General features: G+C 44.7%; 1 protein-coding gene across 9 annotated transcripts; it reads left to right on the top strand.

The window, feature by feature from the left end:
• The first annotated feature begins 39366 nt into the window (after window positions 1–39366).
• On the top strand, window positions 39367–250086 carry LOC122541902 (PH and SEC7 domain-containing protein 1-like). 9 transcript variants are annotated; one of them, XM_087982551.1, is made up of 19 exons: window positions 39367–39470; window positions 90799–90873; window positions 100197–101218; window positions 121683–121794; window positions 123127–123628; window positions 134146–134658; window positions 151671–151724; window positions 170266–170460; window positions 173092–173172; window positions 174485–174597; window positions 180111–180169; window positions 188609–188698; window positions 212327–212370; window positions 229205–229395; window positions 233540–233610; window positions 238979–239136; window positions 240065–240209; window positions 243213–243356; window positions 245854–250086. In XM_087982551.1, exons 3-19 carry the CDS (start codon window positions 100277–100279, stop codon window positions 246094–246096), a joined length of 3657 nt encoding a protein of 1218 aa, XP_087838677.1. In that variant the 5' UTR covers window positions 39367–39470; window positions 90799–90873; window positions 100197–100276; the 3' UTR covers window positions 246097–250086. The 9 variants fall into 9 exon arrangements, with proteins under 9 accessions (XP_087838677.1, XP_087838679.1, XP_087838676.1 ...); XM_087982550.1 differs by lacking the exon at window positions 39367–39470 and adding an exon at window positions 72595–73024; XM_087982553.1 differs by lacking the exon at window positions 90799–90873 and having other exon boundaries at window positions 39396–39470.
• Window positions 250087–268256: the final 18170 nt, after the last annotated feature.

The following is a 268256-nucleotide window of genomic DNA, read 5'->3' as shown; positions in this document are numbered from 1 at the left end:
TTGATCATTGCCCTTTGTTGTGAAGGGCACTGCTTGTCACTGACCACTCAGGTGTTTCCTCTCTTCCTGGTGGTGGAATATAAATAAAGATTTCTGCACTCGTTGTTCTTTACTGTGACCAACACCTGCACACACACAACATGGGTACTGGGGAAAAAATAAGCACTACAATTGTTTGGTGGCAGTGTGGGGGAGAAAAAGGAAAGAAAATATAGCCAGGAGATTAGAATTTCCTCAGTTGAGGACTGACTCTGAGCTGGCTGACCACAGCCAAAAAAAACAGGAAAGAGAAAAGGAGAACAAAACAAAAATAAAGTGGGAAACTACATGAAAATAGACCTGGTGTTAAATAAAAACAGCCTGGCTTGGCTGGGAGGCAACTGTGTAACTTTTATCATCTGTGGGAACCATTCTTTTGTGCAGTTAATACAGAAGTACCTGGGGCTGATGTTGACTTGTTTTCTGCAAAATGGAATGTCTAGAGGTACTACCGAAATGGTGATACAGCACGTTACCAGAATAGTATTGATACCAGGGAATTTGTCTCACTCTTTGGGCTTTCACCAGGTTCGTGAGACCAGTAACATGAAATCTGAAATCAAGCTCCAAGCACCAGCTGTCCAAAGTCCCTGGTGTGAAGGCAAGGCAGTGAGACTCATTAGTTTGTATATCAAGTAGTTTAACCTAAACAATTTGCTCATTAGCTTGTTTATATATTAAGTAAATTAAGCAAATAAATTAGCTGTATATTGAAGTGCACTGGTCTTCTTGTTATCATTTTGGTCAGACATTAAAGAACTCGTTAGGTAGTTTCAGCCTAACAATAGGAGGTCTATTATCAAACACAATTTAACATTGGACTGAATCTCCTGAGGAGTGGCAATTGTCATTCTGCTCCTTTCTACTCACTTAGCCTTGGAAGTGGTGGTGAAGTGGAAATGTCTTTGGACTAGTCCTCCAGAGAATCAAGTTGGTACTCCGACTCATGGGATTGAATCCCATCGCTGTCCTGGCCTCCGCACCTCAAGAGACTTTGAAGTTTCGGTCAGGGCAGTTTGTAGCTAAAGGGCCAACATGCTGCCAGAGGCAGGTACATCCTCCCTCAACCTGGACACACCTGAAGGTGGCAGGCAGGGTGGAAGTGAAAGGCTTGGCCATGTTTGGATGATCCTAAGAGGAGATATCTGGGGCCGGAGTGGATTTGTGTGGTTCCTCCTCCATCCTAGTGGCTACTGGCACCGCCCTGTCTCCTTGTGAAGAAGGAGCACACAGACTGAAGTCAAGGTCCCTCTTCCCTTTGTCACTTTGCCATCGGTGCTGAGCAGCAATAGCTAGACGATGGGGCACTGGTCTGTGTGTCCATCCACCAGACACTAGCTATTCATGGAAGTCACTAACCAAACAGTTTTAAAAGAGCAGAGAGAGTTTTACTCTGTATCTAAACCCTGTGTTGGCCCTGTCCTGGGAGTGTTTGATGGGGATAGCATTGAGTGAGCATTACTTTCAATTTAAAAAAGTAGAGAGAGCTGTGCTCCATATCTAACACCATACTGTACCTGCTTTGGGAACATTTGATAAATTTTGAGGTAGTTTTGAAAACTTTAAAGTAAAAAGGAGCTTTACTTCCTGTTTGGAAGAATAGAAAACGCTGGAGACCAGAGTCGGATCATGGAGCAGACATTTTAAAGCATTGCAAATACAGTGGAGTTGGGCTTCTATGCCCACGCTTGTCCGCTCTGTCTGCTTTTTTCCCCCTTTCTCTTCTCTCTTTTCTTGTTCTTTTATACTATTTTGTTTTACTTACTTCTTGGGAAGAACTCAGTGCTGATGATGGCAGTGGTGAGTGGGCCCAGCAGCACTGACCCAGGCTGGCAGCATCAGAAGTGGGTTGCTGGCAGTTGCTGAGGTCCAAGCTCTGACTGATGGTTGCTGTGGCGGAGACAGGTTTGGGCCCAGCACGAGACCCGGTGGAATCAGGCAGTGGCTGCATTGGCGAGGTAGGCCAGAAGCGCACTCACGGCGGTGGCGGAGTCAGGTTTAGGCCAGTGTGGTACCCGGCAACATCGGTGGCATCTGCATTAGCAAAGATCCAACGAGGACTCACAGTGGCAAGGGCGTTGGTGGAGGTGAGATGGCATCAAAGGGTGGCAGCTTTTGTTCAGGATGGCGGAGCGAAGGAGACGCATGCCTGGCCACTAGGGGCGGAGCACTTAAGAAAGACTGTAAAATCGTACACTTTTTCTTTATTTCATCATTTTTATGCGTTTATGTTCAATGTTTTGATTTAGTTTGCTATATTTTATGAAGGCGCTGGAGAGTGGTGACACCAAGCAACACTTTTCATTGTATTTTGTAACAAGATACATGTGCTAATAAATAAATAAATCAAAAACAACCTAATACATGTCTGGAGACCATTGTCATCAGCTGTGCTCAGCTCCAAAGTGTAAAATATTTAAAAACAACATGTCTGAGAGTTCCAAGAAAAGTGAGGAGACTAATTCATACACTTGCAAGGTTGGGTGGAAGTTTGGAATTATTTGAAGGGTAGATTATATGATCTACAGTATGGAAACAGGCCCTTTGGCCCAACAAGTCCACACTGACCCTCCAAAGAGTAACCCATCCAGAACCATTCCCCTAACACTATGGGCAACTTAGCATGGCCACTTCACTTGGCTTGCACGTCTTTGGACTGTGGGAGGAAACCCACACAGGTACGGGGACAACATGCAAACTCCACACAGGCATCACCCAAGGTTGGAACCAAACCCAAGTCCCTGGTGCTTGAGGCAGCAGTGCTAACCACTGAGCCACCATGCTGCCCCATAGAGTGTTGAAGGGTTTATAAAATCTTGAGGGGCATAGATACGGTAAATAGACAAGGGATTTTCCCCAGGGTGGGGGAGTCCAGAACTAGTGGGCATAGGTTTAGGATGAGAGGGGAAAGAATTAAAAGGGACCTAAGGGCCAACTTATTCATGCAGAAGGTGGTGTGTGTATTCGGACCAGGAGCCAAAGAGAAGCTGAATAAACCAGTGGAATCAATTAGTCAGTCACAGGGTTAAGGTGACGGGGAATAGGAGGGAATATGGAACAACATTTCTTGTTGGAAAATTTAAATTGTCAATCCTTAACAGAGGGGTATGGGTAATATTTTACTGGACCAGTAATCAAGAGACCCATGTTAATGTTCAGAAGTCATGACTCCATTGTGGCTGGCCTTGGTAGAATCTAGATTAAGTTATTAAACTAACCTCAGTCATGGTCAACATGTGTGTTGTAAAGACCCTACTGAGCGAAACTCTAAGGAAGGAAATCTGCCCTAACCTGCAGGGTCTGGCCTACATGGCAACACTCCAGTTCCACATCAATGGGATTGACTCTGAACTATCCTCAGAATTGCTGCATACATCAAGATGCCCCAAGGGTGAATGCTGGGCCAGTCATCAGAAAGCTACAGTGGCTCATACCTGCCTTCTGACTTCTTCATGAGGGTCATGCATTGGAGAGCAAATCAACGCCACATCACACATGGAGCCCTGCAGCAGCATCCAAAATGCAGTCATTGACAAACAGGTATGACCTTGGAGATCTTAGTTTTGGCCCGGAGTCATGCAAGATTGAGCAGCTTCCTGTCCACTTGATTTCTGATTCAGATACCAGGATTGCCAGCATGGAAGGGACCAGAGTCACCTTTCACTTACACGTGGAGAGACCTTGACTCTCTCAGAGCCAACTCTCTCAGAGTGAACAGCATTTCTGATGCTCCCCTTTCTTATTTGTCAGCCAAGGCTCCCTGATTGGACCAGATTCACAGCTCCAGTCAGGGAACTCATATTCTGTGAGGTCCACCTGGCTGACCTCGCTACAATCATTACATCGAAGGGTGTTAAGACCCCATGGCAGTATGTTAAAGAAGAGCAAAGGAACTACCCCCTGCTGATTGATGGGAGGCAGTGACATAGTGGTAATGCCACTAGGTTACAAATCCAGATCTCCCCAGATAAATGTTATTGGAATGTGGTTCAAATCTCACCATGGCAGATGGTGAAATTTGCATTCAATAAAAAATAATCTGCAATTAAAAGCTAAAAAAGTTACCATTACCATGTAATTACTAATGACTGTTGTTTAAAAGCACAGCTGGTTCACTTTTATGAATGGGAAATCTGCCATCCTTACCTGGTCTGTTTCTACATTGGCACATTGTAATATGGTTGATTGCACTATGAAATTATTGAGCTGGCCATTCAATTCCAGGGAAATTCAAGTCAAGCAATTAATGCTGGTTAGTTTCCTCCCACAGCCCAAAGGTGTGCAGGTCAGGTGAATTGGCCATGCTAAAATGCCCATAGCATTAGGTGCATTAGTCAGGGGAAAATATAGTGTAGGGGAATGGTTACTCTTTGGAGGGTCAGTGTGGACTTGTTGGGCTGAAGGTCCTGTTTCCATACTGTGGGGAATCTAATCAACTGTGCATTCACACTTACTGGAGCGTTGGAGGCTGAGGGATGACCTTATAAACGTTTATAAAATCATGACGGACATGGATGGGATAAATAGACAAAGTCTTTTCCCTGGGGTGAGGGAGTCCAGAACTAGAGGGCATAGTTCTAGGATGAGAGGGGAAAGATATAAAAGAGACATAAGGGGCAACTTTTTCACGCAGAGAGTGGTACGTGTATGGAATTGGCTGCCAGAGGAAGTGGTGGAGGCTGGTACAATTGCAACATTTAAAAGGCATCTGGATGGGTAAATGAATAGGAAGGGTTTGGAGGGATATGGGCTGGGTGCTGGTAGATGGGACTAGATCGGATTGGGATACCTGGTCGGCATGGACGAGTTGTACCAAAGGGTCTGTTTTCGTGCTGTACAACTCTGTGACTCTATGTGTGACCCATGGACAATTTTCTTTTTAAATCACAAATATAGATTATCTCACCATTATTGCTTGACTGTTATTTTTGTTACAAACAACAATGACCTATTACTTCATAAGATTTTCTTTCCGAGCAACATTGGTGGATTAAAGCAGAAATTAGTCACAGAGAATTCTCTGATGTTGGCGTTTAATGTTTTGATGGAAACAGGCAGCTTGAATATTGGTTACATAAAACCTCCCAGAAACCAGGAATCAACTCATTTACCTATCATTCAGATAAAAGTGGAAACTTTGCACCAGGCACCTTTGTGATTTTGAATAGGGAGTCTTTCCTCTCAAATAAATAAAATAAATTACCTCAAAGTAAACATCAGTTGGAAATTATTATACTTTCACTCAGTCTTGTTTCAGGAATGCAATTTATGGCAATAAATTGGTCTCCATAAGCCAAGTGGGAGGTTGTGTAAGACATTAAGATGTTTGCCATCATTGTTGCACAATGTTTTGTCCAAAGAAATTTTACCTGAGTGTGGTGTAAAATTATGTCCCAATACATGTGTGAATCATAATGCAACACATGTATTGGGCCAAGCGGTGGAATGTGGTGAAAGGGTTAAAATTGTGTCCCAATACATGTGTGGATCATAATGCAACACATGTATTGGGCCAAGCGGTGGAATGTGGTGAAAGGGTTAAAATTGTGTCCCAATACATGTGTGGATCTAACCGAAAATGGAAGGTGTCGCTTAGTCCCGTGTGAATCTTATTATACACCTTCCCGTGTGAATCTTCTTATCTGTATGTAACCAGATTGGAATGTGTTTTTTAGCCTTGCTCTGCTGTTCACATGAATGTTTATATCTGGAAAAGAGTATATCAGCTGGAAAAGTCTCCAGTTCGGTAGAGTCTGCTCCGGGGTTGCGTTTAACCGCCGAGCGTGGGTTGTTGGCAACCGCTCTACGAGAACTGACGGCTCCCAGTTCCGGTAACACGTAGAGTGAGTATAAACCAGACCCGTTGTAAGTACGAGACCTGGTTGTGGCGACGCTGCGGGGAATAAAACACTTATATTCTAGCAGACTTGCCTCTTGGCTGTTTGTTCTGTGTCAGACTACTTTCCTGCGAGCCTGGTCCTTGACCTTGAGAATTTTTTAAAACATTTTGGCGTAGTCGGCAGGATCAATCGCAATTGAGGAAAGATTTTGATACAGAACAATGTTTTGGAAAAAGGCTAAGAAACCAGAGGAACAAACTGTGGAGGTCCCAACCGTCCCGGGATGGCATGGACCGTGGCATGGCGTGGCAGTTTGTTTGAGAAATGGTGGGGGGCGACCGGAGAACTGGGAGGCCGAGGGCGTAGGAACCCCAGGGTCGCTGCTGTCCACCCTTGAGAGGATCCCAGTCCTGCCGAAGAACCCATTGCCTGGGGTACAGCGGAGGATGTGGGCCTGTGCGGCGGCTTGTAGACAACAGTCAGACAAGCGCCAAAAAGCTGAAGCAGAATTAGCCCTCCTGAAACATGAGCAGGGACTCAGTTCGGGAGATGCCTCTATGTTGAGGCAGGAAATTATGAAGTTAAAAGCTGAATTGACAGCATTAACTGAACTAGCAGGACGAACTATTATGTATCTGTCTGCTAAGAAACGGAAAGAGAAAAGGAAGGTCCCTCGAACCCCGGACCCGGTACAAGTACGGGCGTTTGTAGCCCAGTTAAATAACGGGGATCGGTGGGATATCGATCATTGGGATGGGAACATTTGGGGAGATTCAGATGATCAGTACGAAGAGGACCCACCCGTACTCCAAGCTAAACCAGTGGTTAGGAGAAAGCAGGTTCAGAGACGTCTCCCAGTGCAACGGGAGGTAATGTTAGATGAGGAAGGAAACCCTATACGGAATGAACAAGGGGAGGCAATTATGCATGAATTACCGCGGGCTCAGCCTCCTGCAGAATTCTCTGAATTAACGGAAGACTTCACTACCGATGAGGTGCTGTTTATCACCCAGAAAACCCGACGTAATCCTGGGGAGCCGTTAGAGCTATGGCTAATTCGGCTCCTCGAGGAAGGGGGGCAACAAGTGCAGGTAGACTATCAGGATGCTCCCAAGTTTGGTGGATTAGCAAAGGATGCTGCCATAGACCTGGGGTACCGCAGACAAGCCAAGGATATGGTAATAGATCGCAGTATGGGGACCTTATTTGGGATGTATGCCAGGGCAGTGGCCGAACAGTATCCCTTCCCGTCCGATTGGCCCCCCTTGGAAGGAACTTGGACAACAATTAAGGAAGGGGTTCAGAGGCTAACCCGTTTGTGTGTGCGGGATGCCCTGTTGCTGGGAGTGCTGGACGAGGTAGATAACACAAATGTTAGTAGACAGACTAGAGACCACCTAGTGAAGACTGCCCCCCCCCATTATAAACCACTGTTATTAACCATAATGTTGAGTGGACGGGGAGAAACCCTAGGAGATGCCCATAGTATGATGAGGGAGATGGGTGGTTTGGGGGATTGGGGACCCACAACCCGTGCTTCTCAGGGGGGCACGGAGGGGCGTCGCCCTGAGGCTCGGGCAGGGGGAAAAGTAAACCCTAATCAAGGAAGTAACCAAGGCCCCTCACGGCGTGCTTTGTGGCAAGCTTTGATACGGGCGCAGGTCCCAGCATCGGAGATTGATGGCCTACCTACACCGGAATTAAAAGACTTATGCAGACGAAAGGGACTGAAGGTGTCCCGGGTAGAGACGGAGTCCCGACCCACTATGGAAGACCTAGTGGAATTACTAACACAAAAATGTCAGACACGGGGTCCGGTTGTTAATGAGCCTCGAAGGGGTGGAACTTCCACTTCCCAGCGGTGGGAATCCTCGGAGGACGAGGAGGAGGAGGAGGTACGGCCTCCCCTCCGAGAGTGTTATAAAGTGGATAGGCGTGGCCGGAAACCTAGTAAGAAAGGCAAGAACAAAGAAGGGCGAGGCAAACGTCTTTACCCAGTGCTGTCTGGGGAAGATGAATGGGAGGAACAATAGGAATCGGGCCAAGCCCCAAGGGTTTGCCCACGAACGAGCCAATGGTCAGCAGACGACATTCGACCTCATGTATCATTGACTATCTATTGGCGCAAATCCGTCCAAACCATTATGGCTCTAGTGGACACAGGGGCGGAGGCCACCTTAATCTATGGGACGCCCCATAAGTTTAAAGGAACCCCAGTCACGCTGGTTGGGCTGGGAGGTAATCTGATTGAAGGAAAAACAGTACAATTGCCCCTAAAGATAGGTACAATGCCCATTAAAACTTATTCAATTATCATTACACCGGTTAGAGAATGGATCCTGGGAATGGACATTCTGGCCGGTTTAACACTTCACCTCCAACAAGGGAAGTTTGAATTTGGAATCACGAAAATGGCTTTGCGCTGTAGGACGGTGTTAGTGGGAAAGGTTAAAATGGACCCCTTCCCCATCCCGATCGCCGATCGCGTAATAAGTCTTAGACAGTATAGGATTCCCGGCGGACATAAAGAAATATCCGCCACGATTAAGGATTATTTGGAAGCGGGAGTGCTTAGGACATGCACCACGGCGTGGAATAACCCCTTATGGCCCGTACATAAAGCCGATGGGTCATGGCGGATGACGGTAGATTATCGGCAACTAAACCGTCACACTCCGGCCTTGACGGCAGCGGTCCCGGATGCCGTCACTATTATAGGACGAATCCAACATCATCCAGGGGTGTGTTACGGAGTAATTGATTTGGCTAATGCCTTCTTCACAATTCCTATTCCCGAAGATAGGCAGGAACAGTTCGCATTCACTTGGGAGGGTAGACAATTCACGTTCACGCGATTGCCCCAAGGATATCTGCATAGCCCTACTATCTGCCACCGGATAGTTGCAGAACACTTGGCTGCCTTTAAAGTGCCTGACGAAGTGATGATCTCACACTATATTGACGATATGATGATACATGGGACAAGTCAGAAGCAGGTTCAGGAATTGCTGGACCAACTGGTTCAACATATGCGAGGATATGGGTGGGAGATCAACCCAGCCAAAATCCAGGGTCCCTCACAAACGGTAAAATTCTTAGGAATCGTGTGGAACAAGGGGGAAAGGGAAATCACTGCGACAGCTAAAAATAAGATTCAGGTCTTTGCCGTCCCTCACACCCAGAAGGACGTGCAGCAATTTATTGGGTTATTCGGATTCTGGAGACAGCATATTCCCCATTTAGGACAAATTTTAAAACCTTTGTATCGAGTTACGAGGAAAAAGGCAGCGTTCAAATGGACGGAGGTCCATCAACTGCGTTTGAAATGGCCAAGCAAGCGATACAGCAAGCTGTATCCTTGGGAAAGATACAGTCAGGACCTGTAGAACTGCAAGTCTCAGCACAGGGGGATTATGCCAATTGGAGCTTATGGCAAAAACAGGGAAGAACCCGTAAGCCACTGGGATTTTGGTCCCGAAAATTACCCCCGGCAGGGGAACGGTATACCCCCTTTGAGAAACAGTTATTAGCAGGCTACTGGGGCTTGGTGGAAACCGAAGCCCTGACCATTGGACATGAAGTGATCATGAGAACAGCTATCCCTATTCTTCCGTGGGTACTTAGTGACCCCACTACCCACCGAATAGGAACTGCCCAAGAGAGCAGCATCATTAAATGGAAATGGTATGTGTCGGAGAGAGTGCGGACTGGACAGAAAGGAGTGTCAGTCCTACATGAGCAAGTGGCGGAGGCCCCTGAGGAAGGGGAAAAACGGTTTGAGGTGATTGAATACAAGGAATCACCCGTTAAGATGGGAAAACGGTATGATGAACTGACCCCGGATGAACAAGCCACGGCTTGGTTCGTAGATGGGTCAGCCCAATGGAAAGCGGGACAGCGTAGATGGAAAGCTGCCGCCTTTAACCCAAAACAAGGCACTACCCTAGAAGAATTAGGGGAGGGAAAAAGTAGTCAGTGGGCAGAATTAAAAGCAGTGCATATGGTAGTCATGCAAGCAGGGGTCATGGGAGTTTGTTTGTTCTCTGACTCATGGTCAGTGGTTAACGGCATGACACAATGGATGCCAACTTGGCAGGCCAATCAGTGGATGATCCAGAATAGGGAAGTATGGGGTAAACAGTTATGGGAAGATATATGGGAGAAAGCTCAATACCTGGTCATATACATCACCCACGTAGATGCCCATACATCTCGAAATGATGTGGAAGCTCTACATAACCGATATGTGGATGGTATCGTCCGAACCATGATGGTGCAAAGGGGCACCTCGGTGGACCTAGCTAGATGGGCACACCTTAAGGCTGGGCACTGGGGAGTGCAAGGAACCTTGCAATGGGCTCGAGACCGAGGAATAGATCTTATGGTAGATGATGTTAAGACTGCAGTAAACCAGTGTGAGCAGTGTCAACATCAGCGGCAGGGAGTGCCCCAACACATGATGGGACATATCCATCAGGGGGATGGTCCGGGACAGAGCTGGCAAATGGACTTTGTGGGTCCCTTACCCTCCTCACAAGGATGTAACCACATATGTACAGCTGTGGACACTATGTCTGGGGTTTTGGTAGCCCATCCCTGTCGTCACAACAATCAACAGGCTACCTTGCGATGTTTAGATTTGATTGAACAATTTTATGGATTGCCCATACAGGTCCAGAGTGACAATGGCTCCCATTTCACAGGAAGGGCGGTAAAGCAGTGGTGTCACGATAACCACGTGGAATGGGTTTATCATGTACCCTATCACCCACAAGCTGCGGGACTTATAGAACGAATGAATGGGCTTCTGAAGTCCTCACTACGAAAAGCAGGAGGTTGCAATGACTTAACAGGTTGGAAGAAGCAACTAATTCGGGTGGTGAAACAAATTAATAACCGCCCATTAGGAAATGGGGTAACACCCTTGAATAGGATGATACGAGTATGTGATACCCCAAAGACTCAGCCTATTAAAATGTGGAAATTCGCTGAGGAAGCTGATATTCCCGTAAGGGCCACGCCGGCTTCGGCTGGACTGGACCTACGAGCACTAACTGCCCAGACTTTGATCCAACAGAAACCTACGGTGATTAAGACCGGATTAGGATTGATTTGTCCCCCTGGAACCTATGGGCATATCCTCCCGCGGTCGGGACTGTCACGAAAGGGGATTGATGTGATGGCAGGCGTAATTGACGCGGACTACCAAGGGGAGTTGGGGGTGATCCTGGTCAACATCACCGCTGAACCTTACGTGATACAGAAGGGGGACAGAATAGCGCAATTGGTCATTAAGCCATGTAACCTTACAACGGTGGAAGAGACGGGAGCTCCCGTTACGGTTACTGAGCGTGGGACGGGGGGATTTGGGTCTACTGACACTAAGGGGGCCAAGGTATGGGTGCGCCAGACGACCGGCCCCCCCAGGCCGGCCGAAATCATAGCACAGGGGAAGGACAGTCTGGTCACCATTATGTACCCCGGGGACCCGACCTGGGCAAACGTCCCGGCGAACCAGTGCTACTTACGTGAGACCTAAATAATGTTGTAATTGCTATGCACCCGCAGGCTGGCCCTCCGCCTTGAACATGGGGTGGTCATGGGGATTGCGACTCCTATTGGCGATGTTCGCGATCGGATGGCCACTCCAGGGCATCGGTATCACGGCCTGGACGCTGGTACCGGTCGCCCGCCATGAGGTGCGGTGGGAGGCCAGTAGCCAGCGACGGACGCAGGACAATTTTACATGTGAACCCGGTCAGCAGTGCGTTGTTCTGACTCTCACCAGCGACTGTCAATTGTACACGTGTGCACAGTGCTACATGCGCCGGGATGGGGAAAAATATGACATATCGTTCATACCGCCTAATTGCACCCTGGTGGTAAATGCCCAAGTCAAGACGTGTTTGTGGGACCGACACACCCAGACATGCGGGACAACGGGGACTCATTGGAGCGTCACAGCTCGGGGGGAAGATCTGTGGCTGCGCAATGCCACCGATATTCGGAATCGTCATCGATTCATGTGGTTAATAATGGTACTGCCCTCGACGAACGCCCCGTCTGAGGCGTTATTAAACCCCACGCGGGGCGGGCCAGCCACAGGGGGCGTGCGGTCGCATCGAACGCAGTTGGCCCCTATTATGTCAACTTGTCAACAGATGGCCCGGGCGGTACTGCACACTGATGTTCATTGGCGGGTACAGTTGCCCCTCATACCAGAGTGTCATACCAAGAGGCGGCGACGAGCGTGGTACGACACCCTGCTGGGAGGCGCAGGAACTGTTATGGGTATCTCGAATGCCATTGACTCTGAGGTGACCCGTACTAAATTATCTAACACGGGACAGGCCACCTCACAAGGACTACATACTATTGGAAGGTGGATGCCATCCGTAATGATGACTCAAGGAGAGACAGCTGAAATAATGATACGATCTCTGCAATGGGAACTGGATGTCTGGGGTGCCACTCAGGAACTGTTTGAGAACATTACGGCTCAGTTAAATTGGACTGCCTGTCATATTCAAATGTTGCATGCTCAAATACAGAAAGAACGCTTTTTGCGTGTGGTAACATCCCCCAATGTACAAGCGTGGAGGGGACTATGGAATGTATCTGAGAAATTGTGGATGATAACCCATCCAGAGCGAACATGGTGTAACGCAACTATGTGTAACGGATACTTTGTTACCATGAATGTAACCCACACTGTTACGGTCTGTCGATATTATGTATTACCAGTGATTACATCTTCTGGATATTATTTTCTGAAGACACGGGGACAGTGGTTTAGCCCAGATACCAATATTACCTATGATCTGTCCGCTTGTGAACAGACTGATCAGGGGAAAACTTGCCTACTGATGGACAGGTATCGGGACCCTTGCTTGACTAAGGGAACGGCCCTGTGCGAATGGACTGTTGAGACTCCAAGGGACATGATGTGGCAGATTGGGCCACACACGCTCTGTGTGGCTACCAATAATCCACATCCTATGCTTCCCTCAGCACCGTTCTCGGGATGCCTCTCAAATGTCTATCAGTGGCACTGGCAGAATCACACCTATTTGTTGACCACTTATAGCAGTGCTCGCCACTTTACCAAGGTGCAGTGGAAAGTGCTGATGAATCCTTGGAACATTTCCCTGGATCGGTTTAAGCGAGCATTGGACCGATCCGAGGAGCTTAAGCAGATATTACGAAAGCATCAAACCAATGTCACCAAGGTTACGGTGTCTACCTTTATACATGGACAGGAGGTAGTACATGCTGCCCGTGTAGTGGACGTGGAGTCAGCTCATCATTGGTGGGACATATTGAGTGGTATGTCCTCCACTGCGGGGACATTCCTGTTCCCACCCTTGTCGATCCTGGTAGCGGTCCTGGTGATTTTAACATGCTGTAATGTCCTGACTTGCTTGTATATTTGGCGTGTACGTAGGCGCTTGTTAGAAAGAATACATATGGGCATAATGTAACACATGTATTGGGCCAAGCGGTGGAATGTGGTGTAAAATTATGTCCCAATACATGTGTGAATCATAATGCAACACATGTATTGGGCCAAGCGGTGGAATGTGGTGAAAGGGTTAAAATTGTGTCCCAATACATGTGTGGATCTAACCGAAAATGGAAGGTGTCGCTTAGTCCCGTGTGAATCTTATTATACACCTTCCCGTGTGAATCTTCTTATCTGTATGTAACCAGATTGGAATGTGTTTTTTAGCCTTGCTCTGCTGTTCACATGAATGTTTATATCTGGAAAAGAGTATATCAGCTGGAAAAGTCTCCAGTTCGGTAGAGTCTGCTCCGGGGTTGCGTTTAACCGCTGAGCGTGGGTTGTTGGCAACCGCTCTACGAGAACTGACGGCTCCCAGTTCCGGTAACACGTAGAGTGAGTATAAACCAGACCCGTTGTAAGTACGAGACCTGGTTGTGGCGACGCTGCGGGGAATAAAACACTTATATTCTAGCAGACTTGCCTCTTGGCTGTTTGTTCTGTGTCAGACTACTTTCCTGCGAGCCTGGTCCTTGACCTTGAGAATTTTTTAAAACACTGAGTCAATATTATCAGTTGGCAGAACAGAGAGCTGAAAATACAAATCAATGTGGAGAATGAGTAATGAATCTACTCACAACCATTGCAAGTCTTCACTCACCTATTAGCAACTTCAACCCTTGGATCTTGTGATTAAAACATTGAACAATCTCAGCTGTTTGTGAATGGAGATTTGAGTAGGGAAGAGAGTTATTGAGGAGGTCAAAGAAGCAAATGCACTGAAGAAGATTTTCTCGAGCAGATTTTTTTTAACCATTTTACATCTGAAAATTTCATTAGCAGGACATAGGTGTTGTTGGCCATTTATTGTCATCCCTAATTGCCCAGAAGGCAGTTAAAAGTCATTACATTGCGGTGGGTCTGGAGTCACATGTAGGCCAGAGCAGGTAAGGACAACAGCTTGCCTTCCACAAAGTGAACAAGATGGGTATTTTCCTGACAATCAGCAACAATTTCATTAGAATTGTAATCTCAGACAACGTTTTTCAATCAAATTCAAATTCTACCAAACTTTCATGGTAGGTTTTGAGCCCAGATCTGCAGACCATTGCCCTGGTCTCTGGATTAATAGTCGAGCAATAGTGCCTTTAGGCCATCACCTGTATTCTGTTATGATCGGTTATATTATTATGTATTGAATATGCAATATGTATAAAACTGTCACATATGATTAGATTCCTTACAGTGAGGAAACAGGCCCTTTGGCCCAACAAGTCTACACTGACCCTCCAAAGAGTAACCCACCCAGTCCCATTTCTCTCTGACTAATGTACCTAACACTATGGGCAATTTAGCATTGCCAATTCATCAGAAGTATTTTGCGCCACATGCTACCCAGAACCGGAAGACAAACAGACATTGTACCGAATACTCCATATATGTGAGCAGTACAACAATTACAATTCAGCCTGAACACATTGTTCAGGCTCCATTGCAGTGCTGAGAGAATGCTACACTTCTGCATGTGCCTCTTTGTAGCTTAGACATTAAATGGAGATCCTAATCTGTTCTGTCTGAAGGACATTAAAGATCCTGTGCCATTATTTCATAGAATCCCTAGAGTGTGGAAGCAGGCCATTCAGTCCGCACAGTCTACTGACCCTCCAAAGATCATCTCAGCCAGACCCATCGCCCCCTTCCCTGCACCTATAACCCTGCATTTCCCATGGCTAACCCACCTAGCGTGCACATCCCTGCTCACTATGGTTGAGAGTGTGGTGCTAGAAAAGCACAGCAGGTCGGGCAGCATTCCTGATGAAGGACTTATGCCCCAAACTTCGATTCTCCTGCTTCTCGGAAGCTGCCTGACCTGCTGTGCTTTTCCAGCAACGCACTCTTGACACTGATCGCCAGCACCTGCAGTCCTCACTTTCTCCTGGACACTACAGACAATTTAGCATGGCCAGTCCACCTATCCTGCACATCTTTGGACTGTGGGAGGAAACCGGAGCACATGGAAAGAATGTGCAACCTTCACACAGACAGTCACCCAAGGGTGGTATTGAACCTGGATCCCTGGCACTGTGAGACAGCAGTGCCAACCACTGAGCCACCACGCTGTCCTCTTTTTCAAAAAAGATCTACTCATACCTTGGGAATCGATGCTCAGTTTCATATGTGCCTCAGCTCATTGGTTGAGGAAACCCTCATCCATGGTTTTCTTACCTAATCAGTTGACCATTCCAATGTTTTATTGTCTGGGCTCCCATCTTCCACTCTACAGGAGGGCTTTCAAACCTTCGGTGCCAGCGTTCTAACTTGTACCTGGACCTTGCTTGACCACCATCCACAAACTCACTAACCTACATTGTCTTGCAGATCAGCAGTGCCTCACTATTAAAATTTTGTCTTGTTGTTTATAAATACCTCTGTGTGCTTGTTCCTCCTTACTGTCTAAACTCCTCTCGACCTACAACACTCTGAGATTGCCACATGTTGTTGATTTCTATCTCTGAATTGTACCAGTATACAAAGGAAAGCATTCCTAAATTATGTTCAGGAGAATTCCCTACAGCAGTATGTGTGTAATCCAACCAGATAGGAAGCAGTGCTACACCTGGTCCTTGGAAGTGAAGTGGGTCAAGTAGAACAAGTGGCAGTGGGGGAACATTTGGCTAGCAGTGCATCATAAGGTTTAGGATGATGATGGAAAATAGCAGTGGACACATCTTGAATAAGAATGATCAACTGGTGGAGAGCTAACTTCAATGGGACAAGAATAGAGTTGGCGCTGATAGACTGGAACAAGAGGTTGGTAGGAGAAACAGTAACTGAGCATTGGGCTACCCTCAAAGAATATGTGGATTGGGCACAGTCAAGATATATTCCTTCCTTCAAAAGGGAAAGGTGGAAAACAAACCAATGGCTCTTTGGTTGATGAAGGAGTTAGAAGTTACATGAAAGAAGAGGAAGTGTATTAATGACAGATGAGAGTGGTAAGTACAATTGAGAACCAAGCTGAAGGTTCAGAAAACACAAATACAAGAAGCAAAGAGGGATAATAGAAAAGGTCTGGCATCTAACATAGAAGGAAATGCCCGAGTATTCTATCGGCACATCAGTAGTAACAGGAAGAGAAGGGTCAATTCGGGAGCAAAAAGGGGATTGACATATGGAGGCAGGGTTCCTGGCGGAGATATTAAATGGTTACTTTCATCTATCTTTACCAAAGACCAGGCCATGGTGACAGAAGAGGAAACCTCAGTCATCAGTTTAAAATTAACATCATCAGTTTAAAATTGATATAGTGGAATTATCGGCTAAGCTGTCAGAATTTGAAATTGATAAGGCATGGAGAGACTGAGATGCGTCCAAGGATATTGAAGGAAGTGAAAGTAGAAATTGTAGAGGCACTGGCAACAATTTTTCAATCTTCCCTGGATTCAGGGGTGATACCAGAGCACTGGAGAACTTAAAATATTATACCTCTGGTTTGAATAGATCTGTGAAGATTGGCCCAGCAATTACAGACCAGTCAGCTTAATCTTGATAGTGGGACAACTTCCAGAAACCATTATTCTGCTTAGGATTAATAGTCATATGGGAAAATATGAATTATTTCAGAAGATTCTGCGTAGTTTCAGAATCTGTATGAGTTGATGTACTTTGGTACAAAGGACATGGAGAGATACATTAAATGGTACTTATTCTAAAGAGTGTACAGGAGCAGAGAGACCTGGATCTACATGTACATAAGTTACTAAAGATGGTAGGACAGTAGAGAAGGCAATTAATCATGAGAGGTCTGGCCAAGGTAGATATTTATAAACTGTTCCTAACCTCAAGAGGGATTAAAATGAGAAGGCACAGATTTAAACCGTTTTTCAAAAGAAGCAAGTGCGAGGTGAGAGAAAGCTTTCTCACACAGTGAAAAGTTAGGGTCTAGAATGCACTGCCAGGAATTGGGGAGGAGCCAGATTCAATTGAAGGAGTGACATAAGTATTAGATGATTATTCAAGTCGAAACAACGTGCAGGGTTCCAGGAAAAGGTGGGAGATTGGCGTTGAGCTAAAATGTTCAGAGGGCCTTTGACAAAATGATGGGCTGAATGGCCTCCTTCTGCACTGTAAAATCCTGGGATTCTGTGATACACAGGAAACTGTTAAAAATAAACTACAGCCCCTGGATAATGTTATAGATCAGAGAGATCTAGGAGTTCAGGGACACAATTCTTTTAAGTTTGCATCACATGTACACAGGATAACTAAGAAAGCATTTAGCATGCTCGCCTTCATTGCTCAGACCTTTAAGTACAGGAGTTGGGACATATATTGAGATTGTACAGGAAGTTGGTGAGGCCTCTTTTGGAATACTGTGGGCAGTTCTGGTTGCCCTGTAATAGGAAGAATATTATTAAGCTGGAGAGGGTTCAGAGCGTTGGAGTATTTGAGCTATAGGGAGAAGTTGAATAGGCTGGGGCTGTTTTCCCTGGAGCGTCGGAGGCTGAGGGGTGACCTTAAAGAAGTTTATAAAATCATGAAGGGCATGGATAGGATAAATAGACAAAGTCTTTCCCCTGAAGTGGGAGAGTCCAGAACTAGAGGGCATTGGTTTAGGGTGAGAGGGGAAAGATATAAAAGAGACCTAAGGGGCAACGTTTTCACTCAGAGGCTGGTATGTGTATGGAATGATCTGCCAGAGGAAGTGGTAGAGGCTGGTACAATTGCAACATTTAAAAGGCATCTGGATGAGTATATGAATAGGAAGGGTTTGGAGGGATATGGGCCGGGTGCTGGCAGGTGGGACTAGATTGGGTTGGGATATCTGGTCGGCATGGACAGGTTGGACCAAAGGGTCTGTTTCCGTGCTGTACATCTCCATGCCTCTATAACAGGGTGTTGCCAGAAATGGAGGATTTGAGTTACAGGGACAGGTTGGATAAGCTGGGACCTTTTTCACTGGAGTGTAGGAGGTTGAGGATTGACATTATAGAGGATTTTAAAATCAAGAGGAGCATAGATAAGGTGAACAGCAGATGTCTTTTCCCAAGGGTGTGTGATTTCACGACAAGGGGGCATATTTTTAAGGTGACAGAAGAAAGATTTTAAAAAGACATGAAGGGCAACATTTTTACACACAGTGCGGTTTGTATGTGGAATGAACTTCCACAGGAAGTGGTGAATGCTGCTACAATTACAATGTTTAAAAGACTTTTAGATAAATACATGAATAAGAAATGTTTGGAGGGATATGGGCCAAGCGCAGGCAGGTGGGACATGTTTAGTTTGGGATTGTGTTTGGCATTGTCTGGTTGGACTGAAGAGTCTGTTTTTGTGCTGTATGACTCTATGACTCGATGTCTCTATGATCTTTGTGGTGTGCTAGTGTTAAAGTTCTACTGTGCTAAAGGCATCATGAAAGGGCACAACTGAGAATTTCCGCTAGATACTCCTGCAAGTGCAGGTAAAGATAAAGTCTTTCTCTCTCTCTTACGAAAACAAGTCATCAGCAAAGCCACTGTTGATAGGAACTGGATAAAATCAACTAACTGCAGAGTCAAGAATCTCCAACTATTCACAAGGTAAATAGGCCACTACTGGAATGACTTAATGACTGCAACATTTCACAATCAGTTCATCATGGACAAACTAAAAACTGATTTGTATTTTGTCTTAACTTTTTGGACTCAATTCTCATTTTTAATCTGAGTTTGTATGTGTGTGTTTTGTCATCTTTTCTTGTATTTGGGTAACTAATAAACTCACCCCTTTGTTCGCTTAAGAAAGTCTGGGTAAATTGGTTTCTTTTAAATCATGAATACATTTAGGCTGGGAAGGGGTATCCATGAAGGATGGGATCTTTATAAATGAACTCGCTGTGACCAACCCGAGGGAGGAGTTGAGTAAAGAAGGGGACCCACCTTGTCCCTCCCTCACCTAGGAGCTGAACTGGTTTGGAGGTATCCCATCTGGAATCGTAACAAATTGGGAACTTTCACCTGGGTGGAACATCTCCTCATGTAACTTGGTGTCACGTTGGATTTGTGGTGCACCTTGGGACATTTCATTAACTCAATGGCCCTAGATAAATGCCAGTTGCGGCTTAGTGTTGACCTTCTCCAGCATATGAGCTTCACTGCTCCCTGATGTTTGCCACTTTAGGCATTTGCACCCATGGACCGTCACTGTCCTGCACACCATCAGCTGGAGCTGCTCGATCCTCAGGAATATATTACCTCCTCCTGAACTCCCAGCCCTGCTTTCAGACCCTCCTTAAAACCCATGCTGAGCGTTCATCACCTTGCAAACACCCTCCAAACGGGATCCAACTGAGCATGAACAGAAGCCACATTCTAGGCAATTTACAGCTTAAATAATCCGTGCAAAATTAACTTTTAAAGCATCGTTTCCTGTCCTTGATATCTAGATGCTACAGGTGATTAGTATTACAGTGTCACATTAATGATTCAGTCACCATTGGTGCTTTGCACATTCTCAATAAGCTCTTTGCCAATTCTAGCACCCATTGCTGTTGTCTCTGCTGCTTAATGTGTTGCAATCATCTGAAAGGCCATACCCACAGCAGGAGGTGGAACTGCAGTGGTTCAATTACTGCTATTTCCATGGAAACACATGGATGCTCCTGGTGAATGTGACACTTTGCTAGCTTGTCCCCATTACATTCACTTCTATATTGTCTCATGGCAGCAGACGTAGCGGTGGTGGTGGGGGTGGGGTTCAGGAGATGAGGTGATGGCAGGGAAAAGAGACAGAACTTATATAAGAAATAGGAGCAGATTTAGGCCATTCAGCCCCTTGTACACTTTAAATGCAGCTTTCAAACAAATCCAGAGCTGAAGCAAGAAACTAAAATACAGATAACATGAGGGAGTAACAGTAATGTGATGACGATGCTGCAACACAAAAAAGATTGGGTTGGTGATAGTTCGTGGAACGAGACAGAAGATTAATCTAAGGTGGTGCAAATGACTGAATAAGACAGTTGCAAAGATCATTGACCCAAAATTTGACACTTTGTGCAGGCCTGCAGAGCATTTCCGGTTTATATTTCGGATTTCCAGCAGAGTTTTTGTCGTTATTGTTGGTGTGAATTCCATTGTTCCCTAATTTAACTGAAGGATATTCTAATTTAACCTATTCGAACCAAATGGATTCACGATTGGATTAAAGTAGCAAATCCAATGGGCGGCACGGTGGCTCAGTGGTTAGCCCTGCTGCCTCACACTGCCAGAGACCCAGGTTCAATTCCCGCCTCAGGCGACTGACTGTGTGGAGTTTGCACGTTCTCCCCGTGTCTGCGTGGGTTTCCTCCGGGTGCTCCGGTTTCCTCTCACAGTCCAAAAATGTGCAGGTCAGGTGAATTGGCCCATAGTGTGAGGTACAGGGGTAAATGTAGGGGAATGGGTCTGGGTGGGTTCCGCTTCAGCGGGTCGGTGTGGACTTGTTGGGCCGAAGGGCCTGTTTCCACACTGTAAGTAAATAATCTAAGCATGTCACATAATCAAGGACAAACCTCTCAAACGATAATATTGTGATATCGGGGAGATGGGCTGAGAGATCTCATTCTACACTTTCAAAACTACATCATTGGCTATAAAGGAGGTAGACACACCTTGAGCTCATGCTAGGTTCTGTCACTTCATATAATTATCTCCTGACTGAGCAGAACTATGTGCATTTGTCATTTAGTTTAACCATGATTTGGAGATGCCGGTGTTGGACTGGGTGGACAAGGTCATAGGTCACACAACACCAGGTTATAGTCTGGATCAGTGGTGCTGGAAGAGTACAGCAATTCAGGCAGTATCCGAAGACAGGCAAAATCGACGTCCTGATGAAGGGCTTTTGCCCGAAACGTCGATTTTGCCTGTCCTCGGATGCTGCCTGAATTGCTGTGCTCTTCCAGCACCACTGATCCAGAATCTGGTTTCCAGCATCTGCAGTCATTGTTTTTACCAGGTTATAGTCTGACAGGTTTATTTGAAATCACAAGCTTTCAGAGTGAAGTCCTGAACAGGTCTCAGAAAGTTTGTGATTTCAAATACACTTAATGGACAATAACCTGGTGTCGTGTGACTTATGATTTAGCTTAATGTAAGAACTGCTAAGGACCATTCAGCCCCTTGAGTCCATTCTGCAATTCACTTGGTTTATGGGTAATCTGTGCCCTTATGCTACATATTACATATAACATAACAGTGCAGTACAAGCCCTTCAGCTCTCGATGTTGCACCAACTTGTGAAACCAATCTGAAGTTGCTCTAACCTATTTTTTCCCATTATGATCCATATGTTTATCTCATGACCATTTACGTGCCCTTAAAGTTGGAAAGTGAGTCTACTACTGTTGCAAGCAGATTCTATGCCCTTTCTACTCAATTAATAAAGAACCTACCTCTGACATCTGATCTATATCTATCACCTCTCAATTTAAAGCTATGTCCCCTTGTGCTAGCCATCACCATCCAAGGAAAAAGGCCCTCACTGTCCAAGCTATCTAACCCTCTGATTATCTTGTATGTCTCTATTAAATCACCTCTCAACCTTCTTCTCTCTAACAAAAACAGCCTCAAGTCCCTCAGCCTTTCCTCATAACACCTTCCCTCCATACCAGGCAACACCCTGCTAAATTGCCTCTGCACCCTTTCCAAAGCTTCCACGCCTTTCCTATAATGCAGTGACCAGAACTGTACACAATACTCCAAATGCGGCCACACCAGAGTTTTGCATGACTGCAATGTGACCTCATGGCTCCAAAATTCAATCCCTCTACCAATAAAAGTTAACACACCATATGCCTTCTTAACAACTCTATCAACCTGGGTGACAACTTTCAGGGATACATGTACAAGCACACCGAGATCTCTCTGCTCATCCGCACTACCAAGGATCTTACCATTAGGCCGGTACTCTGTATTCCTATTACTCCTTCCAAAGTGAATCACCTCACACTTTGCCACATTAAACTCCATTTTCCACCTCTGCAGCTTATCTATGTCTCTCTGTAATATCCTTCCACTATCCACAACTCTACCGACCTTAGTGTCATCCGCAAATTTACCATTCCATCCTTCTACGCCCTCATCCAGGTCATTTATGAAAATGACAAACAGCAGTCGCCCCAAAACAGATCCTTGTTGTTCACCACTAGTAACTGAAGTCCCAGATGAACATTTTCCATCAACCACCACTTTCTGTCTTCTTTCAGCTAGCCAACTTCCGATCCAAACTGCTAAGTCACCCTCAATTCCATGCCTCTGTATTTTATGCATTAGCCTACTGTGGGGAACCTGATCAAATGCCTTACTGAAATCCATTTACACTAACCGCTTTACTCTCATCCACTGTTTGGTCACCATTTCAAAGAACTCAATAAGGTTTGTGAGGCACGACCTACCCTTAACAAAACCGTGCTGACTATCCCTAATCAAATTATTCTTTTCTAGATGATTATAAATCCTATCTCTTATAACCTTTTCAACACTTTACCCACAACCGAAGTAAGGCTCTCTGATCTATAATTACCAGGTTTGTCCCTACTCTCCTTCTTGAACAAGGGGACAACATTTGCTATCCTCCAGTCTTCTGGCACAATTCCTGTAGACAATGATAACATAAAGATCCAAGCCAAAAGTTCTGCAATCTCCTCCCTGGTTTCCCAGAGAATCCTAGGATAAATCTCATCCGGCCCAGGGGATTTATCTATTTTCACGTGTTCCAGAATTGCTAACACCTCCTCCTTATGAACCTCAATCCCATCTAGTCTAATAGCTGTATCTCAGTATTCTCCCTTGACAACATTGTCATTTTCCTAGAATGAATACTGAGGAAAAATATTCATTTAGCGCCTCTCCTACCTCCCTGGACTACACACAAATTTCTCACTACTATGCTTGATTGGCCATAATCTTACTCTAGTCATTATTTTATTTCTGACATACCTATAGAAAGCTTTAGGATTTTGCTTGATCCTACCTGACAAGGACTTCTCATGTACCCTCCTGGCTCTTCTTAGCTCTCTCTTTAGGTCCTTCCTGGCTAACTTGAAACTCTCAAGTGCCCTAACTGAGCCTTCATGTCTCATCTTTACATAAGCCTCCTTCTTGCTCTTGACAACAGCTTCAACTTCTTTAGTAAATCACAGCTCCCTCACACAACCACTTCCTTCCTGTCTGATAGTTACATACTTATCAAGGACAGGCACTAGCTGTTCCTGGAACAAGCTCCACATTTCAATTGTGCCCATCCTCTGCAGTTTCCTTCCCCGTCCTATGCATCCTAAATCTTGCCTAATTGCATCATACTTGCCTTTCCCCCAGCTGTAGCTCTTTCCCTCTAGTATATACCCTTTCCATCGCTAAAGTAAACATAACTGAATTGTGGTCACTATCACCAAAGTGTTCACCTACCTCCAAATTTAACACCTGACCTGGTTCATTTCCCAGTACCAAATCCAATGTAGCCTCACCTCCTATTGGTTTACTTACATACTGTGTCAGGAAATCCTCCTGAACACATTAGACAAAAACTGACCCATCTAAAGTACTTGAACTATAGTGTTTCCAGTTTCCCATAACAACTATCTTGTTACTTTCACTCCTATCCAGAATCATCCTCTCCTCTACATCTCTGGAACTATTCAGAGGCCTATAGAATACTCCCAACAGGGTGACCTCTCCTTTCCTATTTCTAACCTCAGACCATACTACCTCAATAGACAAGTCCTCATCAAACATCCTAACTGCCACCATAGTACTGTTCTTGACTAACAATGCCACACCTCCTCCTCGTTTACCATCTTCCCTGTTCTTATTGCAACATCTAAACCTTGGAACCTGTAACAACCATTCCTGTCCCTACTCTATCCATGTGTCTGAAATGGCCACAACATTGAAGTCCCAGTACCAACTCATGCAGTAAGTTTATCCACCTTATTCCAGATGATCCTGGCATTGAAGTAGACACACTTCAAACCAGCTTCCTGCCTGCCGGTACACTCTTGTGACCTTGAGACCTTATTTATGACCTCATTACTCTCAACCTCCTGTACACTGGAGCTACAATTCCGTTTCCCATCCCCCTGCAGAATTAGTTTAAACCATCCTGAAGAGTATTAGCAAATATCCCCCCACAGGATATTGGTACCCTCTGGTTCAGACATTTATAAAACCATGAGGGGCATGGATAGTATGAATAGTCAATGTCGTTTCCCCAGGGTAGGGGAGGCTAAAATTAGAGGGTATAGATTTAAGGTGAGAGGGGAAAGATTTAAAAGGGACCTAAGGGGCAACTTTTTCATGCAGAGGGTGATGTGTATAGGAAATGAGGTGACAGAGGAAGTGATGGAGGCTGGTACAATTACAACATTTAAAAGGCATCTGGATGGGTATATGAATAGGAAGCGTTTAGAGGGATATGGGCCAAATGCTGGTAAATTGGACTAGATTAACTTAGGATATCTGGTCGGCATTGACAAGTTGGACCGAAGGGTCTGTTTCCATGCTGTATGCAGCTCTATGACTTTATGAGACTATATTTGCTGAATTTATTTTCAGTTTTGATGAACTGTCATTGACCTGAATCATAAACTCAGTTAACACAGATACTGTCTGATCTGATGTGCATTTCCAGCACTTTTTGTTCCTATTTCAAATTCCCAGCATCTGCAAAACTGTGCTCCTCCATTTGCCCACATTGATTTCATGATCTTTAACATCCTCGCCAAACAAAAACTAATCCTAGTTTTGAGATTTTCAATTGCGTCCAACTGCTTTGGAGAGAGATTCAGATATCCAAGCCTCCTTGTGCGAAGAAATGCTTCCTGACATTAAATTTCCCCAAAACTGGAATTTTAAGATTACGACTCCCTTTTGTTCTGAACTCTTCCCCCTCTACAACGGAAATAGTTTCTCTTGATGTACACTGTCAAATCCTTCAAACATCTTAAATACTTCAATTACTTCTTCCTCCCTTCACCTTCTTTACTGGAATCACTCAAATGAGAATAAAAATACAGCACATTATCAAACCCGGATCAGCGCCAATGTCAAAGGAGAATGGGCAGATTGAGAAATACTGGCGACTGAAAGCACAAATCTCCTCAAGTTAGGAACATACCCATTGTGTTGCAATAGAGATTCATAGGTCAGCGTCAGAAATTTTCTGGGGAATTCACCAAATTGGTATGTGCAATTTTGGCAGTATAAAGATAAAACTACCATAGTCTTACCAGACCATAGAGCTGCTCTCCCATTAGTGAGATATGTGACTGGTGCTGGTTTAATCTGACAGTCTCCATGCCCCAGGCAAGGTGGGATTTGTGAGAAGGAAACCTCAGGCGGAATTGGTTCCATGCCGTTGGTGTTATTGCTGTACTGTAGACCTCTAGGGTGGTACAATAGTTAGCACTGCTGCCTCACAGCTTCAGGGACCTGGGTTCAAGTCCAGCCTCAAGTGACTGTCTGTGTGGAGTTTGCACATTCACCCCATGTCTGTGTGGGCTCCCTTTGGGTGCTCTGGTTTCCTCTCACTGTCCAAAGATGTGTAGGTTAGGATGGATTAGCCATGCTAAATTTTCCCGTGCTAGGGGCATGGTAAATGTGGGGTTATGGGTGGAGCTGGGTGGGGTGCTCTTCAGAGGCTTGTTCCCTACTTGATGGGCCAAATGGCCTCTTTCTGCACCATAGGAATTCTATGACTTGCTAGCCAGCTAACTGACCCCAAACCTTGACAGAATATTGGATGTTTGAATCATCCAACCCTGTGTAACTTTTTCACGCAGACGATGGTGCGTTTATGGAAGGAGCTGCTTAAGGATGTGATGGAGGCTGGTACAATTACAACATGTAAGTGGCATCTGGATAGGTTTATGAATAAGAAGAACTGGCAAATGAGAATAGATTAGGTGAGGATATCTGCTCAGCATGAACGAGTTGGGGCGAAGGGTCTGTTTCCGTGTTGTACATCTCTATCACCACTCCTGTCAGCCCTATGATCTACTCTGTTCTAGCAGCACCAATTTTTCACGTCTACCCATTTCCAGAAAGCACTGCTTTCTTATTCTCAGCCTGTGCTCTAACAGCTTGAGATCTTTCAATCATTAGGCTTTTTTTGTTCATTGAGTGACGTGGGAACCCTCACTCTTCAGATACCCCATGCTTACCAGGGGCATTTCAGCTATTTTGTAGCTCACTCATTAATTTGTTGACATTCAATTTCCATTGCCTTACTTTAACAGTTCTTAGCCTGTTTATTTTGGCACTGTAAGAAATTTACTAGAATCACATTAACATGCACCCATTAAAGTCCCATTAGCCTGCTTCCTATTAAGACTTTAAGAATGATGTCTTTTGTTGATTTTTAATTTCCCCTTTCCTTGATGTGGATATGAGAACAGCCATTGTTGTCCATCCCTAATTGCCCTTGAAGTGAGTAGCTTGCTGGAGCCATTTCAGAAGGTCTTAATCTATAACCATTTGTACCTCCTGTAGCTGGGGGTATCATGTCAAGTTACCCTTCTGCAGCAACTAGATCTGAACCATTAATTCTCTTCCACAGATGCTGCCAGACCTGCTGAGTTTCACCAGCAAATTCTGTTTCTGACTTACAACATATAAAATACTCTTTTTTTTGGCATTTCACCTTTACCTGTCTCATCAGCAACCCATCTTTTGGCCTTACAGCATCATCATTAAATTGTCCCTTCTCCTTCGTTGGTTTTATGTTCTTGTCTTCACTCGGTTGACAGGACGGCTGTTGTGTGACACTAACCCTGTGAGTTCAGTCCTGTTTGGACTCTTATTTATCAATTTTCAGGTTAAGCTCACTGCCAGTTGTCTCTCTCCCTCAATGTATAGTGAGAGAGCAGCACATGGCCCTCAGGGACTATGGCAACGCTATTCATTTAGATAGAGCTAGAACCCCTACAGTGTGGGAGCAGGCCATTCAGCCCATCAAGTCCACACCAACCCTCCAAAGGAGATCTCACCTCCCACCTTATCCCTGCATTTAGGCCATGGATACTACAGGCAATTTAGCATGGTCAATCTATATAGCCTGTACATCTTTGGCCTGTGGGAGAAAACCAGAGCACTCATGGGAAACCCACACAGATACAGGGAGAATGTGCAAACTCCACACAGATAGTCACCCAAGGGCAGAATTGAACCCAGGTCCCTGTGCTGCAAGGTAGCTGTGCTAACCACTGAGCCACCTTGCCATCCCAACTGGTGGAGAACTGTGTACATCTGTTAAACTAAATGGCAAGTGCGCATAGTTCAGCTCAGTCAGGAGATAATCAGATAAACTTACAGAATCTAGTACGACCGCCAGGTGTCTTCAACCACTTTACAGCCAATGAAGATCTTTTGAAATGCCGACTGAGTTGAAATGTAGAATATGAGCATTGCAGGGCTATATTAGCACACAATAACGGAGTGACAGTGGCTTGGACAAACTATTCAATAAAATATGATACTGAGGCTGCTGCAGATCAGAAATGGAAACAGAAATTGCTGGAGAAACTCAACAGGTCTGGCAGCTCTTGTGGAGAGAGAGTGTGTTGTGAGAGAGAGAGAGAGACAGAGTCAACATTTTGACTCCAGTATGACTCACCTTTAGAACTGGACTCAAAATGTTAACAGCACATTGTGTTTATCATAGAATCCCTACAGTGTGGAAACAGGCCATTTGGCCCAACAAGTCCACACCGACCCTCCAAAGAGAAACTCACCCAGACCCATTCCCCTGACTAATGCACCTAACCCACACATCCCTGAACACTATGGGGTAATTTAGCATGGCCAATTCACCTAACCTGCTCACCTCTGTACTGTGGGAGTAATCCGAAGCACGCGAAGGAAACCCATGCAGACACAGGAAGAACATGCAAACTCCACACAGACAGTTGCCCGATGCTGAAATCAGCCCTGGGTCCCTGGCACTGTAAGGCAACAGTGCTAACCACTGAGCCACCGTGCTGATCTTTTCTGAGGGATACATACAAATAGAGCCTTTGTAGTGAGGTTGAGAGCCAAAGAGAGCCTGAACCTTATGCCTCATCAGCTAAAGGCACAGTGAGCAATAATATATTCAACACAAAGAGCTGTCGATGCTGGCAACCAGCAGGATAAAGCAGAGAAACACAGCAGGTATGGCAGTATCTGCGATGAGAGAAACAGAGTCAATGTTTCAAGTCCGTCCAAGGGAGTGAAAGTTAATTTAATGCAGTCTGTTCCCCTAGAATGGAAACATTATGCTTTATAAATTCTGCAAATTTACTTAGTTCTGAAGAAGCGTCACTGAACTTGAAGTATTAACTCTGTTTCTCTCTCCACAAATTCTGCCAGACCTGCTGAGTTTCTCCAGCATATTCTGCTTTGATTTTGGATTTCCGCATCTGTAGTGTTTGCTTTTTACCTGAAATGTGCATCAGAATCTTGTTGAGGGCCCAGGGGCTTTGACTGGAGAGTGACCAGGAGACCGCCGCTGTCTCTGCCAGGGCCAAAACACAGGCCAACCAAACGTGGCGAAGCCCCTACCCCCAACACCACCCATTCCCCCTCGTCTTCCCACATCCCCAGGCAGAGCATGTCAGCTCTGGCCCTCGGTAGTGCCACTCAGGAGGCTGTGGCCACTGCTGGAACTGCAACTCTCTGCATCCAGGGCATAGGCAAGAGGGAGTCCTCGGATCAAGGATCATGGGAGAGCTCAGTTCTCGGGTTAGGGGTCACGGGGAGAAGAGGTTATCAGGTCAGGAGTCACGGGAAGGGTGAATGAGGCTGTCTAGATCAGGGGTCACGAGGGAGAGAGGGTATTTTTCAGGTTTGAACCATGAGGGGGAGGATGTCCCTCAGGTTGGGGCCATGAGGAGGGGGAGCATGGTGTTCAGAGACAAACACAGGGTGACACTCGATGCCCAGTCCTTCGACCACACAGACAGCCTCTCATCGTGGGGCACCACCTGGAGCTGACAAGCGATCCTCAGGGTAACAGAAGCCGGGCACACTCTCTGGTATCAGACTCGGCTGAAGCTCAGTTAATCCCAGTGAAGGACGGCTGTGACTTTCTCGTGGTCTTTAATTGGCCATTCCAAAGCCCCAAGTGGGGGCAAAGCAGGATGCTCAGTCATGGGTTATCTGGCAGAAGGGGTAAATCGGGGGATTCACGTATGGCCCCATTCCACATCTGAGCTCACCCCAGAGAGAGAGAGAGAGAGAGAAAATGACATTCCCATCCATTCTCCCTCTCTCTCTCTCTCTCTCTCTGTCTTTCACTCTCTCCAGATGTTGTCTGATTGGTTGAGAATCTCTGGCCATTTCTGTTTTTATTTCTAAGCAACATGTTTGATGGGGAGTGGGGATTCGATTGATAAATTAACGTGGTCTCGCTCACACAAATAATCAATGATGGAAACACGAAGCTGTGTAAATTCTGCCCATTTTGTTGGTCAGATTATATCAATGTGTGATCCCTCAAGCTAACTACAGAGGGTGCTATTGAGTTCAGTTAGGCAGAGTCTCCATCGGGTCTGTGCTGGTAGAGATCTAGAGTACAGAAGAAGGCCCTTCAGCCCATCATGCCTGCTCTGGAGGTTCAAGTCTAGAATGTTTGATCCTATTTATTTTTACCAAAAGAGTTTAGTTGCCTGTGGCAATAATAACAACCAGATCAAGACGATGACAGGTTTAGATGAGGTAGACAAAGAGAAAATGTTCCCATTAGCTGTGGGTACATGGACCAGGATGCACCAACTTAAAGAGATTGAGCAAGGAAAGCACAGCGGAGGTTTTACACACTGAGTGCTAATGACCTGGTTCTAACGAAGGATCACTGAACTCAAAATGTTAACCCTGCTTCTCTCTCCACTGATGCTGCCAAACCTGCTGAGTTTCTCCAGCACGTTTTGTTTTGATTTTGGATTTCTGGCATCTGTAGTGTTTCGCTTTTACCAGAAACAGGGGTCAGAATCTTATCGAGGCTTCGGGAGGTATGACTGGAGAGTGACCACAAGACCACCACTGCCTCTGCCAGGGAAGCCCCTGCCAAGTCTCAAGCCAACCAAACATGGCGAGGCACCCACCCCCATCCCCAACCCTTTCCCCCTTGACTTTCCAGGTCTCCAGACGGAGGCTGTCAGCTCGAGCACTCAGTAGTGCCACTCAGGAGGCTGTGGCCTCTGCTGGAACTACAACTCCCTGCATTCGCGACGTGGGTGAGAGGAGGCTCTCGGGTTGGAGGTCGTGGGGAGAAGGGGCTCTTAGGTAGGGGGGTTAAGGGGAGGGGATCTCGGTTTTGGGGTCATAGGGGTCATGGGGTCCTTCTGTCAGGGTCATGGGGAGAGCATGTTCTCAGGCCGGCGGTCATGGGGAAAAGGCCATTCCCAGTTTGGGGGTCATGGCGAGAGAGACATTTCTCAGATTGGGGATCATGGGGAGAGCTAGTGTTGGGGTGTCCCCAGGTCAGGAATTATGGCAGCGGGGAGGGTTCACGAGTTGTGGGCCAGGGAAGAGTGAGTAGTGAAGGAGTCTTCAGATCAAGGATCATGAGGGGGGAGAGGGTGTTTTTCAGGTTTGGACCATGAGGAGGGGGAATGTCTTTCAGGTTGGGGCCATGAGGAGGTGGAGCATGGTGTTCAGAGACAAACACAAGGTGACACTTGACCATACAGCCTCTGATCACGGGGCACCAACTGACAAGTGACCCTCAGGGAAAAAGAAGAAGCCGGGCACACTCTCTGGCATCAGGCTCGGCTGAAGCTCAGTTAGAACATAGAACATAGAAAAGTACAGCACAGAACAGGCCCTTAGGCCCATGATGTTGTGCCGAGGTTTAATCCTAATGTAAAGTATAAGAACTTAACCTATGCACCCCTCAACTCACTGCTATTCATGTGCATGTCCAGCAGTCGCTTAAATGTCCCCAATGACTCTGCTTCCACCACCACCGCTGGCAACGCATTCCATGCATTCACAACTCTCTGCATAAAGAACCTATCTCTGACATATCCTCTATACCTTTCTCCTAATATCTTAAAACTATGACCCCCTCGTGCCAGTCAATCCTGCCCTGGGGAAAAGTCTCTGGCTATTGACTCTATCTATTCCTCTCATTATCTTGTATACCTCAATCAGGTCACCTCTCTTCCTCCTTCTCTCCAGAGAGAAAAGTCCAAGTTATTCAACCTTTCTTCATAAGGCAAGCCCTCCAGTCCAGGCAGTATCCTGGTAAACCTTCTTCGCACCCTGTCCAAAGCCTCTGCATCTTTCCTATAGTAGGGCGACCAGAACTGGACACAATATTCCAAGTGTGGTCTCACCAGGAACTTGTAGAGCTGTAACAAAACCTCGCGGCTCTTAAACTCAATCCCCCTGTTACTGAAAGCCAAAACACCATGTGCTTTCTTAACAACCCTATCCACTTGGGTGGCAACTTTGAGGGATCTATGAACTTGCACACCCAGATCCCTCTGTTCCTCCACACTGCCAAGAATCCTGTCTTTAATCCTATATTCAGCATTTGAATTCGGTCTTCCAAAATGTATCACTTCGCATTTGTCCAGATTGAACGCCATGTGCCATTTCTCAGCCCAGCTCTATGTTGCACTGCAGCCTGCTATAGCCCTTGATACTATCGACGGCACCTCCAACCTTTGTATCATCTGCAAATTTACTAACCCACTCCTCAACCTCCTCATCCAAGTCATTTATAAAAACTACAAAGAACAGGAGCCCAAAAACAGAGGCCTGCGGGACCCCACTCAACACTGACCTCCAGGCAGTTAATCCCAATGAAGGATGGCTGTGACCTTCTCATGGTCTTTAATTGGCCGCTTCAAAGGCCTAAATGGGGGAAAAACAGGATGTTCAGTCATGGGCCTTCTAGCAAAAAGGGTAAATCGGGGATTCACGTATGGCCCCATTTCAAGTTTGAGCTGACCCCAGAGAGACAGAGAGAGAGAGAGAGAGAGAGAAAATGACATCTCCCATTCATCGTCTCTCTCCCTCTTTCTCTCTCTCTCTCTCTCTCTCTCCAGATGTTGTCTGATTGGTTGGAAATTTCTGGCCATTTCTGTTTTTACTTCTAAGCAACATGTTCAATGGAGATTGGGAATTTGATAGATAATTTAATGCGGTCTCACTACACACAAATAATCAATGATGGAAACACGAAGCTGTGTAAATTCTGCCCATTTTGTTGGTCAGATTACATTAATGTGTGATCCCATAAGATAACTACAGAGGGTGCTATTGAGTTCAGTTAGGCAGAGTCTCCATCGGGTCTGTGCTGGTAGAGATCTAGAGTACAGAAGAAGGCCCTTCAGCCCATCATGCCTGCTCTGGAGGTTCAAGTCTAGAATATTTGATCCTATTTATTTTTACCATTAATTTTTAGTTGAGTGAGATCAAGACTATGACAGGTTTAGATGAGGTAACAAAGAGAAGTGTTCTCATTAGCTGATGGTACATGGACCAAGATGCACCAATTTAAAGAGATTGAGCAAGAAAAGCACAGCAAATGTTTTACACACTGAGTGCTAATAAGCTGGAGCTACTAGCCTATGAGGTTGGAAGAGATGATAAATGATTTCAAAAGAAAATTAGACAGGCAGTGAGGGAAATAACCTTACAGGGCTACAGGGTGAGAACATGGACAATGGGCTGAATGGCCTCCTTCTACACCTTGGGAGTCAATGACTTCTTTATTGATATTAAATTTACAATATTGGGGGCACCAGCATATTAAAATAATGTGGCTGGATTGGTTAGCAACATCTGCAAATGAAAAGCGTAAAGAATTTTTCATAATCAAGAAATAGAGTTATAGCCATAGAGTCATACAGAAACAGGCCCTTTGGTCCAACTCGTCCATACTGACCAGATATCCTAACCTAATCTAGTCCCATTTGCCAGCACTTGGCCCATATCCCTCGAAACCTTTCCTAGTCATATACCCATCCAGATGCCTTTTAAATGTTGTAATTGTACCAGCCTCCACCACTTCCTCTGGCAACTCATACCACACACGCACCACCCTCTGCGTGAAAACATTGCCCCTTAGGTCTCTTTTAAATCTTACCCCTCTCACCCTAAACCTATGCCCTCGAGTTCTGGACTCCCCCACCCCAGCGAAAAGACCTTGTCTATTTGTCCCATCCATGCCCTTCATGATTTTATAAACCTCTATAAGGTCACCCCTTAGCATCTGACGCTCCATGGAAAACAGCCCCAGCCTATTTGGTGGCACGGTGGCTCAATGGTTAGCACTGTTGTATTATGGCACCAGGGACCTGCGTTCGATTCCTGCCTCAGATGACTGTCTGTGAAGAGTTTACATATTCTCCCTGTGTCTGCCTGGGTTTCCTCCGGGTGCTCCGGTTTGCTCCCACAATCCAAAGATGTGCAGGTTAGGTGAATTGGCCATGCTAAATTGCATGTAGTGTAAGGTGCATTTGTCAGGGGTAAATATAGCGTAGGGGAATGCGTCTGGGTGGGTTACTCTTTGGAGGGTCAGTGTGGACTTGTTGGGCCAAATGGCCTGTTTCCACACTGTAGGTAATCTAATCTAATCAACTCGGCCTCTCCCTGTTGCTCAAATCCTCAAATCTTGGTAAATCTGTTCTGAATCCTTTCTAGTTTAACAACATCCTTCCTGTAGCAGGGGGACCAGAACCGAACACAGTTTGAACGTCTGATTGCTGGTTTTGCCTGGCCCAGACTTTCTGTGATTCCAGTGACAGAGGGATCAGGTGCCCAGAACAGTGTGGATTTGGGGCTGTTTGCTCTTTACTTACATCAGTTTCTATCCAAATTTAGTTAGAGTTTTTCATTGCAAGTTTAAAGAGTGCTCAGGTGTTTTATTCAAAACAAAATTCACCAAAGCCCCTTAGACTTCCAAACTAATGTCCACCACCATCTAGAAGGACAAGGGAAGCAGATGCATGGGAGGACCATCACCTATGAGATCTCCTCCAAGCCACTTACCTTCTTGACTTGGAAATATATCACCATTCCTTCAGTGCCTCGGGATCAAAATGCTGGAATTTCCTTCCAAACAACTTTGTTGTTCTACCCACACCAAATGGCCTGCAGTGGATCAAGATGGCAACTCACTACCACCATCTGGAGGGCAATTAATGATGGGAATTAAATGCTAGCCCAGTCAGCGAGCCCCTGAATCAATTAAAAAGAATTAGCACCCACAGCAGTGTTGACCATTCCCTCGATACATCATGGACTCAACTCACCCTCTTTCACACCTCCTCCCCTGACTTATCAACTGGAATATTTACCAAAGGAAAATAAACTAACCACGGATGCTGCAAATCAGAAATTGTTGGAGAAACTCAGCAGGTCTGGCAGCATCTGTGGAAAAAAAGCAGGGTTAACGTTTCAAGCTCTTTTTTTCTAGGGTCACTGGACCTGGGACGTGGACTCTGTTTTCTCTCCACACATGCTTCCAGACTTGCTGAGTTTCTCTAGCAATTTCTGTTTTTTTGTTACCATCTGGAAATCCTGACTCCTGGTCCGGCAAATGTCAGAAGAGTCAACGCTGTCAGTGAGTTAGGGGACTGTCGGGGTTATGATGTGAGGAGAATGAGACAGCCAAGGGGCGACACCCATTGAAGGATTGACGGGGAGGATGAATATTGTCATGGGGTGAGGCAAGGTGTAGGGGCCTGAGCAAGGAGATGAACACTGTTGGTGGAGTTTGAGAGAGGGAGGCGAACAGTGTAGGGTTTGAAGGAGGTATCGAGGATGAGGGAGGGGAATGAGCATTGTCGGTGTGTGAGGGTGTGAACATTGAGTTGAGGTCTTCCACTGAGGTTACCCAGTCTGATTTCCTCTCCCCAGCGACAAGGAGACTGCATTGTATAGAGTAAATTGAAAGGACAAGTAAATTGCTCTTTCACCTGGAAGTTTTGTTTGAGGTCTTTGATGGTGATAAAGGAGAAGGGAAAAGGTCAAGTGTTCCACCTCTTGCAAACCTGCAATCTAGTTTCCTTTATCTGTTGCTCACAATGCAGTCAACTCCACAATGAGGAGACCCAACACAGAAACCTCTCCACTCAATCTGCAAACACAAGGACTGGATGTTCAGAGAGGGGGTCCTATATGAGGCATGCAAAGATCAGAATGGCATAGATAGGGTAGATAGGGAGCAACCTTTCCCCTTAGCAAATGGGTAGATAACCAAGCGGCACCATTTTAAGGCAAGGAACAATAGGTTTAGGGGGGATCTGAGAAAAAAGAGCTCACCCAGAGATGTTTGCTTATCTGGTACTCACTGACTAAAAGGGTGATGGAGGTGAGAACCCTTAAGACGTTGAAGAAATATATATGTGGAAAATGGAATTAGAATAGATGGGAGTCTGATTCCTGATGAAGGACTTTTGCCTGAAACGTCGATTCTCCTGCTCCTCAGATGCTGCCAGACCTGCTGCGCTTTTCCAGCACCACACTCTCGACACGGGGGTCTGGTGGCTGGTATGGACATGGTGGGCCAAAAGGCCTCTTTCCAAGCTGTAAAAGCTCTATGACCCCAGGCTTTCAATTGCTTGGAATTTCAATAAACCACCTTGATCCCTCGTGAACATTTCTATCCTGGACCCTCTGTGTGTTCTACTGTAGCCCAATGTAAACCACAGCACCTCATTTTTCACTGAGGCATTTTGCAACCTTCAGGACGCAACGTTCAGCAACTTCAAATCATGGAGTCATTTATTTTTATTTGTTCCCCACCGCACCACCATCCGCACCCCCCACACCTCACTGCCAACCCCCTTACCTCACTACCCCTCCCTCCCCATTCATCTTATTTTTGCTGTCAGTCAGAATTGACATTTAACCTGGTATCTATCCCCTACTTCAGTCGGTTAGCTCGGTTGACTGGATGTCTGGTTTATGATGCAGAGTTAATCAAACAGCAAGTGATCAATCCCTGAAACTCACAAATATCACCATGAAGGCCTTACCTTCTCAATATCACTCCTTGCCTGAGGTGTATTGACCCTCACGTTAAATACACGACCAGTTGTCTCTCTTTAATGAGAGAGTGGGATTATAATAATTTCACCTTCCCTAATAGGGTGGTACAGTGGCTCAGTGGTTAGCACTGCTGCCTCACAGCACCAGGGTCCTGGGTTTGATTCCAGCCTCGGTGACTGTCTGTGTGGAATTTACACATTCTCCCTGTGTCTGCGTGGGTTTCCTCCGGGTGCTCTGGTTTCCTCCCACAGTCCAAAAATGTGCAGGCCAGGTGAATTGGCCATGCTAAATTGTCCCATGGTGTTAGGTGCATTAGTCAGAGGGAAATGGGTCTGGGTGGGTTACTCTTCGGAGGATCGGTGTGGACTTGTTGGGCCAAAGGGCCTGTTTCCACACTGTAGGGAATCTAATCTAGTCCTTTACTGTTGATCTTTACCACACCTTTACTTTCTGTTCTGTGATGCCTCTCAACTCTCATCTCCTCTGAATCTTCCCCAACATGTTCTTTGCTTCGCCTTTCCCTATCTCCTTTTTCAATAGTTAAAACCCATCACAATTCCACCTCTCTGTCGTTCCATAAAAAATAGTTATACTGGACTCAAAGTTTCTCTCTTCTCAGATACTGAGTTTTTCCAGCATCTTCTGTTTTATTTCAGATCTCCAGCATCTGCAGTGCTTTGTCTGAGCCATGATGCAAATGCTGGAATATCATCATCTCCAGAGACAGGGTTTTCAAATGACTTGGATAAAGGGACAAAAGGTATGTTTGCCAAATTTGATGATGTCTTAGAGATAGGTAGAACAGTAAGTTGTGTAGAGGGGACAAGGAGGTTACAAAAAAAACATAGCTAGGTTAAGTGAGTAGGCAAAGATGTGCCAAATAGAATATGTAAAATTGTGAAATTGTCCACTTTTACTGAAAAAAAACCAAATGAATGTATTACCTAAATGGTGAGAGATTGCAGAGCTCTGAGGTACAGAGGGATCTGGGTGTCCTTGTACATGAATCACAATAGGTTAATATGCAGGGACAGCAAGTAGGAGAGCTAATTAGAAATTGGATACAGAAGTAATGAGATCATGTTTCATTTATACAGAGCACGCGGAAGACCACATTACAGTACAGTGCTGTGCTGTGTAAGAGTGCGGGACTCAGCTCAACAGCTTACAAAGATGATTGTTGGGCTGTGAACTCAGAAACATCAGGGTAGGTCTGGCTCCTACAACAGGCCAGTTGTCAATGTGCCCCATGAGATCTCATTTCAAACAGACATTCTGGCCTTTTGCTGTTGTCCCACTGTGAAATGCTAGCACACCGAGGCAGTGTAAGTGGATTCAATGTGTGTTTGTTTTGTACAGAACTGTGAGTGTGAGTGCTGTACATTTTGTTGTGGTACATTGTATGTGTTATATTGTGGCATGTGCATGCTTTCTTGAATGTGCTCCATTATATTGTGTGTTCCATTATATTGTGCTGGCATGATTGTATTGTCTGTTCCATTATATTATGTATATGATTATATTGTATATTCATTTACATTGCCTCTGTGCCATTATATTATGCATTCCATTATATAGTGTGTTCCACTATATTTAGGGCACACTATTATGTTATATGTTCCATTACATTGTGCGTTCCACTATTTCATAGAATCCCCACAGTGTGGAAACAGGCCCTTCGGCCCAACACGTCCACACCAACTCTGCAAAGAGTATCCAACCCAGACCCACTCCCCCACCCTATTGCTCTACATTCACCCCTGACTAATGCACCTAACCTACACATCCCTGAACACAATGGGCAATTTAGCACGGCCAATTCACCTGACCTGCACATCTTTGGATTGTGAGAGGAAACCAGAACACCTGGAGGAAACCCACGTAGACACGGGGAGAATGTGTAAACTCCACACAGACTGTCAGCTGAGGCGGGAATCAATTATATTTTGTGCTCTCCATCCTTTATGTTCCATTATATTATGCTCCATTATCACAGAAGCTCTACAGTATGGAAACAGGCCATTTGGCTGAATAAGTCCACACCAATCCTCCGAAGAGCAACCTACCCATACCCATTCCCCTACCCTGTTATTTTACATTTACCCCTGACTAATGCACCTAACCCTGCACATCCCTAAACACTATGGGCAATTTAGCATGGCAAATTCACTGAATCTGCACATCTTTGCATTGTGGGAGGAAACTGGAGCATCCGGACACTGGGAAAGCCTGCCCGAGGCCGGAATCGAACCTGATCCCTGGTGCTGTGAGGCAGCAGTGCTAACCACACAACCACCTGATTTTATTGTGTGTTCCATTATATTGTGTTCCATTATATAATGTTCAATTATATCATGTGTTCCATTATATTGTTAATTCCATTATATTGCATGTTCCATTATATTGTGTGTTCCATTATATTGTGTGTTCCATTATATTGTGTGTTCCATTATATTGTGTGTTCCAATGTATTATGCTCCATTGTATTGTGTTCCATTATGTATTGGATGTATACCATTATATTGTGTTCCATTATATTTTGCGTTCTAATGTTATGTTTCATGACATTGTTTGTTCAATTGTATTGTGTTCCATTAAATTGCTCGTCCCACTTTGTTATATGTTTACCATTGTAGTTAGTGCATACCATTATGGTGTGCATTCTATTGTGTGTGCGTGTTTGTGTTCTATTGTGTGTTTGCATTGTTTATGTGTGTGTATACATGCACCATAAGAAGGCCTAACATTTTGACATTTTTCATTCAAAAATGTTTCAACACCCCCCACCCCAAGAGACCATGAGGATCCCCGGGGGGTCTCCCAGATTGAGACTAGTGCTGTGATAGGATAGGACAGAAGCTGTTCGTGTCCAACCCTTAGAGCCGGCGAGGTGGGGGAATGGGAAGGGCTGGGGTGTTTATAATTTATTGTGCGGGGTATTTCTGTAAACACTCCCTGACGGGCAGACTCTGGCGCTCAATGGAAATGAAAGGAGCAGCCGGTTTAGCCGAGGGCAGCGTTGTGGAGCCGGCCTGGGTCTTATAATCTTCTCGGCAGCAGCCAGTGATGTGGTGGGAGCCCGGGGTGAGTGACTTTTGTCGGCATGTTTTTCTCTCTCTTGTTCCCGATGGCTGCGAAATTAATTGTGCATTTAATCATAAGGCAGTCAGGTTTGAGTGTAATTGAAATCAGGAGGAGGAGGAGGGGGGAATCACGTTTAGGGAAGCTGTGATTGCCTGCGGACTGTCTGTGAGGAGGTTTGTCCACCCTGTATCCTGGAGAGACATACACACAGGGAGCTCAGTGTCAGAGACTGAGGAGCTGGAGCTCTGTGAGCAGATGGGGTGAAGCTATCTGAACTGCACCACTGTTACTGGAGTCCCCTACTATTGTTCATGCCTGGCACAGGTACTGTGACCGATTCTTGTTCTAATGAAGGGAAAATAGGAGTCGTTTCTCCAATCTGCATTTCAATTGTTAACCCTCCCCTAGCTGACAGTTGGTCTCAATTGACATCCAAATGTTGGGAGTGTTCAAGGTGAAATGTTCGGGGATGCAGCCAAAAGGTCCTCTCTGAGCTGAATATCGGTCAAGATTTTATGGTTCTGGTGCTTTGTGAGCAAACTCTTTCTCTTTTCAATCTTGTTCCACTGTGATTTTCCAGTTGAAAGTAGTCATCTGAGATGTGTGTTTTTGGAATGGTGTGGACGGGGCACTGAAGTGGCACAGGTGACAGAACATTGAAGTGAGGACGCTGGAAAATCTCAGCAGGTCTGGCAGCATCTGTAAGAAGAGAAGAGAGCTGATGTTTCAAGTCTAACTGACCCTTTGTCAAAGCTTTGACAAAGGGTCAGTTAGGCTCGAAACATCAGCTCTTTTCTCTCCTTACAGATGCTGCCAGACCTGCTGAGATTTTCCAGCATTTTCTCTTTTGGTTTCAGATTCCAGCATCCGCAGTAATTTGCTTTTATTGAAGCGAGGATGGTTATTTTAAGGGCAGTGGGAATGGGGTAAATATCTATTCAGTGTCTGCAATGGTTAGAGAGATATTGTGCAAACATTTCCAGCTAATTAAGATTGCTGCTTGCCTCTGTACTAAAAGCTTGTAATTTCAGGCCTCATCTGAGTCTGTAGTTGAGAATGCACTAGTCCTGTACTGAGGGGGTGCTGAACTATCGGAGGGCCATTCTTCTAATCTTGTGCTTTAAGCCAAATCTGTGTGTGGTCTGGAGTATCTCAGGATATTGTGGGTATCTGCACAGACACTGTCCCTAACGCTAACACAAAGAGTGCTAGAGAAACTCCACAGTGTCTGTGGAGAGTGAAACAAAGTTGACCCCTCTTCAGAACTGTTACAGAAGCTGCTGATTGTTAAGTCTCTTAAATGTAATGTACTCCTTATGTACTCTAACACTGTTTACAACTGGTACATAGATTCTGAAGTGCAGTTCTGTAGTGCAGGGTCGAAGATCTCTCTCTGCTTACTTTCACGTTTGAAGAGGACAATAAGCTTTCCAATACTGCTAAAGATTGAGGTGGTCTCCTTTAGACGAGAACTTAAACCAAGGCTCCCACCAGTTTACAGAAGATCCGGGCCACTTTCCAAGGTTTCAAAGTCTCATTCTCTAGATGTGAGCCAATATCAGAATGGGAGGTGGGGAAAGGGACAAGAATTGTAGTCATGCCGAAACGCTCCTGATTTGATGTTAAATGTCATTTTGTCCAAAAGAATCACTGCATGAATTTTAAGAGTGTGATTGCTAGAGTTCCCGAGCCTCACTGAGCAGTTGCCACGTCTGCCTCCTCTGCACCATTGAGTGATGCTTGTGGCAATTCAACCTTTTTCAGCCAATCACAATAGGTGCGTTTGCAACCCAGTTAAAGATGGCAGTTCACTAAGAGTTTGTGCAGTAAGGAATCATAGTCCGTGAAGAACCGTAGGCATCTGCCTCCGTTACCGAGACAATGGTTGTGTATCGCTTGAGGGTAACCATTTCACAAGCGTGGAGTATGGTTATGATTAGATTCCCTACAGTGTGGAAACAGGCTCTTCGGCCCAACAAGTCCACACCGATCCTCCGAAGAGCAACCCACCCAGACCAATTTCTCTACATTTACCCCTGACTAATGCACCTAACACTACGGGCAATTTAGCATGGTCAAGTCACCTAATCTGTACTTCTTTGGACTGTGGGAGGAAACCCACCCAGACGCGGGAAGAATGTGCAAACTCCACACAGTCAGTTGCCCGAGGTGGGAATTAAACCCAGGTCCCTGGCACTGTGAGGCAGCAATGGTAACCACTGAGCCACCGTGCCGCCCCATGGTTATGAGGCCGGGCCTCCATGAACTTCCACAGTAAACACAGGGAGTGAAGTTATGTTAGCTGAAAATGTGTTGCTGGAAAAGCGCAGCAGGTCAGGCAGCATCCAAGGAGCAGGAGAATCGACGTTTCGGGCATGAGCCCTTCTTCAGGATTCCTAAAGACGGGCTCATGCCCGAAACGTCAATTCTCCTGCTCCTTGGATGCTGCCTGACCTGCTGCGCTTTTCCAGCAACACATTTTTAGCTCTGATCTCCAGTATCTGCAGTCCTCACTTTCTCCTCATGAACTTATGTTAGCTTTATTCAGCGCCATGCTCTGGGGTGTGGGGGGAATGGGTGTGGGGAGGCAATTGCAGCAACCCTCATGGGTGGGGAACACAAGCCATGTTGGAATGCCTTGTGTACCCTAGCCCTACACCCTTGTGGTCACATTCCTGGAGGAGCACTACACTATAATAAATACTGAGAAATAAATTGTTCTGTATGCTGATGTTTATTTTGAAGGTCCTTTTTATTTGGTTTTTATGGTGTAGTAAGTCGCATTTCTACCACTGAGTCAGAATTTCTGGGTTTGTGTCTAATGCTAGGTCTTGATGGACAAGGAAGCTGTGCTCATTATATAACAGACAAGCTGGAGGAACACAGCGAGCCAGACAGCATCAGAAGGTGGAGACGTCAATGTTTCAGGTGTAACCCTTCTTCAGGAATGGAGGTGGGATTAGGGGCTGCTGCAGGTAAAGAGAGGGGGAATTTTGGGTGGGGAGAGGGGCAGGGGAATGGTGAGGTAGTGATGGGTGGTGGGTACGACCTGATTGGTCGATGGGAGGAATGAATCCTGTTGGTAGGTGGAAGGGAAGGTTTAGAACAGATGGATTGCAAATCCTTTAAACATGCTCTTGGGTGGTACGATTAGGAAAGTTAGCTTGATGTGGAGTGGCTCCCCCCTCAGGCTATGCTGATAAGATGATGACCTGTTCCAGGGGGAAGAAACTGGCTCTGGAGACAGATGCAAGTGCATGCTGTGACTGCCTTGTACATCTCTAGCTTTGGGAAGACCTGTCCCTGTGCTGTTAGTTCCATGGGATATGTAAGCAAGCACAGTACCATGTATGGGGTTGTAATACCAGTGTAAACCTGCTGGATTTACTAAGGTCAGTACGCAGGAGAACGCAACAATAACTTATATTTGTACAGCGCCTTTTAACAGAATAAATGGTGCCAAAGTGTATTGTCAAACCATAATTGACACACAGTCAGGGGAGTAGATATTTGGATAATTGAGAAAAGTTTGATCAAAGAGGTGGGTTGCAAGGAGGGCTTTGAGGGGAGGGGCAAGAGAGAGAGGTTTAAGGGGAAGTTTCCAAAGCTCAGGATGCCTGAAGGCACAGGCATTGGGAATGGAGTGCAAGAATGAGGGTTAAGCAAGAGGCTGGAATTGCCTCCTCACTTACACAGATTTTCCAGTCAATAGAAGGTTTGTTGATTTGATCTTTTGAGGATCATTCAATTCTACATTTTGTTTCAAAGGCATAACAGTTACAGGTGCATAGCTGAAAAATCTTAATTCCTTGGACAAATCCTTGATAATAGTTTCAACTGTGGATATAAAAGTATGATAATATTGTTAATAATATATTCCCTTATAGGCTAGACTTGTCTACCAATTTGTGTATTTCTATGTCCTAACAAGAGACTATAAGAGGACGTAATCACTGTCCATAGAATGCCCCCAGTGTGTTGTCCGAGTAATTAACAGTAGCAGTTACCCATCATTGCAGATCCCAATGCACAGGCTCATTAACAAAAATGTGTAAGTACAAAAAGTCAGCTTTATTTCCTACAGTAAGTCCTGCTGGAAAATGTGTCCCCCCTTTGGGTGACGTTTTTTTCCCTGTCCTTTTACATCTTTAACAAAGACGGGAGCAATCAGCTTCCACATCACTTTGTTTGTCTCTCAAACCAAAGCGTGTTACAGTGTTGCAATGTGTTATTAAGCGTGTCCAATACCAGTTAAAGGAAGACCAGATATGCCTCGCCCAACACTGCACTCAATAAAGCACAAGTTTAACTGTTAAGGTCATTGCGTTGTGTGCCAGCTCAGTTGGAAACATACTTGCTCTGAGTCTCAAGCTTCCTGTTTCAAGATCCCAGGAGAACCGAGGGGGACACTCCAGTGCAGTCCTGAGGCAGTGCTGCTGCATGGACCGAGGGGGACACTCCAGTGCAGTCCTCAGGTAGTGCTGCTGCATGGACCGAGGGGGACACTCCAGTGCAGTCCTCAGGCAGTGCTGCTGCACGGACCAAGGGGGGGACACTCCAGTGCAGTTCTGAGGCAGTGCTGCTGCACGGACTGAGGGGGGACACTCCAGTGCAGTCCTGAGGCAGTGCTGCTGCACGGACTGAGGGGGGACACTCCAGTGCAGTCCTGAGGCAGTGCTGCTGCACGGACCAAGGGGGGGCACTCCAGTGCAGTCCTGAGGCAGTGCTGCTGCACGGACCGAGGCTGATGCTCCAGTGCAGTCCTGAGGCAGTGTTGCATGGATGGCAGTGCTACCTTTTGGATGAGCCATCTGTTTTGTTGAAAATGAAGCAACCCACAGCATATGCTTCTTTCTCAGAGAAGGACTGGGAATTATCTGACGTGCCCAGTCTCCTATCCATTAATTATTCCCCAGTCAACATCTCTTATTTAGATTGTTCACAGGATATGCACGTTGCTGGTGGAGCTAGCATTTGTATCAGGCGCTCCTTCATTGTCTGTGAACTGCAGGTGGTCCTTCTCTATAAGTTGTGTTGTGTACACAATAGTTCACACTTCCTGATGCACAAACAGCTCTCAGTGCTGGAAATTAGCTGTATCTGCAGTACCTGGTTATGCATTGCAATGGTTTCAGTTTCATAATTTGTGATTCCCAGAGGTAATCTTTTGGTTCCTGAGTATTAAACAACTGCTTTCCGTCACAGGCTATGTAACCGTAACTCTTTCTGCACCATTAGTCTTTTGCAGTTCCTGCTCCACACCCCCCCCCCCACCCCCCCCGCCCACCCCACCGCCCCCTGCCTACTGCACGCCTTTCTCTCCCCTCTATGACATTTCATTTTCTCAGGACTGAACTGCTCACTCTGATGGATGTAGAGGAGCCTGTGGCTACGATCTTGAAGGAGGTCTAGGGTCTTCTCCCTGGTGTCAAAGCCAATGTTTTTCCCCCAACCCGTACCAATTTTTTTCCTTCGGTGAAGAAACTCCTCCTCCTCAGTATCAGCATTAACACTGACCATAGCACCAGCCAGCACAGAGTCAGTGCCCTAAACGGAGGAGACTCTACATCTCTTGGTTATATGTATATTTTTTTCTTTTCCTTCTCTCCTTATTCTTTACCCCCACACTATCGCCCAACTGCGGTAGTGCTTATATTTCCCCCAGCACCCACGTTGTGTGTGTGTGTGGGTGTGAGACACGGTGAAAGACAACAAGTGTAAAAATCTTTATTCAGCTTCTACCACCAGGAAGAAAAGAGGCACCAAAGTTTTTTTTTATTTCAAAAATATACTTTATTCATAAAATAATTTGATGGTCTGTACAATTGGTCATGCCATACATATGTAAATATGTACATACAGAGATCAAAACTTATCATTTTTATACAGGTCTGTACATTTTTTGATCATATGCTCATATAATTAGCTGAGGCGTCAGCAGAGCCCAAATGACTGCATGGGCCCCCTGTTCTTCGTTAGGCAGGCAGACTTTACACAGTGGTCTTTCCCCACCGCGCCTTGGCGGCAGCTGCCCCAAGCTTCAGCGCGTCCCTCAACACGTAGTCCTGGACCATGGAATGTGCCAGTCTGCAACACTCAGTCGGGGTCAACTCCTTCAGCTGGAAGATCAGCAGGTTTCGGACCGCCCAGAGAGCGTCCTTCACCGAGTTGATGATCCTCCAGGCACAGTTGATATTCGTCTCGGTGTGCGTCCCGGGGAACAGACCGTAGAGCACGGAGTCCCGTGTCACGGCGCTGCTCGGGACGAACCTCGACAAACACCACTGCATTCCTCTCCAGACTTCCTCTGCATAGGCACATTCCAGAAGGAGGTGTGTGGCAGTCTCGTCCCCCCTGCAGCCGCTTCGAGGGCAGCGTGCAGTGCGGCTGAGAGTCCGGGCGTGCATAAAGGATCTCACAGGCAGAGCCCTTCTCACCACCAGCCAAGCCATGTCTTGGTGCTTGTTGGAAAGTTCTGGCGATGAGGCATTCTGCCAAATGGCTTTGACAGTCTGCTCAGGGAACTGCTCGATAGGATCCAAAGTGGCCAGTGACAAGCAGTGCCCTTCTCGGAGGGCTTGCTGCATGACCAAACAGTGAGGGGGAGGGCAGGGATCCAGCACCACTTTTAAAACAAAGACACACAGATGACACATTAGTACTTGTGGGATCTTGCTGTGCACAAATTGACTGCTGCATGCCCGACATTACAACAGTGGTTACACCTCACAAATGTAACTTCTTGGCTCGACGGTGCTTTGGGATATCTTAAGGCGGTCAAAGGTGCTATATAAATGACTATTGTTTTTTTTTCCCCCTGGATTCAGGGTGCACTTAAGGATGACAAAAATTAATATTTGTTTGTGGGGCTTCAGACTTGACAGATGAAGATCGCTGAAGCAGAGCTGTCTAACCAATTGTCTTGCTAATGGAGTGAGGTACAAATTGCGAAAAAAAAAATCAAACGCTTGAAGAATGGAAAGGATTTAAGGCTTCAAGAGGATTTTATTCACCATTTATGATTGGCAGAGAGATGCCCATTGTCAGTTCTACCGTGTTATTTTCATGCACTTAAGTGCTGTCATTTTCTTGTCTTTTCTGTCAGTGTGAACTATTCCCAGAGCGCTCTCTAATGGAGATTGTAATCAAAATGTCCAGTGAATGGCAGCGTGACAAGGAGATTCTTTCAGACTCCTTTCCAAACCAGTTGCGAATCAATTTTCATCTTGAACTGAGTGCCACGTCTGGCCCAGCAGGTAAGACTGGGCTGCTCACCGTGGGAACGTCAAATCCTTCGCTTCGTGCTGAAGGCACTGCTCTTGATGTGCTCTTGATGTGCTGCAATAAATTGGAGCCCTGCTCAACAACCATGTGCACTTATATAGTGCCTTCAAGGTGGTAAAGCCCTCACAAAGTCCTTCACAGGGGTCACTAATAAAGCGGAACTTGACACCGAGCTGCACTAGAAGATGGGAGTTTAGTCGAAGAAGTTGATTAGAAAGAGCATCTCAAAAGATGAGGGAGAGGTGGAAGAGGTTTAAGGAGGGAGGGAGGTCCAGAGTTGACAGTCGAGGTGGTCAGGCAAATGAAAAATAGCATAAACCAAGAAGCCAGATGCAGTGGAGATTCTTGAAGGGATATGAGGTGATAGAAGTTGCAGGGATAGTGATTCAAGGTAATGTGAGAGATGTGAAGCATTTTTTAAAAGATAGCAAGGAGCTATTCAAATGTCCTGATCTTGAGACATACAAAAGAGTCACTGAGAACACAATGGTGCTAAATCACTATTTCTGACATGTCATAGAATCAGGCCCTTTGGCCTAACTAGTCCACACCGACCCTCTGAAGAGTAACCCATCCAGATCCATTCCCCAACCTTTTAGTCTATATTTAATCCTGAATAATACACCTAACCCACACATCCCTGAACACTGTGGGCAATTTAGCATGACCAATGCACCTAACCTGCATACCTTTGGAATGTGGGAGGAAACCAGAGCACCCGGAGGAAACCCACGCAGACACTGGGAGAAGGTGCAAACTCTAGGCAGACTGTTACCCGATGTCTGGCGCTGTAAAGCAGCAGTGCTAACCACTGAGCCACTATGCCGTCACCTTTTTAAGAAGTGCACAAAGCTCTCCTCATATCCTGCGATGCACCAACCAAAATAGACTTGTCACCCTTTGCGTTGTCCTTAGTTTGTGCATGGGAAGGTCTCCCAATCAGCATTGCCCAGTAACTGCATTTCCGAGTAAGCTGTCATGTGTGAAGTGCCTTGCGATGTTCTTTCAGCTCGCTGCCTAATGAATTCATAGGAGCGTTCTCTCTGCCTTTCCTGCAGCCAGTAACCTGTCAAAAATAAATGGACTATAATTGAGTGGCTTATTCAATGGGAATGGTGTGTTACCAGAGCAGATAAACCACCAGGTGCTGCTAATCTTGTTGGTTTGGAGTGAAGAGTGTGGTGCTGGAAAAGCACAGCCGGTCAGGCAGCATCCGAGGAGCAGGAGAATCGACGTTTCGGGCATGAGCCCTTCCTGATGAAGGGCCCTTATGCCCAAAACATCGATTTCCCTTGCTCCTCGGATGCTGGCTGACCTGCTTTGCTTCTCCAGCACCACACTCTTCGACTCTGATCTCCATCATCTGCAGTGCTCAGTTTCTCCTTGTTGGTTAGGGGTCATGGTACTACCTTGACAAGCTTTGAATGAAAAGGTTACAAAATTGAACATAGGGGCTGGGGCAGACCATTCAGCCCATTGAGTCCACTCAGCCATTCAACAAGATTTTACCTCAACTCCAACTTCCTCGACCAGCTTGAATGTCTCACCTTGAAATGAAAAGTTACAAGGTGATCAGAGGATTAGATAGGGTAGATAGTGAAAGTCTTTTTCCTAGGATGATGATGTCAGCTTGTACGAGAGGGCGCAACTACAAATTGAGGGGTGATAGATTTAAGACAGATGTCAGAGGCAGATTCTTTACTTCGAGAGTGGTAAGGGCGTGGAATGCCCTACCTGCTAATGTCGTCAACTCAGCCACATTAGGGAGATTTAAACAATCCTCAGATAAGCACATGGATGATGATGGGATAGTGTAGGGGGATGAGCTGAGAATAGTTCACAGGTCAGCGCAACATCGAGGGCTGAAGGGCCTGTTTTGCGCTGTATTGTTCTATGTTTACCCAGAGAGTGGGGAGCCTGTGGAATTCTCTACCACAAAGTGGCCAAGGTCAAAACGTTGAATGTTTTCAAGGAGGAGTTAGATATAGTTCTTGGGGATAGAGTGTTCAATGGATATGGGGAGAAAGCTGGAGGCGGTTACTGAGCATATTGAATGGTGGGGCAGACTCAAAGGGCCAAAGGGCCCTCCCTGCTCCTATCTTCTATGTTTCTATGCTTGATTGTCCACCCTCATGGTCCTGAAACTCCCCTTTAGTTGCATGTAAGGGCTCCTGCTTTCAACTCCATGAGTGACATGAAGGAAAGGAACACACAAGATGGTTTGTCTTTACCTTTATCATGTGCTTAGAGGAAACCCAAGAGCTTTTCCTGAAGCATCCTCCTTGCCTGTAAACATCTGTTGTACCGAGTTCCTCCGCCATCCCCACCCAAAACTGCGTTGGTTCCGTCCTTGGGCAGAGCTTGTAACCCTGAGCATGGCACCCCTACTTGGGACCGAGGAGGAGGGATGGAAGGATTGCAAGAGGGTAGCTGAGCCCTCCAATGGCCCTGCCACCCTAAATGTTTGCAGTACGATCCAATAAATAGGGAGTTGGAAGGTGACTGTATTACCCATTGGACTATTAATGTTCTGGGGACCTGGGTTCAAATCCTGCCACTGCAGTTGGTAGAATTTGGGTTCAATAAAAATCTGGAATTAAGAGTTTAATGATGACCATGAATCCATTGTCGATTGTTGGGAAAACCCATCTGGTTCACTAATGTCCTTTTAGGGAAGGAAACTGCCATCCTGACCTGGTTTGGCCTACATGAGACTCACAGCAATGTGGTTGATTCTTAATGGCCCTCTGGGCAATTGGGGATGGACAATAAGTGTTGGCCTGATCAGTGACGTTTTCATCCCATGAATGAAGTAAATGTGAAGTGAAAATAAATGCAGATTTAAAACACTACTTAGAGCTGATTTAGGATTGAAGACACTGTGGGTGACAGTTTGCTTTTGCTGTTGAGAGTGGTAAATGCTTTTCTGCTGAAAAGCTGTGGACATGAGGTGAATATGAAGGGAGCTGTAAAATATGCCATTGATAATTCTTTTATCTATTTGTGCTATTTCTGTCTCCCTCCTGCTGAAGGTCATTTTGTATAGGAATCCGTAGTGCACACGGGTACACAAATGCGCTGATTTTATTTAAAAGACACAAAATCTCCAAACACCAGAAACTGTGGACTGAAACTGGGAAATAGCTGAAAGGCCGGTCAGGATCAGGGTGGAAAAGGCAATTTTGGACGAAGATTTTTCGGGGTGTTAAGCGAGTGGTTCGGAATCAGAATGTAGTTTTCCAAATGGGTGCGTGTGCAGAACCCAAAGTTCCTGTTTATATAGCTGTTGTGGCTCTAATTAACAAATATCAGCAAAGTTTCACATATTAAAGGTTTCCTTTTCATTGCAGAAGTGGCCTCCACTTCTGTGGGAAGGAGGATTTGAGTTCAGAACAAGCACCCCATTCAGCGGCTCATATAGTTGGTTCTGATATAATGTGCACAAGAGCCGCACCATTTAAACTAATGGCGTCACAATTGTGTTATAGCCCAGGAAAGCTTGTGTTCTACAGATAACAGTCTAACCTCGCCAATCGTGTTAAAGCCAATTCATGTTGAAGAAACATGTGTTATGAAAGAATCAACTGTACATTTACTGATTTTGTTTCCCCACTATTGGCAGCAGTGCTAGTTGTAGTAACCTGGAGACTTGGACCAAAATCCGAGAGAGGTCAGTTCAGTTGCAGTCTAGCATGTGGGGCGTTTTAAATATAATTCATTAGTAAATGAAATGCACTAAGGAGCACTCATACCCCTACCAGGCTATGTTAATTCAATGTTATTGTAAATATGCAAGTCTTTCATGAGACTCTTTGCTGCTTTATTGATGCTCTATAGTTACAAAGGAGAAATCAGAAACCCTTTTATAAATAACTTCCATTTCACTGAGGAGGCTTCAAGCCCACCAATTTCCTACAACCTGCTCTGAAAACTGTTGATGTCTAGATAGCCATGATAAATTGTACGGCAGCAACGGCAATTCTAAATCAAATAACATTATTCTAAATAGAACAACCCGTAAAAAATTCATTTTACCTTTTCTCTCAATTTTAATGGCTCTCTAAAATATTTAGATTGGCAGCTTCACCAAAATGTGATCAGCTCTACCTTGAGCAATAACCTATCTTTTTTTTTTCTAAAGTTCATGGAAATTTATCTCTTAGTTTTTGAGATCTATTGTTTACAGATAAACAGACATCCAAGTATGGAAAAACATTCTCTATCCTCATCTCTGTGGAGGCAATAATAAATCTCAAATAAATTGCTGGTCTCACCAGTTCTGATTGTCTAACTACTGTATTGTCATAAAAATCCATCTGCTTCCTTAATGTCCTTTAGGGAAAGAAATCTGGTGATCTTACCTGGTCTGGCCTACATGTGATTCCTGACCCACAACAACATAGTTGACTGTTAACTGCCCTGTGATATAGTCTCAGGAAGTTACTCAAAGTATTACAGATAAAAAGCACTGTGCATGTTCCTACTCCCCATGGTCTGTAGTGGTTCAAAAAGGCCACTCAGCAACATCTTCTCAGATGCATTTAAGAACAGGCAATTAATATTGGCCTTGATAGTGACAGAGATAGTTGGCTAGATCTGAAGCTCTGGAATTCACTGTCTAAACCAATCCACTTCTCCTCGTTTAAGATGCACACTAAAACCAACTTCTTTGGCCTAAGACCAATGCTGTTACATGCCTCAGTATCAAGTCTTCCTGTGAGTTGCCTCGGAATCTTTTACTATTTAAAGGTTCTATGTAAATGTAAGTTGTTGCAGTAGTTACTGAATCATTCCATATGTTGAACAAGGGATAAGACGCAAAATATGAGTGGGATATTGATGGATCAACCTTTTATGGTGTTTGCAAATTGGTGGGAAATGGGCTCTGGATGCTCCATGTGGTGTGTCTTCATCTCAGCGGATTACAAAAGGCCCCTGGTTGACAGGTTGCTCATTCCCAGTGAATTTGAGGGGATGGTTATGTTATTGTCCTTATAGTGGTCACATTCACAAGAAAGCAAGCAATGGTGCCCTGATAAAAGTCACTGCGTAACATAACCCAGTGTCTCTCAGTCGTGCACACAGCTTGAATCTTGGTGAAAAGGGAGACGTGTTGCTGAACTTTTTGATCTTGCGCTCATCAGGACGAACACAAGAATGCCAAATCGCAAATGTATGCAACTGGGTGCTGATTGGTTGGTACGTTGACTCTGATTGGCCCAAACTGGTGCCATGGAAAAAGTAACTTTTGTGTTACTTTAGTAACATTAAAGACTTCTTGTTTGCACAAAGCTCCCTATGTAAGAGTATATGTCATTTCTAGCAAGAAGGAGTGAGCTTCATTTTGAGTTTGCTTGATTATTCTCAATTGGCTGGAAGTGGAGCTGCTTTTCACTGTTGTACTCAGATGTGCTGTGTCATGAACTGGATGCTCTCTTGAGAGAGAGCATGATCACACTCAGATGTCCTCATCCATTAACTGTTTGCAAAAAAAGGCAGCAGGAATCCTTCTTAATCCAAGATGTCTGTGGTGCTGTTTGATCATTGGCCAGAGTAAGAAGTTCACATTTGGTGCCCTGTCAGGAATGAAATGCAAAAAGCATGCGCTCCCCAGGCATTTGAAGAGACCAATATATTGATCTTGAAACACTGACATGTGTTTTTCTGATTTGTGTTTAAATGAACTTGGTGAACAATCCTATGGGAGGTCTGCTTCTGGATTTCATTTACATCCTATCTCTGTCGCTACCAGTTTGTCTATTCACTGTCTCGAAAGATGCCTTTAATTTACAGTTTGGACATCAGAACGCTCGTGCTAGGCTGGCTGATTCACCCAGTGCTGAGGTACTGAGCAGGAAGGTGAGCTGGTAAATTTGTCGGCTTATCTTTCACGCTGAGGTCGGGATTGTGCACGCTTGTGTAGTACAGTCTTTTCACAGAGCAGGGAACGTGGCGTCAGCTGAATTAGTGTGGGCCACAGCTGTTTCACCTTTTTTGTTTTCGTTAATCTTTCAGGGGATGTGTGTGTATCGCGATGAGCATTTGCTACTCTTCCCTAATTGCCATTGAACTCCGCAAATTTGCTAGGGACCATTTCAGAGGACAGCTAAGAGTTTGCCATATTGCTGTGGGTCTGGAGTCTCACATTGACCAGGTATGGACTGCAGAGTCCCTTCCCTTAGGGGTGTTAGTGAACTAGATGGATTTTCAACCACAATTGATAGTTTTATGGTCACCTGTGTTAGGGTTAGGGTAACCCTGTTGCTGAGACCACCTTTCACCTCCCAATATGTGAACTGAATTCAGATTTCACCTTCAGCAGTGACAGGACTTGAAACTGTATCCCCAATTACATTACCCCGGATTTCCGGATTACTAGTCTAGTGACGTTACTGCTGTGCCATCTTCTCCCCTAAAGAGGCAGTGCCAATCTTGAGTGAAAGAAAGCCAGACTTGCATTTTCAAAGTTTGTGAGAAGATTTGTAGCTCGGGTGCTCGTTGTTGTGGTTCTGTTCGCCGAGCTGGGAATTTGTGTTGCAGACGTTTCATCCCTTGTCTAGGTGACATCCTCAGCGCTTGGGAGCCTCCTGTGAAGCGCTTCTGTGATCTTTCCTTCGGCATTTATAGTGGTTTGTCTCTGCCACTTCCGGTTGTCGGTTCCAGACTTGCATTTCTGTAGCGTCTTTCATGACTGCGAGCTATCTCACTGTCTATCTGTGTGCCTGACACTAAGTTCTTGAAGCAACTCTGAAATTTGATTGAGGCTGGGGACCCCTAGCAGAAACACTGTGGAGATATCCTCAAAGCATCCCTGATGTGATTCATGTCCCCGCCTACTCCTGGGAGACCCCTGCCTCATGACTGACCAAATGGGAGAAGGCTTATTTGGGAAAGTACTGAACATGTTGGAAGACCTCGTCGGGAATGTGTGGAGGCAAAGTCAATTGGGGAGCGTACTAACCTCTCAATGACGTATCTACCAGACCCTTCATAAGCCACCTGCCCCTGTTGTAGCAGAGATTGCAGAGCGTGTTGAGCTCATAGGCCACCTCAGAGTCCATTGAATGGGAATGGAAACCAGTCGCCCATGTTCCTGAGGGCCTTGATAAGGGGAGATATCCCAAAGCATTTACAGTTAATCGATGACAATAAAATGAAGATTATATGCCATAGGGGTTGCTAGTGAATCAAGAATATCAGCTGCTGGGAGGAAAACTGACTTTGATAGTAACCATGTTCCATACTGTGTGGAGTTTGCATGTTCTCCCTGGGGTCTGCGTGGGTTTCTTCTGGATGGTCTGGTTTCCTTCTACAGTCCAAAGGTGTGCAGGTTGGGTGGATTATCCATAGTGTCCCAGGGTGTGCAGGCTAGATAGATTACTCATGGGAAGTGCAGTGTTACAGGGATAGGGTCGGGCTGGTTCTGGTTGGGGTTCTCTTTAGAGGGTCGGTGCTAGACTAGATGGACTGAATGGCCTCTTTCCACAATGTAGGGAATCTATGATTCAATCAGTTTTTCTCTCACTTTAGTAGACATCTGGAGCCATTCAGAGTCTGTGAAGTAAAACCAGACCTGAATGATTAATGGCAGCAGACAGCCATCCTTTTTTTCCTACCCAGAAGTGTTTTTCTTTGCTTTCTTTTAACGGATAACGCCATCAGTGAAACACCTGTGTAGCCAATTGAATATTTTATAAGCAGAGTCCTAGCTACCTGATGAAGGTGCAGCGCTGTGAAAGTTTGTACTGTCAAATAAATCTGTTGGACTATAACCTGGTGTGTGATTTTTAACTTTGTGGGCAAGGGAAACCGTCAAAGGTGACTCATGGAGTTTAATTTCAATAAGTGTGAGATGTTGCCTTTTGGTAAGGGCAGGACATACGCAGCTAATGCTAAGGCCCTGGGGAGTATTGCTGAACAAAGAGACCTAGGGGTGCAGATTCGTAGGTCTTTGAAAGTGCCATTGCAGGTAGATAGGAGAGTGAAGGTTGAGAGTGTGGTGCTGGAAAAGCACAGCATCATCCGAGGAGCAGGAGAGTCAACGTTTCGGGCAAAAGCCCTTCATCAGGAATGATGAGTGAAGGTGGTGTTTAGTATGCTTGTCTTCATTAGTCAGTGTATTGAGTATAGGAGTTGGGACATCAACATTGTAGCTGTACAAGACATTGGTGAGTTCACATTTAGAATAGTATGTATATTTCTGGTTGCTCTAGTGTAGGAAAGATGTTGTTAACTAGAAAGGGTACAGAAAAAATTTACAAGGATGTTGCTGGGACTGGAGAGTTTGAGTTATAAGGCGAGGCTGGATAGGCTGGGACTTTTTCCCCTGGAACATTGGAGTCTAAGGGAGTTACAAACTCATGAAGGGCATAGATAAGATGAATAGTCAAGATATTTTTCTCCAGCATAGGGGAGTCCTAAACTAAAGACTTTGATTTCAGGTGAAAGGTGAGAAATTGAAAAGGGACCTGAGGGTTAACCTTTTCACGCAGAGGGTGGTGCGTGTATGGAATGAGCTGCCAGAGGAAGTGGTGGAGGCTGGTACAGTTACAACATTTAAAAGGCACCTGGACAGGTAAGTGGATAGGAAAGGTTTAAAGGGATATAGTTCAAACGCAAGCAAATGGGGCTAGTTCAGTTCAGGTTACCTGGTTGGTGTGGATGAGTTGGATCGAAGGGCCTGTTTCCATGCTATGTGACTGGATGACTCTATACCAGCTACTGCGTGTCCTTGATAAGTGTGTACCTGTCAAGCAGGGATGAAGTTGTTGAGCGTAAGAGCTGTGGTTTACTAAGGAAGTGGAATCTCTTGTCAAGAGGAAGAAGAAGGCTTATGTTAGGATGAGACATGAAGGCTCCGATCGGGTGATTGAGAGTTACAGGTTATTCAGGAAAGACCTAAAGAGAGAGCTAAGAAGAGCCAGGAGAGGTCATAAGAAATTGTTGACAGATAGGATCAAGGAAAACCCTAAGGCCTTCTATATGTATGTCAGGAATAAAATAATGACTAGAGTAACATTAGGGCCAATCAAGCATAGTAGTGGGAAGTTGTGTGCAGAGTAGAGGCAATAGGGGAAGTGCTAAATGAATACTTTTCATCAGTATTCACACTAGAAAAGGACAATGTGGTTGAGGAGAATACTGAGATACAGGCTACTAGACTACATGGGATTGAGGTGCATAAGGAGGAGGTGTTAGCAATTCTGCAAAGTGTGAAAATAGATAAATCCTCTGGGCCAGGTGGGATCTATTTTAGGATTCTCTGGGAAGCCAGGGAGGAGATTGCAGAGCCTTTGGCCTTGATCTTTATGTTGTCATTGTCTATAGGAATAGTGCTAGAAGACTGGAGGATAGCAAATGTTGTTCTCTTGTTCAAGCAGGGGAGTAGAGACAACCTTGGTAATTATAGACCTGTGATCCTTACTTCGGTTGTGGGTAAAGTGTTGGAAAGGGTTATAAGACATAGGATTTCTAATCATCTAGAGAGGGATAAGTTGATTGGGGAAAGTTAACACGGTTTTATGAAGGGTAAGTTGTGCCTCAAAACCTTAGAGTTCATTTGAGAAGGTGACCAAACAGGTGGATGAGGGTAAAGTGGTTGATATGGTGTATATGGATTTCAGTAGGGCGTTTGATAAGGTTCCCCATGGTAGGCTATTGCCGAAAATACAGAGGCATGGGATTGAGGGTGATGTAGCAGTTTGGGTCAGAAAATGGCAAGCTGAAAGAAGACAGAGGGCGATGGTTGACGACAGATATTTATCTGGAGTTCAGTTACTAGTGAGGTACCGCAAGGTTTTGTTTTGGGTCCACTGCTATTTGTCATTTTTATAAATGACTGGATGAGGGCGTAGAAGGATGCGTTAGTAAATTTGCAGATGACACTAAGGTCAGTAGAGTTGAAGATAGTGCCGAAAGATGTTGTAGGTTAGAGGGACATAGATAAGCTGCAGAGCTGGGATGAGATGTGGCAAATGGAAATTAATGCAGAAAAGTGTGCGGTGATTCACTTTGGAAGGAGTAACAGGAATGCAGAGTACTAGGCTAAGGGTATGATTCTTGGTAGTGTAGATGAGCAGAGAGATCTCTGGTGTCTATATACATGGATCCCTGAAAGTTGCCACCCAGGTTGATAGGGTTGTTAAGAAGGCACACTGTGTGTTAGCTTTTATCGGTAGAGGGATTGAGTTTTGGAACCATGAGGTCATGCTGCAGCTGTACAAAACTCTGATGTGGCCGCATTTGGAGTACTGCATACAGTTCTGGTCACCGCATTATAAGAAATATGTGGAATCTTTGGAAAGGGTTCAGAGGAAATTTACTAGGATGTTGCCTGGTATGGAGGGAAGGTCTTCTGAGGAAAGGCTGAGGGACTTGAGGCTGTTTTCGTTAGAGAGAAGAAGGTTGAGAGGTGACTTAATTGAGACATATAAGATAATCAGAGGGTTAGATAGGTTGGACAGTGAGAACCTTTTTCCTTGGATGGCGATGGCTAGCATGAGGGGACATAGCTTTAAATTGAGGGGTGATAGTTATAGGACAGATGTCAGAGCTAGTTTCTTTACTCAGTGAGTAGAAAGGGCATGGAATGCACTGCCTGTAACAGTAATAGACTCGCCAACGTTAAGGGCATTTAAATGATCACTGGATAGGTGTATGGACAAGAATGGAATAGTGTAGGTTAGATGGGCTTCAGATTGGTTCCACAGGCCGGCCACAATATTGACTGCCAACGGCCCTGTACTGCGCTGTAATGTTCTATGTTATAGGCGAAAGTGAGGACTGCAGATGCTGGGGATCAGAGACAAGATTAGAGTGATGCTGGAAATGCACGGCAGGTCAGGCAGCACCCAAGGAGCAGGAAAATTGATGTCGATTTTCCTGCTCCTCAGATGCTGCCTGACCTGCTGTGCTTTTCCAGCACCACTCTAATCGTGTTCTGTGTTCTATACCATCTCGGTTGATTTTCTGTCAGTAATTGCATGTAGGCCAAGCTTGTTGTTTTGAACTAACATTAAGGCCAGTCATCCTTGGTAATTTGGGCTCTACAGGTGAGGACAACTAAATTTATACATGCAGCATCTCGCTCTCCTGTTTGCTCTGGCTTTTATTCTCGTTCGCTCACTCTCTTGCTCGTTCTCTTGCGCACTCTCACTCGCTTGCTCTCTTTTTCGCTTGCTCTCTTTTTTTCTCTCTCTCTCTGTCTCTCTCTTTCTTTTGCTCTCTCTCGCTCACGCTCGCTTTCTCTTTTGCTCACTCTCTTTTGTGCTCGCTCTCACTCTCGCTCTCACTCTCACTCTCGCTCTCACTCTCACTCTCGCTCTCACTCTCGCTCTCACTCTCACTCTCACTCTCGCTCTCACTCTCACTCTCACTCTCACTCTCACTCTCGCTCTCACTCTCGCTCTCACTCTCTCTCTCACTCTCACTCTCGCTCTCACTCTCGCTCTCACTCTCACTCTCGCTCTCACTCTCGCTCTCACTCTCACTCTTGCTCTTGCTCTCTCTCTCTTTTGCTTGTTCGCGCTCTCGATTTGTTTCTTCCCGCCTCCCCCACCACTCTCTTTAAATGTACTCATACCTTTATAATAATTCTTTGAAGATCTTTCTGTTGAAGATATTTGCCATTTTCCTGAATGCAATATTGTATTATTCTTTTATATCTGGTTATTAATGCCTCACAAACCCTGTGTTTTAAGAGTTTATAAATATATTGAGCTCAGTGCTTGGAGGTTTTACAGGGATGTGTCTCTGTGTTTGTTCCAGATATCTCAGAAGTGTTCTCATTCAGCTGACTTTATCCATTTTCACTCTATGGCGTTGGATTACACCTGATTTAGTTCTTCTCAATGTGTTTGTGAATGTGATAATTGCCAAGCACTGAGGAAGCCACGCATATCAATCGATTAAATATCAAATTTTAATTTCACACATGCACTTCACTGCACATTCACAGTTACAACCTCGTCCCAAGCTCTGTTTAACCTTGTCTTCCCTGTCACTCTGACAGGTCCTTTCTCAATATCCTTTCTCTTGCCCTCTATTTTCACTTCTATGTTTACTTTCTTTTTCAACGCCGAAGTTTAATTCTCACAATAATAATATCTGTTTACTTTCCCTCTCCTCTTTGCAGTTCGCCTCTTTCTGTTCCCCCTCCTCCCCCAGTTGCTCTTCTCTCCAGTCTCCTTCCAAATTTATCCCCTTTCCCTCTATTCCCCCCTTGCCGTTTCCTCCAGTCCCTCTTGCTCTCCCAGTTTTTCCTCACTCTCCCTGTTGACCATTCTCTATTCGTCATCCTGATTTCCCATCCCTGATTCCCAGCTGTCCCTATTTCACTCCCTCTCCAATCCCCTTTCCAATTGCTGTTCTCCCCATTTCCTCACTCTCTCAGTATCCCACCCCACCCTACTCCACCCTACCCTACCCTACCCCACCCCCCTCCACCCCACCCCACCCCACCCCACCCTACCCTACCCTCGTTTCTTACTCCCAATTTTTTGCTGTTTGCACCTTTGTTTCCCACTCTGCCTCTGCTCTTTTGATCTTATTTCCCCCGTTTGCTTCTCCAATCCAATCCCACTCTATGACCGCTCTCTGGTCACGGGGAAGTTCTGTCATCTCCCACTGAATAACTGGGGTGGGGCAGAGAGGGGTTGCTAATGCATTTTGAGCCAAGGCTGGGTCAGCCCTCCCAGGCAGTGAAGGACACTCTTGAGGTGTCTGACATTGGCTATTGAGTGAAGATTCTTTGTTTTTCCCACTTTGAGTTTTCACCTCCCCATTCCGTGGATTCTGAATCCAAATCCTGGAATGCATCAATCGGTGGGAATTTTGTGGTGCAATCTGTTTGTATATTGGAATCAATCATAGAATCCCTACAGTGTGGAAACAGGCTCTTCAGCCCATCAAGTCCACACTGACCCTCCGAAGAGTAACCCACCCAGACCCATGCGCCTACCCTACTATCCTATATTTATCCCTGACTAATGCACCTAACCTACACATCCCTGAATATTGAGCAATTTAGACTGGCCAATTCTCCTAACCTGCACATCTTTGGATTGTAGGAGGAAACCCATGCAGACACAGGGAGAATGTGCAAACTTTGCACAGACAGTTGCCCAAGGCTGGAATCGAACCTGGGTCCCTGGCGCTGTGAGGCAGTAGTACTAACCACTGAGCCACCCGTGCTGCCTCTTGTCATTGTCAACATTCTACAATACTCACCCACCTGGCTGAGCTGGCATTGTGTCATAATGGGTGTTGACATTCTGTCCCACTGTATAAATAGGAGGAGAAAGTGAGGACTGCAGATGCTGGAGATCAGAGCTGAAAATGTGTTGCTGGAAAAGCGCAGCAGGTCAGGCAGCATCCAAGGAGCAGGAGAATCGATGTTTCGGGCATGAGCTCTTCTGAAGAGCCCTCCTTGTAAATCTTTTCTGAACCCTTTCAAGTTTCAGATCATCCTTCCTATAGGAAGGAGACCAGAACTGCATGCAATATTCCAACAGTGGCCTAACCAATGTCCTGTACAGCTGCAACATGACCTCCCAAATCCTGTACTCAATACCCTGACCAATAATGGAAAGCATACCAATAACAATGGTTTTATGAAATTCTGTCAAGAAATTACATAGAATTTTAAGACCAAAACACATTTCCAAATATAGGTTAAAGATTCAAATCCTTTCATGCCCCATTTTTGAAACGAGACCCATTTTGTGTAAACCACAAGGCAGATCTGTAATTTGAGTTGTAGTTTGTTCTATAGTTTATGGCTTAGTTTGATTCAAAAGTGTCTTGACCCCAATATCTATCCCACAACTAACATCCCTAAAACAGATTATCCTTCTTGATCTCTGACTGTCTTAATTCCATTATCTACTAGTTTGTCTCAGAGCTAGTTCTATTTCCTGTGAAACAGAAGTTTGTGGAGTCCCAGGGTCCTCAATGGTAACACAGTTTGTTTTGATGTGATGCATGTTTTTTTAGATTAGATTAGATTACTTACAGTGTGGAAACAGGCCCTTCGGCCCAACAAGCCCACACCGACCCGCCAAAGCGCAACCCACCCATACCCCTACATTTACCCCTTCCCTAACATTACGGGCAATTTGGCATGGCCAATTCACCTGACCTGCACATCTTTGGACTGTGGGAGGAAACCGGAGCACCTGGAGGAAACCCACGCAGACACGGGGAGAATGTACAAACTCCACACAGTCAGTCGCCTGAGTCGGGAATTGAACCCGGGTCTCTGGCGGTGTGAGGCAGCAGTGCTAACCACTGTGCCACCGTGCCGCCCACCGTGCCATGTGATTTGGTTTATTAAATTTAATTTATTATTGTCACACGTACCTAAGTACAGTGAAAAGTTTATTTTGCATGCATTACAGGCAGACCATACCATACAGTTTGCATAAGGGTAACAGAACAGACCGAGGAATACCATGTTACTGCAAAGAAGGTGCACAAACAGCAAGATCAATAATAGATTTGAAATTTGCGAGGTCCATTCAGAAGTCTAATAACAGCAGGGAAGAAACTGTTCTTGAATCTGTTGGTATGTGTGTTGAAGCTTTTGTACCTTTTGCCCAAGGGAAGGGAAGGGATTATAACTGGATTGCGAAGGCTCTTTGTTTTTGTTGGCTGCCTTTTCGAGGCAACGAGAAGTGTAGATGGAGTCAGTGGATGGAAGGTGGGTTGTGCGATGATCTGGGCCGTGTTCACAACTCTCTGTCATTTCTTATGGTCCTGGGCAGAGCAGTTGCCATACCAAACCGTGATACACCTATGTACCTTTTAAAGTAGTGTTTCTCGACCCACCGTGAGACATAAATGCATTCGACCACAACCAACTTCATCCCAGTTACCATTTTGCAGGCTGATATTGAGGGCTGTTGTGGTACAGTTGTAGTGTTCCTACCTCTGTACCAGGAGGATAATGTTCAAAATCCACCTGCTCCAGAGGTATAAAATACCATGTATAACCAAGTTGATTAAAAGTATAGACATTGTTGTTAAAATTAAAAAATGAAACCCACACCACTGTCCTACCAATGACCTATATGATTAGGTCATTTGTCACAAACAGAAAAATGCAACAGTTGACTCCCTGCTGACTTGCACTGCCAGTTCCAAAGTACACCCAATCACAGCCTTCATTACATCCCTGATCTGACCTGGAAATGTTACATGCTTTAAGACAGGCCCAGAATAACCCAATGTCAGTAAATAATGTTTGGAAACACAAGTGGCTGCTTAACCCTGGAAGCCCCATAGGATGATGTGCATGCATCAGGGAAAGAGAGATGTTTATAGCTTAAGGCTAGTTAAAAGATGCATAAAATATATATCTTTGTGATAATACATACACTAACAACCGATTTAAAGATAATCAGCCAAGCTTGTAACATGGTTTGTTTATGCTTGCTAGAAGTGACCAATCTTCACAGGTAGGGACCCATTCTTTGCAAACAAAGGGGATAAGTTCAAACCTTTTTGCCTTTTTTGAATTACCAAGGAGCTTGTGGAATCAATAGTTGCATTGCTTTCTCCATGGTGCTGTCTTGGTCAATCAGAGTCAATTTACCAACCAATCAGCACTATTTGCTCCCGTATTTTAAATTGTCATGAATGTTTGAAATTTGGCATTCTTGCATTTGTCCTGATGAGTGCAAGATGACCGGCTTTGTCAACGCATCTCTTTTTTTATTCAGTGCAATTATGTGCAAATCAGTATTTATTGGGTATTGATATGACTGAGGTTGGAATAGTGTATTTTCTCTATCATTCCATGATTTGGAGATGCCGGTGTTGGACAAAGTTAAAAATCACACAACACCACGTTATAGTCCAACAGGTTTATTTGGAAGCACTAGCACAACCATACCACAACCACCTGGTGAAGGAGCAGTGCTCCAAAAGCTAGTGCTTCCAAATAAACCTGTTGGACAATAACCTGGTGTTGTGTAACTTTTAACTCTATCATCCCACTACTCCATGTGTTATGGCAGAAATATACTTCTCCCAGTTACCAAGATAACAAATTGAATACCTTCTCTATGTCAGGTGTTAAAAACATACATCAACCAGGTTTCTTAATAAACATATATTTGGGTTTATTATCAAAACAAAATTTACTGAATAAAGATACTATAGTTGGTTAACCTATGTAGTCCGTTAGAGAAGGAGCAAGCTTATCTCTATAAATATCTTAAAACTACACATGCAAACATGTGCATGGACTTCTGAAAATTAAGGAGAAAAAGGGGACTTCCTGAAAGAAAAAGGATGTTGGTCAATAGGAAATACTTGAAGGCAGAAAACTAAATGTCCAGAATCTGTTTTGCTCTGATGTTCTATCATGTGCGGTCAAGTCAATAATCTTGCATGGTTTTCTCTGAAGTATTGCAAACTCAGCTTTCTTCGGAAAAGCAATATTGTGACGTTCTTTCAATCATTCTTTTAGAAGAACAAATAGGTTTACCCTGAATTAGTGAAGAGGGTTTTCACTTCAGAAATGGGAGGGATCAGCTGGGCAGCTTGTTCTTAGCATATTGTCATAGAGTCATAGAGGTGAACAGCACAGAAACTCATCCATGCTGACCAGATATCTAAAATTAATCTAGTCCCATTTGCCAGCATTTGGCCCATATCCCTCTTAACCCTTCCTATTCATGTCTCTATCCAGATGTTTTTTAACTGTTGTCAGACTCCACCACTTCCTCTGGCAGCTTATTCCATTCACACACCACCCACTGTGTGAAAAGGTTGCCTCTTAGGTCCATTTTCAATCTTTACCCTTTCACCTTAAACCTATGCCCTCTAGTTTGGGACTCCCCTACTCTGCAAAAAATGCCTTGGCTATTCATCCTAACGAAGCCCCTCATGATTTATCCACTGATCCTCAGGATTTTCTCCAATTCAGCTGGTTCTTAAAAGCAAATTACTACAGATGCTGGTAATCTGAAATAAGTATGGAATGCACTGAGGTTACTCAGCAAATCTGGCAGCATGAATTCTGAGGAAGAGTCATATTTGACTCAAAATGTTAACTTTGTCTCTCTCTCCAGATGCTTCCAGACCTGCTGAGTTTCACTAGCTGTTTTTATTTCAGCTGGTTCATGGCAGGTTTCTCTCGAACTCCAACACTCTGGGGTTTACATACAATCCAGCTTGTTCTTAGCAGGCTTTCCTCTAATCCATGTAGATCAATCAAGCACCTCTCCATCTGGTCACTGCTCAGAACCAGCCAAAGCAGGGTCAACAGCAGAACAAACATTTATTGATGGTCTTAAGATTTCCAAGAAGCCTTGATTTAAAAAGACTCCAAAGTTCTTGTCACCCAGTTGAAGGAAGGATATTATGAAGCTGGAGAGAGTTCAGAAGAGATTTATTCAAATGGTGCTACGAATGGAAGGTTTGAGTTATAAAGAAAGGCTGGAGCATAGGTTGAGAGGTGACCTTACAGAGCTTTATAAAATCATGAGGGGTATAGGTAAGGTTAATGGTAGTTGTCTTTTCCCTAGGATGGGGGATTTCAAGAGAAGGGGGCACATTTTTAAGGTCAGAGGAGAGAAATTTAATTAAAGACATGAGGGGCAAATTCTTTACACAGCAGGTGGTTTCCGTGTGGAATGAACTTCCTGAGGAAGTGGTGGATGTGGCACAATTACAACATTTAAAAGACATTCGGATAAGTTGATTAATAGGAAAGGTTTGGAGGGATATGGGCCAGGAGCAGGCAGGTGGGACTAATTTAGTTTTTGGGATTATGTTTGGCATGGGCTGGTTGGACCGAAGGGTCTGTTTCCATGATGTATGACCCTATGGAATGGACATTCAATGACCTCTTTCAAAGAATTCAATCCCAACATGTCCACAAAACATGAAATAAGTTGCTTTTACCATAATTCTTCAAAGACTTATGTACTCCAAGCAATAGTAAATGCAAAATGCCTTTGCAACAGTCAGTGTTAAATTAATATCCTCCCTGAAAGGAAGACGTGTGAAATCTGTGCTGGGAGTTTACTGAAGCATTTTAATCCAGCTCTTTGGCTGAGCCTACCTCACACATTGACAATAGTTTTTAAAGTGCAGCATATCAGACACCACTCAGTGCTGATTACCATGTTCAGCATGCTGTGCCTTCTAATTGACAGCATCCACAGCTTCAGTGGTTAAAAACAGACCAGTTCTGATCCAAGTACCAATTAATGGGCTTGCTCTGTCGGTAACGTTGATGGGCGTATTTAAAGAGACACTGATTCTTCCTCCATGTTTTCACTGTGCTTGTTTAACGTTTGACTGCTTGGCAGCTTGCTTCTCACAGCTGCCCAATTCATTCCAAGGCGATGAATCGCTTTGAGAGGTGGTGACAATCAGTGTGGTGGCCATTTTGGGCGCAGCAGGATCCCAAGGCCTTGGAGATTGGATGGCCTTTTTTATCGGGGAGCGGGAGAGGGCGTTATGGACGGCGGACACAAATTGAGTGGAATTGAGGTTGAGATGAGATCAGCCATGACCACATTAAATGGTGGAGCGGGGGCCAAATGGCCTACTCATGCTCCTAGCTCTTATGTTATGCTGTGCACACCAATTCATGGCCAGAGGATGGGCATTACCTTTAAAGGATAGTGGGGAGGGTGGTATAGCAGGAGGCTCAGTTACAAATTCCAACTGCTGCAGAGGTTTACAATATTAGCAACAAAAAAAAAACTGCAGCAGCTGGAATCCAAACCTGACAAGCAGGAGGCTGGAAGAACACAGCAGGCCAGGCAGCATCAGGAGGTGGAGAAGTTGATGTTTCAGGTGTAACCCTTCTTCAGAACTGGGGTGGGTATGGGGGGAACAGCAGATAAAGGGGGTGGCGGAGGCCAGGTGGTGAGGTGGGGAAAGGTGAAGACAGGTAGAGGGTACGACCTGGTTGGTCAATGGGAGGAATTAATCCATTTGGTGGCCACCACCTCTATCTATCTTCACCTATCCCCGCCTGACCACCCAGCCCCCACCACCCCCTTTATCTGCAGCTCTCCCCTACGCCCACCCTCAGCCCTTAAGAAGGGTTACACCCAAAATGTTGACTTCTCCACCTCCTGATGCTGCCTGGCTTGCTGAACGTGTGTGGCCCACATGTTCCTTCCCCACTTGTCAGCCCAAGCCTGAGTATTGTCAAAGTCTTGCTGCGTTTGAACATGGGCTGCTTTAGTATCGGAGGAATCGCAAATGGTGCTGACCATTGTGCAATCTTCAGCAAACTCCCCACTTCTCACAGATTCATGACACTTTGAGTGAATTAATTTTCCTCATCACTGTTTTAAGTCTGCTACCGCACGGTGGCACAGTGGTTAGTACTGCTGCCTCACAGCGCCAGAGACCCGGGTTCAATTCCTGCCTCAGGCGACTGACTGTGTGGAGTTTGCACGTTCTCCCCGTGTCTGCGTGGGTTTCCTCCGGGTGCTCCGGTTTCCTCCCACAGTCCAAAGATGTGCAGGGCCAGGTGAATTGGCCATACTAAATTGCCCGTAGTGTTAGGTAAGGGGTAAATGTAGGGGTTTGGGTGGGTTTCGCTTCGGCGGGTCGGTGTGGATTTGTTGGGCCGAAGGGCCTGTTTCCACACTGTAATGTAATGTAATCTAATCTAATCTAATCTACCCATCGTCCTAAAACTATGACCTCTCATAGGGGTCATTCTGCTACAACACGACAGTTGCATTCTCCTGCAGCCTGGTACTATAGAAAATCACACTGTAGAAGAGCACTAATAGAAAAATCACTACACCCGTTCATTAGAAAGTCTGTGTTATCTGAATATCATCCACAATTTGTCAATAATGTTGTGGCCATTTCATGTTGACGACACGCATGTTATACCAGAACGACCTGTACGAGATTGCCTATTGTGGGGCAATGTCTACTTTGTTAATCCCCTTTAGCATATTTCATATCTGAATTAACTCTCTCTCATCCTTCTCAACTCTAGAAAGTATAGGCCTACACTGCTCAGTATCACTTCATAAGACAGACCCCCGCATGTTGAGCATTTGATTCTCACATTGAGATGCAGGAGTTCCTCAAGATGCTTTCGTAGGCCCAACAATCTTCAGCAGGTTCATCAATGACTTTCCCTCCATCATCAGGTCAGAAATGGGGATGTTTTCTAATAATTGCACAATGTTCAGCATCATTCATGACATGGAGTCAAAGAATCCCTACAGTGTGGAAACATGCCATTCAGCCCATTGAGTACACACCGGTTCACTAAAGAATATCCCACTCAGACCCACCCCATCTTTGTAACCATGCATTTCCCATGGTCAACCCACCTGACCTGCACATCTTTAGAATGTGGGAGGAAATCAGAACACCTGGTGGAAACCCACACAGACTCGGGGAGAATGTGTAAATTCCATATAGACAACCAACTGAGGCTGGAATCGAACCGGGGTCCCTGGCGCTGTGAGGCAGCAGTGCTAACCACTGAGCCACCGTACTGCCCTGTGACTCCTCAGATGCTGAAGCAGTTCATTGCCAAATGCAGCACAACTTAGATGATGTCTAGGCTTGTGCTGACAAGTAGTAAGTAACATTTGGCAGGCAATGATCATCTTCAACAAGAGAGAATCGAGCCATCACCCCTTGACAATCTGTGGCACTTCCATTGCTGAATCCCCTCAGTGTCAACATCCCAGGGGTTACCATTGACCAGAAACCAAACTGGATTACCTATATAGTGGCTATGACAGCAGGTCAAAGGCTAGAAATCTTTCAGGAACAAACTTACTACCTGACTCTCCAAAGCCTGTCCACCATGCACGTGGCTGAACTCTAGAATGCTCCCTGTTCCCTCGTCAACATCTCTGTCTCAGACTTGCTGCAGTGCTCCAGTGACGCTCAGCGCAAGTTGGAAGAACAACACTTCATTTTCTGCTTGGGGACCTTGCAGCCCTCCAGACTCAATATCGAGTTCAATAATTTTAGGGCCTGAACTCTCCCATGTCCTAGCCCCCTACCCGACACACCAGGCCTTGTTATCACAGTCTGACACTACAGACTACCTATTGTTAGCCACTAACTGCCTCCATTAATAGCTATTCACCTACCTAGTCAGATCATTATCTACTCCTTTGTCTGTCCAACTATTCTTCTCTGTCTCTTTAGGCTCTAACCCCACTATCATTTACTCCTTAAACAACACCCCCCCCCCTCCCCCCCCCGCCAACACACCAATCCTAATATCCTGCATATAGACCGACATTTTTCTAGCTACCATCAGTTCTGAGGAAGGGTCACCTGACCTGAAACGTGAACTCTGATTTCTCTCCACAGATGCTGCCAGACCTGCTGAGTTTTTCCAGCATCTTCCGTTTTTGGTTCTGATTTACAGCATTTGCAGTTCTTTTGATTTTCCAGTCTGGAGTGTGATGGAATACTCCCCACTTGCCTGGGTGGGTGCAACTCCAACAATGCTCAAGAATTGCTTCTGACTGTGGGGTTTGGCAGCCCTTGTTCCCCATTTAGGGTTGAAAATGTGTTGCTGGAAAAGCTCAGCAGGTCAGGCAGCATCCAAGGAACAGGAGAATCGACGTTTCGGGCATAAGCCCTTCTTCAGGAAGGCTTATGCCCGAAACGTCGATTCTCCTGTTCCCTGGATGCTGCCTGACCTGCTGCGCTTTTCCAGCAACACATTTTCAGCTCTGATCTCCAGCATCTGCAGTCCTCACTTTCTCCTCGAAGAAAATGGACACACCCAGAAATGCATTTTCATGTATAGAAGAACAACCTCAGTTATCCGAAAGTCAATCATCCAAGTTTCGGATAATCCGAAAAAGAGTCCTCTAAATGCTTCCTTTGTTTACGATCAAATCACTTATTCAAACAATCAGTTATCCGAACAAAATGTTCCACATCTGTCTCACTCGGATAATCGAGATTGTGATGGGCGTGGTGGAAGAGAGGGATAGAGGTAGAAATCCTCTTGAATGACAATGTGGTATCATTCAATCAGATGAGGACAATTCTGTTCTGATTCTCCAGTTGGCTGTGGGAAGATGGGAGTGTAGTAAGATTGGGCAAGTTGAGTAATCAATAGTGGGAGTGAGGAGATGGGGCAGTTAGAGGTGGAAAGCCTTGCTAAAGTTTGCAGGACACTGCTCATCTGAAGTTGGAAGCTCATAGACTTTCATAGTGGAGACAGTATTCTAGTGCAAATCTCACTGGACTGGTAGTGTAGAAAGCCAGGCTAATGCAGTGACAATGTGAGTTCAAACCCCACCATGGCAGAATTCAGTAGGGAAGGAAACCTGCCATCTTTCAGCGATCTGACCTTGTTCTGCTTCCAAATCCACAGCACTGTGGCTGATTCTTGATTGCCCTCTGAAATGGCCCTTGCAAGCCCCTCTGTTCCAGGGCAGTTAGCGAAATGCTGGCCTTGTCACCATTGTCAAAATCCCATGAAAGAATAAACAAAAGAGTTGCTCAAACCCGCAAAGTTCTTCAATTAAAGCAAGGTGATGTTTGTGGGCAATGCCATTACTGGATCGTGCAAGGTCAGAGACAGAAGTCCTCATGCCTGTCAATCACAGACCATCACCCGGGCAACCACTGTGGCATTTTTGAACAGGAAGTGTGCAAAATGAAATGAAATGCCCGTCTGCGGTTCCTATCAAAATGTCATTTTACTAATGCCTATTGTGCTCTAAATTGATTTAAATTGACAGGTTGTCCCACCATTTGCTGCATCATATTACCGTGTAACTCATGCCCTGGGCTTTCAAATTTTAATTACAGAAGAAGAAATGCCAAGTTTCCTTTTGCATCAAAGGATCAAACCATCTTCCCAGTGCAGTTGGAATGCAGTGGCCATTTTTAAAGGCAGCACCCGTCCTTTGCAAGGGAAGCACATGTCCATTAAAATAAAGAATCAGTCCCAGATTCTGCTGCATTTTACTGAAGTAACATATCAGCTTGGGTCACCTGGAGCAGTGTAGTTATTACTGGATGGTAGTTCTGAGTAGGGTGCTGAATTTTAATGACCAAACCTGCTCACTAAGAGCCCCCTCACTGATTTATAGTCACATTTAGAGAAGGAAACGAATTGAAATATTGATGAGCCTGGAAATAAATGACCTACTTAATTTCTCTTACCCACCTGTTAATGAGCATGAGCTGGAAGAAAATGCATGAAGCTTCCAGTTTCTCCTTCACCCCTCCCCCCAGAGCATGTGGTAACTCTTAATCCTGTTTTAACAGCAAGACCTCCAAGCCACGTATATTATGAATTCACAGAGTAATATATCAAGAAAACAGCTTGATTTGCAAGAAAATAGACACGCACAGAAATGCATTCTCATGTACAGAAGAACAACTTCGGTGATCCGAACGTCAATCATCCGAGTTTCGGATTATCTGAACGAGATCTCAGCGTCCCGTAAATGCTTCCTTTGTTTACGATCAGATCACTTATCCGCGCAATCAGTTATCCAAATAAAATGCTCCCCACCCGTCTCGTTCAGATAATCGAGGCTGTTCTGTGTTGTGAAAGGGAACACTTTTTAATTGGAGGCTAAGATTTTAATCCACTTTTGGATAAAAATTATATTTTTTTACTGTGGATTTTATTGCACTTGACCTTCATTTTTAAAAGATTGATTTTGTCGATTAACCTTATAAAACTGGGCTTTGGATTGTCTGGCAAGTATTAGGAACAGCTCATCCCATTTCCAATCAGAGATTATACTTTACAAGCTGTGTCTGAATAGGAGGGAGGGTGACCACTTCTACAGCGTAGTCTCCCTGAACTCATCATCATTTCTCAGATGTGGGCGTCACATTAACTGTCTACTGTTTGTTGCCCTGAACAGCAGGATGGTTGCTAGGCTATGAAGGATAGATGGAAATTAAAGGAGCTAGCAATTCTGTTCTGACCTCAGTCTCAGGATCTCACAAAGCTTCATGCAGTCAGTGACCTGCTTTTAATGAGTGGTTACTGTTGTAATATAGGACGTTTGTTCATTTAAAGAGAAGAATTGATGAGTAGATATAGATCGCTTCATGTTTACTTATGTAACTATGTAGCAGGGAGCTGTGGAATTGTGGTAATAGTTTTACCAGACAACTTAATGTTGCTGAATGATTAGGGGGAGGTTGACTCTTGGTGGTTTAATCTGAGGGTCACTACATCTTGGGCAAGGGGATATATTGAGAGGCAGAGTCCATCATAGTAACCTCAGCCAATGCAGGTGCTGAACCCACACTGTCCAGGCAACTGATCATTAACTATTCCATTAACTACCTGATGTGCAGAGCTTGTGTTGAGAAGAGCTTTTGCTGTGCAGTGGTAGTGCCCCTACCTCTGAACCAGGAGGACCATGTTCAAGTCCTGCTTGCGCAATGGTTTGCCGTAACATCTCTGAATAGGTTGATTAGAAAATATGTAGGACTTTGAGTATTGCTGAAAAGAGACATATTTTGTCAAAAAGCTTTCATCTTGTACTCATCAGGACAATTTGCAAGAATGCCAATGTAAAAGGAACAAAATTTCAAATGTGCATGATGAGGTGCGCCCACTTGCCAACCAATCAGCATTCTCCCTTCATACAGTGTAAAATGCTTTTTCCCTCTAAGTTGTTAATCTTGCGAATTGTCCTGAGGAGTAGGAGATGGCAAGTTGCAAAAAATGCATCATTTTGTCGCAATGCCGCACTGTCTTCCTTCAGCAGCCGAAAGGGAAAGTTATTTGTATGATCTCTGAAATTGACTGAATGGCTCCCCTTGAAGTACTTTAATTGCACAGGATTGAGAGGAAATGTGAACATAATATACAATCACGACATGATTCTTTATGATGAGACATCAAACTCAATCAGCTGTTTCTCCCTCCAATTGAGAATTAGATCCTCCTATTCTGTATAAGCAAGTTACTAGGGGATGTAATCTTAAAAGAAGTTTAACCAGACCTTTTCAGGAGTGATCTCAAAAAGCACTTCTACACAAAAAGGGCAGCTGAGGTTTGTAAGCCTGTCCTGCTGACTGCAAATGATACTGGATCCAATTATTAAGTTTAAACCTGACAGAGGTAGATTTTGGTTAATTAGAGGTATGGGGAAAGTAGAGTGCGGTCACGAACCAGTCGCAATCTCATTGAATGGTTGAGCATTCTGAAAGGGGCTGAATGGTCTCTGTAGCATTGTGATAATAATGGGATTTGGGAACTGATACCATTGGGACTGGGAAATTGTCCCTTCATTCTGTGCAGTGTGTACAGCCAGATTCTTTCAAGAGACAATTGCATCTGAACTCTGTGGTGAGAACTGGACCCTTTCCAGGCACTTGCAAATGAACCCAGTTTAAGTTCTTTTCAATAAAGAATTCAGTTCAATGCTCTCTCTCTCTCTCTCTCAGTTCAGCATTCATAGAACATTAATGAGGACCATTGCATATGTTTTTATCATCATTTTTTTGTTTATGAATGAGAGAGGGAAAATAGGACTGGAATCTGTTAGATATGAAGTTGGTGCCACTAATAAGCTGAAGAGCTGGAAACAAAATATTTTCCAGCAGAAAAAGAAGCACCGAACAGTGTGTGATAGAATGATACAGTACAGAAGGAGGCCATTTGGCCCATTGTATTTGTGTTGGCTCTTTGAAGAAGCTTTCTGATTAATGCCATCCTGCTCTAAATAAAGAGACCAGTAGACAGGCTTTGTCTCTAATCCAAATCCTCTTTTCATGGAGTCGGATCCCCCTCTGTCTCTTTTGGTTGGATCTGACTGTCAGTGTATTTTGAGACTGCTGATTTGCGTTGTCTTGAAGCCAGGCTGACCAGCCGAGCGGACTAATGCTGTGATTTACTCCCATCTGTTCCTTTTGTCCGGAAGCAAAGGCCATCACTGAGCCCCCGACTTTGCAGGTACTGACTGCTGTTGGTGGATGGGACAGTTCTAGGCGCTGACCATCTGTTAAACTCAGTGTGACCTGCAGAGGAGGGACCTGCAGTTTTGGCATGGCGAGCTAGATTGGCTGCAGTGAGGCGATTACCTCGATGGACAGGGCTAAAGGTGATCATGCTGTCGGCTGCAGAGGGTGAATGCAGCTTCTCAGTTAAGGGTGACACTGCAAACCATCAAGAATCAGACTTGAAAGAGTGGGAAGTGAATAACCTGCTATCTGAAGTTGGTAATACGCCAAAACGGGGTCCTGCTTTATTTTGTGTTGAGAATAGGTGTCTGAAAACTGGTCCTACATTCCACAGAATGTCTGGAGATGAGGTAAATATAGTCTTGTACAAGTAACAAATGCCTTGGGTTTGTTTGTTAGATAGATTCAAACTCCAAAGTTTGTTCCTTCATTATGCTACTGTACAGAATCAAAATGCTTTAGTGACTATGTACGTGCATAAATGTATTTTTTGTGAATAAAGTGTATTTTTGAAATAAAAAAGAGGAGAGAGTGCAGTGCATTAATCACTTCTAGTTTTGGAGTAATGTGAAGCTCTCATTACTCGGCAGGCGAAATCACTGTGAATGATGTTAATTTGGTCAATTCACAGCGGGTATTTGTGCTGCCTGGAGCTCTTGACGATGCAGTCTGCAACTGGACAGAACTGGCTCTTAGTCAGCGACAGAGAAAATCCAAGAGTGTCCGTCTCTGTCTCTCTCTCTCTCATTAGGCAGCAATGTGAAGGATTAAACAATGAGGAACAAGGAGCTTATGTGGGTACATTTCTGTTGATTGTATACTTGGCACACGTGATGTTTGACTGATGAGAGAAAAATAATTGCTGAGCATTGGTTCAGTTGAAGAAAAGTTTTCACTTTTTACATCTCGCAGATAAGTTTTGCACACAGAATTACTCTGAGGTGTAGTTTGAGGCATTGATACTGGCAGCTTTGTACAAAGCAGGACAGCACACTCAAATTAATGATCAGTTCATCCAATTTCTTTTCTGCCAGCGTGGGAAGAAGTTTTAGCTTTTCAAATGCCTCAGGATGTTTTCTACTTCCTGTATTTGTATACAAATATTTTTTTTAACAAGGAGCCATCTTGCCCACTTTATTTCAGGACAATGTGCAAGTACGTGTCATTATATTTGTTGTGTCATCAGGTTTATTTAGGGGTTTAGAGACCCATAATGCTGGCAGTTGAACAGGTTTGAGTTCACGCTTATATCTGAGTGGGTAAAGGCACTCGTCTTTTAATCAGAAGTTTGTAGGTTCAAGTCCCATGGTGAACAGATGTGTAAAATCTAGGCTTTTACTTGTAGACATTAGTGAGAGGGTGTGCTCTTTGGAATGAAATTATAAACTGAGTCCCCAACTATCACTTTAGATAGTTGTATAGGACAGCATGGCACTCTAAGGAAGAGCAGGAGTGTGCTCCCTGGGATATAAGGTGATGGCAGAGGAAATGAACAGGTATTTTACATCAGTCTTCAATACAGAGGATACAAGTAACATCCCAGAACCATTGGTGAATTAAGAAATGGACGGTTCGGAGGAACTCAAAATTGCATACAAACTGGAAGTGGCACTGAGCAAATTGTTAGAGTTGTAGCTGACAAGTCCTCGAGTCCTGATCAATGTCATCCTCTTGTGAGATGGCACGGTGGCTCAGTGGTTAGCACTGCTGTCTCACGGTGCCAGAGACCCCGGTTCGATTTCAGCTTTGGATGATTGTCTGTGTGGAGTTTGCACATTCTCCCCGTGTCTGCGTGGGTTTCCTCCCACAGTCCAAAGGTGTGCAGATTGGGTGGATTGGCCATGCTAAATTGCCGAGGGATGCAAAGGTTAGGTGGGTTAGCCGTGGGGAATGTAGGGTTATGGGGATAGGATTGGAGAGTTGGTGTGGACATGATGGGCTGAATGGTCTGCTTCCACACTGTGGGGATTCTATGATTTTTAAAAAAAGATTCCTCACAGGGTAGAAAGAGGCCACTGAATCTGCATTGATCCTCTCAGGAGCTTCCACCCAGACTGTCTCCCTGCCTGCATTTCCCATGACTAACCCACTAGTCTGGGCACTACAGTGCAAGTTAGCATGGCCAATCCATTGAACCTGCACATGTTTGGACTGTGGAAGGAAACCGGAGCACCCAGAGGAAACTCATGCAGAGAACATGCTAATTCCACACAGACAGTCATTTGAGGCTGGAATTGAACCCAGGTCCCTGGCGCTGTGAGGCAGCAGTATGAACCACTGAGCCACCGTGCACTCCACAGGCTAGTGGTAAGCGAGATAGTTGATGCATTCACCTTAATTTATCAATATTCCCTAGATTTGGGCAAATTTCCATCAGAATGACAAATTGCAAATACCACTCCATTATTCCAAAAGAGTAGGAAGCAGAACAAGAAACTACAAGCCTGATAAAGTAGCATCTGGCATAGGGAAAATGTTAGAAACTGTTATTAAAGAATAGGGCACCTTTACTGCATGTGGATATCCAGAAGGCACTTGATAAATTGTCATGTCAAAGGTTAATGCAAAAATCATAAAGTGTGACGTAAGGGGTAAGATAATGGCCCGGATAAAAGATTGCTAGCTAACAGGAAGGTGAGGTATAAATGGACAGCATGTAAGGACTGGTGTATCACAGTGACCTTCAGTTTTACACGTCGTGAAAATGACTTGAATAAAGGAATCTAAGGTCTGGAGTCTTCATTTGTAATTGATACAAAGATGAGAGGAGGTTAAAAAGAAGTTGTGAGAGGATATTAGGAATCTACAAAGGGAAATACATAGGTTAAGTGAGTGGGTGAAGATTTGGCAAATGGAATGTAATGTGGGAAAATGGAAAATTGTTCATTTTGGTAGAAAGACTTTTTTTGAAAATGTATATTATTCAGATGAGAGATTGTAGTGTTGAGATGCAGAGGGATCTGGGGTGTCATAGTTCATGAGTTACATAGGTCATAGAGTCATAGAGATGTACAGCATGGAAACAGAGCTTTCGCTCCAACCTGTCCATGCCGACCAGATATCCCAACCCAATCTAGTCCCACCTGCCAGCACCTGGCCCATATCCCTCCAAACCCTTCCTATTCATATACCCATCCAAATGCCTCTTAAATGTTGCAATTGTACCAGCCTCTGTGTGAAAAAGTTGCCCCTTAGGTCTCTTTTATATCTTTCCCCTCTCACCCTAAACCTATGCCCTCTTTCCTGGGGTTGGGGAGTCCAGAACTAAAGACTTTGTCTATTTATCCTATCCATGCCCCTCATGATTTTGTAAACCTCTATAAGGTCACCCCCTCAGCCTCCAATGCTCCTGGGAAAACAGCCCCAGCCTGTTCAGCCCCTCCCTGTAGCTCAAATCCTCCTACCCTGGCAACATCCTTGTAAATCTTTTCTGAACCCTTTCAAGTTTCACAACGTCTTTCCGATAGGAAGGAGACCAGAATTGCACGCAATATTCCAACAGTGGCCTAACCGATGTCCTGTACAGCCACAACATGACCTCCCAACTCCTGTACTCAATACTCTGACCAATAAAGGAAAGCATACCAAACACCTTCTTCACTAACCTATCTACCTGCGACTCCACTTTCAAGGAGCTATGAAGCTGCACTGGAAAACTTATAGAATATTACCATTATTGCCAGGGGTTTTGAATGTAAAGGTTATGCATTAGTTATACAGAGCAGTGGTGAGATTATATTTGGAGTACCGTAGGCAGTATTGACCTCCTTATTTAAGGAAGACTGTAAATACATTGGAAGCAGTTCAGAGAAGGATTACTAGACTAATACCTAGAATGGACTGGTTGTTTTCTGAGGGAAGATTAGACTTGTATCTTCTGGAGTTTAGAAGGCAACCTCAATAAAACATATCAGAACCTGATGGGTTTACACAAGATGTACTTAGAAACAATGCTTTGTTTTGTAAGAACATCTAGAATTAAGGAGTACCATTTCTAAAAAAAAAATTGGAGTTGTCCATTTGAATCCGATAAGGTTTCACAAAGGATCATGGGTCTTCAACATCCTTTTCCTCAAAAGGCTTTGGAAGCAACGTTTTTGGATATTTTCAAGATGAATAAATTCTTAATAAGCAAGGAGAGAAAGGTTATCGGGGCAGGTGGAAATGTGAAGCAACCAGATCAGCCATGATTGTATTGAATGGTGGAATGGGGTTGAGGGGCTTATTCCTTCCAGTTTGTATGGTTTCCTGGCCAAAATTCATTCCTCAATCCGTATCACAAAAACAGATAGTTTGGGTATTTGTGCATTACTATTTCTGGGAGCTTGCTGTATGCAAATTGGCTGCCATATTTCTAACAATACCTCCACGATACTTCTTTATTTATCTTAAAGTGGTCTGGAATGTCTTGAAAGACTCCATGTAAATCCATGTTTTTCCATTTACCTTCCCATCTATCCATCTTCTGGGTGTTAGTTAGCTCAGTTGGCTGGACACCTGGCTTGTGATGCACAGTAATGCCAACAGCGTGGGTTCAGTTCCCACACCCGGCTGAGGTTCATATAGTGATCATAACGAGACCAGCCAGGTGGAGTTCATAGAATATGAGTTCCCTGATTGGGGCTGTTAACCTGGTCCAATCAGGAAGCACTGACTAACAGATATGAAAAGGAGTGTCCATTATCGCTGTCCTTTTATATTTGAAACTGGGATTTGTGGTTTGTCCTCATCTCCCTGTAAACTGGTTGAACAGTAGGGTTTGGGGCCTAGCTTTGCTGCTCCTCTCCCTTGTAAAATTGCTGTTGTATACAGCTGTAAATATTAACTGTTTTTGTAAATTGTTTTGTAATTTGTTTAATAAAATATTATAAACAGGGGAAAAAAAATGAAAAGGAGTGTCAGTGCTTCAGTTCGCTCTAGGAATTAGCTCTGAGCTAGCTGGGTCAGTGTCCTGTAAGTAAAGGGTGACTTGTTGACACGATACTGGTGAGTCTGAAAAGTTTAAAAGTTCCTTTTTGTTTACTAAAGTAAGCAGCTTCTGAATTCTTCCTGAAGAGTGATTAGTTGAACATTGTGGTTGTTGCAGCAAAGGTTACCAGCAGTGTTGACATTGGTAGTTGATTAGTTGGGTTCCTGATCCTTAGGTTTACGGCCTGGTTGAGATTCTGTTATTCTGATTCATTTTATGTGACTACTATCAGCTGGCACTCAAAAACACAGGGGGGACTAGGGGATAGTTCTTGGACTGTAACGTTCACCACAAACTCACAAGGCTAGTACATGAGTACATTCAGTCCCACTAGCCCCCTCCAGTAGAGTTGAAACTGGCTTTTTAGACCCTCATCCTTGTGTATTCTTCAAAGGAAACAACACACAGTGTGTCTGCAGTTTCGGACATAATCCTCAGGGAAGAGCCTGGCTGTTAAGCAAGGAATCGTCAGTTCCTCATTATTTTAGTAATCACGAAATCAAGCTTGTTTTAGATTAGATTAGATTACTTACAGTGTGGAAACAGGCCCTTCGGCCCAACAAGTCCACACCGACCCGCCGAAGCGCAACCCACCCATACCCCTACCCCTACATTTACCCTTTAACCTAACACTATGGGCAATTTAGCATGGCCAATTCACCTGACCCGCACATCTTTGGACTGTGCGAGGAAACCGGAGCACCCGGAGGAAACCCACGCAGACACGGGGAGAATGTGCAAACTCCACACAGTCAGTCGCCTGAGTCAGGAATTGAACCCGGGTCTCTGGCGCTGTGAGGCAGCAGTGCTAACCACTGTGCCACCGTGCCGCCCACTTGCCTCTTTCCCCTTTTGATGGAATGTTGTTTGAAGTTCCCTTCACAGCTATATTTGTGACATTTTGTGGTCTCTTTCTCCAGGTAGCCACTTAATTTACAGCAGCAGTCATTTTTGTTTCTCGATTGACCCTGTTTTTTTTTCCAAAAAAGATGACATTTTGGAATTACAAGTTAAAAACGTCGACAGTAATTTGGAAATCTGACCCATGGCCACAACAAAGGAGAAACTTGAGGTGATCTAACTGAGATCCTACCAAATGCAGTTGTTATCTTAAGCATATCTAGATCAAGACTGCATTTCCTTTGGTGGGAAATCGGAACAAGAAGACAATCTTAAAAGTAGATTTTGCCATGTGCTGGTTTGAATCATATTTTTTCATGATGTTGCTTTTGTGCAGAGCTGGTCATTACTTTGCTATTCGCACCTACTCTGGACTAAGGCTTTGTTACTTTATGACAAGTGCCACTGCTTGCTTTGTTTTACATCTGGTGACCGGTTTTATTGTTATCTAATATGTCTCACTCTTTGCCCTTTCCTAGATGTTCCCTCCTCTCTCCCTTTTAACAGCATTTAAACCCATCCGATTTCTACCCTCCTTTAATTCTGAAGGAAAGTCATTTTCAATTTGAATCTCAGTATCTGTGGCAAGTGGGATTAGATTAATTTGGAGTACCTAATTGGACGAGTTGGACTGAAGGGCTTGTTACCGTGCTGTACAACCCTGAGAAACAAAGTTAATGCTTTGAGTCCAGTTTGACTCTTCAGAGCAGATAGAAAATGGAAATATGATGGATTTCATGCTGTTGAGAAGGAGGGGAGTGCCAGGTGTATCGAAACAAAAGGTAATTAGATATTGAAGGCATCATAAAACAAAAGGCAAAGGGAGTTATAATGGTTGTAAAGAAGGGACAAAGTGTGGGTGTTAATAGCAGAAAAAAGGTCAGCTTTGACTGAAAGAAAACAAAATGAATAAAAGATACTGGCAGAGGAGGAAATTAGGTAAGGGCGATGAGTGACATAGAGGAAAGGTGGTTTGAGATGCAGGTCAACGTAATTGAATGGTGCAAGAAGCTATAAAGAATTCATGACGTTCTCCTCTTTGCGTTCTAGATGCTTTCTTGCACATTTCTGATCCATTCCCTTCTTCCACCAGCTTTCTTCTTGATGTTTGTTTGGGTTCACAGCTAGTTACATAAGCTGCAGTGAAAGCTCCATTTTGTTAACAGCAGCGGACACTGGCTTCCAGGTAAGCCCCGTCTGACCACTGCAGCAATTAGAGTGATTTCAGCTCCTGATGCTTTTGCCACCGTCTTCCCCAAAGCCCAAGCAGACAAATTTCAGTTAAAGCAGGTGATTGCTTGCATTAAGATTCAAGATCTGGGACGGCATGGTGGCTCAGTGGTTAGCACTGCTGTCTCACAGCACCAGGGACCTGGGTTCAATTCCCGCCTCGGGCAACTGTCTATGTGGAGTTGCACATTCTCCCTGTGTCTGTGTGGGTTTCCTCCGGGTGCTCCGGTTTCCTCCCACAGTCCAAAGATGTACAGGTCAGGTGAATTGGCTACGTTAAATTGCCCATGGTGTTAGGTGGATTAGTCTGGGGTAAATATAGTGGGGGGTACGTTTCTTTTTGGAGGGTCGGTGTGGATTTGATGGGCTGAAGGACCAGTTTCCACACTGTAGGTAATCTAGGTAAAAGATCCGGTTCCTGCAAACAGAGTCCAGAACCGGGCTGAATATCAGGGAATTTAGAAAGAACTTGTAGACCAGATAATGAAGGTGATGCAGTGTCAATGGAGTTTGGTTAGGGAAGGTTGACAAGAGGCATGGAAAATAAGTGGGTAAGGGCAGTTGATGTTAACCTTGACCAATTCAAAGAATTGAACAGACTTGATGGGCTGAATGGCCTCCTTCTGATTCCTATGTTCCAATCAACTGGAAGTTTTATCAATCTGTCAGATGAAAACAGCAAGGAAGTTCAAAGGAGCATAAGAAAGAGGAGCAGCTTAGGCCATTAAGCCTGACCGTTCAACAGGATTAAGGCTGACCTGCCCCTGGTCTTGACTCCTTTTTCATTTCCTCTCAATTCAGCCATTAGGATGAAATGCAGGTAGAACTTGTATTTATAGACACAGGAGATTCTACACCAGTGTGTTGCTTTTGAAACGTATGATGATGGTTATGTCAATACAGCAAGGCCCCTCCAACAATAATCAGTTGAATGATAACCTGATTTAATTTGATTAAAGAATTAATATTGCACAACGGTATTCACCAGGAAAATGCCCTGCTGTGCTTCAAAAAGAAAAGACCATTGATGTCCTTAATTAGGTCAATTCCAGAGTTGAGGGGGTTGGTTTATGGGGAGAGATTGAGTAGACTGGGATTATATTCATTGGAATTTAGAAGAATGAGTGGGGGAATCTTATAGAAACATATAAAATTGTGAAGGGAATGGATAGGATAGACGTAGAGAAGATGTTTCCACTGGGAAGGTGAAACTAGGACAAGAGGGCATAGCCTCGAAATTAGAGGGAGCAGATTTAGGCCTGAGTTGAGAAGGAACTGCTTCACTCAGAGGGTTGTGAATCTATGGAATTCCCTGCCCAGTGAAGTAGGTGATGGTACACCAGTAAATGTTTTTAAAGCTTAGATTTGTTTTTGAACAGTAAAGGAATTAAGGGATATGGTGAGAGGGCGGGTAAGTGGAGCTGAGTCCATGAAAAGATCAGGCATGGTCTTGTTGAATGGTGGAGCAGGCTCGAAGGGCCAGACTGCCTACTCCTGCCCCTATATCTTATGTACAGCCACATGAAGGGGCAGACTTGATTCAAACTTTAAATAAAAGCAAAATACTACAGATGATGCAAATCTGAAACAAATGCGGAGAATGCTGGAGAATCTCAGCAGGTGTGGAGAGAGAAACAGAGTTAATGTTTCGAGTTGGGTGATCCTTCCTCAGAACAAAGAGAGAGAACCTTCATCAATCATACAGGGCATTGGTGAGGCCACATCTGGAATACTATGTGCAGATGTGGTCTTTTTATCTGAGGAAGTATGCTCTTGCTGTAGAGGGAGTGCAGAGAAAGTTTACCAAATTAACTTCTGGGATGGCAGGACTGGCATATGAGGAGAGATTAAATCGGTTAAGGTTGTATTTAGAAGAATGAGGGAGAATCTCATCGAAACCTATAAAGTTCTAACAGGACTAGACTGGGTGAATGCAGGAAGGATGTTCCTGATGGTGGGGGAGTCCAGAGGCAAGTTTCAGGATAAGGGGTAAACCTTTTAGAACTGAGATGAGGAGAGATTTCTTCACTATGGGAGTGGTGAGCCTGTGGAATTCGCTACCACAAAGTGGTTAAGGCAAAAACAATGTGTTTTCAAGAAGGAGATAGATATAGCTCTTGTGGCTAACGGGATCAATGAAGGAGAGTAGAATGAGGGTATTAAGCTTGATGATCAGCCATGATCATATTGAATAATAGAGCAGGGTCAAATACATTACTCTTACTGTTATCTTCTGTGGTTCCATGTTAAAGTTTCAGGTCCATTATAATTCCTCTTCAGAACTCTGACATTAATTCAGTTTGCTCTGGCTGGCTACTGGGTATCCTAGAGGTCTAGATGTGTGCTTCAAGTGTACCTGCCCTGTGTTGTTGCATGGAGTCATATTGATGCCAGTGTACCTTGGCACACTGCCTGGGATTACAGTATGCCCAGCAATACAAATGTTGACCTGATTAAAAGGGAACATTTATTGACATTACTAAATATTTACTCTCTCTTCAGTTTGTTTGGGCTTTAGATCCTCTGTACTTTTATTGTCTTGGAGTCAAATGATTTTTGGCAGTGGATGGATTTGGCATAGATTCTGTGTAAATGCAAACATGAAGCAAATGTCTGTGCACAGTGTAGGTGATAAAATTGAATGAAATATTAGACTATGTCTGGATCATATTATACAAATTAATTGTGTGTTGATGAAGGAACTATCAGAAACTGCTGGGAATACTCAGTGGAGGGTGAACCAGTGTTAATGCTTCAGGTCGCTATCTTTAATGATACAACTTACAGCCCAGGAAGTGCTTTTTTTTTAAACAGAAAAAGTTGTGTATTCATAGCTGCACAAACAATTTGTGCACGGGTCCCAAAAACAACAATTGGCCAAATAATCTGTTTTATGACTAAAAACAGAAAATGTGGGAGAAACTTCAGCAGGTCTGGCAGCATCTGTGGAGAGGGAAGCGGTTAATGTTTTTAAGTCCAGTATAACTTTTCTTGGAAAGTGAGTTTCTCCAGTTTCAAAGAAAAATCAGACTGGACTTGAAATGTTAACTCTGCTGCTCTCTCCACAGATCCTGTCAGACCTGCTGAATTTCTCCAGCATTTTCTGTTTTTGTTTCAGATTTCCTGCATCTGGGGGGATTTTGCTTTTCATCAGTTCTAGGTGTTGATTGAAGAGTAAATATTTGACTGGGACACTGGAGACGTCTCACCCGTTCTTCAAAGTAATGCGCTATATTAGTTATTGCATCTGAATAAGCAGATGCACTTGTGTAGTAAGCCATCTGGAGAACAACAGTGCAACATTCCCCTCAGTACTGCACGGGAGTTTCAACCTAGAGACTGAAATCTCCAGAGCAGGATCTGAACCCACAATCCCCCGGCCCCTCCCTGAGCTGTCAGCTCAGTAGTTCGAGAGATGTTTCCAAGGGGAATGGAAGATTCTCTTGGTTTTGGAAGCTCGTTGGAACCGTTTTTCTCCGTACTAAGCATTTCCAGGTTTTCGATGCAAGAATATATCTCTTTCCACTCCAATTCAACAAAATGTATTTAATCCCACCCTCACAAAATGAATCCTTGCTATGTCAGTGGGACATTCGTTGATTCCAGCATTCCTTCTAGGTCGTTCTGACTCATGTATTGTAAACATGATAAACAATTTAGACTCTCAATATATCATTACAGTTTAGGTACTGACACCCATTGCCCGAAGGCATCATGAGTTGACTTTGGCTATAAATTGCTTTCTACCATTTTTATCACTGCCCTTTATCCTACAGCCATGTGTGTTCACTGATGCAACAGCTCCAGGAATTCAGCCTGCTTTTGTGTTTCACCAGTCTTTGTTCACAGCTCAGACTCCTAACATTCTTGGTTACAAAAAGTCAAACTGATACTTTGTTGAAGCCTTGGTGATTGGCGCATTGTGTGCGGAGCTGATTGTGTAGCTTGGAATGGGTTGCTCGAAGCTATGTAACTGTGTTTGCAAAATGCAAACGTAATGGAGGGAGCAGCCGTTCCATCACTGCTAATGGTCGGTGTTTTACAAGCAGGTGCATCGAAACGTTTCCAGCTTGATACGTTTTGCCTTGGTTGCTGTGTCTGCTGCCAAGAGTCACAATCCTGTTTCTGTGCTGAGATGTGCTGGACTTGTGCTAGATATTTTCTAATCAGCCCGTTCGGAGATGTTATTTACACAGGAGCATGGAGTCAGTCTGACCAGCAATACATCTCTCATGGTCATCTCTCTCTGTGATTTTCACCTGCAGTCTGGGATTGGGGAGCACACTGTAAAACTGCCAGGTAAAAAAGAAAACGCTCTCTTCTTGTTATAGGTCACTGCTCTGTCTCTGGCTCCTCAACTAAACAATTGGTTTGTTTGAAGGTCAGGGTGGAGGAGGATGCTCCTGCAATACCTGCTCAAAGCTTGGGCAATTTTGCATCTCTTTGCGGTGTCATGGTGGTTCAATGGTTCCCTCACAGTGCCAGGGACCTGGGTTCAATTCCAGCCTCGGGTGACTGTCTGCGTGGAGTTTGCACATTCTTCCTGTGTCTGCGTGGGTTTCCTCCGGGTGCTCCGGTTTCCTCCCACAATCCAAAGATGTGCAGGTCAGGTTAATTGGCCGTGCTAAATTACCCATAATGTTCAGGGTTGCCTAGGTTAGGTGCATTAGTCAGGGGTAAATGTACAGTAATAGGGTAGGGGAATGGGTCTGGGTGGGTTATTCTTTGGAGGGCTGGTGTGGACTTGTTGGGCCGAATGGCCTGTTTCCACACTCTGGGGATTCTGAGAATCTCTGATCCGGCGCCTTGCTTTTGGCTCTGACTGCAAAATATTCATTTCCTATCTCTTCCTCAACACCACAAACTCTGAAGCCCTTGCTACACTGGCAACTGCCAATCCCACTTCAAACTGATCAGAGTCACAACTCATCTCGACTTGGCAAAACCAAAATGAATCTCTGTCACTCGCCAAAACCTATTGTGCTGACTCCTCAGCTGCCCTGAATTAAAACCGAGAACTGTGGGTGCTGAAAATCAGAGACAAGAGAACAAATAGCTGGAGACACCCAGCAGGTCCGGCTGTAGGGAGAAAGAGTTGAACAGTGTGGTGCTGGAAAAGCACAGCTGGTCAGGCAGCATCCGAGGAGCATGACGTTTCAGGCATAAGCCCTTCATCAGGAATGGGAGGGGTGGGGCTGAGAGATAAATAATAGGATAAATAGGAGGGGGGGTAGGGCTGGGGGGAAAGATACCTAGGAAGGCGATAGGTAGATGCTGGTGAGTGGTGGTGATGATAGGTCAGGGTGGAGGGTGAAGCAGATTGGTCGGAAAGAAGATGGACAGGTCAAGAGGACGGTGCTGAGTTGGAGGGTTAGATTTGGGATGAGGGTGGGGGGAGGGGAAATGAGAAAACCACGCCGATAAATCTGAAGGGAATGAGAAAATGGGTCTTTTACAATGAAAGCGACAGACAATGCTCCCCTTCACCAACCTCTTGAAGCAGTGAGCTGCAGTCAGCACCCAGCAGTTACTGATTAATGTAGCTCCGCACAGTAAACGACTCTCTCGGTGAAACGTCTTGAGCCTCAGTGAAGCTTGCCATGGCCAGCCACCTCTGGAATCAGAGTCCAAAAATATTGTGTCACCAGACAAGGAGCAAACTCATCCAAATAGATAAACAGCTGAAAATGTGTTGCTGGAGAAGCGCAGCAGGTCAGGCAGCATCCAAGGAACAGGAGAATCAACGTTTCGGGCATAAGCCTTGCTGAAGAAGGGCTTATGCCCGAAACGTCGATTCTCCTGTTCCCTGGATGCTGCCTGACTTGCTGCGCTTCTCCAGCAACACATTTTCAGCTCTGATCTCCAGCATCTGCAGACCTCACTTTCTCCACAACTCCATTAACAAATACACAGATTTGGACCCCATTTTACCAATCTCTCAGAAATAGAAATAGAACCAGAAATGATATTATCCACTACAACAAACTGAGACAGATAAATAGCAAGTGGGACAGAACACCAATGCTTCACCGGAGGCTCACTGATGATGTTACCAAGCATGGTGACGAAACGTCTGAGAACAAATCTACCAGCTCAATGAGCAAACGTACAACCTGAGCTCCAAACCTTCTCCAAATCCTCGCGTACAGGGATATTGTCGGGACGAGAGGGTTTGAGCTATAGGGAGGGGCTGAATAGGCTGGGGCTTTTTTCCCGGGAGAGGTGACCTGTAGTTTATAAAATTATGAGGGGCATGGATATAGTGAACAGACAAGGTCTTTTCCCCAGGATAGGGGAGTCCAAAACCAGAGGGCATAGGGTTAAAGACTTGAAGGGTAACTTTTTCACACAGAAGGTGGTGTGTGTATGAAAGGAGCTGCCAGAGGAAGTGGTGGAGGAATGGTACAATTACAGCATTTTAAAAGGAATAGGAAGGGTCGAGAGGGATATGAGCCAAGTACTGGCAAATGGGTCAAGGTCAGATTGAGATGTATCGTTGGTGCAGATGAGTTGGACGGATGGGTCTGTATGACTCTATGACCCTGAGTCCAGTGACGACTCTTCAGAACAGAACAGGTGTGAACTCAAGTCATTGAGTGTATTTAAGGTAGAGATAGATAGGTTCTTGATTGTAAGGGGATCAAGGATTATGGGTAGAATGCAGGAGAATGGGATTGTGAAACATATCAGCCATGATTGAATGACGGAACTGAATTGATGGGCTGACTGGCCTAATTTGACTCCTGTATCTTAAGGTCTTATGCTTGCCCAGCTGCCCGCGACCCAGTGAAGCCTCTTCAAACCTCTCATCTTCAGATTGTCTTGTCTACCTTATTCTCTGCACGCTACGTGCCAGCTGATCCCCCCATTTCTGATCACTCATGACTACCCTGGTAGCTCTGTTCCACCCGTTGTCTGATTTTCAGTACGTGGATTCCCACTCTCTGGAATTCTAATGCCAACCCAGTTAAGTTTTTGGTCGAAAATCTCACTTACATTGATGTCTGTTTTCTATCTCTTCAAACCCCAGGACAGGCCACAGACCTCCGCTGGGTGAAGAACTCTGAGGTGTACATGCAATTAATGAGAGATTCTGGGACTTGTGCTCCTGACGTGGACTGATCCACACTGGGACGGTGTACCAGGCTTCGCTTGCACAGCTCTAACAAGCGCATATATGTCATTGGGGTTCAGAAGATTGAGGGGGGTGCTTATAGAAACCTTTAAAACTATGTAGGCAATAGATAAGATAGAAACAGATAGGTTGTTTTCACTGCCTGGTTAAACTAGAACTGTGGGGCATCGCCTCAAAATAGGAGGAGCAGATTTTGGACTGAGTTTAGGAGGAATGTCTTCACCCAAAGGGTTGTGAATCTGTGGAATTCCCCGCCCAGTGAGGCAGTTGAGGCTACCTTGTTGAATGGTTTTAAGGCAAAGGTTGGTTTTTGAACCAGTTGGAACTGACTCTACGGAAAGGCCATGATCTTATTGAATGGCGGAACAGGCTTGGAGGCCCAGATGGCCTACTCCTGCTCGTTCTACTGTTCTCTGGAAGTGTGATTGCGAATTTTTCTTTTGGAATCCCTACAGTGTGGAAACATCCCATTTGGCCCAATAAGTTCACACAGACCCTCTGCATAGTAACCCACACAGATACAGCACCGAACATTATGGGCAATTTAGCATGGCCAATTCACCTCAGCCATACATCTTTGGACTGTGGGAGGAAACCAGAGCACCCAGAGAAAGCCCACGCAGATACGAGGAGAATGTGCAAACTCCACACAGTCGCCTGAGGCTGGAATTGAACCCAGGTCCCTGGCGCTGTGAGGCAGCAGTGCTAACCACTGAGCCACTGTGCCACCCGTATCCATGAAATGTATCCATAATAAATGTCTGGTGTTATTTCTGACCCTCTGACACTTTAACTGGAAGATTCTGATATTGGGAGTGTGGTGCTGGAAAAGCATAGCAGGTCAGGCAACATCCTGACCCGAATTCCTGAAGAAGGGCTTTTGCTTGAAACGTCGATTCTCCTGCTCCTCGGATGCTGCCTGACCTGCTGTGCTTTTCTAGCAACACACTCTCGACGCTGATCTCCAGCGTCTGCAGTCCTCACTTTCTCCTAGATTTTGGGATTGACCCTGCCTTTGGGTCGGTTGTACGGATATTCAAAGTGCTGTGCCAGCACGTACACATGCATGCTCTAGTTATGATTTAAGAACATCTGATACTACCTGGGGAAAGATTGGGACTCATAGATAGGGGCGCCTACTCTGTTTTCATACCCTCCTCTACATTTGATCATTGTTGCGTTGGCCCTAGTGGATAATACTTGTTTATTTTTCTTTTAATCAGTAACCCAGGCGACTTGGTGGTGGTAAATTTAAAATTGAGAGAGGTGTAGTAGCATCTCTGAGCAGGAGAGAAACAAAGAGCAGATAGGGCTCTTGTCATGTGACAGTGGTCATGTCCCTTCCTCTGGGTCAGAAAATCTGGACTCAAGTAGGGGGGCAGATGGTGGCTCAGCAGTTAGGGTTCAATTCCACCCTCTGGCGGCTGTCTGTGTTAAGTTTACACATTCTCCCCGTGTCTGCGTGGGTTTCCTCCGGATGCTCCATTTTCCTCCCACAATCCAAAGATGTGCTGGTTATGTGGATTGGCCATGGGAAATTGCCCATAGTCTCTAGGGATGTGCAGGCTAAGTGGATTAGCCATTGGAAATGCAGAGTTAGGAGGCTGTGTCTGTGTGGGATGCTCTTTGCGGGGTCATTGCAAACTCGATGGATTGAATGGCCTCTTTGTAGGGGTTCTATGATTCTAGGTTCTTCCTGCTATGGAGGTGTGTCATAAAATGTCAAAAGGGTTAATTAAAGATAAGAACCAGTTTCCACCTGGGTGGTGTTGGGCTATGGAAGGGAAACATCACACCATGTTGAACAGAGAGCAGCTCCTGCTTCTTCTCATCCCGCATGGACATTTACCAGGAACTGTGGTGTATTGCAATGAACCTCCTCCGCTCATGTTCAAGGAACAAGGGGAGTGAGTCCAGAGCTTGTAAACGTCCAACCGACTGAGATACCAGATAGGTAACAAAGGTGGCTGTCTGACTTCAGGAGAACGAGAGGCGAGAGGAAGCAGTAGGACATGGCCTTTTGAAACAGTGATGCTTGCCTCTGATTTAACATGTTTATTGCTCCCTTTCATACAGTGTCCACCCTGGGTGCTCTCTGCTTGCAGCACACTTCAGGATAATGTCATCATCTTCAACATGAGGCCTTCTCTCTATGTTTCTCTCCTCTCGGACCTACAGGAGTAACTTTTTAACTTTTGGTGGAAGAGATACCAGAATGGCTATAACGCACCCTGCCCAATCTCGTTCCCATTTGTCTCAAATTTAACTTGTGCCCAGGTCCTCATTGAATTCTTCACTATTAAGATAAAAAATGGGAGAGAGAGAGAGAGAGTCAGTGGGCTACAGGGTTAACACTGGCTACAGCTAATACAGGGGTGCTCCAAATCATGAGGGGTTCTGATAGTTACTGTATTTCCAGAGACCAGAGGACCCAGACTGAGAAAGGAGGCAGAGATGACATTGGAAAAACACGCAAAAGGTTATAATCCAGACCTGCTGCTTGAAGGATGGTATACATGTATTCAGTGGTAATCTTTGAAAGGGGTTCGGAAAAATACTCAGAGACAAGTTTTTTTGTTTGTTGTTCATTCATGGAATGTGTGTGTTGCTGGGTGGGCCAGCAGTTATTACACATCCCTAATTGCACTTGAACTGAGTGGTTTATTTAGCCATTTTGGAAGAAAGAGTCAATCACATTGCTGTGGGTCTGGAGTTACATGTAGACCAAGCCATGTAAAGATGGCAGATTTCCACAAGACATAGGGACAGAATTAGGCCATTCAGCCCATTGAGTGAGTCTTCTCCACTATTCAGTCATGGCTGATCTGTTTCTCAACTCTACTCTCCTACCTTCTCCATGTATCCCTTTATCCCCTTGCCAATCAAGAACCTATCTCTCTCTGTCTTAAATGCACTCAATGACTTGGCCCCCACAGCGACCTGGGCAACGAGTTCCACCTATTCATCATCCCCTGGCTGAAGCGATTCCTCCTCATCTCAGTTCTAAAGGGTCAGGCCTTCACTCTGAAGCTGTGCCCTCGGGTCCTAGTCCCTTCTACTCACAGAAACATCTACTCTATCCAGATCTCTCAGTATTCGGTAAGTTTCAATCAGACTCAACCCCCCTGCCCCCCGCAAAAACAAATCCTTCTAAACTATATCGAGAACACACCCAGATTTCTCAATCCTTCATTCCTAGGATCAGCACACCCTTCTTTTGATACTCTGTCCCTTAAAGATGTTAATAAACCAGATGAGTATTCATTTCAAGTTACATGGTTGCTATTATGCTAACTTTTAATTCTGTTTTTTATTGAATTCAAATTTCTGTCATGTGGGATTCAAACCCGTGTTATCTGAATGTTCATCTGGGATTTTATGGTTACTAGTTTGGATTACTAATATTGCAAGATACCACTGTCTGTAATGGTAAGGAGAATGAATGAGACTAACTGGATTGCTTTTTCTAGGGAATTAGCACTTCTGGGATAGCTTAGCTATGGTTGTAAACATCACAGAAAGAGGCCATTTGGCCCATCAGGCCTGTACCGGCACTCTCGAGGAGCTATCAATTTCAACCCCTTCCTGCTGCACTTTCTTAAAAGCACTGTTATGTTTTGTTCCCTTTTTCAAATCTATATCGAATTTCCTTTGTGCAAGTTATTATTGGATCTGCTTTCACTGCCCTTTCAGATGATAATCTGCTGCATAGAAAATTTCATTTCCCCCCCTCCCCCCCCCCTTTGATTTATTTGTAAATTATTATAAAGACCGTCTCCACTGGTTACTAGCTCTTCTCTCAACAGCAACTCTTTCTCCCGGTCTGTTCTATGAAAAGCCCTTCGTGATACTTGAGTAATTGCTCATTCCTGTTTTATTAGTGCATCCAGAGTGAAAGAATGCAGAGGGCTTTGTGATTCCTGCTGGACTAGGAGCTTTCACTAGGGAAATGGAGAGATTACAAGGTAAGTGCTGCAGCAGAACTGGGTTAATGCCACATTGCTATTAGTACGACATCCATAAATAACCTGCACGTTGCAGTCTGGCCAAGTGTGTTCTCGAGTGGGCGTCTGCTTGTGTTTCTCTCATTGAAGATTGAAAACCCACCCCCATTCTTCTCATCCATCTCTTGTCTGTCTGCCAGAACAGACTCCGAAGCTGCCCAGCTGGTTATTGTTGTGCGTGGAAGTGAGGAGAAGGAAAAACTTCTTTTTACATTCTCTTGAAAAATTTAGATCATTTTTAAAGAATGAGACCCTTTGATTTGTCACAACAACAGCTCATGTTTTCACTGACTGGCTGAATTGAGAATCCGAGATCTCTCTTGTTCCACTCTCTCGATCTCTCACGTGATGAGAGACTAAACTGGTGAGATCTTTGGTTTCCACCAGTGAGAATGCCTCATAATTTACCATAACTGACCTCCAGTCCTTCTCAAAGGACCTGTCTGACATAAATCTCCGACAGCAGTTAAACAGAACTAAGAATACACAGTGCTCTTTCCGCATCCCTGAAGTAGATGTTTCTAGTTTGGCGATCCGAGTGCAAATTGTGCCTGAAATAATGCCTTTTGAGGGGTGTTTTGTACTCTTTATCCCACTCCCTATCAATCCAAAACCATTGGCATGTTAATGAGCACAAAATAGACAGGTCCTTCATTAGTAAGGGGATGAAGGATTGCGGGGAGAAGGCAGGAGAATGGGGTGGAGAAACATATTCACCATTAAATGGCGGAGCAGACCTGATAGGCTGAATGGCCTAATTCTGCTGCTGTGTCATAAATCTGCCATGAATCAATGCAATTGGGTTTTATTTTTCTTTATTCATTCACGGGACGAGGGCGTCGCTGGCTAGGCAGCATTTATTACCCATCCCTAATTGCCAGAGGGCAGTTAAGAGTCAACCACATTGCTTTTCAAAAATATAGTGGGGAAAAAATTGCTTTGATTATATCTTGACGCATTAAACTGTGAGAACCTGGTGGAGTTTAATGGATAAAGCTAATTATGGGTTTATCCCAAAATTAGGCATTTTTAATCGTAGCATCAATCCATCAGATGCAAGTAACCCTGTTTTAAACTACTGGAAAATACTTTCGAAAAACATTTTAAGAATTCTTTCACAGGATGTGAATGTTGTGGACTAGGTTAGATTCTTTTTCCCAGCCAATGAGATGGTGTAGGTAAGCTGCATTGAACAGCAACATCTGGAGTCGTGTGGGTATATCTATCAGGGAGGGAGTTCCAGCATTTTCACTCAGTGACACTCAAGGAACTACACTGCATAATTTCCCCTTAGACTGGGGGTGCACTTTTTCACTTTCTCAATAAATTTAAAACAAATCACGTTCAAAAGTGTTTAATTAAAGCCTTGCTCACAAGGAAGTGATTTTAACAGGCTCCTTAAAACTCAAAAACAGGCGTTTGCTCAAATTCAAACTCATTTGACCTCTCTCCAGGTTTTAGTATTTCCTTTGAAGCTGATATCTGTTGAGATATGCTTTCACGTGGGCCACAATTATTATACAAAAGATAAACTCTTTTAATTCAACTGAGGTGAAACTTAAGTTAAAGAGGAGTGTCAGTCGTTAGCCTAGAATGTACCTTATTCAAGACGCTTTTTTAGCAACAGGTCATCTTGTAACCAAGGGGAACCCATCACTTTAAATGCTTAGTGTGTATGAGAAATAGTTGCCACATGTACCCAACCGTTGCTCAAAATGCCGAAGAAATTGGCTGCACACCTTGGCTTCATTACCACATAACTGTCGGTGTGTAAAATTTCCTGTTGGAAGTGAAAATAATCCCTCTCAGGTGGGCTCCATTAGAGTAGTTTAGACACTCCTTCAGCATTGTCTGTTAATAGTATTGTGCATATGTGTGTATGTCTCTCGGTCCATGTGCATTTATCTTACTCAGCATTCAGTTGGCTACACTTCAGTCCGTGAGATTACAATGGTTATCTCCAGTTGTTTTACAGCGTGTTCTACTGAGACTGCCAAATTGAACATGGTGCATTTTGTAAAAGTCAGACCATACAGAAATTATGGAAAAGCCCAAAAATCGTCTTGAGCACATCAAATAGCCTAATGCCCCAGTACAGAAACCTGGGAGAGCTTGCAGGATATCTATCTTTTGTAATGTGGAAGCAGGCCATTCGGGCTATCGAATCCACATCGACTCTGCAAAGAACATCCCACCCAGACCTGCCGCGCCCGCTACTCTATCCTTGTAACCCTGTATTTCCTATGGCTAATCCACCTAGTCTGCACGTCCCTGGACGCTATGGGCAATTTAGCATGGCCAATCCACCTAACCTGCACATCTTTGAATTCAGTACAGCAATTCTAATATTGTATAAATAATTATGAATACCATCAAGAGACATCTTCAGACTGCTTTATTGTAGTAGGACAGCTTAATCGTCTTGGAATAGTCTCACCTGCTATTCCAGATGAAGATTTTACGAAGATGTGATCAGGATGCATTTTGAAGTATGGGCGCCATACGTTTAGTTAATTTGTCTTGGAGACCTGCAGTTCTGGTTGAATAGATTGTGTCTAGATTCAGAAGAGTTCAGAAGAGATTTCTAAAGATGATGCCAGGATTGTAGGGTTTGAGCTATAGGGAGAGGCTAAATAGGCTCAGCTTATTTTCTCTGGGGCATCAGAGGCTGAGGGATGACCTTATAGAGGTTTATAAAATCATGAGGGGCATGGATAGGGTGAATAGACAAGTTTCTTTTTCCCAGGATAGGGTAGTCCAGAACTCAAGGACATAGTTTTAAGATGAGAAGGGAAAGATTTAAAAGGGACCTGAGCAGTACGTTTTTCACGCAGAGGGTGGTGCGTGTATGGAATGAGCTGCCGGAGGAAGTGGTGGAGGCTGGTACAATTACAATATTTAAAAGGCATCTGGATGGGTATATGAAGGAAGAGTTTAGAGGGATATAGGCCAAGTGCTGGCAAATAGGACTTGATTTATTTAGGATATCTGGTCAGCATGGATGAGTTGGACTGAAGGGTCTGTTTCGGTGCTGTACATCTCTGTGACTCTATGACTTTACAAGGAGAGATTATCTCAACTGGTTTGCGTTCCCTGGAATTTAACAGATTATCAGGATTATTTGATTAAAGCCTTAAAAGATTAAAAGGAATAAATAAGGCAAATGGAGGGAAATTATTGTGACTGTTGGGACAGTCTGAGGCAGGGAAGGGTGGGATAGGTGCATGGGGAGCTTCACAGGTGGTGAAATCGACAGGTTAGAGCTAGATGTTTCATGTGGAAAATCAGGAAACACCTTTACACAGAGTGGTAGAAGTTTGGAATGCTGTTGCGGAAATGGCAATTAATGTGAGAATAATTGATCATTGGAAATCTGAGATCGATGAATATTTGTTACCTAATAATATTAAGGCCAGGGTTGGTAGATGGAGTGTGGTGTTAGACCAGCCATGACCTTTTGAAAGATGGAATAGGCTCAGGGAGCTAAATTACCTCTTCTTATTCCCATGTTGGAGTGGCATTAACCCTTTGGCTGCCATTGTAGAGAAGGTATCTCTTTCTTCAGTTTTCTCTGTCAGCCTACCGCTGAGGGTTCACAACTGCTTCACTTAAGATCCTTCTGTAAGCTCGGACAATGAGCATTGACAACTAGTTAACCTTCATCAGCTACTCCAGCCATCACTGAATGTCCAAACGTGTAACACGTGGGCATACAAACTTACCCACACAATGTTTCTTTATTCATTCACGGGATGAATGCATTTTTTGCCATCCCGAATTGTCCAGAGGGCAGTTAAGAGTCAACATTGTTGTGGGTCTGGAGTCATATGTAAGCAAGTGTGGGTAAGGAATGTGCTGGCAATCCTGTCCCAGCAGCGATCAGACTGGCTTGGCATCTCCACAAAATGTGCTATTTAGAGTCATAGAATTGTACAGCACAGAAACAGACCTTTCAGTCCAACTCATCCATGCCAACCAGATATCCCAACCTAATCTAGTCGCATTTGCCAGCACTTGGCCCATATTCTTCTAAACCTGTCCTATTCATATACCCATCCCAGATGCCTTTTAAATGCTGCAATTGTACCAGCCTCCACCACTGCCTCTGGCAGCTCATTCCATACATGTACTACCTCTGTGTGAAAAAGATGCCCCTTACGTCTCTTTTAAATCTTTCCCCTCTCACCCTAAACCTATGCCCTCTAGTTCTGGACTCCCCCAACCCATTGAAAAGACTTTGTCTATTTATCCTGTCCGTGCCCCTCATGATTTTATAAACCTCTATAAGGTCACCCCTCAGTCACCGACGCTGCAGGGAAAACAGCTCCAGCCTGTTCAGCCTCTCCCGATAGCTCAAATCCTCCAACCCTGGCAACATCATTGTAAATCTTTGCTTCTCCTTTCGCGCTTTTAAAAATTCGTTCACAGGATGTGGGTGTCACTCATTAGGCCAATGTTTATTGCCCATCCCTCATTGCCCAGAGGGCAGTTAAAAGTCAACCGCAATGTTGTGGGCGTGGAACACAGGTAAAGGTAACAGTTTCCTTCCCTAAAGGACATTAGTGAACTAGATGGGTTTTTCTAACAGTTAGCATGGTTATCATGGGACTCTTCATGCTAGATATTTATTGAGTTCAATTTCCACCATCTATCATGGGGGGGATTTGAACCCAGGTCCCCAGGACATTATCTGGGTCTCTGGATTAATAGTCCCAACTTCCCATGGCAGAGCCACAAAGTAATGATCTCCATTGAACTCCCTGTATTGTTGCCTTTGTTGCTGAATTCCACACTTGGTAGTTCACCCACCCACTGTTGCAAGTCTAGCCTTCTAGTTAGCACAGGATGTATGGGAGTATTGAGAGCAAAGAATGCTCGGTAATTGTAGTTAATGGTTCTCTCCGTTTCAGACCTTGATTTTTGTGCTGGGTTGGTCAATATTCTGAAGCCTCTATTATCTGTTGCACACTATCTGTCAGACTTTATTCCTCTCACGGTTAATCCCAGTCAACATCCTCTCACGTGACTTGATGATACTAATCAGGATTAAATCAACTTCAATCACAGTTCATTCTCATGGATGCAATGTAAACAGTTCCGGGGGGGGGGGGAGTGGCGGTCTCAGCTGTTCTCCCTATAATCCTAGGACTGTTTGAGCTGTGTCACAGCAGTTTACAAGATGTTTGCCTGAGAGAGGTCCTGTTGCTATTTTGCGATTCACTTTAAACAAGCTGATTCATATTGCATGATGATGTGCTGACATGGGGTCTGGAGATTTGTTCAGACACTTTTAAAATCCAGTTTTGTTCCAGTCGAATGCCAACAGCTAGCTGTCTGGTTTTACCCTGGTCCTTTTTGAGTTTTGAGTTTGTGCTTGTTTGATCATTTTAGCCGTGCTGTACCTATACCCGATATACAAGGTAGTCGAACAGAAACTATTTGTAGAGGCAAAGGTTTGGGATTGGTCTTCTGGGATCGTCTACCACTGCAAAATGACACAAGAAAGAAAGGCTTGTGTTTAGATGGGAAGTGATGGCCGAGTAGTATTATTGCTGGACTGTTAATCTAGTGACCCAGGTAATGGTCTGGAGATGTGGGTTCAAGTCCTGCTGTGGCAGATAGTGAAGTTTGAAGTCAGTAAAAAATCTAGAATTGAGAATCAAATGATGACCATGAAATCATTGTCAATTTTCAGGAAAAACCCATCTGGTTCACTTATGCCCCTTTAGGGAAGGAAACTGCCAGCCTTACCTGGTCTGCATGACATGTGACTCCAGACCCACAGCAACGTGGTTGGCTCTTAACTGCCCTCTGGGCAATTAGGGACGGGCAATAAATGCTGCCTAGCCAGTGACACCCTCATTCTGTGAATTAATTTAAAAAATAAATTATTTAGCAACTTTCACAGCCTCAAGATGTTCCAAAGTTCTTTAGAACCAGTGAAACACCTTTTGATTTGGAGCTTCTGCTACACTGGTATAGCAGCCAATTTATTCACAGCAAGGTCCCACGAATGGAAAAGACAGATTCGGGTCAGGAAAGACGAAGCTGAAATGTGATTGATCCAATCAACTATAACCCAGAATTATTGCACTTCAGCCAATGATGATGGCCAGACAGTCACTGGAGCAGCACTGGCTGGAGTAGGACTGTGGAGCCCTGTCGAATCCTTGGTTATAGCAGACTCCTTGGGAACTGCCTGGGAAATTGAATTATCTGATGAACAATTCCCATGTGTCTGAAACATTTCAAAAGAGTTCACTAAAGCTGGAGAATTCAAAGGGTTCCGACTTACTTAGTAGTTACCCAGGAAAAGTTAGAGGATTAAAATCTACTCTAACTCCTGCATAACTATTGACCCATCAAACCTGGACCCCTGACTCCAAGTCCTGGGGCATACCCCAGTTGAACCTTCTGCCCTGACCTGACCCTGTCTTACTCTGTCAGCCTAACTCTGTTCTCCCCTTCGCCCACTGTGAGATCCAACACCCACATCCCTCCTGACCACCCCCAGACCTGACAACTGCCTAACCCCTGACTTACCTTAAGCTCTCGTTCACAACTAGCCACTTGCTATGCTACCCCATCTCTCCCCCAAATGGGCATGGCTTCTGTGAAGTTTTCCCCAGTGGTTGGATTTGTGGGTTTGTCTGGAGAGAGGTCCCTGTCCAGCGATCTCCAGCAGGGAACATTGAAAGGTAATTGAGTAAATTTTATTCCAGTCAGGGTCGGAAAGATTGTTTCTGACCCTGACTGGCCCAGATATTTCAATGTGTTTTCAAACACTGAATGCTTTGGTACTGACCTAGTGAACCATACCACGTGCATTCTTCTGTCACAAATAATTATTCGCCAAGGAATTTTTGAAAGTCGTTTTTTTTTATATTGCATGTATTTTGGGAACAGTTTGAAGTATTGAGACTTTTGCTCCACTGTGTTTTAGAGCACAGCTAATTTTATTTAGAAAGTGTGTTGGAGCAGCACTGGGTTTAATATATCTCAGGCTGCTTTAGAAAAATTGTAAATGCGGACTTAGATTTCAATTATCTTTAATAAATTTAGAAACCTGTTCAATTAGATATAAATGCAGTTCAGAGGCATGTCACCTTGTGAATTTTCACCACCTTTGTACAAACATACGAATCTTGAGTATCGGAGTCATGTTGCGGATGGACTGAATGTTGGTGAAATCTGTTCTGGATTGCTGTGTCCAGTTCTGTTATAGGAAGGGTATCCTTACAATGGAGAAGGTTCAGAAAAGATTTACCAGGATGTTGCTGGGAATGGAGGGTTTCAGAGCCAAAAATGGACTGGGACTTTTTCTCACTGGAGCATAGGAGGTTGAGGAGTGACTTTATTGAGGGCTGTAAAATCATGAGAGGCATGGATGGGGTAAAATGACAAGAGTATTTTTCCCTAGGGTCTGGGAATTCAAAACTAGGGGGCATTTTTTAAAAGTGACGGGAGAAAAATTTAAAAAGGATGAGGAGCAACTTTTTTTACACAGAGGGTGTGGAAGAAACTGCCAGAGGAAGTGGTGAATGCAGGTACATTTACAACATTTTAAAAAGATGTTTGGATAAGTTCATGAATAGGAACGGTTTGGAAGGATGTGGGGAAAGTGCAGGCAAGTGGGATTAGTTTAGTTTGGGATTGTGGTTGGCATGGACTGGTTGGACCGAAGGGTTTGTTTCCGTGCTGTATGACTCCATGAATTAGGAGTGAGAATAGCCCATTCAGCCCTTCTAAACTACTTCACCATTCAATAAAATCATGGCTGATCTGTGAATCCATATTCCCATTTACCACTGATAAGGTTAGTTTGTTGTCAGGCAACAAAATCAATGTACCTCACCTTCAAACTGTTCAAATACTCTATCTCCTCTGCCTTCTGAGGCAGGGAATTCCAAATTCACACAATACACCAAGAGGACAAAGAATTCTCCTCATCCCTGTCAGCTACCCCTGATTTTAAAATAGTCTCTCCTGGTTCTGGACTGAGCCACAAGAGAGAGAGAATCCTTTCCACATTTACCTTGTCCAGATCATTCAGGGTCTTACATAAACTTTAACAAACCAATCCTCGCTCTTGAAAACTCCAGCCTGTCCAACATTTCCTCATTCTCTTCATTCCAGCTATCAACCTTATCTTTTATATTCTTCCTTTGAACATGAACATCAAAGCTGCACATTGGTGAGATGTGGTCTTACCAATGCCTTGGATAACCTATATAGGTTGTGAGTGCAGACATACTTCAAACTAGTAAACAGTCAATGGGGGTAAACAGTCAGTGGGATCCCTACAATGTGGAAATGGGCCATTTGGTCCAACAAGTCCACATTGACCCTCCAAAGAGCATCCTCCCAGACCCATCTGGATTACCCTGCATTTCCCATGGCTAATCCACCTAACTTGCACACCCCTGTACACTCTGGGTAATTTAGCGTGGCCAATGCACCAAACCTTTGGGAGAAAACCCCAGAGAACTCAGAAGAAACCCACACAGACATGGGGAGAATGTGTAAACATCACACAGACAGTCACTCGTGGGTGGAATTGAACCCAGGTCCCTGGCGCTGTGAGGCAGCAGTGCTAGTCACTGAGCTACCATGCCAATGGCAATATCAGTGGAGTAGTAATCCAGAAACCCAAGCTAATGGTCTGGGAATATGGATTCAGATCCCACCATAGCAGCTGGGGCAATTTAAATTCAATTAATACATCTGGAATATAAAGCTTCTCTCTATGGTGGTGACTGTCATAACAATCATTGATTATTATGAAGGCCCATTATCTTGCTTTAGAGCAAAGAGATCTGCCATCCTTACTTGGTCTGGCCTACATGACGGTAATGAAGTTGACTCTTAACTGCCAGCTGAAATTACGCAGGGATGGGTAATAAATACTGACCTTACCAGCAATGCCCATGTCCCAAGAAGGTATACACAAAAGGTTGTGTACAGGTGGAGAAAAAGCAGAGTGAACATTTTGATTCCATGACCTGTCTTCAGGGTTCTGAACCCAAAACACTCTGCTTTCTCTCTCCACAAATGGTGCCAGACCTGCTGAGCTTCTACAGCAATTTGTTTCTATTTCAATTTCCAGTATCCACAGTCCATTTTGTTTTGAGTTGTGTGAAAGTTGAGCTTCCTGATTGGACTTAATAGGGTTACAGAGTTCAAACCCTTTATTGGCTGCACTGGGGTCAATGTTATAGTTGGGTTCCATGCTAATTAATAGGTTGATGGTGTTGGTCAGTAACATCTTCCTTGGATTTTCCTAGGTTGGGGAATTGGATCTCAGCATGCAGTGCCCACTGTTCCTGCTTCCTATTAGCTGGCGATTGGCGTAGATCCGTACCAAATGGCACAGGATACAAGAGTGATGACCTTCTACATGGAGCTGAGAACAGATCCTCCTGGGCACTGTGCCATCACACCTCCAGGATCACTGTACCATGATGAGCCCAGGCCTGCTCAGTCTGGTGCCAATACCCGATCGCCATGCTTTCTCTCACCCGTCGCGCCATCCTGTACACAGCGACGCAGTCTGCCGCCGGATACAAAGATGGATTTCCTGGGCTTTCCTGGTTGCAAGAAGGGCACAGCCTCACTCGTTCGCACACAATCAGAAACCAATCCCTTTCGGGAATTTGCCCCAGCTAGCTCTGGGAGGTCCACTGCCCCGACCTCTCCAGTATGCATCAGGACTCACCCGTTCTGCCCAGTTACCTTGGAGAATACTATGGGCGGTGACACCAGAGGTAGAAGCTCAGTAGTTACTTTCAGCTACATCGAAAAGGCCAGAGTTAAAACTGTTGTGAACCCTTTCAATGTGTCTGTGCTTCCTCAGGGAGTGAAGCTGGCTGGCATGGGGCAGGGATCCTCCATTGGATGGAAAAGTCCCCAGACTAGTCACAAGGTATCTCATGGGATAATATCAATGCCAACTCCGATGGAGAGTTTTGACACAAGGGTGAGCACAGTGTCTGTGGGAAGCTGCCGTGAGCCTTCGAATAGCCTCATTCCCAATCGGAGTTTGCTCTCCTCGGTTGGGAGCGCGAGCCAAAGATATTCTGATGCTGCAGCTCAAAGTCCATGCCCTGGAGGGAAAAGACCACAGTCTGGGAATGAACTGCGTCAAGGGTATCCTTCAAAGCAAGTCTGCACAAAGACTCTGGACTTGGGAACAAATCTAATGACTGTGGCTACCCCCAATAAAACATCGAGTAACCACAGCATTGCTGCCATTCCCTGCGTGAATCCCATAGGAAGAGAAATCCCAAACAGTCCCGGCCTCAAACAGGTACGTCCTGCTAAAAGAATGAATGAATGAATGAGCTTTATTGCTTCTGATCTATCCAGAGAATTAAATTGAATAATCTTCTGTGTAAACGGGGTAATAGTAGAGCAGCTTTGAGACCCCAGAAATGGGTAATAGTGGGAAGGTTGGATGGTGGGCCCCATCTCTCTCATTTTGTCAACGTTGCTGTCTCGGTGAGTATGGTATTGTGAAGAAGCAGAATTCACCCTTTGCTCTGAATACCAGCTACAGCAAACTATATATTACGGTAAGACATTAAAATGTGAAACTTGTTTGGTAATCACCGTCAATTCTGAATGAAAATGAACTGCATTGTGCGCCATCCAGCTGGGAGTGTGATACTGACCTTGCGAGAGCCATCAGATGGGAATTTAAACTATTCTGTGGTTATTTATTTCCCCTAACACTGATGTTTCACCACTGAGCTCCCCATCAATAGCCCGCACACTCCAAACATTCATCACTTGACCCGGCTATATTCGACTGATCACAGTCTATGTTTTCTGGCCCACTCCAAGTGAATCATTCATCTGTGTTATCTACCTATACAAAGAGTGAATATTTTTTATTTCAAAACTATACTTGATCCATAAAAAATATTTTTATATATAGTCACAAATGCAGTTTGGTTCTGCCAGATAATGTATGAAGAAAACAAGCAAACATTGGAGGTTAACACTATCCAAACATTCAAAAAGTGCCAAGTTAAAGAGTGGCGCTGGAAAAGCACAGCAGGTCCGGCAGCATCCGAGGAACAAGAGAATCGATGTTTTGGGCAAAAGTTCTTCATCAGGAAGGTGGGGGTGGGGACGCGGGAAGTGTGTGTAAGGGAAGGGGTCTGAGAGAGAAGTATGAGGGGGAAGGTAGCTGGGAAGGCGATAGGTATATGCAGGTGGGGGGATGATGGTGATAGGTTGGTGGGGAGGGTGGAGCAGATAGGTGGGAAGGAAGATGGACAGGTCAAGAGGGAAGTGCCGAGTTGGAGGATTGGATCTGGGATGAGGTGGGGAGAGGGGAGATGAGGAAACCAGTGAAGTCAAAGGTGATATGTCCTCCATCTCTGTAATGTTGCTTGCCAGGCCAGCTTGCACTCCTTGTGCCTGTTGTTGACTCCACGTTGGACCATTCCAATCCATTGCAGTGTGACCTACTGTAAAGCATAATTCAGCCCAACCAAAGCATCACTGTCATACTCACTGGGTCCTGGCCAATCTTCTGATTCGCCATTGGTTCCATTTTAAAATGATTGCTCTTATTTACATATTTAAATGTAAGCATAAGTTCAAGCCTTGGCTAGGTCCTGTTCTATAATGTCTCTGAGCTGCAGCTCACCAATGTCCTCTGTTCCTCTATTCCCTTGTGTGGTCTTCCCAATTCCCCATCATTAATGGGGGACACAGACAGCCATCAGGTTGGCGTCTGCCCCTGACCATGCCACTCAATTTCACACCTGCTCTTTTTAAGATCTTCCTTTAAAGCTAGCTCAGTGACATTATCACCACACCACCATCTCCCCCAGTCTGCATTAATAGGTGGGTTTCTCAAATTTTTACTCACATTGACTAAATGAATCCATTCTCTCATTGGCTCAGTGGTTAGCACTGCTACCTCACAGTGCCAGGGACCTGGATTGATTCCACCCTCAAGCAACTGTCTGTATGGAGTTTGCACATTCTTCCCGTATCTGCGTAGGTTTCCTCCGGGTGCTTGGGTATCCTCCCACAGTATAAGGATGTGCAGGTTAGGGGGATGAGCCATGCTAAATTGTTCAGTGTGCAGGCTAAGTGGATTAGCCATGGGAAATGTAGGATTACAGGGAATAATGTTGGGTGGGATGCTCTTCAGAGGGTTGGTGTGGACTCGAAGGGCTGAATGGCCTGCTTCCACACAGTAAGGATTCTATATCAATCCATTTCTTATTCTTGACAAAATGTAGAACCTGCTCCTTCCTCCTAGCTCCTGCTTGCTTTATGTTGTCTGTAGACACGCTAAGAAACATTTTGAGATCTCCTGAATTTGTGAAAGGTGCAATATAAATGGAAATTGCTCTTACGCTGAAAAACAGTTTTTAGTAAAAGCAAATGGTATTGGTGATCTTGGACCATCACAGGAGCAAGTGACAAAATCAAAATGCTGGAAATAAAAACAAAGTGCTGGAGAAACTCAGCAGGTCCAGCAGCATTTGTTGAGAGGGAAACAGAATTAATGTTTTGAATCTGATATGATCCTTCTTCTGAACCAAGAAACCATTGTTTGTTGTGGCCATAAGATGTAGGAGCAGAGTTAGGCCATTTGGCCCATTGAGTCTGCTCTATCATTCAAACATGGCTGAAATACTTCTCAACCTCATTCTCTTGCCTTTACCCTGTAATCCTTAAACCCCTTAGTCATCAAGAACATATCTATCACCGTCTTAAAGACTCTTATTGGTTTGGCCTTCTGAAGCAGTGAGTTGCACAGATTAACCACCCTTGTGCTGAAGAAATTCCTCCTCATCTCAGTTCTAAAGGGTCATTCCTTCACTCTGAGGGTCCTACTAGTGGAAACATCATAGAGTAAGCGATTCATGGAGATGTACAGCACGGAAACAGACTCTTCGGTCCAATCTGTCCATACTGATCAGATATCCCATCCCAATCTAGTTCACCCCCTCTCCCCGCCGCCAACACCTGACCCATATCCCTCCAAACCCTTCCTATTCATATACCCATCCAGATGCCTTTTAAATGTTGCAATTGTACTAGCCTCCATCACTTCCTCTGGCAGCTCATTCCATACACATTTCACTCTCTGTGTGAAAGTATTGCCCTTTAGGTCTCTTTTATATCTTTACCCTCTTACCCTAAACCGATGCCCTCTAGTTCTGGACTCCCCCACCCCAGGGAAAAGACTTTGTCTATTTATCCTATGCATGCCTCTCATGACTTTATAAACCTCTATAAGGTCACCCCTCAGCCTCCAACGCTCCAGGGAAACCAGCCCCAGCCTATTCACCCTCTCCCTATAGCTCAAATCCTCCAATCCTGTCAACATCCTTGTAAATCTTTTCTGAACCCTTTCAAGTTTCACAACATCCTTCCAAAAGGATCTTCTCCACATCCACTCTATCCAGACCCCTTGATATTCTGTAAGTTACAATCCGATTCCTCTCACCCTTCTAGACCATAAGTCCATAACACAGGAGCAGAAATTTGGGCCATTCAATACATTGAGTTTGCTCCGCCAATCAATCATGGCTGATGAGTTTCTCAACTCCATTCTCCTGCTTTCTCCCTGTAACCCTTGATCCCCTTTTACAGTCAAGAACCTATCTATCTCAATCTGAACTATACTCCATGACCTCCACAACCTTCTGTGGTAGTGAATTGCATAGATTCATCACTCTCTGGCTGAAGGAGTTTGGGTATTTGTTGGATCGTAGATTACTGCCTGATTCTAGATCATTGCAAGCTGTTAGTTCAATGCTTATTTTCAAAATTGGATAACAGGGCATCATTACAAGGCTGCATTCTCACTGAGGGATTCTGTATACTGTGAGAACAAATCCGAGCATTGTCCAGACCTGGATATTGGATTACAAGCTCAAAGTCATTGCTTTCATCCTGTTTCTGAAAGATGCTGGTTGAGGAAGGTTTTATAACATCCCTGGGATTTGTGCTGATTATGTACTGCTGAACTCTTTTTTTGTGATTGTAAGTGGACAAAATAGAAGGAGTAATGGTGACCTAGTTCTTTCTGAATTACTGGGAATTGAATGCAGAGAGTCACTATGGTGACACTATGGTTTTAAAAGGTGTTTTTTTTTCCTGTTTGTTTTAACGAAGAGCATTTTGAGACAGAGGCAGCAGTGGTCTGCTTCAAGTCAATAAAGAAAGTAAGCTTGTAAGACCTTAGAGTTTTTTAAAAGCTGGAACAACAGAAGCATCCTGAATGGGTGGGGTCAAGCTCCACAGAACCAGGATTTTGAGTTCAGGTTTCAGTAGCTGTTTGGGTTGTGAAAAGCTGATACATCTCGGTCTCTCTCTTTGCTACAACAAAGGGTTCTCTTCCTGCTGCTAGAATTGAATGTGAGACAATCTGTTTTACTAAATTTGCAAGGGTGCGTCTATGGCAAATTGGAACAGTCAATGACAGCTTATTATTCTGTTACATTCCAATCAAGTTAAGTTATCCCAATCCTTTCTTTTGTTTGTATTTTAACCATAAAGTGTTATTTGCTTCAAGCCTTGTAGTTTGACCAATCAAATTGCACCTGGAACACAACACCTGACACGTCTTTTAAAATAAGAAAATGTTTGGGTCTGGGCTATCTCCTTGACATGTATTGATGAGGTTTGGTCTGGTCCATAACATTAGGTCTGGGCTATCTCCTTGACATGTATTGATGAGGTTTGGTCTGGTCCATAACATTAGTTAGTGAAGGTGTGCTGATGAGTAACATGGGAATGAGCTGACATTCAGCTAACATTGTAACACAGGCTCCTCAGAGTTTGGGATGAAGCTACATAGTTGGGTGAGCTTGGCTGAAGCTTTACAGTCCATTCAATGCACCAAGGCAACGGACTACAGACCCAAAAGGAGAGATGGGAAGCAGTTTTGGCTTCACTCAACGAGTTGTAACTCGGAATGTGCAACTGAAGTGGTAGAAGCAGAGTTGACAGCAGTTTTCAAATGGGAGAGAAAATCTCTGGTTCAGGGCTGAAAGGAGAACATAGAACATAGAAGAATACAGCACAGTACAAGCCCTTTGGCCCTCGATGTTGCGCCGATCCAAGCCCACCTAACCTACACTAGCCCACTATCCTCCATATGCCTATCCAATGCCCGCTTAAATGCCCATAAAGAGGGAGAGTCCACCACTGCTACTGGCAGGGCATTCCATGAACTCACGACTCGCTGAGTAAAGAACCTACCCCTAACATCTGTCCTATACCTACCACCCCTTAATTTAAAGCTATGCCCCCTTGTAATAGCCGACTCCATACGTGGAAAAAGGTTCTCATGGTCAACCCTATCTAAACCCCTAATCATCTTGTACACCTCGATCAAGTCACCCCTAAACCTTCTTTTCTCCAATGAAAACAACCCCAAGTGTCTCAGCCTTTCCTCATACGATCTTCCTACCATACCAGGCAACATCCTGGTAAACCTCCTCTGCACCCGTTCCAGTGCCTCCACATCCTTCCTATAGTATGGCGACCAAAACTGCACACAATTCTCCAGATGCAGCCGCACCAGAGTCTTATACAACTGCAACATGATCTTAGGACTTCGGAACTCAATTCCTCTACCAATAAAAGCCAGTACGCCATATGCCTTCTTCACCGCACTATTTACCTGGGTGGCAACTTTCAGAGATCTGTGTACATGGACACCAAGATCCCTCTGCTCATCCACACTACCAAGTATCCGACCATTAGCCCAGTACCCCATCTTTTTGTTACTCTTACCAAAAGAGTGGTGGTGTTTAATTTGTTTAACAAGTAGTTCACTGGAGAGGCCTTTTGGCCCCTCATGTCCCTGCTACTCCCTGCAAGAGAACCTCGCCTACTACCACCACCCCCTAGCCCTAAACATATGTCCTCTTCAGTTAATGATCCAATTTTTGAAACACTATTCTTTCATGGCACGTGGGCATCACTGGCTGGGGCAGCATTTGTGCCCATCCCTAGTTGCCCTTGAGAAGGTGGTAGTGAACTGCCTTCTTGAATTGATGCAGTTCATGCACTGTAGGTAGACCCACAATGCCCTTAAGGAGGGAATTCCAGGAATTTTACCCTATGACATTGAAGGAACAGTGATATATCTCCAAGTCAGGACAGTGATGACTTGGAGAGAAACTTCTAGTGATGGTGTTCTCATGTTTCTGCTGCTCTTGTTCTTCTTGATGGCAGTGAGCATGGGTTTGGAGCGTGATATCTGAGGATGCTTGGCAAATTTCTGCAGTGCATTATTAGGCCAATGCTGCACACTGCTGCTACTGTGCTTCAGCAGAGGAGAGTTAGCATTGAGATGTCATGCACAGTATCAAGCTTCTCGAGTGTTGTTGGGGCTGCACCCATCCAGGCAAGTGGGAAATATTCCATCCTACTCCTGACTTGTGCCTTGTAGATGGTGGACAGGCTTTGGGGGGGGGGTCAGGGGGTGAGTTACTCGCCTCAGAATAACTAACTGCTGACCCAGTTCTCTTGTGAATAATTAGACCAGCTCTTTGAAAGACAGCTCAAGATGGGCCTAATGGCCACCTTTTGTGGTGTAGAATTTCATTACATGAGAGTGGTTGATGTTCAAGCTGGAAGGAAAGAAATGGAACAGACCAGTAGAAAACAAACCGTTTAATTCAGCTCCATCAGTTTCTCTTGTGATAACATCTCATGTCCATCAATAGATGCTGATTGGGAAATGTGAGGAGGTCTTAGTGAGGAGGAACAACTACCGATAAAGGTGTTCAGTGTGTATGCATTGTGAAGAAATTGCAGGGTGTTCCATACTCTGGACAAACAATCCTCCCTCCGTCTAAATCCTCAGTACCAATCTATCTGTCATTCATCTCCCTGTAGTTTGCAGCACCTTGCTGAAGGCTCGTAGTTGGAGGTGCTGTGGTAACGTATTTTTTACATGAACTTCCTGAGGAAGTGGTGGAGGCGGATATAGTTACAACATTTAAAAGACACTTAGATAAGTACATGAATAGGAAAGGTTTGGAGGGTTATAGGCCAGGAGGTATGCAGGTGGGACTAGTCTGCTTTGTGATTATGTTTGGCATGGACTGGTTGGACTGAAGGGTCTGTTGCTGTGTTTTATGACTCAAACTCTATATTATAGCTTGGACCTTTGGACAACGATGGTTGCGTCTCCAATGTTTTTTCCTGCCTGCCATTGGTGTGCTGTGGCAGAATTTTCAGACCTGTTAGGCTGTGATATGAAGGTGTCTTCCTTGAACTTCAAGTCCTGGAGTGAGACTTGAACCCAGAGTTTCAGACTCCGAGGCAGGACACTACCCGTTGTGTCACAAGCCCTGTACCAGCTCGCTGTGTTAGCTGGATGGTATTTCCTTATTTCCAAACCTCTTTCTGATATTCTGTTGTTTCCAATGAACACGCGATTGTCCAACAATCTGGTATTAAAATCTGATCACAATGAGAGTAGGTCATTCAGCTCCTTGTGCTCCTCCACCATTAAATAAGAGAATGGCTGATCTTATTGTAAACTCAAATACACATTCTGATCCACTCATCATAACCTTTCATTGTCTTGCTTTCCAAGAGTCAACTCTGCCTTTAAAATATTCAAAGATTCAGCTTCCACCACTTTTGAAGAAGAGTTCCGAACACACTCAATCCTCTGAGAGAAAATTTCACTCCTATCCATTTTAAATGTGCTACCCTTTATTTTTAATTAGTAATCCCTATTTCTAGCTTTTCCCATAAGAGGAAACTTCCTTTCTACATCTGTCCTGTCAAGACCCCTCAGGATCTTTGTATTTAAATCAAGTTACTTCTTAATCACTTGTATTCCCCTCACAATAAAGGATAGCATTTTATTGATTTTCTTAATTACTTGCTGCATGTGAATACTAATCTTTTGTGATTCATGCACTAGGATACCCAGATCCCTCTGCATTTTGGAGCTTTGCAACCTCTCTCTCCATTTTGGCAATATTCTCTGTAATCTTCCAATTTCCCATTTTCCCAAATTATATTTCATTTACCGACTCACTTAACCTGTTTATCTTTTTTTAGGCAACAAAAACAGAAGTTGCTGGAAAGGCTCAGCAGGTCTGGCAGCATTTGTGAAGAGGAAGGAGGTTAACGTTTTGTGTCCAGTGACCCTGGAAGGATGCTACCAGACCTGCTGAGCTTTACCAGCAACTTCTGTTTTTATTTCTGATTTACAGCATCCACAGTTCTTTTGATTTTAATTAAATTTTTTTTGGGAGCCTCCTTATGTCTCCTTCAAAGCTCACTTTCCTCCCTACCTTTATGTTGGGCAAGCACACTTTCCATTCCTTTGTCCAAGTCATTTATAAATTGTAAGCAGTTGAGATCTCAGCACTGTTACCCCTATCATTACGTCTTGCCAATGAAAAAGATCCATTGTTGTCTACTGTCTGCTTCCTGTTAGCCATCAATCTTCTAACGATACCAATATGTTACTTGACACCATGGGCGTTTATGTTCTATAATAACGTTTTGATGCAGCACCTTATCAAGTGTTTTGTAGAAATCTGTTCGTTCTTCCTGTATTATTTTCAAGTCTGGATTTGTGTATCTATGGTTGCGTTAATTGAAGGCTATTGTTTCATCTTTGTTATGTATTTTGGTGAATATTTCAGGTTGCCCAAGGTGAGCTCTATATTTTAATTGAGGGAAAATTGCTCTTGCCATTTGTTCTTTAAAAATCTAATGAAAATTGGGTTTCAAACTGCATGAAAAGATTTGTTTAACAACCACCAGGTTCATTCATAGTGTGAGTAATTCAAACACATCCACAGCATTGTAATGTATCAGTCTTTTATACAATGCTCGTATTTTCACTGCCTTGTTATAGCTCAAAAGTGAAATTGGATAGATACTTGAGAGGGATAATTTGGTGTATGGAGGAGTGGTATTGGCCTGGATGCTGACAGTTCACTGCTCCTTGAGTTCATTGACTCCATCTTGCTCTCTATCAAGCAATTCACTCAGTTCATTCTGATTTTTGTTTATTTGATCTATTATCCCATGTACCTAACTACAGTGAAAAGTAAGTATGTAAGTTAGCTCGCTGAGCTGGAAGGTTTGTTTTCACATGTTTTGTCACCATGACTAGATAACATCATCAGTGAGAGACTCCAGTGACGTGCTGGTGGTATGTCCCTCCTCTCTGTTTATAGATCTTGGTTTCTTAAAGTGGGTGATGTCATTTCCGGTGTTTTACTTTCAAAGGAACGTATACACAACCCACTATCACTAGTTTCCATGCCTACAGACAAAGAAAGACACCACTTTGACTGGGGCAACACACACACCCTAGGACAGGCGAAACAAAGACACGCACGAGAATTCTGAGGGGCATGGCATTCTAACCAGAGCTCCATCAATAAACACATCGACTTAGATCCTATCTACCTTCCCTTGAAAAAAAACGGAAATGACATCACCCACCTTAAGAAACCAAGACCTATAAATAGAGAATGGGACATACCACCAGCACTTCATCGGAGACTCTCACTGATGATGTTACCTAGTCATGGTGACAAAACATCTGAAAACAAATCTTCCAGCTCAGCGAGTTAACTTACAGACTTATCATCAACCTGATCTACACATCTTCTCAAAAATTGTTAATAGTGAAAAGTTTTATTTTTGTTTTGCGAGCAGTACAGGCAGATCATAGCAAACAAGGACGTACAGACCATAGGGTGCTGCGACAGAGCAAGGCATGCAAGGTTACAGCTGCACAGGAGGTGCACAAAGCAAGATTAATGTTATTTGAAGAGAGAGAGGTCCATTCAGCAGCCTAATAACGGCAGGGAAGAAGCTGTTCTTGAACCTGTTGGTGTGTGCGTTCGAGTTTCTGTATCTTCTGCCTGATGGAAGAGGATGGATAAGTGGGAGACCCCTCCCGGGGAGTGGGAGGGGTCTTTGATGTTGGCAGCCTTTCTACGACACCTTACAAGTTTCTTTCTTCTTTCAGTCACTGCCGTGTGATCATTAACGTCTGCTGGGACCATCTCATTGGGCTGAATGGTCACTTTCTGTGCTGTACCATTGTGTGATTCTATCTGGCAAATCTGAGAGTTAACAATAAGAATGTGTCGTGATTTCTCAGTGTTTCGAGGTGAAACAAGATGCTGTACGGCGAAAAGTGAACTGCTTCTCTTCGGGGGTGGGGGAAGCAATTTTTTCAGCTGCCGATGCCCTGGGGCAAGTGTCACCTCTGTCCCCAGTCTGAGTATTCCCAGCTGTATGTTGATGTCTTGGTTTGATTAGATTACTTACAGTGTGGAAACAGGCCCTTCGGCCCAACAAGTCCACACTGACCCGCCGAAGCGCAACCCACCCAGACCCATTCCCCTACATTTACCTCTGCACCTAACACTAGCATGGCCAATTCGCCTGAGGCGGGAATTGAACCCGGGTCTCTGGCGCTGTGAGGCAGCAGTGCTAACCACTGTGCCACCGTGCCGCCCATAGTGACTGTGGCAGTACAACAAGGTAGAATAAAATGACAGCCTCAGTCTTAAGCGATTACAGGTGGGAAGGAATATAGAAAACTAGGCCCCTTTAGCCTGCTCCACCATTCTAGGTCAAGGCTTATCATCCTCCTCTAAAGCATTTTCCCACATTACCCCCATGCCCCTTTATGTCATTGATATGTTCAAATCTATCAGTTTTGAATATAGCAGTCAGGGTGGCACGGCCTCTCAGTGTTTAGCACTGCTGCCTCACAGCGCTGGGAACTCTGGTTCGATTCCAACCTCGGGCAACTGTCTCTGTGGAGTTTGCACGTTCTTCTAGTGTCTGCGCGGGTTTCCTCTGGGTGCTCCGGTTTCCTCTCGCAATCCAAAAATGTGTAGGTTAGGGTGGATTTGCAATGCTAAACTGTCCATAGTGTTCAGGGATGTTTCAGTTAGGTGCATTAGTCAGGGGAAATGCAGAGTAATAGGGTAGGGGAATGGGTCTGGGTGGGTTACTCTTTGGATGTCAGTGAGGACATGTTGGGCCAAATGGCCTGTTTCCACACTGTAGGGATTCTATGACTTAGTCTCTGCAGCACTCTGCGATGGAGATTTCTAGATAGTTAGTCAAACTTTGAATCATCTAGCACAGAATTAGGCCATTTGGCCCATTGTGTCTGTGCAGGCCCTTTGAGAACTCTCTTCAATTAGTCCCACAACTCAGCTTTATCCCCGTAGCTCAGAAAGGTTTTGTTTCTTTAATATGTAACCAATTCCTTTTCAGTTACTGGTTGATCCATCATCTGTTCACCATGGATAATTCTAGATATTAACACCTCACTGCTTTTACAATAAATTTCTCCTGGCTTTTTTTTTGTCAATTATCTTAAATCTGTGTTTCTAATTAGCGACCCAGCTGGCAGGGTCTTCCTTCTTGCTGATTTTATCCAAACTCCTCATGATTTGGAACAGGGACAGTTGAGGGTAAATGTGATCTGACCTAACTCCTACATGCACACTTAGTGGAGGGTGCTTCCTTATAAAGTGTCTTTATGTAACTGAACAGTCCAGTGCACTGTCAAAAAGACGCACATTAGATAGAATGAAACGTTTGAGTTATAAGGTGAGGCTGGATAGGCTGGGACATATTTCTTGGAGCGTAGGAGGTTGAAGGGTGACCTTATAGAGGGTTTTAATATAAATAGGGATATTGATAAGGTGAATAATGATTAGATTCCTCATAGTGTGGGAAACAGGCCGTTCGGCCCAACCAGTCCACACCGATCCTCCGAAGAGTAACCCACTCAGAACCATTTCCCTCCGAACACTAACACTAATGGGCAATTTAGCACAGCCAATTCACCTGACCTGCACATCTTTGGATTGTGGGAGGAAACTGGAGCACCCAGAGGAAACCCACGCAGGTGCCTTTCTCCCAGGGTGGGGAGTTTCAAGACTAGGGGGCATATTTTTAAGGTGAGAGGAGAAAAAGCTGAAAGGGAGATGGGAGGCAGCCTTTTCACAAAGAGAATGGTTCATGTGTATAATGAACGGCCAGACAAAATGGTGGGTGCGTGTACAGCTATAATGTTGAAAAGACATTTGGATAAGTGTATGACTAAGAAATGTTTGGAGGGATATGGGCCAAGTACAGGCAGATGGGACTAGTCTAATTTGGGATTCTGGTCAGCATGGACTGGGTGGACCGAAGGGTCTGTTTTCCTGTTGTACGGCTCTATGGCTTATTCTTGCAGTGTTGTATAACTGCTCCCAGTTCATTCTGACTGAGGAACCCATTCTGAAGAAGGGTCCCTGGACCCGAAACATTAACTCTGCTTACTCTCTCTGTGCAAGCTGCCAGATCTGCTGAGTTTCCCCAGCAATTTCTGTTTTTGTTTCTGATTTCCAGCATCTGCGGTTCTTTGTGGGATTTTAATCATTTTTGACCCTGCTTATTTTCTGCTCTGTAGCCAGCCTTATTGCATTGGCTCTTGAAGTGTAGAGATCTTCTTCCTGTTCCCAAGTATTACAGTGACTGTCTTCCCAACTTGCCCGCTTCCAATGGTCCATATCCTTTACTCTCCCCAGGCCACTTACCAGTACAAATGTAGGCCATTTGGTGCAACTCGTCTGAACTGGTGTTTATACACCACATGATTCTTTGACCATTACAGATGTTTTGTCCTGGCCTCTCAGGCAATCTCATTGTCCCCGTTCCTCCCTCAAACTGGCTTAATTTCCTTCTGAGACCATCCATACTAACTGCCTCCATCACTTCCTGTGGTAGTGAGTCGTAGGCCATAAAGTAAAGGAATTTCAGTTGGATTAAATTTATTCATAACCATTTTATGTGTAGGTCCTCTGCTTTCGGATCCTCTGATAAGTGGGAAAAATTCTCTTCCTGTTGGGCCTGTGCAATTCTCACATAACGTTTAAAGATCTCTATCAGCTGTAGCCTTTTCTGAAGAAAAGAGCGGTGAATAGTTCAATCTTTCCTGATGACTGTAACCTGATAAATATTTTTGAGCACTTTCCCCAGGGATGCCATGAGTCTCAGAGACTAGAACTGTTCATGGTACTCCTGAGAACAACCTGGCCCAGTTACTTTGAACAAACCGAGGGAATGCTGGAAAAACTCAGCAGGTCTGACAGCATCTATGCAGAAAGATAGTTATTGTTTCGAGTCAGGTATGACATCTTCAGAATGGAATGAACCATTTTCCAACACCTTTTCAGTTCTGAAGAAGAATCATAGAGTCATCCAGCACGGAAACAGACCCTTTGGTCCAACTAGTCCATGTGTTCCCAAACTAAACTAGTCCCACCTGCCTAGTCCTGGTCCATATCCCTTCAAACTCACGCATTTATGATTAGATTCTCTACAGTGTGGAAACAGGCCCTTCGGCCCAGCAAGTCCACACCGACCCTCCGAAGAGTAACCCACCCAGACCCAATTTCCTCTGACCTGCACATCTTTGGACCATGGGAGGAAACCAGAGCACCCGGAGGAAACCCCCGCAGACGCTGGGAGAATGTGCGAACTCCACACAGACAGTCCCCCTAGGCTGGAATCGAACGTGGGACCCAGGTGCTGTGAGGCAGCATGCTAACCACTGAGCCACTGTGCCACCCTATCCAAATGTCTTTTAAACGTTGTAACTGTACCTGCATCCACCACTTCCTCTGGCAGTTCACTCCACACACCCTGTGTTTTAAAAAAAATTGTCCCTCATGACCTTTTTAAACCTTTCTCCACTCACTTAGAAATACATATCCGACTTGGAATGTTAACTCTGTATCTCACTCCCCAGATGTTAGTCATGATCGGCAAGTCTGGCAACATCTGTGGAAAGTTAAAAATCACGCAACACCAGGTTACAGTCCAACTGGTTTAATTGGAAGCACTAGCTTTCAGAGCTGATGAAGGAGCCGCACTCCGAAAGCTAGTGCTTCCAAATAAATCTGTTGGACTATTACCTGGTGTTGTGTGATTTTTAACTTTCCACAGATGTTGCCAGACTTGCCGAGTTTCTCCAGCATTCTGTGTTTGTTTCAGATTTCTAGCATCCACAGCACTTTGCCATTATTTCATTTAATTTTAAGACTGAGTTACTTGGATCTCTCTTTCCTGAAACATGATTGTACCTTGCATTTATTTTTCCTGAAACATATTTGCAGTTAGAAAGCAGCTGAGTGGATGATCCATTGGGTTCAGTCTCCCTTAAAATTGTTCAATAAAGCTCTGTCTTCAGTGTCCATTTCAGGCATCTCTGTCTACTTTCAGACTGGGCTTACAAGAGATCAGAAGCAACAGACGGTGAACAAGCACAGAGAGCAAGGCACTGATTTCACTGTTGGCAAACCCAGTGCATCAGGACATGAGACGTGCAGAGGTGGCCAGACTATTAAATTGGCAGTGAGCCAGCTTATTAGCTGTAATTGAGGTCTGCGGGAACAAGTCTGAGTATTGACTGGTACTTTGCCAACTCATTTACTGGGCTATTATTGAGACTGAACTGAATATACAGCTAGGAGTATCAGTTTGTGTACATTGTGTGGAACAATGCGTACACACAGGCAAACAGAAGCTGTTATCACCTGAAAGATATAGAGGTGGAGAGCAACATTGAGGTTCTTGCTATGAATTGTTACTGCGGCTGCTGTTGCTCTCTGCAAATGCTTAATGCAGGAGAACTTAATTGGAATGTCCACCATTAATGGTCATAATGATCACTATAATGATCAGTAAATGGATCATGTTTATTGGCTAGGAAGAGTCTTGAGCCAGTGAGAAACAACTGAACACATTAGCTGCTGGGAATAGGCCATCAGCTCAAAGTGTTCGTTTATTCCCTGTCCTTCGCCACTTTAGTCAGTTCTCCTGAGATCTGTTTCTTAAAGTTGTATCTCCCAAAGTGGGAGAACTCACCAAACCAGATACATCGTTCAGATCTGAAAATGTGTTGCTGGGAAAGCGCAGCAGGTCAGGCAGCATCCAAGGAACAGGAGAATCGACGTTTCGGGCATAAGCCCTTCTTCAGGAATGAGGAAAGCGTGTCCAGCAGGCTAAGAAAAAAGGTAGGGAGGAGGGACTTGGGGGAGGGGCATTGGAAATGCGATAGGTGGAAGGAAGTCAAGGTGAGGGTGATAGGCCGGAGTGGGGTGGGGGCGGAGAGGTCAGGAAGAAGATTGCAGATTAGGAAGGCGGTGCTGAGTTCGAGGGATTTGACTGAGACAAGGTGGGGGGAGGGGAAATGAGGAAACTGGAGAAATCTGAGTTCATCCCTTGTGGTTGGAGGGTTCCCAGGCGGAAGATGAGGCGCTCTTCCTCCAACCGTCATGTTGCCATGGTCTGGCGATGGAGGAGTCCAAGGACCTGCATGTCCTTGGTGGAGTGGGAGGGGGAGTTGAAGTGTTGAGCCATGGGGTGGTTGGGTTGGTTGGTCCGGGTGTCCCAGAGGTGTTCTCTGAAACGTTCTGCAAGTAGGCAGCCTGTCTCCACAATATAGAGGAGGCCACGTCGGGTGTAGAGGATGCAATAGATGATGTGTGTGGAGGTGCAGGTGAATTTGTGGCGGATATGGAAGTGTCCCTTGGGGCCTTGGAGGGAAGTAAGGGGGGAGGTGTGGGCGCAAGTTTTGCATTTCTTGCGGTTGCAGGGGAAGGTGCCGGGAGTGGAGGTTGGGTTGATGGGGGGTGTGGACCTGACGAGGGAGTCACGGAGGGAGTGGCCTTTTCGGAACGCTGATAGGGGAGGGGAGGGGAGGGGTCCGTTTGGAGGTGGCGAAAATGACGGCGGATGATACGTTGTACATGGAGGTTGGTGGAGTGGTAGGTGAGGACCAGTGGGGTTCTGTCCTGGTGGCGGTTGGAGGGGCGGGGCTCAAGGGCGGAGGAGCGGGAAGTGGAAGAGATGTGGTGGAGGGCATTGTCGACCACGTCTGGGGGGAAATTGCAGTCCTTGAAGAAGGAGGCCATCTGGATTGTACGGTTTTGGAACTGGTCCTCCTGGGAGCAGATGTGGCGGAGATGAAGGACTTGGGAATATGGGATGGTGTTTTTACAGGGGGCAGGGTGGGAGGAGGTGTAGTCTAGGTAGCTGTGGGAGTCGTCGGTTTATAGTAAATGTAGTGGGTGAGAACGAGAGATCAGAGGCAGCAGATGGTGAATAAGCACAGCAGAGCGAGACATTGATTTAATTGAGAGAAACCACCAGGTCTCACCAGCCAGGCACGCTCTCTCCCTCCCTTCTCTGCAGTAAACCACTTTAAATCTGAAGAAAACCTCTTTATCTTTCATTTTGCTTTAACCTGTGATGTTGAATTGCTTTCAGATAGCAGGCAAAAGCTCAAAGGTCCTATGATTTGAAGATTTTGAAATCTGATAATGCTAGAAGGATCAGGAAACCATGACATTGGAACAAAGCGACAAAATAGAGGAAAAGAATGTGTCTTTTTATTTTATGCCTTTTGAAATCGTGTGCTGATATGAGAAAGAATTGTTCTTAAAACCAGTGTTTTGCCAGGATTGATGCATGCTTTGAAAAACAAGTATCCTGAATCTCATGGCAAGTGTTGTTTAAACAGCATCTTGACCAAGTGATAATTGTAGGTTAGGGTGCAGGCAATTTATGGCTGAAGAGTTCTGTATCCAGATAGAGCTTTGTTTAGTAACATGAAGTTGATTGGTCTATGGATTAGTGACTAGTTATCAATGATAAGAGTCTTTTGTCTGTCAGCAACTGTGCAATTGTTTCTCAGGTACCTGACAACAGTGGGTGAGAACGAGAGATCAGAGGCAGCATATGGTGAATAAGCACACCAGAGCGAGACATTGATTTAATTGAGAGAAACCACCAGGTCTCACCAGCCAGGCACGCTCTCTCCCTCCCTTCGCTGCAGTAAACCACTTTAAATCTGAAGAAAACCACTTTATCTTTCCTTTTACTTTAACCTGTGATGTTGAATTAATAAGCTTTTTATCACCTTTTTAGAACTCTTTTAGAAGTGAACCAGCCACCCTTGGTGTTTTGCAAACTAGCAAAAACATCTAAGGAAGGATGATTGAGAAGCAATGTTCTAACCAGCACAAGAATCATTACAAAATGTTTATAAGGGGAATTGAGTTTTAATTTGTAGTCGTAGAGCCATACAGCATGGAAACAGACACTGTGATCCAACCAATCTGAACCTCCTTCAATCTGAACCTAATCCCAAACTAAACTAGTCCCACCTGCCTGCTCCTGGCCCATATCCCTCCAAACCTTTCCTATTCATCTACTTATGAAAATATCCCTTAAATGTTGTAATTGTACCCACATAACCACTTCCTCTGGCAGTTCATTCCACACATGAACCACGCTCTGTGTAAAAAAGGTTGCCCCTCATGTCTTTTTTAAATCTCTCTCCTCTTGCATCATAAATGTGCCCCTTAGTCTTGAAATCCCCCATCCTTGGGAAAAGACAACAACCATTAACCCCATCTATACCCCTCATTTTTTTATAAAATTCTATAATGTCATTCCTTAACCTCCTATGCTCCAGTGATAAAGGTCCCAGCCTATCCAGCATTTCTTTATAACTCAAACGTTCCGTACCTGACAACATCCTGGTAAATCTCTTCTGAACCCTCTCCAGCTTAATAATATCCTTCCTATAAGTGGGTGGCCAGAACTGGACATGTGGGTAGCCACAACTGGACATATGACTGTTTGCCAGTAGCTGGAGTTTAATGACTTGTTATCCTTGTTAAGTACAGAAACCTAGTCCATGCTTTTGTGTCAACCTGGGGCTGAGTATCAGCTTGATTGGGGAATCATCTACCATGGTGGGATTTGAACCCATATCCCCAGAACATTACCCTGGGGTTCTGAATTGCTTGTGTAAGTGATATTACCACTGCTGCCAGAAATGTTCAGATGTGTCCTGCCAAAGGTACAGTTATACCAAAGGGCTGGAGTGGGAAAAGCTGCCCAGAAATTCCTATGCATATTCTCAGTATTTGCAGACCTGTCATCATCACCTGCACTCCTGTCTGGGAGGACCTGTTTTAGCTGTAGCAAAGTACAATGTAACATTCGGTTCATCAGAGTGTTAGTGTTGGAGCTCCCTAAACCTCCTGGCGAAAGACTGTTTTGAAGTTTCTTAATGTCAGAACCACAACATTCAGTAAAATTCCACAAACGGCAATGAGATCATTTGCAAATAATGAGAGAAAAGTAAAGATTTCATCGTTTGCATTTCTCAAATGACAAACCTAGTTACTCAACACAAGGTTTGTAATAAGATGTCGGCAGTCTAATTTATTGTGAATCTTTGACATAATAGTTGACACAGTACTCCTCTCTGATATTTGTACGGTTGGTAAACATTGCTCAGGATTTTTTTTTGTGTTTTGAAAACGTTCATCAACTATGCTTTCTTTGAATTGTTTTGTAAGTTAATTGGATTTCTGTAAGAAGAAGGTGATGATTATAAACACTCTCTTTGATCCTCTGAGATACCTCTCAAAATCATCCAAAAACTATTTTGTACACAATACTTTATCTGCCTATTTTGTGTTAGTTAACTGATTTGTAAACTTTGTCAAATATAAGGTGTTTGCTATTTCCTTTATTGGTTAGCGTATTGAGTATAGGAGTTGGGAGGTCATGTTGCGGCTGTACAGGACATTGGTTAGGCCACTGTTGGAATATTGCATGCAATTCTGGTCTCCTTCCTATCGGAAGGATGTTGTGAAACTTGTAGGGTTCAGAAAAGATTTACAAGGATGTTGCCAGGTTTGGAGGATTTATGCTATGGGGAGAGGCTGAATAAGCTGGTGCTGTTTTCCTTGGAGCGTCGGAGGCTGAGGGGTGACCTTTTGAGGTTTATAAAATCATGAGGGGCATGGAAAGGATAAACAAATAAAGTCTTTTCCCTGAAGTGGGGGAATCCAGAACTAGAGAGCATAGGTTTAGGCTGAGAGGGGAAAGATATAAAAGAGACCTAAGTGGCAACTTTTTCACACAGAGGGTGGTATGTGTTTTTCAATGATCTGCCAGAGGAAGTGGTGGAGGCTGGTACAATTGCAACATTTAAAAGGCATCTGGACGGGTGTATGAATAGGAAGGATTTGGAGGGATGTGGGCCAAGCGTTGATAAATGGGACTGGATTAGGTTAGGATATCTGGTCAGCATGGATGAGTTGGACCGAAGGGTCTGTTTCCATGCTGTACATCTCTATGACTCTGACTCTAAACACTGTCCACCTGAAATGAGTGTTAACAATTTGATAAACTGCCACATTTTACCTTGTTGAGTTCAATTTCACAACGTGCTGTAATAAAACAAAAAACTTTAATGAAACAAAGTGGGTGACTGAGATCATGTACAAAACTCAAAATTGATGGAGAATTTCAGCAGACCTGGCAGCATCTGGGTAGAGAAAGCAGAGTTAACATTCTGAGCCCAATGACCTGGACTCCTGTTCTGAAGAAGGGTCACTGGACTCAAAACCCACACTCTGCTTTCTCTCCACAGTTGCTACCTGACCTGCTGAGTTTCTCTAGCATTTCTTGTTTTCATGTATTTCACAATTTGCTGCAGGTTTGTGACATTTTAAATGAGGTGGTTATTGAGGGCTATTTCAGCTTGCTCTTTTTTAGTTTTAAAAATGGCATTTCTGCAAAACCTACATTTAGTCTGTATCAGCAGAGTAGGGAAAGCCTGCAAAATAATTGAGAAAGTGCTGGCCTGGATCCAAAGTTGGCTGAGGAACAGAGAGCAGGGGTAAGTATTTTGTGCAGAGGAAGATATCGTCAATCCTTCATTTCTTGAACTAAGCAAATGAGTTAGACCTGGATATCAAGGATGCATCTTCAAAATTTGCAGATGGCAGAGAACTTGGCAATATTGCTAACTGTGAGGAGGGCAGTGATAAACATCAAGTGGGCTAAGTCTGGGCAGACGAGTGGCAGATGAAATTTAAAGCAGAGAACTGTAAAGTCATTCATTGTATTCGAAGGAATGAGGGGAGGAAAGATATATAATCAAGAACATAATTCTAAAAGGGCTCTCGTAAACAGATACTTAGGGATGATTGTGCACAGATCATTGAAACTGCCAGTGTAGGCTGGGAGAGGGGGTTAAAGAGGGGTGTAAGGTTTACAGTCCGAGGCATGGAATGTGAAAGCACAGAAGTTATGATGAATGTTAGAAAATGCTGGAGTATATTTCCAATTCTCGGCACTTCACTTTCGACAGACAGGGTACAGAAAAGATCCATGTCAGTGCTTTGAAGTTACTTCAGTTCTGAGGAAGGGTCCCTCCACCCGAAACTTTAACTCTGATTTCTCTCCACAGATGCTGCCAGACCTGCTGAGCTTTTCCAGCAAGCTGTATTTTTGTTTCAGTTGCATGCTTTGCTTTGGTGACCGGAATTTAGTTCTTCTTGTCTTTCGTAATGTTTCCATGAAGTGCCTTGGGAATTTTGTTTGGACCATGTTAAAGGTGCTACAAAATGCAAGAAGCTGTTGTTGAATATGAAACTGGGTAAGGTGAAACTGCACGATGCCATACCGTGTCCTTTTGGCTGAACGATACAAATCCATTATATTGAATTGGTTTCTGGCTTCTCACAATGGGCTAGATACAATAAACCAACTGGAGAGTTCGCCTGTATTAATGCGGTTTCAGGAAGAAACTCTGATTTCCGCAGTTAAATCGGGGGCCCAGACTCTACCTTTGAAATTTAAAGCAACTTTTTGGTTCAAAAAGTACAGCTTTTTATTGTTTTATTTTGAAGGTTGAGGCTTGTATGTTGGTCGGAGAACACTCTGAGCGTGCTCAGAGGATTGCGAAAGCCAGACGAGAGTTCTTTTATGGAACGTTGGAGCCACAGATCCCAGAGGATAAAGGTAAACCACAACATCTATACTGGCGTATATGACATAGATAAGCAAGCTTCAAGGAGTATGGCCAGGCCCCAGGAGCAGACCCACAAGGATGTCCTCAGACATTCCTGTTTACATCTGTCGGGCAGGGCTGAAGTAATGTAGGGTCAGGTGTATTACTACAGTGATGTATTAAGTGGGGAGTAGTGTAGATGGGTGTAGATAGATGTGGAAGGAAAAAAAAATCAGTAAAACTGACAATTTGGACATCTGTCCCATCTTGTCTGTTTCCAAACAAAAATCCAATATGACCAATAAGCTCTATTTCAAGCGCAAGTTTTTTTTTAAACCTGTTTTTTCCCCTCTCAAGTTTGCCATAGAGATGTACAGCATGGAAACAACCAGTCTATGCTGACCAGCACTTGGCCCTATCCCTTAAACCCTTCTTATTCATGTACCCACCCAGGTGCCTTTTAAATGTTGTAATTGGACCAGTCTCCACCACTTCCTCTGGCAGCTCATTCCATACACGTACCACCCTCTGTGTGAAAAAAGTCCTTTTTAAATCTTTTTCCTCTCACCTTAAACCTATGCCCTCTAGCATTGGACATCCCTATCCCGGAGAATACACCTTGGCTATTCACCTTATCCATGTCCCTCACGATTTTTTAAAGTTCTATAGGTCACCCCTCAGCCCTCGCTCTAGGGAGAAAAGCCTGTTCAGCCTCAACCTATAACCCTCTGACACTGGCAACATCCCTGTAAATCTTTTCTGCACCCTTTCAAGTTTAACAACATTTTTCCTATATGTGTGAAGTATAAGTGCTAGCAGAGCCTGAGTGGGAGAAAGTGGGAACTGCAGATGCTAGAGAGTCAGAGTTGAAAAGTGTGGCACTGGAAAAAGCACAGCTGGTCAGGCACCACCTAATGAAGGGCTTATGCCCGAAACGTCAACTCTCCTGCTCCTTGGATGCTGCCTGACCGGCTGTGCTTTTCCAGTGCCACACTGCTCAGCACACCCTATGTGGGCTGTTTGGCCTACTTTCATACCGTATCTTCTGTGCAATGGAAGGATTCCTAGGTTGCTCCACAAGCACTCCCTCCATGGCTATAGCCACATGTAGGGGTGGCAAATTGCTCACTTGCAGTCTTTGAAGGACCTATGTGAATGTGCTTACCGGTTGCTAGACTCTGTGGACTTCTACAAGCGCTGATGTGTTCGAATGATATCCGCTTTGGAAGTGTATCCTGTACAAACTGAAATGGGTTATTTTGGGGTTAGTGCAGTCAGTTCCTGCCTCCTGCACTGAACTTGGTGGTCATTCGGTTCCTAATGATCTGTTGTCTGCTTTGCAGGTGACTCTAAAACCTGGCAGGCACCAGTGAATCCAGACAACAACACAACCAGGGAGATAGCAGAGAGCAAGGACCAGGGAGCCTCGGCCAATGGATCTCTCAATGCAAAACTGAGCGCGCTCAGTCAAGGCTCCGCCAAGGTCATTAATGATCTGAAAAGTGCACCTTTGTCGAATGGGACTTCCACCGATTACAAAGCAAGAGACCAACTGCGAGCGATGAAGTACTCGGAGACTGATCTGGATGCTGTGCCTATCAGACACTACCAGGAAACCAACCTAGATGAGGTCATGAGAGATTACAATATAACCAGTTCAGACGGGCAAGAGCTTACTCACCCCATGAATTCAGCACTTGATTCTGTTCAAATGGACCATCCCGTCCCTTCGAGAGGCTTTGGTCGAGACCAGACCACTGGGAATCATGAGGTGTGCAGGGAAGATCAATCCAAAGCTGCTGAGGATGATGTGTTCTCCGAACTGTCCTCTGCTGCTGACGAGAGGTAATCAGTTTTGAATAAACGACAGCCAGATCAGGCGGAAAACGTTAATTTTAATTTTCTCGCTCTCCACTGATGCTGCTCGACCTGCTGAGTTTCTCCAGCCTCCTCCGTATCCATATCTGCCAACAACAGATGCATCTGGAGTTAGCAACTGGAATCAGTTTGTACCATGAAACAAAAACAGGACGTTTGGAAAAAACCCAGCAGGTCGAGCAGTATCCGTGGAGAGAAAACAGAGTTAACATTTCAAGCCCAGTGAACCTTCTTCACGACAGCTTTATATCATGGCAGCCCTCCTCCCCAGCAGCAACAGAGTGTTAATGTTAGGTAGAGGTTACTGATTGATTAAGTAGCTTGAACACATATAGGGAGAGACTGACCGAGTCTGTGACAAAATGTTAATGTGCCTGACTCCAGTTCAGCAGATTGTGTTCAAATCACCATCAATCTCACAGCACCTTGGATATTCAGCTTTGGGCAAGTGGCCTGTTCAGTTGCAGACAACCTGCTCTAAGTCTGAAGGTTCAAGTCCCGGTCCACAACCGGGACTTAGTAACACAAGAACTGGGAGCAGGAGTAGGCAATTCAACCCCTCGAACCTGTCCCACCGTTTGATACGATCGTGACTAATCTCATCTTGGTCTCAACTCCACTCTCCCGCCTGGTCTCCGTAACCCTTCGACCGTTACTAATTAAATTATCTCCTCCTTAAATTTATTCAGTGTCCCCATACTCTGGGGGAGTGAATTCGACAGAATCCTGACCCTTTGAGAAAAGTAATTCCTTCTCATCTCTGTATTAAATCTGCTGTCTCTTGTTTTAAAACTATGACCTCTCATTCTAGACTGCCCCACAAGAGGAAACATCCTCTCTATGCCTACTTTGTCAGTCTCCTTTTTGCATCTTATAGCCCCCCTGTCATCTATCTGAACTACAGAGGGGATTGGCCTAAACTGCTCAATCTCAAGACAAACCCTTCAACCTCTGGAATCAATCCTATTTTGGTGTCACATGAAAACTTGGTCATCATACCTTCTAAAACAGCTAAGCAGAACTACGGAGTTCACCTCCGAAGTTAATAATTATTATCAGCAATGAAATACCAAGGTCAGAGTATCAGATGGCTCCTTTTGTAAGCGTGCTGTTCAATAGGACCATTGTACATGAACCTAGTTATTATCACATGGCTCTGAGGTAATAATGAGCTAGGTGATTCCTCCAAAAATACAGATGTTACACGCATTAAAAAGGCAATAGCATCATGCCAGCTGTTTATGTATATTGTTCCGTGGGACATCAAATGCTAAATACTGCACTGCAGAATGAACAAAAGACCAGGAGTAGTCCCTCAAGTCTGTTCTGCCATTTAATAAGATCAGGTTTGATCTGTGGCCCATCTCCCTTAATATTTTTGCTTGACAAAAAAAATTATCCATCTTACATTTAAAGCTAACGACTGAGCTAGCATTGACTGCCACTTGTGGAAGGGAGATCCAAATCTCTACCTGACCTAGTGGAATTATCGCGAGACTGTTAATCCAGAAACTCAGCGAATGTTTAGGAAAACAGGTTTAAATCCTGCAGTGGTAGCTGGTGAAATTTAAATTCAATTTAATAAGTCTGGGATTAAGAGTCTACTTTTGATCATGAAACTGTTGTCAATTGTGGGAAAAAAACCATCTGGTTCAATAATCTCCTCCAAGGAAGGAAATCTGTCATTCTTACCTGGTCTGGCCTATACTTGATTTCAGAATCACAGCAATCTGGGCAGTTAGGGCTGGGCATTAAATTCTGGCCTGGGCAGTGATGTTAACATCCCGTGAATGAGTAAAATTGAAAATGCCACCCTTTGTGTGTAGATGTGCTTCCTACCGTCTCCTGAACAGTCTGACCCTAACTCTCAGATGTGATACCTTCTAGTTCTAGAATTTCCAACCTGTGGAAATAGTTTATCTATCTCTACCCTGTCTTTTCCTGTTAATAGTTTGAAGGCTTCGATCAGATCACTGCTTGACCTTCGAAGTTCTCGAGGAAACAGGCCGAATTTGTATAATCTCTCCAAATAACTTAACCCTTGAAGTCCAGGTATCATTCTAGTAAAGCTGCATTGAGCTTCTTGCCAAATCTAACATATTCCTCCAAAGGAGAAAGTGAGGACTGCAGATGCTGGAGATCAGAGTCGAGAGTGTGGTGCTGGAAAAGTACAACAGGTCAGGCAGCATCCGAGGAGCAGGAGAATCAACATTCTTGGCATAAGCCCTTCATCAGGAATTGCCGATTCTCCTGCTCCTCAGATGCTGCCTGACGTGATATCCTTCCTTAGGTGTGGTCACAGTACTCCAATTGGAGTCTAACCAGGGTTTTGTATAAAGTTTGTGAGAAGATTTGTAGCTCGGGTGCTCATTGTTGTGGTTCTGTTCGCCGAGCTGGGAATTTGTGTTGCACACGTTTCGTCCCCTGTTTATTAAACCACTATAAATGCCGGAGGAAACAACACAGAAGCGCTTCAGCTCCCAAGCGCTGAGGATGTCACCTAGACAGGGGAACGAAACGTCTGCAACACAAATTCCCAGCTCGGCGAACAGAACCACAACAGGATTTGTATAACTGCAGCATAACCCCTGTGTCCATTTACTGCACAGTGCTAACCTAAAACCAGTGGTCACCTATGTTTTAGACTCCAATCTAATTGGATTGTTGAATAGTGAACGTACGTTAGCAAGTTGTACCTTTTTTTACGAAAGAACCCCATCAGAATGGGACTAATTGGACAAGAGTCTAAAAAGTTAAGGAGTTGAGCGATGTCTGAAAGTTAGGTTGATATAGATTTTTGGGAAGGCTTTTATAAGACGGGAAGGAGTTAAGAAGAGATTTCCGAAGTGTAACATGATGGGCTGAAGTAACTACCATTGAAAATTGAAAGCAGAACACTGCAGAATCTGGGGAATCTAAAGTAAAAACAAAATGCTGGAGAAACTCAGTAGGTCTGACAGCATCTCTGGAGAGGGAGGGAGATCAGTTAACGATTCAAGTCCAATATGGCTCCTCTTCAGCACAAAGAGATCTGAAGAAGAATCATATTGAACTCAAAATATTAACTTTTTCTCCCTCTCTCTCCACAGATGCTGCCAGACCTGCTGAGTTTCTCCAGGGTTTTCTGTATTTATTTCTGTCCTCAGCAGACCCTTCAGGAGTTACTAACTGGAATTACTTTTTATGATGGTGACCCCATCCCTCGCAGTAAATAGAGTTACTGAAGTGGAGCATGATTGCCTCACGAACAGCCTGTTGAAGAATTACAAGTGTTCCAGTAAAATACTTAATTGTTTTGTTAGTGTTGCAGGTGTAACGTTTTAAAGGACCTAGTTCCAACAAAAACAACTTGCATTTGTATGACACCGTTAATGCATTGAAATACCCAAGGCATTCCACAGGAGTGCCCTATGTTCTGGGCATCCTGTTAACACACTAACCTGTGAGTGGCGTGAGTGATCCAAACAATTTACCAGAAAGTTCGCGATGAGGGTTTCAGTTATTTCTTGATGGGCGGCAGTTCCCTGCTCCAACAATAGAGTTAACGTGTACCACGTATTATAGCTGCTAACAAGTCGGGTCTGCCTTTTGTTGTTTACTGAGCTGGGAGTCTGTTTCAGTGCAGCTATTAACAGATAACCAACCAGATATGACTTAATGATACAAAGTGTTACCAGGGCAGAGACCGTGTATGGTTTTTGAATTCTTTACTTAACAAGGGCTATAAACTGCGTTGAAAATAGTTCACTCAACTCTGATTCCAAGGATGAAGGTGTTATCTGATCAGGAACAATGGAGCAGGTTGCTGATATATTCTTTGGGGTTTGACTGTTTGAGAGACAATCTTATTGAAACATATGAGATACCGAAGGGATGTAAACGCGTTTGTTTGGTCTGACACAAACTTTGTACGTGTTAAAAGAATGACACATTTGATTTGATTTCTTGTTGTAATATTTACCTAAGTACAGTGAAAAGTTTTGTTTTGCAAACAGCACAGGCAGATCATAACATACAAGGACACGGAGGTCATAGGGCGCTTAGACAGAGCAAGGCATAAAAGGTTACAGCTGCATAGGAGGTGCACAAAGCAAGATCAACACTCAATTTGAAATTAGAGAGGTCCGTTCAACAGCCTAATAACATCAGGGAAGAAGCTGTTCTTGAACTTCAAGAGTATGTGTTCAAGCTTCTGTATCTTTCGCCTGACGGAAGAGGATGGAAGCGAGCATTTCTGGAGCAGGAGAGGTCTTTAATGATGTCCATGATATCGAGGTGCCGGTGTTGGACTGGGGTGAATAAAGTTAAAAATCTCACAACGCCAGGTTAAAGTCCAACAGGTTTATTTGGAAGTAGAAGCTTTCAGAGCACTGCTCTTCTGTCAGGTAGCTAGTGGAGCAGGGTCACAGGACACAGAATTTATAGCAAAAGATCATAGTGTCATACAACTGTGATGTATTGAACAAATCTAGATTGCTGTTCAGTCTTTCATCCTTTGGAATGGGTTGCAGGTTTCGATTCATTAAAATATCAATTCCAGAACTTCTTTCAAGTCACATTCCTGATGTGACTTAAGGTTTTATATTTAAAAAAGTAACATCTAAACAATGCATTAAAAGTGTGAGGTTAGAGTCTGACTCAGAGTGAGATGACCAACGCTGGTTTAACTGGAGGGTCACCACGCTACAGGTGAGGGGAGAGGTTGAGAAGTAACCTCAACTGGTGCAAGAGATAAACCCATGCTGTTGGTATCACTGTGCATCACAAACCAGCTGTCCAACCAATTGAGCTAATCAATTCCATGCAACAAAGGTTTTCAATCCACAAGGTACAAAGAAGTTTCTTCTCTGAAGGTTGCAAGCAGAATTCTCTTTTATATATTGTGTGAAGTCTGGGTCATTGAATATATTCACCCATCAGATCTTGATCAACAAGGGAGTCAAAGGTCACCGGGGAAGGTGTGAAGATGGAGTTGAGATCACCGTATGATCAGCCTTGATCTTATTGAAGTGCGGAGTGGCTTGGGGGAGCTGAATGGCCTACTCCTCCTGTTTCTCATAGTTTGATGGATTTCAGCTCATCAGGTTGGCTCGAAGGTAGGGGATGATGGTGGAGGGTTGCTTTTCTGACTGTAGACCTGTGACCAATGGTGTGTCGCTAGGATCAGTGCTGGTTCCATTGCTTTTTGTCATTATATTAATGATTTGGATGTGAATATAGGAGGTAAGTTTGCAGATGACACCAAAATTGGAGGTGTAGTGGACAGTGAAGCAGGTCACCTCAGATTACAACAGGACTGTGATCAGATGGGCCAATGGGCTGAGGAGTGGCAAATGGAGTTTAATTTAGATAAATGTGAGGTGCTGCATTTTGGAAAGACAAATCAGGGCAGGACTTGCACACTTAATGGTAAGGCCCTGGGAAGTGTTGCCGAAGTGCAACCTTGGAGTGCAGATTCATAGTTCCTTGAAAGTGGAGTCGCAGGTAGACAGGATAGTCAAAAAGGCGTTTAGTATGCTTGTCTTTATTGGTCAGTGTATTGAATTTAGGAGTGAGATGTCATATTGCAGCTGTACGGGACATTGGTTAGGCCACTTTTGGAATAACTGTGTGCAATTCTGGTCTCCCTCCTATTGGAAGGCAGTTGTGAAACCTGAAAGGGTTCAAAAAAGATCTACAAGAATGTTGCCAGGGTTGGAGGATTTGAACTATACGGAGAGGTTGAATAGATTAGGGCTGTTTTCCCTGGAACGTTGGAGGCTGAGGGGTGACTTTATAGAGGTTTATAAAATCATGAGGAGCATGGATAGGGTAAATACACGAAGTCTTTTCCCTGGGGTGGGGGAGTCCAGAACTAGAAGGCATAGATTTAGGGTGAGAGGGGAAAGATATAAAAGAGACCTAAGGGGCAATGTTTTCACACAGAGGGTGGTACGGAATGAGCTGCCAGAGGAAGTGGTGGAGGCTGGTACAATTGCAACATTTAAAAGGCATCTGGATGGGTATATGAATAAGGAGGGTTTAGAGAGATATGGGCCAAATGTTGGCAAATGGAACTAGATTAATTTAGGATATCTGGTCGGCATGGATGAGTTGGATGAGTTGTTTCGGTGCTGTACATCTCCAGGACTCTATAAGTACATCTATGAGCTCTGTGAACATGATCTTACACATGGAAAATCTTTTAGTAACATCCTTGATCTGTCTTGTTCATAACTTCAGGGTGGATTTCTTATTCTTTTTAGTCCAGCACTCTATTCCCCTTGTCTCACCTTCTCTCTTTTTTTTCAAAAGCAAATTATATTTACTGTTGGGGCATCGGGCTAAACTGGCTGGGCCAGTATTTATTGCCTGATCCCTACTTGCCCTTGAGCATGTGGTGGCTTCTGGACCCAGGCTGTGTGCTGCAGGTTAACACACACTGCCCTGAGGGAGGGAGTTCCAGGATTTTGACCTGGCGAAAGTGAAGGAACAGCAATATATTTCCAAGTCAGGATGGTGAGTGACTGGCGGGGAGCTTGCAGGGGGTGGTGTTCCCATGTACCTGCTGCCCTTGTCCTTCTAGACGTAAGCGGCAATGAGTTTGAAAGGTGCTATCTCTCCATCTTTAAGTGATTCTCTCCTATTGCTGTTTCATCCTTATGTCTTTCTCTCCACAGAAGCTTTGGATATTTTTTCCAGCATTTTCTATTTGTATTTCCAATATTCAGGATCTCAAGTCTTGCCTTTGTCAGCTCTTTAGGTAAAAACAAGGGCTTTTGCCTGAAACGTCAATGTTCCTGTTCCTCGGGTGCTGCCTGACCTGCTGTGCTTTTCCAGCACCACTCTAATCTAGACTTTTTGTCAGCTCTTTGCCTGGACTTAGCACTCCCCCTGCTGTTGTTCCTTTGTGTTACACCTACTTACCCTGCTGCCTCTTTCCACAGCCCAGCTACAGAAAAACTTAACTGTGATTCCTGCAAGTTGCATGGCCAATGATGTTGCTTATATGTCTAAAATTGTGACAACTGAATTTTTAAGAAAAAGAGAAAAAACTAAAGATTCCTGACCAGCCAATGCAACTATACCATTGGTGAAAAGCTTTCTTAGTCTTTCTTTGGTGCACTTATTTCTTTATTTCTCTCTTTTTTCTGTTTCCTTAGAATTTGATCTGTACCTGGGTATCTTTTGTACCTCGGATGGCACTGCAATGTGACGACTGTGAACATTTTACTGTATTCATTTGAGTACATGTATGGGGGAGTCCAGAACTAGAGGGCATAGGTTTAGGGTGAGAGGGGAAAGATATTAAAGAGACCTAAAGATCAACTTTTTCACACAGAGGGTGGTACGTGTGTGGAATGAGCTGCCAGAGGAAGTGGTGGGCACTGGTACAATTGAAACATTTAAGAGGCATTTGGATGGGTATATGAATAGGAAGGGTTTGGAGGAGTATGGGCCAAGTGCTGGGAAATGGGACCAGATTAGGTTAGGGTATCTGGTCGGCATGGACGAGATGGATCGTTTCCGTGCTGCACGTCTTTATGACTTTATGTGACGATAAAACTAATTCAATTCACTTACTGAGAGTTGTTGAAGGTGTCACATGTGAGATTTCCAAAACCATGAAGGATTTCGAAAGAATTCTCACAGGCAGGAGGTGAGTCAGTAACCAGAGGGACAATAGTTTAAGACGATTAGCAGAGGGTCCAGAAGGAGGCTAATGAGAATATCTTTAATTTTCTCTTTGCCATTGATCGGGGAAGCAGCACCTGAAAGGGTGGTGTGAGCAGATTGAAGAGAAACTTTACCAAGAGTGTTTGGACAAAAAAAAAGCAGAAATGTGGACAAAGTGCTAGGGGAGTGGGATTAATTTTATGTGCTCTTTCCAATGACCAGAGTAGATGCAGTGGGCTGAATGGCCTCCTGCAGTGGTGTATCAGAACGTTAGAAGTACGAGTTGGTCATTCGGACCACCTTACTTCATTTTACTTCTTGACTCCCGTTTTGTTGCCTGTCCTATAATCTTTCACTCCCTTGTAGATTAAAAGTAGATCCAACTCAGCCTCGACGAAATTCCAAATATTAATAACCCTCTGAAAAGGAAAACAAATCTTCTTATCTCTCAAGGTTGAGAAGGCAAGTCCATTAGTCAGGGAATCTCGAACGAAGGGCACTCATTTAAAACTGAGATGCAAAGGAATTTCTTCTGCCAGAGATTATTTCTGGAGTTCTCTACCCCAGCGTGTTGTGAAGGCTAGATCACTGAAAGAGAAGGTAGACGGATTTTTGAAATAGTTGAGAGCCAGAGGAGCTGGCATGAAAGTGACATTCAAGCCTGGAGCAGACCACCATGAGCTTATGGCACATTGGAGCAGACCATCATGAGCTTATGGGACATTGGGTAAGACCATCTTGAGCTTATGGGACATTGGGGCAGACCACCATGAGCTTATGGGACATTGGGGCAGGCCACCATGAGCTTATGGGACATTGGGTAAGACCATCTTGAGCATATGGAACATTGGGGCCGACCATCATGAGCTTATGGGACATTGGGTAAGACCATCTTGAGCATATGGAACATTGGGGCAGACCATCATGAGCTTATGGAACATTGGGGCAGACCATCATGAGCTTATGGAACATTGGGGCAGACCATCATGAGCTTATGGAACATTGGGGCAGGCCACCATGAGCTTATGGGACATTGGGGCAGACCACCATGAGCTTATGGGACATTGGGTCAGACCATCTTGAGCTTATGGAACATTGGGGCAGACCATCATGAGCTTATGGAACATTGGGGCAGGCCATTATGAGCTTATGGAACATTGGGGCAGACCATCATGAGCTTATGGGACATTGGGGCAGGCTTGAGAGCAGTATTTCCTTTCATTGTCTTCCCTTCTGCGCAGACCTCAAGGGTCTCTGTGTACCCGAAACCTGTTGGTCTTCAGAGCAAGGGGTTCACCTCGAATAAGTGTCACAGACTGGCACATTCCGAGGTGCGGGACTACATGCTGAAGGATGCAGTAAAGGTTGGGGCAGCTGCCGTGAGGGCGCGGTGGGGAAAGACTACTGTCTGAGGTCTTTCTGCTGAAGGCAAATGAGGGTCTGTGCAGTTAATAGACCCTCCTGGTGCCTCAAATGCATATAGATATAGTCTGGTTCAAGTAAAAGATGCTTTTGGTTTGTTTGGATAGAGTCAAACTCCAATGTTTGTTTGTATTCTTGATATGCTACTGTTCAAAACCGAACTCTGTGTGTGTGTGTGTGTGTGTGTGAAATTTAAAATAAAAGTGGCTTCCATGTGCACAATGCAGAGCACATGCTATTCAAGAGGCTGACTGATTAGTCACTGCTACTGCTTCTTTCTTATCTCCACCTTCAATGGAAGGCACTTTACTTTGAAACTGTGTCTCTGTTTTGGTTTCTTCCACCAGGAAAATGTCCTCCCAGCACTTACACTGTCCAGGGATTCTTAAAATATTTCTATACAATCACCCCCTGTTCTTCCAGACTTCAATGAGTGTGGGCCCAACCCACTCAGCCTTGCCTGCTGGGTTTGCTAGATTAATCCCAGCGATGAGAAGCTTGTCTTATGAGCAGAGTTGAATATTTTAGGCCTGTACTCTCTCTCCAGAGTTTGGACGAATGAGAGGCGATCTAATTCCGGTCGATACAGTGCTAAAGAGGATTGACAAAGTAGATGTAGAGAGGATGTTTCTCCCCACCCCCTCCATGAGGCAATTTAAAACAAAACATTACAGTTTTAGGATAAAGGGGAGGCACAGAAGCAGACCCTTTGGTCCAATTCATCCATGCCGACTAGATATCCTTAATTAATCTGGTCCTATTTGCCAGCACTTGGCCCATTTCCCTCTAAACCCTTCCTATTCATATACCCATCCAGATGCCTTTTTAATGTTGTAATTGTACCAGCCTCCATCACTTCTGGGTTATGGAGAGTAGGTAGGAAAGTGGTGTTGATGCTGAGGTGAGATCAACAATGATTGTATTGAATGGTGGAGCAGGTTTGATGGGCTGAATGGCCTACTCCCGCTTCTGGTTCTTGCATTCTTCACAAGATAAACCACTTTACCCGGAGTCAGCTGAGCAAATCTTCATGAGAACTTCCTTCACTGCAAATAAGATGAAAATGAGGACTGCAGATGCTGGAGATTAGAGTCTAGAGAGTGGTGCTGGAAAAGCACGGCAGGTCAGGCAGCATCCGAGGAGCAGGAGAATCAGGCAAAAGATCTCTCCACCCCCCGAGGCTCCCAGCCTCATTCCTGATGATGAGCTCTGGCCTGAAATGTCGACTCTCCTGCTCCTCGGATGCTGCCTGACCTGCTGTGCTTTTCCAGCGCCGCACTCTTGACTTCAATGCAACTAACTCTCTTATTGAAGAAACCATTCCCCCAATTCTTGACATGGTCTCCATAATGTTGTGTATAATTCTGCTCATGCTATTTTATTGTATTCGGGTTCTCCACCTGCAGGTCACCGGAGGTAGAGGTAAAGAATCTGCTTCCACCGGTTGCTACAATTCCTATTGAACGGAGCCTGTCTGAAGAAGGCACTGACACCTTCAGCAAGCAATTTGAATCGATCCTGGAGTCCCACCGTGACAAAGGCACCTCTTACACCAGCCTGGACTCCGTGGAAACCCTGCCTTCTCCCAGCAGGAACCAGGGGAATTATTTCACCTTTGACTTTCCAAGCCTGACTTCCGAAATCCAGGTCCAGATTAAAGAGAACGCCCGGCTGATTGAGGAGGAGTGGTCAAGTGCTGATGGCGAGTGTCGCACAAATTCAGCCAAGGCCTCTGATTGGCCAGACAGCCCCGGGTGCAAGGCAACCAGAGCGGAGAGGAAGCTGGGGGTCAGTCCGATGGTGGGCTACAGTAAATCTGAGAACACTCTCACCAGGTGCCAGCTCTATGCGGAGGGCAACCTGCTCAAAAGAGCGCTTGAAATCGGAGACGATGAACCAAAGTCAGAGTATTCCTCAAGGTAGGCCACAAACCTCTTCAAATTTAGCACGTTGTTGGCTTCAGAGTTCATCATAGACTGGGATGGCTCATTTGTGTCACTCTAGGCTCAATGCAGCAGAGTTTGTACATTCTCCCCGTGTCCACCTGGGTCTCCTCTGGATGCTCTAGGTTCCTCCCACTGTCCATTTTGAACACTAAATGTTCAAAATCCCTTCATGGCCTCGCATAACCTCCCTCCACCCCCGCTTCCTCAGGCCCAATAACTTTCTGAGGTTGTGCTTCTCCAGCACTGGGCTCCTGCGTGTCCCTGACTTCCATCGCTTCTCCGTTGCTGGCTCTGTCCGCAGGAACCCCATCTCCCCAGATTCTCTCTCAGTTTGATCAAGTTCCTGTGAAAGGCCTTGGGTCACTTTACAATATCAGAGGCGCTATAAAAACACAAGTTGTTGTAGTAGTTGTTGTAGTAGTTGTTGTATTAGTACTGGGAGAAAGTGAGGTCTGCAGATGCTGGAGATCAAAGTTGAAACTTTATTGCTGGAACAGCACAGCAGGTCAGGCAGCATCCAGGGAACAGGAGATTCGACGTTTCGGGCACTGGCCCTTCTTCAGGAATGAGCAGAGAGTGTTCAGCAGGAGAAGATAAAAGGTAGGGAGGAGGGACTTGGAGGAGGGGAGTTGGAAATGTGATAGGTGGAAAGAGGTCAAGGTGAGGGTGATAGGTCGGAGTAGGATGGAGGCGGAGAGGTCAAGAAGAAGACTGCAGGTCAGGAAGGCGGTGCCGGGCTGGAAGGATCCGGCTGAGACAAGGTGGGGGGAGGGGGGATGAAGAAACTGGTGAAGTCCAAGTTCATCCCCTGCGGTTGGAGGGTTCCCAGTCGGAAGATAAGACGCTCCTCCTCCGACCGTCGGGTTGTTGTGGTTTGGCGGTGGATGAGTCCAATGACCTGCATATCCTCGGTGGAGTGGGAGGGGGAGTTGAAATGCTGTGCCACAGGTTGGTTGGGTTGGTTCGTCCGGGTGGCCCAGAGGTGCTCCCTGAATCGCTCCGCAAGTAGGCGGCCTGTCTACCCAATATAGAGGAGGCCACACCGGCTGCAGCGGATGCAGTAGATGATGTGGGTGGAGGTGCAGGTGAATCTGTGGCGGATATGGAAGTTTCCCTTGGGGCCTTGGAGAGAAGTGAGGGGGGAGGTGTGGGCGCAAGTGTTGCACCTCCTGCGGTTGCAAGGGAAGGTGCCGGGAGTGGTGGTTGGGTCGGTGGGGGGTGTGGATCTGACAAGGGAGTCGCGGAGGGAGTGGTCTCTACGGAAAGCTGATAGGGGAGGGGAGGGAAATATATCCTTGGTGCTGGGGTCTGTTTGGAGGTGGCGGAAGTGACGGCGGATGATGCGCTGTACATGGAGATTGGTGGGGTGGTAGGTGAGGACCAGTGGGGTTCTGTCCTGGTGGCAGTTGGAGGGGCGGGGCTCAAGGGCGGAGGAGCGGGAAGTGGAGGAGATGCGGTGGAGGGCACCGTCGACCACGTCGGGGGGGAAATTGCGGTCCTTGAAGAAGGAGGCCATCTGTGTTGTACGATTTTTGAACTGGTCCTCCTGGGAGCAGATGCGGCGGAGACGAAGGAATTGGGAGAATGGGATGGCGTTTTTACAGGGGGCAGGATGGGAGGAGGTGTAGTCCAGGTAGCTGTGGGAGTCGGTAGGTTTGTAGTAGATGTCCGTGTTGATACGGTCGCCTGAGATAGAAACAGAAAGGTCTAGGAAGGGGAGGGAGGAGTCCGAGACTGTCCAGGTGAATTTGAGGTCGGGGTGGAAGGTGTTGGTGTAGTGGATGAACTGTTCAACCTCCTCGTGGGAGCACGAGGTAGCGCCGATACAGTCATCAATGTAGCGAAGAAAAAGATGGGGGGTGGGGCCAGTGTAGTTGCGGAAGATGGATTGTTCCACATACCCTACGAAGAGGCAGGCATAGCTGGGGCCCATGCGGGTGCCCATGGCTACTCCTTTTGTTTGGAGAAAGTGGGAGGATTGGAAAGAAAAGTTGTTCAGGGTGAGGACCAGTTCGGTCAGTCGAAGGAGGGTGTCGGTGGAAGGGTACTGGGTGGTACGGCGGGAAAGGAAGAAGCGGAGTGCTTTGAGTCCTTCGTGATGGGGGATGGAGGTGTACAGGGACTGAGACCCATCGTCTCAGCCTGCTCCTGCCCAACCGAACTCATCTCGGCATACCTCGACACGGTCCTGTCCCCATTAGTCCAAGAACTCCCCACCTACGTTCGTGACACCACCCACGCCCTCCACCTCCTCCAGGATTTCCGCTTCCCCGGTCCCCAACGCCTCATCTTCACCATGGACATCCAGTCCCTGTACACCTCCATCCCCCATCACGAAGGACTCAAAGCACTCCGCTTCTTCCTTTCCCGCCGTACCACCCAGTACCCTTCCACCGACACCCTCCTTCGACTGACCGAACTGGTCCTCACCCTGAACAACGTTTCTTTCCAATCCTCCCACTTTCTCCAAACAAAAGGAGTAGCCATGGGCACCCGCATGGGCCCCAGCTATGCCTGCCTCTTCGTAGGGTATGTGGAACAATCCATCTTCCGCAACTACACTGGCCCCACCCCCCATCTTTTTCTTCGCTACATTGATGACTGTATCGGCGCTACCTCGTGCTCCCACGAGGAGGTTGAACAGTTCATCCACTACACCAACACCTTCCACCCCGACCTCAAATTCACCTGGACAGTCTCGGACTCCTCCCTCCCCTTCCTAGACCTTTCTGTTTCTATCTCAGGCGACCGTATCAACACGGACATCTACTACAAACCTACCGACTCCCACAGCTACCTGGACTACACCTCCTCCCATCCTGCCCCCTGTAAAAACGCCATCCCATTCTCCCAATTCCTTCGTCTCCGCCGCATCTGCTCCCAGGAGGACCAGTTCAAAATACGTACAACACAGATGGCCTCCTTCTTCAAGGACCGCAATTTCCCCCCTGACGTGGTCGACGGTGCCCTCCACCGCATCTCCTCCACTTCCCGCTCCTCCGCCCTTGAGCCCCGCCCCTCCAACTGCCACCAGGACAGAACCCCACTGGTCCTCACCTACCACCCCACCAATCTCCATGTACAGCGCATCATCCGCCGTCATTTCCGCCACCTCCAAACAGACCCCAGCACCAAGGATATATTTCCCTCCCCTCCCCTATCAGCTTTCCGTAGAGACCACTCCCTCCGCGACTCCCTTGTCAGATCCACACCCCCCACCGACCCAACCACCACTCCCGGCACCTTCCCTTGCAACCGCAGGAGGTGCAACACTTGCGCCCACACCTCCCCCCTCACTTCTCTCCAAGGCCCCAAGGGAAACTTCCATATCCGCCACAGATTCACCTGCACCTCCACCCACATCATCTACTGCATCCGCTGCAGCCGGTGTGGCCTCCTCTATATTGGGGAGACAGGCCGCCTACTTGCGGAGCGATTCAGGGAGCACCTCTGGGCCACCCGGACGAACCAACCCAACCAACCTGTGGCACAGCATTTCAACTCCCCCTCCCACTCCACCGAGGATATGCAGGTCATTGGACTCATCCACCGCCAAACCACAACAACCCGACGGTCGGAGGAGGAGCGTCTTATCTTCCGACTGGGAACCCTCCAACCGCAGGGGATGAACTTGGACTTCACCAGTTTCTTCATCCCCCCTCCCCCCACCTTGTCTCAGCCGGATCCTTCCAGCCCGGCACCGCCTTCCTGACCTGCAGTCTTCTTCTTGACCTCTCCGCCTCCACCCTACTCCGACCTATCACCCTCACCTTGACCTCTTTCCACCTATCACATTTCCAACTCCCCTCCTCCAAGTCCCTCCTCCCTACCTTTTATCTTCTCCTGCTGAACACTCTCTGCTCATTCCTGAAGAAGGGCCAGTGCCCGAAACGTCGAATCTCCTGTTCCCTGAATGCTGCCTGACCTGCTGTGCTGTTCCAGCAATAAAGTTTCAACCTTGTATTAGTACTGGGCCCAACTGACTTGCCAATCATTTTTGGCATTTTATCAGGGCCACTGGTGCCTGCCAGAAGATTCTCTTGTGGCAGGGGTGGCACTTTGGAGGTACATTAATATCTGAGAGATTTCCTGATCCATTCTCAGTGATTCCACCCCACCACTCAGGGATTCATCACCAATGCCTTGACATTGAGATTACTGGATTGACTATCACACTGGCAACAAAGCAACCTGCCCTTGTTATTTTGCATATGAGCCCCAGAGGGAGACCTGAACTGAGTGGAGAGAAAAAGCAGAGTTAAGAATACTTATGAAGAAGGGTCGTTGGATTTGAAATGTTAACTCTGTCTCTCTCATGCTTGCTTTCTCTCTCTCTCTCTCTCTCCCTCTCTCTCTCTGTCTCCCTCTCTCTCTCTGTCTCTGTCTCTCTCTCTCTCTCTCTGTCTCCCTCTCTCTCTCTGTCTCCCTCTCTCTCTCTCTGTCTCCCTCTCTCTCTCTCTCTGTCTCCCTCTCTCTCTGTCTCTCTCTCTCTCCACCCCCCTCTCTCTCTCTCTCTCCGTCTCTCTCTCTCCCTGTCTCTCTCTCTCTCTCTCTCCCCGTCTCTCTCTCTCTCTCTCGCTTGGTCTCAAAATATTCAATGATACCACCTCCACTGCCATCTGAGGCAGATAGTTCCAAATTCTCACAACCCTCTCAGAGGATTAAACCTCTTAATCTCTGTCCTGAAAAGGAGTCCTCTAAACTTGAATCTGTTCTGTCTTTCTGGTTCTTGCTGGTGATATTTCCTGGTGCCCCACCTCTGTTTGCTCAACTGGTATCCATTTCATTAACAACTTTTCACCAGGTCCCTTCACAATGTACCTCTGTTGAATTTTACATTGCTTTTAATGTTATCAATGCCTTTCATTGTTGTGCAACATTTAACTAAGTTTGAGATAACAGCAAATGTCTTATGACCAAATTATAGTTATTGTATTCACTTTAATGATGGCCTGTGTAATTGTGTACCCTTATTTATTATTAACTTCTATCTGTGTTGGGAGAGATGGTGCCTTAGTGGTAATATCCCTCGACTAGAACAAGGCAAAAGCTCTGGGACCGAAATTGAAATTGCCAGGAAATCTCAGCAGCTCAGGCAGCATTTGGGGCACCATGGTGGTTCAGTGGTTAGCACTACTGCCTCACAGTGCCAGGGTAACGGATTCGATTCTACCTTTGGGTGACTGTCTGTGAGGAGTTTGCACATTCTCCCTGTGTCTGCGTGGATTTCCTCTGGGTGGTCCAGTTTCCTCCCACTGTCCAAAGATGTACAGGCCAGATAGACTGGCTATGGTAAATTGCCCATAGTGTCCAGGGATATGCAGGCTAGGTGGACTAGCCATGGGGAACTGTAAGGAACTGCTTGGTCTGGCCTACATGTAATCCCAGACCACCGCAGTATATATACGTATGAATTGGGAGTGGAAGTAAACCCCTCAAGTCAGCTCTGCCAATGAGTAAAACCATGGCTGATCTGTTAATGGTTTTGAATTCTACATTCCCATCTAATCTCCCTGATGACCTTACGTTCTTGTCCAGCACAAAATCAATCTACCCCTGCCTTGAGGATGTTCAATGATTCCCCTCCCACAATCTTTTCAGTCTGAGAGTTCCAATTTCGCTCAACTCTCTAAGAAAAAGAATTTCCCCCTTTTTTTTTCTCTGTTCTCAAAGGATGATGCCTAATTTTAAAACTGTGTCCCCTCATCCTCTCTGAGAGGAAGCATCCTTTCCACACCTATTTTGTCAGGACCAAGCAGTTGACCCCTGAGGGAATCGGTTAAGGTCAGTTGGTTGGATGGTTGGTTTACAGAACAGTGTGATGCCAACAGCGTGGGTTCAATTCCCATCACTGGTTTGAGGTTACCATGAAGGACTCTCCTTCTCAACCTCTTCCCTCACCTGAGGTCTGGTGATCCTCGGGTTAAATCACCACCAGTTGCTTCCGTCTCTAATGAGAGAGCAGCCCCTATGGTCTGGTAAGACTGTGGTGACACAACAACAGAGTTGACTCCTAGTTGCCCCTCTGGAAGTGACCACTCGGTTGGAGGGCAGTTAGGGACAGATAACGAATGCTGGCCTTGTCAGTGATGTCCACAGTCCATAAAAGAGTAAAGAAATAAAGACATCTGTTCACTTCAATTTATCGTGCTGCTTTTAATCAGGAAGAGTTTTGACTGTTATGAGGAAAAGGCAGGTAAGTGGTGTAGTAAATTAAATAAAGGTAAATTTGCCATAGTCCTCCATCATCTTATTGAATGGTGGACTGGACACAGTGGATTGAATGGTCTACTTCTGCTCCTATGATCTATGGTCTTAATAATCATTTTTGTTGCTCAAAATGTACACTTTGTGTAGTGAATGGTGTTCATTTCAGTAGTGGGTTTTATACTAGTATCCTTGAGATCAGATTCCAGCCTGGTGAGTTGTGAGTATAATTTAAGAAGGCTGGCATTTAATGATGAAATCTAATACACAATGGTATTTGAGTGCCAATGTACCAGTATAATTCTCAAGTCTGTAAAGCCAGTAATACAGGTTGTGCCACTTGTAATACTGGTTGTGGCACCAGTAATTGTTGCTGGTCGTAATAGTTATGGCACCCGTAGGAGACCAGTACTTTGGTGTCGTTGTGCATGCAGTGCCAGTTTTACTTAAAACAAGTCAATTGTCAGGATGTGAGCATGGCTGGCATTTATTAGCTATTCCTAGTCTTGCTGTCAAAGTGGTGATAGAACCTTACAACTCTCTCTCTCAGAGAGAAAAAAACTTCTCTTATTTTCAGTTGTGAAAAAGTGACCCCTAAGTATAAAATATTTCCCTCTTCACAGCTGTTGCTGGCGGTACTATCCTGTGCCCTAGCTCTTTTGCTCAACAGATATCCATTTCATTAACAGCTCTTCACCAGGTCCACCATGAAGGTTCCACCTTCTCAACCTCTCCCCTTGCCTAAGGTATGGTGACCCTCAGGGTAAACTCCCCATCAGTTGTGTCTCTCTAATGAGAGAGCAGCCCCTCTGGTCTGCAGGGACTATTGTGACTACTTCTATTTACAAGTGAAGACGTCATTTAAGGTGAGAGTGAACTGTATTGGCATTGGCATGTATACAGGCCTGAGAGGGTGCCAACTACAGGTTTCTTTCACTAAAGGACAATACACTGGGTCTTACACTGGTCTGACAGCTTTGTCATGTCTCTTTTATTGCTTTTTGTCTAGTTTAGTTTGTTTTTAAAATTGAATTCCAATTCTCAAATTGATAGGGTGGGATTTGAACATTTCAGTGTCTGAAATGTCCAGAAGGAAAGTCAGTCAGACATAGTACACTTCAAAATAGAGCTCCAGCAGGACCAGGTAGATTCATTCCCACCTATTGATGGTTATGTGGTGGTGGTTTATCCCTCTGGGTAGTTGTTCAGGCCCTAGGTTCTGAATGCAGTCACATGACTGACAGGTTCCTGCTCTTGGAAAAACTGGTGCACAAAATGAATCCGGGAACTCCCGGTTTTCCATGCAAAACCCAATTGGTTGGCCCAACTAGCTTGACGTAGTGGTGATTCCAATCTCCTAGTTTAGGCCCAAATTTTAACCGTGATCTGCCTGTCAAGAGCAGGTGGGTTCATAGAACCACCACCAAGAGGAATAAAAATAGTAATATTGGCACAGGTGGAAATCTAATATACAATGGTATTTGAGCGCCAGTGTACCAGTATAATTTGCAAGCCAGTCATACTGGGAATGGTACCAGTAATACTGGTTGTGCCACTCGTAATACTGGTTGTGACACCAGTACTAGTTATGAGGTCTGTAGCACTGACCATGGTGTCGGTCATAATAGTTATGGCACCTGTAGGAGACCAGTACTTTGGTGTCATTGTACATGCAGTACCAGCTTTACTGGATGTGGTACTTTATGCAGATGCTGCCCAAACATGGAGACGTGCGTACAGTTTTTATCTCCTTATTCAGCAGGGTCCTTTATTTCCATAGAGACAGGTCAATGAAGGGTCATCAGACTTGTTCCTGGGATAGCGGGACTTTCGCATGAGGAAAGACTGGGTGAACTGGGCCTGTATTCTCCATAACTTCAAAGCATGAGAAATGATCTATAGATCGATCCTCGATCATGCTGAGGAATCGAGGGTTATGGGAAAGGGCAGGAAAGTGAATGTGAGGAGCATTGGATTGGCCACGACCTTATTGAATGGTGGAGCAGGCTCAATAGGCCAAATGGGTAAAAACAATGACTGCAGATGCTGGAAACCAGATTCTGGATTCGTGGTGCTGGAAAAGCACAGCAGTTCAGGCAGCATCCGAGGAGCAGGAAAATTGATGTTTCGGGCAAAAGCCCTTCATCAGGAATCTACTCCTGTTCTAATTTCTTATGGTGTCCTTGAAACACATTAAGGGGATAGGCACAGTCGATGCAGGTAAGCTGTTTCTCCTGGCTGGGGGGAGTCTGGAACCAGGGACACAACTTAAAGTCAAGAGCTTTCAAACCATTTAGGACTGAGATGAGGAGCAATTATTTTAATCAAGCTGTTGTGAACTTTTGGCATTCTCTACAACAGAGGGTTGTGGAAGGTCAGCCTTTGAGTCTGGTTAAGGTAGAGATTGATAGGTTTCGGATTACCAGTGGTTATGGGGGTAGTTTGGGTAAAAGTCAGTGAAGTGCTTAATCAGCCTTATAATCGTATAAAACAGCGGAGCCGGCTCAAGGGGCTGAATGGCCTCCTCTTGTTCCTATGTTCCAAAAGCGCAACTCCTATGTTTTCATGGGGGATCGGAATTAAAATTGCACATTGACATGGGCCTTCCAATGTTTGTGCAGCTGATTAAGGCAATGAGCGTCTAACTTATGTTAGCGCTGTCTGCTTAGGAATTTGAAAGTGACGTCTTTGAAAACCTAAGCCCTAACAGTACACAGCCCTATCGGAAAAGGAAACCCTTTTTTAAAAAAAAACCCCACGATAAACAGCCAAGAAAAGCAGCCTGCCTCTCCCTCCCCTATCCCTGGGATATTGATTGTTGTCTGTATTTTCCTGTTCTAATGAGACTCTGTGCATGGTGTAACATCCTGTGAATGGGTAACTCATTCTTGCTGGGCACATTTACCTAAAATCAGGACTTGAACACTTGACTCTTAAAACCTTTCACAGTAAAAGTTAAAGTTGCTATAAGTTACCAGACTGCGGGGCTGCTCTCTCATGAGAGAGAGAGAGAGGCGACAGGTGATGATTTAACCTGAGGGTCACCACACCTCAGGCAAGGGGAGAGGTTGAAAAGGACAGTCCTTCATGGTAACCTCAGCTGGTGCGGGAATCGAACCCACGCTATGGCATCACTCGGCATCACAAACCAGCTGTCCAACCAACTGACCCCCTTCCAAAATGACCTACACATAAATTATTGTAAGACAAGATTGGATTGGGATATCTAGTCGGCATGGAAGGGTTGGACCGAAGGGTCTGTTTCCATGCTGTACATGTCTATGACTAAGTAAAACAAGTATATCTTTTTGAAATCACTCACAAGGGCTCAAAATCATTTTGGTTGCAAGGACAAAATCATCCAAGGCCCCCTTCTGTGGAATGTGTTCTGCAAACGCTGGTTAATGATTTGCTATTTGCAGGTTAAAGGTATGTGACATTCCAAATAGGTGAAGCATTTGGTAAAACGCTGATAATTGCTCCCCAGCTCACAGATCTTGGGCTTACTGGTGTCAAAAGACAGGTGGCATTTTCCTGCATGAGGGGACTGAGAGATGATGCCTAAGTGGTTATATCGCTGAACTACGAATCCAGGTTAATTCTGTGGGAGCATGTAGACCAGAGCAGCACAGAAGGCACAGCAGCTGGAGAAATTTAAAATCAGTTCATAAAATCTGGAATCTAATCTCCGTGATGATTGCCATTCAGCTCACTAATGAGAACAGAAAGTGCTGGAGAAACACGAGCAGGTCTGGCAGGGTCAGCGGAGAGGGGATTAGAGTTAACAGTTCGAGTCCAATACGGCCTCTTTCGAATTGAACATGGTGCTAGACTTGAAATGGAAACTCTGTTCCTCTGGCCACAGACTCTGCCAGACCTTTTGTGTTTCTCCAGCACTTTCTGCTTTTATTTCTGATTCCCAGCATCTGCAATATTTTATATATGTTATTTGGCTCCCTAATGTACTTGACAGAAGGAAATCAACCATCGCCATGTGATTGTACATGTGACTCCAGACTGGCAGACAACGTGCTTGAGGCTCAAGTGCCTTGTGAAAAGGCCCTATCAAGTCACATGGTTCAAGGGTATTTAGGGATGGGCAACAAATACTGGCCTTGCAGTGATGCCAACATCTCATCAACACCATTCCAAAAGTATTTTTTTAAATTTACTCTGTGGGATGTGGGTGGCACTGGCTGGGCCCAGCATTTATTGCCCTGTCCCTAGTTGCCCCTTGAGAAGGTGGGAGTGAGTTGCCGCCTTAAATCCACTGCAGTCCATCTGCTGTGGGTTGACCCACAATGCCTCTAGGGAGGGAATTTCCAGGATTTCGACTCAGTGAAGGGACGGCGATATATTCCAAGTCAGGATGGTGAGTGGCTCGGAGGGGAACTTGCAGGGGGTGGTGTTCCCATGTATCTGGTGCCCTGTCCTTCTAGATGGTAGTGGTCATGGGTTTGGAAGGCGCAGTGTGAGGATCTTTGGTGAATTTCTGCAGTGTATCTTGTAGGTGGTACACACTGCTGCTACTGAGTATTGCGGTGTAGGACAAGACTGTCGTGTTGCAGCGTGGCAGAACATTTTAAACTAAAAACTTCCGTCTGTCAGTTTTGAGGGGCAAAGAGTCAGGTTAAAAATAAAGTCTCATTGTCCAAGCAAACCACAGAGGCTGCTCTCTCATTTGGTGGCAGTTTAACAGTAACTGAGGGTTACTGTTCCTCAGGCGAGGGCTGAGGTTGTAAGGGAGAGTCCTTCAGGGTTACCTCAGTCAGTGATGGGAATTGAGCCCACCCTGATGGCACCACTAAACAGCCATCCAGCCAACTGAACTAATGGGAAGTGGGACTAATTGGATTCTCTACTTAAGGATCTTGATGGGCTGAGTGACCTCCTCCTGTGCTGTACTGGACTACAGTGGGGGTCTAGGTTGGAACATAAGCACAGTCCTCAAATGCCCAGCGGCTCAGTCTGAGTCCCAATCTGCTGCAGTGAATCTATCCAGCAATGAGATTATCACTCTCTCTCGTCGCTCCAAGGTCTTGGAACAACTGCACGTTCTGTCAGGATCATATGAGAGATCAGAAGTATTATAGCTGAATGATTGGGCGAGGTCACACTAGAGTGGGGGAAGGGGAGAGAGAGAGAGAGAGAGAGAGGAGAGATTTATATAGCCTGTTCTTCAGCCTGAAGGGGAGATTACAGCAGGATTGAGAATGAGCAACTTAAAGACCCTTTTGTTGGTTCAACATGTCCTGCCTGAATAAGAAATGTCTCTGGAACTGCAGGGAATGTCCAATTCCAATATTTGTTTTTCTTGATCAGCACAGACCAGACAGAACAACTTTGATACCTGTGAATGTAGACACAAGTTTTTTTCTTTGTAACTAATAAATTATATTTTTTGTGATAAAAGAATTGACAGGAGGGATGATTTCTTGACAGTCTGGGTGGTACAAGTGGAGTGAGGCGGGGGAGGAAGTTTTGCTCAGAAGATCTGATTAAAAAGGGAAATGTTGACAGAGAGAGGAGAAAGGTGACAGGTGTAGGTGTGTGTGTGTGTTTGTGGGGGGGGGGGGGGGGGGTTGCAAAACCAGATTGGTGCAGGGTCCACTTACCTATTACTGTAAGGAGCGAGTTACCTTGGAAAGACTAAGGAGGGTAGCCCCAGTATTTGGATTTGAGGAGCTCCCTGGACAAGAGGACATGGCAGGAGGGAGGAGTAACTATTACAAGAAGGAGGCTCAGTGAAGCAGCGATATCAGCTCCGGTGCAGACTGAAAGAGAGGCTGAAATGAGAGAGAGAGAGAGTAAATATAACTAGGAGGCAATCTGGGAGAGAGAGAGAGACAGACAGAAAATACATGCCGGTCTGCTCTCTCAACTCCGAGGGCTCCAGAGGGAGGTCTCTGATCAACTGTGAGGGGCGAAGGCACTCGGGAATCTGAAGGATTTCAAGGTCACGGGGTTTTTATTTTAACCCAAAAAAAAGAAAGAAAGCATGAGAGTCCGGATCCGAAGCCAGCCCCCAGCGCCTCATGCTGCTGGGCAGCAGCCGGGACTGAAGGAGAGACACACAGACAGAAAGCTGGAGGTTCGTTGTAACGATGTCAGCAGCTCACTCCCCTGGTAAACCCAGATTTGGAGACCTCAAGAGGAGGAGACTTGTCTCTTCCCCCTCCCTCCCCCAACACCCCCCCAGGGGGAGGTAGGGGGAGCTGGGGGGGGGGAAGTAAAACCTGGAGATCCAGTAGGTCTTGCAGTGACTGAGCTGTTGCTGTGATGGCTGATGCTGCAGGGAACCTGTGTTGCTGGCAATTTCCAGAACAGCCTGGACATCTTCCACACGCGGGAGAGCTGTGAGTATCAACGCAACATCCCCCCCACCCCCCCCCACAACTTCTTTTGTTAACCCTTTGGGGTCCAGCAGCCGCTGTCTTTGCCTCTCCCCCCCCTCCCCCGTTGCAAATAGCAAGAGCCCATTGACTTGGGAGGCTGTCTGATCCTGGGAGTGAAGGGGTTAACTGATGGGGAAAGGTACAGTAGGTCAGGCCTGTGCTGATTGGAGTCTCTCAGAGGTGACCCGATTGAAATACCAGCAGATCCTCCTTCAGAAATCACAATAAATAGTGCCCATCAATTCCCCAAATTCAGCAGGTAATAGATGGAGTGATTACCTTTTATTTTCAAAGGGAATAGATCAGGGAAATCGAAAATCATCTCAAACTGTGGTAAATTGCCCATAGGGTCTGGGCGATGTGTAGGCCGGGTGGGTTAGCCATGGGAAATGCAGGGTTATAGGGATGGGATGGGGCTGGGTTGGGATGCTGTTCAGGAGGGTCCGTGTGGACTCAATGGGCCAAATGGCCTGCTTCCACACTGTAGGGATTCTGTGATGATTCTATACAGAGCAGTAGTGAGGCCACAGCTGGAATACTGTGAACAGTTACATCCCCTTCTCTAAGGAATGATATGCTCACTGATGTTGGAGGTTCACTGGGATAATCCTGGGGATGGTGAGGTTGAGTGGGTTGGGCCTCAATTCATTGGAGTTTAGAAAAATGAGAGGTGACCTTATTGGAACATGTAAGGTTCTTCGGGAGATTTGTCAGGATATATGCAGAGAAACTGTTTCCCCTTGTGGGTGAGTCAAGGACCCCCCCCACAGGACACAATCTCAGACAAAGTAGTCACTCATTTCAGACAGAGGTGAGGAGGAATTTCTTCTCTGAGTAAATCTGCAGAATTCTTTACTGCAGAGGGCAGTCAAGCTAATGATTTTAAATATATTCAAGGCTGAGATAAACAGATTTCTAATCAGGAAGGGAATCAGTGTTTATGATGAAAATGGAGTTGAGTATTGTCAGAAGTGCATTTAATGGTGGAGCAAACTCGATGGATCGAATAGCCTAATTCTCTTCCTGTGTCTTATGGTCTTCAGGTTGTGAGAGCATATTTCCCCCTGTTGGGGAGCCAAGAACGCGCTTAAAAATTTAAGGCTCTTCCATTGAAGAGTGCGATTGGGAGGGAACGTTTCTCTGGGATAGTGTGGAATTCTCTTCCCCAGAAGAGATTGCGTTGTTGTGTACTGTATATTCATAGCTGAGCTCAATACGTTTTTGATCAACAGGGGAGTCAAGACTGATGTGACAGCGGGGGTGCGGGCAGGAAAGTGGAGTTGAGATCAATGTCAGATCATCCATGACCTTATCGAATGGCAAAGGAGGCACGAGGGGCTGAATGGCTGACTCTATCTCCTAATTCCTGATTTCTCACGCAAGTGGCGGCTCTTGTGTTAAACAACTGCTGCCCCTGAGTGGAATCATGGATCCCTGAGGAGGAAGGGTCTTGAATTCCTTGCTTGACTGACAGAGTGAAAAGATGGATGAACTGGGGGTGGGAGAGGGGATGTCATTTTAACTCTCTGGGATCTTGCTGTGTACAGAAAAGAAAAATCAATATTCAGAACCAGCTGAGCCAATGTCCCAGAGATAATTCTCTGAGAAATGCTTTCATTCTGATGTAGCTGTGCTATTCCCTTGCTGTTTAATTGAGAATATATTGTATTGTTAATCATCAGTGCACTTTACATCAATCAATAATGTTATTCTTTTCCTTGTTGCCACCCCCCGTTCACTTCCAAACCCTTTGGCTGCATACTCCTTACGTTCCTTTCTGACTTTGAATTAAAATGAGCAGACAGAAGCAGGCCACTCAGCCTATCTGGTCTATGCCATTCTCTGTACCCTGGGGAGGTGTTGGTCCAGTGGTATTGCTGCTGTAATTTAATCCAGAGACCCAGCTAATGTTCTGGGGACCCAGATTCCAACCCCGCCATGGCAGATGGTGGAATTTGAATTAAATAAAAAAAGAATCTGGAATTAAGGGTCTAATGATGACCATGAATGCATTGTTGATTGTCATCTGGTTCACTAATGTCCTTTAGGGAAGGAATCTGCCATCCTTACCTGGTCTGGCCTACATGTGACACCAGACCCACAGCAATGTGGTGGGGCCTTAACAATTAGGGATGGGCAATAAACCTAGCCGTCATCCTGTGAGTGAATTAAAATAAATCTAATGTGTGATGGGTCCTCGTAGAATAATTCTAGATCAGTGATCCCAGTCCGGGCTCACAGCGATGGAATTTTTTTGCAAAGGTCTCTCCTAACGTTCTTCCGCAATTTGGTCAGAATTGTCTCTTGCTGGTCTGCGCCGAGGTCATGGCACTGATGATGTTGGAGAACTACTCCCCACTTAATTTCGATACCAAAGTCTCTTTCTCTGAGTTGACTGCCTGTTCTCAAATAACGCTTTTTGTAGGGTTGTCTCAGTTTTTGTTCCCTCCTTATCACATTCCACCTTCAACTACTGAGCTGGTGGAGGGAGCATCCTCACTGACGTGGGACAATATTAGATTGCTTCTTTGAGGAGCTAGTACAGATCCAATAGGATGAATGGCTGTAAGCTCTTAAATAATAAGCTATTTAATGGGGTAGGGTTAACTCTCATGGGTTGGAAAATAACTTTTTAAATTCATTAGTGGGATGTAAGCATTGCTGACTGGGCCAGCATTTATTGCCCATCCCTAGTTGCCCCCTGAGAAGGTGGTGAGCTACCTTCTTGAGCCATTGTAGTCTATTTGTTGTAGATAGACCCACAATACCCTCAGGGGGAGTTCCAGGATTTTAGCCCAAGACACAGAAGGAACGCTAATATATTTCCGAGTCAGGATAGCTGAATGCATCAGATTGGAACTTGCAACTTGGTGTTCCCAAGTATCCACTGCCTTTGTCTTTCTAGATGGTGGAGGTTGTGTGTTTGGAAGGTGCTGTCTCTTGATCTTTGATGAATTTAGCCCTACATTCAGTGGTTCCACTATAGGAGACTGCTTGAAGATCAATAGTGCATTGAAGATATCAGGAATGGTGCCTCAGCAATGTCCATTAGGTAAGGCATTTTATGCACACACAGAGTATTTGCAGCAGGACAGGGAGGGGTCACTGTTACTTTGTGTTGATCTGTACTGCCCATCAGCTACACAAGAGGTAGAATGAGACATGGAAGAGTGTGGCTCACTCCATTGGTGTTTGAAATCAATGTCCAATATTGGAGATACCAGGCATTGTGTGAGCACCTGCGACATCTGCATTTTTATTACGCAGGGTCAGTTTGCTTGGATGGCTGAATTGCTAGTTTGAGATACAGAGTGAAACCAATAGTGTGGGTTCAAATCCTACCCTGGCTGAGGTAACTATGGAGGACTCTGCTTCTCAACGTCTCCCCTCCCCTGAGGCACGGTGACCCTCAGGTTGAACCACCACCAGTTGTCTGTCTCCGTAATGAGAGTGCGGTCCTCTAGGACAGTGGTGACTTTACCATAACTTTAGCATCTTTCTTTACTTACTAACTGTTCTGTTGTGGCTTGATAAGAAACACTTTCTGCAATGATGCCAATGCTTTTAGACCAGGGGCCCTGGGAGAGGATCGATATTTGCATGCAGTCCTTGAGTGTAGGTCGCTATATAGATAGGAGTTCCTGCGTGTCTGCAGAGGATCATGGGAATGTGTCAGTGTTTGCAAAGGATCATGGGAGAGTGTAAATATTTGCCATTATTGCAGGAAACCTTTCTTTATTAAGCAGCAATAGAGTGGCTAGTATGTTAACAAAGGATCATGGGAGTGTGTCAATATTTGCAGACCATCCCCTACATAGGAAACGTTGAAGATTTGAGCTGCCAGTGGAGGAACATCAAAAGGAAAATGAGACCTCTGTGCTCCAATTGCTATCCTTGTCCACCTCCCTCTCCTACTTCAACCAGGCTCCTCCAACCCCTCTCTATCCTAAGCCAATACCCCACAAAGAAATTGTTGTGTGTGCAATGGCTTCAGATGAGGATGATCAAGGAAGAATTGGGATCAAAGAAAGGTCCTCAAAGGAAGAATTATCAAACATCAAGAGACCGATCTGAGGAGAAGACCTTGACATTGCTCCACGTGGAGAGAATAGAGCGACCATCTGTGATGGACCATCGGGTCCAAGTGACAAACAGGAGGACGTGCTGGGGTTGGGTAAGGGATTGAATTATTTCACATCCACCATGTGCATGCTACATTGTTTGTGAAAATTCATGTGCCATATATGTTTCAGTATGACTGCACTGTCCATTCTCACCAGCATTATCATGATTGATACAGCTTTGGGCTGCAGTGATCTAATTGTGGTTGATCGCTTCCACTCCATGATCCACCTTAACCCAAATCTATTCCTTACTTTTCAGGTGCTGCTGGTCCATTGCAAGAGAGAGAAGAGGAAGCTCCAGGTGTGATCCCAGGTGAGAACGGCACTAGCTGTCAGGAAGGATGGCCGAATCCTGCAACCTACAGTGAGAGGGACTTGGAAACGCTTCAGGGAGCCCGGCACTGGTGAAAGAACAGAGGTGTGGGCCTGAATCAAGGTCAGGTCTCCAGACTGCAGTGAAGTAGATACAGGTTTCTCTGCAGACTGGCCCAGGCCTCATCCACAGGGTGGTGAGATGTAGGAGAATCACCACCTGAACGCCTCACTTGGAGTCAATAACAAATGTAGTTGGGCTTCAGTCTCCTCTGGTCAGCTGATTGCTGCTGGACCTGTGTCCAGCTTCGACGTCCCAGGCAGTGCATTCCAAATTGGACCATCTTGTAGTGTGAAGCAACAAGTAGTGATTTGTACAATAGTTAAATCAAGGCATAAGGTAGCAGGAGTGGGCCATTCAGCCCTTTTGAGTATGCCATCAAGTAAAATCATGGCTGATTGTGGCTTTAACTCCACTTTCTTGTCTGACCCCCACAACTCCTTCATTTGACAAAAAATGTCGCTTGCAACCTTGAATATGTTCAGTGTCCTCAGAACTGCTCACCTGGGCAGAGAATCCCAATGATTAATCATGCATTTCCAGGAGGAGAAATTCCTCCTTACCTCTGTCTTAATTAGCAGTGGCTAGTATTCGATTCAGTGGCGAGTTTACCTTGTCAGAGAATACTGCTGTGTGACCTTTCCCTGGATAGCCCCAGGGACAAGATCATATTTAAACCTAAAGTCTAAACTGGAAAAACACAGCAGCTCGGGCAACATCTATGAAGAGAGAAGCAGAGTAAATGTTTCGTGTCCAGTATGATTCTTCTGTGGAAGTTCAGCCTCCGGTTTTTAATTTCAGATCTCTGATATCTGCAATACTTTGCATTTATTGTGGTACAACCCAACCTTGATATAGTTTTTGATTGCGCTGCAGAGAAGATTAGATGTTGATTGATCTTTGGGTGAGACCATGTCTATCTGAATCTGAGAGAAAAACGTACCTTTTAGGAGATTGGATAGTTTTAGCTTTCTCTTTTGTTTTGCCTCCTGAACAACGTAAGGTGGTAAATTATCCTTGCACTCTGTTAGTTAAGTTGCCAGTTTAACATGGTAGACATCATAGTTTTGTTATGAGCAATTCAACACAACAAGACTAGTCTGAGGACTGTCCCCACTGCAAATTCTCTCTGAGCCCAGGAACAATTTTGAGATACTGTGTATAAAGTGGTCCCATTACAGATGATGTTTTTAACCTTCATCAGCAGCATCTATATTAGAGATATTTACCGAGTCTTGTTAGTAATCTAATCAGATGCTTTAAAAATGTCTCTTCGAATATTAGGGTTCATTCTGCTGCATGGCAAATTTTCCCCAAGGACTGGCACAAGAGAAATTTGCTCCGGGGACTGGCGCAGGGGAAATTTATTTCCTCCTTCATCAAGCGTAGCTTGAAGTTTTTTCCAGAGTTTGTGTAGTCTCATTGTCGTGACCTTGAATTAAAGAGAAGTCACTCAGTCAGGCTTCTGCTAAAAGTGGAATTTTTACCACTTTTCCTTCTTAAAAAAAAGCTAGAAAAAATTTATATTTGATGTACTTTAATGTGTTTTCTCCTGATTTTTCTCATTTTAAGCATTGTTTAGAATTCTTGGGGGAGTGTGTTGAAGAGTGAATGAAGCTGAATTTATTATTAAGCAGGTTTATTGCAATTGTGCAGTCTAATGAAGTAGCCCTGCCAATGTCAGGTCTAATATCTCCTCTCATCTAGTTCCCCTGTGGAGGTCATCAAGGTCTGGATATTGAAACCAAACTAGCTCTCTGTAAAATAAACAGAAAACAAAATGAGACGCCAAGGTTAATGAATTGGATTCTGTTCAGTTTTCGAGGAGATCCGAATGCATCTGTAAAATAGATCTTTAATAAATGGCCTCATTCTTGAGAAGAGATGATAATGCTGCCTTTGTTAGTCGTGTTGGTGTAAGAGAGTACTCTATGGATTTGCTAGTTTGCGTGTCTTATCCATTGTTGAGCTGTGAGCACCTTATACATTTGCTGTTTGTATCAGTGAGTAACACAGTAGTGTAAGGGTATCTCCCAGCTGATTAAAACATGAGATGTAAACCTGCCATCATGGAGTGATGGTGATCCAATGGTTTGGCACTGCAGAATCCCAGATCAAAGTTCTGGGCATCAGTTTAAATTCCACCATGGTAGATGGTGAAATTTATTATTCAGTAAAAAGCTAAAAGTAACCATGTTGTAGAAACCCATACCTGCTCATAAATGTTCTGTAACTACCTGGTTTGGTGTGGTTCTGGAAACTTACTGTTGTTGTCTCTTACTTGGGTAATTAGGGACGGGCTATAAATGCTGGCTTAGTCAGTGATGCTCATATTACACAAATGAATACAAGAAAATGAGAGACAGTGCACTGATGATTCAAGGACTGATCTCTGGGATAGCCAAGAAGGCATTTGGCCTATATTCTCTGTACATCATAAAAATGAGAGGTGAATTTGTTAAAGGATCAATAATTGTGACAGAGTAGGCATTTCGTTTGGCTTTTGTGGAAGCAGGAGGGTCTATAACCAGGGGACGAAATGTTGGAATAACCGGTAAACGTTTAGGTTGCAAATGAGGAGAAATTTCTTTGCTTGGAGAGTTTTTGACCCCAGAGAGGTATGGAGGTTCAGTCATAGAGATGTACAGCCAATGAATATATTTGAGACAGATTGATATAAGGAAAATACGAAAGAAAATAAGTCTCTTTGGTGCAATTGGTCAGCGCATTCAGCTGTTAACTGAACGGTTGGTGGTTTGAGACCACCTGGGGACAGAGTGATTACTGTTCTCACTCCAACCGCTTTGTTGGGCAGCACGATGGCTCAGTGGTTAGCACTGCTGCCTCACAGCGCCAGGGACCCATGTTCAATTCCCACCTCAGGCAACTGTCTGTGTGGAGTTTGCATGTTCTCCCTATGTCTGTGTGGGTTTACTCCGGGTGCTCCGATTTCCTCCCACAGTCCAAAGATGTGCAAGTTAGGTGAATTGGCCATGCTAAATTGCCCATAGTGTTAGATACATTAGTCAGGGGTGAATGTAGCGGAATGGGTCTGGGTGGGTTGCTCTTTGGAGGGTCGGTGTGGATTTGTTGGACCGAAGGGCCTGTTTCCATACTGTAGTGAATCTAATCTAATCATCATAAGTAAGGATTTCAAAGAGCTAAAAGTGGTAATGAAAAGTTATTAGCAAACAAGATTAAGGAGAATCCCAAGGCTTTTCATACATATGTAAGAAATAAGAGGGTAGCCAGGGAAAGGGTTAGCCCACTCAAGGGTAAAGGAGGGAATCTGTGTGTGGAACCAGATGAAGTCCTAAACAAATACTTTGTGTCGGTATTCATCAAAGAGAAGGGATGGGTGGAGCATATCTCTTTCTTTAGGGTGCGACTCACAATCTACCTCATTCCTGTTGTTGTTAAAAAGGAAGAGGTGTTGTGCGTCTTAAAAAGTATTAAGGTAGGTAAGTGTCTGGGTCCTGGTAGGATCTATCCCAGAATACTGAAGGAGGCAAGAGAACAAATTGCTGGAGCATTGACAGATATCTTTATATCCTCTTTGGCCACATGTGAGGTCACAGAGGACTGGAGAATAACCAATGTTGTCCCATTGTTTAAGAAGGGTAGCAGGGATAATCCTGGAAATTACAGGGCTGTGAGAGTTATGTCAGTCGTAGGGAAATTATTAGGGAAGATTCTCAGGGGTAAGATCTATATACATTTAAAAGCAAACAGACTGATTGGTGATAGACAGCATGGTTTTGTGTGGGGAGGTCACGTCTCAATAACTTGATCGAGTTGTTTGAGGAGGTGACAAAGATGATTGAGGGAAAAGTGGTTGATGATGTCTACATAGATTTCATTAAAGTCTTTGACAAAGTCCGTCATGGCAGACTGGTAGAAAAGGTGAAGTCACATGGTATAAGGGGTGAGCTGGCAAGATGGATACAGAACTGGTTTGGTCATAGGAGACAGAGGGTAACGGTGGAAGGATGCTTTTCAAAATGGAGGGTTGTGACTAGTGGTGATTCACAGGGATCAGTGCTGGAACCTCTGCTGTTTGTGATCTACATAAATGATTTGGAGGAAAACATAGCTGGTCTAATTAGTGAGTTTATAGATGATACAAAGATTGGTGGAGTTGCGGATAGTAAGGAGGATTGTCTGAGGATACTGCAGGATATCGATCAGTTGGATGCATGGGTAGAAAAATGGCAGATGGAGTTTAATCCAGCCAAATGTGAGGTGATTCATTTTGGAAGGTCAAGCACAGGTGAAAATTATACAGTGAATGGCAGAACCCTTAGGAGTATTAATATGCAGAAGGATATGGCTGTGCAGGTTCACAGGTCACTAAAGGTGGCAGTGCAGGTAGATAAGGTAGTGAAAAAGGCCTATGGCATAAGACCACAGGAGTGGAAGCAAGGCCATTTGGCCCATCGAGTTTACTCTGCCATTTAATCATGGCTGATGGGCGTATCAATTCCACTTAACCGCACTCTCCCTGTATCCCTTAATTCCTTCCGAGATCAAGAATTTATCAATCTCTGCCTAGAAGATACCCAACATCCCGGCCCCTACTGCATTCCGTGGCAATGAATTCCACAGGCCCACTACTCTCTGGCTGAAGAAATGTCTCCTCATTTCCATTCTAAATTGATCCCCTCTAATTCTAAGTCTGTGCCCATGGGTCCTAGTCTCTCCGCCTAACAGAAACAACTTCCCAGCGTCCACTCTTTCTAAGCCATGCATTATCTTGTAAGTTTCTATTAGATCACCCTCAATCTTCTAAACTCTAATGAATACAATCCCAGGATCCTCAGCTGTTCATCGTATGTTAGGCCTACCATTCCAGGGATCATCTGTGTGAATCTCCGCTGGACACACTCCAGTGCCAGTATGTCCTTCCGGAGGTTTGGGGCCCAAAATTGGATACAGTATTTTAAATGGGGCCTAATTAGAGCTTTATAAAGTCTCAGAAGCACATCGCTGCTTTTGTATTCTAATCCTCTTGAGATAAATGACAACATTACATTTGCTTTCTTAATCACGGACTTAATCTGCAAATCAACCTTTAGAGAATCCTGGATTAGCACTCCCAGATCCCTTTTGTACTTTGGCTTTATGAATTTTCTCACCATTTGAAAAATAGTCCATGCCTGTATTTTCCAAAGTGTAAGACCTCTCACTTGCTCATGTTGAATTTCAGCAGCCATTTCCTGGATGACTCTCCTAAACTGTCTAAGTCTTTCTGCAGCCTCCCCACCTCCTCAGTACTACCTGCCTATCTGCCCAACTTTGTATCATCGGCAAACTTCGTCAGAATGCCCTCAGTCCCTTCATCCAGATCATTAATATGTAACGTGAACAGCTGCGGCCCCAACACTGAGCCCTGTGGGACTACACTTGTCACCAGCTGCCATTCCGAAAAAGAACCTTTTATCCCAACTCTTGGCCTTCTCTCAGACAGCCAATCCCTAATCCATGCCAGTAGCTCACCTCGAACACCATGGGCCCTCACCTTACTCAGCAGCCTCCCGTGAGGCACCTTATCAAAGGCCTTTTGAAAGTCTAGATAGATAACATCCACTGGGTTTCCCTGGTCTAACCTACTTGTTACCTCTTCAAAGAGTTCTAACAGGTCTGTCAGGCCTCTCCTTACTAAATCCAGGCTGACTTGTTCTAACCCGACCCTGCATTTCCAAGAATTTAGAAATCTCATCCTTAATGATGGATTCTAGAATTTTACCTACAACTAAGGTTAGGCTAATCGGCCTATAATTTTCCATCTTTTGTCTTGATCCTTTCTTAAACCAGGGGGTTACAGCAGCGATTTTCCAATCATCTGGGACTTTCCCTGACTCCAGTGTTTTTTTTGAAAGATCACATTCAGTGCCTCCACTATTTCCTCAGCCACCACCCTCAGAACTCTAGAATGTAGCCCATTAGGGCCAGGAGATTTATCAATTTTTAGAACTTTTAGCTTTTCTCGCACTTTCTCTTTTGTAATGGCTACCATACTCAACCCTGCCCCCTGACTCTCCTTAATTGTTGGGATATTACTCATGTCTTCCACTGTGAAGACTGACACAAAGTACTTATTAAGTTCTTCAGCTATTTCCTCATATCCCATCACAAGCCTTCCTGCATCAATTTGTAATGGCCCAATTTCTTCTTTTGTCTCTCGTTTGTTTCTTATGTATTGAAAGAAACTTTTACTATCATTTCTAATATTACTGGCTAGCCTACCTTCATATTTGATCCTCTCCTTCCTTATTTCTCTCTTTGTTGTCCTCTGTTGGTTTTTGTAGACTTCCCAATCTTCTGATTTCCCAGTGCTCTTGGCCACTTTATAGACTTTCTCTTTTTCTTTGATACATTTCCTGACTTCTTTTGTCAGCCATGGCTGTCTAACCCCTCCCCAGATAATATTTCTTTTCTTTGGGATGAACCTCTGTACTGTGTCCTCAATTACACCCAGAAACCCCTGCCATTGTTGCTCTACTGTCTTCCCTGCTCGGATCTGCTTCCAGTTGATTTTTGCCAGTTCCTCTCTCATGCCCCTGTAATTACCTTTATTTAACTGTAAGACCGTTACATCCAATTTTGCCTTCTCTCTTTCAAGCTGCGGACTGAGGTCTACCATATTATGATCACTGCCTACTAAGTGTTCCCTCACTTTAAGATCTTTTGTAAAGTCTGGCTCATTACATAGCACTAAGTCCAGAATAGCCTGCTCCCTTGTGGGCTTCATCACAAGCTGTTCCAAAAAGCCATCCTGTAAGCATTCCATGAATTTCCTTTCTTTGGATCCACCAGCAATACTATTCTCCTAGTCCAACTGTATATTGAAGTCCCCCATGATCACTGTGACCTTGCCTTTCTGACATGCCCTATATATTTCCTGGTATGTCTTGTGCCCCTGGTCCTGACCACTGCTGGGGAGGTCTGGATGTAACTCCCATTATGGTTTTTTTGCCTTTGTGGTTCCTCAACTCCATCCACACAGACTCCACATCATCTGACCCTATACCATTGAGTGCTATAGATGTAATTTCATTCTTAACTAACAAGGCAACCTGTCCCCTCTGCCCACCTCCCCGTCATTTCGATAAGTTGTAAATCCTTGAATGTTTAACTGCCAGCCTGAATCCCCTGCAACCACGTCTCTGTGCTGTCTATCACATCATAATCATTCGTGATGATTTGTGCTGTTAATTCATCTACTTTGTTACGAATACTACGAGCGTTTAGGTAAAGCGCCTTAATGCGAATTTTCTTATCCTTATGATTTCCAACATCTCTGGTAATATATCCTAAGTTACCTTCCTTTTTGCTTCATTCCTCATCTGCCTCGAACTTAAACCCTGCACCCATGCTAACCTGCTGCTTATCTTTCTACCTGATTCCATACTCCCTGTTACTTTCCCTTTCCCTTTCCCTTCCCCTGACTCACAAGTTTTAAATCCTCGTGACGACCCTATTTATACTTTTCGCCAGAAGACTGGTTCTAGATCAGTTCAGGTGGAGACAGTCCCATTGGTACAGATCCCTTTGGTTCCAAAACTAATGCTACTGTCCCATGAAATGGACTCCCTCTTTCCCACACCAGTCTCTTAGCCATGTGTTTACTTCCTAATTTTCTTACCCTATGCCAATTAGCATGTGGCTTGGGCAGTAATCCAGAGAGTATGACCCGTGAGGACCTGTTCTTCAATTTCCTTTCTAGTGGTTGATACTCCCCAAACAGGTCCTCCTTCCTAGCCTTGCCTATGTTAGTGCCAACGTGGACCACAACAACTGGATCTTCCTTCTCCTGCTCCAATGTCCTTTCAAACTGGTCAGAGATGTCCTGCACCCTGGCACTGGGCAGGCAACACACCATGCGGGACTCCCGATCCGGCTCGCAAAGGATATTATCTGTCCCCCTAATTGTAGAATCCCTTATAACAACTACTTGTCTTTTTGCTTCCTCCTGTTGAATGGCCTTCTGCACCATTCTGTTCACAGCCTTTTTCCTCATTCATACAGGGAGCAAACCTCTTCTACCTGTTGGGCAAGGTCAAGGGCTGAGGCTCCTGCACTCCTGAACTCAGAATCTCCCTACGTGCCTCACTTACAGTTACACCCTGTTGTCCCTGATCACTGACTGACTGACTGACTGAATTTGAATTACTTAATCTACCGGGTGTGACTGCCTCCTGAAACAAAGCGTCCAGGTAACTCTCCCCCTCCTGGATGTGCCGTGGTGTTTGAAGCTCAGATTTTAGATCATCAACTCTGATCCGGAGTTCTTCCAGCAATCGACACTTTGCAGATGTGGTCACTGCCGTTCACAATGGGATCAGCCAGCTCCCACATCATACAGCTACAGCACATCACCTGTCCAGCCGTCTCTACTTATTTAATGCTTGCCTTCATTGGAAGGGGCATTGAATATAAGGATAGGCAAGTTATGCTGCAGCCTTGTAGAACTTTAGGCCACTCTATTGTGTGCAGTTCTGGTCACTACACTGCCAGAAGGATGTGGACGTGTTGGAGCAGGTACAGGAAAGGTTTACCAAGATACTGCCCATTATGGGGGATTTTAGCTATGAAGAAAGGTTGGATAGACTGGGTTTTCACTGGAATGCAGAAGGTTGAGGGGGTGACCTGATCGAGGTTTATATGTATGCGAATGGCATGAATAGACTGGAAAGTATGTGGCTTTTTCCCAAGGTGGAAGGGTCAGTTACAAGGGGACACAGGTTCAAGGAGCAAAGGGGGGAATTTAAAAGAGATGTGCAAGGCACATGTTTCACACAAAGGGTTAGTGAGTGTCTGGAACGCACTGCCAGAGGAGGTAGTGGAAGCAGACACAAAAACAGCATTCAAGAAGCACCTGGATGAATACATGAATAGGAAGGGAATAGAAGGATACGGATCCTGTAAATGTAGATGGTTTTCATATGGAAGGCAAAATGTGTTGGCACAAGCTTGGAGGACCGAAGGGCCTGCTCCTGTGCTGTATTAGCCCTTGATAGATGTCAAGGGATATGTGGGTAGTGCAGAAAGATGGTGTTGAGGTGGAAGATTTACCATGGTCTTGTTGGATGGTGGTTCAGTCTTAAGGGCTGAAAGATCTACTCATGCACTAATGTGCAAATGCGTTCTTCTCCATTTTCAATGGTAATGGATTGAACATCCTTCCTGCCTTTCTCAGCTTGGCACTTTGTCACCCAGCTCTGATACTATAACTGAAAAGAATGACTTTGATTAGATTAGATTAGATTAGATTAGATTAGATTACTTACAGTGTGGAAACAGGCCCTTCGGCCGAACAAGTCCACACCGCCCCGCCGAAGCGCAACCCACCCATACCCCTACATTTACCCCTTACCTAACACTACGGGCAATTTTAGCACAGCCAATTCACCTGACCTGCACATCTTTGGACTGTGGGAGGAAACCGGAGCACCCGGAGGAAACCCACGCCAACACGGGGAGAACGTGCAAACTCCACACAGTCAGTCGCCTGAGGCGGGAATTGAACCCGGGTCTCTGCCGCTGTGAGGCAGCAGTGCTAACCGCTGTGCCACTGTGCTGCCCACTTTGTATCTACCAGTTGTGCCCTGCCATTAGTGCTACTACATTGCCCATCCCACCCCACCCCACCCCACCAACTTAGAAGCCACTTCATCGAAAGGCTACACCGGGGTCAGGAGTTTAGGCTCTGGATCGGGACAGTGATGGCAGGGTCAAATATAGGTTATGACTCCACATTGTGTCAGAAACATTCACCGGTCAGTGGTTCTCTTTTCTGCAGATTGACCCAAATGGCAGCCAGAGGGTGGGATCTGGAAACTGGAGGAACCAATCTGAAAAGTTTTCAGTTCTGAAATGACCTCCACACCAGGTCACCACTGCAGAAAGTGAAGGGCGGCTGATAACTGTGATGAGGGACTCCTGTGGTGTGGTGGTAGTGTCCCTACCTCTTAGCCAGGAGGCCTGGTTTCAGCTGCAACAGAGATGTGTCATAACATCGCTGAAAAGATTGATTACAATGATTATAGCTTCCAGCATCCAATTTATAAGGGTTCTTGTAGCGAGTTGGGTTCAAGTCCCACTTATTCCAGAGATATGTAATAATATCTCTGGATAAGGGGTTGATTATGAATAACTGTGGGTGTAGCCACATGATGGAGGGCTGATGCCCAAAACGCTGACTTTCCTGCTCCTCGGATGCTGCCTGACCTGCTGTGCTTTTGCAATGCCATACTTTTCGACTCTGACTCTCCATCCTCTGCAGTCCTCACTTTCTCTCTGTGGGTGTAGCCAAACAGCTGAGGAGAGCTATCTGTTCTGCCACCAATAGCCTGCTTCCCAAAAGCCTCATGGGGACCAGCAGATCTTGTAGGAAGTTCCAATTGCCCTTTAGTATTTTGACATTGTGGGCTGAATGGCCTCCTTTTGCACCATAACACTTCTGTGATTGACATTATTCTCCACTGTAACGTGTTCTGGTTGCCTTTTCGTTTCTGGGCGTTTGAAATGATCATACTTCAAGCTTAGAAGGAAGTGAGCCCTTTGTCTTTCATACCATTGTCATACCCGGCCAGAAATCTGCTGAAACTGGTATTCTACCCAACAGCTGATACCCCACTGCAGTCATGAATGTAACTGCACTGGAACACAAGATCTGCCATTGCTTTGTGTCTAATTATAATTTATAAAGTTTAGGCAACAATATGTAGCAGGCTGTTTACTCACTTCCATTGGATGCTCAAATGCTTCCAGCTTTGGTTCAAAGTCTCTGGGGCAGGTCGTTGTGTTGGCAAAGCTGTATGCTAACCAGTGGCATTAATTTTCCTGCCCGCCTGCTTTATATTCACCTCATATGGGAGTGAAAACCTTCCATCATCTTGGCTGTGTGTGTCTTCAAAACTTTCTGACATTTGAGCACAAGTCACATCTTAAAGAAACTTGGGTTTGACCAATGATACTGTGCAGTTGCCATTGGCCATTGCTGTTTGGATGCATTATTGGAGACCTCCTGTCACCGATAATTCAGCCCAAGTGCCTTCTCTCTGCCATCTTCATTACATCTCACAGCTAATAAGTGGAAGTGTTAAAATAGCAGTGGCTCATTTTTCTCATGCTTCTGTGACTCTTTTACTGGATTGATCAAGGAGATTAATCTTTTAATTCCTGGAACTTTCAGGATAACCCTGAAGTGTCAGTATTTCTGTGGCTGGGTAAGGGACTTAGGACCCTGGAGCAATCATGAGATGATGTCATGGAGATGCTCCTCACTGACTGTAAATAGCACAGCGTGGACAGTTAGTTAGGGTGTGTGTGACATACCTAGAGAACAAAGTAAATTTGACAATAGTCATTTAATAATGTAAAAATAGGCTTATCTAACATTACCATGTCAAGTACTATTTATTGTTAGAATGCAATAAACCGTCTTTAACCTTAAACCGTCTTTAACCTTGCCTTTTCCACATTTGATCTGCCAAACCCATAAAACCATCCTCTGAAAGACCCTGTGTATGGAATCATATTATGGTTTCTGCCCTGATAGAGGCCATTTGGCCCCTCCAGGCTGTGCATGCTCTCTCCCTCTCTCTCTCTCTCTCTCTCTCTCTCTCTCTCTGCATGGTCTCCCTCCCTGTAGCCCAGCAAATTGTTTTCACAGTTCACTCACTGAGTGGAGAGGGAGAAATGTGTTCCCATTCATGAAAGGATGGAGAACGAGGGGGGGGGGGGGCAGATTTCAAGTACCTGAAACAAATCACCATGAGATAAAAAAGAACCTCTTTGTGAAGTGAGTGGTTAAGGCCTGGCATATGATGCCTGAGAGATTGCAGTGGAGGCAGGTCCAATTGGAGCAGTCCAGGGGCAATTGGGCTGTTATTTGAAAAGGAGGAATGTAAAGGATTGCAGAGAGAATGGCATTTAGTAGATTGCTCCTTTGGAGTGCCAGTTAAGACGCAGTGGGCTGAATGGTATCCTTTCAATGCAGTATTGATTCTGTGGCTTTGGGTACCCTTTTAATTGAATCTGCCTCCACCACACTGTGAGCAATGTGCATTTCCAGAATCCAAGCACCTAATGGCTTGAAGGTAGGAAATGGAAGATGTTGGTGGTGGAGGGTTGTTTTTCAGTCTGGAGGCCTGTAACAACTGGATCTGCAGCTGGATCTGCTGCTTTTGATCACTGACATAAATTATTTGGATGTGAATATAGAAGGTCTGGTTAGTAATTATGCAGATGACACCAAAATTAAAAATCTCACACTGGACGGCACAGTGGTTAGCACTGCTGCCTCACAGCGCCAGAGACCCAGGTTCAATTCCCGCCTCAGGCGACTCTCTGTGTGGAGTTTGCACATTCTCCCCGTGTCTACGTGGGTTTCCTCCGGGTGCTCCGGTTTCCTCCCACAATCCAAAAATGTGCAGGTTAGGTGAGTTGGCCATGCTAAATTGCCCGTTGTGTCAGGGGAATGGGTCCGGGTGGGTTGCGCTTCGGCAGGTCGGTGTGGACTTGTTGGGCCGAAGGGCCTGTTTCCACACTGTAAGTAATCTAATCTAATCTTAAAAAAAAAACAGGTTACAGCCCAACCAGTTTATTTGGAAGCACTAGCTTTCGGAGCGCTGCTCCTTCACCACCTGATGAAGGAGCAGCGCTCAGAAAGCTTGTGCTTCCAAATAAAGCTATTGGACTATAACATTGTGTTGTGTGATTTTTAACTTTTGTACACCCCAGTCCAACACCGGCATCTCCAAATCATGACACCAAAATTGATGGTGTAGTGGGCAGCGAAGAAGGTTACCTCAGAGTACAATGACACATGGGCTGAGGAGTGGCATGTGGAGTTTAATTTAGACAAATGTGAGGTGTCTCATTTTGGTTAAAAATAAACAGGCAATAAATAAACATACAGTTAATGGTAGGGTCCTGGGAGTGTTGCTGAGCAAAGAGACCTTGGGATGAAGGTTCATAGTTCCTTGAAAGCAGAGTTGCAGGTGTAGTGAAGAAGGTATGCTTGCCATTATTGGTCAGTGCATAGAATGTACGAATTGGGATGTCATGTTGCAGCTGTACATGACAGTGGTGAGGCCACTTTTTGAATATTGCGTCCAATTCTGATCTTCCTACTATGGGAAAGATGTCGTTAAACTTGAAAGGGTTCAGAAAAATATTATAAGGATGGTGACAGGGGTTGGAGGGTTTAAGCTATAGGGAGAGGATGAATAGGATGAGCCCTTTTTCCCTGGAGCGTCAGAGGCTGAGGGATGACCTTATAGATGTTTATAAAATCATGAGGGTGAATAACTACGGTCTTTTTCCCGGGGTAGGGGAGTCCAAAACTAGAGGACACAGGTTTAGGGTGAGAGGAGAAAGACTTAAAAGGGACCTAAGGGGCAACTTTTTCACACGGAGGGTGGTGAATGTATGGAATGAGCTGCCAGAGGAAGTGGTGGAGGTGGGTATGATTACAACATTTAAAATGCATCTGGATGGGTACATGAATAGGAAGGGTTAGAGGGATGTGGGCCAAATGCCGGCAAATGGGACTGGATTAATTTAGGGTATCTGTTCAGCATGGACAAGTTGGACTGAAGAGTCACCTTCTGTGCGGTACATCTCTATGTATCTTCAGGTTCTTCTGTCAATGTCTTTAGATTGGGGTCCACTAGTTCAGCACTCCACTGCTAACTACCTTCCCAGGGTAACCTGCAGGGTTGTAAAACAACTTGTGAAACTTTTATACACCCCAAGCGATTGTCTTTGGTATTTACTGGCTCAGCTGAAAATGTGTTGCTGGAAAAGCGCAGCAGGTCAGGCAGCATCCAAGGAGCAGGATAATCGACGTTTCGGGCATGAGCCCTTCTTGCTGCGCTTTTCCAGCAACACATTTTCAGCTCTGATCTCCAGCATCTGCGGTCCTCACTTTCTCCTATTTACTGGCTAAGGAGAGTGAGCAAGGCTGTAGTTGTGTAATCATTAACTGACTCTATTGTGTTAGCTGAGTGGTTTGAAACAATCTGTGTGTGATCCTGTTCAGAACAAGCTGTTTCTCACCAGGGGCAGCAGAAACTTCATCCAAATCCTTCTGCAAGTATTGGCAAATGGTTAATGTGGAAAGTGAAAGGGGGCTGCTTTATTATTCTTTGTTGACACTCAATGTGGGTAGGTAGTTCAGGAAATGCGAACAACCTGAGTTCATCATCGCTGTGCTCCATGGTTTGTTAATAGCTGGAGCTGGCCCTCTCTTTGCTTGGCAACTGACTTACCGTCACGTGCGTGTGGCCTAATCCATGAAGAAATTATGTGAAAGATTTGCGGATGCTTCCTGGACTTAACTCTGCCTCTTCTGTGCTTAATAATGTTGTTGATGACTGACTGCAGCATTAGCAAGCAATGCCGAGAATAGAGTCAACTGTAAGTAGTTATGGCTCTTTCACTCCACTTCAGGTGAAAAGAGCTCAAAATGGCTACTAAGCTGTTCACATTCATGTATTGGGGTGCTGCTTGTTAATATTCCATAGTCAACGATGTAGAAAGGAGAAGATAGAACAGGAAACTGTATGGGAACAAAGTCGTGATCTGGAAGAAAAGGGAACTGCTTCAGGGCTGAGCTGACATTCTGATGGAAGGAGAGTGGAAGAGTTTGAAGAGGCTCTGGTTTCAGATAAGGCAGGGCGTGTAAACAGTAAGTAGGTGGGACTTGCATAGTCAGGAGGTCAGTGCTGATGGGGAAAAGGGGATGGATCCGACTGGAGTGAGTAGAGAAAACAGAATTCAGTACTCCGTTTGTAGTTTCTTTTGAAAATGCTTCAAGAATTGGAATTCCTTCTAAAAGTATAATTGCCAAAACTCCTTAGATTCAAGCAGTAAGGTCTAAAGGATGATCCAATACTCCTGGTAATAGTATCTATCCTTCATAATAACACAGCAATACTATGTCAGTCTTGACTCAGTGGTCAATCTCTGAAGTGGACAACCATCGGTTTAAGACTCATTCTGGTGATTTGAGAGCATAATCTAGATGCAGTACTGAGGGGCAGTGCTGCACTGTCAAAGGTGCAGTCTTTCGAATGAGAAGATAAAATGAGACGCCTTGTAGCTGTCTCAGGTAGAGGCAAAAGTTATTGTAAGATTGTGAGACCGTAGTATTAAGCCAATTGGCCTATCGAATCTGCTCCACCATTCAATGGGATCATGGCTGATCTGATAATCCTCAATTTCACTTTCCTATCTTTTACCCCCATGGTTCTCATACGGATTAAAGATCTATCAGTCTTGAACATGCTTAACATCCAGCCGTCTTGAACATGCTTAACATCCAGCCTTGACAGTTCTTTATGGCTAAAAAAATTCGACAGATTCGCTACCTTCTGGGAGACAAAATTCCTCCTTGTTTCTACCATAAATAGTCCAACGGTTTATTTGAGAGTACAGGTTTTTGGAGTGCTGCTCTTTTGTCAGGTAGCTAGCTACCTGATGAAGGAGCAGTGCTCTGAAAGCTTGTACTTTCAAATAAACCTGTTGGACTAAACCTGGTGTTGTGTGATTTTTAATTTTGTCCACCCCAGTCCAATACCAGCTCCTCCACATCATGTCTATCATAAATGTATGAGCCTTTACTCTGAGGTAGAGCCCTCTGGTACCAAACGCTCCGAAAGGAGAAATGGTCTCTCAATATCAAGCCCCCTAAGAATCTTGTATGTTTCAATATTGCTGTTTCTCACCATGGAATGAGCTGCCAGAGGAAGTGGTGGAGGCTGGTACAATTACAACATTTAAAAGGCATCTGGATGGGTATATGAATAGGAAGGGTTTAAAGGGGTATGGGCCAAGCGTTGGCAAATGGGACTAGATTAATTTAGAATATGAGGTAGGTGTGGACAAGTTGGACCGAAAGATCTGTTTCTGCATTCTCAATCTCTGTGACTCTAAATATTTGATCCATAAACATTACACGGATCCTGTCAGGACTTAACTGCAGTCAGATGATTTCTTGCAGTTGATGCAGTTAGGTCTTTTACAAATGACTTTCTGACCTGTTTAAAACAAAAATTACCTTTGCAGAACTGACCCATTCATCTGACTCTATTTTGAAACCTGCAATGCAGAATGTGTTTTATATATACCTTTCCTCACTTGGGGATATCACTTATATGCATCAGGCATCCCATACGTGCATGGATGTCATAATCTGTGAGGATGTACCCTATCGTATAAATTATCTTTACACCACACTCTGCATCTGCAAGGCTAACAGCATTGCGGATGACCCCACACATACCCTCATTCAAATTCTTCTCCCTCCTGCCATCTGGCAGAAGATATCGGAGCATTCAGTCTCCGACGGCCAGACTATGCAAAAGTTTCTACCCCCAAGCCATCAGGCTCCTTATCACTGTATGATCGCACTCTATTCCATTTGTAATTTTCAGACAACTTTTTGAATTGCTGCTAAAACAATGTTTTATTGATGATCATTCATTGTTACATTGTAATTTGTCCACCACTGTGCCTAATGTCTTGTCAGGAATTACTGTGCTGTCTTGCATGTTTTGCACTTCTCTGTGCACTTTATGCTGCCCTGTGTGTGACTGTACTCTTGTGTAGTCTGTGTTCATAAAGCACCTTGGTCCTGGAGGAATGCTGTCTTGTTTTTATTGTACCAATGTAGAATTGACAAATAAAGTTACTCTACTTACCTAGGACCTTGCTACTCTTACATAACTCCAACTCATGTGATTTTAGTGGATTTTGTGTAAGTCTGTACAGTCCTGCTGGGTGGATGGTTCATTGGATGTAAATTTAGACCTGTTGTTGAGAATGGATGCTCAGTCATGCTTGTTAAAGGTGACTATTCCTCTCCCTTTTGTCAGGCTTAAATGTGTGTCCAGATTGCCCTTGAGGTCTCGCAATGCTGCTAGATGTTTGTACATGTGTAAAAATGGGAGAAATCACTCAGAATCCTGCAGCATTCATTCACCTGATCAGCTGGGCATGCTTTCAAGGATTCGGTGCCTTCAATCAATACCAGTTTGTGGAAGGATAGGCTGGGAATAGAGCATTTCAAACAGATATTCTTGCCAATTGTTCCTGATGAGTGCAGGTTGAAAAGCTTTGACATCATGGGGTTTTTTTTCAACAATATTCTTTAAGACTGCATCTTGCGGAATGTGCTTGTTACGCAAATTTTGCTTTGTGGAACACAACTGCTAAGCACCTACAACATCAAAATAAAACCTTGACATCTGAGTAATGAATTGTACAGCATGTTTGAGAGATATGTACATCATTTCAATTTCACTCCATTAATCAGTTGTTTAACACAACGCTTTAGTAATCAACGATCCCAGCATTGTCTTTGAAGTGACAGTATTTCCTTGAATATGTTAATAATCTGTCCCATTTTCCTTGTCAGACAATTAATGTTTTGAATATTTGATTGAACGGGAATGATATATTTGTGTACAACATAAGAATTATCTACATAATTTCTGTCTTGGAAGTTTATATATAGTCCATGCTCTGTCATTGGAGAGAGTATTGTCCTCCCACACTTTGACTGGAATTAAAGGTTTCGTGGAGTCATTGAAAGATTTGGCAGGGATTTCTCTCAACCAATATTCTGTCATCCAGCAGCCTAACGGGTCATAAATAAAATGTTGATCCCTCACAGTCCAATCTTGCCGTTTACTTGTCCACCTTTTATGAGTTTGGTTGTCTATGCAAAACCTACAGGACAGCTTGTCACCCACTGAGTACCCTAATTTTGGCTTATTCACAGTTTGTAAGAAAAAAACATTTAAGGAGCATGTACTTTCTGTCCTAAAAGGTGCCCATATGGCTCATAATGTGCATGCACCGTCTGCCATGTTCACTGTTTGCAAAAATAGCGTTTTTGAAGAACTTATCCCCATAAATGGTGAGACTTTATCAGGTTAGCTCAGTGTCTGGATGGCTGGTTTGTGATGCAGAGTGACATCAACAGTGTGGGTTAAATCCCCGCACCGGCTGAGGTGACCATGAAGGTCCCACCTTCGCAACCTCTCCCTTCACCCCCTGATGTGTGGTGACCCTCAGGTTAAATCATCACCCGTCGTCTCTCTCAGTCCAATGAGAGAGCAGCCATATTGTCCTCCGGGACTATGTCGACTTTACCTCATGTCACTAGTTTCACTGGAATCCTGCTGTGCATGGAGTGGTTTCTGGTCTTGCTTACATAGCAGATGTGGTGTCTTTAGTTGTGTCTTAAGGAGCTCTTTAGGTCAATATTTTGAGAGTTCTAATAAAGTGCATCGTTAAGTGTTAATGAGACCGATGTATAGCTTGTGAATGATGTATATTTGTGAATGATGTATAGCTTGTTAATGAGACCGATGTATAGCTTGTGAATGATGTATATTTGCCTGGGAAACGCTCATGATGCTGCCTAATGTATTCTTTTCAGATGTGCTTTATTTATTTATTCCAGCGACAGCAATTTGAACAACTTGGTGATGGACTCTGAGTCCGAGATGGACAGCACTGAGCAGTTGGCGTTGGGGAGCACTGACACTTTGGCCAATGGCAACAAGACTGACCAGGAAGCTGCCAAGCGATTGGCCAAGCGTCTCTACTACCTGGATGGGTTCAAGAGATCCGATGTGGCTCGACATCTGGGCAAGAAGTGAGTGGTTGCTGAAAGAGGCGGGGGGGAGGGGAGAGAGACTGGCAATACAATTGTTGCTCCAACTGTGGGTGAGATCACACTTGGGACACTGTGCACTGTCTGGGTCCCCACATATAAGAAAGGCTGTACTGCATTGGAGGCAGTTCAAAAGAGATTCACTTAGGCCAATTCCTGGATTGGAGGGGTTGACTTATCAAGAGCATCTAAACCGGTTAGACCTTTAATTGTTAATTAGAAGAGTGAGGGGTGATCCTATTGAAACGTACAAGATTCTGAGGGAACTTGACAAGAGCAGATGTTTCCATCATGGGAGGTGCCTAGAGTTTTGAAAGCTTGAGGCATTGAGAGCCATGAGGAACTGTCACAGCAAGGAGTCAGCCATGATCTTACAGAATGGCAAGAGGGGCTGAATGGCCTACTCCTGTTCCTTCTTAAAATATTTTTATGTGGGAGAAAGGGGTTCTAAAAAGAGAAGTGTATGCAATAGAACCTGTGCCAGAAACGTCAGCACTTTCCATGCAGCCCTTAGATCATTGCCTGCTGTCTGCTGAAAAGTAACAAGCATTAAGAAAGGCAAAGTAACAAGGTATGATTGTGGTGCAGTGCACTCCACACTCTGGTTTCTGCTCCATTCTTGGAGGACAAAGCAGATCATTAAAAACACACAGGAACAACAGGAAATGTGTTGCAGTTTCAGGATAGTTATTTAATCTGGATTATGCTTTTAGTCACATATTATTGTTGTACAAACTGTCCAAACAGGTTCAGACTGTTAAGAAACCAGTACATGGGTTTTATACAGCTCCAGTTTACCTTACCACACCAAAAGAGGGTGCTGCTGTATCAATGTTTTAAAATGTCTCGAACAAGTTGTAATGATTTTCCATTTATCCTCCTTGACTCACTCTCTGCCTTCTCTCCTTTTTATCTTTCGTTTTCTTTTACTCCTCTGCTATTCCTCCTTTTCTCTCCTCTCTTTTCTGCCATCCTTTCTCATGTTCACTTTCTATTACTTACTCCCGTTCTATCCTTCTAAGTGCCTTCATTACACGTTTTGTAAAATTCCATATCACTTTACTGTTGTCTCCTCTCTCGTTTTAGACCCATCGCTGTTTCATGTTTCACTTTTTCCTGTGCTTTTCTTCCTTTTGTTGAGTCCCTTTCCCATTTTTGGTTTCTTCGCTGGATCCACAATTCCTGTTCGTGAAGGTTTTAAACAAATTTTTGCCTCTGTGATTCTCTCTCTCTCTGACCCCACTGGCAACTTGTCTTTCATATCCTCTCCTACCCTGTGAAATCATACACTCTCACACACCCTCTCCCTCTCTCTCTCTCCTCCTCCTCTCCCGCTCCTCCTCTCCCTCTGCTCCTCTCCCTCTCCCTCTGCCTCTCTCTCTCCCAATCTCTCTCCCTCTCTCTCTCTCTCTCTCTCCCTCTCTCTCTCCCTCCCTCCCTCCCTTTCTCTCTCACACAAACTCACTCACTCAGTCACTCACTCTCACACTCTCTCTCATCCCCACCCCCCACCCCAAAAAATTGGATAGACAGCAGAATTCTGTCTGTCTCGACACAGCCGGTGTAAAATGTTAAGAGGAATTTTAAGTGCAAGTTACATTCGATGCAGCTTGGGTTTCAGCAATCACTTGCGATAGTCTAAAAAAAAATGTGTTGAGGATAGCCCCTGTCCAAAATGTAATCATGCCTCCCAGAATCAATAATTACCAATGTGCCTTTCCATTAAACACCTATTTACAGTCTTTTTAAGGAGGCTCTAAAAATTAAGCTGGGTCCTTTAGGCACAGGATGCTGTTAGAAATTTGAGCATAACTTTTACACGGCACTGTGCCTCTGTAGTGAATGATTCAGCATAGATTTTAACAGGAATTTCTGGTCATGTCAAATTGGCTTACTGGTTGCGACAGTGATAAAACTTGACTTATTTTTGTGATAATCCCCATTTAAGCTGCACTTTTTAAAAACTCTTAAATGTTGCAGGGTAACATCAAGCGCATTTTCATTTTTTTAAAAAAAATGTTCTGTTTCAAAATGCTGGTTCAAGCCACATTTTGGGTTTGGCACTTTCAAATGAGTTTTAAAGCTTCTCAGGCTTAGTGGTTAGCACCTGTACCTCACAGCACGAGGAGCCCAGGTTCAATTCCAGCCTCGGGCGGTCTGTGTGGAGTTTGCACATTCTCCCAGTGTCTGCGTGGGTTTCCTCCGGGTGTTCTGGCTTCCTCCCACAGTCCAAAGATGTGCAGGTTAGGTGCATTGGCCATGCTAAATAACCCGCAGTGTCTAGGGATGTGCAGGCTAGGTGGTTTAGCTATGGGAAATGCAGAGTTACAGGGTGGGGGTGGGTCTGGATGGGATGCTCTTTGGATTGTTGGTATGGACACACTGGGCCAAATGGCCTGCTTCCACTCTCTAAGGATTCTATGACCCTCAAAAAGGGTGCACTTTGTGCTGGTTTTAACGATTTGTAAACGAGCTTGAAGCTCAAGCTTTCGCAGCGTCTCGCTCTTTCTTTCTTTCCTCTATATCTTTCTTTCCTCTCTCTTTTTCTCTCTCTCCTCTGCTGCTCATCTCTCGTTGTCTCCTCTTTTCACTCTCCTCCTATTCTTGTTTCAGTAACGACTTCAGTAAGATGGTGGCTGAGGAATACCTGAGGTTTTTTGACTTCACGGGGATGAATCTAGATCAGGCTCTGAGGTAAGAGAGACCGGAGGGTCATTGTCTGTGTCTAATAACTTTCAAAACCCAGATAAGTCTGTTTTAAGTCTTTTATGTTAAAGTGTCTAATAAAGGTCTCCATAAAAAGTCATACATATTGAGGATTTTTAAATCCATTTTGCTTCAATCTGTTTAAAATAGTTGGATAAATAAAATTTGTTTGTAATCAATTACTGGGATGTGTTGCTGAACAAAGAGACCTTGGAGTGCAGGTTCATAGCTCCTTGAAAGTGGAGTTGCAGGTAGATAGGATAGTGAAGAAGGCATTTGGTAGCTTTCCTGTATTGGTCAGAGTATTGAGTACAGGAGTTAGGAGGTCTTGTTGCAGCTGTACAGGGCATTGGTTAGGCCACTTTTGGAATACTGTGTGCAGTTCTGGTCTCCTTCCTATCAGAAGGATGTTGTGAAACCTGAAAGGGTTCAGAAAAGATTTACAAGGATATTGCCAGGGTTGGAGGATTTGACATATAGGGAGAGACTGAACAGGCTGGGACTGTTTTCCCTGGAGTGTCAGAGGCTGAGGGGTGACCATGAAGAGGTTTATAAAATCATGAGGGGCATGGATAGGGTAAATAGACAAGGTCCTTTCCCTGGGGTGGGGGAGTCTAGAATTAGAGGGCACAGATTTAAGGTGAGAGGGGAAAATTTAAAAGGGAGCTTAGGGCAATTGTTTTCACACAGAGGGTGGTGTGTGTATACCAGAGGAACTGGTGGAGGCTGGTTCAATTACAGCATTTAAAAGGCATCTGGATGGGTATATGAATAGGAAGGGTTTAGAAGGATATGGACTAAATTAAGTTAGGATATCCGGTCGGCATGGACGTATTGGACCGAAAGGTCTGTTTCCATGTTGTATATCTTTGACTCTATGACCAGGCCCTCCAAGTACCAGCTCCTGCACACATGCAGCACACAAACCTTTTCCAATGTTGGGCCAGTTGAGAGAGAATGAAGTGATTTTAATACTAATAATTGGTCCCACCAAACTCAAATATTATGGATAAAAGAGGCATGTTGTCAAATCTTTCATCTTGCTCTCATCTGGACTTCTACAAGAATGCCAAATTTCAAAGGGAACAACAATTTACACTGCATGAGAAAAGGCTGCTGATTGGTTCACTCAGTTTGGTTGAGATGTTGCCATAGAAATTGCACCCTATTGTTGCTGGGCTTTTGTTTCCTTCAGAAATAACACAATGCCTGATCATGTTTCTTTCTGCCAGCAGAGTACAGGTACCTGCTCATGATTTTAATATGTGATTAAACCATGGTCTTGGTTGTCTCTTTGCAGAGCTTTCTTGAAGGAGTTTGCACTAATGGGAGAGACGCAGGAGCGGGAGCGAGTGCTGATCCACTTTTCACATAGATACCACCAGTGCAATCCCGGGACCATATCTGCAGAGGGTAGGTTCAGTCTCTGTACCAATTAAGGTTCAGGAGTCAAATGAAGTAGGTGATGCTGAGGCAGACCGAGGATTGAGAGGGTGAGATGGTAAATGCATCATAGCGATGGGCAGGGAGATAGTGCAGAGCAGATCCATCTGGATAGCCAACTAGGGAGGACAGAGGTGAGGGGGGATTATTTCCTGCTAGAATGGGGAATGGGGCCTTAAACTTAATGGCCTTCAAATGTAAAAATGGCCATTTGTAGAGCCTTTAAATGTTTATATTGGCAATTTCTACATTACAACCCCACTGTTGGGAGATCTTCCCTGTTAGAATCCCTCCAGTGTGGGAGCAGCCTATTCGGCCCATCAAGTTCATGCCGACCCTCCAAAGAGCATTCCCCCTGGACCCATCCCCGTATTCCCCATGGCCTATCTACCTAACCTGCACATCTTTGGGAGGAAACTGGAGAACCCGGAGGAAACCCATGCAGACAATGGGAGAACGTGCACACTACACACAGACAGAGACCCGAGGTTGGAATTGAACCCGGGTCCTTGATGCTGTGAGGCAGCAGTGCTAACAGCAGTAGGGTAGAAACTGATACAAAACCGGCTGGTGCGTGTGCTCAGGCTTCTGTACCTTCTCCCCGCTGGTAGATGTTGTGGAAAAGCATTGCCAGGGTGAGATGGATCTTTGAGAACGCTGGCAGCGTTTCCTTGAAAGCAGGCCTGGTAGTTGGATTCTATAGATGGGAGTTTGGCCTTTGTGATTGTCCGGGCTGAGTTCACCATTCTCTGTAACCGTCTCCGATCTAGAATGGTACAGTTGCCATATGTGTGCTCAAGTTTCAAAAGAACCGGAATACAGTGAGAAGTATACAACACGTGGTGCCATCTGAGGTACCTGGGCACAAATCTTAGCTACAAAATAATTGAGAAAATAAAGAAAGTTAGTGACACTACATTACAGATATACATTGTATAAGTTAGGAAAATAAGAAATAAAGCTAAGACGATAGACATTCCAGCGTTTTTTGAGCGAAAAGTGTGATTATGATCAAAATAGCAATGCTACGGATAAACTTATGTCTATTCTATACCTTTTACTAGTTTTACAGAATTTAAAATGATGAATTGCTGAAAGCTTTAACGAGGAATGATTGGATAGGCTGAAATTATTTTCTTTGGGGCAGAAGAGGGTAAGGGGAAATCTGATTGAGCTATACTTGTATAAAAGTGAAATTTTTCAGACTATTTTTTCAGGTTAAATTTATTGGGTTGATTATTACACGGATATTACTTCTGAGGGGCTGAAATTCATGCTACAGTCCAAAGTACCGTATCATGAGCAGAAGCCAAATTGATCTCTGAACGAATTACAAAAAAGCACAACAAATTATGGTAATACGACTATATTCCACAAGTGCTACAAGGGAACTGAGCTCAGCTGAGCTGCACACAAAGGGAAGTTACCACCTGACTCTGACCTGATGTGTATTAAACCTTTGCCCCAGACTGGTGTGAATTTTACATCAAAACACATAATAGCGTGAATAAAAAATAATTTCCTCGTAACATTTATGTTCAGGATAATACCTTGACTTACAAATGTTGATCTGTTGTCTGTGAAGAACTAGGGTCAACTTTTACGCAAGATATATGGAAAATTCCATATTTTGTAGCCAAAAATAGGGGGTCAACTTTTGCATGAGATCGACCTTTACTTGAGTATATACTGTAAATGAAAGGCCAGGATAAAGCAGATAGGAAACTGCCTTAGCAGTGAAAAATCATTTGGTTCATTAATGTCCATTAGAGAAGGAAATCTGCCCTCCTCACCTGGCCTGGGCTTCACGTGACTCCAGACCTACAGCAATGTGGTTGACTCTTAACTGCCCTCTGAAGTGGTTTCACAAGGCATTCCGCCCAAGGGCAATTAGTGGAGGACAGGAAATAAATGTTGGCCTTGCCAGTGAAGCCCCCATCCTTAACAAGAATGCAGAAAGCAAATGATCACTAACGAAGAGAGAGAGATTCATTGTCACTAGGGGGAAGATTAGAGAGGACCTAAGGATGGTGAGGATCTAGCACTTGCTGCCTGCAAGAGTGATGATGCCAAAAACCTTCATTTAAAAAAAAACACAAATCCTCTGACATGTGGGGAATTTGCTAAAAACGTATTGGGCTTTTGACCGAAATGCGATTAGGTTTGATAGCTCTTTCTCAGCTGTCAATGGGCCAAATGGCCTCCCACAGTTCTGTACATCTTTACTTTTAAATAAATCCATTCCCATACTTGCCCTTTACTCTTACAGGAAACAGTTTGAACTCCTCTCAGCTTTACCCTTGGTATAAATAATCTTAAATCTTTGTGCAATTGGGAAAAAAAAATTAATTATTCCTGTATTTCTACATTCAAGATTATTCTTCCTATCACAGTCCCAGAGCCTTTCTAGAAATGTAGAAAACAGGAGCAGAAGTAGACCATTCAGTCCATCAGTTCTGCTGTGTTATTACCTGGATCCTAACTGACCTTTTACCACAATACTATTTCCCTGCACAAATGCCATTCTGTACAATTAGGGAGATTGTTTTGTCTCCCTAATTTTTCACTGAATTCTGTGATTTGAGGGGTTAATGTTGAACCAGATTGTTCGGCAGGATCTTGAATTGTTGTATGGACTCTGGTCAGACTCTGATATGGAAGAGATTGAATACCTTACACACTGGGGAAATTACAGTGTGGGACCAAGTTCTGCTTAAAAAATCCATGCTGATATTTCTGCTGCCCTTGTCCTTCAAGGGACTTAGAAGGTTCTATCTAAGGGCGTTGGTGAATATCTACAGTGCATATTGTAGATCCTGCTGATACTGGTTGAGAGTTTGAATGTTTGTGGGTGCAATGGCAATTAATTGGGCAGCTTTGTCATAGGTAGTGTCAAGCTATTCAGTATTGTTGGAGCTGCACTCCAGGCAAGTGGGGAAAATTCCACCAGACTCCTAACTTGTGCCTATGGGACAGGCTTTGAGTTGTCAGGAGATGGTTTACTCACTGCAGGATTCCTAGCCTCGAATCTGCCTTGTACTCACAGTAGCTAGTCCAGTTCAGTTTCAGGTCAATGGTAAGCCCCAGAATATTGATAGTGGGGGATTCAATGATGATGTCAACTATTGAATGTGGAGGAATGGTGGTTAGGTTCCCTCTTGTTGACAATGGTCATTGCCTGGTAATTGTGTGGCACTCGGTGCAACTTCCCAGCCCAAACCTGGATATTGTCCGGGTCTTTGGAAAACAGCTTTGCTATGCTGTGGAGAAAGTGAGGACTACAGATGCTGGAGACCAGAGTTGAAAAATGTGGTGCTGGAAAAACACAGCAGGCCAGGCAGCATCCGAGGAGCAGGAGAATCGACGTTTCGGGCATAAGCCCTGAAGATTCCTGAAGAAGGGCTTATGCCTGAAACGTCGATTCTCCTGCTCCTCGGACGCTGCCTGGGCCTGCTGTGTTTTTCCAGCACCACATTTTTCAACTTTGCTATGCTGTGACAAGCTATTATGTAGTTCTCCTTCAACGGTGGTGGTGCTTTTCACAACTTTGCCATCCTCTGTTTAAAAGCAAATTGAAATAACTTCTCCTGCTCTCTGTTCTAATCCTCTTGAATTTAATTTGCTCTTCATTCTAAGCCCCACAATCACTGTAGACTGATTTAATTCTGTCCATTGTGTGTTCTCCTACCATAGTATTAAGCATCTCCAAGATATCACACAATCTTTCTTCTAGCAAAACAAAATCTGTAGGAATGGCCTGTCAAGATGGGGAATGTTGGCATTAATACATTCTCCTTTATTTGGCTTCACAAAGGTCGGTAAGGTTAAAAATCACACAATGCCAGGTTATAGTCCAACACGTTTATTTGGAAGTACTAGCTTTTGGAGCGCAGTTCCTTCATCAGGACTATAACCTGACATTGTTTGATTTTTAACTTTGTCCACCCCAGTCCAACACCGGCACCTCCACATGAAAGCTCAATTGTGCTGTCATCTCCACTTTCCTCCCTTTGACTGATGTATTTTAAAAATCTAACACTGACTTGGATAAATTCAAAGAACCAGCCTCCACTGCATTTTGAGGGAGAGAGTGTCATACTCAAATGTTCCTCTCAGAGCAAATGATCCTTTCAAAGAGAGGCCTCTTACTCTTGACTTATGTTTAACATGAAGGTGCAGGCTGTGGTAAGGTGACTGGCCTCAGGGCTCAAATGGGCTCAGATCCCACCAGGGCTACTGGTGGAATTTAAATCTAATGAATTAAATAGGAAATTGAAAGCCAGTTTCATTATGGGGACAGTTATGGGAAGTGTGTACTTTATGGATGGCATCGTGGCTCAGTGATTAGCACTGCTGCCTGACAGCGCCAGGGACCCGGGTTCGATTCCAACCTTGGGCGACTGTCTGTGTGGAATTTTCACATTCTGCCCGTGTGTTTCCTCCCACAATCAAAGATGTGCAGATTGTGTGGATTGGCCACGCTAAATTGACCATAGTGCCCTGGGAAGTGCAGGCTAAGTGAATTATAGAGTCATAGAGATTTACAGTGTGGAAACAGATCCTTCGATCCAAACACCCATACCGACCAGATATCCCAATCCAATTTAGTCCTATTAGCCATTGGCTCATATCCCTCTAAATCCTTCCTATTCATAGACCCATCCAGATACCTTTTAAATATTGTAGTTGTACCAGCTTACACCGCTTTCTCTGGCAGCTCATTCCATACACTTACCACCCTCTGCATGAAAAAGGAAAAGCAGGATCGGATGGGAGGGGGTGTTGAATCTTGGTGGGGTGCTCTTTGGAGGGTCGGTGCAGATTTGAAGGGTCGAATGGCCTCTTTCCACGCTTGTAGGGATTCTATGATTCTGTGACTTTGACAATTATTCTGGTAGGTATCCACCTGGTTCACTGACGTCCTTTAGGGAAGGACACGTTCTGTCCTTATCTGGTCAGGCCTACATGTGACTCCAGACCCATGGCATGTGGATTGGTTAATTAGGACGGCTGGTTTGTGATACAGAGTGGTGCAACAGTGCAGGTTCAATTCTGACACTGGCTGAAGCTATCACTAAGGCTATACCTTTTCAGCCTCTCCCCTTTCCTGTGGTGTGGTGACCCCCAGGTTGACCCCCTCACCACTGACTGTACTTCTAACGAGAGACGAGTCCTCTGGGCCTTGGGCAATTTTACCTTTCTTTGTGATTGAATCCTACCTGCCCGCCGAAATATCCAGCAAGCCACTCAGTTAGGGGAAGAGTTACAAACACTGTCCTTACCAGCCAAGCTGACATCCCATGAAACAACAGATATTAAAAAAAAACTGAGCTAGATAGCGCTTTGACATGAAATACAAGTGTGAGTGAGAGAGAATGACAGCAGTGTGACATCCTTCAACTCTGGGATTGACTCCAGAGTCTGTCTCCAGTGCTATGGATTCTAGCCATCCTAAGTAATGCTCTTTCTTTTTTCTTCTGCAGATGGTATTCACACGCTAACATGTGCACTGATGCTGCTTAATACGGATCTTCATGGACATGTAAGTGTCAATAGAGGGCAATGGAACAAGGCATGGGATGAGAAGATTGAGAATATAGCTTCTGAGAAGCGTCTTGATCTTGTCAAAGACCTACTTTACTTCACCCAGCATATACTGGCTCACATTTTATTTCCCGTTCCCGTTCTCCCTATTCCCTGGATGATTGACTGATTTATTGTTGACACGTGTGCCGTGATACAGTGAAAGGTATTGTTTTGCTTGCTATACAGGCAGATCTTACCATACAAAGTAAATCAGGGTAGCAGGACAGAGGGCAGAATACAGAGTTACAGTCGCAGAGAAGGTGTAGAGAGAGAGAGAGAGAGAGAGATCAGAATTAACATTTGAGAAGTCTGTTCAAAATGTGGAGAGGTCAGTGTGGAACTGGAGTAGACAAAGTCAGAAGTCACACAACATCAGGTTATTGCTCCTTCATTAAGTGAAGTTTTCAAATAAACTTGTTGGACAATAACCTGGTATCATGTGACTTCTCACTTTTTTCAAAATATGATATTCCTATTGTTGCTGCTACTGAGTTATCACACTAATTAGGCATTACAAATAGAAATGTCAGAAAATACCTATGAAAAACTGTAAAGTCACATATTTAGTTTTATTAAATGTAGCGATTGAAGTAATCTGTGCTGAAGAAATTGGAAATTCTCTGCTGTAAATGTTTGTAGACACTGGACGACAAATTGAGTTTTTAAGATCAGGAATAATCAATTTTTGTGAGCTGTTTGCAGAGGCCAATAGAGATCTGTAAAATAATAAAAAGGTTTAATAGGGTACATATTGAGAAAATGATTTCACTTTTATGGGAACTTCAAAACTAAAGGTCGTAATTATAAAATCGACACAAATAAATCTATTCCAATATCTAATAAATCTCCCCAAAGCATGTCCACCACCTACAAGGCACAAGCCAAGGGTGTGATGGAATATTCCCTGCTTGCCTGAATGAATGCAGCTCCAACACCTCAACAAGTTCGACACCATCCAGGACAAAGCAGCCCCCCACTTGATTAGCATCCCATCCACCACCGTCAACATTGATTGAGGCAGAGTGACAGCAATGTCTACCATCTACGAAAGGTGCTGCAGCAACTTCCCTAGACTCCTTCAACAACACCTTCCAAGTGTGCGACCTCTTCTATCTAGAAGGACAAGGGCAGCAGAGACATGTAGCACCACCACCTTCAGGTTCCACTCCAGGCTACTCACCATCCCAGTGGAAATATATCACGGTTCCTTCAATATTGCTGGGTCAGAATCCTGGAGTTCGCTCCTTAACTACATTGTGTGTCTATCTCTACCTCACGGACCTCCTTAACTGCATTGTGGGTCTAGCTAGACCCCATGGACCTCCTGAACTGTATTGTGGGTCTATCCAGACCTCATGGACCTCCTTAACTGCATTGTGGGTCTATCTAGACCTCATGGATTACAACTCACTGCCACCTTCTCCAGGGCAGTTCAGGGTAGGCAATAAATGCTGGCCCAGCCAGTGACAGACAGATCCCCTTATGAATAAAGCAATCCAATAGGGAATTCGAGAGAAACTTCTTCACCCAGGGAGTAGTGAGACTGTGAGGTGAGTGATGTCAATACACTAAGGGCAGCACAGTGGCTCAGTGGTTAGCAATGCTGCCTCTCAGCGCCAGGGAGCTGAGTTCGATTCCCGCCTCAGGCAACTGTCTGTGTGGAGTTTGCACATTCTCCCCGTGTCTGCGTGGGTTTCCTCTGGGTGCGCTGGTTTCCTCCCACAGTCCAAAGGTGTGCAGGTCAGGTGAATTGACCGTGCTAAATTGCCCACAGTGTTAGGTGTATTATTCAGAGGGAAATGGGTTTGGGTGGGTTACTTTTCGAAGGGTCAGTGTGAACTTGTTGGGCCGAAGGGCCTGTTTCCACACTGTAGGGAATTTAATCCCAAGCCTTCACTCCAGCAACAGTGAACTCGAGCCATCAGCATCAGCAGCTGTGTCTACGGAACTCACTGAAAACTAAAGTCCTTCTGGGTCAGTGTGAGCCCAACCCCATCTACTCATGATTATTTTGTCTTACTTCAAAAAATAACACTCCGGGATTACTCAAAGCTCTTTACCAGATGCCTGTCAATAAGAGATATTTCAATACCACTGTGATAACACCCCCCTCTGCAAGAGAAACAGGACAGGACACATCTTGCAAAAGCACAGTATTGTCATACAATGTATCGGTAAAGTCATAAAGTTAAACAGCGCAGAAACAGACCCTTCGGTCCAATTCGTCCAGGCCGACCAGATATCCTAAATTAATCTAGTCCCATTTGTCAACACTTGGCTCATATCCCTCTGCAGCTGAAAATGTGTTGCTGGAAAAGCGCAGCAGGTCAGGCAGCATCCAGGGAACAGGAGAATCGACGTTTCGGGCATAAGCACTTCCTGATTCTCCTGTTCCCTGGATGCTGCCTGACCTGCTGCGCTTTTCCAGCAACACATTTTCAGCTCTGATCTCCAGCATCTGCAGACCTCACTTTCTCCTCATATCCCTCTACACCCTTCCTATTCATATACCCATTCAGCTGCCTTTAAATGTTGTAATTGTACCAGCCTCTACCACGTCCTCTGGCAGGTGAAGGTGAGGATTGCAGATGCTGGAGATTAGAGTCGAGAGTGTGGCGCTGGAAAAGCACAGCCCTTCGTCAGGAACGGAATTCGTGATGAAGGGTTTATGCCCAAAACATTGATTCTCCTGCTCTTTGGATGTTGCCTGACCTGCTGTGCTTTTCCAGCACCACACTCTCACCTCCTCTGGCAGCTCATTTCATGTACACACCATCTGGATGAAAATGTTTTCCCTTAGGACCCTTTTAAATCTTTTCCCTCTCTCACCTTAAACCTACGCCCTCCAGTTTTGGACTCCCCCACCCTGGGGAAAAGACCTTGGCTATTCACCCTAACCATGCATCAAGGGATATGGAGTTCATGGAGTTGTGGTACAGATTAGCTGCTTAATTGAATCAAAGAGGAGGCTCAGTGGCTGTGTGGTCCCCTTCAGTTTGAATATGCACCTTGATCCAATTGGCCTATAACTGTACTTCACCTGAAGATTACCCTGGAATTTGACTCCTTATCAGGGGAATTTCACAAGTTTATGTGAAGAGTTAGGAATAATTCTGCCAAACTTTAGCACTGATTAATGTTTGTACTCCAAACTTTGCACTTCTGTTAAGGCTTTGGTAACTGAGCACACTTTACTATGGGGAAAATTCTATACAGCAGTGGAGTTATCTTCTAGGAGAAAGTGAGGACTGCAGATGCTGGAGATCAGGGAAGAGAGCTTCTTCAAGGAAGGCATCCTTGTAAGAGGATTCGCAGTAGGTTAAAATCTTCTAGGGAAGAGAGCTTCTTCAAGGAACGCATCCTCGTAAGAGGATGAAGAAGGGCTCATGCCCGAAACGTCCGTTCTCCTGCTCCTTGGATGCTGCCCGACCTGCTGCGCTTTTCCAGCAACACATTTTCAGCAGTGGAGTTATAGCTTGTACACATAGAGGTTAACACATCCTACTGAATTCGGCTTTTAACATTGTCCTTGATTCAGCAACTTGAACGATTTTAAGAAAGTATTCTGCCAATCACCTAAATAAAGGCCTAGCTGGAGGCCAAGGAATAAGCGGTGACAAAACTCATATCTCTAACATTCCTTCAAATTCCTAACTCCACATTGTGCTGGGAGTAACCATCAGCAGCAGCACAGTAATTGGGCTTCAGAATTACAATAGCTCAGCAGGAGCTGAGTTCAATTTAATCTATCTGAGCAGTGAGTTCACTGATGACTTTGCAACCAATAGCAACCAAATGCTCCCTACTTCAATTGATGGCCTCCGAACAAAGACTCATCGTTGCTGAAACAAGGTGTTGATTATACCTTTCAGTCAAAGTTGGATAAGAACAGGGGGAGGCCATTCAACTGTTTGAGCCTCTTCTGCCATTGATTTAGATCATAGCTGGTCTGTGTTTTAACTCCATCAACCTGCTTTTGTCGCTAAGCTTTGCCTAGCAAAAACTATTAATCACTGTTAAGACATTTTCGTTTGACCCCCCCCCCCCCCCACCCTCAAACAGCTTTTGGGGGATGGGGAAACTTTCAGATTTTCACGTGAAGAAGTGCTTTCTGACAACACTGTTGAAAAACCTAGTTGGAATTTATTGATCATCCCTGCTTGTCCCCTCCGATCAGAAGAGAAAATAGTTTCCCTCGATCTACTCTCTCAACACCTCTTTAACACTTCAGTAAGATCACGCCTTGACCTTGTATTTAAGGGAATACAAGCCTCATCCAAGTGTTCCGAGTTCTTTTTATGTTTTTTTTCAATATGGATGCGCATTCTTTCAGAAGGTATGCTGTTGGGAACTGAACTCCAGAGTAGAGGTGAGACTGACTGCCCTTGACATTAAGGTAGCATGGGAATCTATGTAGCCCTAGCAAATTTTATGTCAATAGGATTCTAGGGGAAACTCAGTACTGGTGGATGTCATGCCTAGCATAAAGGATGATGGCTGTGGAAGTTAAATGCCTCAATCCCAAGACATCTCGACAGGAGTTCCTCAGCATAGTGTCCTAGTCTCCTGAGCCCAGTCATCTCCAGCTGCTTCATCGATGGTGTTTCTCCACCCCTCACTTCATAAAGTCAGAAGTGGCGATGTTTGCTCAAGCTTATACAATGACCTGGGCAATACAAGTTTGGGCTGATAAGTGACAAGTAACATTCACACCACACAAGTGCTGGGCAATGACCTTCTTAAAAAAGGGAGGACCTAACCATCTTCCCTTAACATATTCAACTGCATTACCATTGCGGAATTCCCCATCATCAACATCCCAGGGGATAAACTAAGATGGATCAGCCATATAGTGGAGTCAGAGATAGATAGGGTGATGAAGAAGGCATTTGGCACACTTGCCTTCATTGGTGAGGGCATGGAGCAGAACATTGAGTGTAGGAGTTGGTATGTCATGTTGCAGCTGTACAGGATGTTGGTGAGGCCACTTGCAGAATAATGCATACAATTCTGGTCACCCTTCTATTAGGAAGGACATTGTTAAACTTGAGAGGGTGCAGAAAGGATGGAGGTTTGGAGTTATAGAGAGAGGCTGAATTGGCTGGAGCATTTTTTCCCTGGAGTATCGGAGGCTGAGAGGTGATCTTCTCGAGGTTTATAAAATCATGAGAGGTGTAGATAGGGTGAACAGCTAAGGTCCTTTTCCTACGTTAGGGGAGACCAAAACTAGAGAGCATAGGTATGAGGTGAGAGGGGAAAGATTTAAAAGGGACCTGAGGGGTAACCTTTTCACACAGAGGGTGATGTGTGTATGTAACAAGCTGCCAAAGGATGTGGTGGAGGTGGATACAGTTACAACATTTAAAAGGCAATGGGTAAATGAATAGGAAGAGTTCAGAGGGATATGGGCCAAATTCTGGCAAATAGGACTAGGTTAGATTGGGATGTCTGGTCGACATGGACAAGTTAGACTGAAGGTTCTGTTTCCATGCTGTATGACTCTCACTACAAGAGCAAGGAATCAGAGGCTGTGAATTCTGATGAGCAACTCACCTCCTAACTCCCCAACGTCCATCTATTTACAAAGCACAAGTCAGGAGTTTTACAGAATACTCTTCACTTGACTGGATGAGTGTGGGTCCAACAACACTCAAGAAGCTGAAAGCACTCAACAATCCAGGAAAAAGCAGCCCGTTTGATAAGCACCCTATTCACCATTCATTACTTTCACCACTGAAGTACAGTGGCAGCAGTGTGTATCATATACAAGATGAACAATAGCAGTCCAAATGATGCTCTTTGACAGCATCTTCTAAACCTGTGACCTCCCTCAACTAGAGGGACTAAAGCAGCAAATACATGGGAACATCATCGCCTGCGAGTTCCCCTCCCAGCCACTCACCATTCTGTCTTGGAAATATATCGCCATTCCTTCACTGTTGTTCGCTCCCTGACAGCACGATGAGTGCCCCTGCATGTAATGCTGTTTGAGTTTTTTGAGTTCAGATGTAGGGATGTTTTATAACAGTTACACAGAGCTTTAGTGAGACCACACTCAGAGTATTGCCTGCAGTTTTGGGTCTCTACCTCAGAAAGGATATACTTGTGCAAGACCGAGTGCAGTAGAGGTTCATTGGGCTGATACAGGAATTGGCTGGACCATCCGTGTGAGGAGAGGTTTGTTCGACCGACCCTATATTCACGAGAGCTTTTGGAAGGATGAGTGGGGGTCAGATTGAAAGGTATAGGGGGTGAGGTGGTGGCCTAGTGATATTATTGCTGGACTGTTAATCCAGGGGGTCCAGGTTTGAATCTTGCCATGGGAGTTGGTGGAATTTGAACCTAATTTTTTTAAAACCTGGAATTATGAATCTGATGGTGACCATGAATCCATTGTCAATGGTTGGAAAAATTCTTCTGGTTCACTAATGTCCTTCAGGAAATTCTTACCTGGCCTACATGTGACTCCAGACCCACAGGAATGTGGTTGACTCTTAACTGCCCTCTGGGCAATTAGCGATGGGCAGTAAATGTTGGCCTAGCCAGTGACATCCATGTCTCATGAATAAATAAAAAGAAAAATTCTAACAGGGCTGGATAGACTAGATGCAGAGAGGATCTTTCCCTGGGTTGGAGCCTAGAATTGGGGACACTGTCTGTAGATACAGGGTAGACCATTTGGGACTGGGTTTAGGGAAAGTTTCTTCTTTCACAGGACAGGGAACCTGTGAAATTCTCTACCACAGAAGGCAGTGGAGGCCCAAGCTATTAAAAATATTCAAGAAGCAAATGGATAAATGTTTAGATTTTTTTAAAAGAGCCTTAAGGGGTATAGGGAGAAAGCAAAAATATGGCACCAAGACAAAGGATTAGTCATCGAGTGACACAGCAAAGAAACCGATCCTTCAGTCCAACCAGGCATAGAGTCATAGAGGTGTACAGCACGGAAACGGACCTTTCATTTCAACTCGTCCGTGCTAACCAGACATCCGAGTCTAATCTGGTCCCATGTGCCAGCACTTGGCCCGCATCCTATTCACATACCGTTACAACTTTTAAAAGGCATCTGGATGGGTATTAGGCTCGATGATTTCCTCTGGCAGCTCATTCCATACAAGCACCACCCTCTGTGTGAGAAAGTTGCCCCTTGGGGCCCTTTTTAAATCTTTCCCCTCTAACCTTCAACCTATGCCCTCCAGTTTTTGAGTCTCCCATCCTGGGGAAAAGACCTTGTCTATTTTATCCATGCCCCTCAACTTTATAAACCTCTGTAAGGTCACCCCTTAGCCCCCAACACTGCAAAGAAAACAGACCCAGCCTATTCAGCCTCTCCCTATCACGTCGACCATAATCCCAAACTAAATTAGTCCCATCTGCCTTCACTTGCCCGATTTTCCTTCCAAACTTTTCTTACTCATGTATTTATCTAAGTATCTTTTAAACATTGTGACTATACCCACATCCACCACTTCCTGTGGGAGTTCATTCCACACGCAAACTGCAGCGTGTTTAAAGTAAAATTGCCCCTCATGTCTTTTTTTAAACATCTTTCTCCTCACACCTTAAAAATATGATGTGGAGGTGCTGGTATTTGACTGGAGTAGACAAGGTCAGAAGTCACACAGGTTATAGTCCAACAGGTTAATTTGAAATCATAAGCTTTTGAAGCGCTGCTCCTTCATCAGGTGATGAAGCATGTGAAATATGCCCTTAAAATAGTTGTGACCATATTGAATGGCTCAGAGGGTCGAATGGCCTCCTCCTATGGACTGCAGCGGTTCAAGGGTGGCATGGTGGCTCAGTGGTTAGCACTGCTGCCTCACAGCACCAGGGTTCCAGGTTCGATTCTGGCCTCGGGCGACTGTCTGTGTGGAGTTTGCACGTTCTCACCCGGTTTCCTCCGGGTGCTCCAGTTTCCTCCCACAGTCCAAAGATGTGGAGGTTAGGTGGATTGGTCACGCTAAATTACCCATAGTGTTAGGGGAATCAGTCAGAGGAGGATGGGACTGGGTGGGTTACTCTTCGGAGGGTAGTGTGGACTTGTTGGGCCGAAGGGCCTGTTTCCATACTGTAGGGAATCTAATCATCAAATCAAAAAAGGAGCAGCTCACCATGATCTCCTCCAGGGCAGTTAGGGATGAGCACCAGAGGCTGGCTTAGCTGGCAATGCCTACATTCTGCGAAAGGATTTGTATTAAAGGGTAAAAAAGTGGTGCCAGGAGGTTTGTAGGGAAGACATGCTAGTATAGGGACCGTTTCAGCCGAATGGCCTATCTCTGTGCCGGAAACTCTGTTTCTCCGCGGCACTGCCTCTTCCTTACCACATCGTTCCCTCACACGCTCAGGAGGCTTTCTCTTTTGCTTGGGCTCTTAACTTTCCTTTTTCTGATCACAGAACATCGGCAAGAGGATGTCTTGTTCCGATTTCATCGGGAACCTGGAAGGTCTGAATGACGGGAAAGATTTCCCAAAGGAACTCCTCAAGGTAAGATTGCGGAGAAAAACAATTAACTTTTTATTGACACTGGTCATGCCCAGACAAGGGACTTCTGTAATATTGAGAGTTTTTTTAATCAAAATCCTTCCAGTATCCTCTTTTTTTATTAAAAAACACAATTCTAATTGCTTGTCAAGTCCAGCAAACTCAGAAAGCAGCATCAGTATAAGTTTAAAAGTATTGAGCAGCATGGGCTGCTGATCTAATCAGTTTTCATTGAGTTCTGGGAATATGCGATTAAACTGTTCTCATTTAATAATGGAACTGTCTTTTCATTATTGCACTGAATGCTGACAGAAATTAGCTTCATGCTCAAACTAACCAAATTCAATGGCATGGAGGTTGGTCAAAGTTGGTAATGTTCTGATACAGACAAGTTTCATTTGTTCAGTCCTTTGCCACAAGGTCCTGTATGTGTCCATGTTGCTCTCTCTCTCGTGCGCTCTCTCTCTCGTGCGCTCTCTCTCTCTCTTTTGACTTTTGCCTATGAGGCCTTGAAAGAGTACGAACAATCCTGCTGCTCCTGCATTGTTACCAGGAGTTCATGGTGTCCTGATAAGTCAAATTTTGTTTCACTCATGAGTAGATATTGGAGCTGACATGAGGAGTTGAGGTCTAGATTAGAGTGGTGCTGGAAAAGCACAGCAGGTCAGGCAGCATCCGAGGAGCAGGAAAATCGACATTTTGGGCAAAAGCCCTTCATCAGGAATAGACACGTACCAACAGATTTAGGAACAGTTTCTTCCCCTCTGATATTAGACTTCTGAATGGACCCCTCAAATTTCAAATTTAATGTTGATCTCGCTCTTTGTGTGTCTTCTCTGCAGCCGGAACACTGTATTCCTCGCTCTGGTATATTACCCTCATGCACTTTGTATGGTATGATCTGCCTGTACTGCAAGCAAAACAGAACTTTTCACTGTACCTCTAGGTACATGTGAAGGGCTGATGAAGGGCTTTTGCCCAAAATGTCGATTTTCCTGCTCCTCGGATGCTGCCTGACCTGCTGTGCTTTTCCAGCACCACTCTAATTTAAACTCTGGTTTCCAGCATCTGCAGTCCTTGTTTTTACCATGAGGAGTTGAGCACAGGGCAGTCTTGAAGGGCCGAAAAGCCTTACTCATGCTGTAGCTAATTGCTTTCTGAATGAAGGAGGTCATTACGGTAAGTGTAGAGCAATGTTTCCAGTAATTTTTCCAATCCTTTCTTGGGATGTGGTTGTTATTGGCAAGACTTGCATTTGTTATTGCTAGAAATGAAATAAGCTAAAAATAAATGAACAAACTCCCTCTGGTACAAAATATTAATAATTTGAGTCCTGGTACATGGCAAGTTTAAGAGACTGTATAGTTTCTCAAAAGCTTTCTTTGCCTCAAGCCTGCTCCTGTTGTACACTAATTGATAGAGGTTGATTTGTATCATTCAGCAGTGCAGTATCATTGTCTGCACAACCACGAGGATAGTAGAAGGTGAAATGGATAGATATTTTTCTTGACCAGTAATTCCTGTTACCAGGTTTCTGTTTTTATGCTTTTTAACAAAGACTGCTATTCACTGCAGTGCCCGCGGGGTCTTGCAATACACTGTTTGGAATTTTAAACTTTAGTGCCTGTGGAAGGAATAATCTCATTAATTCCCCATGTATGAGACCAATGCAGGTTAAGGAACTGGGTGAGGTAGCACAAAGTGACCGAATCATTGTAGTGCTGAGTTTGAGACATCTTAACTAAAGTTAATTCTCAAATATCAGGCAGCCCAGTGGGTTCCCCGATCACTTGCAATGTGTTGCAGTGTTTTGTTTCTTCACAACTGTTCCAATCATACAGCAAGGATTCGTAAATGTATCAATGTGGTTTATTTATTCAAAATGAAATTGGACCATTCAGTATCCCATCCTGTCCTATGGTGGATTATCACGCAGTTTAAGATTTGATTTAATTTGTTGTTGTCACATGTAACTAGATACAGTGAAAAGTTCTGTTTTGCTTGCAGTACAGGCAGATCATAGCATACAAAGTGCATGAGAGTAATAGACCAGAGCGAGGAATACAGTGTTCCGGCTGCAGAGAAGATGCACAAAGAGCAAGATCAATATTAAATTTGAAATTTGAGAGGTCCATTCAGAAGTCTAATAACAGCGGGGAAGATGCTGTTCCTAAATCTGTTGGTACGCGATGGAAGAAGTTGGAAGGGAGTATAACCGGGGTGGGAGGGGTCTCTGATGATGTTGGCTACCTTTTCACGGCAACGAAATGTGTAAATGGATGGGAAACTGCATGATGGTCCGGGCTGTGTTCATAACTTTCTGTAGTGTCTTGTGGTCCTGGACAGAGCCATGGCCGTGCCAAGCCATGATGCATCCAGATAGAATGCTTTCTATGGTGCATCTGTAAACATTTGTGAGGGCCCTTCTGGATATACTCCCTTGCAAGTCTATACTTAAATATAAAGTCGCCGTAGTCTTATCAGACCACAGGGCTACTCTGTCATTACAGAGAAACGACTGGTGGTGATTTAACCTGAAGGTCACGGTTAAGAAAAAGAAGGAAGCATATGTCAGGTATAGACAGGTTAGATCGAGTGAATCCTTAGAAGAGTATAAAGAAAGTAGGAGTATACTTAAGAGGGAAATCAGGAGGGCAAAATGGGGACATGAGATAGCTTTGGCAAATAGAATTGAGGAGAGTCCAAAGGGTTTTTACAAATATATTAAGGACAAAAGGGTAACTAGGGAGAGAATAGGGCCCCTCAAAGATCAGCAAGGCGGCCTTTGTGTACAGCCACAGAAAATGGGGGAGATCCTAATGGATATTTTGCAACAGTATTTACTGTGGAAAAGGATATGGAAGATATATACTGTAGGGAAATAGATGGTGACATCTTGCAAAATGTCCAGATTACAGAGGAGGAAGTGCTGGATGTCTTGAAACAGTTAAAAGTGGATAAATCCCCAGGACCTGATCAGGTGTACCCGAGAACTCTGTGGGAAGCTGGGCCTCTTGCTGAGATATTTGTATCATCGATAGTCACAGGTGAGCTGCCTGAAGACTGGAGGTTGGCAAACGTGGTGCCACTGTTTAAGAAGGGCGGTAAAGACAAGCCAGGGAACTATAGACCGGTGAGCCTGACCTCGGTGGTGGGCAAGTTGCTGGAGGGAATCCTGAGGGACAGGATGTACATGTATTTGGAAAGGCAAGGACTGATTAGGGATAGTCAACATGGCTTTGTGCGTGGGAAATCATGTCTCACAAACTTGATTGAGTTTTTTGAAGAAGTAACAAAGAAGATTGATGAGGGCAGAGCAATAGATGTGATCTATATGGACTTCAGTAAGGCGTTCGACAAGATTCCCCATGGGAGACTGATTAGCAAGGTTAGATCTCATGGAATACAGGGAGAACTAGCCATTTGGATACAGAACTGGCTCAAAGGTAGATGGTGGTGGTGGAGGGTTGTTTTTCAGACTGGAGGCCTGTGACCAGTGCCACAAGGATTGGTGCTGGGTCCTCTACTTTTTGTCATTTACATAAATGATTTGGATGCGAGCATAAGAGGTACAGTTCGTAAGTTTGCAGATGACACCAAAATTGGAGGTGTAGTGGACAGCAAAGAGGGTTACCTCAGATTACAACAGGATCTGGACCAGATGGGCCACTGGGCTGAGAAGTGGCAGATGGAGTTTAATTCAGATAAATGTGAGGTGCTGCATTTTGGGAAAGCAAATCTTAGCAGGACTTATACACTTAATGGTAAGGTCCTAGGGAGTGTTGCTGAACAAAGAGACCTTGGAGTGCAGGTTCATAGCTCCTTGAAAGTGGAATCACAGGTAGATAGGATAGTGAAGAAGGCATTTGGTATGCTTTCCTTTATTGGTCAGAGTATTGAGTACAGGACATTGGATAGGCCACTGTTGGAATATTGCTTGCAATTCTGGTCTCCTTCCTATCGGAAAGATGTTGTGAAACTTGAAAGGGTTCAGAAAAGATTTACAAGGATATTGCCAGAGTTGGAGGATCTGAGCTACAGGGAGAGGCTGAACAGCTGGGGCTGTTTTCCCTGGAGCACCGGAGGCTGAGGGGTGACCTTATAGAGGTCTACGAAATTATGAGGAGCATCGATAGGATAAATAGGTAAAGTCTTTTCCCTGAGATTGGGGAGTCCAGAACTAGAGGGCATAGGTTTAGGGTGAGAGGGGAGAGATATAAAAGAGACCTAAGGGGCAACTTTTTCACGCAGAGGGTGGTACGTGTATGGAATGAGCTGCCAGAGGAAGCTGGAGAGGTTGAGAAGGAGAGTCCTTCACGGTCACGGTTGATGCGGGAACTGAAGTCATGCCATTGGCATCATTTTGCATTGCAAATCAGCCGTCCTGCCAACTGAGCAAACCCCTTGAAATGATATCACATGCAATAGATAGAGCTTTGCAAGGTGCTGCTGTCCTGAATGCCAAAGACTGCCAGCGACAATGGGCAGTATTGCTGAGCAACGTTCCCTGTAACCTGAGCATCTGCATGGCCCCACAGCTACCTGGAGATGCTGGACACCATTCAGAGTGCTTCCACATTGACATCCACATACGGATGCTGTTGCCGTGCACACACCTTGAAGGTGTGTACAGTGGGGGGAAAATATCTAGAGGTAAATTAATAGTTGCTGGGTCATTAAGTTGCTGAACTAGGATTTTGAGCCTTCAGGTTCTTCTCTGGGACTTGTGACATTAGTTTGGCTAAGACTCAGGTGTAGGGCTGAGGGAATACTGTTTTCATGATAAGACATGATACTGAAGTTCTGTCTGTTCATCAGATAGATGTCAGAAATAGCAATTTTGTATTCCAAGAGAAGGAAATTGTCTCCATGTCCTCTGCAGATGCTACTAATAGCCCTTCCTGAAGAAGGGCTTATGCCCGAAACGTCAATTCTCCTGTTCCCTGGATGCTGCCTGATCTGCTGCGCTTTTCCAGCAACACATTTTCAGCTCAGATGCTACTAATACACAATCTTATTTGTTATTTTCTGGAATCCTGCTAGTTTTGTCTACATAACATCAGGAATCATACTGCAGAAAGGAAACAAACTCCATTTCAAAGGATGTTGGGATATTGATGCAAATATATGTATTGCAAAACTGTTTCTTATTGGCCTGCACAAATTGGCAGCTGTGGCCCAGAGGATTGGTTGGTCTTCAGATTTGGTGGCACTGCCTCCAGTGGCTGGAGGACCATCAACCATAATCTCCCTGTTACCCTTCATTCATGGGTTTGGGGTCACTGCAACCCTCAGGATTGATGCACAAACCCACAAGTGGATCAGAGAGAATCATTCTGCAGCCACACCAAAGCCTGCTTTAGGCAATACAGATCTTAATTTTATTCTGATCATAGAGCAGCCACAGTAAGTGGTGGAGGCTGGTACAATTGCAACATTTAAGAGGCATTTGGATGGGTATATGAATAGGAAGGGTTTGGAGGGATATCGGCCAGGTGCTGGCAGGTGGGACCAGATTGGGTTGGGATATCTGGTCGGCATGGACGGGTTGGACCGAAAGGGTCTGTTTCCGTGCTGTACACCTCTGACTCTATTATTTCTTTCCCTTTGGCTCCTCTCCTTGAAGGTATTGATGTTTTTATGCCCAACCCTCTAATGATTCTGTTTTACGTTCTGATTTTCTGCTGTTCATGGGATATTTGTGAATCATGACTGTAAAGGCATGGTGCAGATATGATAGGCTGAATGACCTCCTCCTGCATTGTAATATCTCCGTGAGAACACTGGAGACAACAAAAGTAATAGATTAGATTCCCTACAGTGTGGAACAGGCCCTTTGGCCCAACAAGTCCACACCAACTCTCTGAAGTGTAACTCACCCAGACCCATTTCCCTCTGACTAATGCACCTAACACTATGGGCAATTTACCATGGCCAATTCACCTGACCCGCACATCTTTGGACTGCGGGAGGAAACGGAGCACCCGGAAGAAACCCACGCAGACATGGGGAGAACGTACAAACTCCACACAGGCAGTCACCCAAGACTGGAATTGAACCTGGGTTCCTGGTGCTGTGAGGCAGCAATGCTAACCACTGAGCCACCATGCCGCCCAGAAAGACATTGAGCTTTAGCGAGCCGGACATGATTTGAGCATGCAATATTCTGATCTGGAGTCAGACGCGCTACCACTGCGCCACAAGCCCACAGCCTCGTTGAAAGTCATTATCCAAAGCCCATTATTAATTCATCAGTTTCATTTTCTGAAATCTATTCCTTTTTCTCGACTTGTAATTTTTCCCTCTTTCTGTGGATTTACATACACAAAAAAAAGCTGTGGAAAAATTATGATACGGATAGAGGCCAATCAACCCATCATGGATACATCAGCTGAAAAGGAGAAAGGGAAAAGCTGGCTGCATATTCTAATCCCACGTATCAAAACTTGCTCCAGAACCTTGCGGGTTTAGGTGCAGATCCAGGTTACAGATCCAGAGTTTCTACTTCAACTACTAAACTGGGCAGTGAGTGTCAGGCACCCACCAGCCTCCTGATTTCGAAGCTCCTCGGATGCTGCCTGAATTGCTGTGCTCTTCCAGCACCACTGATCCAGAATCTGGGTGTTAAGTGGTTTTCCTTATGTCTCCCACTGCTGGTCACTTTGCAACTATGTCTCCATTATCATTGTCATGCCCTTTTATTGTGTAAATTTATCCATCTTGTTATAAATGCTGCGTGCCTTCAGGCAAAGAGCCTTCAGTTTTGTCTTTTGAATGTTTTTCTCTACACTGACTTTACATGCTGCTGCATTTTTACATTTGCTTGTCCCTTCCTGTCTGTCTGGTTATCATTATGTGCTATTGCCTTGCCCTTTTATTTCTTCCAAATCTCCTCTCATGTGAACACCCTACACCCTCCTCCCCATTTTGTAGTTTGGAGCCCTTTTGATGGCCTGGATATACAATTTGGTAAAAACAATGACTGCAGATGCTGGAAACCAGATTCTGGAATAGTGGTGCTGGAAGAGCACAGCAGTTCAGGCAGCATCCAAGGAGCTTCGAAATCGACGTTTCGGGCAAAAGCCCTTCATCAGGAATAAATACAATTTACCAATGTAGGCCACATCCAGTGTAAGTCGGGAGTGTGGTGCTGGAAAAGCACAGCAGTTCAGGCAGCATCCAAAGGAGCAGGAGAATCGATCCAGTAAGCCAGGTGAAGACTTCTCCAGCTGCATAGCTTCCACTTTCCCCTGAACTGGCACCAGTTCCCTTTGAATCAAAATCTCTTTCTCCCACCCAAACATTGAAGGACACATTCAACTCCCCGATCATATTTTCTTTACTTTCTCTTTATTCGTTCACGGGGTGAGGACAGTAGGCAGCATTTATTGCCCAGAGGGCAGTAAAGAGTCATCCACATTGCTGTGGGTCTGGAGTCACATGTAGGCCAGACCAGGTAAGGATGGCAGTTTCCTTCCCTAAAGGACATTAGTGAACCAGATGGGTTTTTCTGACAATCAACAATGGGTTCATGAGATCATCATTACACTCTTACTTCCAGTTTTTTAAATTGAATTCCCCAGGCATTTATCTGGGTCTCTCAATTAACAGGAGAAAGTGAGAACTGCAGATGCTGGAGATCAGAGCTGAAAATGTGTTGCTGGAAAAGCGCAGCAGGTCAGGCAGCATCCAAGGAGAAGGAGAAGGAACAGGAGGAGCACGATTCCTGAAGAAGTGCTCATGCCCGAAACGTCGATTCTCCTGCTCCTTGGATGCTGCCTGACTAGCTGCGCTTTTCCAGCAACACATTTTCAGCTCTCTCAATTAACAGTCCAGCGATAATACCATAAAACCATGCCCCCACCCCACATTAGCTCATGGCTCTGTTTGTAACCTTGATGTTGTTACCTTTGCAGTCTTGCTTTGACCCGAGAGATTTATACTCTCTCTAAACAGAACCTCCTCCTTAGTCCTACTTATGTCATTAATCTCCAAATGGACTCAACAATTTTTCCCACACTCTGAGCAGATGTCCTTGAGCAGTGGCAACCAGGCAACTGACACAACCTTTGTGATTCACACTGTCCACTGCAGAGAACAACAGCATACTAATGCCCACTATTTCATTTCCACTCACATGCAGCGAGGATTAATGTTCAAACAGCCTTTCAGAATGTGCTTTTTGAGTCTGTAGAGATTTAACTGGAGGAAATTACAGAGTGAGCCTCACATGCCTGTACCATACTACGCAACAGAGAACGTTGGTTGCTGGAAATCTGAAATGGAAATGAGAAAAAAACTGGAGAAACTCTGCAGGTGTGTGGAGAGAAAGCAGTGTTAATACTTTGGGTCGAGTGACCCTTCTTCAGAACTGACAGTAGCTAGGAAAAGGTGGTGATGACAGGGGCTGGGGAGGAGGTAGTTGGAAATGGAGCCCAAAAGGAGAGAAAGTAACAGGCAAAGGAGTAGTTGATGGTGGGAAGGACAAAAGCTGACAATAGCAGCCCTTTCCCCCCAACGGGTGAATCCTCTTTCTTCTGATTGGAGGAGGCTTTGTCAAAACTGTACTATCTAAGGGTCTTCTGTTTGTTGGGAGTGGGTAAGACTATAATTTTCTGTTGTGGACAGTCAGGATTAGGGCTTACAGTATACGGATACTTGCAATGGAGAGCGATTCCTCTGGGTCTGAATGTACCTGAGGGATGAGTTATATCTCTGGAGACTTTGAATTTTTGTGTTTATGCCTTTGCTTGCTGATAGTGTGTCATTTAACTGTGCACCCTCTTCCTCTCCTGCTCCCTGCTGACTGGGTAGCTTTTCCCCAGAGAAGTCTTTTTGTTTGGGATGAGGTGATGGTACATACACAAACATGCAGCTTCATTCTTAGAATTAGAATAATTGTCATGTGTACTCAAGTACTAAAGTGCAGTACAGTGAGAAGTATATAATGTCACCATGCACAGTGCCATCTTAGGGTATGAAGTATCTAGTTCTGAATCTTCAGTACTAAAATAGATAAGGTACAAAAATAGAGAAATAAAGAAAAAAGCTAAAGGTTCCACATGACTGTTTTTCATAGGAAAATAACTAAAGTTAAAAGATAATCATTGCAGTCTTTCTATGGTTTGCAGTCAGTCCACGCTAGGAGCTTTCCATATGTGGTCTTACTCTCCCTGGTGCTGGGCTGACCCCAATTGAGCTTGTTAGCCACTGACAGCCATCTGGAACAGACTGACCGCTCCAGGCCCCCAGGCCACAGAGGCCCAGTGTGGAGGCCGCCCAGCTCCAAGCTCCCAGTCCACGGGACCGCCCAGCTCCAGGCCCCCAGTCCACGGGACCACCCAGCTCCAGGCCCCCAGGCCAGGACCACCGTGCTCTAGGTCCTAGTCCACCCACCTCCAATTCTAACACTGATGGGCCACTGCCTTCCATATTTGGAAAATGGAAAGGTGTTTCCTTCTGTTTCACAGTCATAAACAATGGAAGGAAGTTATCTATGATGATTACTTTCAAACTCCCCCATGTGAAACACTAACCCCAAGAATGGACTGACTCCCAGAGAGCCCTGAAGCTGTTGACACACTTCCTACAACTACAGACACATTCCCGAGGAACTCTTGTAAATGTAGACGATCTCTTGTAAATGTAGACGGGCTGCCAGGGATAGTCTGCAAATATTCACTCCCTTCCATACAGGCGTGTATATTTCCATGTCTCCTGTGCAAGCTCAGTTGGGGATCAGCCCAGCACCAGGGAGAACAAGACCATGTATGGAAAGCCCATAGCGTGAACCAACTGTAGGCTGTAATGGTTATCTTTTAACTTTATTTATTTTCCTATGAAGAACCGTCATATAGAACTTTTAGTTTTTTTTAACTATATTTCTCTATTTTTGTACCTAATCTATTTTAGTGGATATCCTTAGAACATTGGAGTACTCCCACAGATATTGTCTTCTCTCCTTGATCAAATGTGGGGCATTGCTAGCAAGGCTATCAATTTTGTTGCCCATCCTTTAACTGTCACAATCAGTGGTTTGCTTGGCTATTGCAGTTATGAGTTGACTGTGCTGCTGTAAACCTGGAGTCACATGTACACCAGACTAGGTAAATATGGCAGATTTCAATGAAACATAATGGGTTTTGTTTTTGAACAGTAATGAAAGATAATTTAAAGGCCAGATTTATTGATTTAACTCAGTGCTGCAGTGGGATTTGAATCTCTATCCCCAAAGAAGTAGCCTGGGTCTCTGGGTTACTAGTCTGGTGATAATACGCTACGCCACCATCTTCCCAAGAGCTTTCATGTAATATCTAGAAAGTATAGATGGAGAATCATGTTCCTTAGCTAACGGAAATCTGGTAACTACACAGCACTCCCTGGGTTCCAGTGCGGATCCTGAATCCATGGGTTCCACTTTGAAAAGTCCTATTTTAACTGATATCTAATCAGACATTGCTGATTTTCACCATATGCAGTCACTTCCTATTTCATACATGAGTTCACAAGCGTTAAACTCAGCAGGCAGCCCTGGGATGCTTGATTATTTTCTGATGCGCTCATTTCCGAACCGACCTTACAAATAAAGTTGAATCGCAGATTCACAGCACAGACCTGTGAACAAACTGGTAGGGGGGAAGGTGGGGCTGGTTGTTCTTTTCTCTCGATGCTTGACAAAACAAAATACTTCGCTTAAGTTCCAGCAAATGCCTTTCTCTCAACAAAACCACAGCAAAGAACAAAGTGCAGCAAATGTTTCCCTAGCTACAATGATCAGGAGATTTAATATTCGTAAAATAATTAAGCTCACCTCTTGAAGTCCATGCTTTCAATTTGATGCTCCCTTTCCTATTGTAGTTCAGAGTATTGCTAATGTATGCACTATAGAAACATCAGCAAAATTCATTTTTAAAAATTAAAACACATTCCAATAACTACCTACGATTCACAGTCTTGGTATATCATGGTACATTGATGTTGCCATGACTTAACTTTCAATAGGCTAACTCTGTTCAGGCACCCCTATCCTCATTACCATTTCTTTAAAGGCTTGATTGAATAGTTTTTAGATCACGCGGTACATTCTATCAATCAAGATCACTCCCTTTTAGTGATTAATGCCCAACCTTTGCCATTGTCATTTATGTTCCCTTATTTACAATAGTTCAAACTTTGGAGAGAAGCTTAAAAATTCCCTATCTGACCTCTGAGACCCAAATCAAGGTAGCATTTGATGTCTAAACTCCACAGGCTAAGCTGTGAATTTTGTGATCCAGTTTATAGCTTCAGGGGCCTAGTTGATTTGGAGGTGGTGTGTTACAAGTTCAGCTTCTCCACTTACAGATTTGTCCTGTTAGGTGTTGTTCTAGCTTAAGGGTGTTAAGTTATTAGGACTGGAAATCCCAATGGGCAACACGATATTTGCTGTAACGTTGCTTACATTACTTGACCTGACTGGCACCATTTTTGCTGTGACCTTTCCCTCTCTCTGACTTAAGACCACTGTCGGCTCCACATTGTTGTCTGAAATCCAGACTGCCCACCGGAACTGCTTTCCATCCCCACCACGTGAAACCATTCCCCCACCACCCTGGGAGCAGTCAGTACTAGCCCTCATACATGACGGAGTTGCCCCTCCTGACCAGACACCTCATCCCTTCCCTACAGGCCTGAGGGCTCCACTGAACACTACCAAACCCCCTCCCTCCCAAACTGGCTGAGGTAATGGCAAATGGAGGGGCCCTGAGAAATGAGGATAAGTCCCACTCAGCAGGTGCTGAGGAGGAGTGGCAGCCTGGGAGGAGCGGCAGCCACAAAGAAGGTGACACACATCCGAAACAAAAAGACCCCACCAGGTAGCTGTCATGATGGGGTCAGGAAACACTGATGACCCCCCCCCCCCCCCCCGCCCAGGCAAACTGATAAACAAAGTCCCCCCAGCCCCATTTCCACATTTAGAGGGTCCACTGTGGAAGGTACTATAACTACTGTAAAATGTTATTTGTTTTATACTGTTATTTTTAAAATTTATTTTAAGTTCTGTTCTGTCACAATGTAAGAATTTAGACATACAAAATCCTATATTTCAACTTAGAGGGTACTGATGTTTTAATTTTTTTCTTTGTCAAGGAAGGAACCTAACTCTGGCTTTAACATTGATTCTAATGGGAATTTATGCTTCACTTAAAGTCTTTTCACTTAAGATCACGATTTTCAGGAATGCAACCCTGATTTTGAGCAAAGAAACTCTGCAGTTCCGATGGGTGCTTGTTCAGTGTTAGCATTCTGTCCTGGAGTGAAGAAATTGTGTTGCAGACTCATACTCTAGTGTGTTACTGAGGGACTGCTGCATTGTCAGAGGGTGCAGGCTTTTAGATGAAAGGTTGAACCAAGAACCTGCATACTTAAGTGAATGTTAGAAATCCTGATGCACTATTTGAGAGTTAAGGAGATCTCTTGGAATCCTGGTCTATATTTACACATAACCAGAGATAGCCAGACACAGGTGAAAAATCCAGGCAATGTGAATGGGAAGGGCATATTTCTTTACTAGAGATGTCAATAACTGGGCACGTAGTTTTAAAGATTGGAATAATTAGAGTAGATTTGATGGTTTACTTCATCCAGTGGGTGGTGGAAGCCTGTTTCAAATGATGGCAGAAACCTACATCATATATAGAAAGTACTTTGATGTGCAGTTGAAATGCTATAGGGCTATGGACTAGGAGCTGGATGTGGGATTAGGCTAGATCACGTCAATTTGGCCAGGACAGACACATGGGCTGAATGGCCTCACTTTGTGCTGTAAAATTTGTAGATTTGAACCAGGTTTCTTCTATTAGCTTGGAGGCGATAGTGGCATAGGAAAATGCAATCACTTTGTACTCAGAGCAGGTGCAATATTTTATTTTGGAAGGATAAGTGTGTTGTGTCCTACAATGTACATGTAATGAGTATGGTCAGAATACAATGTACCTGAATGACATGCAGAAAAGCAGGATACTACAGAAGATGTTGGAAATCAGATTTTTGAAAATTTTACTTATTTGTTCTTGGGCATCACTGGCAAGATCAGCATTTATTGCCCATCCCTAATTGCCCTGGAGAAAAGTGGTGAGCTACTGCGATGATCCACTACAACCCTTGGGGTGCAGAGTCACCCAAAGATCTGTTAAGAAGGGAGTTCTTACATTTTGACCCTGCACACTAAAGGAACAGCGATATACTTCCAAGTCCGGATGGTATGTGGCTTAGAGAGGAACTTGCAGCTGGTGGGTGTTCCCGTGTATCTGGATTGGGGTGCTGGAAGAGCACAGCAGTTCAGGCAGCATCCAAGGAGCTTCGAAATCGACGTTTCGGGCAAAAGCCCTTATCTGCTGGCCTTGCCCCTCCAAGTGGTAGAGGTAGTGGGTTTGGAAAGTGCTGTTGGAGGAGACTTAGTGAGTTGCTGTAGATGGTACACATTGTTGATCTGGGGCATTGGTGGTGGAGGGAGTGGACATTCAGTAATCTGAATGGACAAAGGCTGGAAATAATGAGCAAGTCAGGCACCTGTCTGGGGAGAGAGAAACAGAGTTAATATTTCAAAAGGTTCCAGGACTGAAACACTGGATAAGATGTTCTGAAATAAAGGGTGCTCAGTTTTGTGTTCAGTGTCCCTCGTTTGCTGTATTTGGTCTAGTATAGAAAGTATACTAGAGCAGAGTGTGCAGAGCTGAAAATGTGTTGCCGGAAAAGCGCAGCAGGTCAGGCAGCATCCAAGGAACAGGAGAATCGACGTTTCGGGCATAAGCCCTTCTTCCCGAAACGTCGATTCTCCTGTTCCTTGGATGCTGCCTGACCTGCTGCGCTTTTCCGGCAACACATTTTCAGCTCTGATCTCCAGCATCTGCAGTCCTCACTTTCTCCCCAGAGTGTGCAGAACCTGGTACTGTGTACACCACACTCGGTTTCTTATTCAAGTTGAGGATGACAGTGTGGAACTCCAAAAGGACAGTGATAAGTCGGTGGAGTGGGGGATGGGTGGTAGGTGAGGTTCAATGCAGACATGTGTGAGGTGAAGAATTTTGGACAGAAGAACATTAAAAGGTGATATAAAATGGGGGTCCGATTCTAAAGGGGATGCAGTAACAGAGGGACCTGGGGTTTGAATGTGCTCAGATCTTCAAAGATAGCAGAATAGGTGGAGAACAGTAAATAAAGCTACAGTGTTTTCAGGCTTTATGAGTAGGAGCAGAGATTACAAGAGCAAGGAAATGATGCTGAATTTGTATACAACACACGTTAGACTTCAGCTAGAGTATTGTGTACTGTTGTGGGTACCACGTTATAGGAAATTTGTGAATGTATTGGAGAGAGTGGGGAAGCAATTTACATGAATTCTTCAAAGAATACGAAACTTCCTTGATGAGGATAGATTGAAGAAATTGTGACTGGAGAGAAAAAGGCTGAGTAGAGATCTGATAGAGATTTAAAAATGATGAGGTGGCTGGATAGAGAGGGAGAAACTATTCCTGCTGGTAAAATACAAAAGCTTAAACATGCACCAACAGATTCAAGAATAGCTTCTTCCCTGCTGTTATTAAACTTCTGAACGGACCTCCTAAATTTAATGTTGATCTCACTCTTTGTGAACCTCCTCGCAGCTGTAACATTCTATTCCTTGCTCTGTTCTATTACCCTAATGCACTTTGTATGGTATGATCTTCCTGTACTACACACAAAACAAAACTTTTCACTGTACCTAGGTACGTGACAATAATAAATCAAAATGAAAAAAGAGCAAGGAGGATAAAATTTAAAGTGATGTGCAAACAAAGCAGGGCTGATGTGAGAAAAATCTTTTTCACACCGAGGGTAGTTAGAGTCTGGAATGCACTGCCTGGCAGGTTCAATTGAGACATTCAAGAGGGTACTGGATGATTATTTGGATAGAAATGACTTGCAGAGGTATGGGGAAAAGGCAGGAGATTGGCACTGGGGTTCAAAGCAGTGCAGGCATTATGGGCTGAATGGCCTCCTTCTTTGCTGTAAATGGATTCTGTGCGTTCCTGACTGGTTTTTGCACACTGAGAGCAGTCTGACTAAATTCCTGGGACTATAGAGAGTATCAAAGACTGGTTCCAGTCTGGGGGGCAGGCAGGGTCAAGGGCACCAACGGTGCCAGCATCTGACAACCTTTGGGCTGTACAGTCATAGAGCCATAGAGACAGACTTGTCCATGCTGACCAGATATTCTAAATTAACCTAGTCCCATTTGCCAGCACTTGGCCCACTCCCTCTAAACCCTTCCTATTCATAAACCCATCCAGATGCCTTTTTAAATTGTAATTGTATCAGCGTCCACCACATCCTCTGGCAGCTCATTCCATACCCATACCACCCTCTGCATGAAAAAGCTGCCCCTGAGGTCACGTTTATATCTTTCCTCTCTCGCCCAAAATCTATGCCCTCTTGTTCTGGATTCCCCCACCCCAGGGAAAAGGCTCTATCTTTTTGCCCTATCCCTGCTCCTCATGATTTTATAAACTTTTATGAGGTCACCCCTCAGCCTCCGACATTCCAGGAAAACAGCCCCAGCCTGTTCAGCCTCTCCCTGTAGCTCAAACTCTCCAACCCTGGCAACATCCTTGTAAGTTGTGTTGGCGTTCTGAGCAGATCACTTGATCCGAAGTGTTAATTCTTGATTTCGCTCCACAGATGCCGCCAGACCTGCTGAGCTTTTCCCAGCAATCTCTGTTTCTGATTTACAGCATCAGCAGTCCTTTGAGTTTTTAACTTTTGACTCCAAGCCCCCGGGGCAGTTGGCATGTGCCCTTCTCTCAGGACGTGGTGAGGAATGTGGGTGCTGCTAATCATGATGATTAAAAATGAAAACATCACATGTGAATCTGCCAGTGTGTGTGTGTTTAAATAAAACCCCAACCTACGTAGATAACCAGATGTTTTTTTTTCCATCTGTCTTGTTGAGCCCTGAGGATTGCTCAGGGTGCTAATTAGCGGCTGGCATTTAGTTGTGACATTGAGCGCAGAGAGCTGAATCCTGTAGTACAGTCAGTGTTGAGAATAAGGTGACAGCAATTTCTCCAAAGGGGGCTGTTTGGCTCAGAGGTGGGAAAGGGGACAGAAAGAAGCTTCTGTGAAGAGGAGGAGGCAAAAGCCTGGGATTGCATGCTAATTCTATAGCACTCCCCAACCAGAGGCGATAGTGATTGGGTCCGTGTGTGTGCGCCTGTAATTCAGCTCTGCTGTGTTTTGTGTGTGTGTTGCAGTGATTTGACAAAATTAAGACTGCTCGTGTGTGTGTGTGGGAGGGGTGGAGGAAGGGGAAAAACTACATTTTCCAAAAAAAAACCAACCCCTACCTGCTGCCAGAGGGGAACATGATCGGCTTGAACAGCGTTCACACAAGCGAGAATCTGCGCCCCCGGACGGCAGCATCAGCCCGCTATAACCGGGATTACTGCGGGGCACACGCCGCTCGCTACCGAACACCACAGCGCTCGAAATCCCTTCGAAATCCCGGCGTAGACAAAAACAAGGTAATACCGGCGTAAACAGAGAGGGGAGGAGGGGGAAATCACATCTGGTCAGCTTTGCAGCATCGGGATGGTTTTATTGCTGATTGAACCAGGATTTGCAAATTTTTTTAAGTTAATTTTTTTTTGTTTGTTTAATTTTTTTTGTTTCAAAAGGAGAGGTTTGTTTTTTTTTTGTTAAACAAGGAAACTTAATCCCATTGAATAATGTTCTCTCCTGTGCGTGCAGGAGTTGGACTTCCCTGGTTTTATTTAAATCTGGAGCATGTATTGGATTAGGGTCCCACAAAAGTCAGATATTTGGGAGAGGGGAGGGAATTTGAGATGGTGCGTACCCCCTCTCTCACACACCGACGGTGTTGAAGCGGCCAGAAGGGGCGTTGGGATAGGAGAGGAGAGGGGAGGGGGAACGCGCCCCAGTGCCCAGAAATGTACAAATAAATCAGCCCCCACCAGGTTTGTTTTTGCTGCAATGCAGCATTAGATTGAGAGGGTACAAAAGTCTTGGGACCCGCGGCTGTGCATCACTTGAAGTTGCTCCTGAACTGCAGCTCTTCTCCTTCCTGCTGTTTGCACTAAGCCTGGTTCTGTGGCCAGTGTGCTTCCAAGCCGCGATTGGAACACTGCATTAACACCACCCTGAATTTACAGAGACACAGCGTAATCGCCCAGTAAATGTGATCTGAGCCCTAGGATTCACCCTCAGTTTTCATTCAGCTCACTGTCTGCTGGATGTATTCTGTTCGCGTTATACTGTGCACCTCATCAGTAAAAATATATTTCCCAACCACCCCGTTCAGAAATGTTGTTACACCACCTCTTAGGCTAGTGAGGCTTGAACTTGGGTCTCCTGGCTCAGAGGTAGAGGCACTACCGCTACAGCCCTTTCTTAAATTGATAGTTCTGTTGCAGTACAGCCACTTGAGTTATTCAAATGTAATGAGGCAGATTTTGTTGGAGTGTCTGGCATCCATCTTTTAAAAGAAAAATCAATAAACCCATTTGGAAATGTAATGATGCACTTCTAGGGCAGTTGAGACTTGAATCTCTGGCCCAGGGATAGGGGCATTATCACTGTGCCACAAGATTTCTTTTTCATAAGACCCCTTTGAGCCAAGTGTTTGTTAAAGTAGTTTTAATCAACCTGTTCAGACATATTCTGACACACCTCCGCGGAACTGTGGGACTTGAACCCCAGAGGTATCCCAGAGAGAGGAACACAACCACTGTATCACAACCTGTTGCTTTTCTGTGTGGACACAGAAAACGAGAAGCAATTATTAACACAAATATTTGTTCTGCAGCACGGTGGCTCAGTGGTTAGCACTGCAGCCTCACAGCACCCGGGACCCAGATTCGATTCCAGCCTCGAGCGACTGTCTGTGTGGAGTTTGCACATTCTCCCCGTGTCTGCGTGGGTTTCTTCCAGGTGCTCCGGTTTCCTCCCACAGTCCAAAGACGTGCAGGTCAGGTGAATTGGCCACGCTAAATTGCCCATAGTGTTAGGTGCATTAGTCAGTGGCAAATGGGACTGGGTGGGTTAATCTTCAGAGGGTCGATGTGGATTTGTTGGGCCAAAAAGCCTGTTTCCACACTGGAGGGAAGCTAATCTAATCTAACCTAAAATTTAGAGCAATCAAGTGATTCCTGTGAATTTCAGTTACCAGGCACACTTCACCTTCTAGGTAGAAGTGAGTACTGTGGATGCTGGAGATTAGAGTCAAGATTAGAGTGGAATTCCTGATGAAGGGCTTTTACCCGAAATGTTGATTTTCCTGCCTCTCGGATGCTGCTTGACCTGTGCTTTTCCAGCACCACTCTAATCTTGACACGTCACCTTTTGCCTTGTGAAAGTGGGAGCAACTTTTTCAGTGATTTGCACTGCCTTTGCACATTAATTACTCACCCCTTCACTCACAGAAAGTTCAACCTAGTCACTAACCTTATAATCAAACAAGGAACTCTGAATGCTGGAGATCTGAAATAAAAAGGATTTCTGATGAAGAGTCGCTCATCTCAAAACTCTGCTTTCTCCCGTAGATGCTGCTAGACCCGTGAGTTTCACCAGCAATTTCTGTTTTTGTTACTAACCTTTCAATTATGTGAAAGGTGATCGGTTCACCTCTCATTATAAGTACACGTAATAAGCACTATAAGCGTGGGGACTCATTTCCTCAAGCTGTGAATTAGAATCATGACATTCTTGATGTGGAATCAGGCCATTTGGCCCATTGAGCCCACACCAACCCTCTGAAGAGCTTTCCACCCAGACCCATCCTCTCCCCGTCACCACACATTTCTCATGGCTAACTCACCCAGCCTGCATATCCCGGGATATTGTGGGGCGATTTAGCACAGTCAATTCACCCTAACCTACACATCTTTGGAGTGTGGGAGGAAACTGGAGCACCCAGAGGAAACCTACACAGACACTGGGAGAATGTGCAAACTCCACACAGACCGTTGCCCGAGGCTGGAATTGAATCTGGGACCCTAGCGTTGTGAGGCAGCAGTGTGAGCCATTGTGCCACCTCAGATTATTTTAGGAGAGTTTAAAAAGTCAAATTTTACATCAACTTACTTTCCTTGTCTGTCCCTTTCCTCTTTTTCTTAATCCAGTCTTTCTTTGCGCCTCTTGATTTCACTTTCTGCAGCTGATTTTATTTTGGATTAACTCACTGCAACACACGATCCTTCTCAAGTCTTCCTCTGTTTCAGCAAGCTTTTTGTACTCACTGCTTCAGTCACTTTCCAGAGTTGACAGTGACCAATGTTTCATATGGTCAACTGGAGACTCGTGAATTGACACTCTCGTTCGTTAGTTCTTTGCCCCCTTCCATATGTCAGTGATTTACATAGTATTCACCATCACAGTGATGGTGCTGGGAGGAGCTTATCTTAACAAGGGAGGGAAAACCCAGAGAATAGATCATCATAATTCTCGTCTGAGATTATTGCATTGAATGACTAAATCACTAGAATTAACGGGAAATAAATTTGGGAAATTGTTATACTAGGGTGTCAAGGGGCATAGAATAAAGTAAGTTGGGGTTAAGCGACAGATCAGCCATAATCCAATCGAATGGCTGAATGTTGGTCAGGCGTATTATCTAAGCAGCTAGAATGAAATATGCAATATACTGTATCAGGTGCTACTTTTTAAAAGTGAGGTGTAATTCCATGTCTTGTCCTGTTGGGGGAGAATCCAGAACTTGCGGTCACTCTTTAAAAAAAGTTAAGGGGTCACCCACGAAGAGAATGTTTTCGTCTTTGAGAAGGCCCTAAGTCTTTGGAACTCGCTTCCTCAAGAGTCCTTGGTCAAGATAGACAGGTTTATGATAGGCAAGAGGGGTGAAAGGTTATCAGGGTCGGCAGGAAGATGGAGGAAGCAGATCAGTCTTGATCTTATTGAATCGTGGAGCAGATTTAAGGTGACTGAGTGGCCTACTCCAGCTCCTGTTCCGTATCTTTATGTCTGGGCCAACATTTCACTCGTGACCCAGAAGATATTAGCTCATTGTCCACTGACTAGATTCGGTTAGTATACCTGGTCAGCATGGACGAGTTGGACTGAAGAGTCTATTTCTGTACTGTACAGTCTATTTCTGTACTGTACGTATCTATGATTGTGGCGCTAAAACTTAGATGTGACTGCTACATTTGCCAACAGTCAATTTGTTGTCAAGTAAGTCACAGCATGAAGCACTTTGGTTTAGTTTAAGGCACTGTAAATAGAAGCGTTACATCCAAAATGGCATTCCTTGATTCCTGTCCTGCTTTGCACTGTGGTATAGCACTTGCTTCCATGATCAGTCAATGCTCACTCATAATATTCATTATGATGAATATAAAAGCGGCGATTTATCACTTTCTGCTGGGTAAGGACATTCATGACTGTGTGACCACGATGAGTGGATGGGGTAGAGGTTACTGATCTGCCAGGATCTCATTTAACGGCAGACCAATTTTGATGGACTGAATTCCCTCTGAAAACCTATTCACTCACCTAGATTGTGGTTACACCATCTTGCTTCACAATAGCAAAACAGCTGCTCAGTGCAGTTATGAACCAGGGTTTGCAGTGAATGGGACTCTTAATGATAGGTCAGATCTTTTTGGAAAGTGCAATCAGGATGTTTCTGGAATTTTGAACTAGCTGGGAGCCTGATGAAGTGTGTGTGACATATTGAAGACTTTATTACTTTAGACCCCATGCTATGTGGTAACTGCGTTGTGTTTGGTACTATTAAAAACAGCCTTTGCCAAAGGCTGTGCTCTTACAGGGAGGGTGGTGATATGAGTAATGTGAAAGCATGATAAAAAGAAAAAGATGTTTGTCAGAGATTGCTGTAGCATTTTCAAAAATGGAATCAAACAAATTGCAGCAAAATCTCCAGGATTGGATTTGATGTGATTTATTATTGTCACATGTACCTGGGTACAGTGAAAAGTTCATTTTGCATGCAGTCTGGGCAGATCATACCATACAAAGTGCATTTGGGTGATAGAACAGAGTGAGGAATACAGTGTTCTGGCTGCAGAGAAGAGTGAGACCAACATTTAAATTTGAAATTTGAGAGGTCCATTCAGAAGTCTAATAACAGCAGGGAAGAACCTGTTCTTGTATGTGTGTTTTAAGCTTTCTGCCCAATGGAAGAGGTTATGACCAGGGTGGGAGGGATCATTGGCTACCATTCCGAGGCAGCAATAAGTATAGATGAAGTCAGTGGAGGATTGTCCCGATCAATTTGTGAAATTTTGGAAGGACATCAGTGATTTTGGAATAAATATTTCTCATGTGACCGAGCCAGGACTGAGCTGCATCATGTCTTGTGTAATAGTGGGTGAGACACAAGGGTTTTTCCAGAAGTCTTACTGCTTGGCTATTAATCCAGCGACCAGTATAATGTTCCGGGTCCCCAGGTTTCAATCCACCAGTCGTCAAGTGCTGGGTTAATTGGTTCATGATTTTGAAAAGACTTAGTAACAGGTAAAGTTCCTTAGACTCTATCCCTTTAGTGGAGAAGAATTTCCATTGTCACTTTTTGCAGTGTATTGCTGCTATTTTACACACATTTTGTAACGTGGCTATAAATAGTCAAGGTTGAAACTTTATTGCTGGAACAGCACAGCAGGTCAGGCAGCATCCAGGGAACAGGAGATTCGACGTTTCGGGCACAGGCCCTTCTTCAGAAATGAAGAAGGGCCTGTGCCCGAAACGTCGAATCTCCTGTTCCCTGGATGCTGCCTGACCTGCTGTGCTGTTCCAGCAATAAAGTTTCAACTTTGATCTCCAGCATCTGCAGACCTCACTTTCTCCTATAAATAGTCAAGCTCAGGGAGACCTCTTTGATTGTCACTCTCCACCACATAGATCCAACAGGGTGAAGTGTGATGCGTTACACAGAAGGCAGTTTGAGGTCTCTTTGTGCTGTATTTTGAGAGCATTTAGGTGTGACACACTGCCCTGTTAGATTGGGACTGACTGCTTCATGTCAGCCGAAGAACGTGACAGAAACAGGGAAATGTTTTACACACACACACTGACGATGACTGATCTGAAGTCAGAGATGAAGTGGAAGTAACCTGATCCACTGTGCCACCTGGTCCTCAGTGGAAATCTTGCTCGAAAAGACAACTACAGCTTGCTCCCTGGTGGTTGGCCAATATGTACATACACCATAGTAGTGGCTCATCAGTTTACTCAGTGAGAGTCTCCATCACAAGAGCTTGAACCTATTCCACAAAGTGTTATCGAGGTGGCCAGGGATCTGTAAGAAAACCAAATGGGAACTTGTTTTGAACTAAATCCATAACAAAGATAAAGATACTTTTATATGAAGCAATAGGGGCGCAGAGAGGGAATAACTTTGAGGATAATACCTTTTTCTCGGGTAACCTTTTAATAAAAATATAACACACTCATGCAGTTCCCAGGGACTGTGCTGTTTTTTGTCATTCCTTAAATAGTCAAGTATGAACAAAAAGCATTTTGTGCAGTATGATTTTCCAACTTCATCCTCAGTCGATCAAAACCTACCTCCTTTTGGGGGCACAAACCTAAGGAGCTAATGGTGTGCTCCTGTACCTATGTTCTAACACCTTAACCAAAAATCACCTTGATTTAATTTACATTATATACATGTTGAGTTTGTCTGTGACCTTCCTGTCTGCTTCTGGTAACTTTTGGGAGTGAAAAATAAGCCTGAATCTTGAGAAATGTTGAGTGATATTTTGAGTTTTCTTTTAATGTCCAGAGTGCTCTTGCACTCAGCTGAATGTTGTTTCTTTTCATAAATCACCCAACGTAGTTTTTCATTTAATAACCACCACCAGGAAATCACCTGTGTTTTCAAATGATTAATTTACGTGCAAAGCCCCATTAAGGTCAATGCAGATCATCAAAGGTGAGGGAGTTGTAGGGAAATGGAATTGGAGGAGGAGAGATATTTTGTCAGATAGCTGGTGCCTTTGATACAAACAAGCTGACACTAATCCAAAACACATGAATCAAGTTAACCATCTGTTAAAATAGCATTTTGAAAAAACCCTTTTAACATCTTTTAAAAAGATCTTTTCCTTTGGGTAGAGTGATAAATGGACAGTTCACTAGTTCTAGAAGCAGAAATGTGGGACAATGGAACAATATGATCCTGCCTTATACCCTCATGTACACTTTTTTTAAAAAAAAACTAAAGGCTTAATTAAATATTTCCAAGGAAAACTTGAGATGAAATTTAACCCTCATTTTGCAAGCTGTTCACAAGATTGTTTGGCATGAAAAACAAAGAAAACTCTTCGGTGGTTTTGATCTTACTCTTCCTGAATATGAATCTATTGTCTCCCCATGTCATAACTTCCAGTTTAACATTACACCTAAATGTAGCATCCAGGTGAACTTAGTCCTCTGTTAGTACTGCACTGTGATGTCAGTATGTGCTGCTTGATTCCTGGAGTGATGCTTTGAGCTGTAATCTCTGACTGATAGGAGAGCAACTGCATCAGGTTAATGCACTGAAGCGATTCCACGTTCGGTACTGATCAGACCTTCATTATTTATCACGATTCTTTTCACCTTTTTTTTTTTCTGTAGGTTCTGTACAGCTCGATAAAGAATGAGAAGTTACAGTGGACCATGTAAGTATGGAGTATTTGTTTTGAGTACTTGACGTTGTCATAATGCATTGTAATTTTGTTGTCATTTGTGATTAGGAATAATCAGGAAATTTTGCAGAGCTCACTGTAATTTCTGTCTGTGTTCTGGAGCAGTGAAAGCTCTCAGGGACCCTGTGGAAATAATGGTATACTCTGAGTAACCCCTTGGAAATTCTGATGTACTACCTCCTGCCCCTGGAAATATCGATGCACTCCCAGGGATACTTTCTCCTCATATCAGGAATAAGACATTGATTAGATTAGATTACTTACAGTGTGGAAACAGGCCCTTCAGCCCAACAAGTCCACACCGCCCCGACGAAGCGCAACTAACCCATACCCCTACATTTACCCCTTACCTAACACTACGGGCAATTTAGCATGGCCAATTCACCTGACCTGCACATCTTTGGACTGGACTGTGGGAGGAAACCGGAGCACCCGGAGGAAACCCACGCAGACACTGGGAGAATGTGCAAACTCCACACAGTCAGTCGCCTGAGGCGGGAATTGAACCCGGGTCTCTGGTGCTGTGAGGCAGCAGTGCTAACCACTGTGCCACCGTGCCGCCCACAATTAGTTAACTGTTAGAATCCATTCCCGCAGACCAGCTGAGATCATCACTTTCATGCATTGCTCTGGCCTTCATTGTCAGTACACTGGACTGTAACAGGCAGAAACATGCACAATCATTCCTCGTTATGCGTTTTCGATCAGCCTGTATGGCTTAAAGGAAGCAGATAGGATTTGGTGCTTGTTAATTGCGCTGGGTCTCCCTGCCTTGTAATTGCTACAGCATCAGATGGGTTCAAATGATAGTATCATATTAGCCATCACACACTAATTAGACAGATTACTGTCTTGTAAATTGGTACAGGTGGGAGATGAAGGGTAGCTTTTGAGACATGTTCGCAATAAATGAGGGAAGCTGTACTTGTGCTCTGAACATGGATTTGAATGTAATCATGTATATCTCCCTTGGCACTGTACAAGGTAAGTCAGAGGTTTGAAATGTTTTAGGAGCATAATAAAATAATAGAATGATTCTATTCTGGCCATTCCGCCCATTGTGACTGTGCAGGGTTTTTGATCAAGCAATGCAATGAATTGCCTTTCCCCATTTGCATTGAAATATTTATCCAGTTTTAGATCTTGTCCTTGGTTAGTGTACGGGCAGAGGAAATGACCTGGGAGTTGCAGTGGGAGAGGGACTCCTTGAGATTCTTGTAGAGAGAGGAGGAAAACTTCTTCAAGGCAGGCATCCTTGCAAGAGGATTCGCAGTAGGGTTAAAATCAACGAGGTTAAAAACAATGACTGCAGATGCTGGAAACCAGATTCTGGATTAGTGGTGCTGGAAGAGCACAGCAGTTCAGGCAGCATCCAAGGAGCAGCGAAATCGATGTTTTGGGCAAAAGCCCTTCATCAGGAAGACAATCCTGAAGGGCTTTTGCCCGAAACGTCGATTTTACTGCTCCTCGGATGCTGCCTGAACTGCTGTGCTTTTCCAGCACCACTAATTCAGATACCTGGTTTCCAGCATCTGCAGTCATTGTTTTTACTTTGGATAGTGTATTCCAGGTCATGTCTCACAATGTCAGAAAATATTTGGTTATGTTGCCTCTGGCTGTTTTGTTAATGACTTCGCGTTTGTGTCTTTCTGGTTCCTGAGTTTCTCACTCCAAACTATCCATGTTGTTAAATGCTCCTGCTTCAAGGAGAAAATCATGCCTTTTGGAATTCCTCATCCCCCATTAGGGGAACTATTCTGTAAGTCTCCCTGTATTATCTCGGTGCTGAAGTGTAAGCAGTGTCAGATGTCTGAGTGAGCTTGTGTGCCTGTAGAATCCGTGGTTGCCGTTTCAGTTTTCCAGAGGTCTCCGTTTGTTGATGTTCCTCTCCTATCGTCCCTCTCTTGCTCCTTGCCTCTTCACATCTGAATCCTGAAGTTAGCATTAGGCAGTGAGGAGGTGTGAGATTGTGTCAGACTTTGCAATGTGATGTTCAGGCACTGTGTCCCTATGCAAGGTCGTGATAATGCTGCTAGGCTGGTAGTCCAGACTTGAGAGCGTGTTGCTGGAAAAGCACAGCAGGTCAGACAGCATCCGGGGAGCAGGAGAATCAACATTTTGGGCCAGAGTCCTTTGTCAGGAATCCTGATGAAGGGCTCTGGCCCGAACTGTCGATTCTCCTGCTCCTCGGATGCTGCCTGACCTGTTGTGCTTTTCCAGCAACATGCTCTCAACTTTGAACTCCAACGTCTGCAGACCTCACTTTCTCCTGGTAGTCCAGACCCCCCCCCCCCCCCACCTCCTCCAAGGTTATTGTTCTGAGGGCTTGGATTCAAATCCTACCGTCACAGATGGTAAGACGTGAAATTCTAAATTAAAAGAGAGCCTAATTCTTGTGAAAGTCCATCTGGTTCACCGATGTCCTTCAGGGCAGGTAACCTGCTATTATCTTTACTTGGTCTAGGCTACATGTGACTCCAGCCCCAAAATAATGTGGTTGGCTCTCAACTACCCTCTGGGTAGTTAGGGATGGGTAATAAATACTGGCCCACCCAGTGATGCCCATATCCTGTGCACGACGAAAAGAAAACCCAGGCACTAGCCTAGTCATCTTTAGCTCAGAGCAAAGGGTTTGTTGGAATTCCGTACTGGTGAAGTCCTTGGGAAGATGTTACAATGCTTGTTGTTGTTCAGTTGTTACCTATGACAGGAGCATGAAGGTGTAACTGTTATTTTTGGGACCGCGTAATGGAATGTACATCAACCCCCTGGGAATGCATTGTCCTATGGGAAGGGGACACCATGTTTTGCAAAGGGCCATTGTGGAGCAGAGGCGCTCATCATTTCCTCACCGCTGACACAAACATTGCGCAAGCTGTGGCTTCCATCTGTCACCGAGAGTGGCTGCAGCTTTTGACTCGTGAGGTTTGACCTGAATGTGAATGGTTCAGGGCTCTGTCAGTCATCAGGTGGAGCTCAGGAAACCCTCCCATGGCCAAGGGGTGGGTGTCAGACACTCAACCAGGTCTCGAAGCTGACGGGAAAGCCTTGACTGTGGACAAAGAAGAGGCCAGTGTTGTTTCTAATGCTCACAATTCTGAGATCTTCACTGGGGTCCTGGAGGTGGGAAGATCTTGGGGTGAAAATCTGCCCTACCTTGCTAAGGTTAAGAGTTGTGATCCAGTAAGCTTGTCAGCACACCATCTGTGTCAGGGCTTTGCTACTTGACCTCTCGCTGGGTGCAACTTCCACCGTTTTGGGCGTCATCTCATTCACTCTGGCCCCTGTGTTCTTGGCAATCTATCACACGAAGGGAGACTGTGTGTAAGTTGTACTGAATGTCGGTGTAGGTGGGCATCACTCAACAGTGAACGGCACTTGAGTGCAGCCTGAGGACATAGACATAGACACATAGCAGGAGCAGGCCATTCCACCCTTTGAGTCTGTTTCGCCGTTCAGTAAGATCATGGCTGATCTACCATCACCCTGTGCAATTCCTACTTCGTTGACACTGATCTCTGTCTCGAATATACTCAATGACTGAGTTTCCACAGCCCTTGGGGTTAAAGAATTCCAAAGATTCACTGAGCGAAGGAAGCCCTCCACATCCAGTTTCCAATCTGCCTGAACCTTATTCTGAGAAAGTGGACCCTGGTTCCTTTTCAGCATTGGCTGAGATGTTAAACTGCGTCCCCTGCTTGGCTGAAGGCAAACCTTGTTGAAGGAGAGCAGGGAGGTTCTCCCTGCCTCACTGGTCAGCATTAATCCCTCATCCATAATCACAAAGAAAAGTTAATCTGGCCTTCCTCATGATGTTGGTGGGATCTTGCTGTGCACAAGTTGACTGCTGTGCATGTAAACTTATAATAGGGCCTCACTGTTCAAAATAGTTCCCTGGCCGTGGGGTGCTTTGGGATGTCCTGACGTTATGAAAGGTGCCATATGATTGAAAGTTATTTATTTATTAACATGTTGGACATTTGATGTATCCAACCCACTGGTTCTTGAAATTGTAACTGGGTGAAGTGTGTTTCCCGGTGCTAGTGTCTCTCACTTGAGCATAACTACCAAAATATTAAAAGCTCTTTCAGGCTCAAGGAGATTTCTTCTCGAATGGCTGTGATATCTGCTGCACTGTTGAACTAAGACCCCTGCTATCGCATTGTTCTTTACGTCATAAACCCTCCCCGTTGCTTCAGTCATCCATTGAGAGTCACAGTATCTCACATTTATTGAATTACTTTCACAGCTCCATTCTATAATTTACGGGTCTGGAATTTTAATAAACCAGAGAGGGTTTTTTTTTGAGTGTCCGGCCTACTAGGTCATTCTGAAGCCTGTGTTGCCAAGGTGACTGACAGCTGCAATTGGTGGATGGTGAACAGGAGAATATTAATGGAGAAACATAAATTTATTGCTGAATAATAAATATTTCTGAAATACTTGTCAGTTGATTGCTCATTCATCAATAAATTATTCAGCTTCTTGTGCTGCTCTTGGCGTCTGGGAAAAGTATTAATAGCATTTCAGACTGCTATCCACATTCACATAAAAGATGGTTTGTAGCATTATACAACCCACAGGGAGTCTATTTGGCCCATTGTTATTGTGCTGGCTGTTTGAAAGAGCCTCCCAGTGAGCTTCACTTCCCTGCTCTTGCCCTGTAACCTTGCAAAATTTTCCCTCTTCAGATAACCTTGCAAAATTTTCCCTCTTCAAATATTTATCCAGTTATTTTCTTAGGAAGTCAGGGTGGCTCCATGGTTAGCACTGCTGCCTCACAGCGCCAGGGTCTCAGGTTTGATTCCACCCTCAGGAGACTATCTGAGTGGAGTTTGTACGTTCTCACCGTGTCTGCATGGGTTTCCTCCTGGTGCTCCAGTTTCTTCCTGCAGGTTAGCTGAATTGGCCCTGTTAAATTGTCCATAGTGTCCAGGGATGTGGAGGCTGGGTGGGTTAGCCATGGGAAATCAACGAGGTAAAAACAATGACTGCAGATGCTGGAAACCAGATTCTGGATTAGTGGTGCTGGAAGAGCACAGCAATTCAGGCAGCATCCGAGGACAGGCAAAATCCAAGGACAGGCAAAATCAACGTTTCGGGCAAAAGCCCTTCATCAGGAATAAAGGCAGAGAGCCTGAAGCGTGGAGAGATAAGCTAGAGGAGGGTGGGGGTGGGGAGAAAGTAGCATAGAGTACAATAGGTCAGTGGGGGAGGGGATGAAGGTGATAGGTCAGGGAGGAGAGGGTGGAGTGGATAAGTGGAAAAGGAGCTGGGCAGGTCGGACAAGTCCGGACAAGACAAGGGGACAGTGTTGAGCTGGAGGTTAGAAACTAGGATGAGGTGGGGGAAGGGGAAATGAGGAAGCTGTTGAAATCCACATTGATGCTCTGGGGTTGAAGTATTCCGAGGCGGAAGATGAGGTGTTCTTCTTCCATGCGTCTGGTGGTGAGGGAGCAGCGGTGGAGGAGGCCCAGCACCTCCATATCCTCGGCAGAGTGGGAGGGGGAGTTGAAATGTTGGGCCACAGGGCGGTGTGGTTGATTGGTGCGGGTGTCTCAGAGATGTTCCCTAAAGCACTCTGCTAGGAGGCGCCCAGTCTCCCCGATGTAGAGGAGACCGCATCGGGAGCAACGAATACAATAATTGATATTAGTGGATGTGCAGGTAAAACTTTTGATGGATGTGGAAGGCTCCTTTAGGGCCTTGGATGGAGGTGAGGGAGGAGGTGTGGGCACAGGTTTTACAGTTCCTGCGGTGGCAGGGGAAAGTGCCAGGATGGGAGGGTGGATCGTAGGGGGGCGTGGACCTGACCAGGTAGTCACGGAGGGAACGGTCTTTGCGGAAGGCGGAGAGGGGTGGGGAGGGAAATATATCCCTGGTGGTGGGGTCTGTTTGGAGGTGGCGGAAATGTCGGCGGATGATTTGGTTTATGCGAAGGTTGGTAGGGTGGAAGGTGAGCACCAGGGGCGTTCTGTCCTTGTTGCGGTTGGAGGGGTTGGGTCTGAGGGCGGAGTTGCGGGATGTGGACGAGATGCGTTGGAGGGCATCTTTAACCACATAGGAAGGGAAATTGCGGTCTCTAAAGAAGGAGGCCATCTGGTGTGTTCTACGGTGGAACTGGTCCTCCTGGGAGCAGATACGGCGGAGGCGGAGGAATTGGGAATACGGGATGGCATTTTTGCAAGAGATAGGGTGGGAAGAGGTGTAATCCAGGTAGCTGTGGGAGTCGGTGGGTTTGTAGAAAATGTCAGTGTGTGTCTGGATGGGATGCTGTTTGGAAGGTCAGTGTGGACTTGATAGGCTGAATGGCCTGCTTCCACACTGGAGGGATTCAATGAAATCACTATTGAATCTACTTTTCTCACCCCTTCAGGTAGCATGTTCCAGGTTTCTGCGTGTTTTTAAAAATAAATCTTATTTCCCATCCAGTGCTTCCATTTCTTTCACCCTGAAATTGTGTCCTTGAGCCTCCAGTCTATCTGCTTTGTCAGAGCTCCGTGTAATTTTGATCAGCGTTCCTAAATCAGCACCTTAGCCTTCTCCACTCCAGGGAGACCAGCCCCAACTTTGCTTCCCTTCACGGAACTGACCAAAAAAAAGAGCATGATGCTGCGAAAATAAAATTAGCCAATGTTGGCAGCACTCAGCTTCTAGGCTGCATCTGTCGAGATCGAGAGAAAGTTAACATTTGAGGTTAAATCCCCTCTGATGGTACAGTTAAGTAACTCTTTTACATAATTCCCAAAGCAGATGTGTCTCGTCGCAATCAATAGACCATGTGTTAGGCATTAAGTAAACACTCTTATAACCTCTGGGAGATGGAAGGCACAGATTGTCATTATTTTATATAGAGATTATAATTAGCAACACACCTAACTGGAAATAGTCAGGAGTCTCCGGGGCAGTGTGTGGGCTGTGGCGGAGAGAAAGATGAGTGTATATGTAATGTAGTTTGTTTTTTCACTCAGGTTGTTTTGGAATGTAATCCGATTTTTCTGTTTTCTAACGCCTCTGGGCTTATTACAGTAAAATGTGAATCGTTGTCATCACTGAACTGTTTGAAGTCTGCGAGAACGTTAATTAACCCCTGGAGTACTGTTGATTAAGGGACCTGTTCCAATGGTACTCCACTATTTGGAGAAAGTGAGGACTGCAGATGCTGGGAAATCAAAGTCGAGAGTGTGGTGCTGGAAAAGTACAGCCGCTCAGGCAGCATCTGAGGAGCAGGAGAATCAACGTTCAGGCACAGGCCCTGCATCAGGCTTATTCCCAATGAAGGGTTTATGCCCGAAATGTTATTTTTCCTGCTCCTTGGATGCTGTCTGACCTGTGCTTTTCCAACACCATGCTCTCGACTACAACTATTTCCTTATCAAATGCTCGGATTAACCCTGAACTGCACCAATGATGAGACTAGTTCCAACTGTAAGCCTAAAGGTTGTGAGACATGTCGGAGTTGGTACCAGACTGACTCCTCAGATGGTAGGACTATCAGATGGAGAGAGACTGGATCACTTAGGACCATAAGAATGTAAGAAATAGGAGCAGGTCCTGTGACAGGTATCGTCCGTTATCCGAAAGTAGAGTGTTTCTATGAAACCTTTCGTAAGCTGAGATGACGAAAAGCGAAATAGCATTAATTTATATGGGAAAAATTTTGCCTTTCTTCGTAAAAGTGAAAATCCTCTTCAGATTTCTTTCGGTTAGTGAAAACCGGTGCTAATGTAGGTCTTTTGCAAAAGTGGTGGCGTAAAATGAACGTTCAAAAAATGGGGATACCTGTCTAGGAAAGATGTTGTGAAACTTGAAAGGTTTCAGAAAAGATTTACAAGGATGTTGCCAGGTTAGGAGGGTTTGAGCTGTAGGGAGAGGCTGAATAGGCTGTGGCTGTTTTCCCTGGAGTGTCGGAGACTGAGTGGTGATCTTATAGAGATTTATAAAATCATGAGGGGCACAGATAGGATGAATAGTCAAGATCTTTTCCCCAGGGTAAGGGAATCCAAAACTGGAGGGCAAAGATTTAGGGTGAGAGGGGAAAAATATAAAACAGACCCGAGGAGCAACATCTTCAGCAGAGGGTGGTACGTGTATGGAATGAATTGCCAGAGGAAGTGGTGGAGGCTGGTACCATTACAACGTTTAAAAGGCATCTGGATGGGTGTATGAAAAGGAAGGGTTTAGAAGAATATGGGCACATGGGATTAGATTAATTTAGGATATCTGGTCGGCATGGAAGAGTTGGACTGAAGGGTCTCTTTCTGTGCTGCAAATTTCTTTAACTCTAGGTCGGCCATCTGGCCACTCGAACCTGCTGTGCCATCAATAAGATCACGACTGATCTTTTCACAGACTCAGGTCTTCCCCGCCATAACCATTAATTCCTTTACTGTTCAAAAATCGATCTTTGCCTTAAAAACATTCAATGAGGTAACCTCAACTGCTACACAGGGTGGGGAATTTCACAGATTCACAACCCTTTGGATGAAGACATTCCTTCTCAACTCAGTCCTAAATCTGCTCCTCCTATATTGAGGCTGTGCCCCCCCCAGTTCTAAATTTCACCCATCAGTGGATTCAAACCTCTGCTTCTACCTTATCTATCCCATTCATAATTTTATATGTTTCTATATGATTTCCCCTCCTTCTTCTAAATTCCAATGAGTACAGCCTCTGAAGACTATATTGTCTGGAGGAGAAAGAATAGGGGTGTGGAGATCTCCAAAAAAGCTATAGCATTTTAACAGGACTAGTCCGTGTAAATGCGGGAAGTATATTTGTGACGATGGAGGAGTCCAGAACCAGGAGTCATAGCTTAAGGGTAGGTGATTAAAGACAGAGATGATGGAGAAATTGCTTCATCCAGAGAGCGGAGAGCCTGTGGATCTCTCTGCCACAGAAAGTGATTGAAGCTGAAATGTTTTATAGAACGAGGTACACTTCACCTGAGAAAGGAGCAGCGCTCAGAAAGCTCATGATATTAAATAAACCTGTTGGACTATAACCTGGTGTCGTGTGACTTCTGACCTCAAGAAAGAGGTAAATAAAGTCCTGGATATGAAAGGGAATCAAAGGGTGTGGAGAGAAAGCAGGACCAGGGTATTGAGTTGGTTGATCGGTAATGATCATATTGAATGGTGAAGCAGGCTTGAAAGGCTGAATGGCCTACTGCTGCTATGTCCTATGTTTTTATGTAGCTTGCTTGTGAGTCAGAGTCATTGGGCTCAAAGCCCACTCCAGAGACATGAGTATCTGAACTGATGGGCCAATGCAGTACTGAGGGAGCGCTGTATTGTCTGAGGTACATTTTGTTTTTGAGGGGTTATCGTGACAATAAGTATACTTTTAAAAGCTTGCTTTTGTTACTAACCTACTTTTCTACTCAGCCTGTTCAGAGATATTCTTACACACCCCTGGAGCAGATGGGATTTGAACCCAGGTCTCTTGGTTCTGAGGAAGGGACACTACCACTGTGCCATGTGCCCCAGTTCCTACATTTCTTTATGCTGTCTCCCTGCTCTATTTAAATATCAATGATAGATCATAAACCACTGATGAAGGGGCATTTGTATTGGTTATCTCGGTAGTTTGTTGTATTGGATTCTTGTGGCAATAAATAAACTTTTTCATGAACTTCTTGTTTTTGAATGTGACATTAAGATAGACTCTGATTCATGTGGTGGATGCAGTAACACTTTTGAATGAAGAGGAGGGTATTTATTCCCAATATCCTGCTCAATAACAGACCCTTGACTAACATTAAGAAGATAAGAATTAGGAGCAGGAGTAGGCCATCTGGCCCTTCGAGCCTGCTCCACCATTTTATAAGATTATGGCTGATCTTTTTGTGGCCTCAGCTCCATTTATCTGCCCTCTTATCATAACCCTTAAATCCTTTAGTGTTCAAAACATTTTCTTAGTTTTAACAACATTCAATGAGGAAGCCTTACCTACTTCACTGAGCAGGGAATTCCATAGATTCACAACCCTCTGGATGAACACTTTCCTTCCCAATTCAGTCCTAAATCTGCTTCCCCTAATTTTGAGGCTATACCCTCTTGTCCTGGTTTCACACATCAGTGGAAACAACCTCTCTACTTCTATCTTATCTATTCCCTTCATAATTTTAAATGTTTCTATAAGATCCCCCCCCCCCCCCCACCCCTTCTACATTCCGCTGGCAGGTGAGATATGTGCCATGGAGGGATGCAATAAACCAATGTGGGCATTCAGTGGGTCCCCTCGTTCAAAGTCATTGACTGCTCTTGCTGCCAACTTGCTGGTGTCACCCCATTCCACTTACCCCTGCCTGGATCCCTTGTCAATCCAAGACCTCTGGTCTCTGGGTGTCATAATGCCAGGTGCCAGTGTGTCTTCAGTGGTGCTGCCAAGTACTGAAGAGTTGCCAATCTCTGATAGGCGAGACCACAGCCCCTGGCCCAGGTGAAGACCCAATCTTAACCAGTCAAGTGTCTGAGCTGTCCAAATGCACCAAGCGCTGGAATATATGCAGTTTGGGCTGACACTACACAAGTGTCAGGAAATTACCATCTTGAACAAGAGAGAATCTAACCATTGCCCTTGGCATTGAATGATGTCATCATTGCAGACCCACCCCTCCCCATACCAACATCCAGCGAACTACCATTTACCATTGACCAGAAACTGAAATTGACTCGCCAGATAAATACAGTGGTTATAGAGCCAGTCAGAGGCTAAGAATCTTGCAGCGAGTAACTCCCCAAAACCTGTCCACCATCTACAAGGCACAAGTCAGGAGTGTAGTGAAATTCTCTCCACTTGTCTGGATGAGGTACAGATTCAGTAACTCTCTAGCAACTTGACACCATCCAGGATAAAGCAACCTGCTTGATTGGTATCACATCCATTTTCTCCACTACCATGGAAGGTCAGTAGCAGCAGTGTGTACCATCCCCAAGATGCACTGCAGAAATTCATCAAAGGTCTTTAGGCAACACCTTCCAAACCCAAGAACATTCCCATTTAGAAGGACAAGGACAGCAGATAAATGAGAACACTACCCCTTGCAAGTTCCCCTTCAAGCCAATCACCATCCTGACTTGGAAATACATGGCTGTTCCTTCAGTGTGGCTTGGTCAAAACTCTGGAGCTCCCTCCTCCGTGGCACAATGTCATCAAATAGCCCACCACCATCTTCAGGATACCTAAGGATGGGCAATAAATGTTGGCTTAACCAGTGATGCGCTCACACACTGTGAATGTGAAATAAAATGTCTCAGGTTGTTTTGAAAGCAAAAAAGGGATGTGGAGTGTCTGTGGAGAGAGAAAGGGAGTTAGCATTCCAAGTCAATGGCCATTCATCAGAATTAAGCTTTTGGGAAGTTGCAGGGATGCAGCAAAGAGATGGGGAGAATAAATTCTGTGACAGGCTGGAGGTCAGGAAAGATTAAGCAACAAAAGATTTCATGATGCGATCTGTTCTGACAATCTTGACAGTCAGATAGACGAGAGCGACTGAATGGCCACATCCTGTCTCCATACAACATTAGAACCGCAGGGAGATGAGCAGAACTGAAGCTTGCAGAATATTTTTAACACTGTGAAACAATGAGGTTGGTATAACAGTGCCACTGATGCCTGAATATCAGAATCGCTGTTATATTAGGATTTATCTCCAGTCTTGTGATGTGGGAGCTGAAAAGGTTCCAATGACTGAATTCAGGGAATGAGAATTTGGTCCAGCTGCAAATAGCCTTAGGATTAAAACAGAGCAACTTAATTATAGTGACAAGCAGTGCATGGCACCAAAAATGAATTAGCTCTCAAGGTGTTCAAAGAAACAGACTGAAAAATGAAATGGCAGCAGAACACAGTGACATATAGTACGATTAGAAGCATTATTGGAGTAAGAGAAAGTGTCATTGGTGTCAAGGCTTGTATGAATGCTGTGCAACACTGTAAAATGTTCGATAAAGCCGTAAGAAATAGGAACATGAATAGGCTATTCAGCCCCTTGAGCATGCTTACCCATTCATGGCTGATCCGATCTTCTTCCTGCCCATTCCCTGTAACCCTTCATTCTTTGACTGATCAAGAATCTATCTCAGCCTGAAATATACACAAGGACTCTGTCCCCACAGCTATCTATGGCAGAGTTCCAAAGACCCTCAAACCTCTGAAAGAAGAAATTCCTCCTCATCTTCGTCTTAAATTGGCATCCCTTTATTTTGAGACCGTGTCCTCTAGTCCTAGACTCTCTCATGAGGGGAAACATCCTCTCAGCCTCTACCCTGTCAAGCCCCTCAAGAATCCTATATGGTTCAATGAAATCATTTTTCATTCTTGTAAATCCCAGTGAGTAGAATCCCAATCTGTTTAGCCTGTACTCACTAGACAATCATTCCATACTGGGGATTACCTGAGTGAATCTTCTGTGAATTCTCTCCAATAAAATGGTATGTTTCCTTAGATAAGGGAACCAAAACTGCTGTCAGTACTCTAGCTATGGTCTCACCAGCATCTTGTACGGTTACAGTAAGACTTCCCTACTCTTATACTCAAACTCCCTTGAAATAAGGACCAACATTCCATTACTTTTCCTGATTACCTGCTGCATCCGTGTACTAGCTTTCTGTGTTTTGGGCACAAGTAACCCCAAGTCCCTTTGTGTTGCAGCTTTCTGCGGTTTAAGTGCTACTGTGTTCTTCTGTTCTCCCTTCCAAAATGAACAACTTTGCATTTCCCCATCCGGGATTAACTCTGATCGTGGGAAGGAGAGGTTGAGAAGGCTGGACCTATACTTGATGGAGTTGAGAGGAATGAGAGGAGACCTTATTGAAATATATCAGAGTCTGAGGAAGCTTGACAGGATAGATGCTGAGAGGTTGGTTCTCCTTGTGGTAGAGTTTAGGACCAGAGGCCATAATCTTAAAAGCAAAAGGTTGTCCATTTAGAACAGGGATGAAGAGGAGTTCCGTCTCTCAGAGTGCAGGCTAAATCTGTGGAGTTGTTTACTGCAGGGGTATCTGGCTCATTAAGTATAAGACCATAAGACATAGGAGTGGAAGCAAGGCCATTTGGCCCATCAAGTCCACTCTGCCATTTAATCCCGGCTGATGGGTGTTTCAAGTATATTGAGGGCTGATAGATTCCTAATCAATAAGGGAATCAAGGGTTATGGGCATTGGGCAGGAAAGTGGATTTGAGGATTATCAGATCAGAGAAGATCATGGCAGAGAAGATTCAGTGGGCCAAATGGTCTAATTCTATTTCTTTGACTTTATGGCCTTTAGTATCCATTCACCATATAATCTGAAACAGATCCTTGCTGAGAATATTCGAAGTCAGCAATGACGTTGCACATTTGTGTGATGTTCTCTTTGTGTCAGGAAGGAGTCGGGGGACGATAATGAGTATTAATTCTGGGCTGTCTTGTTCAACAAAATAACATTTAATTGAAATCTATATTTGTATGATGCTGTAATCCCAAACCAGAGATTACACCCAATATTCTTAGCTCCACATTTTTGAACAATACCTTCTTCATTTGGCTAGCTTCCACTTCTCTGTGAACTTGTATTAATTAGAGGGGGAAAGTATGATATAATTATCAAAACCCAAATGTCAGGAAGTGGAGTTTTATGCAACAGTTAATTGGGAAGTTAATCAGCCATGAACTGGGAACAGTTGGAACTCTTGACAAAAGCTTTAGTAGAATGCTTAAATAGAAATGCGTAGCTTCGAAGGTTCAGAAAGCATAACTTTTCAATTAGTTTTTCCTATTTTAACAGCACACCCGTTAATTGCATTGATTTTTCATTCAGTCCCTGTGAGAATTCTCTTCATATATCTGTGATTATCTGCAGTGAAGCTGTGAAGTCTTTACATGATGCACAGTCTGACTTGGGGAGGAAAAAAGACAAAGTCTTTTTCTATAAAAAGTGAGTGAGTAATTATAGGGCTTGGCCCAGTGCCATTCATAAGGGCAGGGAGTCCGAGTCTTCAATGTCAAATTTGTCTTGACTCGTACTGGTCCTGTTTGGTGTTAAAATAATTAATGAGTCCACAGAAAGATCAGCCATGAATGGTGGAGCAGGCTCGATGGGCAGAATGGCCTACTCCTGCTCCCATTTCTTATAAGCCCACTAACTGACATCCAAAAATGGCAAAGTGAGAAAGGGTGTTGTTGTGTAATGTAACAGTTCTGAAAGGGTTAATATTGGAGACTGTATTAAAGGTCCACCCATACTATTGCTGTCATAGGGGCTGGCATGAGTGAACATTTTATTTCCACTGGTCTGCCAATCTTAACACTCACTAGTGGTTTACCTCTACCACTTTAAACCACATAGGCCCTTAGAACCACTCCGTGAAAGAGGATCTGAAGCAAAAACAGAAATAGCTGAAGAAACTCAGCAAGTCTGCAGTGAGAGAGGATGGTGGCAACAAGCTACCCCAAACCAAAGGTGGTAGTGGTTGGCATCATAACAGGGGAAGGGAGAAAATGAGAGAGAGAGACACATAAAAAATTAAAATCCAGAAGATGCCATGTAGAACAGTTGAGATGAGACACAGTTTTTGAGGGAGATCGCTGGTTTCCATTAGAGGGTGGTTTACTATGGAGATGATATTGATTCTGATTTCCATTGATGAATATTCATGGAGGGACACTGCCATACCTTTAGAAAAGCGTTTTGACCTCTAACTTACACCGCATCCCAATATGTAGGCCTTGAAATGACACACTATGGTGCTAGTCCAAATGAAGCACTGAGGGGTGTGTTAATCTGGAGATCGTTATTGGTCTAGCAATCGAGTGATGGCACTAATGAACCAGGGGCAAGAGTTTAAATCCCACAAGATCAGCTGGGAACTTTAAATTCAATTAATTACATGAAAATGTGGGCCTAAAATAAACTAAATTCTGTTATGGTGACCATGACACCTCAAGATTGTTAGAAAAGTAATCAAATTCACTAATGTCCTTAAGTGGTCTAGCCAATATGGGACTCCAGACCCTTAGCAATGTGGTCAATTCTTAATGACCCTCTGAAATGCCCAAGCATGTCACTCTTATTCAAGAAGGCAGCACACTGCCACCTCCCAGGGGCAATTATGGATGGGCTTGACTTGCCAGTGACGACCCCACCTTGTGAATGAATATAAAACACTTCAAGGGGCCACACTTTAGATCTCGTTGTTCTGGTGAACCACACAATGCAGCAAGATTGGTGCCCAGTGCCCCCTGTGCAGTCAAGTCATTGTGTGGTAAATAGAGCAATAGATGCTGAAGAGTGTCAATTCCTGGGAGTGACAACAATCTGTCCTGGTCCAACCACATTGACACTACAGTCAAGAAAGCACAGCAATACCTCCACTTCCTTGGGAAGCCAAAGAAATTCAGCATGTCCCTAAAGACTCTTATAAACTTTTATAGATGTGCCATAGAAAGTATCCAATCTGGATGAACCACAGTGTGGTATGGCAACTGTACTTCCCAAGACTGGAAGAAAGTACAGAGAGTGTGCCCGGTCTTTCACACAAACCAGCCTCCCATCCACTGACTTCATCTACAACTCCCACTGCATCAGGAAAACAACCAATATAATCAAAGACTCTTCCCATCCTGGGTATATTTTCTTCCATCCTCTTAATTTGGGCTGAAGGTATAGAAGTTTGTATACACATTCAAGCAGGTTCAAGAGCAGCTTCCTTGCTGCTGTTATCAGACTTTTGAATGGATCTCTTTAATTTAATTGTGATCTCTCTCTGCATCATCTGTAACACTATCCTGCACTCTCTGTTCTGTTACCCTGATGTATTTGTATAGTACGATCTGCCTGTAAGGCACGTAAGACAACACTTTTCACTGTACCTTGGTACACGTGACAGTAATAAATCAAATCACCATTCTCCTGTGACTCGTGGATGTACACTGGAAAGTGTGAGAGGCTGGAGCAGCATTATGGACCTCTCAAAATGAGCAAGGATGTAGCTTCAAATCCTTCTTCAATCCTAGAGCATGAAAATAAAGGCTTATCACCCCAGGGCAGATCTGAGGGTTTGTATCAGTTTAAATTGAGATCCCACTGGCTGCCCAGGTAGCAAAAGAAGAATCTCTGGTAACTATCTCTGAGTCACCATCAAATTATCATATTGCCGCTTGTGTAAATTGATTGCTCCATTTCCTACGTTATCACAATACCTGTATTTCAGAAAGATACTTAATTCACTGTAAAGCACTTTGAGAATTCAGTGATGATTAAAAGCATTATGCAAATGTAATTATTTTTGCTTGTAGGTTGGAATCTATTTCTGTGCTATTTGAGCCCAGATGTTAATATGTTAAGGATTTTCATGTACATTTGCCTGCACTGTTTCACAACTGTGATCCTTTTTAAGAATCTTGTAAAGCTGGGGTAGTTTAAGGGAACACTACCAACTTCAAACCGAAAATTATAAAGTCCTCAACATTGTGCTTGTCCAACTAAGCAACCCAGTCTATGGCTAGAGATTGGCGTGGAGAGCAAAAACATAATAGCAAATTCAGCAATAATACAACTGCAAATAAAAACCGAACAAACTGCAGATGCTGTAAATGAGGAACAAAAACAGAATTTGCTGGAAAAGCTCAGCAGGTCTGGCAGCACCTGTGAAGTAATGTTACAGATACTGCCAGACCTGCTGAGCTTTTCCAGCAACTTGTTTTTTTTTTTCCATCATACAATTGCTATTAATTGAGCCACAGAAGTTGTCACTTGTGCCTTGATGCTTTTGGTGAGTTTATTCTGAAGATTCGCTTTTTATTGTTTGGTTCTTCTGACAGTAATGAGGAAGAGCTGCGGAAATCCCTGTCCGAGCTGGTGGACGAGAGGACGGATCCCAGCCTGAAGGCGATGAATAGGATCAGCGGTGGGAGCAACCCCTTCCTGGATATTGTGCAAGATCCCAACGCGGCCACGTACAAGCATGGCTTCCTGGTGCGCAAGGTTCACGCGGATTCTGATGGGAAAAAAAGTAAGGATTGAAGATGCGATGACATTCACAATTTGTACATAGCTTGAGCACCATCCTAGTAACGGAAAGATTTTGCCTGGAGTGCAGTGTCTCAGTGTGAACATGTGGTTCACTGTTGACAGCAATGATACAATTAGAACAGAGCTGTCCAAAATATTAGCCAAGGTGCGGAAATCCCTGCCTGAGCCAACGCACGGGAAGACAGATCCCCGCCTGAAGGCGATGAATTGGATCAGCGGTGGGAGCAACCCCTTCCTGCCAGACTTGCTGGTCGCTGACTTCTCCCAGTGTTACTGTTGAGCAGTTGGGCTGTTCATGTTTCACTGAAAGACCACCCCTCTTTGCCTGGGCCACAATGAACCGCTGGCTAACTGGGGAATCCAACCTCGAGGCAGAACGGCAAGTTAGTCTGTGCTGTCCGATCCCTTGTCGGAATGGTTAAGTTCTGGCAGGCTGTCCAAGTTGACACACAGTAAGTCATTTGTGAAGTAGTGCCCTACAAAGTGACTTGGCCCTTTCTCTTGGATGACCCAACTATTCCTTACTATGTTCAATCTGCTCAGTGACAGTGTTTAATAAAAACACTGTTTCTTCACAGTGCTGGACAGCTTTGAGTTGGGAACTGTTCTGGGTTTTATCAGCACTTTGATCATTGCTGTCTCATTTTATTCAGATTGTTCGGAAACTGTTCCTAGTTAATGGTTATTACTGATGTGGCACTGGGACCTTTTGACCTCCACAAGTAAATGTGCCTACCCTTCAGACTCAGAGTCCCTACAGTGTGGAAAGAGGCCAATCAGCACATTGGGTCTGCACTGACCTCTGAACAGCATCCCATCCAGACCATCTCCCAGCCAGACCCACCCACTACCATCCCTTTAACTCTGCATTTCCCATGACTCATCCACCTGACCTGCACATCTTTGGACTGTGGGAGGAAACCCACGCAGACACACGGAAACTGTGCAAACTCCAGACAGGCAGTTGCCTGAGGCTGGAATTGAACCCGGGTCCCTGGTGCTGTGAGGCAGCAGTGCTAAACACTAAGCCACCGTGAGATTTTCCGAATTGCTTGGGAAATCCCTCTACTATTAACTTCACCTGGCAGAGTTGGTGATAGTTAGATGCTTAAGTTATTGGGGTGTTTGGTGATCTGAAAGAGGTCCTTTAAGACTTATGACCAGGTTTGATAGAGTAGATGTTTCCACTTGTTGGGGAAGACTAACACTTAGAGTAAGTATAAGGCAGTCACAATTAAATCCAGTGTGAAGATCAGGAGACTTTTTATTTTAACCAGAGGGCAATGAGAATGTGGAACTGTGTCACATGTGAGTTGGTCGAGGTGAACACTCGTGATTGGTTTACTGGGAAGATGTGTGAGGGAGTATGGGATAGTGCGTTTTGTTGAGGGGCTTTGTTGAAGATGGATGGGACCTGGCTCATGTGATATAGACTCGGACTGGTTGGACTGACTTCATACAGCTAGCATTCTGACAGTGATCCGATACTGTCAGGATTGTGGAAGGTTGTATATCAGAACCACAGGGAACAGAAGTAGGCCATCTAGCCACTCATGTCTATCCCACCATTCAGCAGGTTTATGGTTGATCGACCCGAGTCCTCAATTGCTATTTCAGCTCATCATAGCCATCTGATAGTTCCAAAATCTATTGTCCATCTCTTTAAATGCTTTCAGTGATTTAGTCTCCCCTCCTGTCTTGGGGTAAAGAATTCCAGACAATCAATACCCTTGAGGAGATGAAATCACTTTGCCTCTCAGTTTTAAACGTGTGTCCCCTTATTCTTTATCTATGTCCTTTTATGTTTAAGATCACCACACTATCGGAGACAGATTCTCAATATCTACTCTGTCAAGATCCCTCAGGGTCTTGGAATGTTTCAATCAGATCTCCCCTAAACCCTAATGTATAAAGGTCTAACCTGTTTGGCCATTCTTCAGCTCAGGAATCAGCAGAGGGAATCTCTTTTTGAACTGCTCTCCTGTTCTTTCTCAAAGATCAGGACCAAAACTCTACACTGTACTCCAGCTGAAGGCTCACTAATATCCTGTGGAGATGTAACACGATTTCCCTGTTTTTAAACTCCATCTTGCTGCACCTGCATGCTAACTTCCTGTTGGGCTCAAAAAAAAACTGCAGATGCTGGAATCCAAAGTAGGCTGGCTGGAGGCTGGAGGAACACAGCAGGTCGGGCAGCATCAGGAGGTGGAGAAGTCCAAGTTTCAGGTGTAACCCACATTGCAGCCCTGAAGAAGGGTTACCGCCGAAATATCGACCAACCCCCCCCCCCCCACCTCCTCATACTGCCCGCTTGCTGTGTTCTTCCAGCCTCCCGCCTGTCAACTTTCTCTTGGGATCATTCCAACTGATCTCCAGCAGTTTCCTACACCTTCCCTAGTCAGACTCCAGCTTGAACCGTATCCACTCTGCTGCTTGACTAACTGGATCTGTTTGCATTTCATGACAGGGAGTTCCACAACCCAGACTACGTGGCTGCTTTCTAACTCCTGAGCCGTCCTGACCGTCCTCCTGTATCTGTAATATTTTCTGTACGCTACGATGTTTCCAGTGTGGTTTATGAAATTAGGAGGGGCATAGATAAGGTGAATAGCCAAGGTCTTTTTCCTCGGGTGGCGAAGTCCAGAACTAGAGGGCATAGGTTTAAGGTGGGAGGGGAGAGTTTTAAAAGGGACCTGAGGGGGAACTTTTCCCACACAGAGAGTGGTTTATATGTGGAACAAATTTAGTTAAAGAAGGGTTATACCCGAAATGTTGACTTCTCCAGCTCCTGATCCTGGCTGGTTTGTTGATTTCTTCCAGCTTCCTGCTTGTCTTCCTTGTATGTAGAGTGAGTTGCCAGAGGAAGTGGTCGAGGCCATTTCAATTACAACATTTAAAAGACATTTGGACATATACATTGTTATGGGCCAAACGCAGGTAAATAACACTAGCTTAGTTTAGGAAACCTGGTCGGCACGGAGGAGTTGGACTGAAGGGTCTGTTTCCGTGCTGTGTTACTCTATGACTCTAAACCAACTCCTTGAAAGCCCCTCAAAGATGCAGCCTCAGCCCCCACCTCCAGTCCTCTGCTACTGTATCAGCCTCAAACCAACCACTTGGACAGAACGTGTGGTCATCCTCATCTCTTCACTCTTTGTCTCTCATTCATTTGTACTTGTGCCTCAGTGGAGTATCTGAGCCTGCTTTACTACGTAAAGGAATTATAGAAATGCAGCGTGGTTCATTCACTGCACTCGTCCAGGCACCATGGCTGGGTTAGTTTAGGTTCGGCAGCTCTTGGGGAATAGAGGTGGCCTTCCTCTCAGGGTCTGCCCATAACATCACAACAGGACTGCACAGTCATTCCAGACCGGACTGTACCACCACAGCACCTGGAGGACATATACTGTTAGAGGATGACACCCTTTTTGATGTAAGCATTTTCAGACTTGAGCTGCTTAGCTTTCATCCGACCTTGGTCCAATTCTTGAAAGAATGGACAGACATAAGGCACAGGAGAAGAATTAGGCCATTTGGCCCATCAAGCCTGCTCCACCATTCGAGCGTGGCTGTTAAGTTTCTCAGCCCGTTCTCCTGCCTTCCCATGACTCTGGATCCCCTCATTAATCAAAAACCTATCTTTGTCTTAAAGACACTCAGTGACTTTATCTCCTTAGCCCTCTGTAGCAATGAGTTCCCCAGGGTTCTCCTCAGGCTGGATAAATTCCTCCTTATCTCAGTTCTAAAGGGTTACCTTTCACTCTGAGGCTGTGACCTCGGGTCCTAGTATCTCCTACTCGTGGTAACATCTTCTCCATGTCCACTCTATCCAGTTCCCTCAGTATTCTGTACATTTCAATTAGATCCCCCCCCCCCCCCGCATCCTTATAAACTCCATCACATGCAGACCCAGAGTCCTCAATTGTTCCTCATTTGGTAAGCACTTCATCCCTGGGATCATTGTTGTAAACCTCCTTTGGACACTTTTCCAAAGTCAGCACATCCTTGGTTAGATATCGAGCCCAAAACTGCTCATGGTAAGCTGTTAAAGGTTCATGTTTTGGAAAGATTCTGTGAAGAACTGTCTGGAGTATGTGTCATCTGTCTGCATTTTCCCCCCACAGCTCCCCGAGGGAGAAGAGGCTGGAAAACCTTCTATGCTGTGTTAAAAGGAATGATCCTCTATTTACAAAAGGTTTGGTTGTTTTGTTTGCGCTTTGATGTTTTGGTTAAACGACGAATTGTAGTTGAACCACTCCACCCCCCCCCCGCCCACCCAACCAAGTGATGTAATAAAGCTCTACTCGCCTTGCTCCAGTCCCTATCTCACACTGTCTGGGGCTGAATTCGATCTGTTTTGTATCGCGTTGTTGTACTTGACACCAAAATGTGCTTCTGCGAATGTACCATAACTAAGACCTGACTCAGATAGTCTGCCCCCCCCCCAACTCGGATTATTTGCCCCCTGGCTTGGATTATCTGACCCCAACTCAGATTATCTGCCCCCGACTCAGAATATCTGCCCCGACTCAGGATATCTGCCCCCTTACTCGGAATATCTGCCCCCGACCCTGATTATCTGCCCCTGACTTGGGATATCTGTCCCCTGACTTGGATTATTTGCCTCCGACTCAGATTATTTGCCCCCTGGCTTGGATTATCTGCCCCCTGACGGGATATCTGCCCCCTGACCCTGATTATCTGCCCCCTGACCCTGATTATCTGCCCCCCTGACCCTGATTATCTGCCCCCCGACCCTGATTATCTGCCCCCCGACCCTGATTATCTGCCCCCGACCCTGATTATCTGCCCCCGACCCTGATTATCTGCCCCCGACCCTGATTATCTGCCCCCGACCCTGATTACCTGCTCCTGACCCTGATTATCTGCCCCCTGACTCTGATTATCTGCCCCTCCCGACTCAGGATATCTGTCCCCTGACTCGGATTATTTGCCCCCTGGCTTGGATTATCTGCCCCCTGACCCTGATTATCTGCCCCCTGACTCTGATTATATGCCCCCACGACTCAGGATATCTGTCCCCTGACTCGGATTATTTGCCCCCTGGCTTGGATTATCTGCCCCCTGACCCTGATTATCTGCCCCCTGACTCTGATTATCTGCCCCCCCCGACTCAGGATATCTGTCCCCTGACTCGGATTATTTGCCCCCTGGCTTGGGTTACCAGCTGCTGAAACCCGTATCCAGACCTCGTTGCCCCTTGATTTGATTGTGACGGAACACTCCCAGCCACGTGGTCCTGTGCCATTGTCTGTGATCCTGCACCAATCTGGTTACCCTGTGGGGCTCACTGATCTCACACTGTGTCTCAATCAAGCGTTAGTTTTTTTTCAATCCCATATTCCCCTTTATGTTTGTAATCTCACCCAACTCTCTCCTGGCCTTTTCAGTATCTCCATTTTAAATTATTCCACCATGCTGACCACATCGTCAATTGCTGTGGGACTAAATCCCCAACTAAATACCTTCAAGATACTCCCTACCTCTTTGACCAAGTTTTTATGGTCACTTATTCTGTGATCTCTTTACTAGACTTGATACCAGTGTACCTATCAATCACAGGAGAAAGTGAGGACTGCAGATGCTGGAGATCAGAGCTGAAAGCGTGTTGCTGGAAAAGCACAGCAGGTCAGGCAGCATCCAAGGAGCACAAGGGATGAACTCAGATTTCTCCAGTTTCCTCATTTCCCCTCCCCCCACCTTGTCTCAGTCGAACTCAGCACCACCTTCCTAACCTGCAATCTTCTTCCTGACCTCTTCCCCCCCCACCCCCTCTCCGGCCTATCACCCTCACCTTAACCTCCTTCCACCTATCGCATTTCCAACACCCCTCCTCCAAGTCCCTCCTCCCTACCTTTTATCTTAGCCTGCTGGGCACACTTTCCTCATTCCTGAAGAAGGGCTCATGCCCGAAACGTCGATCCCCCTGCTCCTTGGATGCTGCCTGACCTGCTGCGCTTTTCCAGCAACACGTTTTCAGCTTCCTATCAATTACAGTGTGATCTATTGCTTCATTACAGGCACAGTATAAGTGCATGTGGGAACCAGTGGTGGTGGGTGGTAATGTCATTGGACTAGTAACTGAGAAGCCCAGGCTGATGTTCTGGAGACATATGCGTTCAATTTCCATATTCACCAAAGATCTAAAATTCAAAAAGACAGTTTAGTGGCAACCATGCAGTGACCATTGTCAATTCATCCAGTTTACTAATGTCCTTCAGGGAAGGAAACTGCCAATCTTGCCTAGTCTGGCTTACATGTGACTCCAGACCCACAGCAATGTGGTTGACTCTTAACTGCCCTCTGAAAGAGCCTGGGAGTACACAGCAAACCAGGCAGCATCGGGACGTGGCGAAGTCAACGTTTCTAATGTAACCCTTCTTCAGACCCTGTAGAAGAGTTACACCTGAAACGTCACCTTCACCTCCTGATGCTGCCTGGCTTGCTGTGTTCTTCCAGCCTCCTGCTTGTCTACCTTGGATTCCAGTATCTGCAGTTTGTTTGGTCTCTAGCTGCCAAATTCAATTAGTGCTGTGATAGAGATGTACAGCACAGAAACAGACCCTTTGGTCCAACTCGTCCATCGACCAGATGTCCTAAATTAATCTAGTCCCATTTGCCAATATTTGGCTCATATCCCTCCAAAGCCTTCCTATTCATATACCCTTCCAGATGCCTTTTAAATGTTGTAATTGTACCAGCCTCCACCACTTCCTCTGGCAGTTCATTCCATACATGTACCACCTTCTGTGTGAAAAAGTTGCCCCTTAGATCCCTTTTAGATCTTTCCCCTCTCACCCTAAACCTATGCCCTCTAGTTCTGGACTCCTCCACCCCAGTGAAAAGACTTTGTCTATTTATCCTATCCATGCCCCTCATGATTTTATAAACCTCTATAAGGTCACCCCTCAGCCTCCGGCGCTCCAGGGAAAACAGCCCCAGCCTGTTCAGCTTCTCCCTATAACTCAAATCCTCCAACCCTAGCAACATCCTTGTAAATCTTTTCTGAACCCTTTCAAGTTTCACAACATCCGTCGTACAGGAGGGAGACCAGAATTGCACACAGTCTTCCAAAAGTGGCTTAACCAACGTTCCAGTCAGTGATGCCCACATCCTATGACTGAATTTTTTTTAAAGTTATGTTATTGCTGGCCCGAGACCAACAGTGAGGTACAGTTAGTCATAAGAAGTCTGAGCAATTCTCCCTCTTGCATTTTGCTGTGATTTAATCCTTTCCAGTCATTGGACATGGCTGAGATTGGGTATCCAAGGAGTGTGTTGGAGCGTGGGTGAACTGTGCCATGTTCTCCAAGGTATGTTCTTATTATGTGTCCCATTCCTAACTGGAAGGCTCAAGATGGAAGTGTACTCCTTTTAACACTTTGGTGGCCCTTCCTTCCATGTGGCAGATGTAGGTGTGGACTATCAACTGCAATTTTGCGTTCAAGTAGGTAAACCAGAGAGGTTCATCAGGAGTATTGGAGTCGATCATTTTGTTATTTGTGGATGGGGTTTTGAGGTCTGTGATTGGTTCTGGGTGAGCTCAATCACACGTTGGAAGAATTTTTAATTTGTACTCTGAGAATTCGGATCTGCCACAGTTTGTGTGGATGCGGCTGGTTTGCCAACAGACTTTGCAAAAGATCGAAACCAGGGATCTCCCGCTGTCAGGAATCTGGCACGAGGTGTCAAAAATATGCCGTTTTCCAAACTTCATCGGGGTTGAAGTAATGTTGTGGGAGGTGGAATGTGTGGGGCATCCCGATGGACCTGCGTGATTCCATGGGGTGGGGAGGGTTGCTGCTGAGGTCCCAGTGGATGGGGAGTCGTTTGTTTTCCTCAGTCTGCCAGGCTTCCCAAAGGGCTGTTGGATCATGGGAAATAGTGCAACTCCATGGGCAACAGAGTTGGCATTGACTGGAGATGAATAAACAGGAATATCGGGCACAGTAAAGTGCTTAGATTAAAATTGACCTTTGACACTCATTAATAGAAAGGGATAATTAGATGAATTCAAGGCTGATCGCAGCTGATCTGATTATGTTTTGAATTCCATGTTCTCATCCATCCCTGATAACCTTCGATTCTGTATCCAACAGAAACCTATGCACATCTTGCAAGCTAGACCTTGGAGTGTAGGAGCTGGGACATCATGTTGAGGTTGTACAGGACCTTAGTGAGGTCTCTGCTGGAGTACTGTGTGCAGTTCTGTTGTAAGAAGAGTATTATTAAACTGGAGAGGGTTCTGACAAGATTTACCAGGGTGTTGCCAGGAATGGAGGGTTTGAAATATAAAGATAGGCTGAATAAAACCGGGGCTTTTTTCACTGGAGCATAGGTGGTTGAGGGGTGACTTTATAGAGGTTTATAAAATCATTAGGGGCATAGATCAGGTGAATGACAAGGGTCTTTTCCCAAGGGTTGGGGAGTTCAAAACTAGGGGTCATATTTTTAAGGTGAGAGGAGAAAGATTTATAAAGGACATGAGGGCAACCTTTCAAGGAAGAGAGTGGTTTGTGTATGGAATGAACTGAGAGAGGAAATGATGGAAGCAGGTACAGTTACAACCTTTAAAAGACATTTGGATGAGTTCATGAACACAAAAGGCTGAAGGGATATGAGCCAATGCAGGCAGGTGGGACTCATTTAGTTTGGGACCATGGTCGACGTGGACTGGTTGGATCGAAGGTGCTGTAGGACTATGACTCTGCTGTAAAAATATTCAGTGGATCCCCTTTCCATCACTTTCTGAGGACAAGAGTTCCAAAGTTGCACAGCCCTCTGAGAGAATAAAAATCTCCTCATCCCTGTCCTAAAAGAATGACCACTGATTTGAAGATGTGGAGGTACCGGTTTTCGACTGAGGTGGAGAAAGTTAAAAATCTCACAACACCAGGTTATAGTCCAACAGGTTCATTTGAAAGTACAAGTGATTGGAGTACTACCTGACGAAGGAGCAGCCATCCAAAAGCTTATACTTCCAAGTAAACCAGTTGGACTATAACCTGGTGTTGTGTGATTTTCAACATTGTCTATAATTCTAAAACAGTGCCCGCTAGTCATGGATTGGCCTAGAAGAACAAACCTCCTTTTCCATGTTCCCCGTGTCTTGTAGCCATTTCTAACTAACCTGCTCAGAGATGTTACCACACACCTCTAGAGCAGGTGGGGCTTGAAACCCTGGCTCAGAGGTAGGAACACTGCCATTGCAATCAAGGCATCTTTGACTGTTCGGAATTCCTGCTAAATCAAGCCCAGCCTTTCCAAGCTAACGTTTTGAGTTTAGATGACTCTCCATCGGAGCTGTTGGGAAGTGTGGAGGATGGGGTGCAGTGCTGGGGGAGGAAGATGTTGATATTAAGTGAGAATGGCAGAACAGTGGTGTGTCTAACTGCCAGACTGGAAAGAGCAGAGAGTTCCACTCGGGTGGGGGTACATTTCGAGGTGAGGACTGTTCGAAGGAGAAGATTGTGCTCTTCACTGAAGACTCTGGGTTGTAAAGGACGTATTGATTAATTTCCTTGTCTTTTTGCTTGTAACAGGATGAGTACAAGTCCGACAGACAGCTGTCAGAAGATGACCTGAAGAATGCTATCAGCATCCATCACTCATTGGCGGTCCGGGCAGCTGACTACAGCAAGAAACCCAATGTCTTCTACCTGAAGACAGCCGATTGGAGAATATTCCTTCTCCAAGCTCCGTGAGTGGCTAGATTTTATAGGATCTGGTAGATCGCTGACCTGACTCTCCCACTAGGACAACTTAAATGTGCGGAGAACCAGTCATAGACAGTGAATCAATTCAGTGGGCAGTCACATGGACCTCAATTATCTTTTCCACTCTGTTTCTTTCCACCTTCTGTTAGAATGTGGTGGATGCTTGAGCGAGCAACTGAGATTACACACATTTGGGGAGTGAGTGGATGGGGTTGGACGTTGGGGTGGTGGTGGTGGTAAATAGGATTAGATTTTGGCTGGGGGTGTGAGTGTGATTTAAAGAGAGGGAGGAATGAGCAGATGGGTCAGGTAACTGGGCCGTGAGTGGGATTACTCTATTGGATGTGATCATGGTGCAGAAGTAGGCCATTCGGCCCATCGAGGCTGCACTGCCATTCACTGAGATCGCGGCTGATCAGGTGACCCTCGCCTTCACTTTTCTGCCTTTTCCCATCATCCTTGATTTCTTCACTGATTAAAAATCAATCTCAGCCTTCAATATAATTAATGACTCATGCTCTACAGCCCTCTGCGCTAAAGAATTCCACCTTCTGAGAGAGAAAATTCCTCCTCATCTGTGTCTTAAATGGGGGACTCCTTATTCTGAGGCCTTACCTCCTGATCCTAGAGTCCCCCACAAGTAGGAATAACCTTTCCACATATATCTTGAAAAACCCCTTAAGAAACTTGCATATTCAACAAGGTCACCTCTCGTTTTTCTATACTCCAATGAGTTCAGGCCTAACGTACTCAACCTCTCCTTATAAGAACGTCCTTGTAATGAGGGAGTGAGTGGGATGCAGCAAGATGCGATAGGGTTAGACTGGAGTGATGAGCTGAAAGGCCTGAGGTTTTGCTGTGTGTTTCTTGCTTGAGTGCCCATCTTGGAAACTGAATGCCTTTCCCTTTCAGAAACGCAGAGCTGATGCAATCCTGGATCACCCGCATAAACCTGGTGTCGGCCATGTTTTCTGCGCCACCCTTCCCAGCAGCCATTGGTTCCCAGAAGAGGTTCAGCCGTCCTCTGCTTCCCACCACACTGACCAGACTCTCCCTGGTGAGTGATCTGCTCCGAGTTGGACACGGAACTTAGGGATAAAAAATATCAGTGAGATATTAGCAGCAGGAAAAGGAGGTTAGTGCCACCACATGAGAGGAGATGGTGGCAGTGTTCCTGGACCAGTAATCCAAAGGCACAGTTAGCGTCCTGCGGATTGAGTTCAAATCCCACCATAGCAGCCAGTGGGGTTTAAATTGAATTAATTAACCTGGAATTGAGAGCTAATCTCAGTGACGATGGCCACGAAATAATCATTGAGTGTTTTAAAACCCCATCTAATTCACCAGTGTCCTTCAGGTAATGAAATCTGTCATATGTATCTGGTCAGACCTACAGGTGACTCCAGACCCTCAGCAATGACTTATAACTGCCCTCTGAAATGAGCTATCAAGCTTCTTAGGTCAGGGGACAGATCGGGATGGGTAGTAAATGCAGTCTTACATTTGTGCTCTTCAGGTATATCCCATGTCCCCAGAATTGTACCTTTCAAATCTTCAGAGCTAGCTATTTTTTAACCAAAATGTTCAGAGATGTTAGTGAAGCACGTGGAACTTGAACACTGTCAGTGCCAGCCATGGTCTCTTCTGAATACACTCGGGGATCCTGTTGTGAAATGACAATCTTGACTTTGATTCATGCCATGGGATAGCTCATTGTAGCAGTCTCTTATTAGCTAAACCAGTAACTGCTCAGTGTGAGTTGCATCACGTAGACCACCACCAATAACATACATTTATTAATATCCACCTTAAATATCTCCAACCTCCTGACTGAGGCACCTTTCACATCTTCAAGATATCCCAAAGCACTTTACAATTTTAGAAATGTAATCTTTGTCGTAACGTAGGAAACATAGCAGCAATGAGAAGTTATTTTGTTATTGTGAAGGTGATTGAGAGAATGGCCTGAACAGAGAGCTATATTGCTTTTCAGGATAATGTCATGGGACGTTTGGCATGCACCCGACAGACCGGGCAAGGCTTCCATTTAATGTTGCATCTAAAAGACAGCATCTCTGACAGTGCAGCATTCTCTATGCACTCCATGAGGAATAGGAACAGGAGTAAGCCATTAGGCCCTTCAAGTCTGCCATTCAATAGAATCACGGCTAATCCAACATTTCTCATGTCCACTTTCCATGTTCCCGTTTCCCTGACTAATCGAGAATCTATCTGTCTTAGCCTTAAATACACACAAAGACTCTGCCAACACAGCTCTCTGTGGCAAGTGTTACGACATGGGCTAAACCTTCCTGCTCAATTTAAAACAAGGAACACGAAAAGATTTATCCCGTGCAGTAATCTGTAAACATTGGAGTGGCCAAGAACTATGTAAAGTAAAAATTAACCACTTTATTTCTTAAAATGAAACAGAGAATAATTAACTAACCACTATTTACAATTTCTTCAAACTTACCTGTTACCTTCCCTTCTATAATACTAGTCCGATAAAGCTCGCAATGAAGATTTACAAAACAACACTTCTTATCTCAAAAGCAGACAGCTGGATGTTCTTGTCTTCGGATCTTACTGTGTCTTCTTTTCTCCTTGTTAGGAATTTCTGCATCACAGGTTACTGATTGAAAAGGTACTTTTAAGAGAGAGCGGTTTTGAAGCAGCCTGTTTACAGGCTGGGCCGTGGCAGTACTCCTCTCAACTGTTCAATTTCCCCAGTCTTATACTCCAGAAAATTGGATTGTGTCATTGGCTTTTAAGATTGTCAATATACTCAATTCAATCTTGATGGGAGTTTGATATGTTTTGGGTATAATTTAAACTGATTGGCTGAAATTCATATTTGTTTTTGTCTCAAAGCAACAGACCCAGTGTTACTTTGTTACCATTTTTGAGTATACTTGATGCTGGGTCCATTGGTTCTGCTGCTTTTAACTCTCTTAAAGGTATACACACATCTTCTTGACACAAGTAGTTCCAAAGACACTCAATACGCTGAGAGAAGAAATTACTCCTTATCTTTGTCTTAGACTGATTCAGCTTTATTCTGAGACTCTGCAATTAGGGGAATCAAGGTCGAGATTAGAGTGGTGCTGGAAAAGCACAGCAGGTCAGGCAGCATCCGAGGAGCAGGAAAATCGACGTTTCGGGCAAAAGCCCTTCATCAGGGGAATCAACCTCTTAGCATTTATCCTGTCAAACCCCTTCTGTATGTCTCAAAGAGATCATCTCTTATTTTTCCAAATTCCAGTGCACAGAGCCCGAACCGCTCTGTTGGAGTGTCAACTGAGACCATTTGTTCAAGTGACTGGAGTGGAAATTGAACCTGTCACCTGGGTGACACGGTGGCTCAGTGGTTAGCACTGCTGCCTCACAGTGCCAGGGACCTGGGTTCGATTCCACCCTCTGGCAACTGTCAGTGTGGAGTTTGCACATTCTCCCTGTGTCTGTGTGGGTTTCCTCCGGGTGCTCTGGTTTCCTCCCACAGTCCAAGGATGTGCAGGTTAGGTGCTAAATTGCTCATAGTGTTCAGGGATGCATAGGTTAGGTGCATTAATCAGGGGCAATGTAGGGCAGGAGAACAGGTCTCGGTGGGATACTCTGTGGAAGGTCGGTGTGGACTTGTTGAGCCAAATGGCCTGTTACCACACTGTAGGAATTCTATGAACTCTGAGGAAGAGTGCCAACCACTGATCCACAGCTGACACTAGTTGGTTCTGGTAGTGTAATAGCACTCTCTGGTGGCTGGAAGAGGGTACAGCAGGAACATGTGAGTTTTAAGTTTTCTGACTAACTGGGAAGAAGCAGTTAGCCTAGTAGACGTGCATCTCAGTGCTAATTGTGCAATTGGATTCCTGCTCTGGCTGAGATACCTGCTAATGACGGTGGTCTTGATTGTGAAAGGTTTCTGTTTTACCAGAGCCATCATAGACATGAAGATTTACCAAAGCAGACTAGGGCCATGGCAGCTTTGACATATCACTTGGTGAGGGGGAGCGACAATCTAATTTTATTTTGTTTATTTTTGTAACTGTGAATTTCGAAGGAGGAGCAGATAAAGGCTCACGATACCCGACTCAAATCGATGACTGTGGATCTGACCGAGCATCGCTCATATCCTCCTGACAAGAAAGTTAAAGGCAAAGAGCTGGATGAATACAAACAGAAGGAAGAATACCTGGAATTTGAGGTAAGTGTAGAAACAATCCCACTGGGGAGACTAAGCTTGAGGGAGCCAGACTGACAATGAGGCTAGTAATCCAGAGACCTAGACTAAGACTCTGGGGCAAGGGTTCAAATCCCTGATGGAATTTACATTGATTAATTAATCTGAAGTTGAAAGCCAATTCCAGTAATAGTGATCATAACAGTTATTATCGATGCAATCACAGACAATGCTGGAGAAACTCTGCAGGTCTGGCAGCATCTGTGGAGAGAGAAACTGAGTTCGTGTTTGGAGTCTAGTTTGGTTCTTCTTCAGAGCTGATTTTGAGAACTGAACCATTCTAAAGGTGAGTGATACCAAACGTGAAACATAAACTCAGTTTTTCTCTATCCACAGATACTGCCAGACCTGTTGAGTTTCTCCAGCATTCTTAGAGCGGTACAGCACAGAAACAGACCCTTCGGTCCAACCAGTCTATGCCGAACATAATCCCAAACTAAGCTAGACCAGCCTTCCTACTCCTGGGCCATATCCTTCCAAACCTTTCCTGTACATGTAATTATCTAAGTATCTTTTAAACGTTGTAACTGGACTCGCGTCCACCACTTCCTTGCGAACCACCCTCTGTGTAAAACAATTTTGCCTTTCAAGTCTTTCTTAAATCTCTCTCCTCTCACCTTAAAAATATGCCCCCTAGTCTTGAAATACCCCATCCTAGGGAAAAGACACCTACCATTATTTCTGTCTATACCCTCATGATTGTATAAACCTCTATAATGTCTCCTCTCAACCTCCTACTCTTCTAAGTCTCAGCCTATCCAGCCTTTCTTTATAACTTAAACCTTCCATACCCGGCAACATCTTGGTAAATCTCTTCTGAATAATCTCCAGCTTAATAGTATCCTTGCTATAACTGGGCAACCAGAACTAGACACAGTAATCCAGAAGAGGCCTCATAAACGTTGTGTACACTGTTATCACGCGCATTTCGTCAGCGCAAATTGGCTACAATGTGAAATTTCTACTGAATTGGTGTAGTGGATTTTCTATGGCAATCGTCTACAGCGTGGTTTTCTATAGCGCGAGGTTACAGAGGAACACAACTCTTGCATTATACTAGAACATTCTGTACAACCTCAACATGACCTCCCAACTCCTTGTGTTTGTTTCAGATTTTCACTATCCTGATGTTTGGCTTTTCTCTAATGGTCACCAGTGGTTGTTTCAATGGCTATCTGGTTCATTAATACATGAATGGACAATTTGTGGTGAATAAAACTGACCACAGCAGCTAATGGGCATAGATTTATCTCACATGATTGTTCTTCACTCCTCTTTTGTTTGGTGTAAAAAGGTCCATGTGACAAATCTTTGTTTCAACCTACTCGGTCTAACCGGTCTTTGTCAGCTTTACTGAGTCTCCTCTCACCGATACTTCACCTGCCCCTCTTAATATATCCTCCTTTCCCTTTCGCCCCCACGTCTTTAATTTCCCCAACAGTGTGGAAACAGGCCCTCTGGCCCAATATGTCCACACCGACCCTCCGAAGACTAACCTATTCAGACTCATTTCCCTCTGACATATACCTAACACTACGGGCAATTTAGCATGGCCAATTCACCTGACCTGCACATCTTTGGACTGTGGGAGGAAACCGGAGCACCCGGAGGAAACCCACACAGACACGGGGAGAATGTGCAAACTGCACATAGACAGTCGCCCGAGGCTGGAATCAAGCCTGGGTCCCTGGCACTGTGAGGCAGTAGTGCTAACCACTGAGCCACCGTGCCACCCCCATGATTGAATGGCAGATCAGACTTGATGGGCTGATTAGCCTAATTTCTGCTCCCATGTCTTTACCTAACTTCCCCTTCAATTTGCTTATGCTACTTGTCTGAACTCAATCTTGCGCTGAATTCCACAGTGTGACCACTTTCTAGATCATGTAGTTATTTTTCAATTCACTAAGGATTTCTTGGTGACTGTCTTATCCTTTCTTGGTAAGGAAGGATTGAATAATGCTAAAAACAAAGGCATGTCGCTGAAGCTTTTCATCATAAATTCATCAGGACAGACACTTGAACTTGTAAGCTGGTCCATTTACATTTGTAAATAACAGTTCTCACACAGATTTACTTGAAATCACAAATCTTTTGGAGCACTGCTCCTTCATCAGGTGAAGTGGAGGGAGGTGCACAAGCACAGAATATATAGGTGGAGAGACAATGGCAAGATAATTCCAGTATCAACAGATAACTACAAATGTTGTGAATGGAGTGTCAACAGGCTGAGTAACAAGTCAGCATCCTTTTTCTCCTCAATAAATTGTCATGACTGTTGGAAATTTGGCATTCTTGCACATGTCCTGATGGTGTGAGATGAAAAACTTCAGCCACAACTCTCTCTTTTCAGCAGTATCTAATGGCCCCTGGTTTAGGAACACCACCATTTCAGACTGATGTCACCTTTATGCCTTTGATGGATGAGAAATGTTAAAGTTGTGCGCTTTCTTTCTGATAGAAAATGAGGTTCAGCACGTATGTCTCGCTGCTGCGTGCCAAGCTGAAATCAGGAACGGACGATCTGGACAAGTTTGAATCCGCCCTGTTCGACAACATTGAGAGTGAAGGGAATGGCTTGACAAAGTCCCACTCCAGCCCGTCCCTACACCAGGAGCCACCGGTCATGGCCATCCGAGTCAAACGCAACACATCGGAGCGCCGGAGTTACCGACACTCTGCCAACACTAAGCACAAGCTATAACCCTCTTGCTCAGTCAGGGTTTGCACTGAGACTAGCATGTTGTACGTTCAGTTACAACTTCTGACTGTAGTGTAGTGCCAGTGGTGGCTGCTTGTGTTGGTTGGCGCATGCGTAGTTCAGGGACTGGCTGGTGCATCAAATGGCTCCCTTTCCGAAAGACTGGATTTGCAGGGATTGATCCAGAGGGCACCAATACTGTTGTGGTGTGGTGGGCAGAGAGCCTGTTTACTAATTGCATCATTACAGGGCAGGACCATGGTTGCATGTGCCAAGCATGGCAAGCGCCACCCAATGGCAGGTCTTGAAACATCATCTACTTTACTCTGAATTTCTGGATGGTGACTCCTGCCCCAGTTCTGGTCTTCTCTCTCGAGCACGTGAGAGGAAAGGCGTACCCATGGCAAACAAGGAGGCCCGAACCACGCCAAACAACTGCTGTATTTCCACGGGACAGACGAATAGAGCTATATATACAAATATATAATATATTCCTTTAGGATAAGGTGGCGTTGCCACAGGTCAGGAGTGGCAGGCATTGGCAGACCTGGTTTGTGGTTCTGCATCTCGTTGGGACTCGCTGGAGGGTTGCTGCTACCTCGCTGCAGGTTCCTCGATCGTCGTCGACAAGAGGTTAAGGAGCTGGAGTTTCTCATTGCCACATTCCTTCATGTGGCATCACCGACCATCACCGCAATGAGTTGTGGTAGCTGCCATGGATAATTTTATTTATGTCGTGTTTCACATTCCTTTCCCCTTCATCCAGCTGTTCACATCTGCTTTCCATCTCCTCCCACACACCCCCTCCCATAAATGTTAAATAATAATGTGTAAAAGTCAGAGTCAATTGAATGTGCGTTTCATAAAATTCATTCTGACAATGAATCATAGGCTGTTTTTAACAACTTGTTTTAGTATACATGACAATGTTACACTGTTTATTTAGACAGCAGTATACCGGATCAATCTCATTCCTTCTCTCTTTCCTGAAACAAAATTCAAAATGACCCCTGTTCTCATCAATGGATGCCTAGAAGGCCAAGAAACCAACAATAATCTAAAGACTCCAAATGAGGGAGGCAGGTCCCATTGTAGAGTAGATCTAGTCTTTGTACTGTGCCCTGAAATATGGGAAGTGGACAAGACCCCTTGGGTGTTTTTCACCATTCAGTGTGACCATCTGTGACCAAACTCCATTAGTCCACTATTGCCTTTGACTAACCATCTAGTGATCCTCGTTCCCAAATGAGCAACTGGCATCAGATGGAATTTCTGAGCCTCTCCCGGTTTTATTTCCCAGGACTTGGAAGAAATGAGATGTTAAACTGTATGCCAACTCGCTCTTGCCTGGTCATACAGAGTCTGGATCTACTCCTCAAAAGTCTTTGTGACCTTTGGTTGCTGCTGGATTGTCATTTTTTAAGAGTGGGTGTTTTTATTGGACTCTTGAGTATTGCTGCGGGAGCAGAGAAGAGATTTTGAAAGGGTTTTCCATTGTGGGTGAATCATCCATTTGTGAGGCTGAGAAGGGCCCGGGTTTGATAAGGACCGAGGCCGGGTGGGGTGAGAAATGTGATAATATGCTCAGGGTGGGGCTAGGGCTATTTGGGCAGATTGGCCTCCCTCATCCCTGTCGGGTGAATAAAGTGTCCCACAGATCTGGCAGTGACCCTTCTCACTATGGGCTGTGTTACCACTGGAAACCCTGCAGCTGTTACCCTGTTGTTCCTTTGGAAGCCTGTTAGAGAAGAGACAGAGACACCTATGGGTTAGCCCCCAACACTGTCACTTGGCTTGTTACAGGTTACTCACTGAAACTGAATTTCCATATCATCTCATATACGACAGTCTTAGGCTGTGACTTTTGAGATACCAGTAGTTACTGTACAAGCCTAAAGATCTTGCGTAAAGTTTGCTATTTTAGCAAAGGTGAGCCATTGTCTTTTTTAAAAAAAGAGATAAATATATTAATCCCTCCTTTGACGTAGATGTTGGGGAGGATGACTGTTGGGCGGGAGGTGGATCATTACACAGTGACGTGAACCTGAACCCCAGAGTAGGACTTGAAGGGTTTCATCATGTTTGCTATGGACTGCTCAACCATCTGTGAATGAAAAGAGATCATGTGAAGACACAGGAATTACGTCAAACTAATATCTAACTCAATCAAAGCTGATTTGGTTTCATGTGGTTAGTGCTTTAGTATGGCGATAGATGTTTCTGATGAAGGGCTTTTGCCTGGAACATTGATTTTCCTGCTCCTTGGATGCTGCCTGACCTGCTGGGCTTTTCCGGCACCACTCTAATCTGTTCTGGTAGCAACAGTCAGGCCAAATTTTGATTCTATGAATGGCCACTTCTCCCCAGAAATTAACTTGCAAGCCTTTCTCTATTCCTGGCTAACAAGGGAGCTGAGCGTTTCAGGATTGAGGTGACTATAATTCAGCAAGAGTTGAGAGGTCAGAGGCATGTGTCTGTTATGAGGTCTTGGTGGACTGGTGAGTTGGGAAAATGGCCTTTTCATCTCTGTGACTACACCTTTAGTCCACTGCAGAGAAATATTTGCTCTCTGGATTGGTGAATTTGGCTGCAGCAACAATTACTATTACTATAGCGCCTTCAGTGCAATAAAGCATTCCAAGGTGCTTCCCAAGGGCAAAAATAAAGTAAGTTTGACACTGAGCCACACAGAGATATTAGATCAGATGGTTTGGTCAAGGAGGTAGGTTTTAGGGAGGAAGAGGAGGCAGCAAAATGGAGACATGTAGGGACTGTACTCCAGACCTTGAGGCCTGGACACCTCAAGGTACGGCCACCAATGGTGGAGCAACAAAACCAGGAGTTCTACACGAGAGCAGAAGTGGAGAGGTACTGATATTTCAGAGAATTGTGAGACTGAATGAGATTACCGAGGTATGGAGGGGTGAAGCTCGGCAGAATTTGACACCATGATGTTGCTTGACCAGGAATCACGTTAGGCTAGTGAGCACAGGGGCAATCAGAACGAGACTTGCTTTGAGTTCAGACGTGGTCAGCAGAGCTTTAGCTGACCTGAAGTTTCAGGAGGGTAGAATATGGGAGACCAATCCAGAGTGCATTGGAAGAGTTGAGCCTGGAAAGTGGAGGTGAGGAATGTTGGAGCAGTCATGATCCTATTGAATGCTCAAGGGGCTGAGCGGCCTTCTCCTGCTCCTGTTTCTTATGAAAGTTACAAAAGGTGCAAATGAATGTTTCAGAACCTGGTGGGTTGGAGTTGAGGCAGAGTCATGTGATAACAGAGGGGTTCACAGCAATAACACAAATATGAATTGGAACAATGAGAAAAGATTACTAGCAGCTGGAAATGTGGAAACAAAGAAATAACTGGGAACAACAGCTTAGCAATGTTTGTGGCACTGAAATTAATCAATGTTTCAGGTCAGTGTGGTGGAAAACACAAGGAGTTCAACATTGAAGCACGCGTTTCCACACATGCTCAGACAAAATGGGGAGAATGATCGGTAGCTTTACCACAAATTTATTCAGGTCACTTCCTTGATTCACCCCTATTTGACCATACACTGCCGAGATATTCACTGTAGGAATCTGATGTGTTATTCTGGGTGCTGCTACAGGGTGGGATTACAGCATGCTGTTGGAAAGACAGACCGAGAGTTACACTCTGAATGTGACCCTCGCTTGCAATGTATGTGGTGCAGGAAGTGTGGAACCGTTGAGCACTGTAGTAGCGAGAACAAAAATTACATGGCTGGTTATTAAAAAGAATTCTATGGATGGTCCAGTTCCTGTAAAGCTAGTCGATTGGTGCCCTTAACTTCTGACCTGAAAGGACACTGCTGCCATTTTATCTCTTCCAGATCCAACTCAGACAAACTTAAAAACTCTTAATAAATGTTAATAATTATTTGAAGATGACAATTATTGTAAAACTCAAGGAATACTGTTAAATAAACAGATGTTACATTTAAAGTGAAATGACTGGATCATCCTTTGGGACAGTGTATCTATAACGCTGAAGAGTTTATAGAGTCATATAGCACGGAAACAGACCCTTTAGTCCAACTTATCTGCACTGACAAGACATCCCAATCCGACCTAGACCCATTTGCCAGCATTTATACTGCAAATCCAATTGTGAAATTGAGTGTAAATTATGCTGCTTCCCAAAATAGTTGTTCATTTTTGTCATTTCGGTATGTGGATGATATCAGTTTAACCTTCCATTGACCAATGCATCTGGGTTGTGTAATAGAATGTCACTATCTTTTAAAAATTCATTCATGGGATGTGGGCTGCATTGATGAGACCAGCAATTATTGTCCAAAGGCTGGCCCTGTTTATCACAATTCCTAATTTAAAGCTAAAAATCACACAACACCAGGTTATAGTCCAACAGGTTTAATTGGAAGCACTAGCTTTCGGAGCGCTGCTCCTTCATCAGGTCATTGTGTACTCCACAACAACCTGATGGAGTGGCACTCCGAAAGCCAATGCTTCCAATTAAACCTGTTGGACTATAACCTGGTGTTATGTGATTTTTAACTTTGTACACCCCAGTCCAACACCGGCATCTCCAATCATGATGTAAAGCTCTCCTCCTTGTTTTCAAATCTTTATCCCTGCTTCTCCCTATCTCCGTAACCTCAGCTAGCCCTGCAATTTCCTCTCTCCCGTTCCCTCCCAAAAACATCTCCTCCAGCTCTGGAGTGAGCATACTATCCTCTCACAGTTTGTGCTGTCTTAATAATCTGACTTCAAAGTTACATGCTCTGAATGACTCTTCTAAAGCCGTCCTTCCCTCCAGCCTCAACTTTCCAGCCCTCCTTTAAGATTTTAACTGTAAAACCTTCCTATTTGTCCAAGTTGTTGTCTACTCTTCCCAATCTCTTGCTGTTAGTCTTGTCTGATCGTGCTTTGGTGAGGGTGGTACAGGACCTGAAAGTTGCTCTGAACATGCAATTTGCTGCAAACATTCATAGCAGCAACCTCTTGCGGCAGCATGAAGAAGTGTGCAAGGACTGTTTGCTCAACTCATTTTTGGACATGGTCCTTCTGCCAGCGTGAAGTGGTTTCTGATTTACAAAGGTCAAATACTGAGGCAAGCAAAAGTGAGAACTGCAAAAGCCCTTCTGCCTGAAGCGTTGATTCTCCTGCTCCTCAGATGCTGCCTGACCTGCTGTGCTTTTCCAGCACCACTCTCTCAACTCAAACAATAAGGCAGCCATGAGTCACAACTAAATCTGACCTCTATAGTAAGCATGCTTTGGTAAATTTGCCTCATGACCCCTTCAGAGCTGAAAAAGCTTATCTGTTTTAGACTCTCGAATATAGAATCCCTACAGTATGGAAACAGGCTCTTCGGCCCAACTAGTCCACACTGACTCTCCGAAGAGTAACCCATCCAGACCCTTACCTTATTACCCTAAATGTACCTCCAACTAATGCACCTAACCTACACATCCCTGAACACTATGGGCAATTTAGCATGGCCAATTCACCCGACACGCACATCTTTGGATTGTGGGAGGAAACCGGAGCACCTGGAGGAAACCCATGCAGACACGTGGAAATTGTGCAAACTTTACACAAACAATCGCCTGAGGGTGGAATCAAACTCAGGTCCCTGGCGCTGTGAGACAGTATTGCTAAACACTGAGCCACCATGCCACCCCAAAACGCCTCTACTAGTGTGTGAGTCTAATATGAAATGACTCAATGTTAAGAAAAAGATCTGCATCTGTGTAGAACTCTTTGTAGCACTTCAGAACACCTTCGTACATGCAGTTACATGAAATACACTTGTATTCATCAAGAAACTGGCTGTACCAGTGTTTCCCTAGTGAGCCTGCAGAAGGTGGGGGTGAGCTGCCTTCTTGAACTGCTGCAGTCATTTGGTGTAATGCTGTCAGGGAGAGAGTTCCAAGATTTTGACCCAATGACAGTGAAGGAACAGCGATGTATTTCCAAGTCAGGATGGTAAGTGTGTTGGAAGAGATCTTGCAGGTGTTCCCATGTATCTGCTGCCCTTGTCCTTCCAGAAGACAGCGGCTGTGGGTTTGGAAGCTGCTGTCCAGTGATCCTTGTGTAAATGCAGCTACTGAGCATTGGTGATGGAATGAGTGAATGAAGGGAGGGAGGGAGAATTATTTGGTTGTTGGGGCTTCTCCAGACAGTGTCCAGGATCCATTCGCCACAGCTCAAGATTTGTGGGAACGTCAGACAAAAGTTCTGGGAATGTGTGTTTAAATTGCACCACTGTAGAGTTTATAAAATCTGGCATTTTAAATAATTAGCCAGATAGCGATCACTTATAGTGTGGTGATTATCGTTTAAATATGAAACTGTCTGGTTAATTAATTTTGTTTTAGGGCAGCACGGTGGCACAGTGGTTAGCACTGCTGCCTCACAGCGCCAGAGAGCCAGGTTCAATTCCCGCCTCAGGCGACTGACTGTGTGGAGTTTGCACGTTCTCCCCGTGTCTGCGTGGGTTTCCTCCGGGGGCTCCGGTTTCCTCCCATAGTCCAAAGATGTGCAGGTCAGGTGAATTGGCCATGCTAAATTGCCCGTAGTGTTAGGTAAAGGGGTAAATGTAGGAGTGTGGGTGGGTTACGCTTGGGCGGGTCGGTGTGGACTTGTTGGGCCGAAGGGCCTGTTTCCACACTGTAAGTAATCTCTAATCTCTAATCCCAGAATTCTCTACCACTCTTCATATGAAATCTGCCATCCTTACCTGGTCTGACCTACGTGTAACTCGAGAGCCACAGCAATGTGGTTGGCTCTTAACTGCCCATCCACCGTGTAGTTAGGGATGGGCCATAAATGCTGGTCTACCTAGTCACAGAGTCATACAGCACAGAAACAGACCCTTCAGTTCAACCAGTCCATGCCGAACATAATCCCAAACTAAATCTTGTCCCATATCATCCAAACATTTCTTATTATGTACCTATGAATGTCTTTTAAATATTGTAACTGTACTTACATCTATCAATTCCTCTAGAAATTCATTCCACACACAAACTACTCAATGTATAAAAATTGCCCCTTGTGTCTTTGTTAAACCTCCTCTTATCTTTAAAATATGCTCCCTGGTCTTGAAATACCCCACCCTGGGGAAAAGACACTTGCCATTCACCTTCTCTATACCCCTCATGATTTTATAAACCTCTATAAGGTTACCTCTCAACCTCCTACGCTCCAGTGAAAGAGGTCCCAGTCTATCCAGCCATTCCTTCTAACTCAAGAGTCTACCATTCAATGAATAAATATATAAAAAGCTTTAAACACAATATGGTGGAAAATAGTAAATTGACAGCAGAGAACAAACTTGAAGGCTGTGTTGCCATTGTTGCGTCTGCTAATGGCGAGACACTACAATATCTGAAGATCAGATCTCTGAGTATGAGAGCAAGTGTTTCAACTGAACACATTCTCAAAAGCAGAAGACAGGCTGGTAGAAAGTAACAGAGAACATCAGCAGAGCCACTGTGAACGTAAGTGTAACTGTCTATCAGTTTGATAAGAGACTAAAATAGCAGCTGTTCATAAACACGTTTTCCAAAAGCAGTGAACAGCAGCAAGAAAAGGCCTAGATTCAATACTGAGTCCCCACCCCCTCTCCAGTAAATATTGTGCCATATGTCTACATCATATTTACAGGTCATTCAGCTCAACTGGTCTGTGTCATCACATCACCGCCCCATCTCTCTTCATCTAAACTTATCAATGGGATGATACTGGGTATGGAGAGACTGTCTTATGAGGAGAGGTTGAGTAGATTGCGTTTGTGCTCATTGTAGTTTAAAGGATGAGAGGACATTCAGATTCATACAGGACTTGAGAGTAGATGGAGAAAGGTTGTTTCAGATCAGAGGGCATGGTCTCAGAATAAGGGGGAGTCACATGTTTAAGACATGGATGTTGAGAGTACATACGACATCCAAACAGTAGTCTGGATGTCGTATGTAAGTTGAATCAGGAGCTGAAATTGGCCTGTCGCAAAAATGTTACTACAGTTGTTATGGGGGATTTCAGCATGCAGGTAGACTGGGAGAATCAGGATGGTAATTGGACCTTAAGAAAGAGACTTTGTGGAGTGCCTCCGAGATGGATTCTTAGAATAGCTGGTGCTGGAGCCGACAAGGGAGAAGGCAATTCTGGATCTGGTATTGTGCAACGAATCAGAATTGATCAGGGACCGCGAAGTGAAGGAGCCATTGGGAAGTAGTGACCATAATACAATAAACTTCAATCTGCAATTTGAGAGGGAGAGGGTACAATCGGAAGTGACAATATTTCTGTGGAATAAAGGGAACTATGGAGCTATGAGGGAGGAGCTGGCCAAAGTTCAATGGTGCAATACCTTAGCAGGGATGACAGTGGAGGAACAATGGCGGATATTTCTGTGTATAATGCAGAAGATGCAGGATCAGTTCATTCCAAAAAGGAAGAAAGATCCTAGGAGGAGGCATGGGTGGCCGTGGCTGACGAGGGGAGTTAAGAAACATATGAAGTTCAAAGAGAAAAAGTATAACATAGCAAAGATAAGTGGGAAAACGGAGGACTGGGAAGCTTTTAAAGAAGGAAATACGCAGAGAAAAAATGAGGTACGAAGGTAAACTGGCCAAAAATATAAAGGAGGATAGTAAAAGCTTTTTTAGGTATGTGAAAGGCAAAAAAATGGTTAAGACTAAAATTGGACCCTTGAAGACAGAAACAGGGGAATATATTACAGGGAACAAAGAAATGGCAGAAGAATTGGTACTTCAGATCTGTGTTCACTGGGGAAGACACAAGCAATCTCCCTGAGGTAACAGTGGCTGAAGGACCTGAACTTAAGGGAATTTATATTTGCCAGGAATTGTTGTTGGAGAGACTGTTAGGTCTGAAGGTTGTTAAGTCCCCGGGGCCTGATGGCCTACATCCCAGGGTATTGAAGGAGGTGGCTTGAGAAATCGTGGATGCATTGGTGATTATTTTCCAGAGTTCAATAGATTTGGGATCAGTTCCTGCGGATTGGAGGGTGGCTAATGTTGTACCACTTTTTAAGAAAGGTGGGAGAGAGAAAGCAGGAAATTATAGACCAGTTAGTCTGACCTCAGTGGTGGGAAAGATGCTGGAGTCTATTATAAAGGATGAAATTACGACACATCTGGATAGTAATAAAAGGATAGGTCAGAGTCAGCATAGATTTATGAAGGGGAAATCATGCTTGACTAATTTTCTGGAATTTTTTGAGGATGTAACTCTGAAGATGGATGAGGGAGATCCAGTAGATGTAGTGTACGTGGCCTTTCAGAAAATTTTTGATAAAGTCCCACATAGGAGGTTAGTGAGCAAAATTAGGGCGCATGGTATTGGGGGCAAAGTACTAACTTGGATTGAAAGTTGGTTGGCTGATAGGAAACAAAGAGTAGTGATAAACGGCTCCATTTCGGAATGGCAGGCAGTGACCAGTGGGGTACCGCAGGGGTCAGTGCTGGGACCGCAGCTTTTTACAATATATGTTAATGATATAGAAGATGGTATTAGTAATAACATTAGCAAATTTGCTGATGATACTAAGCTGGGTGGCAGGGTGAAATGTGAGGATGATGTTAGGAGATTACAGGGTGACCTGGACAGGTTAGGTGAGTGGTCAGATGCATGGCAGATGCAGTTTAATGTGGATAAATGTGTGGTTATCCACTTTGGTGGCAAGAACAGGAAGGCAGATTACTACCTAAATGGAATTAATTTAGGTAAGGGGGCAGTACAAAGAGATCTGGGTGTTCTTGTACACCAGTCAATGAAGGTAAGCATGCAGGCACAGCAGGTAGTGAAGAAGGCTAATAGCATGCTGGCCTTCATAACAAGAGGGATTGAGTATAGAAGCAAAGAGGTTCTTCTGCAAATGTACAGGGCCCTGGTGAGACCACACCTGGAGTACTGTGTGCAGTTCTGGTCTCCAAATTTGAGGAAAGACATTCTGGCTATTGAGGGAGTGCAGCGTAGGTTCACGAGGTCAATTCCTGGAGTGGAGGGACTACCTTACGCTGAAAGACTGGAGCGACTGGGCTTGTATACCCTTGAGTTTAGAAGACTGAGAGGGGATCTGATTGAGACATATAAGATTATTAAAGGATTGGACACTCTGGAGGCAGGAAACATGTTTCCGCTGATTGGTGAGTGCCGAACCAGAGGACACAGCTTAAAAATACGGGGTAGACCATTTAGGACAGAGATAAGGAGAAACTTCTTCACCCAGAGAGTTGTGGGTGTGTGGAATGCTCTGCCCCAGAGGGCAGTGGAGGCCCAGTCTCTGGATTCATTTAAGAAAGAGTTGGATAGAGCTCTCAAGGATAGTGGAATCAAAGGTTATGGAGATAAGGCAGGAACAGGATACTGATTAAGGATGATCAGCCATGATCATATTGAATGGTGGTGCAGGCTCGAAGGGCAGAATGGCCTACTCCTGCTCCCATTGTCTATTGTCTATTGATGCAGCAGATGGTGAAGAAGGGAAATGGTAGGTAAGCCTTCATAGCGAGGGAATTTGAATACAGGACCAAGAATGTCTTGTTGCAATTGTGCCTTGGTGAGACCACAGCTGGATTATTGAGTGCAGTTTTGGTCTCCTTATTCATGTTCTGGAGTGCAACAAAGATTTACCAGAATGACTCTTGGATGACAGGGCTGATAAAGGAAGAGAGACTGGATTGGTTGGGATGGGTCATTGGACTCGAAGCATTAACTCTATTCCTCTCTCTCCACAAACACTGCACGATCTGCTGAGTTCCTCCTGCAATTTCTATTTTGATTTGTTTCAGGTTAGGACATTTTTTTGGTTTGGTTAGGACTACAGAGAAACCTTGATTATCTGGCACTCACGTGATCCAAATTTCGGATTATCCGAACAAGATCACAAGGTCCCAAGGCTTGGCTAAACTGGGTTATCCGGCATTCGATTATCCAAACATTCGATTATCCACACATTTGATTATCTGCACATTCGATTATCTGAACAAAATACTCCCTGCCCGTGTCATTCGGATAATCGAGGTTCCTCTGTATATTCATTGGAGTTTAGAAGAATGAAGGGGGTTGGGGGTGGGATCTCATGGCATAAAATTCTAACAGGACTAGACAGAATAAATACAAGATGTTCCCAGTGACCAGGGAGTCCCAGTCGGAGGACGCAGAGTTGGCCATTTAGGACTGAGATGAGGAGAAATTTCGTCACCCAGAGAGAGGTGAGCCTCTGGAATTCTCCATCAGAAAGCAGGTGAGGCCAAACCACTGAATGTTTTCAAGAAGAAGGTAGATTCTTAGGGTTAAAAGGAGAAAATGGGAACAGGGGACTGAGATAGATGATCGTCCACGATCATATTGAATGGCGGAGCAGGCTCGAGGGGCTGAATGGCCTACTCCTGCTCCGATATTCAGTGATTCTCTCTCTCTGTGATTTGAGCAATCATCTCAGCCTTCACACACATTATATATCAGCCCAATTTTCATTAATACTGAATGCAGTTCGTATGGTGTTGGTGGTTTGATACACTGCCTCTGGGCACAGCTGAGATCTGAGATGCTGGTCATTATACTACTTGAATTATCCAGTTGCAGGCAAGTTCAAAATGATTTCTGATTCTCAACCCCTCCAGCACTTTTCATTTTCTACTGGTTTAAAAGCCTTTAATTAGCCAGTAGTTGTGGAGTGCCCTGACTCCCAGCAGAAGTTATAACCTTCACACATGGCACACTTGAACTGCTCAGAGAATACAGTTTGTAATTCCTGAGATAAGAAGGATTTACTAAACACTGCATGAGTGTACTTAGGCAATGTGAATAAGCAGGAAGAAATAAATAATTTTTACAACCAATACAAAGCAGACAACAAAAAATCCCAAAAACACATTACAGAACTAGAGGGCGAAGGTCCATGGTGAATGGGGAAAGATATAAAAGGGACCTAACGGGCAACTTTTTCACACAGAGGGTGGTGCATGTACAGAATGAGCTGCCAGAGGAAGTGGTGGAGGCTGGTACAATTACAGCATCTGGTTGGGTATATGAATAAGAAGTGTTTTGAGGGATATGGGCCAAGTGCTGGCAAATGGGACTAGATTGGGTTGGGATATCTGATCGGCGTGGATGAGTTGGACCAAAGAGTCTGTTTCCGTGCTATACATCTCTATGCCTCTGTATTCCTAAAACAGACTGAAGACCTCACTGGCTAGCCAGCATTTATTGCCCATCCCTGATTGCACAAAAGGCAGTTAAGAGTATCTCTGCATTGCTCTTGAACCTCCCCACCTTTCTGAACAAGATTTACAAACTGTCCTCTCACTTTTTGGAACACTATTTTTGCTGCTCGTGGGTTCTGTCTTTTTTTCCAAGAGAATCCGTGCAGGAATATAGTGGGGTCCCAAACTTACATTCCAACCACATTACCATCAGCTTCTACCACTGGATGCAAACATTAACTCTCTCTCTCTCTCTCTGTTCTGCGATGCTGCCAGATCTGCTGAGTTTCTCCAGAATTTTCTGTGTTTGTTGCCGCCTGGTAGTATGTGAACTGGATTTTTTTAAAATTCATGGTATTGCACATCTCTAAACCTGGGCCTCCTGGTCCAGAGGTTGAGACAGTACCACTATGCCACAAGAGCCCTGCAGTATGTGAAATATATTGTGAAAGGTGAGACAAGCTTACCTTCAATTATAATGGTTTGGCAATCCCCACATTATTGATCAGAGATTACGGACTGGGTGAGAATCGCTGCAATTTTACTTTCCTCATTTCCGAAGCTAATGTGACCATTAACACACACACACACACAGACACTCAGTCTCACACACTTACACAGACACAGTCTCACACACAGACAGACACGGTTTCACACATACATGCACGCAAACACAGACACATACAGACATGCGCAGACACACGCACAGTTTCACTTACATACACACATGCCGACACAGACATACACAGTCTCTCACAACACACACACACAGACATACACAGTCTCTCTCTCTCTCTCACAACACACACACACAGACATACACAGTCTCTCTCTCTCTCACAACACACACACACACAGACATACACAGTCTCTCACTCTCTCTCTCTCACAACACACACACACACACATAGACATACATAGTCTCTCTCTCTCTCACACACACAGACATACACAGTCTCTCTCTCTCTCACAACACACACACACACACACATAGACATACATAGTCTCTCTCTCTCTCACACACACAGACATACACAGTCTCTCTCTCTCTCACAACACACACACGGTCATACACACACACAACACACGGTCATATAAACACACACACACACGTCCCGTGAGCACTGGCAGAGGTTGTGCTAAGTTCTCAGCTCTTGCTGATAATGAAATCCTTCCCCAGGGAAATTAGATGTTTTCAGCAGCTTTGTTAATAAGTTTGGGAATTGGTAGCAGTGTCCTTAATTAGCCAGCAGCAGTTTGTGGAGCTACCTGACTTGGAGTGGAAATTGTAACCTTCACACATGCACGCTCAGTGATGAACCCATTAGGAATTTCTGAGATACGAAGGATTTACTAAACACTCTCTTACTCCAATTACTTTGTAGTGCCTTTCATGAACTAGTGACATCCCAAAGTGATGCCCGGCTAATGATTATTTTTGACAGTCAGCCCTTGATTTTGTAGGCAGACAAATCTCACACAGCAAGATACCACAACTTGTAGACACTTGAATGGCTTGATAATCTGTTAATGTTTTCACCAGGCTCTGAGATTGTCCCTGGGAAGTTTTCTACCCTGCATATGCAATGAGACCTCGGTTTAACAGGACAGCTGGAAAATTTCCACATTCCCCTCTGACAGTGCAGCACTCCCTCAGTGCAGCATGGAAAGGCCAACCTGGATTCTCTGCTCAGCTCCTGGTGTGGGACTTGAACCAGCAAACCTAGTGGCTACAAACTTGGGCACCAGTGGCAACTGTGAGAGTGTATTGAGTGTGTGCATGTGTGTATATGACCGCGTGTGTGTATATGACTGTGTGTCTGTGTCTGTATGCATGCATGTGTGTGAAACTGAGCTTGTGTGAGACTGTGTGTGCGTGACTGTGTATGTCTGTGTGTGTGTGTCAAACTGTGTGTCTGTGTGAGACTCTGTGTATATTGTGTGTGTGTGTGCATTGATCAAACTTGTTGCAGAGTTCCTTTCTCTTTTCAACAGCAGTGAGTGAGAGATGCACACTATCGTTATGATACAGCTCTGTATCCCTGTGGGTCTTATAGATTTGTTGAGCTCATGATAATTGGCCAGCACCACACTCAGAATATGGTACAGTAATTCATTGTAATATGTATTTATGAAAATATAGTAAAACATTTATATGTCATCATAATTAAGTATATAAATTATAAAAAAGAAATAATGCATACAAAGTTAAGACCAATTTCATTTTTTTGTTCCAACCGTGGCCTTTTGATTTCGTAAGGGCCTCCAGGCCATCCCTTACGCCATGGTCACTAAAGCTGTCCCTAAGGCAGCATCTTGAGGAGGGAGCATGCTGAAGCAGCTCCTGCTGTTGCTGAGCGGATCTGGAACATTGCCTCTGCCAAAGCTGCCTCCCTCATCGCCGCCACTCAGAATGTCAGTTCATTAGTGCGTGCCAATATTGCCCTGAAGCCTCCCATGCTTGAATTTTCAAAATTCATCTCTACTTAGCAGCTCATTTTAAATAAGTAAAAATTACACTGTGCAGAATGAATTATTAAGTGGATTTGCTACATTGAGGACTTTACATTTGCGGACATGAATTTAAATTGTTTGAGGAGTTCACTGATATTGATTCCATTTCATCAAAAGTGCGGGTAACATCAGCATTAATAAATCTGGTTATTCCTTGGTTCCGCAACCGCTGTCCCACCCCCACATTCCTTTGGTTAAAGAGACACACAGACACACATCCCCCCTCCAAGGCTGTTCATATTTGTTCCTCAGTGAAGAAACTGGCCATGAGGAACACAGCTATGCCTGGCGGAGAGTTTGAACCCTGTTATGGACCAGACCAAACCTCCTCAAAATGTATTCAGAAGATAACCTCGTTTTAAAGGCAAGTGTAAGGCGCTATGTTTCAGATATAATTCGATTGGTCAAACAACAGACTTGAAGCAAAGCACACTTTATTCTTACATTCCAGTTAAAACACAGACAAAATAAGTATTAAAAAAATTAGCTTACCTGTACTTCTATCAAAATACTTAACAAGATAATACATATGTTAACTACCACAGGATTAGCGGTTCCAAGTTAGCAACATCCTATAACACACCTCTGGTAAAGTTTCATGCAATGTTTCTCCAGTCTGTGGGGGAAAGGACATCAAAAGAAAACTCAGAGAGAGAGAGAAAAGTCAAGCATTTTGCTGTATCAGGGTGAGATTTCTACAGCTTCCAAACCCCAACTGCTACTGAATGCCAAACTGAAATCCTGGTTCTGTGGCAGTTGACTCCACCCATTCAGGCTGCTTTTATTATTCCAACTTTAAAAACAACCCCAAGGCCACTGAAGCTGTTTATTGGCTGGAACAGACCACTCTGTACCTCTGTCTCAACCTTTCTTCATAAGGAAAACCAGGACAAAATACACTGCGTAAAAGCATCGTCACAACTCAGAGCCAACCCGGTTTCCTCCCACAGTCCAAAGATGTGCAGGTTAGGTGGATTAGCCATGGGAAATACAAGGTTACAGGATTAGTGTGGCTCTGGATGGGATGCTCTTTGGAGAGTTGGTGTGGACTTGATGGGCTGAATGGCCTGCTTCCATACTGTAGGGATTCTATGATTTGTCAAGAACATGGGCTCCAATGGTAAATTTGGATTCAATAAAAATCTGGAATAAAAAGAGAGCCTAAATTGCTGGGGGGCCTTTCAGCCCATCGTGCCTGCACCAGTTCTATGACCTGGTTCTATCTCCTAACACAGTTGGAATACTGAGGAGGCTACAGAAAGACTTGGGTGGGCTGGGCAAGTGAGCAAAGAATTGGCAGCTAGAATACAATGTGGGAACTTTGAGGTTATGCACTTTGCTAGGAAGAGTACAGGCATAAGCTATTTTCTAAATGGGGAAAGTCTTTAGAAATCTGAAGCACAAAGGGACTTAGGAGTCCTCATTCAGGATTCTCTGAAGGTTAACATGCTGGTTCAGTTGGCAGTTAGGAGGGAAATATAGTTTTAGCATTCATTTTAAGAGGGCCAGACTACAAGAGCAGGGATGTACAGCTGAGGTTGCATAATGCTCGGGTCAGACTGCATTCAGAATATTGTGAGTAGTATTGGGTCCTGTATCTAAGGAAGGACATGCTGGCCTTGGTGGGTGTCCAGAGGATGCTTTTCAGAATGATCCCGGGCATGAAGGGCTTGTCATATAAGGAGCACTTGAGGACTCAAGGTCTATACTCGGAGTTTAGAAGGATAATGGGGGATCTGATTGAAACCTACAGAATACTGAGAGGCCTGGATATTACAGACGTGGAGAAGATATTTCCTCTAGTAGGAGAGACTAGGACATGAAGGCACAGCCTCAGAGTGAAGGGACAACCCTTTAGAACTGAGACGAGGAGGAATTTCTCAGTGGGAGGGTGCAGACTATGTAGAGCTTATTGCTACTGAAGGCTGTGGATGTAAAGTCATTGAGAGTGTTTAAGACAGAGACAGATAGGTTCTTGATTAGTGAGGAGATCAAGAATTATGAGAAGAAAGCAGGAGAATAGATTGAATGGTAGAGCAGGCTCGATGGGCCAAATGGTCCAATTTTGTTCCTATATCTTGTTCCTTTAGGGGTCTTTTCCCCATATCCTGGCACACCATTTCTATCCAAATAACCATCCAATGCTCTCTCGAATGCCTCCATTGAATCTGCTTCCACCACAGGAAGTACATTCCAGACATCAACAACTAGTCATGTGGAAAAGGCTTTTCTCCCAGCCACCATCATGTGAATTCATCCCAGCCCCACTGTCTTTACACACAGACAACAGGTGGTAGTTTAATCTGAGGGTCACCCCACCTCAGATAGGGGGTTGACTGGAGAGGGTGAGACTTTATGATGTGGGAATTGAACTCACATTGTTAGCATTATCCTGCACTGTAAGGCCAGCCATCTAACTAACTGAGCTAACCTGACCCCAAACACCTAAGCAGAAGAGATTGAGGACTGCAGATGCTGGAGATCAGAGTCGAAGAGTGTGGTGCTGGAAAAGCACAGGAACAAAGTTTGTTGACCATTCCTGAATAGCTGTTGGACTGGGTGGCAATGCTCTGGACATTACAAAGGGCAATTAACAGTCAACCATATCGCTGTGGGTCTGGAGTGACATATAGGTCATGGTAGCAGATTTCTTTCCCTGAAGAGTATTCATGAACCAGTGGAGGTTTTTTATGACAATTGATGATTGATTGCCAAGCAGTTAGGTGTTTGGGTCGAAGAGTGTGGTGCTGGAAAAGCACAGCAGGTCAGGCAGCATCCGAGGAGCTGGAGAGTCCTGATGAAGTGTTTATGCTCGAAACGTTGATTCTCCTGAGAACATTCCTCCAATTCTGAGTTTCTGCGAATCTCCAAATTCTTTCACCCTAACATTGGTGGTTGTACCTTCAAAAGTGTGGGCACTAAGCTCTCGGATGCCTTTCTTAACCATATCTGCATATAAAGAACATAAGAATTCGGAGTAGGAGTAGGCCATCTGGCCCTTCAAGCCTGCTGCACCATTCAATAAGATCATGGCTAATCTTTTCATGGACTCCGCTCCGCTTACCTGCCCACTTACAATATCCCTTAAGTCATTTCCTGTTCAAAAATGTTTGCCTTTAAAAACAGTCAACAAGGAAGCCTTAACTGCCTCACTGGGCAGGGAATTTCACAAGTTCCTCCTCAACTCAGTCCTAAATCTGCTCCCCCTTTATTTTGAGGCTCTGCCCCCCAATTCTAGTTTCACCCACCAGTGGGAAACAACCTTCCTGCTTCTATTTTGTCTATTCCCTTCATTTTATATCATTCTTCTAAATACCAATGAGTATAGTCTCAGTCTACTCAATCTCTCCTCATAAGGCAACCCTCTCAACTCTGGAATCAACCTGGTGAACCTCCTCTGCATACCCCTGTGGTTCCAGTATATCATTTCTCAAGTAAGGAGACCAGAAACATTGACCTCACCTCTTCTTGATGCTGCCTGTTGCTATGTTCTTCCAGCTTTCTGCTTGTCTACCTTGGATTCCGGCATCTGCAGATTTTTTTTTTCTCTAACATGACAGGAGATTGGACGACCTCGATTTGTTTTCACTTGAACATTGGAAGTTGACGGAGCAACATGATAAATCATGAGAGTCATGGATAAAATGGATAGAGTCTTTCCCAGGGTAGAAATGTCAGGGACATAGAGTTAAGGTAAAAGGGATGTGTGAGGCAAGTTTTTTACACAGAGGGTAGTAAATGCCTGCAATGTGCTGCCAGAGAAAATGACAGAAGCAGATACAAAAGGCATCTTGACAGGTAAATGAATAGGCAGGGAATAGAGGGATATGGACTGCGTAGAGACAAAAGGTTTTAAGTTTAAAAAGGCGTTACATGTTGGCATAGGCTTGGTGGACCGAAGGGCCTGTTCCCACACTGTACTGTTCTTTGTTGCCTTATTCCAATCATTAAGAATTCTGAGAACTTGTATTGTTTTTCTGTGAAAGAGCCATAATTGAAAATACTTTCTGAATCAGTTAAATTACAGCAATTATTTTATGAGTGGGCAAATCCAAATTGAGATGGATTTGGGATATGACCGTGAAGGTCCTAATCCTAACCATTGCCAACTGAGGGTAGCCATCATCCTGGAGATTACATCAAATGACTCCCTGTCCCCAATTACCCCACCCCCACACTCCTCCCATTGGCCAACTGGCACATCAATTCTTGTGCCAGCTGCCCTTCCCACCAATTGGAAGGCAACCCAATTCTTAAATATCTGATTAGATGACAGTCAACTATTAGTCAACTTTCCTGCTTTTCTTACTTTTTTGATATTTTTGCAACTAACAAATGTTCAAAGAAATGTATAACAAAATGTATTTTTCTCCCAGGTGTTGCTCACCAGAGTTTTCCTGTAGACTCCAGACCAATTCTAGAGGATTGAAATTCTCCCCATTTCACGGAGATAGAGAGGTTAATGACGATCTAAATAGCAAAGTACAAAGAATGAAGATCTGAATTTTTTAAATAAGTGCCAGGGAAACTCAACAGGTCCTGGCAGCATCTGTGGGGAGAGATACAGAGTTAACATTTTGAGTCCTTTACAGAAATGAAAGGGTTCAGAAAATGATGGTTAATGATAAAGAAGGTAGAGGAACATGTGGAATGAATAGTGAAGGTGCCTAGAGCAAAATGCAAACAGAGTGCAAAGGGTCGTAAAGGAGATATACAGATGGAAGTTAGATGTTAATAGCAGAGCCAAGAAAGTCTTAGCTTGGCTGAGAGTAAATCCAAGTGGGGATGGGTGGGCCATAATCGCCATTGATGACAGGGTTCAAAGACTGCTTGCAGATGGGCTAATAAAAGTAGAGACCAGGAATGTGAGGAAGGGGAGGAGGTGGATTCTCAGAAAGCAGGGGACAGAAACATGGTAGAGGGGAGTCTGAGCTGGGAAGAGTGAGAGACCTCCACCTCCAAACAGACCCCACCACCAAGGATATATTTCCCTCCCTTCCCCTATCAGTGTTCCAGAAAGACCACTCCCTCCGTGACTCCCTCGTCAGGTCCACATCCCCTACCAACCCAACCTCTACTCTTGGCACCTTCCCCTGCAACCGCAAGAAATGCAACACTTGTGCCCACACCTCCCCCCTCACTTCCCTCCAAGGCCCCAAGGGATCCTTCCATATCCGTCACAAATTCACCTGTACCTCCACACACATCATTTACTGCATCCGCTGCACCCAATGTGGCCTCCTCTACATTGGGGAGACAGGCCGCCTACTTGCGGAACGTTTCAGAGAACACCTCTGGGACACCCACACCAACCAACCCAACCACCACCCCCCCCCACCCCCGTGGCTGAACACTTTAACTCCTCCTCCCGCTCTGCAAGGACATGCAGGTCCTTGGCCTCCTCCATCGCCAGACCATGGCAACACGACACCTGGAGGAAGAGCGCCTCATCTTCCACCTAGGAACCTAGGAACCACAAGGGGTGAATGCAGATTTCTCCAGCTTCTTCATTTCCCCTCCCCCCACCTTTTCTCAGTCCCAACCCTCGGACTCAGCACCGCCTTCTTGACCTGCAAACTTCTTCCCGACCTCTCCGCCCCCACCCCCTCTCCGGCCTATCACCCTCACCTTAACCTCCTTCCACCTATCACATTCCCAACACCCCTCCCCCAAGTCCCTCCTCTCTACCTTTTATCTTAGCCTGCTTGGCACACCTTCCTCATTCCTGAAGAAGGGCTTATGCCCGAAACGTCGATTTTCCTGCTCCTTGGATGCTGCCTGACCTGCTGCGTTTTTCCAGCAACACATTTTTCAGCGAGAGTGAGAGAGAGTAGAGTTGAAAGCTGGAATGCTGAGAAGTGAAAAGATCAGAGTCCACAGGACAGTGAGATCAAAGCAGGATTGTGACTGAGAGACTCCCAAGAGTGAGTTGCAATAGTACTCATCACAATGACACCCGTCAAAATTCTAGAGGTTACCATTGACCAAAACTGAACTGAACCAGCTACGTAAATACTATGGCTAAAGAGTATCAGAGGCTAGGAATCTTGCAATGCATAACTCACCTCCTGACTCCCCAAAGTCTGTCCATCGTCTCCATGGCACAAGTCAGGAGGGTATGAGTGTTTCCAACAACATTTAGGAAATTCAACACCATCTAGAACAAAACAAATATTTGATCAGCCCCCCTTTGGTGCTGGTGAGGCCAGACCTGGAGCGCTGCGTGCAGTTTTGGTCTCCTTACTTGAGAAAGGATGCACTGGTACTGGAGGGGGTGCAGAGGAGGTCCACTTGATTCCAGAGTTGAGGGGGTTGGCTTATGAGGAAAGAATGAGTAGATCGGGATTATATTCATTAGAATTTAGAAGAATGAGGGGAGACCTTACAGAAACATATAAAATTATGAAAGGAATATATAAGGTAGAAGTAGAGAGGATGTTTCCACTGGCAGGTGAAACTAGGACAAATTAACCCCAAGTTTAGGGGGAGCAGATTTAGGACTGAATTGAGAAGGAACCTCTTCACCCAGAGGGTTGTGAATCTATGGAATTCCCTGCCCAGGGAAATATTCACGCTATTTCAGTAAGTGCTTTTAAAGCTAAGATCAATGCTTTTTGAACAGTAAAGGAATTAAGGTTTGGGGTGAGAGGACGGGTAAGTGGAGCTGAGGCCACAAAATGATCAGCCATGATCTTACTGAATGGTGGAGCAGGTTCGAAGAGCCAGATGGCCTACTCCTGCTCCTAGTTCTTACATTCTTATGTTCTTTCTACCAATTTAACCAGTCGCTCCCTCCACCGCTGACACTGCGTGGTAACAGCATGTTCCATCTTTAAGATTCACTGTAGCAACTCGCCACGACTCCTTTGTTAACACCCATTGTCCTAGCCACACACCATCCTGACTTGGAAGTACATCATCATTCCTTCACTGTCTCGGAGTCAAAAACCCCAAAACTCCCTTCCTAACAGTACTAAGGGTTTACCACATCCTAAACACTGTAGGAATTCAAGAAGACAGCTCACCACCACTTTCTCAAGGGCTATTACTATCAGCAAAACCAATGTAGTATACAAAATCCCATGCAAGGACTGCACAAAACACTATATAGGACAAACCGGAAGACAGCTAACGATCCGCATCCATGAACATCAACTAGCTACGAAACGCCACGACCAGCTATCCTTAGTAGCCACAAACGTAGACGACAAGCAACTTGAATTCGACTGGGACAACACTACCATTATAGGGCAAGCCAAACAAAGAACAGCCAGGGAATTCCTAGAGGCATGGCACTCATCCACAAACTCCATCAACAAACACATCGACCTGGACCCAATATACCGGCCACTACAGCGGACAGCTGAAACTGACAACCGGAAGCGGCAGGGACAGGCCACTATAAATGCCGGAGGAAACACCACA

The sequence above is a fragment of the Chiloscyllium plagiosum genome, unplaced genomic scaffold, assembly GCF_037043375.1.
Source record: "Chiloscyllium plagiosum isolate Xiang-an unplaced genomic scaffold, Cpla_swu_hap1 HiC_scaffold_43, whole genome shotgun sequence".
Taxonomy (NCBI): Eukaryota; Metazoa; Chordata; class Chondrichthyes; order Orectolobiformes; family Hemiscylliidae; genus Chiloscyllium; species Chiloscyllium plagiosum.
This window is presented reverse-complemented; position numbering and strand designations above follow the sequence as displayed.

Excerpts from the sequence above, each read along its gene's own strand:
- LOC122541902 (XM_087982551.1), top strand. The coding sequence starts at position 100,277 with ATGGCACAGGATACAAGAGTGATGACCTTCTACATGGAGCTGAGAACA. Across the intron at positions 174,598-180,110 it reads CGGGACCATATCTGCAGAGG|ATGGTATTCACACGCTAACA; the intron begins GTAGGTTCAGTC and ends TTTCTTCTGCAG. Across the intron at positions 180,170-188,608 it reads ATACGGATCTTCATGGACAT|AACATCGGCAAGAGGATGTC; the intron begins GTAAGTGTCAAT and ends TTCTGATCACAG.